The sequence below is a fragment of the Athene noctua genome, chromosome 4, assembly GCF_965140245.1.
Source record: "Athene noctua chromosome 4, bAthNoc1.hap1.1, whole genome shotgun sequence".
NCBI lineage: Eukaryota > Metazoa > Chordata > Aves > Strigiformes > Strigidae > Athene > Athene noctua.
Window position 1 is genome coordinate 56,938,411 of NC_134040.1, and position 243,793 is coordinate 57,182,203.

Consider the following 243,793-nt stretch of genomic DNA (forward strand, 5'->3'; position numbering starts at 1 on the left):
CATTTCATGAATGCAACTCTGTGCCATTACAGAGTTTAATTCACAACTACTGACATCTGTAGAATTTTAGGCTGGAAGGATGTTACATCACTTCAAGCATAGCTCATGTAACTGTTTCTTCAGGTAGAGCTTTTGCAAGCCCCACAGCTGGCAACCGGCATGATGCAAATGTGAGGCCTGGAGTCACACACAACAGCCCTAGAGAGCAGTCTGCAGGACATGTGCTGGACCAAGCCCCCACTGGTGGGCAGCCATCCCCCTGCAGAGGGGGACACAGGTGCTCCCAGGGAGCCTGGAGAAGACCTAGCCAGTCTTGGCCAGTGAGCTGAGCAGTGATCTAGCCGGTCTTGGCCAGTGAGGTGTGGTCTGGGGCTGCTCTTGGTGGGACTTATGCCCCTCATCTCACCCCTTGCAGCTTGTTCTTTTAGGTTGGTAGAAGAGGACCTTGACCCACCCGTGCAGAGTGACTGAAGCTCTAAGATGCAATTTGACTGTGTGTCTCCTAATACTGGTAGTATGTTGAGGATAGTATAGATGGTCATATTACTCACAGGACTTATTTAAAGCAGAAAAGGAGGGTACATACAGGCAACTTGGCTTCTCGGAAACATCTGATGGTTTTAGCTGATGGGGCATTCAAGAGAAAACTGGGAAAACTACAAAGACTCAAGCCTAAGGTCTTGGTTCTAGCTGAGCTGCTCCATGAACTCCCACCCTACCTTCCACCACTGCAGCCAGCCTTGTCAGTACAAAACCATCCAGGGTGATACATCTCATGGGGCAGGAGAAAAATTTGTGTGAGTTAAACATTTTTACATGCAGGGAACAAACTTTCAGAATATCTGCTCCTATGCAATATATGTCTCTTCAAGAGGACACTTCTGAGCTGGTATTTTCTCTGCTTGATCCAAGACTTGTTTGAATTAAATCAAGTAAACTCTGTTCGTTCCTTCAAGCAAAAGAATACAAGAAATGAGTTCTGGCAGTCAGCCAGGATCATTGCACATGGTGTATGTTAGTGGCTTGTATGGATTTGCGTACAGAGGCTGGGAACACCTGGCTTGCTCAGTGTGAACAGATCAGATAGAAATCCCTGGCAGACAACTACTGAGGACTCACACAGCCTTGGCACTGGGTTGCTTTCTTCCCTGCAGCTGCAAGCAGCTTCAACCTTCCTTTGCTAAATTGTTCATCCCTGCTGTTGCAGGAGGTGGTGGGCAACATGCGGTAGCACACTAGCACCCAGGGGCTGCTTGTTTCTTGCGTTGCCTTGACAAAATATTACTTGCTGTGTAACCTCAAGATGTGGCCTTTCTCTGTGCATCAGTGAGTGAGGTAAAGGGCTTTACTCTGAGCAGAAGAAATGATTCATCTGTAGCAGCGAAGGAGGTGGCTGCTGTGTTAAATCTGTGTACTGTCCCCGAGAGCTGCAGAAGTGCTGGTGGCAGGTCCTGTGCGCTGCCAGAGGGACTGTTAGGGGCTCCAGGCTGTGCACATAAAACGGCACGGCTCAGAGAAAGAAAGCTTGGCAAGGAAATACTCCACAGGATCCTGAGAAACAAAGACATCTCTGTCTCCCAGCATCATACAACACCATAGGGAGGACCTAGTGAAGGAGCCATCAAAAACTGGGCAAGAAAAAGGCTCCTTTGCCTTCCACCTCCCTCAGCAGAGCAATGCTAATAAGCTTGAGGAAATGGGAAATTATTCTGGGAAGGGAAAGCACTAAGTTGCTTGAAAAATTAAACTATTTCAGGCGTAAAAGAAAAAAAAGTTGCTGATATGTGGAAGAGGACAAACAAGCTGTCATCATTACCCAGGCAGTCTTTTCTAAGCCTTCCTTTTTATAACTGCAGGTACAGCAAATCTGATCAAAAGTGTCTGCCACAGCTTAGAAAACCAGCATGTGCTGCGGCATCTCCAGTCCTGTCTGTCGGTACAGCCAGAGCCGGCTGCTCCCCGCAGGCCCCTGTGCCTGGCTCCCCGGCTGCCCAGGGCTGCTGCTTGCCAGGACCTACTGCCCTGCATCGCTCTGCAATGGCGAGATGATATTTCTCACCTTTTAAAGGAGTGAACTTCAATTGCACACAGCTTCAGTAAGTCCAAGCTGTATGAGGGTCTCTAGGAGATGCTCTTAATTGCTCTCAACTCTGTGTGGGTTTTTTAATTTTCTTTTTTTTTCACTATCTCATCCTCCTCTGTGTAAGATAGTGACAGTACAAGGCCCCAGGAGCTAACTTTACTGCTCAAATTCTGTAGAATCTAGAAAACTCATCAAAAGTATGTGTGTGTTATATATAAAAATACCAATATTTTAACTACAAAGGACATAGGTGAATATTCGATGTATAGAAGTTTTTGCCGTTATTTTCTTAAAAGATAGCAGCTGAGTTTGTTCTTTTTTTTTAAAGGAACATGCAACTTTCATTTTGAATCACGGCTCACCACTTGAAAGTATCCTATGCAAACTTTGAATTTTCAGTGTTGCAAGCAGAGCTGTGAAATGGCAACCAAAGTATAAAGTAAATTTACAGAGTGCGGTTTTGTTCCAGATGCTGCCTTCAAAAAGAGTTTGTGTAACTCTGTATGCAGCATGCACTTGCTACTCCTTCATGAATTCACTCTCCCAGTGGGAAAGGTCTCAATGGTTAAAAACCCACAGTGCTGGTCAGCTGCCTGCCGAGTAAAATGCGTTCATCAGACATCAGCAACTTGGTTATTTTGCAGCTGTCACTTTTTCTTTTTTAAAGTTAAACAATAATGGCAGTTCAAAAGAAAAAGTCCAGGCTATTGCTCCAAGTAAACTGTTCTTCACTCCTACCGATAAGCTTAATGCTACAGTATGGCAAACACTCCAGGTTTAGGATCTGTACTGTATTTATGTAGACCTTCCTTTGTAAACTCTTATCCACTGTAATTCTACACACAGCCTGTTCCTCAGTTCGCTGCTGAAGAGGAGTGAAGCACACAGGGTACATCCGGTTTTGTGTGTATTACTTTGAGCAAATGCTTCTCCCAGCCTAGTTCCTCTATAACACACTGGCAAGTCTAGAAAGGGGGAAAAGGGGGAAAGGAAATGAGTTGTTTTTCCAACTGATGCTTGATAAAGCAGTAAAAAAGGGTCACCTGAACGTGTCTGAGATGCAGGCATGGAGGCTGCTCACAGTCACTTGGTCACCTCGGAAGGTTCTGAACCAGGGCATCCACACCTTCGAAGCAGGTGCCTGGATTGCCAAAGGCCAGGGCTGGCTAGGCACTTGTATCCTCTCTGCTGCAAGGAATTAGAAAAAGTGAGTCTGAGGCATGTCCCCAAACAAAACACAGGAATGAAAGCACTAAGAGTAACAACAACAAAGGCTTTGCACATGCTGTAGCCTACAGAGCTGTGATGGTGGCACTGCAGTGTACCAGTTCACTTACCAAACTCTGGATGTAGGATTATTTATATCCATGGTTTAATGACTCTGTTTGGTGAGATGCATGTAAGTGCTTGTAGCTGGTCAGTTGTGAACCTGCTGTTAGACACAACAACATGTTTGTTAATAGATTATTTTTTTCTTTTTTTTCTCCTGATAATACTGGGCTCAAGTGCAGTTACTGACAAGCTCTCAACACTGATGGCCCCATTTATATCAGTGTACCAAACCCTGTTATCTTTACCCTCACAACCAGTGTTAATTAGATTAAACTCTTCAGACTCTCTAGTTTTTACGGAAATTGCCTAGATAAGACAGACCCATCTGGGTAAGGCAGTGGTTGTAATTCTATGGGTCTCCAGAGCTTAAATTATGTATTTAACATTTTTTTCAACATTCTGCTCAGGTATCTACAAGATACCTCTTTATTTCATCATTTGCTACTCCTTTTGTTGTCGTGCTCCATTTAGATGCCTTTCATTAGTTCCAAAAAGTAAGACAATATTATCCACTGTCTTTCATAATTCTTTACAAGAGCGACAAGCGTGAAACTTCCAGTCCTGCTTGCTGTTTGGTTGAGCTATTCCGAGTCACACTTCCCTGTACCTACTAATGTCCGTGGCAGTAGGCATAAATTGCGCAAGACTAGTACAAATAGTCCTTCTTGAATTCATAGAGACTGTTTACATTGTTAAGTAACATATACCTTGCATGGATTATAAAGAGGGAGGAACAGTTAGAATAACAAAGTAAAGTTAAACTGTAAAAGTTTAACTTTAGAAAGTAGCATTCATTAAAGAATGACTCATCAGTTCTTTCTTTAAGCATCTTCCACAGTTGCAGCTTGAGCTGGGTACTGTTATTATTAACTGGGAAAACTTCCAAAGCCAACATATAGAAAGACCCAGAAGAAAATATGTTGATATTTTAACTAAAGCTAATCTCTCCATTGGTCATGTCAATGGTAGAATGGGAGCCAATGTTTTCCTTAAAAAAAGATACTTCACCAGCAGGACTTATATATGAATCCTAAACTTCGGAGTAACTGTCTATTGCTTCAGCACTTCTTAAACTTGTTTTCAAAGGCACAAACCTAAAATCTTGATGTCATAATTAGAGGGTAGTACATAATTACAGGATTTGTGTGACCTACTCTCTAAACATGAACCCTCTTCTAACAAAGTTCTTGCCACTCACTACTTAACTCATGTTTCACTTGCATACAGCTGTCCTCACTTAGCCTGGCAGCTCCCCATTTGGAGACCAGCTAGAAGATGTGCACAAAAAATGCCTTGAAGAACTTCTCCTGGTTTATGAGAGACTGTACTGGCATTTCCAGTGACTCTGGAAGTGCAAAATTACCACAAATGTGCAGTCCACATGCAGCTTTCTACTGACCTGCCTTTCTCTATTCCTTCCTTTCAAAAATGGGATTTGAGAGGCAAAGGCACTGGATACGTTGTGATTTGCATGTTCATGCGCTGAGCAAAAGGGAGAGCAGGCTCTGCAACCACCCTTAGTCCTACATCTAGATTGCACCTGGCTGAGCAGTGACTGTTGCTCTTCACAAGTTCCTTCTCTCCAGACATGGTGTTTTGGGAAACAAGGGGGTATTTAACTTCTTTCTGCCAGCTGGACCTGGAAACCATAAAAGCATTATTTTCCCCTTAAAACTTCCTGGGATGTGCCATTTCAGGAAAAATACTTCACAGCTTTCATTGCAAGCTTGAATCCTAAGGTACTAGGTTTTTGACTTTCTGGGCTTGAACTTTAAGGGATGCTTAGTTTTATTCTTGCACTAACTCCTCATTTCACTGCCACTGGGATTTAAAAGAAACATTGAAAAAATTATTTTTGTTTAAGATTGAAGGGAAAAAAATCTCTATTCCTCTTTGGGACAAACTATTCCCATGGAGGAAGCCATCAGGTAGCTGCTAGGATTTCCTTGCCAAAAGAGAGAATGACTGGGTGAGAAGCTAGCAAGTGGGGTGACAGACCTGTTAACAAAGGTGCTTACTTCAGACACAAAGCATGTGGAAGAAGTTGGCCTCCGAGACTTTTTCTGAGATGGTTTCCAACCGAGTAATACCATGTCCTTCCCAACATCAGCTTCCTTTTCACCACACAGTGTGAAGGTGAAGCCTTGGTGTCAGCCTCGCATCGCCCTGCCATCAGCACAGGGCCAAGTAGGTCAACATGAATATATGCCTCAGCATTTGAAAAGCCTTGTTTCTCACTGCCAAGGCAAAGTGTGCCGGGGGACTGTCAATTGCCTGCAAATGGAGCCCATGTCACTGGGTCCCTGAGCTCAGGGGAGCAGTAGCAGCAGCAGCCACACAGCTCGTAGCAGTGCAAAGCAGCCCTCAGTTTCAGCAGCCAGTACTTTTTCTTCCTAGAAAAACATTTCATTACTAAACTCTTGGCTAAAAGCGGAGGGCGCCAGTCCTAAAATCACAGCATGCCTAGTGTTTTGCTGTCACAGCTTGGGAGGAGAGGAAGCAAGTGCTCCAGACAAACTCCCGAGGTAGTTATTATTTCAGAGGGTCTGGGAGGCCCTGGAGTTGCTACTACAGGGGGAGATTAATGGCTTGAGCAGGCCAGCCTGCAAGAGGAGACCAAGCAAGCCAGTGCACAAGCCTCTGGAGAAGGTATCAAAAGGGCTTTAATTTGCCTGCCCTGATGTCATTCCATACTCTGTCTCATGACACTGAGTTACAGGACGGAGGAAGCAATACTTGCTTCCTCGGGCTCTGGAAAGAGATTGTCATATGTTTGCATTTGTGCAAGTTTTCAAGTATGTAAAGGGATATTAATGTGGAAAATTAGCCCTGGTGGAAGGAAACACGCATATACTCAACAGAGACACAGAAGGGAGGAAGGAGTGTTTTCTCTTATATATTCTTTTTCTTCCTTCACACGTGAGCCTATTTGAGGTTTTCTGGACAGAATCTGAAGGAAAGGAAAAGAAACAAGTTTCCATCAGGAGCACTGTGTTATAATGAACCTGTACTGTGGAGGGTGTGGGATGAGATGTAATTCTAGGTATGCTTCTTCCATGCAGCATGGCACTCTGCAATCCACGAGCAAAGTCTACAGTTAGATAAAGTGCAAAAGCTGGGAGAGAAAATGACTGGGAGAGTACCTGACTGCTAAAAGCTGCATAGCTTCCAGGCAAAAAATACCTGTTTGACAACCCTCTCAGGCAGTCTAATAAGGGGAAAACCCTCCAGTTCCCAAATATTCCTGCTTTCTAGGCAGGAGAGCTGAAATCAGGTGGGAGCTAGGAAATGACTGCAAATGAGTGAGTAACAAATATATGTGCCAACACATGTATCATCAGAAGTGAATGTCTCTGTGGCTTTCTTTAATCATCCAGGTATGTAAGCCCTTAAGAGGAGGACAGCAGACAGTTTGAGAGGGAGGGAATCTTTATTTTGTTTTGTTGTTGAAATTAAAAATTAAACCCAACGGATGCTGTGTGCTGCAGTTGTGCACTCCAACTGTACATTGTCTGCCAGGCAGCACAGAGAGGGCAGCCACGGGCTGCGAAGCACTGGGAGCGTGCAGTGCTTAAGTATGTACCCAGGTACCTGTGTGAGTAATAGTCCATAGGCTTCCTTGCTTTCCTGTTATCCCTTGAAATAAGGATTAGGCAAGCAGTGATGGCAGGATTTGCACTGGGTACTGGAAGGCTCCACCCTTCAGAAGGAAGGTGGGAGGCATTCATCTAAGCAGCAATTCTCCATACTGACAGAGATGCGCGCAGGCAGTGCAGCCACAGCCCTGCATCACAAACATGACCTGCCATGGAGCCAGCCTGTGTGGCATGCCTGGCGCCTGCCCAGCCAATTGCTGCACAAGGCTGGCCTGCAGCCCTGCTCTTTCGTAGCGACGTGGCCGGTCATGCTATATAATACTGTGAAATGCAAAAGAAATCTCAACAATAATTTGGAAGCTTCGTGGAACACCAACCTCAGTGCAGAGACCCTGCTAAAAGTGGGTCTGCAAAGTGACAGCTGCCCTGGTTTTCTTTTGCATGAGTGAAAGCAAGACTCTTGAATTTGCTAATCAGCCTACTTCACTAGCTAGTAAAACGTCAGTCCCTTGAATAAAAATTTACAGCCTTCAAATTAAAAAAAAAAAAAATCATGTTTCTCCTCCTCCCTGCAGACTTTTCTCAATGGAGTTCTCAGAAATTCTGCTGGAAAAAAGATTAACTAACCTGATTTTCCTCTCTAAATCCTCACGCAGCAGGATAAGGTGACAGGCACTAAACGTGACAAATCCAGAGTAAGGGAACTGAGTAAGTGCTGGCTCAGTGCCGCTTGCCCCACGGCTTCCCTAAGCACTTTTCAGTTCCATTGATTTACACACATTAAATAGCTGCTTCCTGCTGGATAGTTAAAATTTGTTACATGAAAGACCAGAGAGAGATTGCAATGGAGGTGCTCACTCAGTGGCCCAGTGGATTTGGTTTTCCTGTGTAAATGACGGTAGTTCACGTTCCTACTCCCATAAATATATTTTGTATATAAAAGGGAAGGGCTGTGCATGCAGAAGCTGTGAAGAGAACCTGCTCTACTCACTCCCTCTTCAATTAGTAGCCTGGGGAGTTTGTCTGATTGATGAGTAATGCCTTTTCTTACCAAGTCTGATATGAATCAACCAGAGTGGGGTCTGGCAACAGCATTTCCCACACGTCTGGGAAAGCCCTGCCTGACAGCTGTGCTGTCTCACTCCTGCTCGGTCACACCTAGCAGCCCCACATTGCCTTTGGCAGGTGGAGCAGACAGGCGGGAGTACCCGGAATTTCTCCTGGCTGGTGCCTGAGAGACTGGATCACCCAGCAGGGCTTCTGCGGTAGGAGGTGTCCATAGTGCCCCCTGCAGCATCCTTCCTCACTAAGGAAAAGGGCAGTAGGACATGGACACAAGTGTTGGCTGCTTGCACATAAGGGGATGAACAAAACCATTCTATAGTAATGATCATGGCTATACGATTTCTTCAACAGTGTTCAGAGGACCAGAGGGAAAACTGCAGGCTAGGGAAACTGGCATCATCTCAGAGCTGACAGCATGGTGGAAATGTTTTCAGCTGACACCAAGTTGGGTGGGAGTGTTGATCTGCTCGAGGGTAGGGAGGCTCTGCAGAGAGACCTGGACAGGCTGGAGCCATGGGCTGAGGCCAACTGGAGGAGTTTCAATAAGGCCAAATGCCGGGGGCTGCCCTTGGGCCACAACAACCCCCAGCAGCGCTACAGGCTTGGGGAAGAGTGGCTGGAGAGCTGCCAGTCAGAGAGGGACCTGGGGGTGCTGATTGACAGCCCGATGAACAGGAGCCAGCAGTGTGCCCAGGGGGCCAAGAAGGCCAATGGCATCCTGGCTTGTGTCAGCAATAGCGTGGCCAGCAGGGACAGGGAAGGGATCTTACCCCTGTACTCGGCACTGGTGAGGCCGCCCCTCGATTCCTGTGTTCAGTTTTGGGCCCCTCACTACAAAAAGGACATTGAATGACTCGAGCGTGTCCAGAGAAGGGCAACGAAGCTGGTGCAGGGTCTGGAGCACAGGTCGTACGGGGAGCGGCTGAGGGAACTGGGGGTGTTTAGTCTGGAGAAGAGGAGGCTGAGGGGAGACCTCATCGCCCTCTGCAGCTACCTGAAAGGAGGGTGCAGAGAGCTGGGGATGAGTCTCTTTAACCAAGTAATAAGCGATAGGACAAGAGGGAATGGCCTCAAGTTGTGCCAGGGAAGGTTTAGATTGGATATTAGGAAGCATTTCTTTAAAAGGGGGTTGTTAGGCATTGGAATGGGCTGCCGAGGGAGGTGGTGGAGTCCCCATCCCTGGAGGTGTTTAAGAGTAGAGTCAACATAGCGCTGAGGGATATGGTGTAGTTGGGAACTGTCAGTGTGAGGTATATGTTTGGACTGGATGATCTTCAAAGTCTTTTCCAACCTAGATGATTCTGTGATTCTGTGATATGCTGGTGTGTCAGGGTCAGGTCCCTCTATGACTCCTACTACAACTGTGCATTTCAGGTACACATCCTTGCTCCTAGCTGTCGTCCCTTTCATCCTAGCTCCCTTCTCACTCCTCCTGTCCATTGTCCCAGACGAGCAGAGCAGGAGGAGATAGCACAGACATGGTAGATGGGTCAATCCAGTGGCTCTCTGCTGTCATCTGATACATGAAACAACATTTGAGGTCCCAGACATCACTCGTGCTTTTAAGTTAGTCCTCAACACCTATGAAATACGAACAAGTATGAGTTAGCCCCGGGGGTTTCTCTACATTAAATGTGGTGTTTGTGCGATTTGGGGGAGTGTATAACGGAGTATGGGGCGCTCACATAACCTTGTAGTTTAGCAAGTCAGTGCGACCGTCTATTAGTATCAAAGCAATAGACTTGAGCCCTATAGCTAGGGCTATCTGCTAAGCCGTAAGAGAGAAGGCAAGACTTAAATTTTTTTTCCTCATGATGCATAAAAAATATGGCCTAGCCAACAAGTCAGTGGGGAACTACTCATCCAATCAAATTAGCAAGGAAGACAGCTTCCCCTTGAGAAGATTCAGAAAATTACATTGAGGCAAAAAGGTTCCTAGACCTGTTTCTTCCCATTCACTAGGGATTAAGTGCTCCAGTGTCACTTTTCCTCTTAAAAGATTTTTTGAGCAAAACTTCTTGATATTTCATAGATTAATATTACATACTGCTGTTAATAATGTCTTGTGAAACTTTATCCTTGAAGGAGCTACCCAGAAAGCCAGCAGCCCAAAGGGACAGACTAGGCCTTAGGAAATGGCAAAGACAGAAGTGGGGCTAATCCTCTAAGAGTGTAACCCTGCTCACCCAGATTCAAGAGAGATGCACTGAGTCTGGAGTAAATGTGGAGAAAGGCAGCGTGAAGAGCAAACAAAGGCTCTAACTAGAATTTGGCCTTCAAGTGAGCATGAGTTCATCTCACAGTATGGAACCATCTACCACAAATAGCTATCGAGTGCTTCACATCCCTTTCCATATCACATCTCTCCTGTCGTCTTCCCATTTTCCTTCTGAAGCAGTGGGAAATGGCTAGCAGGGCTTCCCAGGAGAGGAGGAAGGGATTTTTTTTTTTTTTTAAAGACATAGTGGTGGAAAAAATAACCACAGCAACAATTGTAAATGTATCTGAGAATTATGAGAATGAGAAGATCTTTGGAGAAATTACTCTGCAGGGGTGTTAATGGGAACTTGGCTAAAATTTTGTGAAATTGTGTTATTTGCCAATCCTTTTGTTCAGAACTTATTTATTCCATGCTAATAGATTTGCAAGATTTTTCATTCTGCCTAAGACAGAAAGGAAGCAGGTAGCTGTAATACGTGCACTGTCTGCGGATGTTATTTTTTAATTTTAGTTTGAGTTACAGTATAGGAGGACAAACTCTGATCACAGGACTAGCAGAGTTTCATTCAGGAGTTAAAGTCACTGAAAATAAATTAGTATGATAAAATAAAATGTGGTAAGGAAGAACAAGAATTAATATATTGTTGTAAAAGTAAGGTAGGAAAAAAAGAATTTTTTTTCCCTCAATTTAGGAAGGGCCCATACATTGTGCTATTGGCAGAGGCAAGCATTTATGCAATGATGTAAGGAATTTTAGCGGGATTAAGTAAATTTTTTTCTGAATCAAGGGAGTAATCTTTGATACTTCCCTCCCCAGACAGGACCAGTACAACGTGGTAAAGTGTCAGCAGAGTAGCATGGATAGCATGCATTTCTACTAGGTAATACATCAGTCAAGAGACCAGCCTCCTGAGAAGTTAAACACTTGGTTTCTGCAGGTCTATGCTTTGCCACTAGAAGAACTGTCATAATCAAATTTCTTTGCTTCGATTCGCAGTGCCAGGAGACCTTTCTTTCCTTCTCATTTTCCTTTTTCTCCTTTCTGAGGAGCCTTTGTTTGTATCACACAGCTTGCAAAGTTGTTAAGGACAGAACAAAGTAGAGTAAATCAATCATTTCTCCATCTTTAATGAAGTGATCAAAGAAAGAATGAACATACACAGTCAAAGTGAAGAGAATGCTCAGAGTTTTCAACAAGACAGACTCTTGTTTGGGAATAGAAACCACTATTTTTCTTTCTTGTGATGCAGTTATTTATTTTCTGGGAATCTGACATAAGTATACTGAAGCAAATATATCTTTCTTAATAGCTTGACTACCACATTTCAGCAGCTACATTTAAAAAAAAAAAAAAAAAAGCAGCTATATGATTGATCAAAAAAAAAGCAGCTATATGATTGATCAAAAAAATAGCTCAAAATGACAATGCTAAAAAATTATGAAAGAATCCATATTCTAAGACATCACTCATTTACTGTGAAGATCTAGCAAATGGAGGATGATCAAAGAGCATTACTAGAATTAATTTCATAGCATTAACTATGATATCTGTGTGTAAAACACAGCAAATTAGATGTGGTTTGTTTGCCCATGCCCCAAAACCCTTCCTCAGGAATAAACCAGCATTGCTTATCCTTCTATTTACAATCCAGAGAAAAAGAGTGAGGAAGAGGAGGAGATCTGACTCTTAGGCCTATCTACTAACCTGCTAATACCCCTAGCATATGGGGTACTGCAGCATGCTGGTGTAGGAGGTTAGTGGGTAATCTGGGACAGCGGTAACAGGGGCTTCTTCTCGCTTTTATTCCAGCCAGGTGATACATCTGCAGCAATGCTACACAACAGGACCACACCAGTTCAGCCAGGCTCTGAGCAAATATTTGGCAGCTGAAGTTCTTCCTCCTCCAGTTTCTTTGATCTTAGTGCCAGGCTAGTGGAGTGTCAGTCAGTAGGGTCTTTCTGGCCCTAGGCATGCTCTGCCCAGAAAACCTTGAGGTGCTGAAGATACTTCCCGCATGCCTTGGTAGTACATCCGTGTTGAATTAGCATTTGCAAACCTCACTTAAATTGCAAGGATGATTGGGCTTTGCCGTGAGACGGTCATGTCTTTAGTTGCCCACTGCCCAAAAGTAGGCTGTCTGTTTTTATGTTGAATTTTGATGGTGGGCTATTCTAATAGTCATGTAGCAGGTACGCTTTCAACATATTTCCCCTCTTGTCAGTGTAGCAAGCCGTAACACAGGCTGAGGTCTTCTGTTAATTCACTGTGGTATAATTTTTCCCTTAGAGTATCAAACCACTAAAACAGTTTATAGGAAATCTTGGCATAGTTACTCCCATTTATCCAAACACAGCAACCACTTAGTGTAGTAAAGAATAAACAAGGATGTGTTTTGCTGCTATTCCTAAATTACAGATAGCAACTTGATCATTAGCTATTTATGTACCAGCTGAGATTTTAACTCTTTTCCTAGTAATCTCCTTCCTTTACCTTAATGTTTTATAAACACATTCTGGGGACAGGTGTTAATTTTGCAGAGGCAGCAATAGTTTTTAATATATTAGAGTGGCTTTCAGTCAAAATGATGAAACGTGGTGGGACATTTTTATCTGTGCTGTTAAGTAATTTCAAAACTTTGTGAAATATCACTTGTGAAGCTGCTTCTGCATCATAGAAACCACAGAGCAGCTCCTTCTCTGGAGATGAATAGGAAACTAATCCTGTTTTCAAACATACACATGCACGTATATGCAAGTTGCTATGTTATTTTTCATTTCATGGGATGTACAAAGGCTTTTCTTTTGGGAACATTTTTCACTCACAGTCACATTGTCATTTGCTAAAATGAAATCATGTTTCTTGGTCATAGTCCTTATTCATAAAACAGAAAGCCCTGACAATTTCAGTGACACTGGTTTTGCAAAACTGCCATTTTTAGTAAGGTAATTCAGAAAGTTTTGTTCTGAAACAGGTGGTTTGACTTTTTCAGGCTCATCCGTTACATTTCAAAGCATCCATGGAATGAGTGAAGGATTTATAGCACACACTGTTTCAGGTTTAGGCATAGGGTAGTGGTAAGAGGAGAGAAGGTTGTGGTGTGGTATTTCCATCACTGGAAGTACTGAAGAAGGTATTAGGAAGATATAATATGATAACAGAATGAAATATTGTTATAAAGGTAATTGGCCTTATCCTGAAGCAGCGAGAATGAGGCAAATTATTGGATTGTCTTTCAGCCCTGTACTTCTTCTATGATTTTTATTGCAACCCTCAATGAGTTTTCCTGACGCTTTTTTCCAAGATTGAGCTATACAGAACATTTGCTAAGAAACATAAAACTCATGATTACCAAGTTGCATGCTTGGTAATAAACCTGCAAAAGTTCACTTTCTAAAAATGAACAGATGGGTTTTATTCCAGAGTATCAGATATGACCAAGAAAGCGTACTTAACTTGCAGAAAATGGCAAAAAGAAACCCTCAAGCAGCTACTAGGCAAAATGGTATTAAAAGCATAATCAATCTATATGTCATATATGAAACCAATAGCAAATTATAGTAGAAAACCAGTAACTCTCTAAAACGCAACTGGTATTTCTCCAATAGTCACTCTGGGCTAGTGATGGTGGCAGAATTTGTATGGATTTTCAATAGAAAGTGATAATGTATAACATATATGAGATTAGGTATAAGATTAGGTGTCTTTTTTTTTTTTTTTTTTTAACATAATGGGGTATCTGGTGTCTTCCTACTGAGGTTCAGCACAGAGATGAAGGATTAAACCACTGCCACCATTTAGATAGCACAAGACTACACTTGAAGAAGAGGTTCCAATATTAAATTACAATGCATGGTCTTTGTGCATCACTGAAAAATTGCTATATTAAAATAACATGATTAATAAGTAAATTTACTTACTTGCAGAGGAAGTTTTGGAGTTTTGCTCTATTGGACATGCCTGAGTAGGAAGAAAAAAGAAACAGAGAAGCACTGTCAGATTTGGATTACTTGAACAAACTATGCTGTGTTAATTGTTATTCTTTGTGACTGTGCCACAGTTCATACAAATATGGATTCCACTCTGTCACAGGGAGTCAAAAACTTGAAAGGGACAAAGGGGTGCCAGAAAATTCAAATTGATCAAGTGTTTTTCCCAGGCAAGTGCATTCCATCTCAATTTGGACATGGTATATTTTCTCCACTGTGGAAGCAGCTCACAACCTTCACCTATTTCACCTGCCTTCCCTTCTATATATCCCTCTGCCTTGCAGAATTCTGGGTCCAAAGTCTCAGATAGTTTCCTGGATTTTTCCATCTGTATATGGACTTCCCAAATAAAATTTTTGCCAAAATGATAATAAATACAATACATAGAAATGTTCAGGAAAAAATGATCACTCTGAAGGTGAGTTGCAGGAGGAGGTTCTCATTAATACAGATTTTACCTTCCTATCAAGTCTTCCATTGCAGGAGCCATGGCCTTCCCACAATGCTCTTGGTAAGGCTTTAAGGATATCCCACACCTTTCTCCTTCTTTTCCCCCCACTTCATTCCTGAAATACATTTTTCTTCACACTTTTTTGTTAAATCATACCTGCTCCTTTCTGGATGATATTGGACAGTACCCTATTTGAGGAGGCAGTGCCAAGAAATGTGCAGGTTGCAAAGCAGTTCAGATGAAAAGGTTGCAGTTACAGCAAGGAAAAAAAAATTACAAACCAGCAAGTACAAAAAAAATTAACACAATTAAGATGTTAAGATGAGTCTGCCTGGAATACTTACCATTGTATATGAGCAGTATATAGAAATCTTAGAAGATTAATGGCTTGCAAGCAGCAGCAGGTTAAAGCATACCTCGCACAGGGACATACAAAGCTAGTGGCAGTCTCATCTGGATTTCAATAGCCAGGGTCACTCTACAGTAGAGGCCACCTTAGCTGAACTGTCATTTCTCACTCGGCGTGTAAAATGATCTATATCAAAACTTCGATCATGCTTAGAATATCTGAAAATATATTAATTCTTTTTGGTTATAACTCAGATCTGCCTCTGAGTGAAATAAAATAGCCAACATTTTTTTAATTTATCAGTGGCTGAGTTTCTAAAGGCCAGTCATGCTCAAGGAAGAGCTTGCCCATGGCTTTGCTCAGAGGCTGGCTGGATAGAGGATGAGGCAGGAGCTGCTGTAAAGCATGCGTCTGGCTATTTGCAAGTCAGGTAGATGATTTTGGGATGTATAAATAAAATCTGAAGGCAATGTACCCACAGTGGGGCCGTTGCAAGGAGTGGGATTTAGTGGTTAAAACCAAGCTTCTCTTATCCTTGCTTACACAAATGACCAATTTTCATTTCATGGAGTTTGAATTTTCCATGTGCAGGTAACTTACTTTAAAATCAAACAAGACTTTTCAGAACAATAAATAAAGCTTATTTGTGTTATAGAGGGTCAATTCTAGATGCTGCATAAATTTAATAATTTATTAATTGTTTAATAAATTTAATAATTTACTTCCTCCAGGATCGCTGTTGCTACATTTCAGCATATATCGAAACATTCTATGATTGGGAAGGCAGAGTGACAACAGGGTAACCCTTTGTTATCAGACATAGAAATACTGTACCAGTCGTCTTGAGATTACTTTCCGGGCACAAATAAGAAATGCCAAATATCTCCTGCATCACAAATTTAATCTAATAAGCCCATGATGTGTTGACACACTAAGTGCTGTAAGCAAATTCTGGTCAGACTGCTGTTTCCTGCTGCAGGAGCACTTGCACCTGGATGTTAGGAACAGCACACACAGCTGTCTCTCCTCTGTGTGAAAGCCCCCTCTGCTGGACCAGCCTGATATGTAAGCAGTATATAAAACTACCAGATCATCCCCCTTCCCCCCCAAAATGGAAAAGTCAGTGAAGCAATTCTCCATCAGCTGCCCCTTATGTAAGAAGCCCTTTTCCTGACTGATGCAATACAAGTCACAGAAGTGGCCAGGTTTTCTAAAATGCAGCATGATTTGAGGAATACATACCTTATCTATCCCATGCATGAGGTCAGCAGAGGGCCTTTTCTCCAAATTTTAAAGGACTCCCAAATGTCAGGCTGTTTCCTAATGTCCTGTTGCATGCCAAGGAGGTTCTGATCTGGCCGAGGGACATGCCATTTCCCAAGAGACATCTTGCATTACCAATCCTTTCATCTTTGTGTAGATGATCCTCCAAATACTGAGGAATGGGCAAGATGTCGGGAAGTTGGAGAAGAAAACCAGCGTGACCTAGTGAATTGGGCATGCTGCTCTGTCACCTTGAAATCACTCAGCATCAGAGAAGACCTAGAGTAGAAGTAAAGATTATGATTTTCCTAAACATGAGGTTAAAGAATCATTTACTGTGTTCAGAGAGCAATATTGAGAAATAAATCTGTAGCACTCCAGCCTTCTCACTCTGGTTTAGCTCAGCGTTGTGTGTGTCCATTTCACCCAAGGGCCTCGCCTCTGAAGCCAAAAGACCTCCCCAGTTACATTTGATAAGTCCCCATGGCTATCTGATATTTTAGACAAGCTCCATCATTACAGGTTGCCTTTTTGCAGCTGGATCTTGACTCCAAGGAAAGCTTCCCAATTGCCTTTTCTCCTTGCTGGGGACTCCACCCAGGGATGGCTCCCATCCATGTGCTCAATAATGCATTAGGACATCAGTTAATACAGCTCTTTTCAATGAGCTGCTGTCTACAGCAGGGGTAGCTTTTAACATGCAAGAAGTGGAAGACCTGTGGGTGCTTGCCAGACAAAACTGGATGATGTTACCACCTGACTTTGTAGTACACCAAGTTATGCTGTAGTGTCAGTGTGCATTTTCCTGTCAGGCACTTCTGCTTAAGCAATTAATGATGGTACAAATCTGTAAGTTGAGCACCTAGCCTGGCCATAACAAAATCATTTATACAATGTATGTAAGGTTCTTCCTGATGGCTGGTGAGAGGAGTTTCATGTTTCAGTACTAACAAAATGAATTATCTTCACCATGCAATGTTTTATAACATATGCTGAAAACGACGTTTAACACAAGCCTGTAGGAGAGCGCCAGTGATGCAGTCTCACTCTGATGTGTTAGAGACTAACATGACAGCAACTCAAATAAACATGGGGACTGTTGTTAGTTTGCAATAAATCTCACTTACACATGGCTTGTTGGAGCTGTGTGACAACATCTCACAAAGACAAAAGAGGGCGTCCCCAGTGAGCAAAGGGAAGAATTGGAAAGATCCACAAACTATTGAAACGTGAAAGCAGCTGAAACATATGGTTGAGGAGAAAGGAGCCCCATAATGTTGTGAGGACTTAAGTGAAAAACATATGAGGCAAGGTACTGAAGGAAAGGCTTACAACTTTAGTTTTGCATATGGAGTCATTAGTAGAGGAAGAAATCTGACCCACATTTTCAGTGCAGGTAAAAATGGCAGAGGGGCATCAAAATATGGGAGAAGAGAGAGGCTGATAAGTGTAGAAGAAGTAGCACTGATTCATGGAAGAGCATCACAGGGTTGGAGAAGGAGCAGTCTGTGTAACTGTCCAAACTGTTTGCTGCAAACCATCACACTTGGAAAGCAAGGAAAGTAAATAATGTTATTTTCCTTTGGCAAACACACTGTAAATAAATATATTAAACTGAGCCCTCAAATGACTTCTTTTCTGCAACGTGTGTTTTGTGTGGGCAAACTGTGAGATAATGGGACTCAACATTCTTCCTCAAATATGCTATTGTCACAGGAGGCAAAAGTTACTTACTCTTTTTCTTCCTCTTCCTCACTCTACCACCTGAAAATGAGAATAATTGTACTATCCTGCTCTATCAGACCTTCACAAGGTTAAATACTCTGAGACTGCAAAGGCTCAGGTACAGTGGTATCCTGAAAGAGGTTACTACAGAGCACTCTTACCAGGCCTTCTGCTCCAAAACCCTCTAACAGAATCAGCTCCAATATCCCTCTAACAGAAAAGAAGTGGCACAGTTTTCCATTTTGCTGTTTCAGTCGCCATCTCTCCCTGCTGGCCATCTCAGACCCAGATGGAAATCAAACAGATCAGTAAAACCTTTTTTAAAGCTCATTGACTTTTTGACCAGAAATCTCTCACAAGTCTTGGACAGCAGTGTTAGGTAACACAACATTTCCCAAGTTACTTCTTTAAATTCCTTGAAACAGAAGACAAAAGAAAAGTCAGGCAGAAGAGGGCATGATTGACACTTTCACAACTCAGCTCCTTGACCTCCAAAGCATTTGCTGAAGTCTGAAACGGTGGAGCTAACTTTACCCTTTTGTCTTCTCCTTCTCCCTGTGCACTCTACAGATTTGGCTCTTTCATTCTTTCCAAGCATTTTTTTGCTTGGACCAAGGCAGTGTCAAAGGGATCTCATCCTAAGTTGTTATCTCAATTCAGCCATGTGGAAATAAGTCTTTTTCACTTCTGAGCTTTCACCTGCTTGAATTTTAAACCTCACAGTTACATCTCTGCTTAAATTCTATCTTTCATCCGCAACTGGAGCTGGAACAACTTACTCTCAACAAATGACATATCCTGTGACATAAGACTCTCTTTCCATCTGCAGAATATTTGAGATCAATTGTAATTTCCTCAAATGCATTTCTTGTTCTACCATTGCCAACAGATTTTGTTCTGTAAAGTTTCAGTTGTGAACACTATCCTGCAAACATCTATACAACTATTTAATTTATCAATTATTTCAATAAGTACATGTGTAATTAACTATCAAGTCAGCTTGTAAACAAATACTTAATGTTCCAGACTATGGCCTCCTCAGCTATTATTGGTCACACTTGGGACTGGTTCCAGCCCTTGGCTGAGAGAGCAAAAATAATTGTGTAGCTTATATACATTTCTGTTTCACTGAATACTCATACTAGAGTTTGAATTTAACTCTTCTCAGATATTTTCTTGATAAAGTTTTTTACCAGAGAACAGACAAAATCAGACATAAAACTAGCTGCCAAAATTCACTCAACTGTTAATTCATGGCAAACATATTTTCGCAATACCCACTTTCAAGCATTTCGCTATACACCCTCAGCCAGCAACAAGGCCTCTCATTGATAGTGTAAGGTCAAAATCTTTACACTAAATTACAGTGTTTTACCAGCCTCCTTTAGAAAGAATAGAAAGGCTTGTTAAGAGGTTCATAAATCTGGGTGAAGAGATTAACCCAGTCATCTGGGCATATATGTTATTACTGAATATATATATTTTTAGAACATAGTAAATAACCAGATACATGTTTACTGTTATGTGCTGAATGCAGATTGGACTCACTGTTTCCCTATATATTAGGGAATATATATATATATATATATATATATTAGATCCTGAATACCTATCAGCACTATACTTCAATACAGCTTTTATTCTACTGGGTCAGGTTAAACAGCTCCTGGATTCCTGTTTGTCTGAAGTAGTGAGCAAAACTAACACATGAAGAAACCAACTCTCTGTGTTAGCACGCTACAGAAGTTGCATTCTCACTTATCTAAAGTGACAGCCCCTCTGGGTATATGCTCGTTTCCTCTATTTAAATGCTACAGCTTCTTTTCTTTAAATGTATTTACTTTTGAATGGAAAACTAAACAACGGCTGTTATATCCTAATTTAATCTGTGTAAAAGCTCACATCTAAAGGGTTTAGTCAATAAAATGAAAGGAGACGTTAGAACTGAGTACAAATGCCCAAAACCAAACCCCAGCACACAATTCTCTAACAAATAAAAACTACATGACATACTTCCAACAGAGTTTAGAGCACAATTTCCTGGCCTCTCTGCAAGATACTTACACTGAAATCTTGAGAGGCACTGAACCCCTTGGCAAGCTAAACAGCTAGTTTTATCAGCGTTACAGTTAACTCCTGGTTGCCCATGGAGAGATTATCTAGGCTGCAGCTCAGTGGGGTCCTGCTTTCCCAAAAAAGCCTTTGGCCACCACTCAGACCCCAGCATTTGCATCAGTCACCATGCTGCCTCTTTGCGGTTTTTTGAGGCTCTTGATATCCACCAAAATCTCTTCACAAGCTTTTTAAAGGTGAGTATATGTAACTTGTGTCTAGCTCAATTTTATATGGTATGTATTATCTGTTTTCACTTTACACAATTTATTTTCTATTAGCCCATAGGATTAAGAACTGGCTATGGCCAAACACTTTTGGAATGTTTTGAACATGAATCTTCAAATTTTCCTGTAGGAAAAAGAATTTATTTCTAAACCAACCCCCCCCCAAATCCTCTTTTTCCTCAGTTATACATTTCGGTATAAAAATCAAATCAGTTCTTTATCTCTTCACCTTCATACCTGCCACATTAAAACAATAGCTTTAGCTTCTATCCCTCTTGTGCACATTTCATCAAATTCTTCCCAATTGAGAGAATACAATAAAAAAAAAAAAAATAATAATTAAAAAAAAAAGCTGTAGACACCTCCTTTCCCATAAAGGAAGAGATTCTACACAGATTCCCAAACATATTCAATGATCTTGCTATGCGTTTCCTCAAATATGTCAGATTGTCAAATTCTCCTGATGCATTCTCAAAAGGTTTAATATGAGTTTTGGGAGAAACACTGCATAGGTTTTTAAGTTACATGAATTAGTTAATATCTCTTTGTTTAATGTCACTGTCTGACAGCAGTACAGGCTTGGCTTTTAATAACACCTTATTTTACAGCTTCAAAGGAAAAGTTCGTTCCCTGGTTCTGCAACCTGAATTTGTGAATTTTGACATTCTAGCTGTCAACAGAAGGAATACTTATTCCTTGGGAAAAATGAAAGAGAAAACAATGCAGGAAACAGTGTGTAGTGTAAAGCCCATGGGAAACACCTAAGATACCACTGTCTTTATAGTGATCCATTTGCCACCTCAGAGCAATGCTTCTCATGCTCGAGCTGTGTTCCAGATGCAGAAATTAGAGTGGTAACCCAGGAACCAGAAACAGTATCTAGAAAAGAAATAGACACCTTCTCGATAACAGTGGTTTACAAATAATTTCCCTTCTGATTCAACAATCTCATGGAAAAACACCTGCTGGAAGACAGACTGTAGCATTCCTTTTCTGACCAATCACCAGCAGGCTGTGATCCTTCCACACCACCCTTATCATCTCCCTTGAGCTTCCTTAGGTATGCTTCAAGGAGATGAAAAAAGTTGGAGGTCTTTGGGATTGCACTCAGATTCAGCAAGTTGCTGATGAACAACTCTGACGATGCTCATACTCCCTGGTACATGAGCCACTTGCATGGCCTGGGGTTGTATTGCCCTAATGATGCATGCAGGGACCTGGTGGAGGCTGCCACAGCTGATCTCTCTCCTGTGAACTTAGGTTTCCACCACTGGGAAACCAGGATGCCAGGAGTATGCATGCGTGCAGGTCTCATTGAATAATGGCAACAGGTGTTTCCAAGGCAAGCAGGAGGGCTAGAAGCTGGGAAGTGATCCTGATTTAGACACAAATCCTGGTTTTGTGAGTGACTTTTTTTCTACTGTGTCTATTCATGGAAGCTCCAGGCCAACCAGAAACCACTGAAAGCAATGAAAATGCACCATGAAATCTACAGAAGCAGCAAGACATTTGAAAATGTTTGGCATTTTTACTTTAAGTGTGAGAGCACTGAGGACAAGAAGAGGAGGACAGATGAGGGTTAATGTTGATACAGTCCATGAAGGTGCTGTTGAGCCACAGGCACATTTTAGAAGCCATCCAGCTTTAGTCAATGCAGCGGTAAAGAAGAGCATGTTACATGGGTGGATGGATGGTAGTGCCCCTCTGCACTCACAAAAATAATTCACTCTCTCCATGCCCCAGGTGCCCTGTTCATGAATACAACTGGTTTTATCCAGCCAGGATTCATTAACTTCTGTAAAGCACTTCAGAGTTCAGATGGAAGTGTTTTCTATATAAATACAAATATAGGCCAATAATATTGCACATTGAGTTACCATTCCTTTAAGAAACGTAACCGAAATACATTTAGTGCAGCAGAAAGGTTTCCGGGGGATCTATATGCCTCCAGAAATTTCAAAAGGGCTCAGAGAGCAAAGGCTATGAGCTGGCTCTGCTCCATTAATGTAAGCCCTGCTCCATTAATTTTGGTCTCACTTTAATCAGGCAAGTTATCAGATAAAATTTTTCCAAGACAGCACTGGACATGTACCCCAAAATTTTCCTTTTTGAATGTTAACAATAACAGTCCCTTTTGCCAGAAGCCCTTTACAAACGCACACTAAAGAAAACAGCACCAGTAAATTAGAAAGGGCTGTTGAACATCTCATAATATTAACTGGCATTTTATATCTCTTCATATGTTCAAATATGCACAAATTACCCAATTAATCCCAGCTCTTTGGGATTCTCCTGCTTCCTTGCACTGGCCAGCTCCATGCCCACCTCTGTGACCCAGGACACCATGCCAGGGGCAAGATGGATTGTACAACCTTGTGTATGCCGGCCAGCTGCCTTGAGCTCGCCTGGCCACCCGTGGCTTGCCATCAAGCCAAAGAACACTTTTTCTAGCAAGCTTTTCCACACATAGTCACTTATCAGAAGCTGTCCCTCCCCAGGCTGCAAAGCAGTGCTTGACACTAGTCTTGCTAGACAAAGCATGGCTTTGCTGGGCATGCTAGACAGCAGTGTGCAGGACTTGTTGAATAACCTCATGGGGTCTGTCAGCAGCCCCTGGAGCAGGGAGGAGGTCACAGCATGGCATTGCAAGCCCACAAGACATGGCCTCAGAGAAGGGCCAAACCCTTGTCTGACTCAGCCTCAGTAAGTAGGGCAGGATGGGGTTGTGTGTCCCCCAGTACACTATCCCCAGTTTACAGGTGAGGATGTCCCTGAGAGTCAAAACTGCAAGGTGCCCCCATGTGCTTAAAGCAGTGGAGGAGCCTCTGATTCCCTCCAAGTAGGGCATCACTGCAGGATGAGAGAACCCTGAATCTGCAGCAAAGCAGGATTTGAAGTTCAGACCCTCCAAGACCACACACAGTCTCCCCAAAGCTTTACCACTTTTACCTACCACTGAACATAAAGTTTCTTTTTCTAATGCAAAATACAATTATAAACAGGCTAAGCCAAACAAAGCTCAAGTGTCCCCTCCTCTCCTCTAGGAAGAGGGTGAGAGGGTTTCTCCCTTCTCTCAACAAACAGACGCGTTTGGGCAGCTAAATGGGTTAATGCACGTGTCTGAACCATAGGGACTGTCCACATGGGAAAGGTGAAGCAAAAGCTTTTAGTCTAAACCATGGTAAAAGAGATTTAACCTGTCAATGAAAACTTTGACAAATGTCTCCAACTGTCTTTCCATACGACTCCATATGCAAAACTATAGTTGTAAGCCTTTCCTTTAGTACCTTGCCTCATATGTTTTTCACTTAAGTCTGCACAACATTATGGGGCTCCTTTCTCCTCAGTCATATGCTTCAGCTGTTTTTTACTCTCACATTTAAATGGTTTGTGGATCTTTCCAATTCTTCCCTTTGCTCACTGGGGATGCTTCCTCTTTTGTCTTTTGCAGACACAGTGACAGTTTTTAATGTCCCCCATGTCACTGCCAACTGGGCCTCATTTTGAAGCATTACATAAAATATTGGTACAAGTTACTGATCTCTGGTTTGGTCTCTTCACTGAATACACACATAGAGCTACAGATATTTTTTTTTCAATAGAAAATATTTAAATAACTGAAGTAATAGCCCGTCAAGATCAAGGGCCAAATTGCCTTTGATTTTAACAGGATCAGGCCTTCACAACATGATATATATTAACTCATGATAAATGCATGTGTTTTAATCATGGAGATCAGCTAAAGTAGGAATAGCTTATCTCAGATCTCTAAAGATGCCTTAAGTATGGGTCCCCAGATCCCTATTTTATAGATTCTCACATTAGAGCACTGTGATATTTCACCTACCTCTGTTTTAATCTTATGACAATAAGTGGTAGTGCAGAACTGCTGGGTTTCAAGATAAGGAGTTATCAGAGTTTTTTAATTAAATCTAAATAAATTTTAATTGTATTGCAACCTAGGAATGTCAAGTAAAGGCATTTAAATATCCTCACTCATAAACAACTCAAGCTGCACCAAATTTAGACCTTCAAATTAAACCTGAAAGATTCCAGAGGCAGTTTCACGTATGACTCTGGCTCCATGACCTGGGCCACAGAGCAGATCCCAAACCTAAAGGTACCTTTGCTGTGCACCAGCATACATCACTTGCTAACAGCGCCCCAAATGCCCTGTACACATGATTTCAGAAGCAAGCCCAAATCCTCATGCAGGTTTGGTGTTGTGGCCTCAATCACAGAAGGATCAAATTGTGTATCGTGGTCCATCTCCAGAAGTAATGACATTAGGTGAGTTGCACAAATCCCTCTTGAACGGGTAGGCTGAAGAAGATAAATGTGCACATGTTTTAAATGGTTTTTATGCTTTTACTTATTAAAAAAAAAAATTAAAACCAGTGCTTATGCAAGCAGTTTAACATCCCCTACTGTATCTTTTTTCCCAAACCAGCAGGACAGAATTTGGTATAAATTTCACAAAGTCTCATTTTCTCTTGCTTATGACAGAGCTACATTGTTGTACTCTTGTTCTAATTCACTCTTTGCATTTTTGTTTCCTGACTTTTTCTGAATGTACAAACATGTAGGCTGGCTGTTTAGAAAAGCAAAATTAAGCACTCAGGTTTTGTCTTTCTCTTTTTCCCATTCCGCCTTCTCAATAAACCAACCAAAATCCCTCAGCTCAAGAGTCTGATCCTGCCTGCAGCACCACACACCTCTCCAAGGCTGGGGACTGAGCCCTCTCTGGCTCCAAGTCTTCTATGGTTCAGCATGGCATTGACCACAGGAGACGGGGCAAGTGATGAATGGAGACTGACAGGAGCACCTCTCAGTCACTCTGCTGGAGACTGCATGCTGGTTCCCATGCGCAACGCCCTAGGAGAGCTGTTTGTCTCAGCGGGGAGTCTCCCCACTAAACCACGCTCGGTTCTTAACAGGGCCTCACATGTAATACTAGAAAGTGCTTGTCAGCCCTTGCCCTGCTCAAAGCATTTCATGCCTCATGCTTTCCTTAAGGACATTTCTTACTTCTCATTGCTGGTGGGAGGTACAGCCCCATCACTTCAAGTGGCTGTTTACCAGACACCACGGAGCAATCTAGAGAAAAATAATGAAAAATGGATTTTTGTAGCTCAAAAGTCAGTCTGTCCAACTAAAGCCTGACAGTAGATTTGCCTACTAGAGAGTGCAAGAGATCTTAGCTGCAAATGTATATGCAACGTGACACCATGCTCACCTGTGTTTTCTCTCCAATACACTCTTTTCAGTTGCTACAGATCGTTGCAAAGCAGAAAGGAGGCAGAGGTCAGACCTGCAGGTACCAACCTGGTGTAACATGTCCAAATCTGGTCAACAGGATTTACCCATTTACAGCAGGTCTAAACCAACACAAGGAAACTCAGCCTGCCTCTGGCTGCACTTCATATTATGTATAGATACATATTATATGTGGTTAATCAAGCTTGCAAGAGCTTCATATTCATTATTCAAGTGAAATATGAATTATTTTTTTATCTATTAAATTTTCATTATCTGCAATTATTCCCCAGGGCACAATAGATAATGAGTCAGCAGGCACAGATTTAATTATTGGTTTTTACTGTAAGATGATGATGTTTATTGATATCACTATCAGACAGACACTGAAATGAAGCAGATGTTAATCTGAGGTTAAGCTCCAGAAGGCGCCTAGCCGTCTGACCAAAGGGACTGATGTTCATCAGATAATAAAAGAGGAGACCTCCCTCCCTCCCAAGGCCTGTACAGAGCTCACAGGAGTACTGCCTTGTTTTGCAAATTCCTCCTCGCACCGTTTTCAGCCTGTCCAACAAGCAGCTTGCCCCTTAATGCAGAGCTTTCGGTCAGTTCTAGCAGACTGTTTAATCTAACATCCTATTTTGCTTAAATAGGAAATGGTTGGGTAATGGTTGGGTTTGGCTTATTTTTCCCTGGCACATCCTAAAGGGTGATGCCAGAGAACTCAAAACCAGAAGTGAAGTGGTCACAAAGTTGCTGTGGCATCACAGTTGTGAGCAGAAAGCTTGTCACTGATTCCCATTGCATCATCTGCCTTAAGTAAATCCACAGCAAGGCAAAACACTGCTTTCCAATTCAAATGATACAACATAAAGCAAAGGGACCTTCAGTGAGGAAGGAGAGGATGACGAAATAACAGCAGCTTTCTGTGCTTGTCAGTCTGCTGTCACTTTCTAGTGTTGAGAACAATGATGTGACAGATTATGTACTAATAAAAAATACGCTGGCAGATGACACTGTCATAACATATGATGACACTCACTGTCATAACATAAGATGACACTCAATGTCATAAACATATTAATGTTTAACATTAGAACTTGCAACAGGGCTAGTGAGGTGGTGCAAATGATCGTTCAGATTGGTGATTTTCATAGCTATTTCAGTGGTACAATTTTTCCTAACAAGAATGCACCTGACAGTTTCAGTGGAAGATGAGTGGGGAAAAAAAGCCCATGTTATTTTTTCTAGATAAACACTAGTGCTGCATCCTACAGCAATACCGTACATTTTTTTATTATTATTATTACCATTTGTGGATCAGCTAGGGCATTTTTAAGCTGTTGCAGCAGCATCCAGACTCTTCTGGTCCGCTCCAAAGCTAGCAATGTCGTGGCCCAGCCCCATGCCTAGCCTGCCACACCAACAGGGTGATCTTGCTCTTGCCCTGGCTCGGGTAGACCTGGGCAAGTCTCTGGGCACAGCACTGCAGGACATGGTGTAAATAGTCTTTGCACAGGAGAGGAGTCTCATGCACCCAAAAAGCTGGCTGTCTCAAGAGGTACGGACAAAGCAGAGAAAAGAGACACAGATAAATCACCTCATTGTCTGGTGTCAAAGTGGCAAACCTGAGACCAGAATAGAAAGTTGATGTATTACATTCATTCACGCAGTCCCTTAAGTCATGTTTTCTCTGTTGAGGTCAAAGTCAAGAAGAGTTTAACAGAACATGAAGATCCCCTCCTTAAGGTCCTGATCTTACCACCACACCCAGATTGATACCTGGACACAGGACCCTCAACAAGCTGACATGGGTATGTGTTTAAAATTATATAAAAGCATTGCTTTAAACTACTAGAAAGAGAGATTTAATACCACTGGAGACTTGCAGAGATAATGAGGTGGGGGAGCAGTGATCCTTTTTTCAAATTAAAAAGAGAAAAAGGAGAAACCAACTTGTGGAATTTCAACATGTGAGAACAGATCATTTGCAAAAGAGCCACACTCAGTCTCTGTGCCTAGCTGAAGGGAATTTGTGGTTTCATTTCAGGCCCTTTTGGACTGTTTTTCATGTCAAAATTACATATTCACTATAATTTGTCTCTCTTCCAAGATTTACTGAAACAAAGGAAATATTTGAATGAGATTTGGGACAACTTCTTTCTCACCTGTCAGGAAGGTAATCCCCAACCTTCAGATAAATGTGGGCATGTGGTTTCCAGTATTCTCACTCCATATGTCTTCACAAACACCAAATAGATCTAATGTAAGAGGACTTTTTTTTCCCTGTAGATCAAAAGGTTACAGTGATGGACCTTGCCCAGGATGATCCAGACTTTCATTCATATCTTCACTCCCTATAGAAATACAGACTTCCTGGCACTGAAATGAAGAGACGGGTTGAAGGTACCAACCCATTCCAGCACTTTGAATCTCAGCCATATCAGCTGTAAAGTGGAACAAAAGAATAATGCCCAGTTTAGGAATTGAGCTTTACAGGTGGACCTCTGCAACATTTTGACCACTTTAATTCTGAAATGAGGAAGATGTTTCATGGTGGTGTTTTGTTCTGAGTCTCATTCCTAAAGAAAAATTATGTTTGATGCTTTATGTCAGCTCTCTTCCTCCAATATTTTGGGGTAAACACTACAGAGTAAACACTATAGCTCTTAAACCTGCTGCTTACGTGGTACCCTGCTTGTGGGTTTGAAAGCTGCCTTCATATGCTCGTGTTCATACTGGGTTTGGGGAAAACATAAATGAAATCAGAGGGAGCAGTTCCTGCAAAAGAGCAGAAAGGAAAGGCAGACATAGAAAGCCAGGTTTGCACCACACCTCACTGCCAGCCCCAATTAAAAGAAAGTTTAATCTGTGTATGCACATTCACACGAGGAATTTTTGCTAGTACAGCTGTTTCAGTCAAAATCACACCTCATGGCTCTCTGACCTCTGTTTGTAGAGTAGTAGTTCCAGCCCTTGCCTTACCCCAGAGGCAGCAGTTCCCTCTGCTATAAAATGAATATAAGGTGAAAACTTGAGGCACAAAGCTCAAGCAGCCTTGACACAGCCAAAGCCTCCTTATTTTCTATATCAGCCACTGGGTCTGGCAATGGCATGAACAGGTCAGGCAGGAGGAACAGCAACTGGACTGACAGCTGCCAGGTTGACTCCACCACTTAGTGGCTGGGAGTGCAGCTCTCAGTGCCTTTACTTGTCTTGCTACATGGCTGGATACCTTCCCAGAGCAGGGAGACGGGGGAAAAAAGAAAGGAGGAAAAAAAGAAAAGTGCTTTACGTGGGATTGTCCCATTGGAGAAGAATGTGGATGTGCAATTAATTCTTTGCAAGAAAGGAAACATTGAGCTAGATAAGATTTTCTTCGAAATCCCATTGACACACCAGTGCAACATTTAGCATGTAATATAGAAAAGTCTGTATGACACACTGTGGTGTTTCTTTCTGCCATAAACGGACAGAAGTTATACATAATGCAAAGCTATAAACGCTGACAGACTTCTGCAAGAATGTTTACATTTATTTTTCATAGCCCCAAGAAATCAATCTGCATAGACCTCCCATAAGAGACTGCATTTGGCTCTGAAATAGTGTCCTGAGAGTCTGTGTTTCTTTCTTCCATCTCACATATTTTACATAGGGTATCAGCATATGGATTTGCACCTCAGCTGTGTCATGAGCAAAGAATTGCTATTGTTTTAATATGCTACGCTGGGACATTTAAACATTGATATTGTCAGGTACTACTTTACAATTCCCATTAGATTTGTTGTAAAGCACACATTTATGAAATAAAATATTGCTGTATTCACCCATAGATTTCTATGTTATAGCAGTACCAAGCATCTGGTTTTAATCAGATGTCAGGAAATTCACAGTGCGAGCTGGAACTCCGTCCTTTCCTAAATTCATTGTGTTTAACTTCTGCAACTCAGATGTGAACAGGTTCTACAAAAGTCTCATTGCCCCTACTGAAAGCTAAGCACAACAGGCATACAGGTTTGGAGTTAGGTGATGTACCAGGGGCAATTCCACATTTTGAGGCTTCCTGATTGAGCAACTTGAGGAGTGGCAGCAAAGCAAGACGAAGAGACAACACAGAACATCACTGCTAATAGGTTACACAATGGTGTTAATGTTGCAAAGCAGGCACGTTTGAACTGAACTTTCAAATCCAAGCTCTATCTGAAAATGGTTTAATACTTTCTAATACTCTCTTCAAATGCATTTAATGCGTCCTTTCTCTAAAATCACAATAGGGATTTTGCTGGTAAAATATAATCAGGAATGGGCACCAAAATAATTTTTTAGTGTAAATCTGTTCTAAAACATTTTGTTCATGAATGAAACAAAAATCCATAGCAGCAAAGAAAATCAATGAATGTAACACACATAAACGAAGAGGTTGAAGTAATGTTGGACAGAGAGTTTTGAATGCAACATTTAATAATTTTCAATTGATCAGCTTTGCTAATAAATAAATTGATTTTCATTTGTGGGAGCTTTGTGCTTGCTCTACTGTACACCTAGCATTCGCTCATTCATTTCAACCTTTTTTTTTGAGGTTTTTCTCCACTCCTACAGCTGAGACATGATTAAGAAGTTTGATTAAAACTTAGATCCCAAAACCCTCCTCAAGAAAATAAATTGTTTCAAAGTATAGGAAGAAAGTTTAATGAATGCAAACACTCTTAAAAATCTAAAAAAAAAAATAAAAAAATTAGAGAATTCTACAAAACCAGAGGCTCCAGTGGCATTCACCAGATACCTTAAGGGAACCTCGACAGGTTCCATTCAGCTATGATCCTATACATTCACATGAGTCCTCTCTGAAGCTTAGCCAAACCCTTATGATCTTCAAAGTTCTGCAACAAAAAAACCTTTCAGAAAGTCCTGAAGGAAAAAAAAAAAAAAAAAAAGCTGAAAGTCTCATACCATGCAGGACTAGAGCTGTGACTGGAAATCTTGCATACATTTACCTGGCCTCTCAGGCTTCACAATACTGATTATGTATGTTCAGTAAGAGGGAGATGCTACTAAAAACTTGCTCTCACTTCTCTATCCAGCAGCCAAAATGACAAATCATACATTCACAACGACATTTACCCTTTAGAGTTTTAAAGAAAAATCTATCCTACAGCTCAGAGTACCAGTAGATGGATGCCGTATCCATCTAACATCTGAAATACTGAAGCAATTCACTGTTGTGTCCCTTTCACCTGATAGCATGGAAAACAATAAATTAAGTTATGCATTTCTGCGAATATCTAAAGTTCCTATTTGAGAACGCGCCAGTTGATATTGCTTCTTAGCTGTAGAGGTGAAGAAGACAAGTGGTCTTCCTACACAAATCTGTGTGTTTCAATGGGGCTAGCTTGTCACTCAGCAAGATAGACAGTATATGGTAATTAGATACAGTTCAGGTAGGTTAACCAGCAAAAGGGTGTGGATGTTTGATCTACATTCTCTATTAGCTTGAGTGCAACAGTGGGCACGTGTATAAAGCACAATCCAGAGTGAATACAGGTTGCAGAGTGGCTCCGTCACCACCCTGGCCCAGAGCTACTGAACTGAACCCACAGAGGTAGCACAGACCATCTTCACCCACAGGCTGGGGCAAGGGTGAGACTGTATCCTTGGAGAGAGCTTAGTTCCTCTGAACCCTACATTCAACTTTGTGATATTTCTTGGATATATCCATTGTCCATTAGTATATCAGCATAATCTGTTCTATGAAATCCTCAAACTAATCTATTATGTGCTAATGTAAAGATAGAAACACACAAACACATGTACAAAAGAACCTCAAAACATTGCATCAGAAATGGCAGTTTCACACATGGAAATAATATAAGGAGACATCTATAAAGAAGAGTTTACATTAATTTTTGTCATGTGAGAGATTATCTAGATTTGTCTTCATGAAGGCCTGTTCTGATGAACCATTGCCTTTAACCACTGTCTCTTCATTCCCTCTCTCTCTTCTAGACCATTTGCAGAAAAAACGAACTCCCTATTTCATTCTTATTTTTATGATGATGAGATTTGAAATTTGCTGGCCATTATCATTTAAGATGTTTCCCATCCTTTTTGGCATTTGTTTGGCTTTTAGCTTTTGAAGAAGCAGATTGGATGCTTGTTATCTATAAAAAGCATGGAGGATAAATGCAAATGCTTAGTTGTGTACTAAATAGGACACTCTGATTTTGCAGATGGGAAGCAGAGGGATACTACCTGGGTTACAAAGCCATCTAAATGTAAGGCTGAATGACCTGTAATTGAACAATGTATGGTGGAAAAAAAAAGTAACAGAAACCAAACCAGAAGAAAAAATACACATTAAACTGGAAAAAGGTGAAATGTGAAATCTATCCCTTTTCTATAAACACATGTGGAAACAATAACACCTAGCCTTTTTATTCTTGGCTTCTTTTTCCCTCCTCCTTTACATTCCAAGAGAAGATCTGCCAACTTTCGGCCATATCCGTTTCTCTTCTTCTGTTTGCCAGTATTAGTGCACTCTAGCACACATTCTTTCCTAAGACTTCAAAACGAGCCATTTGTTAGGTCTAACTGTTTAAAGAACCCAGCCACGCTTCCCTTCTTTGCTTATAGCAAGCTGGGTGGTATACGGCACATTCACATACCCCAGCTTACACACTACAGATTTGACTGAAATCTTTAATTGAAAAGACTCTTGAACCAGAATTCACACTGCATGCCTTGTGTTGCTGTAGATCAAAAGACCTCGCACTGCTACATTCAAATGCTTCTAATGCTCCCTTCGTCCTAAAATATACATTGAGGCAAATATACCTGTGTTTTGCTTATTGAAGCTCCCTGATGCAGAACTTCAGTACTTCTGTTCTGTAAAGCATTTCCAAAATCTTAGATCTCGATCTGCTTATCATTACACATATAAACAGAAGGCAAATTCACCTCTATGTAAAAGGTTAGCACAGTTTAACTGGTTTAGGATTTAAATTGGACTCTATGGCAAACAGACTCTCGACAAAGGGCTGAGTTTTACCAAGATTAGTTAACATCACTCAAAAAAAAAAAAATTTAGTGAGATAGGGTGTACAGTACCCACTCTTCATGTATAATAATTTGAGAATGTAGTTAGATTCAGATCTGGTATAAACGATGAGTCAACACAACTATGTTAAAGCTGAGTCCACTTCAAACAGGTCTTAATCTGTCTCTGGAACAGCAAGAAATGCAAATCTAAATCAGCTTGATTCCAAGTCCACCGATTTTATTGTTAGCTTTCTTTATAAGAATAGCCCATCTGTGGGAATTTCTTTCAAAGATCTAGAAAGACACCACACTGACAGCTGTTAGAATATAGGTAAGAATATTGTGTCCTCTATCTCTTTCTTTCCATCTCTTTTTAATTTTTAGTGCGAATGAAGCTTGCAAGGACCTGCTGAGTTATTTGCCTGACACCATCCCATGAGTAGTGGAGTGAGGAACAGAACCAAGATCTCCTTATTGCTCACTACCACTCTCTAATGTAACAGCATGCTCAGCCACAAAGCTCTAAATTTGCATTTTGAGGGAATGTTATATGGGATGCAGAAGAAGAGTAGGGATCCACTGGCTGGCTGAAGACTTTAGGGTTTGGTTTATTATTACATCCAGCCACAAGGTAGATCAGATCCAGATCCAATTGCCTCAGCATTTCATACTGTTCAGCTCTGGAGTCATGGTTCACTTGCCTATTATAAAAACAGGCTCATAGTATGTTTTGATGTACTTCCTACAACTGATACAGATTATTAGGTATAAGAAAGGAAAAAAGAACTATTATGATGACAACATACAATAAGCAGTAGGGAGAGCCTTGTTATGTATCTTGGTCTCCCAGAGGTGGTGTTCAGCACATTTCTTTCTGCGTTTATGAAAACAAAACTCTCTTAGAGGTCAAAAATCACTGTATAGTGATTAAGGATACTGACAAAGCCAAAAAATGGATGGTTAATACCATGTTTAGACTCTCATTTGAGAGATTTTGCAGAGAAGAGTGTTACTTAAAACTAACTGCTGTTGACCATTGAAGAAATGAGAAAAGATACTATAATCTTACGCAATCCCAGTTTTAGTCTGTTCCCTTGACCTGGATTAACCTTTTTCCTTTTATCTGTATTTTAATTCCAAACACCTCGCTTGAATGCGACTGTATCCAGGTCTCTGCTAAAACCTTTAATGAGTAACACTAAGGTCAGCGGAAATAAGTTTGAACTCTTATTATTATTTCATACAAATACTGCAGGGATCCTCGAATCTCCCATAATTATCAGTGATTTCCGTCTCCAGTGAGATGTTCAGCATCTGGCTATATTTAGTTTATTGATTTCTTTTTAAATGGTTACTTTTCAGAAGCCATTTAAAATACATGTTTCTTCTTAACTTACTATTTACAGGCATGCACACTGCACAAAGGCTGCACAGAAGTGGGCCCAACTTTCTTTTGCAAGCAAGAAGTAAACAGCAAAAGGACGATTAAAATCTTAGTCTAAATATTTCTATTTCTTTCTTGATTGAAAGAAGCATAAATTTATATATAGCACACTTTCTTACTTTATGACTAACTACTGTTAATAGACTAATGAAATACCAACTCTGCATTCCCTCAAATTATTACATCACATGCAAATGTATTGTTTTGTGCAATCAATATTAGCAAAGATCATGTCCATTAAAATGTGCACACTGTTCTGTAAACTGAACACAGCACATAAAACTTGTTGGCTTTAATCAATAAAAAGCCCACAGCTACACAAAAATTGCTGGGTCATGAAACTATGATGCTATAAAACCTTTTTTAAAGTGGGTTTTTTTTTTAATAAATCTCTTTTTTATATGGGCACGAGTAGCTAATTCTTTTATAAATTATTAAGTATTCTTTTTCATTGCTGCATCATATTAATACCTAGGGGACTTATTAATGGACCAGGGCTCCAGCTGCTCTGTTTCCAGTAGCTGCTCACATCAAAGTGAGAAATTCCCTTACATGATGTCTTTGACTTACTTTTAAAACCATTCTAAATTGGCTTGGATAAAGGCCACATGGTTAAGGCCAATATTGCTACATGGACTCAAAACTGGCTAGCAGACAGGATCCCATAACCTATAATGAGCATACAGTGAGGGTCAAACTGACAGGGCCAGATTAGGGGTGACATGGACAAGACTATCTGTGAACTGAAGCTCCTGGAAGGCATGTGGTATAAAGCTGGGTGCTTGGAAAAGTCACAGTGTCATGCAGCAGTAGGTGAGAGCAAAAACAAGGATCTAGGACTCTGGTGTTAAAAACTTAGTCTTGGAGACATATCCTAACTTCTTACCCAGAAAAAAAAGGCAGCTGCCAGACTATAGGATCTTGATCTGTGAAGTGTAGAAATTCCTTCTAGGCTTTGGTTTAGCTTCTGCTTGCATCTAATATAACAAAAGAGTCAGAACCATCCCCTCCAAAAAGAAAGTAGGCAGGGAGAAGACACTTTGGTTGTAACACCTAGGCTCGAGGAGGAAGACGTGATAGTGGCCAGGGTCCTAATACAAAAGGGCTTCTGCATCCTTACAGATGATTATTGCAGCCGTTACCTCAGAAGTCAAGTTCCAAAGTCTTGAAATTGCAGGTTGCCGAGGGCCCCAAAGGCTGGTTAGAACGTACTAAGGCTTTTCATTGGTCTGAATCTAGTCCACCTCGGTACTGAGGAGTGCCCGAAAGTTAATCCCATGATGAATGGTCTTCACAAAGTTGGCTGTTCCTGGTCCACATCAAAACTGGCATTAAACAGCAGTCTCAATAAAAGATCAGAGGAACATGAGCCAATTTAGGCTATCACCCTTGCAGATTGTGTTGGGGGTGCATTCCTGGGGCTCCGGGGGAGGCTTCTAACACACTAACATCTTTCCTTTTCACATGCACAGAGATAAAGATGGCAAGTTATCAGGGAGCGAAGCAATAACACCAAGTGTGTCCTGAAGACTAACGGAACAGTGTAGGCATCACCCTGAAATAACATGAGATAAAATGACTTCAAATAAGACAAAAATACAATATATGGTAAGGAGGCAGAGGTTTTATCTGACCTCATTATGAATAATTTTCTTTTTCCCTAGAATGTTTTTTGGGAAATATTTACATCTTGAAAGAGGTTACTAGTATGGACAAATTTTGCCTGAACAGATAAACTCTGCAAAGCTGAAAGTAACTGCAAAAGGGACTTAAAATGAGAAGTGTCATGCATTCCTATTACTAGGAACCATTGCATTGCCTACATCCATTACAAATGAGCATGAATCATTCCTCACTTGTTTACAAAGAAAATACAGCTTTAGAGAACTGAAATGTCAATTTCAACAAAGTTACGATTTACTAAACTGAATAATCTAATTTTCTCCCTTGCTCTTCAGAACTGCCCAATAGTTTTCTCACTTTGGACTTGTCAAGCTTTTCCCTTTTATGTTTCTAAATTCCTCTTTTACAGATTAATATAACATGTTAATTTCATTTTTAAAAGTCAGAGTATACCAGTAGGATTTGAGGTCAATGCTAAGTTAGCTACATACCCAGAAAGTCTAATAATTTTTAAAGTTCTGGGGTTTTTTTTGCATAACTGAAAAAAGTTTAGCCAAAAAAAATATGAGGAACCTCCAGGATTCAACTAGTTGACTTCATTTGATCTGCATGTAAAGCCTGTGAATGACATCTTGGAGACCAATTTGAAAACATGGATAATATTTCTACAAAAACAAGTAGCAACATTCATAACAGTCATTTAAATGTGCACAAAGAGGAATATATGGCTTTTACTGGTTTATGGGAATGTATAACTAAAATAATCAATAAAAACTTACCATATTCAATCTGGGACCTACCTGTGAGCTGCATACCCTCATTAGTACAGATTCTCCAAGGAGTGAATGAAAAATCCATGTTATCTGCACATGCTGCACCAACACTTACATACTGTAGCTTTATGAAACCAATGGAGCTATCAACGAACATGACATGGGGTAATTGAAACCAAAATTTTTCATTCATTTATTTTAAAACACGAGGGACTCCAGAGATATTTTAAAATTTTATTTTATAAATCAATAGATTTATAAACATACAAATAAACCAAATATATTATATTTGTGTTGAAATATCATTTCAAGGTTTTATACTAAAGATTATTTTGAGTTTAGAGATGAGTTTAGGAAACCTTTAAAACTCAGAACACCCTCATTACAAAAACGTATCAGCTTGATTTTTCTATCATATTCCATAAAGAACACTATCAAATTTAAAATTAGATCCTTAGACTGAAGGAAACAAAGTAAGCAAAATACAGCCTAGAATATGAAACTATTTTGTAAAGAGTCTGAAACACCCTTGTTTAGACAAGATTCAAGGTTACAAATCTTTATTTCCTTTGACTGGGGAAACTTTCAACTAAATGTTGACTGTCATTCAACACAACACTGATTTTAAGCACACAAACATACTTCACCAGAGATAATCAAAGTGTGGGGATCAAAGTCATTTTACCGTCTAGCTCTCATGGAAATAAAATGCTTTACTGAATCGGGGCCTTCATAGTTGGACTCTCTTCCCATCAAAATACACAAGATCAGTGATGAACTGTGAAAGACCAGAGAATCCAAACTAGATGCTTTAAACAATATTAATGAAATTAAACTATACTGAACATAAAATCAAATGGTTCAACCCAGTGGTTGCTCTCTCCTGAAGAGTTTCAACCACTTCTCTGTACCCTTGTTGCCATTCACACAAGAGAATGTGTCTTTATTGCTACTAGTTCCAACTAACCTCTGGAAATGCTCATTTTACAAGTTTATTCTGAATTCAGAACTGATGTGATTAGAAAACAGACTCAACAATTCAAAGCCACCAGAAAAAATAACTTTAGAAGATAAACAAATAAGTGACAACTGTCTACACAACAGCATTATAGTTTTTGTAATTCAGACACCTTGGTCTCAAAGTTCTTTCTGTTTACACAAACATAAATCAGAACTGACTCTGAAAAGTTACTCAAGTGTGTATCTGTTTTGGACAAGAGGTAAGGGCCTCTCAATACTCTTTCCCATCATTGGTCTACAGAGCTGGTAAACAAATTTCAACATCCCCTACTTTCCTGGGACAAAACAAAAAGCAGTATGTTAAACACCCAAATTAATAACATTTGCCACTATTATCCAGCTAATGAATTACAAGGAACACTAGTGGTGGACACTGTAGCAGAGTTTAAAGAAGATGTTTCATAGTTACAGTAGTAGGCTTCAAAGACCAAAGACTGAGAGATTCCCTAAAATGAAAATATTATTAATCATCTAGCTGATTACCAGATATCTTCCAAAATGTCCTGAAAACAGCCTTGGGGAGTCAAGACCAGTGATGAAAATCACTTGATATGATAAACTGAGCTACAACTCTGTATACAACAGAGCTTTACAAGTGAGTTAGTTCTTAGTAAATAACTGGAAGGGAACTGTAGCTGTTAGAAAGCCAGGTACAAGAAAAATTGGTGTTGTTTTCCAGTTGTTCCCATGGATTTTATCAGGCAGCACAAATCAGTTATGTGAGGGTCAGTCCAAACTGAGGTGGGATTTTTTCGGTTTTTGTCCCACTCCTTCTGTTCTTTTGGAGCAGCAACTGTCTGGACTTCTTTCCCCACACAAAGTCCTATATAATGGACCAGGTTTTGCTACCCGACACACTTCTGTGAGGCAAGGACAGCTTCAGCACATAGCTCCTTGCAGGGCTGAAAGCAGACTTGGGCTCACTGCCTCAGTCTAGAAGCAATCCTGTTATGCTCTGAAGGAACAGTGTAGACTGGAAAACTTGATGGAAGAATCACCTTTCCCCTCAAATGTTGCCTCTCACTTCATTGATGCAATCATCATTAATACCATATGCTCACAAACAATCCTCCAGCCTACCAAATCTGAAATGCAAGATCCAGTCACAGAAGCAGATAGAAGAATATCTCCAGTGAAGTCCAAGAAGTTACACTGGCCTGACAGTGCTGGAGAGAGGCTTAAATTGTCCAAGAACAATATTTTAATGAATAGATTAATTTCTAATTTATTTTCCTGCATCATCTTCCATTCCAATTTCTCTGCAGTTGTCCTTGTGGCCCATTTTCTAGGCAGTTTCTGGACTCTGTGTATGTGTAAAGACCACTACCTGCAACAAACTCCCTTAGAAAATACTTATCTCTGACAAATCATCCACTCGTCTGTTTTCCCCTCAGTGTCCTTTTATCAGGAAGTTAATGAAGTTAGCGGCAGTGACCCTTAGTGATACTTACAGAGTACTCACTGCTAACACATTGCTCACAGTAATTCTTCCAAGCAGGGATGACAGGGAAGGAGTGGCAAGGACTTCATTCTTCTGTCTTGATTTGTGGTTTTTTTTCTAAAGCAGATTTTAACAAAAAAATGCAGGTTGCTTCAGTGTTTCATGAGTTCCCATTCTCTAGTGACTTCATCCTTCCTCCTTTTCCCACTCAAACCCAGGCTCTGTCTAGTCTGGCTGCATCAGCAGGCTGTCTGGGGCAAGCTCGCAGGGCTCCTTTTCCAGCGGGGTTTGGGGGTGGATGCTCCAGGGAGCCTGGGGAGGGTCCTTCGTTGCTTCCATGGGCTGACTCGATTTCTCACCAACAAGAACCTCTTGTTGACAGCCTTGTTCTTTCTCCTCTTCTGCCAAAGTCTCTGCTGCTTTGTTGTATGTTATGGGCTGTTCTTCCACTGGGAAAAAAAAGGATATGTATTACTGAAAGCCATTTGAGAAGCCCCACAACAACTAAGCTAATGGCAACTCAAAGGGGAAAGCTGTGAAAGGAAGCACAGAATCAGGTTCAGAAAATTACAAAACCAACTCATGTCAAAAGAACAAAAAAAGAGGCAAAGTCATGAACTTACTTCAGATTTTAAGAAATCACTTGTCCTAGGCAAATTTCATGGTTTTCTGTTTTAATGCATAGCAGGAAAAAGCATGCCCATGACAGGAAGAGTACCTGCCTGGCAAAAATTAAAGCCCCTGTTCCAAAGTCAAAACATCTTAGAATTTATTCACTGGCATGGTATAATAACCTTCTTTAAGATGTTATTAAAAAAAATCAATTTATTTACCAGTCTTGTCTCAAATGGTTGAACCACTTTTGTTAAAATTTTCAACTAGGAAAAAATGAGACACCTGTCATGGGAAATTACTGTTCCAATAGCTGCATCTGATAAAACTATAAATGAAAACAGAGCCTCCTAATGGGAAACATCAGGCTTCCTTTGCTGGATAACACAGTTCTACACATGTTCACAATATTAGTCCAGCCAAGTAAATGTGAGGCATATTTTCTACTGATGAACAAAATAACTTCCCAATATATTTCTGAGGCCAGGATGGGCAATTCTGGAAATCTTGCAAGATGCCTACCCATTCAAGTATCCTCAAACACTTGTCTTTGCATATTTCTAAATGACTGATGCAAACTTGGTCCTTTAATAACTTCTGTGGTTAGGAGGTATATATAGTAAATAAGACAAATGGTTAAAGATATCAGTCTTTCTCCATCAGTTCTCATCATCTGGGCAATTAGGAGATTGAGTTGCCATCTACAAGGCGGCATTTCCTAAAACTCAGAGTGGTCCAGCTGGCAACAGGTGGGCCATGGAAGCCTGTTGTGTGCTTCTGTGCTGCCTGCTGCCTTTGCACCAGGGATGGGAGGTACATCTCCTTCATTCATCTCATCTTTGTTTAAGCACCAAACACTCCCCAAGCAGTCAAACACCTTGTTTAACACAAAAAAGCAGAACGGCAGTTGCTGCCACAGGGAAAAAGGTTTCTGGGGAGACCTGGACTCCTCACACCATTTCAGTTAACCTGCCTGAATGAAAAAGGGCTGTCAAAGTGTCACAGATACACATTCCCCATCAGTATGTTGGGCATAACTTCACTCGCTATGAAGCAAGCCTGTGAATTTGTATATAAATGCAAAAATATTATACTATTACTATCACAAGAAGCATCTGGCTTCTTATGAGTGTGAAAGCACTGTTATAGTGTAATTTCTCATGAAGAATCTGCAGAGTGAAGGACTGAATGGTCGCTTCACAGCAATATAAACATGGCTTCTGATGTGCACAGCAGCTTTAAATGAGCCAGAAATATAATTTTGATTTCTCTGTCTCCTCTATCAGCTGCTGTTCCTGCTGGTACAAAGGTGAGGAGAGATCTTCTAAGGAAGGAAATCCTACTCACCATATTCCAAAGGACAGGCAGGATGAGGATCTGCTGTCTCACACTCAATTAGATCAACCGCTTTAGTCTCCAGAGAACTGTTACACTCCTTAACAACCGCAAACTGCAAATACATACAATATGCACAAAATATACAGAGCCCAAATTAATATAAAATGAACTGGTTTTCTGAAACCCAAGAGGCATACTAGAAGGGCCACATACTCCAACCACAGTAGGGGGGAAAAGGTCACCCTGGCTTCTGGGATGACCCTTCCCCTGCGCAGATAATTAAACATTTAAGTTGATGACAGCCCCGGTCTTTGGAAAGTGCACAGTCCCAGTCTAGTACAGAACTACCCATTCTCTTGCCTTGCAAATCAACCTTTCCAGATGCAAGAACAAAAGTTCATGAAAATCAACTCTCTCTGAAGTACTGAGGGCCACTTTTAAAATATTAAAGAGACCCAGAACCAGACAGCAGGAAACCCTGTCAGACACAGGGAAGGAAGTGAGCCTCCCTCCTCTCAGCACAAACTGGGGGGTGCAGTTCCATTGTCCCACAGCTACGGTGTGACACCTCAGAAGCAGAAGATGGGACCCTCTGGGGAAACGTGCTGAAAAGTCTAGGGGCAAAAGAGAAAACAGGGGTAGAGGAAAGCAATGTGAAGCACTGTGCTGAAATAGAGGGAAAGAGGAAAACCCAGTAAGTAAAGGAGGGATGTTTAAAGAGCAGAGACAGGGAAGAGAAAATGCCTGTGAATAAGGTGTTCCAACAGAAGGATCAACAGATTCAGTGGTCCAAGTAGGTAACTGGTGGATTTATGTGGATAGATCACAGATGTAGCAGGTGTGACTACTTAGGCATCAGTTCATTTACATAAAATCTGTAGGTTTACAGCTGCTAACCCATGTGACAGACCCTCAGAGGAGATTCAGCTATGCATGTTCTGCAAAATATCTTTGACTGTGCAAAGCAGAACACTTGCTGGATGAAAAGACTCAGAATAGCATCAAAATCCAGGCATATGCAGAAGTTTACCAAGGACATATCCCTAGGACAAACCTAGCCTGACTTATGGAATTCTAATACGAATGTGAAAAAAATATCCAGGCATACCCTCAGCTAAATGCAGCCTCACCTGGAAGAATAGAAGTAAAGGGAAAAGTGAATGACACTTGTACAATTTATAGGTATAGTTTCAGTATCACAATACTGAGCATTTGGTATGTGTGATGGTGTAAAACCTCATTATCCTCTACGTTAACCCAGATGGGCAAGAACAAGAAAGTCTTTGCATTCCCTCTCCCCAGACTCACAAATGAGCAGTAGAACTGTGGGCTACAAAAAGTGTGAATTTCATGAGCTCTTTACAGTTACTGCAATACACATCATCCAGTTCCCATACAAAGTCCTTCATTAGGATTATTAATCTTTATTTTATATATATAATTATAATTATTATATAATTATAATTAAATCAATAGCACCCAAAAACCTATGCCAGTACCTTAAGAGTTGAGGAGCTATACAGTCTTCTGTCCCCGATGTAGTATAATCTCTTTTTTTACATATTATAAAATTCCCCAATAATCCACTTTAACAGTAGAAATTGACAACTTCCTGCTGCTTTTTGGCAACTCTACAGTTTCTAACCTAAGTGCATGCCTACATGAAGCTCCAGTGAACTTATCACTCAGTGGATACATCAGCGCAGAGAAAATTGCATGCATGAAACCAAAGGAATCCATCACTATGTAAGCAGAAACAATTAGCAAAGGGTCAGTGATTTCCTCTTCCAGCCTGCAATGAGCTATTTGCAATAAATTAGTTTAGTAATGTATTTGATGTCTCCCAGGGCAAGAATGCATGGTGAAATTTAACATGAGTGTGTAATAAATGAGGAGGCTGGATTCGGTTTTGTTGATTCAGTCCATTGCTTAGCTGTCTAATTACTCTTATATTCAGCAAAAATGTCATTGACCACTAGCATTATCTGTGGGATCACCAGCAGGTGGGGACAAAGTCAATGAGCCACAGGTCTTCTAGAGCACTGCTCCCAGGCAATGAGCTGCTCTCAGTCCCAACAAATGTTTCTCGTTTTCCCAGCCTCAGATATTTTGAAATCTGTAGTTTTTGTCTCTGCTGTGAACAAATAATGATATTGCCACAATTCAGCACATTTGCTGTCCAGTACCTGGAGGAACAAAGCGCTAGTAAGAAAAGCCCACAAAGAGTATGCAGTTGACCAGCATATGACGTAACCAGGGTCAAGTCAACTCAGTTCCCAACATATGTTTGATAGTGTGTTTCAGTGGCTACCCACTCATAGATCCTGCCAGACACACGATCTAAACCATTTGCAAGCCTTCTTTGAGTTGATTAAAATACCTTGCATTTGCACTATAAATATTCCATGATATGAAACCCCTCAAACAGACTCCCAAGTAGAACAAACTCATCTCTTTCTGGGCTCAAAGATTTGGAGCAGAGTCAAACTTCAGGCCATTTAAAGTCAAATTCTTTTGCGACCATGACTATTACGCACATGATTCCTGTACCTTTCCAACTACAGTTGAGTGTAGAGAGCTTTAAAACCTTGCAATAATACCTACACTAGAAAAACTTGTGCACAGTTACCCGAGTCAAAACAGCAAGGGCCTCACTAGAGTTTATCACCAATTCCATACAAGTATAAACTCTTCCAGTAGTTTTTTCCACTGTGGCATAACTGTGCTTGCTTTGAAGAGTGTATGTTGCTTAGCTAATGTGATGCTACCTGGACAAGTATGGTGATACCTGCATTACAGAAGCTTATTCAGAGCTGAAAATGTGTGCAGACATGCTCTCAGGGTACGACATGCCGTTCTGAGAAAGGAGTCTCAGACTGGAAACAGAAGTAGCCACAGATGCCAATTATGTCACTTTTCCCAACTTCAAGTTTCAATCACTATCACCTAGCAGTGCAATGTCATTTTAATGCCAGTGAGAATCAGGTCCTTAGATCAGATCTTACGGGGCCAAATTCTCTGATGCAGCTTCAGAAACTACATTTGTACCTACACCAGTGCAAAACTGGTATTTTATATTTCCTCCCAAGTTGCCTGATAACATCCTGGTTGTTTTGCTTTACAAGGCAGCAGTCTCTCATACAAAGACATTTAATTTCATCAATCCCCAAAATAAAATTCAACATCTCATGCAGCACACACAATGCTTGGCTTCCAAGAAGCCTTTTTTACACAGGGCATACTTTCCTGTGAAAATAACTCTGTGATATGCCATGTCATCACATTGCCATTTCCTTAATTTAGAACACAGTTCCCCAACTGTTGTGTTCAAAGCTAACAATAACACTGGCTAATGGTTGCAATACATCCAGGCAGCTGTGAACTTTGAGGGATAACAATGAGGTAAGATGAACTAGGGTTCACAGCAAAGCACTTGATGACTCTAGCAGTTATTTAATATATTTAAGATGTGAATTATTTGATGGATAATCTCAAGTGGATCCCTAACACTCTTTGATCCTTCCTGCCTCCCTCTCCACTCCACATTAATATAGTTACCCGAGACTTGTTGCTAGTAGGTGTCATGTTCTCATTGTCAGCGTTGCTGCTGGCATCTCTTATCGCTTCTGCATAGAGATTCTTCTTATACAAGTTTTGACTTCTGCAACAGAACAAAAGCTGAAACACATTATTTTGCTTTGGCAGGAACAGATGCTGCTTCCTTTCACACATTATTCTATAGGTATTTAGAGCAGGGACATATTTTGTTTTCTTTCATTGGTTTGAAAGGGTGTATTACTGTCAATTACCGCACAGTGGTTAAAAAAAACCCCAGCCTGTCAGAAACAAAAGTCAGTAAGAAGTGAACCAGTGTTTGTAGTAATGTGCCATGGTAAAGGGTCAATTCATTACAAAAGAACAATAGGCCTCATAATTTTAACTACCCCCCTTCCATATTCTTATTCTATTTATAATACATTCCTCTTAAAAAGGTTTAGGTTTCAGCCAATAAAAGTATTTGTGAGTGAAGCTCAAAAATAAAAACCTGACTGTATTTTTGTACACCATTGATAGTTATGGAAGTTGCTTCTGCATTCATCAGCATCATTTATGAAAAACAATAATTTCAGAAATTACTATGAAATAAACAAACTGAAAGCCTCAAAAAAAATTGAAGTAGGACATTTCCAGGAAAAAGCATGACCAGCAGAATTAGCTCAAGGGGGGAAAAAACCCAAGAGTACAGCCTAAAGGTGGAAAAGGATACAAATAATCAGCTTGAAGTGGCTAGTTTCATAAATTTAAAAATTGTTATTTTTGCAGTTAAACAGCAATCACTTATTAAGTGGTATTAAGCGCCATATAGGCCCCAACATAGAAAATACAGTCATAAGAAAAAGAGCTCATTTACACTGCTTGAGATACAAATCAGAACATCTTTACTGATTTTACATACACGATTTTTCTCTTCCTAGACATCAGTTAACAAAATTAATGTTACGCTCATCAAATTCCAGAAATATGGAGTTATAACATCCTTTTACTTGATTTTAAATTGTATTTAATAGACATGTACCAAAGAAAATAGGCAGTTTCCTGTTATTTTTACATTACATTCATATACTAACCGGGAAAGTGCATCTGCTGTAATTATCATATGATAGTCCCTTCATGAAAATACAATGTAAATAAAATTTGCTTTTTGCTAGAAACCTGCCCCCACCATGGCTTTTGTCCTCAGGTTATCTGTAACATGTTCCTGTGTATTCAAATATTTTTTAAAAATTTTAAAAACAGTAATTGCTTCCAGTAGAGGATAAGAGGATAAGAGTGGGACTGCTAATATGAAATCAAATAGGTGTCATATTTGAGGGTATATCCACCGAGCAGAATGCTGAGAAATAAGGTAAATTAATCCATTTCGACTTTTTCTGATGCTGTGGCAAGGCTGCTGATCATGTTTTGTCACCTGGTTGTGCCTGTTCTGCATTGCAGCTCATAGTGCTGACAAAACAAGCCCATTACTCAAGTGTTAGAAAATCCACTGCGGAGAGCTCACACACAGGCATGGCCCTCAGCAGGATGCCCTGCTCAAGAGGATCACTAATTCTACATCTTACTTTACAGTACGCAGAGTAATAGATGCCAGATGGACTTGGCGGGCACTGGAGTCTTCATGTACAACTGAGCACAAGCAGACAAGGCAGTGAAATCTAGTTGATCGAGCACAGGCAAGAGGCCAAGAATATCTCAATCCTAATCCTAGTCCTACTGTTGCTTTTTGCTCAGCCTTGGCCAATTGAGGTGAAAGGATTGTGGGTGTTAAATCTGTGATTCAGATTTTTTTGTTGTTGGAAAAGAGTTGTTTCCTCGCTTCTCAAGGAAGATAGGAAACTTGGCATATTATACAGTCAGACTACATAAACCTGACGTTAAGAATATAACACAATGCTCTGCAGCAGACTACAGTCATTGAGCGAGCCAGCACAATACTTTGGTATTCTTGGCCTTCAGTTCACACATTTTTCAAACTGACAGGTGTAGGTCTGCAACTTAATTTCCTCCAATTAAAAGGAGATAGGCGTCTCTATTTTACAGGGGAAGGAACAGAACTATTACAGACTTAATCGGTACATTCCAAAACAAAGTAGATTATGTAGAAAAAGCAGTATAACAATTTCAATCAAAATACTGGTTTCCAGACTCCAGTTAAATAGGGATTTTAGGTCAGTGGTTTCATTTTGATCTAGTTATGCTAGTAATAGCTACAGCACAAATTCAGTCAAGCATGTAATTGAAAACTTGTTGTCAAGGTAAATAGTTCTATTGATCAAAAGCATTTGGCAAGAAAGAATGGTAAATCAGGGAGAAATTACAAAAGAGAGAGGAAGGGAAGAGAATTAATATCTTCACACCTTAAAACCAGCCATATTCTGGCTGTTTTTCATGACAGCTTGTATGACATATATGGGAAATAAAAGAATCTCACAATTTGTCTATTCTGGATGTATCATTCCACTGATTAGCTTCTGAATCCCAGGTCATGAGAACAAACCAGGCTGCGCTTAGCTTTAATTCTGGACCTCTACCGTTAGTCAACAGAAAATAAGAAACATGGCAGCTTCTCTATTTTTATGAACTAAATACACTAGGAACCATTAAATAAGAATGGAAAATATTAGCTTCCATAGTTAACTTCTTCCGTAGCTTAGATTTTTATGCCTGGGAGAGTCTAGTTTTAAAATTAACCTAAACCACAAACAAACCCCCTGCACATGAAGGGCAGGTCAGCATGAAGCAGGAGACTCTTGATTTGGCTGCTGTCTGGCTTTTTGTTTGTTTACTTTTAAATATAAATATGCATTTAAACAAGAGCCTCTGAGAACAGTTATCTACCAAGGTCATGGCCAGGGGACTCTAACATTAAATGCTGAATACTTTCCAGTTCAAGGGACATCGACAACATTTAATTTCACATCAGACTGGGTTCTTGAATAGTGACTGACAGGATTCTTTTTGCCATGAGAAGAACCCCAAACCGGCACAATTCATTACTGCCATGGAAAATGCTAGGGAATGCTTTTACAGCAGATGTGCCTTAGGCTCACATCCCTGATTTTTACTCTTTCCACTGACAGGAAAACTGCTTTCGTGTTCGTTGCTGGAGACACCACTGTGGAAGCTTGCTATTGGCAGGTTAGTATGCTGCTTTTCTCAGTGGCGAGGAAACTTTCAGGTGCCACTCTACACTGAAAGGGAAGCAAAGCCAAATTAATGGGACAGCTAGCAGAGAAGAGCCAAACCCTACCATGACAGCTGCAGACATCTAGAGCTCTTAAGGGAAACCAACGAAGAAGGTAAATAGCATGCTCCTGAACTCCCTTATCAATACAAATTATGGCTCCTTGTCAAACCTAAGAAGGTCTATTCTTCTTCCACCAAAGACATGTCACTCACTAAAAGCAATGTGTCTACTGCGGGCAAGGGACATGCCAGAACTGTCTGAATTATTCATAGATCCAATTACTGAAAAGCAAAAGAGTAGCAAGGATGACACGGTGATTTCCACCAGCTGAGGAACAGCTCATGTTCTTTGCCATGAACCTTCTGTGAAAGTCAGCAGCACCTTGATTGCCGTGCCACACGTTCACAGCACGCGACTGGAATCGCTACCTGTGGCAGTAGGCAGCCAGGGACCCCAGCAGCAGCAGTAGGACCAGCACGGCTACACACACTGTGATGGTGATATTCCGCATCTTCACCCGCTCAGCGTGCTGCTGCTCCCACCACTCCAGATCACTGAACTGGCACCGCTCCCCGACGTAGCCTGTCACACAGCTGCCAAAAGGAAGTGAGCACACTTTGTAACCCGTGCTGGAGGGAAAAACCCAGATCATCACTTCAGTTACCTGGTGTATTGATTTACTACTGGCAACCGCTACATAAATATCTGGTTGAATTTAGTAGTGGTGAAGACAAAATGTCTTTAAAGAAATGGCTGTCAAAACATGTAGAATTCAATATTAAAATACTTCTTTTTCCTGTAGAGCTATTGAATCACCTATGGAAATATACAGAGAGATTATAATTTCCAGATTCCAATGGGTAAAGAATAGAAAAAAATATTTTCTCGTAAATCCTGTTGTGTGATTAGTATTTCCCTAATACTTTCCATTGAACTGTTTCCAGCAGCAAGCTTCCCTTTCTTTGAAGTAGGCAATATAGGACTTAATGTATTTTCAGAGTGATTTGGTTAAGGGAATAAAATTTTAATATTAATTCTTATTTTAAAATAAAAGATAAATGAAAGTGTTTTAAAAAAACCTCATGTGGGTTAGAAATATCTTCATAATTTAGTTTTAATACAGGCTTCTTCTGTAGGCGGTTTTTCTTTGTTTGTTTTTACCACTTAAAACCCACCATAGAAATATCAGTGCATCAAACCCTCAAATCAAAATTACTACAAAGTGAGAAATACATCAAAAAGAATCTCAGCCGAGTTTTAGTGTCCAAGGTGAGACACACAAAAATGGAAGTAATAAACAATAAAAAAAATTAAAAATCTATTCAACTCATAACAATCTCTCAGCAATGTAGGCTCAAATCCTTCTCACAATTTTTATTGCTCTAGTTTTACTCAAGTAAAAAGAGATAGTCAAATGATCAAAAGAAGAAGCAGCTTTTACCTAATGCCCTGAAAATGTTATATCAGCATTCATTGTTAAATCAGGCACAGGCACTCTCATTCTGTCACAAATTAGAATGCATATATGTTGGAAGGCAGAAAATTGCTCATTTTTCAATGTAAGATCACAATAAATTCCAAACAAGCCATAAGATCAGCTTTGTAGTGTAAGAGCTTTTATTAATTAAAATACAATGCGATTTTTGCAATGTGATTTGGTAATTAATGTATTACAGCCTACATGAATGAATGCTGCCATCTAGTGAGAATTCAGCAATGTGAGAATTAATAACACACAAACCCTGGCCCCCAAGAACACGGTGAAACACTGTTGCTCCTCAATTTTTTAAAAGACTTCCACTTCCAGAACTGAAGAATAAGTACATTTGGATTCTTATTATGCACTAACACTAACAAACGAAAGAAAAAAAGATGTGATCCCATTTGAAAGTTCTGCAGTTGTAGACTCTCAGTTTCAATAGGAGAAACTCAATGAGGTGAAAAGAGGTAGTTTTCAATGCCACTGAAATTTACACTAAAAATTCATAACAAATACGAGAAATAAGCATCTCCAGTAATGTTTTTTCCCAAGGGTTTTGCTGAGCTCAGGAAAACCATGGCACAAAGCATCCACTTCATTCCCATGTATGGACATGAGATAAATTTTTTTCATATTCCGGCAGGTACAGAGGTCTGTAGGCAGGGGAGACCAATTATATTTAAAAATAAGTATGCCTAGGATTTGACAGTGTTTGCAGGAATGGCCTGGTATAGAGGTTCCTGCAGCGCAGTACAAGGAAGATCTGGGGCAATGGTGGGTCAAAAAAACCCTTCAGCGCAATGCTTGCTCTCCTCACTCCAGGGTTATACCAGGGCTACCCGAGTTACTGAGACATAGAGGGACATTTGCTTGCTATGGAACAGCATCCATGCCCTGCAAAGGTTCTCACTTACCAGGAGAGGAGGCAGACATTGGATTTCTCCCACTGTAAACACTTTATGCTTGATTTTGAAGAAAGACATAACACAGATTCAAATATAATCAAGTTACACAATTAAACTCCAGCACTAGTGGTTTTGAAGTAATGATTCATTACTAGTCCCCATGGGACTAGGTTGTCACATTGTCCAGGCCAAGGTTGACTCCTGGATATATGAGATTCTCTTTGCTTTTATCAGTAACTGCATTTGGGGAACCAGGAATGAGGCTTCACAGAAACATTGATAGGAAGAAGGAGGTCTCATTTTTGAGGTCTCATGGCTATTCTCCGTGTTTTTAAGAGGACCATCATGTTGTACCCTTTCTGCCAGGGACTGAGACTCTTCAAACTGTGAGGGAAGATGTTGACACCAGAATTTTCTTCCCTGGTCCCAATCAGAGAAGACAAGAGAGAGGTTTCCTCTTTCATCCCAGTGAGGGCTAATGAACAGCATGGCTAACAAGAGAGGTACAAGTCAGCATGATCCATACAGGACAGACAACAAGCACCTCTTTCATAAAGCCATGACCACTAAGTCATTTAACAACCTAGGTCACATTTCCAAAGCAAAGAATTGAGTGCTTAGGGAACAAATCCAGTCCTACTATTAATTGTAATGGGTGCGAATGGAGTGACCACTTACAGAAACTCACAGTGATCACTTACAGAAAAGAGCATAGTCAAATGATTCGAGTCTAATTGCTAGCATGAGTGATGAACAGATAATTTATGGACAAACACTTTACTGTCTGCACCCAGCTGAGCCCTAAGGATACCATTCATCAGCACAGACAACACAAATTTCTGTACTTACTTGCAGGCATAGTCTTGTAGATCAGAAACATAATTGCACACTCCGCCATGGAGGCAGTATGACTCGTACGAAGGAGGGCATCCTACAGTATCACCTTGCACAGGGTGTGTAGCGTATTCATTGCTGATAGAAGTGGGGGACACAGCAGGTTCTGAAACACAGGATTTCACAAGGACATCTCAAAGTTTTGGCTGCATTGGCAACATGATCTTATGACACAGTTCCAGAACTTCAAGATAGGAATATAGGTAAAAACCTCTAATTTTAACCAATTACTTGTGTTTTACCTATTTGATTATGTTCCTTATCAAATTTAGGCACACAGAACTTCAGATCAAAATATTAAACATGCTCGATTCTAGATTTGTAATGAAAGATGCACAGAGGCTGTCTGCGTTCTGTTTATTTAGCTCTGAAGAAAAACTGTATTGGCTGTCTAGTTACTTACACTCAAATGATTTTTGAAGCTTATGCAGCTTTAAGGTATGGTAAAACTCCACCACGCATAAAGTACAGAAATACAGGTAAAGGGTGACTGTATTTCAAATATTTGGATCTCAGACTGAGAAGTTTTCACATACAACTTGCCATTCTTACTCAGATTATTTCTACTCTGCTGCCATCCAGTTTATTGCATCTGTGTGTGACTGCAGATCACATTTGTTATTGTTTCAGCCTAGCTCAGTTAAAGATAACAGCATCATTGGGTAAGCAGGGAACTCTGTTGACCCAATTCTTCAAAGGGCTCTGTAGCCTGCTCTGAGTTGCACAGTCACCTACACAGATATCCAAACTAGCTAGTTTTAAAGGTAGTTCTACTATCTCTGTGCAGCATGACCTACGGTGCAGACATGTCCCTACAGAAAAGGAGTGCTTTCTTGACTACATTGATGCTGCAGCAAATCTATAGGTCAGAACCAAACATCTACATGGCAAAGAATTTCTAGAAGTATGGCTTAGCAGAAATGTGCCTAATCACTCTCAAACATTTATGGGATCAGTTTTATGACTCACACTAGTTTTATTGCAACATGACCTTCAATGACATTTGGTTTTTAAAATTTCATTTGCAGGAGAACTGCCACAACAAAGAGCCTGAATGGAAAGGGATGAGTGATTTTAGTGAACCTCAGGTGTCACTGATTTCTGCAAGGAAAATTTCAGCTTGCTAAAAGAGCTTATTAGGCTAAGAACTAAAACAGTGTGTTAACACCCATGAAGACATGGGATCAGATTTACAGTTAAGGGACCTAGAAAACATTACTTCCAAGTCATGCATCATTTAAAATCATCATTTCCTGAGTGACACCTGAAACTCATGAAAGCTTAAGTAACTGAAAAGGGGATGAGGATCCTGATAGGTGTTCTACTTTAAAAAGCCATCATTTCCTTCTGTTTTTCTGCAGAAACAGATCTGTGACAACCATAGAGTGTTCCTCCATCACTTGATCTGGAGTAAAATTCACCTCAATGCAGAGGGCTGACACAGTAAAATGGTGAGTCACCCAGCTCCATGTTCTCAGAGAATGCTGCGGTCACGTTAAGGCACATTTTGAAATGAGGGTCAGATAGTCACTAGTGCTGAACCTTCAGCAGCTCCCTTCATTAAATAGGTAACTAGATTTTCTCAAGAGTTTCAGAGTACTTTTGAAAAATTAGCCATGGGATCTGAAAGACTAGCTTAGTCTGAAGAATTAAATGGGACTTACATTATGTGCAGATCTAGCCTTCTGCAGAGGGAAAGAAGGCAGAGAGTTTGAAAAATTACACAGACTGAAATCACCTCCAAAAATGTTATCTCCAAGGAGCATTTACTTTTGCTGTTGATTGTAAAGGCCATTAGATAGATGTGTCATTTAGACAAAAAAAAACTGGCATTGAACCTTAGTGTAGGTACTTCCAAACTAAACTCAAATCTGGGCTCTTTAGCCCACCTCAAAACAGCCTCCTAAAGCAATGCTAAATGGATCCACAAGCTGCCCAGTATGTCACTATACAGGGTTTTCTCAATTTCCAGGTATCACTACATATGCAAGAGCACAGTTCTTAGTTAAGGGCCTCCTCATTTTAATTGCTCATTCAGTTTACTCACTGCAACCAATGCCAGTTCCAGAAGCATCTTCAGGGCATGAGCAAGTGAAGTTTCCTTCTGTATTTGTGCAGGTTCTGTTCTCTCCACAGGTGTGTGTTCCCATCTTGCACTCATCAATATCTGTCACCCAAACAGTCTGCAGTTAGAAGAATGAAATGCCTCAGAGCATCAGTTAAAAGGGCAGCAGTTGCAGCTTTGCAGTCTCCTGGCAGTGAGGAAAAACCCCAAAGACTTTCCCTCTGCAAATATGCCTTCATGGAAAATATATCGGAAAAGCACCCATCATACTTTCTATGCCAAGTAATCACAGCCTCCCCAGCCTCTCAAAGCATGGTACTCTGCTGCAGAAGCTCTCCACAGGGAGAAGGAAGGAAAAGCCTCCCCATGAAATGTAATGAGTACAGTAGAGTTGAAGAGAAGACTTTTTTGTACTAGACACATTCTCCTGGCATTGCTAGACATAACGCGGACCCTGGATGAGTACACTAGAGTGCTGTCAGTTGGCATTCTTGCATTAAGACAGCAGAAGGTTTCGGGAGTGGGGAGTTGCCAATCACTATACCACCCTGCCTTGGTCCAGCCGAAACAAAAAGTTTAGACAGAAGGAAAGGGTCTAGAAACCTATAGGTTTATCTAGTCTATGTAAACACTTCAATGAAGTGAGCCTCTGAATTACTATGAAGAGGCTCCTTTATTCCAAGAGTTTCCAGGCTGTGCTAGACTCACATATACCTCTCACTTACACCCTGCTGCACATCCTAACCCTGCCTCCACACCTTCTCTAGCACAGGCCACAGCGGCAGCTCCTGCCAGGCTGGCACACTGCCCCCAGGTGTCACCTGCCAAGTACCAAAGCATCCCCCTCAAAGGTGGGAACTTCAAAAGGGTTCACATACCAGAGTTTGGGAGCCTCTGATTCATTTTGTGAACTGTCAGCAGAATACTTTGGAGAAACAAAATCACAGATCAACCATCCCAATTTGTGTGAAATGATTGCTTAAACCACTGAGACTTTTTCTACAGTAATTTTTTTCCTACAGAATCTGGCCCAAAACAGTCTAGAAAATTCAGAGCACTTTTAAAAGCAAAAATACAGGAGCAAAACTATTCCAATAAATGTGATTTCAGCAATACAACATGCCCATAATAATGATATTGTTCTTAATTTTTCAGTCATCCTTATCTGTATTGAGGAACCAAAGTCCAGTAAAGACTACATAAGAATTGGGTCAAATTTAATGGACTTTGATTTAAGTTATAAGAAGAAAGGAAAAAGAAAAGGACAAAGGAGAAGCCAAGACTTTCATAAAGCTCTGAACAAACTGTGGGCTAGTCAAATACTGGGGGGAAAAAAATCTTCCTGGTCCTTCACATTTACTGCTAAAATGGATTAAAAAATTAAGAAATGTAGAGAATGAACTAAAGACCTGGCATTAGAGCTGGATGGGAAAATCAGTGGGTCTGATTATTAACAAGACTCTAAATGTACTCAAGCTGTCAGTGTCAACACCTTGAACCTCATGCCTATTAAACAGGCCTGGAATTATTTGATGAGTATTATGACACACTCAATTCCTGCTTTCGTTTATATTCATGGCAACGATTTCCAATACAGCTCTACTGCTTCACCTCCACTTCCCTCCTCCCCTTCACTCTTCCTCTCTCTCCTGCTGTAGCTACTAAAAAGAGTGCAAACACTGAGAGGAGGTATTCACTGACTACAGGCTTTGCATATTGATCACTAGCTGAGGTTGCCACACTTCAAACAGGAAGGAAAGAATCAAAAAGGAAGAAATTATAAATGTCAACTGTCTGTGGGAACCACTGTTAGGATCCGTGTCCCTACCAGATTTTTCAAAAAGAACCAGAACAGTTCATCTGACAACTTCACACCTTGATGCAAAGCTAGCCCAAATCATAAGACATGTCTCTTGCTCTTTCAGCCGGCCCCAGCCTTCCAGACACAGCACAGCCCTCACACATGTCTGTACCGTAGCAATGGACTCCATCTCCAGTGTAGCCCTCCAGACATTTACAGACATACCCCCCTTCCGTATTGATACAGTCCGACACATTTCGATTACAGTGGTCCATATTTACAGCACACTCATCAACATCTGTGAGACAAAACAAAGAGATGGGACACGAGTCATGAAACCATCAGGTAAATCGATAAAAAGAAATGTCTACATCATGAATCTCCCTCAGACTATGCTGTCACTTGTCATTTGTGTGCATCTGAAGCAAATGGGAAGAGAAGGGCTTTGTGGTCTTTTCTTGGTATGAAATTTGATGGGTATGTTCTAAAGAGTCTAAGACAGTCAGCCAGTTACTTTCAACTGGAGATCTGTAGATTGCACAAATACCAGTTGTTTCAAAAAAATATCCCCTTTGGAGGCAATGATCCTATTTAAAATTGGCATATTTTTAAACCCTACTCAGAGAAAAACTTTGTTTTGAAAAAGAACACATGATCTTTAAAAAAAAGGTACCACAATAAAAAAAAAAATTACATTCATTTCATCTTCCTTTTTTTTTTTTTCTTTCCATAGAAACATAGACTCCTGTGAGTTTTCATGCTTAGTGACCAAATGGTAAATTGTTCTGTTTCTAATGCCTTCATGTCCTGGCCTTTATGAGCGAACAAAGTGCTTCCATTTATGTTGTATGCAAGTCCAAAAACTTAAAGACCACTGTGAGCAATGTGTTGTCTCATTGTTAGTCTCTTTATGGTTCTAGAAAGAAACAAGAGCAACACTTTTATAGGAATATTACATCAGGAATACTAATTTTTAAGAGATTCCTTAATATGTACTTCTAAATTACACATCAACTATCAAGTCTATGGACTGAGGTTTTATTTTTACAATTTTTTACAAACAAATACATTATGATTTTATTCCTATTATCCCCATTATTGCTTGTTAATATTAATAGGATTAACACATGACTCAGGGGAAAATCAGGCATGCGATAATTAGCCATTTCATCTCACATGCTCTCTGCTCATAATAAGCAATACCATTGACCTTTCTGTGATGGCTCACACAGCAGAGCTGTCAGTGTGAGAAAAGATAGATTTTCTTCCTCTCCCCCAATCTACAGTTTTTCAGAAGGTTGTGTTAATATCTTTTATTACCATAGCATGATTTCCCCTTCCTGGTAAATCCTTTCAAACACTGGCACACAGCACCATCTTCCAGCAAAACACACTGTGCATTGACACCACATTCTAGTGCAGTACAGTCATCTTGATCTATAGCATAAACAAAACCAAAAACAACACTAGATGCATTTGGACAGATCAAAGGAGGTACTGTATGTAAAAAAACCCCACCAAAACAACCAACCAGAAAACTAACAAGAAAACCAGAACTATGGACAAAGTGTGAAACAAAGCTCTCCAGGGTTAATGATGACAAGCCAATACAATCATTAAAGCTGTCTTTCTCTAGGTGGAGTTGAAGTGTCATTTATTATCAGGATTTTTGAATATTGTATGCAAAACCTATTGTACAATTTAATGATCTAGTGTCATCAAACATATGTAAGATCCAAAGGTTTTATTGCAATTTTGTTCAGAGGAACGTAATACACTTATAAAATCTAAGGGAGAGACGTTCACAAGTGTTCCAAATGAGAAACATTTGTTCTTTAGACCTGGATAATCTTAACAAGTTTGTTGACATAGCAAAGGAATATGGAGACAAAGAAAAAAAAAAGCAGTCCTACATGGTATAATTGCATAGACCCAACTTCTTGCAAGAGGGTTAAGAGCATGAATGCCACCAGTCTTGACAACGAGCCTTTCTTCCTTTAAGGTTTATGGTTTCATTCTGCTCTATAAACCTGTTCAGAACCTCACAGTAAACAGAAGGAAGACAGTCATCAGACTCTACCTGATACCATGATTTCAGCCATCAACAAAACGTTGGTTTTCTGCTTTTCCCCACTGTCCATATTCTTGACTATCCCAGTGCTTTGTGTGCTCTGCAGCACGGTCTCTGGTGTTGGCATTGGCACTACTTCCTTGTGCACAGAGACGCTTCCTGAAAAAGACAAGAGAAAAGTGATACAGATTCCTTAAATCTACTGAACTAACTTTCTGATTTTTTTATCACTTGTCTACTTTCCAATAATCATGGGGGTTTTCTTTTAAAATAAACATCAGTACCCTCCCAGACTAGCCTGTTTCTGGTGTCAAATTATTCCTAAAAACACTCACTGGTGGGTTTTCTGAAATACAAAAGACAAGGAATAAAACTCATTGCTCATAATACTTGTCAGCACTGCACACATCTCTCTTACTGTTAATATGCCAAGGGAAAAACTACAATGGTCAGACAACATGTTATTGTCCCAGGACAGCACACCAGTGTCTTCATTCCTCAGAGAAACCATCATTCATTATGTAGAGCAAGGTGAGTATTTTCCAACGTTATCTGTCAGGATCCTTAAGGGTTTGAGGAGGGTCTTTTTCAGAACTGGAAGATTTTACCTGCTGTTGTGTTGGAAGCATCCAGAGCATGACAGGTTTTTCCATCTTGAGTTTTCACAAATCCTGGATGGCACATGCAATGGGCAACTCCAAAATTGTTTTCACAGATCTGATCACAGCCTCCATTCTCATAAAAGCAAGGATTTGTCCCTAATGCAGAAAAACAGGCAGCTTAACAAGCTGCTTTTTCAGTCAACATCTCCTTTTAGCTGTGCAGAGTTGAAGCAGTTGGAAAAAGAATAAGGACTGACAAAAACTAGAACATCATTTTTTAAATTAAAAACAGGTGCATATGGTAAAGCATAGATACTATCATCTAGCCTCTGGCGGGAAAGAAGTTTAGCATACTTTTTATCTAATAAATGTATCAATTGGGGGGGGGGGGGGAGGGTTGCGGTTTTTTTAAATTCCTTTATTATTTCTCCTTTAGAGTCTCAGCATTCTCTGAAAGAACATTACAAGAGCATAGGGAGACTGTGATTACCTTCTCTCAATCCTGGTATATTGAATTACTTTTTTCTGCTTAAAAAGAGATTGTTTCCAACAGAATATCAAAGTATTTGATCCAAAACTAATAAATCTTACAAAATCTTTCTTCATGTTGTTATTATTTGTGTGGAGGAGGGGTGCTAATAAACCAGGATAAATAGGAATTAGAAGACCATGGTAGCTTTGTGGCAATTGACCAGCATCTATTCTTGAGCATGATCATAAATATACAAAATCTGTTAGCATTCCTTGTACACATGCCCAGATGATGCTTTCAATAAATGCCAGTCTGTCTATGCAAGGCCTTTTTTAAAGAGTCTATTTCTGAGAAGATAATCCTCTCCCCAAGGGCATTTATTATACTAGTATCAGTGAACAAGAGGAAGCTAGAAGGGAATGACTGCTTAATTTTTGCAGTATACCTGGTTTCGCCAAAGGATGAACTACAACCATTGATGAGGGTCTCAGCATGCTGCCTCGAAGACGTACCCTGTTTTGGCCGGTCTTCTTGTCCACCCTCATTAGTGATGGCCTAGCCCAGTCAGAAAACCAAAGGTGATCCTCAAACACTGCTACATCAAAAGGATGGCCTACAAAGAAATTAGATTTCTCATTTCCACATCTGCAGAATACACACAAGAAACCACATAAACAAAAGCAGTCTCTGCATACAGATCTACTTCTAACACAGTGGCACAGCCATAGCCACTTCTCCACTATGATGTCTCGTGGGGAGACATGGGCACATGTTACTTATGCTCTTAGCAGGGGAAGCTATGGCGCCTGCCTGGCCCAGTACAGTCTCTATACTGCTGGTGACCTCCGACCAGATCAAGTTCACAAGATGCTTCTACCTCAGACATTACCATTTCTTGAAGTAACATTGGGACCAGCTTTTCAGAAGTGGAGTGCCTTCCTCCTCTGTCAGTAAGTGGCCCAGCACAGAGTTGCTGAGGTACACAGCTCCTGTTGCAGTCTTCACGTAAGAGGGAGGAGAGGAACTCATGGCATGTGTCATCTTGCATAAGTGCACCAGCATGGGGCAGCCCAGGAGTTACAGACACTATAGCCACTGAGTCATGATAGGACCCCAAAGCCAGTGTGTGATCTCTGCAAGTGCCAAAAGTAGACACAAGTGCAATGCAGTGTGGTCCACACATACATATAAACACGTACAGACATTCACTAGCCAATTCCTCACAGTGCAAAATTCAAGAGGGGAATTAATTTTCCTTACTTCAGCCAACTAGCAGCAGTAGACTGTGTAGACACTGTCTGTTAGCCAGCTAACTAATAGTAACAGCTAACACAACCCACAGGATGCAATAGATCATCCAGACAGCTTCCTCTCTTTTCACTGATTAGAAGAGGAACCCAGACTCCAGTTTAGAGCAGGCACCTAACACTTACATGACTAACAGTAGGTAAGAGAAATTCCACCCCAAGTGGAGAGCACAGCAGTTTTTCCTTGAAAGCTCATTATCTGCACCAGGAAAACTCAGATCCCTAGTTTGACTTCCAGAGAGAAGATCAGACATTCAGAATCCAAAGGACACTTTCTTATATAAAGGTAGACATACTTACAGATATAAAGATCTTTGCAAAATGACTCTTTCTAATATCTCTCTCATAATAGAAAATTGCCATTAGTCCATATGGGACTACGAATTCTTTCTATATGTTTAGAAAACTCCTGCTTTCAAGATAGCCTTTGGACAAGCTTTTTGCAATGCAAGGTGAGAACACATACTAATTTTCCACGGATGTCCCCTGGGTTTCAGAGTGTGTGCTTCCTGGCTGAAGGAGATTTGCTTTGTCCTGGTCCTTACTCACAGTCTGAATATGCACCTCACTTTGTACCACTGCAGTCTGAGCTCCTCTGAAAGGTATGTTTGGAATCACATGCTTTTATGATCTGTGATTTTGATGTAGACCTCAACTAGGTCATGTTTGATTTCAGTAATGAAATTGGGATAGCAAAAGGTATTAGTTTAAAAAAAAAAAAAAAAAAAAAGACTAAAAAAAAAAAATCAAAGCCAAGCAAACAAAACAACAGATAAATTACAACCTTGGAGAAGGAGTATGTGTTGGTATATCTTAAATAAACATCACAAATAAACTGAAAAAAACCACTCCTACATAAGAAAATTTCTAAGACACAGTTTAAGAGTTCTTAAGTGTAAAGTTGAAGAGCATATTGTTACTCTGCTAGCACTTCACTACCTCCACTGAACCAAGATTAATTGCTGGGTGTGGTTCTTAGTTATTCTTTCCATTAAATTTGAGCAACTCGCCCAAGATCAAGATACTGTCCCCATCCAAACATTTACTCACAGTTTTAGGATCTATAGCATGCACTACCAACAAACAACACCCTGCTTTGACCAGCAATCCCTTAACCTCTTAACTTATAAATACATTGAGGATTAAAAATAGAAGTGCAGTGCCATCAATGAAGATAGCGGGAACAGAAAAATAAATAATCACATGAACCCTTTCCATAACAGTGCAAACCCAACCCACTGCATAAACAAAAGGAATGGTTATGTTGTTCATTGCCTTGAGCAGGTGCTTACAGGCTGTTTTACTTACAGTTGAAAATGGGGTTAGCAGAAGAGCAGAAATAATTTTACCTATTTTGCATGCAGCTATACTGAATGAATTCTCAGTACAGGGGCACTAGAGGGAGCTGCTGTAATAATAAAAAAAAATCATGTTACAGCACAACGCCTGTGAAGCGGTGCCACTTGCCTGTTCTCCAGTGTACAGCTGTGCAAGGACAGAAGCTGAATTCTGGTCTCACTAACAGCATTAGCAAAACATCAGGATATCAAGGCTCTCTGCCTCTCTCAAATCATACCCCTACGGGTCTGCACTTCATCTCTTTCACTTCTTTCCATGCAGATGTTGATATCCTTTTTTTCCAGCTCCAATCAGCCGTATCACTGCTCCAAGCCCACCTTCTTTCCCATACCCAGCACTCCTAGCTCTCCTCTGTTTTCTCCCCATAAGACAGTGTCTCATTCCTTGTGGAGAAACAAAGTGAAACTTTCAACAGCCTTCAAGGTTGTCCTTCACAGATCAGTTGCAAGGTGGAGCGTACAGCAGAATACATGCAGCAGGAGGAAAGAGAGGGATGCTGGGAGGTCACTCTGCTCAGGGCTTTTGATGCCTTATGAACTGGAGAACACTGCTCCCTCCAAAACCTCACTCTAGGAACCTTCAAACAAGCTGGAGGGGATCTGGTTTAGGAGATGAACGCAAGCCTTCTCAGTGCACAGACTAGAACAGCAGCTTCTTAACAGAGTGACAGTAAAGTCTTTATCCATGGCAGTCATGGTATTTAGCCAAGACTCCTCATTCTGCCCATGACTTGTATGCACACCTACAAAATGGTCCCCATAGAGATACCATGCACAAAGGGAATTGCCCTCTCCAGAAATAATTTGCCATGAACAAGATTCTTAAACACATGGTTTACTTCAGATGTGGGACATCAGTTCCTCATTGCTGATATTTCTGTTCCCTTGCTCCAGAACAACACAGCAATGTGTCAAACAACACAGCTATGTATCAACAACAGAAATCTCAGCCATAACAAATACCAACATATTTCGTAAATAATTTTTCCATTCAGTGTCTACTGTGTATTTAGAACCATCCTGGTGTTCAACACTGTGCAGATGCAGGTTTGTTGCTCAAGGACTGTAATGGCCAAGATATCCAGATTAATATCCAGCTTACATCAGTATAAGTCACTGGTGTAATAAGCACATCAAAACCTGAATTACACCAAGCAGCCATGCATTGAACAAGCAAACTATATTTTTAACTTTTTTCTTCTTTTCATTTTTCTGTGAAGGCAGAGAAGTTCTCTGTACAATGCAGAGGGGCTGATTAGTAAAAGCAGAGAGTGTTTAAAAGGTGTTGTTTTGCTAAAATGAATAAATAAAAGTCAACTGGGTAACAGAATGAAGAACTAAGTGATGCCATTAACCTCACCACAGTTGCATAGGATATACAGCACAGCCACTGGCTAGTAATTCACATGCACATATGCAGATACACACTGACAAGCAGCAGTAGGTAATTATCAACCCCAAAGCCTCACCTACATCATTCTGTGCAAGAATTCGGCGACCAGAACCATCCAGGTTTGCGCTCTCAACCACTGACTGCTTAGCATCACACCAATACACCTTGTTGGCTACGTAGTCGAGAGCTATTCCACTGGGCCACACCAGACCAGTGCTGGCTATAACCTGGCGATCGATGCCTTCTAATGAAGAGCTGTCAATCCGGGGATTGACCCCCAGGTCAGTCCAGAATAATCTCCTTTAGAAAACAAAACACATACAGGAAGTCAGTAAGTAAATGTTTGTCCTCCTCTCCATGGAGTTCTTTCAAAGCAGAAAGATCAGATCAGAGCAATACAGGCCTGTGGCCCATGAGAAAAAGTGCATGCTTCAAGCAAATATATTAGCTGCTGATCTTTTCACACTTGCCATAAGACTCCAGGTGATTACACTGGGATTTATGCAGAATCCCCACTCCATTGGCACAAAACCTTTGAAAAACATCTCCCACCTATGCTAACTGCCAACTCTTCATATCTGCTTTTTGTGTTTTCTACATGTCTGCTGATAGCAGTTTAGCAAACCCAGACAACAGAAGACAATGCATTAGCCAGCCCCTTGTCTAAACAAGGGTGGAACAATGCACAAATGGAACCAAAATTACCTACCACCCACGGGAAACAAGCAAGAGTGCTCAGGTTATTTCAGTTTTAAAAAATAAACCAGTATCAGGCCCAGCCTCTTCTCTTCTTCTAATAAAATCATGATTCTCACGGTCTCCCCCTGGAGTCCTGTGTTACTCACTGAGTGCATACTTTTTTTCCATGAACAGACAGTGCTAGATGGCAGCTCAAAATGGGGATATCCAAAACCACAAATTACTTCTGAAGTTTGGACTCCAGTAATCCCAGGCATCAGCTGCCTCTGTCAGGGTTACTGAAATAACCCACAGACTCACTTAGCTTTATTTACATGAGAAGTTTTTCTGTAGCAAATGCAGGGATCATTATTTTCAATAGGCTTAATTGTGTCTCAGATCCCTCTTTAATATGGACTTTACAATTATGGACATTGCTATAATATCTGTTCCTCCTTTCACCATTAACCTTCTATTAAGGAAGGCTTTAGTGACGTTCCCCGCTCCCTTTCCCCTTGTCACCTTTGAGTCTACCAACAATTCTAATAAGTAATCTCCATGAATCTACCTGTTCTTAAAAGTTTTCCTGCAAAATGTATCTACCACACTCAACTTGTGCTGAAAAATGCTTTCAGTCTTTTATGTCCAGAGTGAAGCTAACAAAACACCTTCCTCAACTCTGCTTCATTCATCAGTACTTAGTCATAGCAGGATATGAGCATCCAAAAAAAATATAAAAATCAACAGCTTTAAAATCATCCTACTTACAGGCATATTGACTGAAATCAATAGGGCTTTGCCATTGATTAAAATGGCCAGAATTTCATCAAGAATTTAAACATCCAAAACTCCCATGATCATCTTAGCACTCGGTAAGAAGATATAAGGTGCATTTAAATCAACAAATCTCTACAACAATAGATTTGGTTTAGTTCCCACAGAAACTGAAACACAGCCCCAAAAAATCATCTGCAAGCACCATTGGTTAAAAGTGACTACCTTCATCATACTAATAGATATGGAACCATCAAAGTTTACAGTGTGGTGCTTACAGCTGTCAGGGTGACTTCAGTTGCTCTTACCTTTCTTTAGCTTAAACTGTATACAGTATCGTTAATGTTTCTGGTATTTTTTAACATCTGTATGAGAAATGAACACATCCCAACTCACAAAGGAAAGCCAGTAATAAAAAATTGTATTTCACACAACTCTGCAAAGCAATGACTATCCTAACATGAGCATAATGCACTTTTTGACTGCCAAAAGGACAAGGCTGGCATGCTCATTTTTAAAATCCTCCCCAGGAATTACACAGTTAACTGCATTTATCACTCCTTACTTAGCAAATGGGTGAATGGCAATCCCTCGGGGCTGGGAGATATCCTCCCAGATGATCATTTTTCTTTGCATTCCATTCAGATTGCTCCTTTCCAGGCATGCCTTCCTGCAACACACAGAGCACTGTTAGGTCCTCCCTGCTATCTCTTTAATTACCTTCTCAGGCAGAATCTACTAAGTTTTTGCATTGCTTTAGTTTAGCACAAAACTGTAATAAATAACTTTACAGTGACAGGAAATAATCCTGCTGATGTGGGATGTCTAGCTGTTTTATCAACAAGTAATTCACGTTACAGCCTCATTATCTGGTCCAGGGCACGATGATAAAATACCTGCTGCTCTGCAGGAGACATGAAGTTCTCTCTTTTTGGGTAAATAATGAGTTGGAAGTATGATCACTAAGAGAGAAACATTAGCTTTAAAGGGCTTCAGGAGGAAAACAAGCTCCTAACTGAATGGCATTATGCAATGGATTCAGATTTTTTTAAAACAGTACTTTTAGATAGCATTTTTCATCCAGAAATCACCAAGCATTTTACGTATTATATCTACTTTACAGGAAAGAATGAAGCTAAGGTCCTTATGATCACTCATAAAATCTATGGTAGTGTGAAGTATAGAATCTACATCACCAGTCTCCCAATCGGACTTTTTTCCAGAAAAATGTACTTATTGCTACAAACTTCACCTTACCAAACCAATACCAGCCTCTACCTGAAAGCAAGCCTACAGCCTTCCATGCCTATCCGAGCCTGCAAAGAAAGGCCATACAGAGATGGAAGGAGAAACATAGTCATGTAAATGTGGAATACCAATAGGTAAATGCAGTGAGTAAGAATAAAGTGGCACATACAAATTCACAGCTTCACCCTTGACTCTTGTGTTCCAGAGACAAGCACCACAGTTTCCCATTTCACAAGAAACATGGGCATATTTGTACAGAACAACCATGTATACAAGATTGTAGCTGATAGCAAGGAAGTGGACTAGCAGCATATTTAAAAGGGAGAGGGATGGTGACCTGGACATTGAAAACCACTTTTTACTGACTAATAAATTATGGGTCATACTGAAACATTATGACTGGTCTTTAAGAAGTCTTCATTATGTGTTCTGATCCAACACTGCCTTTTCACCGAAGGTCAATTTTGTTTCTCTCTGCATGTAAGTTTAGGTATCAGCTGAAATGCAAAGTTATATTGTCTACAGTGGTCATTCCTGTTTTGTCAGAGGTAATTGATAAAACCTCTCTGTTAGCTTAAAGGGGCATGATGGTAGCTGTCAACAGTGCTGACTTCTGCCCAAGATGTACTCAGTGCAGTAATACTCACTTTTATATATATATATATATGTGTGTGTGTGTGTGTGTATATAGATAGATACACCTATACATGCAGTGTATTTATATAAATACAAGTGTATACATATATATTCACATGCATGTGCGCACATACATATATGTGTCAGTACATGCTTTGGATTCCTTGAAACCGAGTCCAAACCTTGCTTCTTGGAAAGACAAAGATAAAAATACCATATCAGACTCAAAATGAACTTTCAGCATTTCAATTTTAAAAAAACCTTCCAACTGTATATACTTGAGATTACAGCTACCCAATCAGAATGTGAAGCATTACTGAATTTAGAGTGGTATCTCAGCTATTTCTGTATCACCAATCATTTATTCCAAATATTTTACGGCATGCTTCAACATAAATGCACTATGGAGCATGTACCCTCTGTCTGTCCAATACAATTTACGGTTAATCCAGTCCACAGCAAGGCCTTCAGGTATATCTATAGCTTCATGAATAACTTTTTCACGATTTGAGCCATCCAGATTAGCTCGTTCTATCCATTTCAAGGCAGTGTGGGCAAAGTAAATCTGTGAAGAAATAACAGATAAGGTGTTATTAGTTCTTATCTCACTTTCTGCTCTATTTCCCTTGTCTAATAGTTCCACTTCTAAAATAACTTTTTAATCTTGAAAGTTCCCTAAACTGCTTATTCACAAAAAGCTGCATAGGTAACCTGTGATCCCTGATCAAATAAAAAAGCACTTATCCTTCAACCAGGATGACTTCCACGGGCAGCTTGTGCTTAGCTGTAAATCCTGGTTGCCCTATATACAGCCCTCTGAATATCCTGTGGTTTTGTTTCAGCGAGCAGCTACCTCACATGAAGCACAGTTGAGGAAGCGAAAGTAGGAGTAGGCAAAAAGAAGCATGTTATCATTTCACTGACTGCTCAGTTTAAAAAGGGAGGAGCAGGGAGAAGAGAGTGGTATATGTGTCAAGGAGCTGGGAAAGTAAAAGGATTTATATAATTTGCTTCTATTTTTTAACTCTTTCAACCTGCACTTATTTCTTTACCAGTTGTCTATTGTTTAGGGCTCTAACATTTCCAGAAGAGGCATCTCTGGTTTGGGTCAAAATAAAAGTTCTTTGCTGGTGGGGAAACAAAGTTTATGTTTTCCAAGAATAGGAAGAAAAATTGTCTGGTATTTCACATCCAGAGGGAGCCAAACTCTGCATGGCAGAAGCATATGCAAAACAATGCAGAGGCTTTCTTTGCAGCTGGTAATAACAAAACAAATAACTTGGTTTGCATGCTAACCATAAGACTGAACAAAGCAGGAGAGAGGCCTCTACTATTAAACCAGCAAATTCAGTTGCCATGGGAGCACGGAGTGATTCTGGGCTAATTCACCTCGCACCCCAGTTCTGTGCTGCCAGGACCAGACCGCTGCAGGCAGGCAGCCTGGCTGGCCCACCGCGGGTGCCCTCGCCACCGTCCTGCACAGCTCCCTGCAGGAGTGGGACAGGTGCGCGCCCAGTGTCACCGGTGCAGCTGTTCTACGTTCGGCACAGCACAGAACAACTGCTAGTTCCACAGCAGGGCCCTATTTCAGGAGCAAGTGGCGATGTTCCAGCAGCGCCTGAAACGATTCTCCTGTAGCGCGGATCTGGTAACAGTCTCATTTGTTTAGCTGTGTTCATACAGGCCTTGAGACTTTTCCAGTAACTTAACCGAGCTCCTCATCAGCTTTCACTGTACCATCCGGTATCTTTTTGTAACTTCTACAGTGCAAATAAGTCTCACCATGGGAAAAAACAGCTATCTGTCAGAGAAAGTTTAGCAAAGCACAGCTGAAGTCCTATTCTTTCAAACTCTGCATGCAAGGAGTAGAGCACTGGGATGCGGCCACACAAATGGCTCTTTACGCAGAGAAGACTCCTGTTTTCAACAGCAATAACTTGTAATATGAGCAGTATCTTTCATAAGAGCGATAAACCAGCGAGTGTTCAACAGTTTTGTTTAACAATGACAGGACATGGGAAGTAATTCTCGTTAAGATTACTCTTACATTTAGTAGGGTTTATGGGAGGTACAGGAAAAAAAAGATACTGCTGCTTTTACAGCTACCCAGTGAAAAACCAAAACAAACCAAAAAAACCAAACCACAATATATTTCCAGAAAACTGTACAGAAATCTTAGGAGAAAGCTATCAATCACACAAAAGTTCTTTGAAATTGAAATCATGCCTGAAGTGAATTTAGAAATCCAAATTCTCTGTGAACTAGCCATGTCAATGTGCAAAGCACATTCACTCGGTAAGTAAAGGGTGAAATTCTTCAACTAGTATTTAGCATCCTTTACCAGTTGTGCTCCTGGACAGACCACAGAACGATGAGCAGCATCAACATGTAATCTGGATCACTGACAGCAGAAAGGTTAAGGCACATGGAAGCCCAATCCATTTGTCCTTGCAACACTTCAAAATCCTCTCATTTTTAATGCCTTACCTTATTTTCCACCGGGTCAGAGTCTAGTGCTAAGACTATTCCCATCTGCCAGTCAAGTAAACTTGCATAATCTGTTCCATCAAAACCGATCTGTCGGATATCTTGGCCATTTGCAAATAACAAAAATGGTTTAGGACCTGTTGATGAAAATTTGCACATACATTAATGCCACTCGATTCAAAGTGATCCCTAGTCTGCATTAGTACCTGACTAACACTGTAAGTAAATAACAGTAGAAGAAAAAATGAGGAACAGGAGCACAAAGAAATTAAGGCCTTTGTGCTACATTCCACTTGCCTCAGAAATGAAAGGTAAATGTAAATATAGGTTCTCAGCATCAGTGCCTTGCCCAGAATTTGTGATAAAGGCAGTCACTAGCCCTGCTGCATTTCACACTGAGTTAGCCTCAAGACAACTTTCCCTCTGCATTTCACAGCATCACCATAAATGCCAGGACAATTGTCTTTTGCATGAGAAGCCTTTCACGGTAAAAGCGAGAAAAACGCGGTCCTCCAAAAAATAAAGCTTTTGCTTAATTCTTGAAACAAATCACAAATTTCTCTTTCCTCCTCTCTCACATGCAACTGCTTACGCCTTACTGTTCACCAGGGTCTGCCCTTTTCTCAGAAGAAACAGCAGGGTCTGGAATCCAAACATGCACATCAAATACCTGGGCTTCCTGGGACCGGGGTGGGGGGGGGTGGGGGGAATATCCTTGTAGGGAAGGTCCTTCAACAGGCTATTTCCTGCCCTGTTCTCAAAATGTAGACACCTCAACCCCAGTTCTTTCACTGGGCAGAATCTACACCCACATTTATATGAAGGCACAAAAACCTGAATACTGCAGATAGACCTCTGCAGTATGGGAGCCCACAGTGAAATGCAGAAGTTGGACAACAGACTGAATCTTCTGTGAGGGAGACTGAACCATAAACTGGCGCTCGTTCTGGTATGTTCCCAAAATAGGTTATTTTTCCAAACAACTAATACTTCCCAATTTTCACAAAGTAACCTAAAACCAGTGCAAAGATAGATCCCAATTATGCAATTCACTCTAAAGGTCTCTAAAATGGTTTTGCTTCTATGGGCAGAAACATGCAAGCACACCAAGATACTGACCTATGGCAGTGCAGTGCTTTCTGTCTCGCTGAAGCTTATATCCAGGAAAACAAGCACACTCCCAGGAGAATGGGCTTAAAGAAGAACATATCTGACTACAGCCACCATTATCTGGAGATGTACAACCTTAAACAGAGCATTTGAAAAATGTAACTTAGTCACTCTAAGAAAAAAAAAAAACAAAAAAAAAAAACCAAACAACAAAATCAGAGTTATAAGTAAGAGAACAATTCACTCTGGTTAGGATTTTTACAGTGCAAAGCACCTCAGTGACTGATAGATTTACTGAAAGGCCATCTGCTGGAAGCAGAAGTCTAGTCAAGTGAAAGCGAAGTAATTGCAACTTCTTCCAGAGTTTTTCCTGAAAATTCACAACACAGGATCAGGGGGTGGAGGGGTGGTATAGAGGAAGAGGGCTTCCATGTGTTCGTTATTTCAAATAATTCTTTCTCCCATTCAAAGCTAATCCCTTCTACAATAGAGTAACAAATCTTATTAGACTTTGCACTCCATGCAAAGAAACAGCAAATTAATGCCATTGTCTCCCCAGAAGTTAACTAGGCTAGAATGGTGAACTGATACTTTTTAATACAGCAAAGCAAGATTTCATACAAAAAAAAAAAAAAAAAAAAAGCGCTATACTTTCTTCTTGGGGCTGTACAATGGTTATAGCCTCAAAGCCAACCTGAGCTTACTCAGTGGAGTGTCCCTACCAAAACAGCAACACTGACTGAATCTATCTATACAGTACAGTCCACAATATGTAAGGGATGTAAAAGAGGACAGGGACATTAATGGAGCTATCTCAATCCCTAAAACTCAAAAGCTACAGTTCAAGAGCTATAATCCCTTGAATTTGGAAAGCCTGATGGAATGGGAAATGACAGATTAGTGGGTATAGCAGCTTCAAATATTCTCACTGCAAAAATTCCAGTTTGGGGTAATTAGATGAAATTGCTGTAAGTTAGAGAGGCTCTAAAGTTGGGTTGCACGATGTCAATAAAGTAATCATCAGATTTCACGCAAGCCCTGATTTTATACCTATATTTCCCCTCAAATATAAATTTTAGATGTCTCCTGCAACAAATATCTGGCAGATGTCTTGATCTGTGCTGACAAACAGAAGAATTTGTCCTGCAAACTTTGGATGTTGCTGCTAAGAAAAATCTATTAATAACTGAAGATAAATATTGCTCTTCTCAGCACTCAAAACACCTGACATTCCATTGCTTCCTATCTTGTACAATCATTTATAGCTGTGTAAAATGAGAGTAAAATGCCTTCATTCACTTCTGTCTGTCAGTGCCAAGAATAAACAGTTTGGCAGTCACTACATCTAGAAAAAAAGTTACTTACCAGTGCATGCTTTGCCATCCATTTTGAGTAAAGATCCTTCAGGACAAAAACAAACAGGCCCTCTAGATGTTTGAAGGCAACCATGGCTACATTCGGTGTCATTACTTGTACAGGAAATTAGCTCTACAGTAATTTAAAGAGGAAAAAAAAATCTTAAATTATGATAAAATTTTTTACTAGGCTCCCCAAAAGAGATTTTAACACTTTCTTACATACCAAAAGAAAAAAAAGAAAGAAAAAAGACAAAAAATTAAAAGTATGATGTTGAGAGTACAACACTTCTGTGGTCCTTCTGTGGTTTCTTTTGTTTTTTCCAATTTTCTTTCCCACCTTCTCCTAATTATAGCAAAGGAGAAAATCAAAATTGCTTGGTCCTAAGCCATTATACTGATCAGCTTCAAATTTTCCAAAATTTTATGAAGATGTATTATCAAAATAGAGATAATTTAGAAAACTTTCTTTGTTACATTTCATCAAAAAGAGATCAGGTTTCGAAGACTAGAAGTTATCCTGAAAGAATAAGTATAAAACACAAAGAGAGTGAGTAAAAACTTCTTTCCTACTACTCCAAGGGTTACAATGAAAACAGGAGATGAACCTTCCAGAAATAAAGCTGTGTTCCTTAGTGGCATCTTTTGAACTGTTAGGGGAAAAACTATATGAGGACCTGGCAACAGCTTTCCTTTCCATTATAATTGTTGGAGTGCCAACATTTTTTTAAATATTTCTTTAATTCAGTTTCACAGGATATGCTTCTTTCACCTTCTGTATTGCAGTGCTGCATCTCTTTATGCCAATTCTAGTGCCATATGGCAACACCCGCCGGAAGACTGGAACTAATGCAAGTTTCCCACAGCTGCTTCTTTGAATCAGTTGCATCCACTGGCTTAAAGGGTGCATAGCTGTTGCAAATATTGCTTCTCCAGGGCAACTGCACTCTGGACTGGATTGTTCCAAACCCTTAAGCACAGTGAAGAGGGTCAAGAAACTGATCTTGTGTTTCTTTCTGACCGCAGCTTGTGGCTTTAGATGGAGTTTCATAAAGGACTTCAAGGACAAAGCATCAAAATGTCTCGTCAGCATGTGGACTTCTCACCTTGCATCCCTCTTTCTCTCAAGTTGCGTAGCTGGTGACACATCTGCCTTGTGCTGCAGTAGTTAAGCAGTTATACTGTCCATGCTGCATCCCTAGCCTGTGTTAGAAAAACATTATTTTCTACCTAATTTAAGCCGCTCAAAATGGAGGCATATAGTTCAAGCTAGTTATCCAGAGTAGGACTGAGTTGCACAGTGTCTAAGTGTTGTTTTGGACAGAAAAGGATATCCCACCTCCCAGTAGCCTCTGGCTGCAGGTCTCTGATAGGTCTGTCACATCTGGCTGCCTTCTGCAGCTGTCACAGGCATGCTGGACCCCCACATTTTCATCACTGAATCCTGCTTCTGGCTCCCTCTTAATAGAGAGGGAGAAGTGGCTCTTGGAGGTCTAAAATAGATAGACTGATGGCTAGAGTCTGTTAGACTCTATGGCTACAGTTACTCTCTAGTAGTGATATTTAATATACCCTAGGTCCTAATCCTGCCATGATTCAGACTGAACTCATTGGTGTGCACTGGCACTTCTTGGGGCATATACCAAAGTTTTATTTCCATGGAAAAAAGGTAGAAGGACTTTTGTCTATGTTTCACTTCATTATGAAATAGAAATATCCCAAGACCTCAAAATTTGGATGCATTTCACATTTTATGTTCTAGGCTTACTTTAGAAAAGCTTTTCATTTATAGACTGAATATACACAGTGCTGCATAAAGGGAGAAAAAAACCCCTTCACCTTTGACTCTTACTATGACTAAAATATGGTCCTTGAAGACTACTGACAGACAGATTTTTTTTTTTTTACCTTCATTTATCTGTTCTCTGTATTTAGTTTACTCACATTCATCCAACTTCAGAGAAATTCTTGCTTTACATAGGTATGTTATATGAATAAGTTCTCTCAGGCATACTTCTTATATATAATTTAATTGATAAAAGAAAAAAAACCACCACAGGTGCAGCAGATCCCCAGAATAAACAACTTTATGCGTACTTCTGTGTGTCTTACTGGTTGTGAACAGATGCACATGCATCTAATCTCAGTAATGTGATGCACATTAGCAATGCTATCAACCCTTATCTGAAGAAAAAAAAGATAATGCTGTAAGCTGCTTATTCAGAGGCTGTGTGAATTCTTATGCAGGATAACCAGAGTGAGCCCAATTCAGAGACAACATTTAAAATTATATATCTGCTTATCCACCTAGAATGCATCACAGAGCCTCATCTGAGCGAAGATGTCTCTCTGGAGATCTGACTCTTTTTTTTGCTCCTGAAGAGGCTCGCACTTGATCACTCACGTGTAACTTACACTTCCTTAAACATGGCATCTGAGTTTGGTTCACTCAGTTTAAGCTGATCCTACTTACATAATAAGGGATTGGAAGTGAGCAAGGCAACACACAAAACTTTCAGCCGTTCCAGTGTTAAATGAGGATCCTTTCCAATATGATATTCAAAGTGTTTATGTATTACTGCTACTTACCATGACATGTTTTCCTATCAGGCAGCAGAACAAAGCCTCTTGGGCAGGTGCAATAATAAGAACCGGGGATGTTCACACAGCCCAAAGTACATCCGTGATTCCAGAACCCACATTCATTGATATCTACCAAAAGAAGCACTTGCTGTCAGAATAACATCATCAACCAGTCTCAGGGAATTAGGTTAATGAAACAGACTAAGAGTCTTCAAGAAGTACCTTTTATTCCCATTCATTTTACAAAAACACGTTGGTCCTAATAAATGATAAAAAAGCAAGTTTGCAGACCTTATTTAAATAAGCTTTAAAAACCTTCTAGTAAAACCTCCTCAGGCTGCACTTATTCAGCATACATGTCCAGAGGACATTCAAAAGTATCCCTTCTCATACAGACTCCAGTGCCAGTTACATCCTGTGTGCACCCAAAAAAATGTATACTAGACACTTCCTTCAAACAAAAAATACTTTTAAAAGTTTTCCCCCAACATGACTCAAGTAAAACTCTCAAAACACAGAAGCGGTTTAGAGGCTGAAATCCAGAAAACAGTCCTGGTGAGTTTCCTGAAAACCGGATGGCTGTTGCTCTGGCAGGTGTGTAAATCCTGTAAGCTAGGAATTTTGATGCCTTTATGTCTTTTCAAATCTGGTCATGTAGTGAAGATGCTTCTAAAAGTGATATGTTAGCTATTATTTATACTGAGGTTAGATTTTTATTAAAACAATCCAGATTAAAACGTTTAGAAGCATGTTAAGAATTTGTATCTTTTTTGAAAGACAACCATCTTGTTGCAGGATTTTTCAGTGTTTCACCTTTGGTGATATATCTGTTTTAATTTTTATTTTAAAATTAAATAAGCACCCATAAGCATGTCTATTTATCTGAAGCTCCTCTAACCACTCAGGCTAAAACCAAAATTTTTTGCAAGAGTAACACTTGTGACATTTTCATAGGTCTCCTTTAGACTATTTCAGAAGGATAGAAATAGGAAGGATACAAAACTGAAATGCACAACTGGAATTTTTAAGACCTCAGGGTGATTTTTCATACTCAAGATACGAATAAAGTAAAAGAACAGAAGAATTTGTTCATCTGATGGAATAAAGCTGATAGGAGAATCGCATAATTACCTTCACAAAACTGCTTATTTCGACTTAAAATAAAGCCACTAGAACATTTACATCGATGAGTCCTTGAGTCTGGCCTGCAGATTCTTCTTCTGCACTTTTCTTTGTTCAAATCACAGGTTTCTTTTTCTGGAAGAACAAATGTAGTGTAAATGTAATGGAGTTCTTGTTCTTACCAAACTTCAAGGAGAAACTATTTTGAGCAAAGCTGCTCAGTGATATGTGTTCTTCTCAGCAGTTCTTGCTCAACCCAAGGAACTTTTTACTAATAAAAAATCTATTATTTTCTATTAGTAAAATCAGGCCAAAAAGTCACTATAAAAAGTAAAGTGCTTGGAAGACTAAGAGTAGGGCTATGTGAATGATCATTTCTAGCTCCATGTCAGCACAAGCAGATCCAGAGAGAGCCTGAAGTAGGGGATGGTTTGGTCTGGGTGCCTACCTATAGTGACTATGAAAGGAAAAACATTGCATAGCAGGCTTCACATGCCACCAGTACTGCACAGTATTACATGTTGCCAGGCTCTGTAAAACACTCAGCAAGAAGACAGTGGCAGAGAGCACACATGCAAAAACAGAGAGAAGAGATATTAAAAAGAGAGAAAGCATACAAAGACTGGGCATTATTAGCACAAAGCAGCGCTCAAGTCTCATGTTATTTAACAAAAAATAGCTTGACAAATCATAATGGTCATACGTTTCATCTGGACAAAAAGTATTGGCGTAGTTTAGAGCATCTTTGTATTGGAGTGGATCCTGCTTTCTGACTATGAGAAATACAAATCTTGAACTCAGATTTAAAACTCAGAATGTTTCTGATGTCCAACAAGATATGTTCAAAGTTTCTTCAAAGGAAGTGGAAAAAAGAACCCAACAGATCCCCAGAAACCTTCCTCCTTCTCCTGCTTCACACAAAAAGGCAGATACTCAGCTAAACTTTTCCATGGGAAGAATTTGCAGGGCCTCGTGCCTGTGCTCAGATATCTTCTATTGGTGGTGGTTTTGCAGATATGCAACACTCATGGTTTTATTTTTGCCTTCCAAACTATTACTATTTCTTCTAATCTTCCTAATCTTCTTCTGGGGTTGCCTGCCCCCTTCCCAAGCTAAGAATAGAGGAACTGCTGGTACTGAGTGTGGCTGTGCAGCCACCCACACACACTGTCTTTGCCCTGTGCTGTCTGTGTAATATATAAGAAATCACGGGCTCATACAGGCAAAGAAGTTTGTATGTGAACAATTTTCATGTGCTACTTCCAATTCACACCCTAAATTCCAAGATATGAAAAGCGGCATAATAGTTAAGTTTGACATTTAATCTTCTGTTAGCCACAACAGAGAAAATGCCAGCCATTTGATGGAATGACAGCTCACATCTGTAAAAGACTGAAATAATTTCCAGACGGACACTTCAGCTTGGCTGAAATCAACACTGCACTTACTTGTATCAAGCTGATTAATTCTTTTCTAACAAAATTTGTATCACTAAATGAAAAATTATGGATGGATGACTAGACAGATATTATTTGTGTTATTAAGCACGTTAGCTTTTGAGAGATTTGAATCTGACAGTTTTGGCTGAGCCTCTCTTTTTGTAGAAATAGTTTTGAACTGGACCCTTAATCTTTGTCCTTGCTGCAACTGAATTAGGACATACAGTAGTGGAGTGTCTACTCCTCAAAAATAGAACTCATTAGAATGACGAAAGTGCATGTACATGCAATCACAAAACAATACAAACAAGAAACAAGACCGCATTTTAGGCTGCATCTTATGCTTATCACTGTTGCTGGTTGGTTGTCCCTTTCTTGTACCATTATTGGTCTAATGAGATCTAAGACACTCGGGAGTTACAGGAGAAATAACAGAAAAAATAATTTTGCCATTTGGGCAATCTCAAGAAGAAATTCTTCTTTAAGAGAATAATTATTAGAACTTGATATTGTCAAATCAATATGCAAAAAGAAAAAACCAATCACATTTCAAAACTTAAAGTGAATGGTGGTTAAATTATGAATCACAAAGTTTTTAAGGTAATCTGTTCTGGAAGAATAACCGTTATGAAATAAACTTTCTAGCTGGTTTGGGTTTTGTGGGGTTTCCCCCCCCCAGCACTTCTCTTCTATGGAAATGGGTGTTCTCACAAAATAGCCTGGTGCTCATATCTTACACTGGAAAGAAACACAACAAAATTCCTCTAAAAAAAATAACCTAAGTGTACTGGATATCATTAATCTGTCAAAGAAGATACTTTAAAAAGTTCCAGAGGCAGTCTTTGAGATTTTAAGGTAAATAAGTGTGAAGAACATTCCATCAGTCATTTATGAATACATATACTGTCACCAAATCTATGGTTAGCTGTTAAAGAGAGTTGAAGTAAATTAGAGGTCATCTTCCAGATACTGCTGTACTAAAGTTGTTGTGTGGGGTTATGCCAAATCCATAGCTGAATTAATGTTCTTCTCTGTACTTACTGGCCCTGACCAATCCAGGAAAGTGTTTTGAAAGAGAAAGGGAAGAGGGGACATGAGAAATTAAAGTAGTAAAGTAAATAATCCATATTCCAGTAAAAAATCAAATCATGTCAGTTGAGCACTTCTCATCAGTTCCCTTTTCGTCTGAAGAAACTCACTTGCTATCTGCTTTAAAGAAGGTCTGGTAATTCACAGCTGGCACTACTTTGCACCATACACTTTCTTAGCTTGTACAAAGCATCCAATTAGTCTAGGTATGCTTTTATCTCCAGGTTTCTCTGTTGTAAGATCAGCTATAAATCTCATTTGTACTCCAGGCTCATTAGTACTCCTTTCATCCCAGTTCTTGCACTGGATAAGTCAAGCAGCGTACATGCAAAGTCAAAAAGGATCATCTGGATTCAGCCCATTAAGCTTATTTCTACTCTATCACTTCCCAGATGTTTTTACAAGAAGGTATTTGGAATTAAAAAAAAAAAAAAAAAAGCCTACTGCTGATAACACTTACTGTCATATAAAAATTTACTAAATAGATTGGAAATATACAAGTATATAGTGCAAAGCTTTTAAAAACACCTGTGGTTTATTTATTAATAAAGTTGGGGAAATCCTTTTTTTCCAGTGGAAAGAGAAATACCAGAAAGCAGCGTATTCTGGTGGAAGAAGTGGAGTTTATCTTCCAAGAGAAGAATAAAAGCTAAGTGCCCACAGTCAATGAAATTATGCTACACACTCTCATGGAGAGGGCATAAGTAACACAACTGATAGCCCCTGAGGTTCAAGAGACCACCACTATCATGAACTACTTTGCTTGGTAATTGTTTCTTCCTCTCCATCTTCATGCATATGCATACATGGTGACAGACACCCAAGGAGGCCTCATGAGACCTTCCAAATCTCATTGTAACAACCCTGAGATGTGTGGACATACCACCGCCTGCTCCACAGACATATCCTTCCCTAGTTATTCTGTGTGAGAGCACCAAAGTTATCAGCTGAAAAAAATGCTTCTGTTTGTCAGGATGACTGTTTTCCATGAGAGATGCACAGAACAGGTATTGTCTCTGAATGCAGGCTCCCTGTGTTTGCAAGTATAAACTTGATTTCCAGGAACAATTTCTCTTCTGCATCTCAACAGCTATTTGCACTGCAAACAAAGCATTTGCAGGGGAAGTTCCCTTGAAGATTTTGATTTTCCCACTCAGACCAGGCTTCAAGAAGCAGAGACAGTATGGTACCCTATAAAGATGTTGGCTGACATGAAGAAAGACAAAGTTTATTTTATAGTAGATATTTAGAAATGGTTCAAGAGAAATATTTACAGCTTCATTTTGCTCATACAAAACGCCACTATTTCATTCAAATGTCTTTATATCACCGATACATTTTTGGAACACATGGCCATCTTTCCCTTGGGAGTTCTGCAACACATAAATGCCTCTGTGCTGTTTGCTCAGTTGTTCATATCCAAAAAAACTGGTGACAAAAGCTATTCCTTTAAACCAAGAATACCCTATGTCTGCTTTCCAGAGATCAGTGAACAGGACATTATTTCCCCTGGACACCCCTCACTTCCTACTGCCTCAGCAGGAATCCTCGAGGAGGGTGAGCAATCCATAGTCAACTACCCTCATTTTCTGATCCACAGTGAAAGGCAGCAACATGAACACCTCATACTGTAGGCTGCAACTGATATCAACTAAAGAGACCCAAGGCTCCTATTTCATGGTTACTATGGCAACTTCAAGTTTGTCTAAAACAGGCTGACTCTTAATCCAGCCATTTCACAGCAAAACTGAGACATCTACAGTATTACTTGTAGGACATGCTATGCACTTAAAATCCTTCAGTGCCATAATAATTGGAGAGTTTTAGATGTACATTAGAATAAAACTTCCAGAAAGGAGCAGACATTTGATGAAGATAATCTCCATGGAAGATTGAAAAGCTGTATGCTTTGTGCATTTAGCAGGAAAGTATAAAAACATCTTTCAGTAACCAAAGAGAAGAGAAGGAGAAAATCACATTTATCTTCACGTGTACTCAGCTTATTGAAATGAGCAGTTCATGTTCAGCACACTTCCAGCCTGATACTCCAGCTGGAGTTACAAACACCAAGTGGGATTGTGGATCACTGAAGTTAAAGGAAAACTTTTTCCTTGACTCCACCGAGGCATGGAATTTTGCTGAAGAAAGCTGTTACTGTGAAAAATTGGAGTGTATAACATTATTATTCTCACACATACAAGTGTATCATTAGTTTACTTACCAAAATCCTGAGAATCTGTTCTTGCACCTGGCTGTTTAAATGGATGTACCACTTTTATTTCCACTGGTGGAAAAAATGATGGCTTCAGGCTAATTGAGACTACAACTTTTCCAGTATACTTGTTGGCTCTCCATATCATACCAGATTTCAACTCTGAATAGTACAGATGCTCAGCAAAGAGAGACATACCAAGCAATTGATGTCTACAACAAAGGGAAATAACACAAAGTGCTACATTACCTGATCCCTATGTATTTACTTTCACATTTTCTGAGCGCCTAGTTCAGTCAAGTTCACTCTAAATGACCTTTCTCTGTATTCTTATATATATATGTATCTTACATTATTTTATATACATGAGAATCAATGGGGTGCCAGAGTCATTCCCAAATAACCCAGCACATAAAATCTTGCAGAGTTGCAAGAAATAAATGCAAACTGGACAACCTGTTGGGCAGGACAGTTTTCACCACATCTGATGATGTTTGCTGGAGAGCCTGAGCACAGGCTTGAGCTTCCCTGCCTGGCAGCTAAGGAGGACAACAGGCTTAGAGGAGGATAGGAAAGACCTGCTCTAGCTCAGTCTCTTGAGTACAGCTCAGACACCTGAGCTCACCCACTGTGACCTTGGACAAATCATTTAATCTTTTTTTTTTTTATTCTTTATCTGCAGAAAAAGTCTACTAATACACACTCAGAGAGGATTTCTAAGGTAGTTATCATCTGCTAATAGTTAAGAAGTTATCATTTGCTAAAAGCTTGGAAAATGGAGAGTACTGAGTGCCACTATTACCCTTACAAAAGTGATTTTTTTCCATTTTGTTATCAGTAGTTTTAGATTTACAGTTACAGGCCACATGCACTACAGTTTATACTCCTTATTGGGTTATGAACTGACAAAATAAAGGGAGAATGAGGAAGAGAGCTTAAATGCATTCCCGGGAAATGAGTGGGGTTTTTCTGACAAACTCATGAATACTCACTGGACAGAGTTTTTGAGCAAATGAACAGCTCCTCCATCATAGTTGCATGACGCAATATGGGAAATCTCTTTCCTGTGGTCATATTGGATCCAGTAGAGCCTTGTGTCAACCAAATCTAGTGAGATAGCCTTTATTCTTTCTGTCGTTCTTAAAACAGTTCTCACATCACTTCCACTGAGGGACACTCGGTGTATGCTGGAAACTGTACCATCTGAAGACCAAAATAATAGCCTGCAGGCAAGAGAGACATGTTTTGAAAACAAACAAACAAACAAACCAACCCAACCAAACAAAAAAATTTGCAAGATCACATCACTGCTACACACTCCTTGTTTAGTTGCTCCTGTATACCGAATTTCTCAGTGCTTTCAGAACCAAAACTAATAAAACAAGAGGCTTCCTTAATATGTCCTCACCTATTTCAGGGAAGCTCCATATACCTCTTCCCTTAACATAGCTCTGTTAAGAATAGAAATAATTTTTGACAACAAAGCATTGTCTGCTGAACAGAAGCAATGTTACCACATGTTTTGTTACAGTTGTTTTCTTATTTTAACAAGTATGTTTCTATCAGAGACTGTATAACTCTGTTCAGGAAGCAATGAGATACTAGAAATTTCTCTCATGTAGGTCAAGCAGGAATCAGCCCAGCTTAACCGCAAAGCACTACTGTCTGTCTCTCTGCTTTGTTTGGCCATGCGGTCAGAGAAGGAAACTGAAATAACCTCTCAAATCTATGAGGAACTCTTGCAAACTTGGGGAAAGGCACGTCTTTGAGGCAGATCTGCATTCCCTCTCCCTCTGGCAAGGAGTCTATCCCCAGAAACTCTAGTTGAACACATCATTCAAGTGCTTAAATTAAAAATACTATTTCCATTCTTGTTCTCATTTCTTTCTACCTTCCTGCTGGTTATAGCAGCCAGACGATGCTGTTATTAAATTAAGACACAGTCGAAATACAGCTCCAATACTCAAAATAGTTATGCACTGAAGCTACTTATATATCAAGTTATTAATGGATCAGAACCCAGATTTACCAATGTGACTAAGGTTAACAACAGTTCTTCCAAAATAGCAAGTTATCCCTCATTCATGTATTTTTGAATGTTTGGATTTAGGTTCTTTGCTTGGGTTTCTTATGCACAAAAATTCCAAGAAGCATCATCATTTTGCCTTGTCTTCACAAAACTGCAGAATTTGTATGCTACAATGTAGCATAAAGTCAACTTTACTATGTTTATATTAATAATTTGCTAAAGGCCCCAGAATGGATTAGACCTCACTGGCAAGATATTATACTAAATCAGTGGGAATAATCCTCACAGGTTTTCCTCACTGTTACATAGCCTACAGTTATCATAGGTTATTAATGTATAGGTGAAAACATGTTTCCAGAACAGCCCAATTTTATACTGTTATTTTAAAATACTTCATTAATACCTGCTTGCATTTCTATAGCACCTGTTATTTAAGAAACATCACTACTCTGTAAGTTTGGGCAAATGGTAGGAGTCACTTTTTACAGACAAGGAAACCAAGAAACAAAGGTTGTTATAGTCTTTATGCACAACTTTGGCAAATCAGTGTAGGGACAGGATAATACAAGAACAAACAGGAAGACAGAAGAAGAATGAAGATTAGAAACTGGCTTTACTGTATTTGCCCTCTATTTTTCTTTAGTCTTAATTGTTATTTTTCAGCATTTCTAAAGACCATTTAAAAAAATAAATCAATCTTACAGCAATAGTTATATTATTGCTACTTAAATAATCCTATCTCTGCTAATATCCAGACATATCTTTTGAGGAAAACTGTTATTAGGGTATCTCATTGACCTTACTTACTTAAGAGTTGCACAGGTTTGAAGGAAGATATTGTTAATATCAAACTTAGTTCATGTTTATGCCTGCACACATAAACATACTGGAGGTTGAATTCACTTCTCACTAAAAATAGAGCCCTCAGAGTTTTCATGGAAGCAAATTGCCATAGAGCATAAAAATTATGTTAGACTTCTTGGAGTCTACTTTCTTTACAGTTTATTACTGACTCACCGGCCTCCCTGTAAGCACATGAGTAAGCTTTTATGCATGGTGAATCACACCTAGGTGAATACACGCACTTGAGTCTCCCCAGACTTTCACATAAATGCAACAAATATATCCCCATAATGCCATCTGTAACATGCATTTTGATGGCTCTTGACAGTGGTTTTGAGAACTTGTGAATATTTCGAAGACTGGTGAATATTACGTTCAAAAGCAAATTAAAAAAAATATATATAGGCTGATGTTCAGGCCTTTAAATCCTACTCAAATGACAAGACTCCAAAGAATACTAGTAATGCTACTAGCATCAGAAGATTGGTTTATGTATAAGTGTACTAGGAAAGGACGCATAGGCCTTAATATTGAAATAGTTTCACAGACTGCTGAGCAACGTTACTGAAAATCAAAAGTGGCAACAAAAACACACTTTTGCTGTACAAAACAAAAATATCTCAAAGTCTCCTCAAGCTTTTATTTTTGCAACTTTAATGGAAGAGGTTTATGTGTAAAGAGAAATTAGCACTGTGACAATTCATATTGATAACTCTTGAGGAGGCCAAATCTCTTATGTGAGCATGGTTCTCAGTGTAAATTGCTTGAAGCTGAAAGAATCTTTATGAAGGTCAAATGACTAGTGACACAAAGTAGCAACAACAGTAGATTCAGAACCAATATTCAGAGCAACTGACAGACAAAGGAAACAGGCAAAACTAATTGGAATTTTTTTCAGAAAACGTATCACTTTATATTCCAAGTGTACCAGCTTTGGGGCACAAGGGGCACCCAGCATTTGCAGGCATCGTTCTCCTTCCTACTTCAATCCTGCTTTCTGCTGCCCTGAAACTTTGATGTCTTTGAAAAAGGACCAGTATTGCCTCTTTTTCCTCAGCTCTCCTCACTAGCAAAACTTTTCCCTAATGACCAAGAGGTCAGATTCTGCATTAGACTTTAGTGGGTTTTTCTCACGCACTTCTCTATTTATCTCTTACATGCTTATTAATCCTTTATCCTCTTTTGTCAGAGTTCAAGCAGGTATTGTACTATAGACAATACACTATGCACAGACTAGCACTGCAGTCTATAAACCACAATCTTTGCATAAAACGCAAGTACTTTGCATATTTTGAGTTCATTTCAATGAAATTACTAACCTAGTTAAAATTACCTTTGCTCAGCATCAATGATAATCTTTGTGGGACGACCAACATCTCTTAGAAGAACTCGACGTTTCTTCCCGTTCATGTCTGTCGCTTCTATGGTTGATTTCTGTCTATTGGCCCAGAGAATGTCTTGATGTATCCAGTCAACAGCAAATCCTGAAATACCTTTGTCTATGTAACACAGTCTCTGTAAACAAACAAACAAAAAAGTTGACAAGAATCATCCTAATGGTTACCCTAAACTTGACTTTCAATATAGGGAATAAAGTGCCAGTCTGAAGCTTCTCATTTAATTTCTTCGCTTGCTTCATTTTCTCTCAGACCTGTAGATATTTCTCATTCTTTAATGACTTCCATTTGGTCTCCCTACTTACACATACCCCTCCTGAACTGAGTGACACCCTGTGTAACGTGAAACTGCTCTCCATGAGAAATACACTGGACTAATCTTTTAGTTACAGCTTCTTGCATTTAGCACACTGAGAAGTACCTAGACCTGTACTGTTACAGATGTAAGACTTCCTAACACACTGTTTCTGGGCTCTGATCCTTAAAATACATCAGGGTAAAATACATCAGTGAAGACTCCACATGGGTACAGGAGCATTGGCATCTCTCTCAAACAAAAGAAGGCTCTCACGGCATTACAGTTCAGCCACAAGAGCCTGTCTGTCCTTCCTAATCAGCCAGATGCAGTGAACTGCACAACTTTTTCTGAACAAAGGATGAAGTGCCAAAAGAAGCATTTATGCAACCATAGAAACCAATAAAAGGTTTGAGAAAAAATGAGTAGGAATTCAAGCACGTTCTTCTCATACCATTTGTGCCAGTTTGAGTTACAGTAATCTGGAAGACAAACTTCCATAATGCCAGGGATTAATTTAAAACTGATGGAAACATTATTGTCTTCAAAGCTTTAGTTTGTCTGAATTTCCTCTCCTTCATTTTTAACTCCTCTTCGCTTGATCCACAGAAAATACTAAATGAACTGTGAATACCAGTAAACAGCCTAGACTCAGGACCATAACTATTATGACAGCAAAAACTATTAAATAAATCTGAAGTGCTAATCTGTGAACAGGAATGGCAGAATTATACCTAAAGAACAAGCGGTTTCCATAGAAGGTTTTATGCCTATTAACTCAGAGAACTCCAGAGAACTGATTACTTTACCTCTCGTTTTGTGCCATTTAGATGAATTCTTTGAAGTAATCGCCTTTCAGAGTCTACCCAATACAATTTCTCTTCTGTATAATGAAAATCCATAAGTGTTGACTGACCAGTATCAGACACCAATCTTTCATGATTGGTCCCTTCAGTGTCAATTCTAAAGATGGCATTTCCATGGCTAAAAAGTAGGAATGGTGCGGGGTCTGGTGTGGAGAAAACAAAAAGAAACTATTAATAGATAAGCATTGCATTTTTGCTATACTAAGTTCTCATCAGTATTATACTAGCCAAAGAGGAAGTTCAGGATCTAACCTTCTCTCTCATACTTTAATGACAACTTTCTAGGCATATCAGAGAGAACCAACAAGATATAAATGCAATGGTCCTTTCACATTTAATGCTGGAAGTTATGTCAAAAATCTGAGTCATGAAACTGAGATTGCAGTGGTTGTTATCAGTAATTCCAAATCCTACAGTTTAGTTGGAGGACAGAAGAACCATTCCACGCATCCCAGCGGAGGTTAGAATAGTTATGCTATGGACACATCTCCAAGCTGAAACCTCTTCCAACTATTATGCTATGGCAAGAATGTACCACAGAGAGGTGTCTAGACTCTCACTTTAACTATCCAAACAGAGACATTGAAGATCCCAAGACAGGGCAAAGGAAGAAGCTAGAGACTGTGGATGCTTATTGCGATGCAGGGATGAAGGAAACCAAAAGACCTGTACTTAAAATTCTTACAGCTCAACAGCGACAAGTCCTTCCAGACAAAAACTGCATTCATACTGAGTGAAGGGTAAGAGCGTATCAGTAACTTAACATAAAATATGTTAAAATTAAAGGTGTTCCAGTTATGCCCCAAAATCCAGAAATCAAATTAAGGTTGAAAGTGATGAGCAACTAGGATTGTCCAAATAGCCTTAATTCAGCCTTAAAACCAGGTGATAAGTATGGAAGTACAATTAGTAGGACATAACAGTTGAGGCTGCAGATTACACTACCCTGTTTTCATCAAGTCCTCTTTGTTATTTTTAGGATATCACCACAGGGCGAGGTTAAGATTGCCCAAGAAACCTTAACTGTATATGCAAACCATGATGATTTTCATTTAAGTAATCTGAATATTATGGATGTCTATCAAGTGTGTAGCAGAGGAAAGGAGTTTTTATGTAACCAGTCATGCCTTCATTTTAAAAAGAAACGTAGGTTTGGGGGGGGTTAATTTTTTTTTTTTTTTTTTTTTTTTTTAAAGGGAGATATACAGCCTAGTCTTCAATTTACCACTAAAACAACATTCAAAGAATAAAGCCCATTGTGATGGTAATGATGGGGATTTATAACATAATTGCCTCAAACAACAGATCATGGCATACAAGTAATGCTCTAACGAAGTGACTTTGAAATGTAATTATTGATATAGATCCAACAGAATGACAGCTTTCAACCCTGTCCAATCACTTGTTGAACTGATCTTCCTGCAGTGCAGAAGCAACTCTCCATTTATCAGGGATGGATGTCATCAAAGATATATTATCCTCAGTTTTCTTGTACATATACTTCTGAAAATTAAACTGGTTTTATTGACCATTCTTGCAACCTTTTAAAAACATATCTTTATTATTAGCATGAAACCTGAGGCTTTAAACTCAACAGACGTCAATTCTACATATTTTAGCCAGATGTTCCACCTTCATCATGGTTTCAAGGTTAGTTGATTCAATTCCTTTCACAGCAGACAAATTAGACCAATTTTGAGTTCTCCAAGTGAAGAAAGTTCTGACAAGCACCCACCCAAGATGTAATTTTCTTCTGTTCACAAGGAAGATGATCAGCACTCTGTTTCTATACTAACAGACTGGTTTGTATCTCAAGTTTTCAAGCTATCATCTAGTTATAACAGCTACTTCTAGGATTTTAGTGACTCTCTTTTTCTGCTGCTATTTGCACTGAGCAACCCCATGTGAGAATATTTAAATTATGAACACGTTTTCTGTAAATGTTAAATGAATGGTGAAGTGTAACAAGGTGTAGCAAAATTTATCTCAGGAATTTAACAGCTGTACTGCCTGCATTTTGGCCAATTAGTTGACCAAGAGCATTTAGATACTTTAGTTTTGTCCTTTCCACTCTATGGATTTCCTACCAGGCACCCATGAATGAGAACTGTAAATGAAACAAGGACTGAACAAAACTAACTTTGATAGCAGAAGCACCAGTCAGATTTGGAACTTAATTTTATCAGGGGTTTAATGAAGATATAAACAACACCTGCATCGAAGAGCTTTCTGTCTTTAAAACATGAGGGTATTTCACTTGGTGTACCCTCTACAGAAGGCTTTATAGCTAACGTAAGGGTTCCTTATCCATCACAGCAGCTCTTGAACCATCAGTCACTTTCTACTGGTGCTATAAATGCTAGTGATAACATTAAAAAATGTTTAAGTCCTCCCATATTAAGGTAGGATTGTTCTTTGAGAGGTACCTGTGCACAAATATCACTGTGAGGTAACATGTTTGTTCTCACTTCTCTTCAGTTCAGAAGTGAAGAGTTTACAAAACATTTGATTAAAATAAATTAAAAATTCTATTTAAGGGGTTAGAGATATTTAGGCAGGACTATGAAATTCCAGCTTGGGTTTTTGTGAGTCACGTGTTGCTGTCAATAACAATGATTCTAGGCGATGACCAAAGTAATTGTGCTGGTGTCAAATTGGGAGCTACACAGAATACTTCCGGTTATGTTCATGGTCCCAAAGGCTACATGCACAGTGACTCAAGTACATCTCCTACTTCTTGGGTCAGAAACATTCCCTGTCACATCCCTTCTCTGCATTAGCAAGAGTCCCAGGTAAATATTAGTCAGAAAAAGAAAACCTGAGCTCCTGGATCAGAAGGGAGCTGTAGCATATCCCAGACAGGAACCAAAACCAGACATTCAGGAAACCAAGGAGGAGAGATGAGAGGGGAGAAGTGAACTTCAGAGGACTCCCACGATGCAATACAGGGTTAAACCAATCAATAAAATCAAACTAGATTTTTCTCCCTGGGTAACATCATTTGAGGACAAAATGAAGGTTATTCAAAGGCCACAACTGTCGATATTTTCCCCTTGGAAGGGCTAAAAACTTTTAAAATTTAAATGCATCTTACACATTAAAATTCAATTTATACATTCAGGGTGGAGCAAGGGAGAGGAAGAACTCACAGTAACACTCCTGTTTATTACAAAATTGTCAATGGAACAAACCAAAACTAAGGGCTTCCTGCTTATGATGTCACAGCATTGTCCCTAGAACCTAAACACACTGCAAAGACATCAACGCCAACTGAGTGAAAGAGGCAAAGGTAGCAAAATCTTGTGTACCACTGTGTTTTCCTGGAAGCAGTAAGGATGGGATAAGAGAGTTTACAGTTCTGAGCACACAGAGAGAATACATCTACTAAACAGGAAGTCATTGGTTAGTTGGTTTTTTTCGTATGTTCATTCATCTTACCACCACCATACTTTCCATTCTTCACCATCACTCTTCTGTGGCACCCACTCTTGGCCTTGCCACTTACCCACACAGCAGAAGAGTCAGTTTTTCCATCAGCAAATCAGAGCACCTGTTCAGTAGGGACCAGCCCGACATGGTTCACTTTGAAAAATAATGTTAACTAAATCTCTAAAGCTCTTTTTTAGTCATCAAAACAGAAAATGACCTTACCGTTCACATAGCAAGACCGTCTGTCAATATCCAAAGTGTAGCCAGGCAAACAGGAGCAGATGTAGGACCCTGGAACATTGATACATGTTTGGCCACAGGTTCCCAAGCCGCCTTCAAGGCATTCATCGATATCTGAAACATGTTTTTGAATGGGTCAGGAAAATTCAGCTAGCAAAACCAGCAAAGAGCAAAAATACCCTTGACATAGCTATCTAAGAAATTGGTCACAAAATTTAATATCCCATCATTAAAAAAGGAGAGGAGGATGGCTGTATTGCTTCATGCATTGGTTTCAGAATTATTGTTTTGTCTGTTGTCACATGCACAGTGATTTAAAAAAACTTTTTTAGGAGACCATCCAGAGAAATTACCATTCTCTCTAGTGTCTGGGTACTCTGGTCTCTGCCCAAACACAGGGAACAGACTTGTCTCATACTTCATTTCTATGATTTGCGTTATCATTTGTTATGCAAATGCTGCCTGCAGCTGCTTCCTTCTACCATCATCCCTCTTTCCACAGTAATAACTTTGCCAGCAAATTAACAAACTCTGCAAAACAGCAAACAGACTGCCACAGCACTGAGTTCCACATTGAGCTCATTTTGGTTTGAGTTGAATCTCAAAAACACATACAAAACACTAAAAACTCCACTAAATTCTGACAGCAACAAGCTCAAGCCAAGGCAACAAGCAAACTAATTAGAAACTGGTCTTTTAACTGGTAGATTACTCTATGGCATTTAGGGATGGAAAGATATTTAATGTATTTATGGTGTTTTATCAGGGCTTGAGGCAGTAACTATTAATTAAGTCCTAAATTAAGGACTTTATTTTTCAAAAAAAGGTCACCACTGAGGAGCATATTTTACACTAAGGGGGAAAGAAATTAACCCCTTTGGTGGTGCCATGGACAATTGTCCCAGGAAATTTAGATAAACTTCAGTTCCTACTGAAAACAAATGCATCTGATAGTAACTTCCCGAGGTGCTTGACATCTGTCAGTACCATAGCCTGGTATATTTCTTACATAACCACTGCGAGAGCAGGTCTAAGGCTTTTTCCCTGCCCAAGATATATTTTATGTCAGTGGCTTTTTTTCTGGGCTTTATTGTCTGACTTTTCACATGCAGGAAAAAGGAAATCAACACAAATTATTTTAAAGAGACACATTTTATTAGGTCACTAAAGAACACTGGTTCATAACCAAAACTACACATATGTATTGAGTTATTCCAAACATAGCTTACAATATTTTTTTTTTTTTTTTCTGTATTCCTGTTCAAGAATTTAGGGCAACAGAAGAAGAGCCTCTTCTTGGATAACTTATCTTAGAGGATCATTTGAATCAAGTGCAAATTACCACAGTGCTTCAGGCGGTCTGTGACTGTTGGTGAGGATTCCCCTGGTTCAAAGAAGGTCAGAAATGGCACCTCATGATAACTAAAGAAACTGCAATTTAACCAACTCACACCAGGACTTTGAAAGAAACTTTCTCAGTAACCTAGGGATATCTAAGCAATCCAATCCATGGGCCTGGGAACTTGTATCCTTTAACTGCTTTAAAAAAATACCTGCAGTGGAAGTGTTTAGGGGTTCTCCGTCAAGTATCAAAGTTGTTCAAAAAGAATGTCAATGCTTTACAGCCACCTAGCATGTCTGTACAGATTAGGGAATGTTTCAATATTTTTTTCCCACAATGTTATATTCCACATAGCAGATGAACTAATTTGACAACATATGAACTGTAATCAAAGCACATGCAATTGAATTCTGTTAAACAGATTATTAAGGTAAAGCAGAAGCATTTTCAGCAACATAATTCCATAAAGCAATCTAATTCTAACCCACAATCTTCTTCAAACAATCAGCTCTCAGGAGCATATTTTCACACACGTACTAGGGATGTACATGCCATTCTCTGCAGCATTAAAGGAGTAACTCCTCCAAATCCCTTCTAGAATGGTTTGACTGGCTTAGAAGTTTAATGGGCTAAAGAAACCATGAGCTCCATGTTGCAATTTTAAACTAGCTACTCCTGGTTAACGTTACCTGGATGTCATTAAAACTAAAGGGATCTTTGATAGCCCATACAGGAGGGCTTTGGTGACCTCAGCTCATTGTCAGAGCGGCTGTCAGTGCTAGCAGAGACATTAAGGAGTCTGCAGGCAAGAACACTGTATCTCTCCTTGATGCACTGGTTTTCAAATTAAGTAACTGATTAAGCTGGACCGTTAATCTGATCTAGTCACCAGTACAAAAGCAGATGCAAGACTGTTGATAAAGGCTATAGTGTAGTTAGTAGATACACTTTTATGAAAATAGGGGTTTGTTAAATAAACAAGATGTTATTTCACTGAGGAAAGCAGAAGTATGGGTGATAAAGGCAGCAGTGTAGATGTAAGATTGCTAAAGCAATGTGATACACTGATGAAAGAACTATTATTCAATCACAATGAAAAGCACATAAAATAAGAAAGATCAGCCTGACCTACAGATGGTATCTGGAAGACTGCTTACTCTGTAAAGGATTTGTGTTCATACTGGACAGAAAGTTGACCTCTTAACATGTTACAGGGCAAGAAAATTCAAATCACAACACATATGAATGACAGTGCAGAAATAATTTTATTTCTGTATATAGGAGTGGTCAAACTATATTGGCATGCTACTTGTATTTCTCAGATATAAGTTGTTAAAGGATCCTGAAAAATTAGAAAGTGCATATAAAAAAGAATAAAAGTCTGAAAGAAAAGTCCCTTTCTGTGAAACACTTAAAGACCTCAGTCTCTTTACATTGTCAGAAAGAAGCTTGGGAGAAGGATTGATCACAGTATATAAATATCTTCACAAAGAAAAAGTACCAGATTTTCTAAAGGACACTATAATCTTTTAAAGGAAAGATTTAGCAAGGACTGATGGCTGAAAACTGAAGCCAGGGAAATCAAATTTAGACATTAAATTCACATTTTAAGAGGAAGTGTGATTCTCTAAGGGAACTAGCTACCAAGAAAACTGTGAAGGTGTGAAAAAACATCAGTGCATATTCTCAATTCAAGATCAGACTGCAAAGACATGCTTTAACCAAGCACAGTTGACTGAGCTATGTACCAAGGTAACTGGACAATGACCTGTTATTTACAGGATGGATTTTCCAGTTTTATATGAGTGTACAAAACTGACTCTCTAAGAAAGAGCACACTGATTGATCAGGCTACAAGAATTTACACAGCCTCCCCAGTAATTGCACTTGAAGATTTCAGGGTTATCAATCCGCCTATTTGCATCACCATCAAAATTCACATGATAAAGCAAATCCCACACATACTGAAAAGCGAGCAATGGCCCTAGCTGAAGAAAGGCTACAGTGGAAGAAAAACTGCCCAATAAAAGATGAAGGGCACAGTGATACAGACGTCTCGGCCACCAGAGAATGCCCCTTCCAGCAGTAAACAGGAAGCACCAACAGACACAGCGCTATTGTAAAATGCCGCAGCGCTGTGAACATTCAGCTTTTACAGCGCTAACAATGGAATAGGGTCCTACGCTTAACATGCTCTCTTCTTTGCTCAGAGTACAAAACAAAGGCTGTTTCTTCAGGTTTAGAACTCGATCATAAAGCCATCCATCAGGTGTAACTTGCAGTGCCTTCACCTGCACTCTCCATGCTAAAGTGAAGCACAGATTTGCATCCTGGTGTAGCTTTTTTACGTGTCCTGGCAACCACATCCCCCAGTGGGAACTTTATCCTGTGAAAGAAATCAGCTTAGTGAACACAAAAGCTGTCTGCAGTGCCCTGACAGCCAGCCCTGAAAGGAAGAATGAGGTTCTGCTCAGTTCTCAAAGGCTTCTTTATGCAAAAAATGCTTTGAGAATCAGCAAAAACGATGAATCATGTCATCATGATGTTGGCAGCTCTCAATGACTTTGCATACAAATATGCTACTTTATTGAGAGTCTTGAGAAGTGCTCTGACTGCAGAAGGTGAAGCATTAGTATGCCTGGCAGGGATACAGAGAAACTACAGTGAGCCAGAACTTGTGTTTCATTACAGTCCCAAATACATACATTATACACATAAAATATACATGTGCAGATACACACACTCAAATAACCTCACTCAAATTTGTTTCCTGTGGAGCTGGACTGGGGATTAATTCAATCTACTATATCTAGCCACCACCTTGTTGAAAAAAATCTTTTCAATAAGGTTGAACATGAGATTTCCTCTGGGTTACAAAGAAAGATGCCCATCCCTTTTATCTATTTTGTTAAAAGCATACAGCTAAAAGAAAAGAAGATATCCAGAAATGGAAAAAGATGTTCCATCTATCAGCAGGTCATAATAAAATAGATGAGGCATGGCTCAGTATCTTCTCTCTCTAATTTTACATGAGTTTTAAAGTACAACCTGATCACCCACAAATTTTGAGAGGATAGAGGCTGTGAAATGCTCAAATACTATCATAAGAAATACAATGTGAATACAATAAGGTGATTATCAACTCCTGGACTCTTCCAGTCCAGAGCCACAGAGGTGACCATATCACAGATAAGACAGCAAGAGCAATCATATGATTTAATCAAGTATAAAGTAGAAACAAATTTAAAATTGAAATAAAATTCAGGAAACAATTGTAGACTTCTTGAAGAGAAATGGCAAAAAAGATCTCAAGGGACTACAATATTTTTAATTTTCCACCTTTCTGGACACAGGTCTCAAGGATTTGGGCACTAGAATGGAAAAAATATATTTTGGTTTTGTCTTTGAAATAAATTCTATGTGTAAATTAGTAACTACAAAATGGATCTCTACTTCCCGGATCATGCAACTTTCAACACACTGTTATTGACTTGCCTTTCAAAGGTGCAGTTCATGAGGCTATCATCTGGCCCTCTTTGAAAGGCACCAACAGATACCATCATCCAGCTCCTTTTAAGATCAGGTTTCAAATTAGGTACTAGAAAGTAGTCAGTTTTGCTAAAAACAGAACACAAAATTAATATCTACTATTTTCCACTGAGCAAAACAATTCTGAGTCTTGCTGTATTAGTAATTGGTCCTGGAATCTGCCCCTTAGCCCTCTTCAGGATTAAGCTTCATGTGATGTGTGACGACATTTCTGTAATTTCTTGCAACATGTTTGCCTCCTTCCTATTTTGATGTAAGTTTTTACAGCTGAAGATAGTATTTGTCCACATTCAGCTGGATCCAATTTCCAGAGAATTCAATGGGAATCCTTGTAAATTGGTCTGTGGATTCAGACCCATGTTTAAGAATTCCTGACTACTATTTAGTAACAATATTTTCAAGTATCTTTCCACAAGGAAGTATAATATAAAGGGAGCTAGCTGGATGACAGCTACTGAAAACAAGGAAACAAACATGTCTCAACTGCAGCTCTTCTGAAATACAGAGGGTTACAGTGGGATCTCAACAGGTTTATCCCTATGTCATGACACAGGTAGACAACACAGTTTCCCATTTCATTGGCTCTTACTGCTCCATATGTGATGCTTGCAAAGAAAGGATAGCTGTGAATTAGCAAGCTTTAGACATATTTCTCAGAATAAAGCATAAATACTAACAGTGTGTCTTCAGAAGGCTGCATGGAGCAAAGTGAAGCCAGGATTTAGCTAACTAAGGTGAATTTAAAGATGCACTACAAAGAGGAATAACTTGAAATTCCACATCAGCAGTGCTCCATGGCAGGAGAGTGGTGAACAGTAAGAAAGAAAATAGAAAAGCTTGAGATACAGGAAGAAGCATCTGACCAAAAGAGCTGACCTAGATAGCCACAGTTGTCACCTTCAATTGCAAGCTGTAGCTCTGTAGGAATGTGCAGCATGCTAACCCTGAAGAAGTGACAAGGTCTGATCAGTAAATGTCAGAAGTTAGTAGAGATGTGCAGAATTTAAGAACCTACGATTAAGTAAAACTTCAATAATATGTGTTGTGTTTTGCCTTCTTCAAAAACTTTTCTACAATAGTTCAGGTTTTTTAAAATAACTATCTTCCTTCACTTTTCAAACTTACAAAGTATTAAAAGTCAGCCCTGAAGCTAAAGTACACCTTAAGTCTTCAGTATTCAGAACATATTTACCTAGGGCAGCCCAGGACTAACAGGCACTAGTATCTAGTCTAAAATTGATAATGCAAGGGGCTGCTCTAGAGGCTTCTTCAGATAAACAGTGTTATGTGGGAAACTTTTTGGTCTCAAGTGGGGAAAGCATCTATACGCTATGAGAGAATAAAAAATATTGTGGTTAAAGTGGTACTTCAGGAGGACACAGACAACTGAGTTCAACAAGCATAAGATCCGTCCCCTGGTGTACCATGTATGCTTACATGGTCAAATATGTTAGAAATTAAAGCTCTCCCAGGGCAAACTATGCACGTTCCTGCCTTGTAGGAATAATAACTCCTGTGTAGGCCAGACCATTTTGCTTTAGAGGTAGACGGTTCTATGTTTTCACTGGAATCTAAGAAAGATGAGTTATTTAAAGGTAACTGAGTCCCCAGTCTTGACATCAGTTTAAAAGAAATTATTACATCCGGATAGCAAAGTCAAAAATTGCAGAGATGCTTGCAAACCTACCATGACTTGCCATAAATTGGTATGTTCCTTCACCAGACTAGTCTTGTTCTAACCTCATGATCTGTTCTCCCATACTTTCTCTCTAATAAACCTTGCTGTTGTGGGACATACAGCCCCTCTGAAAGGCCTCTCCTCTCTTGGCATACCAAGTCAGGATTCAAATAATCTCTCTTAAAATAACTATATAAAATTATGTGAGACATTTAGGGTTAGATTTCATTAACCTTCCACACAGGATGAGAAGGTCTTTGATCTTTGAATATCCCTAGAAATAAAAGGAACTAATTAAGAAGTGAGCTATTTAGCAATGTAAGAAGAGCACGGCCTAGACCTTCATCTGTAGTGGAAGTAAGAAAAGCCTACACACTTTCCAGTACGTGTCACTTGTAACAGTCTCCTAACAGAGTACAGACACTTTCTCAATTCAGGGTAGTCCTTATGGCTGGCAGGATGCCACCACAGTCACAGATGATAAAGAACATTTTATAATTAGTATATTTATTACAGCTCATCAAGAATGGTCACCAAGCCACAGTTCAGCTTGCTGTCATTGTTCACAGTTCAGTGGTATGAGTCATGTCTCCCACTCACCACTTTTATCCCCACTATTACCTTCAAAGCCTGCCTCCAGCTTCCTACCACTTGCTTCCACTGCACACTCTATTTTGCATAATTAATGAACTAGAATATCATAAATCCAGTCTTCTGGTCAGAACATGACTTGTGTATCCCGCACAGAGGAAAGAACAGCAGAAATCCGTACCACTAAAGCATCCTTGAGTCTTACATTTCATGTCAAAATTTCACCTTTCCTTAATCCCCCATAATCCAGTGGTCTCTAATTAAAAAGATATCTTAGCACATCTCATTTTTCCTTTATTCTATGTTACATGGAACTGCTCAGAGTATGTCATAGTAACATTAGCTCTTACACAAAAGACGTACTCTATTACTATTTCTTGCAGAGTTTGCTGAGCCACGAGTTATTCTGTTTTGGTGTTTCACTTAAGAGTCGTCCCCCCCCCCCATTCATACAGCACCTGAATGTATCTAATTTTCAACAGAAAAGACATAACACATGGCAGATCATATCTCCATTAGTAGAAGAGAGATGTACATTAATATCTGAAATATATCGACTGAAATAAAAAGTGTATCTTTGCAGCCTTTTGAATGTCAATATTTAGAGTGCTTTTTGACTCATTAAACAATAGCCAAGCAAGTCTCTTCATGCCAGTAGGATTCTCCTGTCATACGTGAGCTCTTCATTGAATAACCCAGTAATGCAGAAGTCATAACTCATGTACATCCTAAATAGCTTGTGGAAGCTACATACATATTAGCAAATAGCACACACCTATAGGACAGGCTGTGTAAAGTGCAATAGCTGCTGAGGATGGCACATGCTGCATATACATCAGGTTGAGGTTACAGAGAACCAGGTCTAGTCCGGTCCCATGGACTGAATGGCCATCAACAGTGGAAAGGATAGTTGCTTTCATATGGGAACAGCTTCTGGTTTAGGTTGGCCTAAAGACAATCCAGTCTGTGCACTTTGAGAGTGCTCCGCAATGTGAAGTATGGGGATTCATTTCAGGGGTATGCTTCACATTTGAATTCAAGCATCAGTGTGAAAGCCCCCTAGGTGTGTTTTCTTCTCAGATAAACCTTTGGGCAGGTTTATCATTTGTACACAAAACATGCCTAGCTCCTCCTCTCTCAATACGAGAACGTTTAACATGCATACTTCTATTTTCTGCTTACAAGATGGTATTTCTTGGCAGAATGCACAGAGGAGGCACCTGTTATTAAATCACTGGAATCATGTCAAGAACTGAGTCAGAGCTTCTAAAGCCCAAGCAATCTAAGGCAAAAGCATAAATTTCAAGTATTAGGTCTGTTTGCTTGAATCCTTACAGAGTATTTCCTCATCTCCTTACTGCAAAACCTACAAATTCACTGGCTCTGGCTTTCTAAAAAAAAAAAAATTGGACTTCAAGGTAGCAGGGTAGGGAGAAGGGTTCTGTCATTCTTTGTCTTACACTTTGTAAAGAATAGGAACCTGCATTTTACATGTCCCAAATCACTAGAGGTGATTATACTATTAGTGTCATACATTTCACCCAGACTTTAGTACTACAGTATCAAACACGCCTGCAATTCGTGTATTGTATGAGACGCATTATGAAATATAAGCATGCATATCCACATGCTCCAATTAACATAGAAAGAGTAGTTTTTAAAGTTATCTAGCCCACATCTAAGTATAATACTAATACATAATCATTAAAATACACTTTCCAGATGTTACAGAAATACAAAAATACACCTATATACAAATTTTACATATATAGAACCATGAATGCGTGCATGCACATGTATTGAAAATACAGAGACGTTAAAGCTATGGCAAGGAATTTTGCTAACTAGGAAACAATTCAGATCTCTTAATGACCATATAAAAGTTTATCCTGCTTTCTGATAGTTGAACTGACAGACAAGAGACTGATTTTTGAAAAACAAACTAAATAAAATTAGGTCTGTTCATTATGAGAAGCAACAGATATCGAGAAGCTGATTTATCAGTTCTACGAGTACAACACACATGCAATGTGTAAAAAAATTATTTGAAAATCATAAAGCTCAATTAAGAGAATAAAAATGAAGTTTTCTTAATCTGTGAATGGTCAGCAACTTACCTATACAAACAGAGTTTTCAGTCTTTAATCTGTATCCATTAGGACAGTTCCAGTGCTGCAGAGCTGAGAGGCTGACAAAACCAATTTTAAAAACCACAGTTGAAAAAGCAACAAAGAAGAAAAACATAATCTTGAGGGGTTTTTGAGCTGTCACTAGAGAAAAACTAGCTTGTATTCAGTCATATCCAGGACAGATGAGCATCTGTAATCCCAAAAGGTTTCTGCAATCTCCCACTTTACACTCAGACATCTTATCACAATACCAAGTTTTATCTTTGGCTTGCTTTTCTTGTCACTTTAGCCCTTACTGTGTCTAACTACAACCTTGAAGAAATTCCTGGGAGATTTCTTCCCCACACACGTCGTTTTTTCTCTCTCTCTTTCGTTTCTTTCTTTTCTTTTCTTTTTTTTTCTTTTTTGGAAGGCAAGTATGAAATGCCTGACACTCTTGCCACAAATTTAACACAGCTTAAAAGCAATGCTTGCAAGGATCACTGCAAATTTCCTCGCAACGAGCAAAGCTGCTGTTTCAATCTTAAAAGCAGCGAATTTGGAAAATTGTTCACCACAGCCCTCAGTGGAGTACAGGGAGTGAGATCTCCAGGTACCGTCCTTCTCCAAAATGCAGTTGCTTTTTACATACAAACTTGGACAGACTCCTCTTTTCTTTTTAAAGCTCTGCTTGCCCCACCTCTTCTCTTTTTAGTACCACTTGAGTGAACCCTGTGTTTGCAAATAGTAATGTGGTCAGTTCCTTACTACAGGGAACTGAGCCAGAATGCAGATACCCAGCCACCCATAATAAATACAGTCTATTTAGAAAAGCAGCCCCTCCTGCTTGAGAAGTACCTGTGGCATGCCAGCTAAATTTTATTTCTCAGAGATTGTAGGCAGGTTTATACCATGCTTGCTAAATCACAATTAGTGGCATTCATTTTAATGTTTTATATTCAATATTTAAACAAACTTTGTCATCAAAATGTTTAGTGCAAAAAGGGAAAAAAAAAAATCCCTCTGGTTTCTCCAATGTATTTCAACTGGAAAAACAAATTGACTTAAGGTGAAGTTCAGATCTAGGGTATCTGTTTATAATTCTGATTTCAAAGTTGCAACGGTCTCTCTCAGGTCTGAATTTGGCCCTTCTGCACTTCCAGGAGAATACCTACTGTCAGAAACCAAGGCAACATGTTCTGAGTCTGCATCTCTCACTCATGTTGCAGTCATTTGTATGCACACATCAGTGCTGTAAAAGGCTACTGTTGTGGTGCAGTGCTCTTTTACACCTGTTTTGCTGAGGTATATAAACTAGAGAATTTCCAAGTGCATTAAGCTCATAATTCTTCCAACACTGAAAAAAATCTCTTTTTTCCCCGTCCTTTGGCCCAGACCAGGAAAGCTCTAGAGCACAAGCATAAGTTATTTGCTGAATTTTGAATGTGCTGAGATTTAAGCAGGTGTTCAAATGGTTGACTGTGCCAGGCTTTGTTGAGCTAACTTCTGTGATGCATTCTGGTTCTGATGCTTTTTCATTTCCTTCTTTTTTTCTTTTTTAATTTTTTCAGTGTTGTGCTAGAATAAAGAGTAATACAACAGCTGGATACAGCAGCAGCATCAGACAGCAACCTACAGCTGTACAAGTTCTGTCTCTGGGAATTTCCCCCCCCCATATTCGTCTGAATCGATAAGACTCCAGACTTGCACTGTCAGAAAATAAGAAGCATGAAACCTGATTATAAATTGGGACACTCTCCATTAAAAGCAACTGTTTCATGATGATTCTGCCTGTGTGTAGGCACATTCTGCTCTCCCAATCTTCACTGCTACAGCTAATGCAACTAATTAAATCTGGGCTGACAAATGGCAGACACATTTCCATGTATCCTGTTCAGAATCGAGTCTCTATTCTGCATGCTATAAAATACAATAACAGTAATGTAAATTATGCAGGGCCAGACTCATGCCAAACAGCATTTGCTTCTCCAAATAGTCCCCTGGAATACAAAAGGGCAACCAATGTGAAAGCACAGTATGATGCCATCCCATCTAGGATTACAGGATCCTGCCCGGGAACTGTGGTATGTTCCACGTGAACCTCTTTTACTAATTCTTCAGCCGTCAGTTCCTCCTCACACAATTTTCTTCAGTGTTCAAGCCAGGAGCATGCAACCTAACCAGCTGAAAAGGAATGTGTCACTTCTTTGTGAGCAACCGCCAGCAGTGTTTGCTAGACCGTGAGGGTGGCCGTCCTGGCACAGCCCTGACCTCTTCCAGGGCAGACTCAGACAAACTCACTGAAGGAGACAAAATGAATAAGCTCTCCCTTTTCTATTAAAACCCAGAAGCAATTTCTGGCTTAGTCCCAATCTTCTAGTCTCTCATTTACACATGCATTGTTCAAGTGTGTTTCCACAAAGCAAACTATTGTGCTCACCTACAGGTATTAAGTACAGCAATTTACTTTGGTCTAACATTCATATGATAAATTAGACTAAAACAGAGCAGTAGTCTCATTTGCAGGACTCACCAAAGATTCAGTCCAAATTATCTTAAAATTATCTGTCCCAGTATGTCAAATGCAACTAAATGACTTTAAAATTTTGCTTGCTGACTCAAGAGACTGATGAACTAACAACAAATAAACATTTTATTCCTGTCTTTTGGACTTCCCACTATCTCAGCTAGCTTTGGAAGGTAGCTTTGGAAGGCTTTCTTTGCCAAAGCTGGTGAAGACCAGCTAGCAATTCAAATGGAGAGGATCTTCTCCCCTACCTTGGCAAAGAGCTGCTGTTATCTAGTTCAAGGACAGCATGTTCTGGCTGTTTCTAAACTGTGAAGGAAACAGAGCTCTCCCTTAGATTCCCAGGGCTTTCAGTATCTATATTGTATTAATTAGCACATTGTTTAAGTCATATATTGGTTTTTATTCTGTCTTACTATACATCACACTAGCTTGTCAGCACTTCGACTTCTTTTCCTGTCAGCCTCTGAAAGTTTGATTCTGGCTTTAGGCATACCCTAATCTGGTTAAAATTATATTGTATAATCATCACAATCCCAATTACCACCAACACAGCGTAATGACTAAATGCAAGAGTGTAATGAAATAGTGTAGGAAATGTGTAGTGGCTATCTCTAGTAGAAATAGCACAGAGCAGTGAGAAACACTCAGATCCCATTAAACAGTTTCCAGGTCCCATATGGTCCCAGGGAATCTGCCATCCCCTGGGTCAACATGCTCATGTACATGTTATTCTGTCAGAAAAGATATTGACACCAGAGCTGACACAAGCAACTTTTTACAATGATACCAGGGATTTCTGATAATCTTCAGGAGAAATACACATTTCTGTAAGCCATGTCTTACACACACTTACCGGAGCCTGATCAAAGGGTCATTGTGGGGATGGCTGACTCTGATCACCATACTTTTTCTGACGCGACAGTGCTTGATTCAGTACTGCTAACATCATTTCAGCAGGTTGATTCTGCATTGTGCATAATTCTGACAAAAGGGACATTATGCGGTATTAAATTGACTGTCAGGCAGAGCAGGGGGAAGCACAGTGTGAAAGAGTGGCATATTCCAGCGATCTTGAAAAGCCAGGAAGGCCTGAAATCTCCTCCCGAGTTATGATGACCCTTCTGATTTTGTCCTCAAGCATGTCACTCATTGTTCTCTTCAACAATTTGGAGATGATATTTTGTTGACAATATGTTGTAATTTAATTTATTATGAAAATTAATTAAAGAGTGGGGCTTTAAATCATGGAAGTTTTATGAAAACCAAGTGCTATTGTTGGTAATCCCTTTCCAGTTGTCTCAATTTGTTCCACAGCAGCAATTACGACAAATACCCCCTGGAATGTTTTTGGCAGTTTGAGTCCCATGTCTTTCCTGCTAAGGTTACAATTTTTCCTATTGCAATCTGATCATAAGAAAAAGACAAATAAAATCCATGTTAAAACCATACTGTTAATTATAACCGATATTATCTTTTTTAAGCAGTTTTATGTTTAACATTTGACAGGCACCTTTCACCAGTTGCTGTACAGTGAACACTTATTTCATCAGCTAGGCCACACTGGAATCCACAGAAGGATCCAGAAAGAAAATTAAACATGCTCTCTCTTGTATTCAGACAGAACAAGAGCAAAACACTCTGGGGTAGCCACATAGCACATTACTGACTTATGACATGTATCAATGTTAGATGACTACATTAGGCCTCTATGTTAGCAGACATAAAGAAGTAGTTAAAATAGCACATTGAAACAGTCATTTGGCTCTCTGAAGTGAAGATAACACTGAAGATAAAGCAAGTAATTTGTTACCATGAATAAGGTCTGTGCAGCTTGTTACGTGAGAACATTTAAGAAAGGATCTTAGTAACAGGTATGGCATTACTTCAGTATCAGGGTCAAAAAATGTATCCTCCACATGGTTTTCTGCTGTTTCCATCCCAGGGATAGCTCTGTTTCACCCACAGTAAAATAATTTCTAGTGCACATGTTAGAACAGCCACTCTAATAGATCTCTCAGAACAAAGGCACTGGCTGAAATCTGTCTTCACTGATTTTCAGAGTTGTCGAGAATTCAACATTTCCACTGATACCAGATCAGGATTTTAAATATAAGTCTGTAAGTTCTTATCTGGAGTCCATCTACCACAGGTATTGCTACTTTCACTTTTTATCCCATGAGTTCTGGGCTGGGGAGATTAATAATTAAAATTAATTTTTCAGCCAACTTTTGTCTCCGCATTACAGACCTTTCCAGATGGTTTGTTCTTTTTGTGATCATGACGCTCTTTAGAAAATAAACACCAGAGAATATTTCATGGTTTTGTTTTACAGCTGCCTCTCTGGCTGTGTGGAACAGAATCACTGCATTTACCAATATGATTCATTTCATCAGATTAACCCCATTTTACCTGGTGTATCTATTACACCAGTCTGGCATACCTGCTCAAATCATAGCTGCATAACATTACATCCGTGTGTCACATCTTAAAGGCAGAATCAAGAAAGATGGACAATAAATAGTAGTAGAAGTAGAAACAGGCATTGTTATAGTCAGCTTTCCACAGCAAAAGCACCTGCGATGAACTCAAAAGATTGGAATTACCAGAGATGTTGTCAGTGCCTGGTACTGAGCTCCTGTGAGCAGACTGCAGGATGCTTCCAGCTGCTGCCAGACTCAAACACTCTGAAGGAGACAATAACTTCCTGAGCACTCTGCAAGCCACGTTTTCTTTGCAGAAATTTAACATTTTCCTGTACATGGCCATGCAGCTGGTGCCATCAGTTAATTGGTGGGCAACCAAGAGCAGGTGAAATAAAATACATTGCTAACTGAGGGAATGTTCATTTCCCTACAGTTTGTAGAACAGATTCAAGAGATCTCCAAAAGCAAATGTGTCCTAACTGATAAATACTTGAGCACTGAGAAACTCCTGAAGAATTTGCCCAGAGACTGATGAAAATAGCTTGCACTGAAAGTGCAGGTTTTTGATGTGATGTCATTTGCTGTGTGAGACAATGTTACAGGTGCAGTACAGATCTAAAGCAAAATAATATATGGTCATTGGACCCTATCCACAGTGGTCATAAGAGTCCTGGCATATGGACTTCTTATACTATATCAGGAAATAGTTGGTACAGAAAGGGGCAAGTGATCAGCAAGGGGCTCTGCCATGGAGGAGGCAGCTTGACCCGACGCCACCTCAGAGAGCCTCACAGCTGCGAGCGCTGCAATGCCAGAGCCTATTGCGGACCCAAATGCCACCGTGAGCATGATACCCCAGAACTTGGCATCCAAATCCTGCAGCTACCAAACACACCCTGCTTGAGGCCACAGCTGTCAATTCTCCATCTAGACAGGGTCAAGGAGAGAAGAGCAGTGGGAAAAAAGGCAGGCATAATAAGTACAAACAGTAGCCCACATTACAGTTAACATTTAGGTAAAGGTTCTGCATATTCCAAAGTTTCGACAGATCCTGTATTGCTGGTGAGAGTGTGAATATGGAGGCTCTAGTTTAGACTCAAGAGACAATGGTGATTTCACAGTAGTCCCTTTACCTCTGGAGCCCTGTAAAACACTACCGCACTACAGGAATCCCCTGAGATTACCTGTAGGAGTCAGAAATAGTATTATTTCCACAGTGGTTTTGAAGAAAATGAAACCACCAAAAAAAAAGGTTTGGTCTCAGGGTCTGATCAAGCAAGTACTAAGCACTGGGTTAAGCATTAAGGACCAGGGAAAATCATTTTGTAACAGATCGGCACACAAGTGATTGTATAAGCAACAAAAAACCAGCATGAAAAGTGGTCATTAACAATCAAATACTTTCTGACAAAACACACCTGGCTGCACGGCAACGAGCAATGTCTGCCTAGCTGAAGAGTGAACAGATTACTGAAAGATACAGCTACCTCCTTCATAGCTGCCAGTATGCATTGGTTGGCATAGCCTTTGCCTTACACTAGGCTGTCAACTTACAAACCATGAAAATCAACAGTGAAGTCAGGCACAGTTAGGCTTTGTAAATTAAAATGTCTATGGATGCACAGACAAATTCTCTGGATGCTATAACCATATGCACAGCATATTAAAAGATTACTTCATTCTATCTACATCCCTGTCACAGACTTCCCAAGTGGTCTTGGCATACTGTGCAAGATCTGTGCACCTCACTATTCACCTTTTTATAATAAAAAGGACCAATACTTCCCTCTTGCCTGAATGAGGGTTACTTAATTTAATAGTTATTATAAAGTGCACCAAGACCTTTGTATGTGAGATAGTATTCAAAATTGCAAAGTAATTGTTAATTTATTACTGCTAAAAACACATAGAGAGAATAAATTAGTCCACAAAATAGAAGGAAAAAGAGAACATTAATTTGGGTTTGTACATTAGTTGCATCAGAAATAAACAATATTCTTGCCAAGTGGTGTTGCAAAAAACTGAAAACTTTGAAATATCACTTGTTACTCTTGGAATGCAATATGTTTACTTCTATACAGAAAAGCACAGCAAAAATAAACTTCCTTCGAAGAAAATACGTTAATCTTTATACTGCATTTCTGCCAAAAATCTTTACACTGTATTGTAGAAAATTTTATCTCTCAAAGTGAAAACTCAGTTTATTGTAACAAAATTTCTATTAGTGCTATGAGATAAAATACACAGAAGCCTTTCATGACTTTACTAGAACTAACACATGGTAACAGTAAGAACACATCAGCTAGCTTAAAGTACTAAGAGAGCACTTCTGAGACTCATTGCCTTATACACTATATAAAAAAAGCTTCACACTCTCAAGTCATGTCACAAATTACCAGACTAAAACCACAATAATAATGAACACTGTAGCTAATCTAAAATCACCACTTGTAAAATACACCCCAACCTATTATAGAATTTTTATTAAAGATTAGAGTAATTCAGGGCCATTCTGTACAATATTACAATACTATTGCAGTTAAGATCAACTGGGCATTAGGATAAAATTATAAAGAGAAGTACCCACCCAAATCCTTCTCAGCAATGCCCGTGGGAGAGGGTTTGGCGTACCTCTTGGGTAGTGCTTTGAAAATTAGCCATAGGTGCCCAGTTTTCTAAAATGAAACAAGACTCTAGTAAGGGGAGAGGGGCATGGGAAATCTATTCTGAGAGTTTGCATGTGTTTCCCAATGCTAAAGAAACCTCTCCATTTGCACGTTTGCATTTGCCTGCCGTATTTAGAACTGGGCTGAGAGGCAAGGCAGAATGTGTCATAAGAAGAAACCTAAATATACAAAATACCTGAACCAAACAGTGTAATTCTAATATCATCTCTATATCTCGAGAGAGGCTTATAGAAGGTCCTACCTTATGTATGTTGGCATGTAAGTCAAAGACTTATTCCTGTATACATTTTCAATGCTCATAGCTGCTCATTGATGAAAAACATGTGGACCAAGGGCAGGGGCTCTCCTTCAAGGGTTGCTGGATCTCAGGCTCATCTTCACGTTCCAGGATGAAATAACCAGAGTGACAGCTCTTTGCTTTCAGGCATGAAGGAGAAACTGATCCTGAGCTCACCGCAGTCAATATCAAATTCCCATTGACTGCATTAAAACCATTGGATTAGGCCTATTTTATGGCAGGGAGAGATTCTCGTCTTAACTGTCAACACAGTTCTAAATAAGTGTATTTCTTTTTTCTCCCACAGAAATCAAAAGAGATTAGGTCCCTGGGTAAGAGGATATCTCTATTATGTTCTCTCCAGGGGCTGCTTAAGTACTTTTTTTTAAACCTGTACAATTTAACTTAGGCCTGATACTCAGAAATAGGAGAAAGACTGAAAAATATTTCTAATATTTTAGAAAATATTAGTAAAAGTAAAGGCAAAATAAGAGGAGAATCCGATTAAGGCTTCAGGATATGGCTTTCATTCTATGCACTTTTACACCTGTCCCAAACACAAGTTGTCAATGTGTGAGCATATGAAACGGACATTACTTTTCTTAATCTCAAGTCTATGAGAGGTTCCGGCAGCAAACATTAACTACCAGTTGACATCAACATTCCTTTTCCTCTACTGCCAATAACAGGCACCTGTTCACTACTGCACAACAAAGCAATTATACTTTCAGAAATTATCAGTTATTAAAAATTCTACACATCCTAGTGTTCTGTGGATCAAGCATTCAGCTGCTGCTAAAGCTTTTGTCATAAGATAAAGAATAACAATCTATTCAGTGCAGAACAATTCAAAAGATGAAAACGTTATAAGTGTGTAAGGCTGAAAGGTTTGCCTGTACTGCTGCATGGCTGTTGAGAACTGCTGCATCCACGATGAATAAATGACAACATTCGTATTTCATATCACTCTGATTTTACCAGGACCATCAGATAAATAATATTAATTCAGACAGGAAAAGACTGCCATATTTTAGCTTCACCTATTTAATATAGATCAATCTATGATGAAAATATACCTCTAAAGTTGTCAGGATTTCTTCAGACTGACCAACTGGACTATTCCTAGAAGTAATGTGGTCATCAGTACTCAGTAGCTTAGAAGAAAAACCCCAAGTTTTTTTGATGCAGCAAAGCTCTTGGCAATCAGTGCTCAGGCAAAGTGGTTAGGGCTTGAAGTAATATTCCTGAGATTGGAGTGCTGAACCCAAAGCAATTGCTTTTTTGTGACCAGCTGAATTGCAGTTACTGAGAAGCAGCATTTCCACAAAACTAGCAAAAGTAGTCAGCCAAGACCAAAGAAGGAAATGGTATGGTGCATTGTGAATGGCAGTCACTTTACATTTCTGCAACCTCATTACTTAGGCAGTGGATATCTTAAGCTCTGTGAGTGGGAACTTTAAGGCAGCTGACAGGGCTCCTTCTCATAAACTGCTGACATTTGAGGCTAGTGTAACTGCTATGAGCCTGCTGCACACAAAAAACCCTCCCCCCTCTTGCACAAAAGTGCCAGGCAGAACACAGGTCCCTGATGGTGACTGAGGCAAACTCAAAAAAAACTGATTATTTTTTGTTTGTCTGTGGTCATCAGTAGTTACTTATACACACCAGGTTTGTACAGTGATGAAAGGCGGACATTTAGTTACATCTTTCACAGGCTCCTTTATCATGCTGAAAAATCTCAGTCATCTATGGTCTCCTTAACAGACACTCAGTCACCCTTAGAGATTTCCCTAGTATAACATTTTTTTTGAGATAGGTTTGAAACACATTAGTAAGGGAAACTTTGTCAGACTATTACTATTTTACCAATACCACAAGTGGCTTACGATCTACCTGTCACATCGCTGAAATTATCAAGATGTGGAAGCATCTTCTGAATCTCTCCCATGGCCCCATCTCTCACCAGACACTCGCTATTTGTGTATACTTATTCTTGTCTGAAAGCTGCCTGAAGCATGTGACAGGATTCATCTCACTGTAACTGGAATACCACTCCAACAAGTCTTGAGCTACTGGCATTTGCTGAAATGGCTGTGGGCTTAGAAACATCATCAAATGCCAGTTCCCAGGATGTGGTCAATAAATTATTTAGAGCATGTTTTCAGAACCCATTCCTATGTTTTATCCCCAGCCTACGCAAGGTTGGCATCATACAGTTCATAAAGAGCATGGCCTTTTGTGGAATTTACTCCAAATATTCAGAGGAAGAAACCTCATCTTTTCAGATATATTTTTAGGTGGTGACATTTGACTTCAACTTCCTCCAGGCCTGTCCCCCTGCCCTTTTGATGAATCACAAGTTATTTGTACTGTAATGGACTTCCTATAGTAAAAGTTTTGTCAATTCATTCTGCCCAGAACTTCCTATAACTGCAAAGGATCAGAAAGATATGCAAGGTTATGTTTTGACTTTAACAGATCCTGTAAAAGTACATCATCTTCATAGCTGATTTCTCTCCCTGTTTCAGTATTCTTCTCAGTAAGACTGAAAATCATTCAGGCAGTGCTGTCCGAGTTCATTCCAGCTATCTTTCTAGCTCGCAGTTGTCATCAAATCCTGCCCTAGCTTTTCCCATTTAACAAGGGGCCCATCTCATTTTTACAGTTTGGTTAGACTCCTTTGATGGCAAAAGTGACAGTCACATGGCTCCTTGTCTGTGTAGCCTCATCAGACTCAGAAAACCCATCTTTTACTTTCCTTCAGCCACAGGTGGGCTTGCCTTGCCATAAGTCTTGTTACAAAGCAGTTACCTCAGCTCCTGATTTCAGATTAATGAACAAATCATGTACAAGGATACAGTCTTTTGTCCCCAGACCAGATTTCTCTTAACTCTACTGAAGATCTTTCCTGGATCCATTTATTGGAACTGGTGAACTCTCACTATTCTTCCTCCCTGCAGTTCTCATCTGTGATTTAATAAGACAAAAGATTGGTGAATGAGGTATGTCCACTCAGGGAACTGAGTACTCTTCAGCAGGGCATTCTTTAGTTAATTTTACCTCTGTGTTTCCTACAGAAATTTCTTCTTTGCTACTCACGCATGCCCCTTCACCACAGCCTTTTTGCTTGTTTAGAATCTGTGTTTGAACAGGTTGCCAATTTAATTTGCTCTTCCAAGGCAGACTTGCACTTAAATAGTTATACTAAAAATTCTTGTTTCATGTCCCAGCCACCAAACTATCATATTTGTGTTCTGCATATATTGAGCACTTTTTCAAATGTCCAACTGCTGATTCTGGGCCTTTCCAGTCTTTTCTCAAAAAAAAAAAAAAAAAAAAAAAGGAAAAAAGGCGTGCAATTGTTTAACCATTATTCTTTTTTCGGCATCATCTTTGGCTGAACAACCCTTAAAAGAATTTTCATGTCCGTTCTTCTAGTTTCTTTATGAAGGTCAATGAGCTTTGAGAATCACCATTTTTTCTCTCATATCATTCGATACAGACTTCATTTCTATGTGAATCTTCGGTAGTAAGAAACTGAAAACTTAATCATGTTGTGACAAACTTTTGTCTGTACTGATTCACATTCAAGCAATTGCTAGAGCTAAGTCCCTGTTACAGACAAGAAAATGCCTCTTTTTTCTATCAATAAACAAAGAACTTTATTAGTTTAAAGTTCTAAAAGTAACACAAGTCCTTATGAAGTTCTGTTACAGTTTCATAGAAATAGTTCGTATAGATATTGGACATCATGTCTATTCAATCATTGTGCCTGATCAGAACAAAGACCATGTTCTAAAGTAACACAATTCCTTATGAAGTTCTGTTACAGTTTCATAGAAATAGTTCATATAGATATTGGACATTATGTCTATTCAATCATTGTGCCTGACCAGAACAAAGACCGTTATTTTTCTGGCTTGTGAAAAACGTGGCTTGCTTTGTTTCTGATTCTGATTACCCTATCCAGAGGGAATGTTTGCTCCACTGTCAAAGAGTAAAGAATGCACAAGCAAGCTAAGGAACAAATAAGCAGCACTTTTGTGCATGAAAATGTGCCTCTGCCATTCTACTTGTTGAGAAATAATTCGGGGCAATCTTCTACTAAAAAATATTATGATCAGATTTTAGGCTGAACTCAGAATGATTGGCACAGATCTCCAGGAATTGAGTGTTTTGTGGCTATCGATGCAATGCAGACACAACGACAAACACTACAATTGAAAGGTGTAAGTGATCCTCAGCTTTGAAGTTTGACTCCCAGAGCAATCAGGAGTGTTATGATTCCTGTTTTCACACTTCTGCTTCAGCAGGAAGGAAATCACTCCACCATGTCACTTTTATGCTAGAGAACAGCAAATACCAGGTATATTTCTTTTTTAAACCAATCAGGGAGAAACCAGAACAGGTTGCTACAGACCTGAGAGCATGCTCTGGAAAATACCCATGTGTAATGTCATTCATGTGTAATCTGAAGCTAGCAGTACACTGCAGGATTCGTCTAATATAGAAGAAGGCTCTATCCAAAGTCAATTACAGATAAAATTTAAAAGACAAAGGAAAAGTAACATTAAAAGAGAAAGTAGTATTATTCTGAACTTAATTTGTCATGCTCTATAGCTGGATGTTCACCATACTCATATTGTCTTCTTTCTCCCTCTGTGATTTAACTTCCACATGTTCTTAAACATGAGGGACTGGGCTATGAAACAAAAATTATAATCAGTACAAGTTATTTTTGGAGGCTCAAACGTTTGGCCAAATCTTAGCAGCATAAAATTCAAGACACGTGACACAGAAATTGATCCGATCAGCCCATGACATTAGATTTAAGCGTCATGATTTAAATCAGGTTCTTACAAAAAAAGGTACTTAAGGGTATTGGACCTAATTTCCTTCTTCTTCAACAAAGGTGTAATTATTTTAGAGACTGGAAAATATTACAAAGCAAACTATACATATAGTTTCGTTCCTGTTTGCTAAAATAATATGAAACTGGAAGGAATAAGTGAGAAAGGGTTAAGAAAGAACATGATCTGCAGATTTGTTTATGAATTTACTTTTTGAAGGATTAAAGAAACAGCTATTTGAGGACTTTAAAGGTTTCTTAAAACTGTAGGTCTAAACGAATGAACATACTAAAAATATATCAGCAAAGCACTTGTTTAGTTTACTGAACAAGCAAACCATTGAATTGAAATTATAGTGGCACTGAATCTACTAATAATTATCATACTTATTTCACTAAGTCCTCTCTCAGTCACCTTAGTTCCATAAAAACAAAACAAAACAAAACCCCCACACCACTACCAAATTCCTTTGACTCCTTAAAAAGATGTGCCAAATATTTGACAAGTCATCGTGTTTTAGAATAAAGTATTTTCTTGTCAGAGTACCTTCTCCAAAATGTAGTAATTCATGCATTGTTGGTAAACTAGTATTCCACTATTATGACAGGCTACAGTTATACTTATTTGTACAGTCAAGTACTTTCACAACACTCTTAAGCCCATCGGGTGTCTTTCAAAAATACCAGACCTTAAGTTAGACGAAATATATTTAAAATACATACCTGGCAAGTGCTGCTGAACTTGCTGCAATAATTTCAGCAGTTTCACATTCTTTTCTAAACACAAGGTTAGGATGTTATAAAAAACAGAAACTCAGAAAAAAGTGCCTTTTTTACTTAGGTCTTGGGAAAGATGATATCCTTTTGTTCATAGTTACTTTCTATCCTTTAGATTGAAAAGATTTCTATCCTGAACACTCATGAATAATGGACACAGCTTTGTAAAAAGAATTCTTCCTTGCTATGGTCTGTTTCAGACTGATATTTCAGCTTGATTTTGCCACTGTTTAGCAAGGGAGCCTTTCAGATTTATAAAAAATGCTTTATAAAAAAGACACATTAATTACGCCTCCAGTCTGATGTGAATTCAGAGAAAAAGTTTTTCAGGGATTTAAAAAGAAAAGAGAAGCACCTACTATATTAAAACCTTATAATTTTCAAAAAAGGAAAGTGACAGATCTAGCATGGGGCTTCTGTGGTTGACTACAACACCTAGAACAATGCAATGAATTCTGTGAGAAAAGGCATCCAGGTTGGTATGTTTCCATTCTGCAGTTAGATAATTTTAAAAAGGTTAATTTTGAAATCTCATCTGTGTTCATGAAGGAAATTCAAGTTGATCTATCTCTCAGCCACAAATCTAACAAGTTGGGGCTTTTTAAAAGAAAAACATGGATTAAAATAATGAGCCATTGTAGTATATTATGTCTAGGATTCACACTCTAGCCAGATTGCTTCTGATGCATATCCCTGTTTCTTGCAATACATGCATAAACTACTCACTCTCCCCTTTTCAGTTTATAGGCAATGTTCTTCAGAAAGCTCTCGTAACCTTCATAAGGACATGGGCAGGCTTTCAGACCAGCTTCAAGTATGTTATTCAAATTCCCCTACTGCCTTTGTTCCACACTTCAATTTTATAGCTGTCCCCACCTTGTCGAAACTGGGTATGTATAGAGCCCCACTCATTGCAATAAGCTGGCAGTGTCTTCATCCATCCTTTTACAGCTACCCGTCGGCAGACACCCCAGCACCCTTTCCATGTACATAGCAGAACTGCAAGCAAAAGACTTTGTGGCATGCAGTCCCAGCATTCTCTAAGATATTACCCTTCCGTTGTTTCTCAGCCTTCTTTTTGTATTTTCTCTCATTTCTTCTCAGATTTCCTCTGGTTCCCACAGCTACATTCATCACATATTGTCTAAAGCTATCAACAAAGATGAAAGCGTCAAGCAAACACTGTCATGTATAAACACAATCTTTTATTTTCAGATCAAAACAACTTGTATTTTAATTATTTCTTTGAAAAGGTAATGAGTTTAAAATGTCCTTTGTTTAGCCTCTTAGATATAACCCAAGTCTGAATGTTTTTGCTATTACAGACATTTTCATCATACACAGAAAAAGTTTTCTCTCTTAATCCCCAACCTGAGAAAAGTATGAGAATCTGATGATAGTGCAAGGAATACAGTGCCCACTGTGAGCAATGGCAAGGACTAAAATAGATGCATGGATGCCTAAAGTTTGGCTTAGTAAGTGCACACGGAAGCCAGGACTGTGGTTAATTTGACAAGTGCTGAGGCCCACTACAGCTTTAGGTAAAAATTAGGCCTATTTGGAATTCAGTTCACATTACTCAGTTATTTCATTAACCATCCAATTTTCACACACCCTTTGTAGGTAATGTATGAAAAGAGGTCTAAGCTTTTTGGTGAAATGCAAGATGAATTGAGGTAACAGTGTGCAAAATATGTAAAAGGCAATGCATAAACATTGGTTAAATCCTCTCCAAATTCTCCTACCAGACAAGCATAGATTATAGTCATCACTGTTCATAGTGATGATTGATTCAGTATTGCATTTCAGAAGACATTATACGAATTGATTGTAGGTGACAAAAATATCTCTCATAATGATTTTATTACAATTTACAGTGTAAAAATTCGCATCTGTTACCAGAAGTATCTCTTCAGCTCTTTAATTAAATCAGTCCTGAGTGATGCAGGGCATATGTCTTTATTGTGTGATTTGGCCTTTGTATCAAATTCCAACCAAAATTCCCCAGTAAGTTTGCTGTTTTGACATCAGTTACAGAAGCATGCCTGGGTTATATAACTCTGTTGTCTCAAGAACTATGGAAAAAATAATGTATCTCATACTTTCTTGAAAGAACAGACCCTTTATAATACATTCCATCTTTGATATACTGATAGCACACATGGTCACAGATATTAATTTCTAACTTTAGGACATGCTAATTCCACGAGCATTAGTCAAACCAAAAGGTTTCACATTTGCAAGTGAGCTCTCTCGAAAGAGCTTTGCACCACCTCAGTCTGATATATTGATTCATCATCTACAAGTCAGGTGATAGGATAGGACTTCTGGACTCCAGAATTAGATTCAAATTTCCTGCAAAGCTTTAAAACATGAGACCAAATGTTCTCCAGAAATTAAAAAAAAAATTGTGAGAGACGAGAAATGTAAAAATAATATGGCTAAAATAACTGATTTCGCTAATGTCAAACATGGTGTTTTTAATTGGAAACACCTTCAGCAACAACTACTGGCTACACTATGTACACAGAAAATAGAAGGCAAATATTGTAACACTTCAGGTCCTGTTAAAAATTTAGTTTATCATAAACTCCTTGGTTTTAACACAAAAAGAATCTGCTTTCCCTAAAAAATCCCAAATCTCAAAAGACTGTCAAAGTAAAAATATTCCACTCAGAAAACCAAAAACATTTTCACTGCAATCAGAATTATCCATGAAAAAAATTAGAAAAATCGCTTTTTAACCACACATACTAGTAACACAGAAAGGAACACTAAGCTTAGTTCTAAAAGCATATGCAGGTCAGCTAATTCTGCACTTCTGAACATCCCACCTGCTTTCTTACTACGGCTCCCATGGTCTGAAATACTCATTCTATTATTCCTGACCATCAAGCAACATCATGTAGATGCTATGGAGATTTTCCAATGTGTTCATTTTCTGCCATGATTTTATATTGGAGGCTTTTTGACAGAGTGCTTTTCTCTCGTCAGACTACGCCTTCCAAGATAAGTTCTCTAGTATTCCATCAGGCAAAATTTAATGCTACACTAGTGACACCAAGAAATGCCACTATTTTAAAGTTAACTAAGCAAGCTTTGGTTTGTAGCTTTAAGTAGTATTTCTCCCTCCAGGAAGAGAAGATTCCAAATTTCCTAGCAAAACAAACATCTTCTAGGCATAGAAAGGTCCAAGAAAACAATGCAGTTGTATTTTTTAGGAAAAAATGTGGTTCTCAATTGTACGTTCTCACATACTTCTAACCATAATATTTGAACCTAAAACAATAAAAGCTCTGTTATTTACTTCAGACAACAAAAAATCAGCCTCAGAACAGATGATTCATTATTATTAATAGGCAATTCTGTATTCATTGTTACTACTAATATTAATCCCCAATTTTTTAAACATTTGGAAGCATGCTCACATGCTCATTGAACTTCATTACACATCCAACATGATCTAAAGACAATACTTCCTCTTACTGTATCTCAAAATGTATTATATTACTACAGTGTAGTAGATAATATTGTGCAGCATCTATGTAATATATAGGTTTATAAGAATGTGTGTTTTATTACAGTACCACAAAAATTTCTGTAACAACATTTCTGAAATTGAGGTATGTAGATGTATGCATCCAAGTAAATTCTAAGGCTGAGATTTTGCAGTAAGATTATTCGATGTAAATTAACATTATTAATACCAAGTATCTCTCACAGATTTACTCATATTACCTGAGCTTCAGAATACTAAAGAAGCTCATTTGCCATAGCATCTGCAAATTGACAATATGATGTGTACTGTACCTCTCAAGAGTCCGTAACATGTGGCTTCCCAGCTTCAGTCTTGATTAGCCTGAGATCACTTGCAGTCCAAATCTACAGAGCTGTATGACATCTCAAATTACAAGCTGATATCAGCAGAAAACTTGTATTTTTGAATAAAGTTTTTACCTCAATAGAAATAGTTTAAACCGTTTTCCTAATATTTGTAAAGTACGTAGTTTTTATGAAGGTTGTGATTAATGTTTGATACATACAACTAGCACATCGTACAGTAGGAGAGAACAGAATGATGTTTTAATGAAAACAAAAAATAGAAGATCTTTAACCAGGCAACCATTTCATGCTGTATTTATCTTTTGAAGAACATCGTTCCTTCACATCCAAAGTCACAAACAGAAAATAAACAGGCAATATTTTTCTTCTATTATCCCTCCTACCCACCACCCTCCCATCTGGCAGACTGCATTACATCAAATAATATATTCTGACCACCACCTAGTACCAACCTTCTTCCAAATGCAGTATCATCATTTTGGATTAATTTAACCTATTGTATATTCCATCTCCTCCACCCTCACCCAAGTTCAACAGAGATACTCAGACCTAGAGCCCTCACTTTTGAAGGTCATTTGAGAATCCATGCTTGACCTAGAACAAAGGAGAAGTCTTTCAGACTCATCTGTGCACCTTCGTGCCCAGAGCTGCTCTCCTGCATTCACTGTTCGAGGCTTCAGAGAGAGTGTTTCAAATTTCACATAGGTCTCTTTTGCAAGGTCAGCTTCCTTTGCAGTTTTTGGTTTCACACGAAGTTTTAAAACTTTGTAGAGTAAGAAAAATATCACAGGTAAAATAACCACGCATGCTGCACTGCTGGCCAATATCAGAATAGAAAACTGAGAGCTGCTTTCACCATTTAACCTATCAGTGGAGAAAATAATGCACTGCTCTCTTGTAGGTGGCACTCCTTTGGGTGAGACACATGCCATATATTGAGTACTAGGTTGCAAACCATCAATTGTGACTTTGTTTTTGCTGGAATCAGTGCTCAGAGGCAACATATCTTTCTCACCATACTTTGAGTATAACACAGTCACTGCAGAATTGCTTGGGGCATTGATAGTGTTCCAAGTTAAGGTCACTCTTTCATCAGTTTCACTGATTACTCTTAGGTTCTTTACAGTAACATTTTGCTCAGCCATACCTGCTGTATACAATGAAGTCTCCTCACCTTTCCTGCTTATTGCCCCAGTTTGCTTTTTGTTTCCATATGTCACTGCCTTTGAATTTTTCTTTCCATCAAACAGAGGCCTGGATTGCTTCTTGTCAGGAAACTTGGTGCTCGTTGATCCTTCAGTGCTAACCAGTGTTGTGGTGGTTGGTGTAGTGGGCAGAGGTGTGGTTGTCCTCTCAGGTTCCTGCTTGGATTCCTCCACGGTGGTACTCTGTCTCTCTGCCTCTTGCTTCCTTCCATACTTCTGTGGTGACACCGTTGTAGTAACTACACCAACCACTGTGACAGTAACAGCAGCTTCTGACATTCCTGCTAAGTTCTTGGCTTTACATCTGTATTCGCCTGCATCCTTGTAGGAAATCCCTGTCAAGCTTATTATGGACCATCTGACACCCTCTCCAGGTGTTTCTTGAATTACTACCGGAAAATGGAAAGAGCAAAATATTATAAAAGGGAGCTAAAGAGAAAGTAAGCATTATTAGGCTACTTCTACCCTTAAATTACTTCTGCCAGAAAGAATCACATTTATTAAACTTAAAAACAACAACAACAACAAAACCAAAAAAACCCACTAAAACATAACAAAAAAAACCCCAACCAAACCCTCACACAAATTACGGAAGTCCCTGCCATATTACATTACTGCAGAAAAAAGTTCAGCTTGGGTCAAAATAGAATTGAGTGTCTGGAAGAATTACAACATAATTTGCAGTAGACTAAGAAAAACAAAACCACATAAAGAGAAATAAAATGTCTTAAAGCTGCTAAGTGATGAGGAAATACAAGCCTCTGACTTCAAGTGACACTGAATACACTGTCCATTGAAAACATTTTTGGAAATTACCCTTGTCTTAAGATATTTCAACACTTTGGACTATTACCTTCTTCAGACCTACAATTTAAGATAACTGATAACTACTTGGCATTAGCAAGACACTTTTATAAACTTTTATATTTAAGTTACTGCATAAATATCGATCATAGCAGCTAGAATATATGACACAATCACAGCTTCATTAGTGTTCAAGATGGGTGCTGCAAATAAACAATAAATATTTGCAAATAACACAGAAAACATGATTTTGGAAAATCCTATGGTTACAATGCTGAGTTTTAAGTGGCTCAGTTATGGCCTCACTAGCTTTTTAGCATGAACATTTTGGACCAAAATGGAGATTCCAATAATAAAATCTCCTTTCTGCTTTTCAGCTTCTGAGTTAGGGCCCAACTATCCCAACCTCCATTTTCCCCGCTTTAGGCACATTGTTCTTATTGCAGACCACATTCAGAATCAGAACAGTCTGTTGGACCTGTTCAAAGACTTTCATAACAGCTGTTGCACAGATATACCATTGCCAGCTTGGTGCAATACTTGGTCCATTGTTACTCATTATAATTATCTCAAAGCACAAGCAACCCAACAATTTGAGTCTCTCCCATTTACTATAAAAGAGCAATTATACCTGTGTAGTTCACTGGTATATTGTCTGACCTAGTCCAAGTAAGCTGTGGTGTTGGATACCCAGTCGCATCGCAGCGTAGCAGAACGTTGCTTCCCAGTGGAGAAGTGATTTTTGTTGCCGATGTCATCACAGATGGTTTAAGACACTGCTCTAACTCAGCTCTCTGGAACAAGATTCCTGCCAGGCTCTCAGGTCCACTACATGAAACCAATGGATCAAGAAGTACAACTGAGTTGTCCACAATTTTGGAAAATTCAATTAGCTTTGAAATGCGACAGTCACAAAACCATGGGTTGTCCTGCAGACCTGAAACAGGAAAGGAAGAGTGGAAATTAAAAAAAAAAAAAAACTTACACCAACATCTCCGCCCGTTGAAAAAAGGATAAAGGCTAAGGAGAAAAAACTTTAGGCCAATACAATTCTTATCTGGCTCTGAACAATACCAATATTCTTAGAAATCTGGCTTCAAATTAGGACAGCCTCTGAAATACATTCAAAAAATAGAAGAAGAGTAGAAAATGGGAAGGATCCTGAAAAAAGCTGGTGACTACAATATTTTTATGATAGCACACAAGAATGCTCTCTCTCCTCTTCTGTTAGAGCCTATACATTAGCTTCTCAATTCCAAAGCCTTTGAATGAGAGGCTTCTCCCTCTTGGTGAACTTGTTATGGTGAAAGAGAGTAGACATTTCTGAGGAATAAAAGTCTAAATCCTCAGCTGATATCTATTAATCCACTATGTTGACCTTCATAGAGCAACAGCGGCTTCACCAGGTGAAACACCACACAGCATATCCCTCATGAGCTCAAATATTTTCTCATTTGACTTATACTTTTGGGCATACTTTTTTCATTTTTGTCAAGTATTAACAATAAGCAGAACTTACAGTCTGAAAGGAGGGATGGAATGCAAGAACCTCTTGCTATTGAATTTACTGATTAGTGCAACATACAAGTCATATTAATTAAACCAAAATTAAAAGAAAAAAACCCTGAAACACCTGCTATTATTGTTCAATGTGTATCTTTAGGAATTATCAAAACAGCTAATGGAAAAATTCTGCTTTTTGCTCTGAAAGAAACCTGTAGATGAAAGAATATATGAATAATTAACTACTGCTTCCTTTTATCACCTGACCAAGATTAGGTTATTTTAAGCACAACAGCAGTGATTGGTTAAAGCTGTGATAAACCCCAATTAATCCCCGCTCTTTAAAACAAGACTTGACCTGAAGAGATTCCATGACTTTGACATCACAATCCAATTTCACCCCTTCCAGACATAAGAGATTTTATATCTATTCACTACTTATTGCCCACTGGAGTGGAGAAGGAGAAATGAAGGAAACTGTATCAGCAACTGCTTTTCTTTAAAAAAACAGAAAAAGATAATCTAAAAAAAAAATAAATCCTGTGAACTTCATTCACAAGCAAGAGAGACACCATCCAAATATTTTCTATATGTCTAGCCACATCGACTGTTTGTGCTCATAAAAATTCTGCCCAATCAAGCACATGTATGTAACTATTTGTGTTCATCTTTTAAATTAGGCAAGCTTTAGTTTGTAGTTAGAGACAATAATCCTGTAATGTTTTTTTCATTCTTACTTGCTTATAAGGGGTCAATTTTCCTGATTATGTTAACAAAGAGACTACATCTACATTGCAAAATTAAATTCCCTTAAGTTATAAGAGAAGACAGGATCCCCTTGAAAAAAAGCCTCAACTGCCAGAGTTCCTCTGTAACAAATGCTGCTAAAATGCATGTGAACACCCAGCATGGCTTCTGTGTGATCTAGAGGACAGAAGCATGGGGCAGCTGTGCTACAAGCAGGCAGGAGAGCAGGAACATGAACAGGGTCCACAGCATTAATCAGGACAGATCTGCAGCATCAGTAGGGTTCCTATCCCACACAGCAGACAGCAGATTGTCCCTTATGTTGAACACTACTGAAAATATTTCTTCTGCAACCTTTCTGCATCCTACAAGCTTTACTGCAGGAAAGGATGGGTTCTATTATTGTTTCTAACATAGCAGCTCTCAAAGGCCTTTCAGCTAGAATCATAGAATCATTTAGGTTGGAAAAGACCATTAAGATCATTGAGTCCAACTGTAAACCTAACATCACCATGTCCACCACTAAGCCAACGTCCCTAAGCACCACATCTAGATGTTTTTTAAATGCCTCTAGGGATGGTGACTTAACCACTTCCCCAGGCAGCCTGTTCCAGTGCCTGACAACCCTTTTGGTGGAGAAATTTCCCCTAATATATATAAATACATGGCTTTCATATTGTGTTCCAAAGAAGAACCAGAGTTGTTACAATAAAGGTCAGAAACTGACGGAATAGAAGGAAGAATGAAGCAAAGATGGACAGTCCTTAAATTGGATGGTTGCTTAGTCCTGTCTGGTACACAGGTTTGACCCCTCAGATCATTCTGAAGGCCTGGTTTCAGCTTCAGAAGAAAGCTGTAGTTCCTGAAGATTCTGTACTTCTGTGTTTTAATGCAAAGAGAGAGTTATTTCAGTTAGTCACTTCATCTCCCTCATCCATCATGTTTCCTAGTGGAACTGTCTAAAGAAGCAGGACTTATATAAATGTATGTAATATATACAGCTACAGGAGTTCCTTCCTTGCCTCCATGGCTCATCTATTTATCTGTGTCTTGCCAACACCTGACAGCATTCACATTATTTTTAGTAAACTTGCACAGCCATCGTAAGTCATCAAGTCATGTGAATTCCCAAATTAAAAGATTAAAGCACTATTGAGTTGGAAGCAAGGATAAAACACTGAATTTGATTATACTTAGGTTAGCTATTGAAGAGAACAGAAATGGGAATGTAAATCTAGTTTCCAAACTACAAAGGGCATTCTGAAATTCAACAGCTTGTGTTTACAAGATGGTAAAACTGAGAACAAACACATAAAAGAACAAAGAAAAGGTTAAAAATAAAGGAAAAAAAAAATCATAAAAAATGGGGGGCTTTAATAAAGGAATGAGATGGAATCCTCTCAGGAAAATAATTTCCTAAGAAGAGAAAATAAAAATGCTAAGTCTCCAATGGCATGTGTATCTGATTGAACACCAAGTCTTTATAAACCCTGGATTCTTTTGTAGAAATATTAAGAAAGCTTGTTGACCTGAGAAAGAAATACTAACCGAAGAAAAACAAACATTAATAAATATTTATGCGTTGCAATATACCAATGTGGTGTATTTTATTAAATATGGATTACAAATTGCTCTAAAGACCTTTCTTTATCCTAGAATTAGCATATTTTAAATTTACTCTCATACGTTTATATATATGCTTGTGTGTACAATGGCAAATATATGTATATGTGTGTCTGTGCATGCACATTTTTGCAGTCTTCTCAGTAAGCAGGGTTTCCTCATGCTGTGTCAATATGGACTTTAGCATTAGAAATGCCTACGAGTGACATTTCCTTTGCAAATCAGTAACCACTCTCAGACCATAACTGGTATATTATACTGCTTTTCAGTTGCTGTAAAATGGCGGTATGTGAAATATTAAAGTTCTGGGCCAATGGAAATGTTCATCACAGCTTGGGCCAACCTACCCAAGGCTCTCTTGCAACTGAAGCTACAAAATTTTTGATCCATCACTCTAAACAATAACGCTCACTTCCTGCACTGTTTCCTACATGCAGTAATTGCCAGGGAGTAGTTTCAGGAAAAGCAGCATCTACCCAATGGCCCAGCATAACAGCTGGGAACCTGATGGACCTGCAGCATTTCAAATTTTTGGCACCTCTACATGCAATAGAGACAAGATCTCATCTAACTGCCACACTCAAATCCTGGACTACTCTGTTCCTCTCAGACTCACTAGATGCAATTTTCTATACGGAAAATGCTACTGCCATCATTCATGCCAGAAATTTCAATCTCTGTACAGCAGCCAATGCTGAAACTTATCTGTGATTTGGATCAAAGTATTAGGCTGTAGCTCCAGAGGTAACCAAGAGAGGGCCAGATGAACTCACGCACTGGTCCCTCAATCATTTCTACTGCTTAATTGTCAGCTCACTCCACAGCTTTGTTGTGAACTGTTCCAAGACAAAGCCAGATGTGGCTCCAGGCATCATTCTCATTCCAGGGGTTGCTCCCTAAAAGGCTTATGGATGAGGCCACACCAAGGACGGCTCACTCTGTCCTGTTCTTGTCCCCAAAATAAGTGCAGTAGGCTTTGCACCTCCAAACTATCCTGCATGCCTGTCAATCCATCAGACACATAACATACGCTTGCTATTTTATATTACAAAAACACAATTCTATGGGTTGTAATGCAATTCTTGATTACTTCAGGCAGTTTGAACTGAAGAAAAAACAACCCCACCCACACAGTTACATTTTAGAGTCACTGCAGCATCCCATAGAGCCCAGAGAAAACCAAGGGCTAAATCTTACAAAACATGGAACAGCCAGTCAGCTTTAAAGAGACCTGGCCCTAAACTGTGTGGATGAGAGCCAGAGTGAGCCACTTAGTCAGGAATCATTCCTATCCCTCTTTCATTTCGCATCACATCCACACAGAGCAACATCATACAGTGGGAGGTAATAAAAAACTCTGAACTCCTAAGTACAAAGATTATGAATTGGAATAAGAAGATGCTGGCCTGCCACTCCTCTGGCAAGAGTAGTCTGTGGCTCCTCCAAGAGTCCTTGAAGTAAACATAGAGAACCTAAACTTTCTCTTGCATGCAACCTTCTTGATGCTCGGTCGAGACAAAATTGTCTCCTGGTGTTAAAAGATACATATGCACAAACATCTGAGTTTGGCACTTTGCTATTGTTGATCTTGTTAATGAAATACAAATGACAGGTTTTTTTGCCAAAACTAGGATACAAGCCGACTCAAACCATAATTGCTTACACCAAGTAGAATCTGACTGCTGTTTTCCTGACTAGACAAAAACAGCATTTATTTGCTCCGGGTTCCTGCTTCTAGCAGAGCTCTGGCTGCAGTTAACCATTCCATGTAGGCACATCGGTCAGGCTGAATGCTCCCACATAGAACAGTTGGAGCACATAGGACACTCTTGAACATCACAGCATGCAATTGTGGACATCACATTTTAAGAGAAACCTTATTTTTAAAACCCAAAGAAGTCCAAACAGAACCAGTAACTGTGGTAGAAAATGGGAAAAAACCCAAACCTCACAGTCTATAAGAAACTCGTGAAAGAAATGGTGATTAGTTAAGGTACCAAACAGGGAAGAAAAATGTATGAAAGGTTACTGTAAGAGATGGTAATTAGTTTTTCTGTATGTCCATTTCATGTAGGACAAGGGGTAATCAGCTTAGTTTGCAGTAAGGGAGATTGAGGTTAGATATTAAGAGAAACTTTTTCACTATCCTGATAGATAAGCACTGGAAGAGGTTACAGAGGAGGTTCTGGAATGGTTTGGCCACAGGCTTTAAGAACAGGACTTAACCAGAATGTATCAGTTCATCTGGATCTGCATCCCAGCAGGATAGAGGCCTTTTCAAAATCCCTCCTGATCACACACCTCTGTGATCCTTATCTCCACCTCAGAGGAGGAGGAGAGTATCTATGGGATACATTTCTCCTCTCTCAGGCTCCAGCAATCCTGGGAGAGACAGGAGGGGTGTCAGACAGGAAGCAATGCCACTTCTTGCTCCTGTTGTTCTAAGCCAACATCTCCTATGGTTGGAGCATTACAGAGGCATCTCAACTCCTAGGTCATATTTCTAGCTTGATAGTTTCTATCAATCATTCATTCCTGAAGAATAACTGCTTTGTAACAGTCCATCAACAGCAACCGAAGGATGAGCCTCTAGCAGTGAGCGTGAGTGGCATAACTACAACTTCACATGCTCCAGTAATATAGGTAATAAAAGTAACACTTAGTGGAGGCTAAGTAAATTTGTCAAAATAACCCATGACATAAAGAGCACTGCACTTTCTAAACTCCAGAGGAAGGGGATGTTTTCTTACTCACTATAGAGTTTCTTATATAGCAAGCACTGTCTGTCTGCATTGGGATATACTCATCAGAAGGCAATGAAAAAAAATTTAGCTAATTATTCACAGCTTACCTAAGGTAGGTTTACTCAACACAACACAGTGAAAGGACTACCTGGCATTTTGCATTCTCAGATCCAAACCTATAATGACTGCACAGAGCCTCCCTCAGCACATAACATTAAAATAAGAGAAGCAAGGCGCTGTTTGAACCCAGTGTGTGTTCCCCTCCAGAGATCTGTGTTCAAACTCTGTTGCAGTTCATAAATGAAAATGATCCAAAGGTCACATCCCAAGTCTCTAGAGAAAATACTGGCACCAGAGGGTTTGCCAGGACTAGAGGAGGCTGGCAAAGTGCCTGCACCAACAAAGCCTGCAGATGGTTGCCAGGGGGAAGGGGAGGAGGAAGAGTGTGTGTATGGTTTGGGGTTCTTTTGGTGGGGTTTTTTGAGTTGGTTTTTTGTTTGTTTCTTTTGTTTTGTTTTTAAAGTGGTGAGGACTGTGTAAGACAAGGAAACCAAATAACCTCTGGGACTCGCACATGAGATCATCAGGAGGATTAGATCTAGCACAGTCAGCTCCTACTTTACAGCCTCCTATAGCCTTCACAGTGGGGACAGGGAAAGGGGTACTAAGCTGGACTTACTTTTACAACTTTTCCTTTTTTTTAATCCTGAACGAACGAAGATCCTATTAATTCTGCAAACCTACAGTTACCATGCATGTGAAGAACTCATTCAGCCTACTTGCATCTATTAAGTTAATTACACACAATCTCATTTGAATGAGAGTTTCAAATGCAGCTTCTGGTGTAAAACAAAGCAGATGAACAAATGAACACTGAATAGTGGGCATTTAGATCAAAAAATTGGAAATACTAGGCAGTACAATGCAGGGCAGATCTTTAGGAACTGCTGCAGTAGAGACAGCCAGCTGGTTTTCCTCCCTTCCACCTGCTATACTATACTACAAAAACATCAGAGCATGCACTTGTACAAAACAGTGACAGAAGAGAACACTATTGATAGAGTTGTTCCTACCATGTTCTGAGACTGCAGAAGTAAGAAAGGGGTTACCTGTAAGACTAGGAAGTGGAATAAAAGTGTGAGATAAAGCACAAAGTCACAAACAGAATTGATGTGATGGTGTACTAGAGAGATGAAATGAAGTTCTGAAAACAATCAGTCTGGCCAAACTATTCTTATATACTTACCTTAAATACTATAAAAAGTACCATGAAGTTGTAGGGATCAGATTCCTATTGTCTCTCATATTCAACATGCTAATTGGGAAAAAATGTCAGGATAATCAGTCAGCTTTAGAGCAATGCAAGGGCAACAGGAGTCATGAGGAGAGCAGAGCTGCCCTCTTTTGAGACAACACTATCTGCAGCACCGTGTCTCAGGACAGGCTTCATATGAGCATCAACTCTAGCACTTGTTTGGCTTGTGAGCCACTGGAAAAAACAGTTGCAAATGGACATGCTTGCAGTTGCAACCACGTACAGTGATGAGGGAAATGTCATCAGAAACACGATTTTTGGAAGCCTTGCATTCATATGGTTAGTGAATACTCCATATGGCCTGCATTCCTGTAGACTGGAATCTTGTAGATTTTACTTCAGTCTTATAATCTTGAGATAGCAACATACATGGAGCTCACTGTCTTCATTTTATAGTTTTCTGTCACCAACAGAAAATAAATAAATAAATAAGCAATCACAGAGCAAACCATAAGACTGACTCAGATAAAACCCACTTTCCTGAATCCCAGGCTGGTTCCCTACGTGCTCTCACTTGCAACTTAACATTTCAGTACATTTTAATAAGGAACGAGACAGACTGTTTAACATACCCAAAACAACTCTCTGGGTCGCCAGAATGTCTGTGTTCTTGGATGAGACAGCTTCTGAGAAGGGGGGCCAAATGTCCATCAGGTCTGATGGCAAGGTGGTTAGCTTATTGCTGGATATGTCCAGGTAGGTGAGGTTTCTCAGGTACCGGGCAGCATCAGCAGGAATGCTGGTCATTTTATTGTTGTGTAGATCAAGAGTCCGTAGGTTGGGCATCTCTGCCAGCGATTCCCAAGGAAACGTCGAGAGCAGATTACCATCCAGCCGTAGGTCATGCAGTTGTTTCAAGTTATAGAAACTGCTGATATCAATATTGGTTATACAGTTGTAAGTTACCCACAGATATTTGAGATCTACTAGGTAGTAAAAGGCTTCAGTTGGAATCCTTCGTATGACAGTTTTCTCTATACGAAGTTTTACAGTATCCACAGGAACATTCACAGGGATCTCATACATGTCAGGATCATTACAGAGCACAGACCTAGCATAAAAAAAAAAAAAAAAAAAAAAAAAAATTGGCATTTCTTCATCAGAAATCTGTATTTCGGATATAAATGCAAATGCTATTATTTTCTGCAACACTACTAGCAGAACAAAGAACATCAAGTCAAAAACAGTCCTCTTCATTTAAATACTGTAAAGACAAACATGGAGTTTCTAAAGAGAAAAAGAATACAAAATAGCAATGATATTTTCATATGAAACCTAGATTTGCTTTATTCTAAAGCATGTAAGTACCATCTTCTGTACATCATTCTATTGATAACTGAAGAACAGAAGGCATTTTATAAGGAATAATACACGTATGTATCTCAAGTAGGAACTGCATGCCACCTGTTTGACTAAAATTCAGAATACTGGATTTCTAATTTTTGTGCATGATGAAGATTCAAAGTATTTGGCTATATCTACCTTTCAGAATAGACTGAAAATATTTGCATATTTCTCTGAAGGAGAGCTTTCTAGCACTTTTTGAAATTACTTGCTCTTCAGAGGTGCTAAGAACATTCTGCTCCTGTTGATTTAATTGAAATGGGATTTCTCAGCATTTTCAAGAATCAGTATGTTCCCATTTGTTCAGGGTGCATTGTTTGCACATATTAGCTTGAAGATTCCCTCCCCTAAATAAGTCTATCTTTAACTTTCTTCCCCTTTTCTCTATATTCTTCTTCTATTTTACTTTCTCCTCATACAGTTTTACACTAGATATGTTGTGACAATAAGTAGCAATGACAAACAGTATATCCCAAAACTGACATGACAACACCCAGATCATCAAATTTCAAATTAACTTCCTTATTACCAAAAATTATATTATTTTCCTGCAGATTAAAAAAGAAGAAACTACTGTATTTATTTAAATCAGAATCACCTTACAGTAGACAACTAGTTTGTAGAAATAGAAAGGACATTACAATAGTAGAAAAATCATGGAGCAGAAAGAAATTGCCTTCTGCAAAAACTGGAGATTTGGAGTAGCTATCTGATAAATACAAAGCCATAATCACCATCTGCTCCTACTCAGGAACACTGCTAACCATATAACATCAGTGTTATACATACCTTTATTTCAACTATACTAGAACTAATTTGCAATGTATGACAACGATATTTTCAATTTCTTCAACCCTTTCCCTTAAAAACTGCCTTGTATAACAAATAATAAAATATATACCTTGTTCCAGTGCCATCACTTCTGCCATGGTAAACACAAGTGCATTGCGAAGGGCAAAAACCATGCACTTCTTCAAAGAAGCTCATTAGGAGGTAGAAGTAAATAAACAGATACATGGCTTCCTCACAGCAGAACTGACATGAAAAAAACTTGAAAACTTAATTCCTAGGCACTCGTGTGCAGTGTGCTACAAATGTGCATGTAGACATCCCTTTAGCAACAGCAGATTACATCAGATTAGCTGAGATCTGTACTTGCTTAACCTTCAAATGTATCCTGAAAGGGATCAGTTAAACCAGCTCACTCTTTATTCTGTCAGAAGAACATGCTCTGTTTCAAATCATAGCCAGCATGTTTAAAGGTTATTTTAATATGGAGCTTGTAAGTTTAGTATGTAATAAAATTGGGGAAGCAGGCTGAGGTCAGCACAGTTGAAGAGGAGGTGGTCAGAGACCTGCTACACCACTTGGATGCACACAAGTCTGTGGGACTGGATGGGTTACACCCAAGGGTGCTGAAAGAGTCGGCAGATGTGCTCACCAAGCCGCTGTCCATGATTTGCCTGAAGTCATGGCTAACTGGGGAGGTCCCATTGGGCTGGAGGGTGGCAAATGTGACACCCATCTACAAGAGATGCAGCAAGGAAGATCCAGGAAACTATAGACCTGTCAGTCTGACCTTGGTGCCAGGGAAGGTCATGGAGCAGGTCATCTAGAGTGCCATTAAAAGTCATATAATGGACAACCAGATGCTCAGGCCCAGTCAGCATGGGTTTATGAAAGGCAGGTCCTGCCTGACAAACCTGATCTCCTTCTGCAACAGGGCGACCTGCTTACTGGGTGAGTGAAAGGCTGTGGATGTTGTCTACCTTGACTTTAGCAAGGCCTTTGACACCGTTTCCCACAGCATTCTCCTGGCAAAACTGGCTGCTCGTGACTTGGATGGGCACACGCTTTGCTGGGTAAAAAAACTGGCTGGAAGGCTGGGCCCAGAGAGTTGTGGTAAACAGAGTTAAATCCAGTTGGCGGCCGGTCATGAGTGGTGTCCCCCAGGGCTCGGTGTTGGGGCCACTCCTGTTTAACATCTTTATTGATGATCTAGATGAGGGGATCGAGTGCACCCTCAGTCAGTTTGCAGATGACCCCAGGTTGGGTGGGAGTGTTGATCTGCTCGAGGGTAGGGAGGCTCTGCAGAGAGACCTGGACAGGCTGGAGCCATGGGCTGAGGCCAACTGGAGGAGTTTCAATAAGGCCAAATGCCGGGGGCTGCCCTTGGGCCACAACAACCCCCAGCAGCGCTACAGGCTTGGGGAGGAGTGGCTGGAGAGCTGCCAGTCAGAGAGGGACCTGGGGGGGGTTGACTGACAGCCGGCTGAACAGGAGCCAGCAGTGTGCCCAGGGAGCCAAGAAGGCCAATGGCATCCTGGCTTGTGTCAGCAATAGCGTGGCCAGCAGGGACAGGGAAGGGATCTTACCCTTGTACTCGGCACTGGTGAGGCCGCCCCTCGATTCCTGTGTTCAGTTTTGGGCCCCTCACTACAAAAAGGACATTGAATGACTCGAGCGTGTCCAGAGAAGGGCAACGAAGCTGGTGCAGGGTCTGGAGCACAGGTCATACGGGGAGCGGCTGAGGGAACTGGGGGGGTTTAGTCTGGAGAAGAGGAGGCTGAGGGGAGACCTCATCACCCTCTACAGCTCCCTGAAAGGAGGGTGCAGAGAGCTGGGGATGAGTCTCTTTAACCAAGTAATAAGCGATAGGACAAGAGGTAATGGCCTCCAGTTGCACCAGGGAAGGTTTAGACTGGATATTAGGAAGCATTTCTTTACAGAAGGGGTTGTTGGGCGTTGGAATGGGCTGCCCAGGGAGGTGGTGGAGTCCCCATCCCTGGAGGTGTTTAAGAGTCGCATTGACATAGCGCTAAGGGATATGGTGTAGTTGGGAACGATCAGAGTTAGATTTATGGTTGGATTAGATGATCTTCAAGGTCTTTTCCAGCCTTGATGATTCTGTGAAAATATCTCTTTGCTCCTTCTAAGAGGCAATGCATTAGTTACTGTCCATAAAGTGTTCCAAGGTTTCTGAAGAAAATCTAGTACAGCATGATGATATTGCATAGCATTTTCTTTAATACTAAAAATTACAAATTAATAGGAAGCCTAGATTCCAGAGCTTTTAAAAAATCCTCTAAAACTTTTTTAACCAAAAAACCATATGTATATTTCAAATAAATTACAGTCTGCAAAGCCGAACTTCAGAAGCATGCAATACCTAATAAAAGATATTTATTCTCAAAATCTGAGAATCATCAAGAGTTCATATACTACCATTCATAAATAGATCTGTACACAGTCATCTTTTCCATCCTGGATAAATCCATTGCTCACATCACCAAAGGTATTTTTTGAAAATTACACAACAGACCTATAGAACCATGAGACTGACTGAGAAATGTTGAGGAATGACCATAAATATTTACTTGGTTTTACGTGGCTCCCAAGCATCAAGCTTTAGGGTGCATTTTGTCTCATTTTCAGGATTTGCTGTGCAGTCACAAGCACTAGAAATGTACTACTACTAAAACAAAAGCTGTCTTTCTTACAAATTAATTTTGTTTTATGAGCCAAAACTTTAAAAAGACATTAAATATCCTAAAACTCCTTTAAAATCCTAACAGCTGATAACAAGTTCTACAGGGTTTGGCTAGATATTTTGATATCTTAACATATTCACAGAAACAGAACTTTGCAAAGCATATCAACACAGACACTTGGTATAGAAATATATTGACACAGGGAGAATCCAGAATATTTCAAGTCTGGAAAACTTTCAAGGGAAGTTGAGGGAAAGTAATTCATGAAAGGAATTACAGGTGCAAAATCTATGTTAATGAACCTAAGCACTTCTTGCTTCAGTCTCTCCCTGCCCTGTGTCACCTTGTCCAACCCTGTAAGAGTCACAGTGACCATTTCACTGGCCTTTTTTGTTTGGGACAGACTTATTGAGCCAATAAACCTCACTCTCAAAAACTAAAGTCTTAGCAGCTTTGTCTTCTTAACCTACTTAAAAAGATTACTGTGATTAACAGCCCCAGGCTGGCTGGGGCAGATTATTATTCCAAAAGATTAATCTTCCAAAAGATTAATCTTCCAAAAGATTAATTAACTTTAACCCAGATTTCACTCCTTTCCATGTAACACATCCAGGCAAATGACATGAGTTCTATGATGTCAGTGCACTTTGAGATACACTCATGGGCAAGGCATTGTTTATAGCTATCTCTTCTCTTGTCTGACATCGCACCATTGCCAGGATTGCCCTCCGAAACCTGCAGAGGACAAGAAAGGGAAAGCAGAAATATTGTTGGCTGAAGAACCAAATACAAAGAAAAACTGGGTGAGCTGGCCTTAAGTATTACAACGGGTTTCAATTTTAGTAAAATTTATCATAAAAAAGGGTGTATTTGGAATCAAAAGGATCCAAGTCTCTTTCACTTCCATGTACAGGAATAACTCAGTTCAGTGTTTCTTCTACAACAGGGATCACAGCAGCTTTTGCATATCTCAGAACAGGGTATAGCCACAACAAAGATGAACTTACAGAATGGGGAAAAAAGATGGTTTTTCACTGACTCATCAGGATCAGATAAGTTCACCTAGACAGAGATCACAGGCTCTGCTTCTAGGTTGGTAGTAGAGAAAGGAAGGCTACCTCTTTGAAAATCCAGTTTTCAGTCAGTGGCACTGGCTTGGTTAGAGCATTTGATAAGCTTGCTCAAAACAGAAGAATAGGCTTAGGTTTTTTACTTTGATGAAAAGTGTCAATTCATCCTAATCAGTCAGAATATGACACATCCCAAACGAAGCAAGGAAACTACAGAAGTTACATGTCACTAAGCCACTACACATTTTGATCACAATCATTAAAACCAGTCTACTGCTGATGCAACCCAAATTCTGTAATGAGTGCCTTTGAGAAACCACAAAAGGACTTTCAAAACTCTTTTACAAAAGCTTTGTTAATGTGCTCTCAAAAATCTTTATCAACTCAGTATGTTCTGATGATGATCAAAACAACTTCTTTTAGACTTTCCTGTCCAAAATGTCATCTTTAGTAAATCAACATTGGCTTACCCTTTGAACTCTTTGCTAATCAGTTTATCATATTTTACAGATGATCCTTCTATAGTTAGACGATATGCAAAAATCATGAAGTAGACTGATACTAAATTAGGAACACTTACTTTTTGTTTGCAACAACATAAATGCAGGGATTATAGAATGTGGAGGATTTTGCGAATAGAGGAGCTATGATAGCCATTGCAGGAGAAATTTTCTTTGGGTCTCCAAAGGAAGACCATAAACACACAATAGAATATGGAGACCATGCCATCAAGAACATTACAATCATCACAACAGACATCTGTAAAACAAGAGGAACAGACACATAGCCAGTATTACCTGAAAATGAAGACCTCACAACCTAACCTCAAAAGCACATGCAGCTGTGTGAAAACAGAGCTATACAGAATAAAATAACACCATGTAAACCAGCAACTTGACAAATTTTGACAGATTATAATGAAATCTCACTTCAGGGATTTAATAGCACATCACACTGCTGTGTATTTTGGCACGCTGTTATTTCACTACGTATAATCTTCCTTTACAGTCAGCACTACTGATTATGTTAAATCTGTCCATCAAGTTTCAATGTCCAGAGAGGACCATAACAGGTCACTGAGGGATGCTATCAAAAACTACAAATATGAACAAAGAGAAAGATCTAAGCCAAACGTTTAATAAATCTGTTAATACAAATGTTTCCTAAAGCTTAACTATGGTACAATTAAATAAAGTAAATATTCTAGGATACAAAAGCTCAGCCCATATACTTAAGGAACCCAGAAGTGTCTGCTTGGTTTAATGAAGCATGATAGCCATGTTCAAGCATTATACCAAGGAGATATCTGAGCAGTTGTGTCTTCTCTGCCTGCCTGTCAGAGAGAAGAGTCAGGGCATATTGGGGTTCACACATCAGAACACACCACTCCACAGCTAGAACTGAACAGCAACAAACTGGGGGTAGTGGGAGGCTAGGAGAAGAATCAACAGGGACAGACTTATCTGGCTTTTGTCAGGGACATAAATCAGGAATGGAAACAGGAATGGAAATATGAAATTTATCAAGAGAAGAAAACAAATCACTAGAAAACCAAACAAAACTGCAGGGCTCTTTACATGCCAGGATTCCCTAGTGTTGTTTACCTATACCCTTATTCTGTCTCCCAGTGATGAACAAAATGAGAAATAAGAAGTAAATTGCTACTTCATATAAGCTGGTCTAGAGCATGACCAATAAACAAGCAGTAACTCTCTCCATGGAAGACTCCTATTTAAATACAAACACAATACCTATGGATATTGTAAAGAAAAAACTCTTTTGTTTAGAAGTCTGCTTGGTGCATAGAAAACTTAGAAGATGTGGAAAAGCAAGTAGTCCAGTTCTAAAGAAAGATACTGCTTAACTCCAAAGCTTCAGTCTTTTCTCTTTTTCCTTATTCTCTAAAAATATAACTCAGTGTCTTCTACTGCAAAACAGAAAAAATGCATTTTCTTCACAAATGTGAGTCTAGATTTATAATTGAATTCTTAGTATCAAGCATTCTGAAAGTTCTTCAGAAGAGCAAAATGCTCAAATTATTATTTTTAGGTAGAAATACCATTTTTCAGAATTTAACAATAAGAAAGTTTTCCAAGGAATGTGAAGTTTGTATTGATAAGTAATTCAAAAGCATAGGTACATAGTCTTCTGTCCAATTCTCTCTCACATTTTCATCATGCCCAACCACAAAACATATCTTTACACAAAATCAAAGAAGCTAGTGAACTTCAAGCGTTCTCAAGTACTTTTATGTGTTAAAAGAATGTCAGTCTTCCAGGAAGGATATAGCATTTTATGCCATAACTCATATTTGCTACCATTTACATAAGAAAGAGATATGCTCATCAGATAGAAAAGAACAAGGGATTTGAATCACACAGCTCAGGAGCTTGGAAATGGATTTTCATTTCTAGGTCATGAGTTCAAATCAGAGTTGACCAATCCATTTAAGACCAGATACACCTGGGAACCCAGCAGAAAGCCTAAAGGACTCTGCAGACACAAAGAGTAAAAGTCCTCCTAGGACACCTTTGAGGTACATTTCTGTGTAATGACAGAGGGCAGAGGCAAGGAAAATTCACATTGCTTGCAGCCTTCAAAGTAGCTATTCATCTGGAAAGAGTATTAGGTCAAAAGCAAAGAATCTAGTGTTCTAAGTCAAGCCAAGAGTTTTCATCAAGGCTAAATTTCAGCCAATATTTAGTACAAAGGAAAAGGGGGAATGTGGGAAACAGATATGCTTAAAAGGCTGTACTGTTTCTTTGTCCCCAAGACTTTAACACAAAAGAACATGCTTAAAACAAAACATGCCTTCATTTGCCATACCTTTGTCACATCTACTTGGTCAGACCAATCTACGTTGATGCTCTCCAGGCAGCTACTGCTCGCATATTGTTTCATTGTCCGGGAAACATTGTAATAACAGTAAAACATGACTGTTAAGGGTACAACAAAATTAACAGCAATTACACTCATTGTGTAGGAAACAAAGGACCTGATAAAACAGAAAAACAAAATACAGTAACTTACAAATAGCCATCCAGGAAAAGTTACTACAGAATTTGATATTTTGATTTGGTTACGAAATTTTAAAACAAGCTTTTAAAGAATTAGGAATAATTTCTTTATTTTTTTTATTAGCAACTATAAGTCTTGCAGTTTTCAAACACAGCTCAATTCCTACGATTTTTCTAGACTTGCTTTATATTATTTCCATTGCTTTAAAATTATTTTTATAAATTAGGCTTCATACTTCAGAAAGAAAAAGTTATGCTCATATAGTGGTGAATTAAATGATCTTAGCCTTCATTGAGACAGCAAATTTCAAAGAAAAGGTGAAGAGGAATCTTACACATCATTTTTCCTCCAGTTTACTGTGCATGTTGCTCCTGTCGGATCTGGAGCGTAGCTAGCCCAGCCTACAGTAGGCATGGAAGCCCAAAATACTGCATTTATCCAAGCAGCAAGGATTAGAGTGGCATAGCTACGGGTAGTCATTCTTCTTCCTGTGGCCAAGCACATAAAATCACAAACCGCTGTCAACTTTTGCTTCTTTCCAGTGTTGAATTTGAATGACAAGTGGCTTCCAGCAAGCACATATCAAGTTAATAATGATCCTTTCAAAGGCCTACACTCCTAAACACTGTAGCATACCTGTTTCGTACTGCTGAATGACATCTCGAGTTTACAAGCCTGTAACGCTACTTAAATACCATCATCCATTCCAACTCACAGCATATAGGCAATACCTGATCCCAACCCCATGCCAAAAAGCTTATTATGCAACACTACATTCAAGTGTATCTTCACATGATTGCAGGGGGAGGAATTAACTATTGCAATACAGCTGTAACAGAGACGATAGAAAAACATCCAGTACAGTGTTAACACAACGCTAGAGGCACACACCCACTTGACTCTCCTGCAGCTAGAGGCTTTTCATATGCTTCTGTATATGTATGTGGCCCTCTAAAGTCTGGAAGCAGCCATGAAAATACAGCTTATAAACAGAGTAATGGCCTAACTGTGACATTTTCACTTCCACAAGCAGTACCATCCATGCCAACCAGATAACTAACGTAACCAAGTGCAGTAGGATCATGCCTTAAATTCAAATTACGCGCAGCACTGTAATTATGGAGTCATTCATGAGAAAACAATACAATTAGACTCTTATTTCTTAGAAGCCCAACACTGAATGATTTTTGACCATAAGTACAGTACCTATATCAGGCCTGCAGATTGTCAGATAACGGTCAACTGCAACAACAGTGAGCAAACCAATACTCGCCATCCCAAAAAAGATATTTAAGGCAGCATAGATCTGAAATTTAAACAAAAAAAAAATAAAACACCTTTTCTGAGAAATCTGTCAAAGGTACAAGCACAGATTTGTGGCCTGAACTGAAGGCACCACAATACATTACATTGAACCAGTATTTTCCTCCATAAGCAAGATACTGAAGGAACTAATTCAATGCAGGCAATATGGATAAATGATGCAAAAATATGGCAATAAATTGACTCATTTAAAATTAAACATTTCAAAAGCAACCTGCCTGTGTGCACATCAAAAATCCTAAAGACAGTAGTCTAAAAAGCAAACAAACGCCATACTTCAGTAAGTAAATTTTGAGATTCAGAGATAGAGTTTGGAGGTTGAGGGACGTTCAACTCATGCTTTTGATATATGTTAAAGAAACCTGAAGAACATTTGATTCATCAAAAAAGTCATGGCTTTAGCAAATGTGAAGTCCTGAATTGTCACTCTTTCCTGTTGTATAACTACACTTATTTCACAGATACGGTACACTGATGTTCCCCACTGGCCCCCATTTTACATGTGTCAGATCTACTGCACAGAGTAACATATGCTGCAATTCCACCAAGCTCCAAATGCATCTTCCCAGTCATCCCATGGGCACCTGACCAGGAAGGATGCCTGGGAGGGCTGTGTTACCACTGATACCCCAGAAATACAGAGCCCTGTGCCAGACCATATGCCACCAGGGGTTATAACAGAACCACATGATATTCAGCCATCTCAATTCACAGGATTCATTTGGTTTAGGCTGACATGAGTTGTGTTTCAAGTGATCTTAACTCCCAAAGCATTGGTACTGAGATTTCACATCAACTTCAATCCACTGTAAGTCAGTCTAGATTCGAAGATGTTAAAAGTGAGGCTTCCTGTCAAACAGTCACTGAATTTTGAGCTTGAAATAACTGTGTACTCAGACAAGTGATGTCAGACTGTTCTAAATATCCATTGTAAAAAGGTCCAAAACATATAGTGTTGCTAATATTTTCCTTGAGTCACATTTTCAGCATATGCCTTCACATTACTGCTCATTTTCCTAGGCACTTAAGCTCAACAGTTTTTTTAAAAAGTAGATTTAACTCACAGTACACAGCAAGAAAAGAGCATGGGTAAAGTTATGGAAGCATAATTTTTCAGTTGCTCTGTTTTTAAAAATAGGCAGCAATTAAAACTCAGCTAAATCTTTAATGGAGACTGATAGTCTTGTAGGTCTTCATTTTGGATATCCTAATAGTCCCACCAAAAAGAACATGTATTTGCCAGGCAGAACTCATTAAGACCTGTCAAGCTCATTATCAAAACAGTAGCCACATGCAAAGTCTTTTAAATATCAAATAAGTCATCAAATGTGCATGTACTACTAAAACACTCTTCATCTGGGGTTTTAATTTTCTAAGCCTTCGTAAAGCTAATTTAAAATCTCTAGTTGCTAAATATAAGGTTACACTTTAATGTTTTCAGATTATGGATACAAGTTTGTAATGAAATTCATATGAAATCTTACATCCAGAAGTTGCTGACATTACAGAACATCAGCTTCAGGTCTAGAGTCAGATTTTGCATCTCCATCTTATCTCTTAAAGTAACTAGTATCAGGAAGAGCTACTACTTATTTCTCAGTTTGCTTTTAAGTGCTCAAAACTTTCTGTCTGACTGAATGGCAATACCTGGCATCCAGTATATCCAAATCTCCAGCTTCCATATAGGTCTGAGGCAGCAGACATGGGGTAACCAATGCCACTAACACCAATGTCAGTAAAAGCCAAGTTGATAATAATTGCGTTGGTTGCTGTCCGAAGCTCTTTGTACTTAACAAAGATGCCTAACACAACAATGTTACTGAAAATGCTTATCGTTCCTGTAAAAACAGAAAAAGGGAAACTTAAAAAAGATAAACACCAGCCAGTAATATACATGCAGAAGAAAATGCAGCCTATTGTAATATCTAAGTCTTAAACAAGTTTTATTTTCAGTGAATCACAATTTTTCAAAGAGGATAGACACCTGAAAAGGAGAGAAATGCTTTTCCAATCAGGTAACTTTCACTTGGATTCAGTAAGTGGAGCGTTTTGCCAAACCTGGAACCTCTGATGCAATGACAAGCATAGCAGAAATTCAAAAGTCTCTAGGATTACAATTCAAACACTCCAACCACCAAGTACAGTGCTATCTTCCATGGCAAAAAAGAATGCAGGTTGGTGACTGGCCAAAAAAAATGTGGGGTTTATGACGAATCTGATCTAGCAAAAGGCCCCTGCCACCATCTGAGATCTGCCTTTCTCAGCAGAAAGTTTCCCCTGTGCATTCAGACAATAATCCTGTGCAAAAGGTATACAGGAGCTTTGACTTTGCTACCGCTATTCTAGACAAACTACTCCCCTCTCTGTACATGATGTCTCAATTCTTTGCAAGCATTAGAGTTGGCTCAGGTTGCTGCAAGTGGTATTTTCTAAGACTTTTCAAGCAGTTTGGATGATCGGCACAGCCTGCCACAGTAGCACAGCTGGGCCTGCACCAGAGCTATTTTCTCCATCTGACAAGCTCTAGGGCTGTGTCATTGTCATGGTAAAAGTCCAGCTCTGCACTGAACTTGCTTCTGCTTCACTAACCTGTGCATTTTTAAACCTTTTTGGTCTGGCTTGACTCAGACTGTGAAGTCTCTTATTAGGCAACATAAGAAATGGCCAGTAGACAGAGTTGTAATAAAGAAATATGGTACTAAAGCTAAAATGTACATCCTCCTCTCATCATGTTCAATCCCTCTGAAATTTGCTTTGGACTTAATGCCTTTGAGGTGCCCGGGACACCTTCAGGACACTGTGCATCAGCAAGATTTTTGATCCTGGTATCCTGTATTAAAACCTCCAGATCCTCCTTTTCTCCTGCTATTTCTCCTTCCTAGCCAAATTCTACTGCATGGCTTGTGGAGTGAGTTTACATGGCACTCCCACAAAACAAGGGGTTTTTTGGTTGTGGTTTTATTCTCTTCAGACACTAGCTTGTGGCAGAGATATCCAGAGTAAACTCCTATCCTCTAAAATTTTACTAACCCACTAATAATATAAACTATTAATAAAGAGCCAATAAGGTTAAAAATTCCCCCTTAACCTCAGCAGAGAAAAACTCACAGCCCTTATCAATAAAACGGAGAATTACAACATGTTCAAACAAACACAGTCATTTAAAAAATAACTTGTAAATAATAACAGGAATTTGTAAGTTGTTCATAGATTCCCTAGTCTGGCACAGCTGTTACTGTATCACTGCACCAAATCTTAAACTTACAAACACTTACAGCCTGGGCACCTTAAATTACAAGCGCATGGTGGAATGTTATTTTGGTAAAAGTCTAACAACACATCATCCACGGAAATGCGCCTCAGAATTTTTTTTTTTTTAAATTCAAAAAGTTTCACCTATGAGTCAAAACACTATAATTTTCATCATTGCAGATCTGAGGCATAATTCTGTAAGGAGCTTAAGGGAATGGCTGTCATACTGAATGTGGACTTCCAAAAGCAGACCCATCTTCTTTCACAGTCACCGCCTATCCTGCTCCAGTTCCCTGGCATTCCACCACCTTCACTGATGGGATTTCTGCTCCCCTATTGGCTCCGCCAAAAATCTGACACACACAGCTTAACTTTTATTGACACGCCTCTGTGGAAAGGGCAGCACAGTTTTTAAGCATAATACAATGTTCTTCCGTCTCTGTCACTGTCAGTGATGCAGCACAGAGTTAAAAATCTCTAACATTAGTTTATAGTCAGACTACAAACACACTGCAGTTCAAACAATAACCTCAAATCAGCAGGGTTAAAAAACCTGAGGGCAAGAATAATTTCCAAGCACTTCAGCTCTAGTTTAATTTTGAAGACTTCAACTGGTATCAGTACGGAAATTCCTTCAAATCGTGGAAAGTCTTGTGGACTTCATCACTGGCAGTCCACAGGAACACAATCCATAGATTTGTAAATACCAGGACACACCCCAGTGCATCAAACTGAGACAGACATTTCTAGAGTCAAATATACATCAGAAGTACCATCGGAACCACTATGCTCAGCAAGAGCTATGTTAATACCATGACAGATATGAAAAAGAGCAGATGAAAAGCCAGTGCAGTCATAATAACATACATAAAAATATAATGATACTTTGGATAATGGACACTAGATACACCACCAATTGTTCAACTTTTAAAATGGAGTTTCTCCATTTCAATTACTTAAATTTGTACCTGAAACTCACGTAAGAAGTTTCATAGAATCCCAGAATGGGATTGGAAGGGACCTTAAAGATGATCTAGTTCCACCCCCCCTGCCATGGGCAGGGACACCTTCCACTAGCCCAGGTTGCTCAAAGCCCCGTCCGACCTGGCCTTGAACACTGCCAGGGAGGGGGCAGACACAGCTTCTCTGGGCCACCTGTGCCAGTGCCTCACCACCCTCACAGTGAAGGATTTCTTCCTTATGTCTAATCTAAATCTATTCGCTCTCAGTTTAAAACCGTTACCCCTCATCCTATTACTCACTCCCTGATGAAGAGTCCCTCTCCACCTTTCCTGCAACCCCTCTGAAGTACTGGAAGGCTGTTGTAAGGTCTCCCTGGAGCCTTCTCTTCTCCAGGCTGAACAACCCCAACTGTCTCAGCCTGTCCTCACAGGGGAGGTGCTCCAGCCCCCTGATGATCTTCGTGGCCTCCTCTGGACCTGCTTGAGCAGGTCCATGGCCTTCTTATGTTGGGGACCCCAGAGCTGGACACAGCACTGCAGGTGGGGTCTCATGAGAGCGAAGTAGAGGCAGAGAATCCCCTCCCTCAACCTGCTGGCCACACTTCTTTTGATGCAGCCCAGGACACGGTTGGCTTTCTGGGCTGAGAACGCACATTGCCGGCTCACAGACAGTTTTTCATCCACCAGTACTGCCAAATCCTTCTCCACAGGGCTGCTCTGAATTCACTGCAACATTTTATTAATCAGTACCAATTTCCTACACTACAGAAACTCTTCACAGGTTCAGTAATTTTAAAATCAACTGAGGCAAAATTATAATTAATTCTTGGCTATCTCTCCATTCTCTTTTCAAAAACACCAAGTATGTCTGTTCTCAGGTGCAAGTCTCCTGCTTAGTACACAGAAAATACATTACAGATGATGTTGGAGATGCATAGCCACACAGATACCATCAGCTATCATATCATATATTCACACATTTCAGGAATGACATGGTGATGCTATGAGCCCCTAAAATGGACAAAAGCAGGGAGCTTGGGATGTGATCTGAAACCAGTACCATAGTCAAAGCACTCACAGTGCCAGTTCTATCAGCTCTCCTGTTGACAGTTACTATGTCATCTTTTGGGAGAGAGGAAGCAAAATAGGATTACAAGTTTATAAAGCAGTGTGGGCTTCTTATGAGGCATGCTTTAACAAATATTACAGCTACCAAGTATGAAATCAGAAATCCAAGAGGACTGTAAACTCTTATCCTCAGGGTGAAGGAAGGATCCTGCTAGACACACTTCAGTGCTTCAAAGCCCAATCTTAAAATAAAAGGGGGGAAGGGGAGGGAACCAAACCAAACCAGGGAAGAGAAAGTGGAAATTACTAAGACTATGTTCATTAAAAATTTTAGCATCATAATAATAGAGAAAAAAAAAATGTTCTGGGGAGCAAAATGTAATAAAGAAGATGGATTCCATCTTGAACAAAGTGAGAAAAAGCATGCAGATTCAAGAAATAATCTCTTCTCTTGTTTCCAAGAATCAGGTCAAATAGAAGAACAAAGTTTCTCCAGGTAGCAGCTAAGCAGAGCCCATTACAAGAGCAATGAAACTAGTGAAGGGTCTGGAGAACAAGTCCTGTGAGACACAGCTGAAGGAACTGGGGTTGTTTAGCCCAGAGAAAAGGAGGCTCAGGGGAGACCTTATCGCTCTCTACAACTACCTGAAAGGAGGTTCTAGGGAGGTGGGTGTCAGTCTCTTCTCCCAAGTAACAATGATATGACGACAGGAAACATCCTCAAGTTGAACCAAGGGAGGTTTAGACTGTATATTAGGAAAAATTTATTCACCAAAAGGGTTGTCAAGCATTGGAACAGGCTTCCCAGGAAAGTGGTTGAGTCACCATCCCTGGAGGTATTTTAAAGACATGTAGATGTGGCATTTAGGGATATAGTTAGGTGGTGGACTTGGCAGTGCTAGGTTAATGGTTGGACATGATGATCTTAAAGGTCTTTTCCAATCTAAACGATTCTATGAGTCTATGATTTCTTAGAGGGCGGGGAGTGCAGACCAAGCCCAAGCCTTTCAGTAACCTGAAATCATCAGCTGGGATGAACTCATGTGATTCAGAAGAAGCACATGGATGCTGCCACTTGGCCTGTGAAACATCTTTGGGTTAGACAACTATTTCCATATTTCTTTAATTAAACCATGTAGTTTTGTGAAGATGAAGATAAAAACCCCATGACCAAGAGCAGAAGCATTTCTTATTTTCCTTCTTCCCAGGGAAGCAACAAAAAATAAAGGCAGACCAAATGCAAATACAAGCCCTAACAGAGTTAAACAAGACACATGGGTAGTAGCATCAAAACAATGAAGGTTAGGTCCATATATAACACAGAATTTACTTTTCCAGTTAGCATTTTAAAATGATACCAGAGCATCTCACCATTATAAGGTGAAGGAGATCCGTGAGGCAGTACTGCTTCCTGCAGTGCGAGTACCCTTGTTGTCATCTCTAAAATTAACACACTGACCACTGTACAGTACAATACTTAATTACTTCTCAGAAAACAATTATTTGCAAAAGAGAGAAGCATTCACTCAAAACTTTTAAAAAGCAGCATAGTGATGAACGCTATATCTATACTTCATTGTTATTCTTAGACATCTGCTTATTAACACAGCTTAAATTTTCCAGATGTGAGATTTGCTGTGGTAAGACATTTTGCAAAGCGATCAGTCATACTTTCAAAGATGTTACAGACCTTACTGTCAAAAACATTCCTCATTAACAAAGCAATTACCAAGCTACAGGTGATTTACTATACTCCCCCAATTATAAAGAGGAAAAAAAACCCCAACAAACCAAACCACAAAGTAATCCAACTTTCTTTTTTTTTTTTTTTTTGGAAGACATTTCATTTCCATGCAAGATTAAGATAGAAGAGCTGGGTTGATTCTGACTGATCCCATTGATCTCTGTGATAGCTATGATCCCTAACACCAGGTGGTCAAGCTATCTGAAAAGACCACCTTGTTACATACAATGTGATCAATTTTAATTAAAATATAACAAGTGTTATATGTATTTGCAGCACCTAATAGACCCCGTTACTTCTGTGGTAGTACTACAGCTTGTATCTAGCCTTCCAATACTTGAACATCATCCACTTCTACAGCTTCTTAACAAGTCTAGTGATCTGTGTAGCTGTTCTCCCAGTTTCTCTAAAAACCTGAAATAATTTATTGCTTTTGCATTCAAAAATACCCTCTTTACCATAACAGCAATTTGACACCACTTCAAACAGACATGCTAAATAAAATGTGACCATAAGCAATACTATTTCATATAAACCTTAAAGTACATTAATATTTTTAAGTATTTTAAAACCCAGTTATAACATAGTCAATGTATGGTACAGCCTACGAATAAAGTATTTATAAACTGATTTAATTTTCCATAATAAAGGTATAGAAAGTCTATTTTTAAACACAGCAGGTTTCAGGTTTTGGTCAGGTCAATATTTTGTTGCTATAGCACTCAATGCTTCAGAAAAACATTACTGAAGCATTTGTGGTTATAACAATGAGAAAGTTTTCAAGGGGAAAAAACCCAATAATTCCATAATGGTTCAAGTTTAGCCAAAGGCCATTGCAGTCACAGGGAACGAACACAATGTCAAGCCTTCCAACATGCTTTTTCTAACATGTGTCATCAGTGAAAAATACAGCTGCAACTGGAGTCTGCTCTTCTCTGATTAATGACCAGCTCCCTCCCTCAAAGTCACATTCCAACCCTTCCCCTTACATCCCCCTAACAGACACCCGCTCACATGCTCAGACTACACATATATTACTACAAACATGTGGCCCAGGAGAAATCTCAAGATAGCTTCGAGCACATCAAAGAAAAATGCAAGATGTGACAGCTATGCCCTATTTTTATCTCTTTTGCAAGCTGGCAGAAATTAATTCTCACTCTCTTCTATAATTACATATCAACAAAATATATTTTTCGAGACACAACACTGCCTTCAAATATAGAAGAGAAAACTTAGATGTTTCTCCACACTTCAGTCAGCTTGCTGACTGCTAACTTGTCAGTAAACTATAGAGAAAAGCCATCAGACATTTGTGTAATACAAAATGAAATACCATCTCTGTTACTATACAAAATGAGCATTCAGATCTACAGTTCTATTTTTTAAAGTTACACAACAATTTGCCAATGGCCATACCTGCTGTTATTAAGTAAGCTGCAACTATGTTGTGCTCAGTCTGTGTAAAGGCTGAATGAGCTTCATTGTCACTTTCTGAGGAATTGGATGAATCGTTCCAATGCATTTTGGACAAAAGAGACTGTCGTCTAACTTCTGCGATAATTCATCAAGACCACAAAACACTACAAAACCCTGTCAAGCAAATTCTTTCATTATTCAACAGACTCACTGAACAATTAAAAAAACGGGGGTAGGGCGCAGTTCCCCCTACCATTCACAGCCTCCAACCACGATTTAATTAGACTAAAGTGCAAAGAAGTTTACACTCTAAGTCTATGCAAGAGATTGTTAATTCAAACAAAGAGCAGCATAGAACTGAGTGCTTTTCCAACAGTGTGCTTAAACTTCATTCTTACTGCTAAAGAGATTATCTGTCACATGCCCCCAAACTTTTTCCTTCAAACCTCTTGTGCAATGCTTCGGAAACCTCAAAAAAAGTTGGCTCAGGTCAGCTGGTCATCAGCCTGGTTTGCAATTAATTCCTGTCATCACAGAGAACACACGAAACCACAGCACAACATACAGACACACATGACAATTTCTTTAAAAAGCAGGATATGCTTACTCTAAAGTCCATCCCTTCAAATCTTTAAAGACCTACTTCATCGAGATTCTTAGATTGATTTAAATTCTCAAGCTGATGCAGACACAAGAATGCAGTCCAGTATTTTCTAAAGTGAGGCATGACTTTCAGAAAACTCAATCGCTACATTTCTAAAATAGAAAATATTTCTAAAATAGTCTGGTCTGCAGAAAATGCTTGTTGAATATGCCTTACAAGTCTGAGCACCCTCCCTCTCCCAAACACATACACTTAAGGTTACTTCAGGCAAATTTTTCACAGCAAGTTACTGTGCAGAAAATTATTAGGCATTTTCCAGGGGCTTGATCAGCAGCTCATGTCTTCCTCTTTTCAGTTATGAGGTAGCAGAACACCAAAGTAAGGACTTTTACAAAATCCTGCATAAATATTAGCCGAAATAAACTTTTGCCCAAAGAGCTTATATACAGTATCAGTATATAAAATCAAAGAAGGTATCTCCCACCAGTTTCCCTTCATACAGTTTTTGCCTCCAGCTATGCATTCATAGTGGGTATAAAGGTAACAAGGATGAGCAACCAGTAGTTCTTCAGCTGTAGGCGGGTCACAGGCAGCTCAAGCGGGCTCCCAGGCTAGGGCTGTGTTTTCTGAGCAGCAGTAAGGGTGTAGTACACAGGCAGTATTGAGAAATATAGCCATCCGATAAAAAAGTATACCTGAAGAGCTCTCCCGTCTCTAACTCATGAGACACTCAGAGACCATTCCCTCACAATCCTCAGCTTTCCAAAACAGACATCCTGCATATTTCACCCATTTGAATCTAAAGGTAAGAAAATTTTTATATAAAACTTGTGCAGTCATGACATTCAGTCATCATTACTACAGACGATCATGTGTCACAGTTCTACCAGCAAACATTTCTTTAATGCCACAAACCTACACTCACAGTTCTCAGGGTACTTGTATTATTATGGTATTTTTCCTGTCATAAGAGTATTAGGCAGGAACAAGGTGGGAGGGTTCTGAAAGGAAAGACGATCTGTCTGGCAATGAAGCAACTTCCCTAGTGCCCCATAGTCCTGCTTCAAAAGATAAAAGCACAGTGATAAATTGATACCTTTGCTTTCCTCCCCTGAAACTTTGGCAAGATTTTCAAAAGCATCTCAGATCTTGAAGCTTCCACAGAAGTCAGAGCTTGCAATGTTGAATGTCTCAGAAAAACAAAGCATTACTATTTTTATTCAGATAAGATTCCAAACTTAGAGTAGCACTTAATGAGACCATACAGATTTTATACATACTTCTTGGTTGAAACTCAAGTTTCTATTACGTGCAGCCCATCCTACATACCATCACATTGTCTCTGTCTCCTCTTTAATTTAGCTAATTTTACAGAAACAGGAATTGAGAGAAAAAAGTGAAAATTAAAGGCAGATATTACTTATCATGAACCTAAAAGTAATTTTTCTGGAACACTGCAGTTCATAAAACAAAGCCAAAAAGATAAAGCAAGGAATTAAATATTAAATCATACAAATAATCCAGAAAGTTGGAACCACAGCTCCTAAGCCAGATAAAATATGGCTTAGCACATTGCTTTTTAATAATGGCCTAAAAAAACCCCATCCAAAACCTCAGGTTGTTTCTATCCTCCAGTAACAGATACTATTACTAGAGGGGCACTTTATAACCTCAAGTGATGCTTTTCCTTACCACTTTAGCAACAAAATGTAATTTTTATTTAAGTCCATTCTTCAGTTTTCAGGTATCTGTAGAGATATGGGACAATGCAAAACCCATTACAGGGTTTAGCAAGTTCCTTTCAATTATGTGTAAAGAATATGTCAATCCACTAGTGATTAGAAGAAACGTAACGTTTGCATTAAAAGAATTAAAAACCAAAACCAAAGCCTCTTTCCTATTTTCAGTGGTAACCGTAGTAAAAAACCAAAACCAAACCAAACGCTCCCACGGTTATTAAGAACATCACCACTAGAGGGCTCTATAAGGCAGAACTTCCCTTTTCACAAACATGCAAATAGTTCAAACCCAATGGAAAACTGATTAATAAATTACTTTTTTTCCTCCCTCACAGATTTTTACTAGATTTAAACTGCTGATTAGAAAAGTTTCACTCTAAAGAGATACTCAGCTGACTGAAAAAAATGCCTCGAAAAATATGCAACTCCAAAAAGCTTTGTCATTTGTCAATACTTCATGCAATAGCTATGCTTTTTTTTTTTTTTGAAGATGACAACGCTGTTTCTTGCCAAGACAATACTTTGCACAACTGGAAGAAACTTTGCACCAGTATGTACGTGACTATTCAGCACTGCTTCAGGCAAACATCCATTACTTCACGTCAGCGCTAGAGAGAATTCTTTCTGTTCAACAACAGCCAGTGCTGCAAACATACATTAAAATACCACGATTATTTTCTGCACATCATCAAATTCCCCTGAAAAAGTAACAAAGCAAATCTATAAACTATTTTGAACAACCCTATCCCAGCAACTACAGAAAACACAAGGAGAAAAAACATCTCTCCAAGAAGGAATGCAGGGGCACTAAAGCCATTCTCAATGGGTAACAATTTAAGCTTTACAATACACATCTAGGTACTACCTTCTGTTTAGCAAGGATTTAGATCCCACATAGAAAAAATAAACCCAGAATTTTAGTATGGCAAAGCTCAGATATTCTAAATACCCTTAAGCAATCTGGTTCTTGTGATTTACCAGCAGTCGTTTTCAAAATCAGCTAAAAGTCAGGCCCCATCCACTTGCGACCACTTGGCTGTTGAATGCTCTGCCTGTCACCAGTGAGCACATGCAGACACTGACAAGTGGACAAGGAGACAGGCAGGTGACACCACTTCTGCCATGCCCCGGGTGGGAAGCCAAGCAGTGGGGTACACTGAAGCCTACCTTCCACCTGAGCTTGAGAGGAACACTGCAGGACAGAAACCCCCTTTGCACTGCTCGAGCGAGTGGCAGGTGAGAAGTTCTTCAGGTGGCCCAGCCATTTGCTCCAAAGGCTGCCAGTGAGGGGAAACCCAGGAAACACCAAACTGTCACTGAGAGCCTACACTAACACCTTGCCCCCACCCCCCTTGCTTCAGACTGCATCGTGACTTTTTTTCTCCACACACTACATACAACTACATGAAAACTTCCCATTTCTGCCAACATACCGATTTCTGTCAAGGTCTGGTGAGCCCACCTTTCCTGTTCTCTGCAGAAAAAGCCTAGGATATCTATAAGCACATATATAAAACTCAAACACTTCACTTACTAGGCTCAGGAACACAATAACAGAATTACAGATAGGATTTGAATAAAAAGTTCAAGACAGGGAGGAAGGTGTCATATAAAATTAGACAACCTGTATTTTAGTTCATTCCAGCACTACACTGACGACAAGACATGTCATCTTAATTTTGTTAAGACACTGAATTTTCATCCATTAATTAGCAACTACTTGCAGGAGGAGGGCAGAGTCATGCCATGGCACAAAGATGAAGCAGAACAGGCACTGAATGGGTCTTGCCACAACCAAACAAGATCCTTCCCAATTCAGGCAAAGGAAAACAAAAACAAACAAAAAAAAAGGCACATGGCACAGCAGTCTAGCACTGCTTGCTCATATGGCAGCTCATTTCACACCTAAGGACGTTCTTCCTTCAGCATCTGAACATCCTACAAGCTCCACAAAGAGCTACGATTGTAAATTTTCTCTGGATATTTGTGGTAATCCCATCCAACATTGTATGTGTAGGCCATGCCATAATGCTCCTCACCCACTTCTCAGCTGAGACTGCAATCCAGTTCCCTATAATCAAGAGGCTGATCTTCCCTCTAGAGTGGCAACTATCGGATATTGTTCTTTAACCGCTCTGCACACAGATGTAAGTCTTTGCTTTGGCCTTGCAACAGCTTCAGACTCACTGCTCCATCTGCTGTGAGATTCAAAGCATACGCTTCTTGTCCTAGGCTGCAAGATGGCACTTCATGCAACTGAAACATCAGCTGTCACATCGTGCAGTTTAAAGGTGATAGCTGTACAGTCTTCTGATATCCTGGGAAAAAGAACGACCCTAAAGCATGCAGTGTGAATAGCAGAGAAGAGCATGAATTTGAGTGTAAGAGTGAGGACTGTGTTGTCTTCCAAGGCCAGAAGAATAAGGGAAGATCTGTCAGCTACCCACAACTAGTTACTGAAGCATCAGTGAATACAGAACCGCAGAGGATGCAATTACAAATTTGACAAAAGTAATGACAATTCCAGCTTCACTGCAGGTTGGTACTGTTTAACTGCAATGTGACATGCCAGAGATGCAATGACTTGAATAGGATTTTGTCTAAAGGGCAATTCTACAATGCCTCAAATCAGAGCCCTAAATCGCTTAGGCCTAGCAATACACAGCAACAAAAGTCTGAACATTTCCAGAGGTCTGGACTTAACCAACCTGGTTAAAGTGTGTAGCAATACAAGGAAAATAATCAGTGTCCCTCAATTCCTGACTGTGTTGCGGTTGAACAGCAGACTCAAGTGTCTTCTCACAAAAGCAGATCTCGCAGAAATTCCAGTTTTGTGGTTTGCTTTTTCAAGCTGAATAACATTTTTATCTATTATCCAATGCAGCACCTGTTCAGACTTAATTGAATTCTTGAACATTTGTTTTGCTACCTTGTTTCCAGTTTTGTTCAAGAAATTATTCAAACTGACAGTCACATTTGTTAAAACGGCCAGTAACTGTCCAGTCCTGGTGCTGACAAATTACCAGTTTCTCTTTGTTAAGCAGAAGGTCAATATCTCATTTGCTTGTTACTGCATTCATTAATTAAAAAGTATTCTGAAATGTACTTCTTTCCACATCGAACAAGATGCTCAGAACACTGCCATGTAGATAAGATTATTCTACAGATCCCTTTTCAAAAGTGTTCGGTATGAGAGTCTGTGAAAGGACTTCTGACTCCAGATGAAATCTGGGGAGATTCTACTTTTCTGTTCTTACTGTATTTCCAAATATAAAGAGAAGCACCCTGTTCTCCTCCATCCTTAAGAAGAGACAGTGCTTTTCAAAAACCCTCATATTGCATCCAATTAAAGAGACCAAAGACTTGTGCATAGTTTTTCATGCTTTTTTTAAGGAATACTTAACTGAAAGCACCATGTGCAGACGAGGCCTGTGATGGGCTCTCTCATCTTAGCCCTAAGCAAGCTCAGAGCACCACAGAGGTGTGGTGCCAGGACATCAAAACCTGAAGAGGCTAATGAGGAGGTGGGGGCAGTTAAAAACTCTTAGCAATTTTAGTATCAGTGTAATTAGATACAATTAGGTGACTTATGAACAGTATTAACCTTGGTCTTAATGCCTTTGGTTTTCATTGAGAAAAATCCACAGAAAAATCATACATAAAAATCCACAAAAGAGCCTTTGCTATCTTCCTTTTATACATTGTTATGTATAAAAACATTCTATCAACACAAAGGTTTGAAGTTTACTTTGTAAACAAAAGGTTCACAAAGGTTGTTTAAATGGCACTGTCCTCTGTACAGCAACTCAGAAGACTCAATATAAAAAGAGGATAAGAATTAGAGATTGATCACACATAGGTAACAGGTTCATACCAACAAATGTGCATGTAGTGAACCAGCAGGGTTTTTTGAAAAAACACTTCAATTGATTGTTTACTCCGAACTCCAACATGAAGTCAAGGATTGACTATGTCACTTGTCAGAAACAAACAGTTTAAGAGTAACATTGAATCCTGGCTTAGTTTAAAAAGTTCAAGTATATTCTCAGCAGTCTTCAGTTCTTCGCCTGGGCTACACTCTCCTCATGTGTTGATCAACAGTCTTTAAGTGTAAAAATAACTGTCATTTTACAACTTCAAGTTTTTTATAAAAAGAACTTTTTCAGGGTCCTTTACAAAAATTTCTCCTCATTCTTCATCTCTGCAGATGATACGGTAAGACAGCGGCGAGATACTCATGGCTCCATTTTTAATATCCTCTTCCTATTTTAAGAGGGAAGAAAAATACGCTGAACAATTCACATCTTAGATGCATTTAAAGCAAATAAACTATATACATAACACTAAATCGTTGATAGAACAAAATTTATCAGCATTATCTGTTCTCACAGTCCCTTTTGAATGCAAAAAACTAGCACAGTCTTACACAAGCATCAAAAAATGCAGAATACTGTGCTTTGGTTTAAGCTAGCTACTGTGATGCACAGAAACTTTTTGAATAAAACTATAAACACCTATAAGAGACTAAAAAATACAACATTCTGTTTAAAAGCTTAATAAAACAAGAGCCATTCTTATTACTGAAATGTAAAAACCTCACACTCACCCCGAAAGCCTCCTCCACCTCCTCTTCCTCCTCTGAATCCTCCTCCTCCACCTCTTCCTCCTCCTCTGAATCCTCCTCCTCTTCCTCCACCTCTTCCTCCTCCAAATCCTCCTAAACATAGGAAAGAAATTACACTTTGAAAGGCATATAAATTCTTTGTTACGTATAACAACTAATTTCATTGACAGCTTCTGAAAGGAGAACAGAAAACCAGAAAACTGTCAATTGATGGGTATTACTAGGCAAACTACTAGTACCTTGTCTCCTCTAGGGATCATGTGCAACATTTTAGGTATTGTATATCAGGTGTTAAACAACATCCAAAACACTAAAAAGACATTAACAAAACTCCATGATAAACTTCTTTCATGAGAGCAAAAACATAATTACAACTATTAGTAAGTAATTTATTACAACTCAACAGAACATTAAGCCAAAAAAAATTTTAAACACTTGTGCCTCACTGCAAAGGGGTAGGGTAGGAAGAGGCAAGAAACTGTGATGTAAGAAAAAAAATTAACTTCAGCTTTAATTGAGAAGTACATTGCAGATGATGTTCAAAAAGCAAAGGATGAGACCTACCAGGTCATTCACCTCTCTGTCAAACACCGCATTTCAAGTATTTTGTCCAAGCTAGATGTTTAAAACATACTAAAAACACAGCTTTCACTGACGAGTTTTGAGTGTGTATTATCTGTAACCTTTTACCAAAAGTTTGCGTAGTAGTCGCGCTTTCCATCTTTGTTATAAATCAGCATACTCTCCTCCCTATGTTTTGGAGCTGTTATTTAGCTAGCTACAGAAGCCTAGGTCTTGCCATTGGAAAACACGTGACTGTCTCTTCCACTGAGTCACCAAACAGAAATATGCATAACATTTTACTTTGCAATACAACTGTTGATGTGCAAGTACTCAATGGCAGCTTTATCAAAAAAACCCGAACCTCTCAACCAAAAAAACAGACAAACACCCCCCACCCCCCCCCACCCCCAACAACCCACACCACACCAAAAAAACCCCAACATTCTGCAGCTTCCATTCTTGGGATCTTACCTCTACCACCGCCTCTTCCTCCTCCACGTCCACCACCACGTCCTCCTCTACCACCTCCTCTGGGAGCACCTTTTTCTCCAGGTGGCCTTGGCAAAAATCTTTGAAGGGGTAGCAGCTTTGCTGGATCAATGTAAAACTGCAGGAGGAGAGTTCCATTAGGCTTTGAAAACACGAAGGCTAAAGAGCACATTAATAACTACAAATATCCACAATTTGGTCTTAGCCCTTTATGTCAAATTGTCCTCTGCAAATAGCCAAATAAAGCAAGCATGCAAGAAATAAATCACAGTGTTATAAAGTTATTAAAATACAGATGATATTTGCGTGAGTTTCATTTGTTACATTTTTTTTTGCAGGGCAGGAAGAAGGAAGAACGTGGCAGATACAAAAGCAAAAAGGAAGAGGAAATGAAAACTTACGTTTACAAAGGACAACTAGATTTTAAAGCTAATAAAAACTTAATAAAGCTTTTATTATCTGATGACATACAGAAGAATTCTGATATTGAGATTGGCTAACCTTTTGCATTTTTTTAAATGAAGAGGCTTTCATGTTCTCAGACAGTTTCACTGAAAAATACTGTTAGTTTCTTTAAGGAACACAGCAGTAATAAAACACTAGAAATTTTGATTTTGATTATTGTATGAAAAGCACATTCAGAAGTTTTCTAAATTAGTATTTTATAAATGAAGCTAAACATCATCACCACAAATGAAAAATTACAATTATAAAGTCAGGAAAAACTATTTCCAACTTGTCTCAGGGTTTTTTCATAGTTACAAATACGGTATTTTGTGGCAAAATCATTTTTTTTTCCTATGCATTAAGGCATAAGGAAGAACATACCAGTGGAAAAAGTACATAAAAACATAATTGTAAAGAAACAAATTTGTTTAGCAAGTGACAACTCCTTTAGCCCCAGGGTGACCTCAAGGCTTATCTAGAACAATTTACATGCTGCAGGGGCTCTGCTAGTGTTGCTGCTGCTGGGTGGTACAACTGCCCGGCTGTGCAAAGGGAAGAGCCAGCAGGGACTGCTGAACCAACCACATTGCCCAGTCTCATCCTGCTGTGAAGCAGCAGACACTGTAACCCCACACACAGTCCAACTCTGCTTAATTAAAACTCAAGGTTAAATGGGAAGGCAAGGTGCTGCAAAATCCAGTAATAAATTTTCTTAATATTGTTATTGTAGGAAAACAAGTTTCTGAAATTCAAATAATTCCGATAAAAAAGTAAATCTGAAAATTAATATATTCAGAGGGTGAGTGATTTAAACCTGCACATTTTACTTCACATTTAACACAGGAGAGGAAAATGCATGCAGCTAGTTATTGATGCTCAACCAACCAACACAAGCTAAGTCAAACTGCCATGTTACAGGGTTACTCCCCCAGTTGTCCTGCTTTTGTCAGTTTCTGTCAATCTGGCAGTGACCACAGAACAGCCCCAGTGCCTCTGTCTCAACAGGCTTGCTTTGCGAGAAGATGTCCTAGCACAAGCCCACTTTTATTGGCAGTTTAAGTAATAAGGTGGACAACAAGCAATAGGACATCCTAGCACAAACTCATCTTTATAATTAAGTAATAAGCTGGAGCATGAGCAAGGTCCCTTAATGCACAAAAGCTTTAAGATACAGGCACTTAATATGAATGAGCCACCTACTGACATTAACAGTTGCAGCTAGACTTGTGACTGTTCACATCTAACTGGTAGCCAAACCTTGAACTGTTTTTAAATCCTAGAGAAATTCTATTTAATAATCAATCAGCCTTTAAAAAAAAAAATCGTATATCACACATTTTTTTTGAAGGATACAAAATCTCTCAGCTGTCCAAAGATTTCATCCACTTTGCCAATCTGTTCTTTATTATCCAAGTACACTGGGGCGTTGAAATAAGGCACTTTGTTTTCTTCTGTTTTACATTTACAAACAATGTCATCTTCGCACGGATGCATGAACTCTCCCAATACTGAAATAAAGAACGAACAAGCTAAAGATCTGAAGTAGTCATTCTAAAGGAAATAAATATAATCTCTTCATGTAACTTACAAACTACCCTTTCTGGAGGCCCCTGGTCATATCCGCCTCTGTTGAAGCCTCCTCGTCCACCTCCCCGTCCAAAGCCACCTCGTCCACCACGATTAAAGCCACCTCTGTCACCACCACCTCCTCCACGATTGAAGCCACCTCTTCCTCCTCCACCTCCTCTTCCACGAAAAGACATTCTCTAGTACTTCCTACATCGTGGACAAAAATCAGCTGTTTAAGATGTAAAAGATACTTCACATTTGGTTTGCTGTACAAATTAAAGCCCCCTGCTAGCCTTGCTTGTTTATTTAACGGTTAGCCGTTTCAGCCCTCGCTAAAACCACGCAGGCACATGAAAAATCACTTTTACACCTAAGATGTCATCCACTACACTCCGACGTGTAAAAAGGGATTAGCAGTGACGGCGGGTTTTTCAGTCCTACTGGATGAGGGCTGAAGGTGACACTCTCCGGCCCTCGGAGAAGACTCTGCGAGCCTCCCGCCCCAGCCCCGCGGAGGAGCGGCACGAAGCCGGAACACACTCGGCGCGCGTCCGCAGCGCCTTTGGCACCACGGGGGACCGCCTGCAGCCTGCGTACGGGGATCCCCGAGACGGACACCGTCCCCCGCGCCCGCGGAGCCCCGCCCGCGCCCGGGCGCTGGGAAAGGCCAAGGGCCGCTGACGGCTCCGTCCCCTTCCCGCGTGCCCCCACACGCGTCCCGAGCCCGACCTCCCCGCACGTGGCGTACCTCCGCGCGCGCCGCGCCGCACCGCGCCGCGCCGCGCCCTCCCGTCCCGTCCCGCTGGCGTCAGCAGCGCGCACCACCACCGGGAAACCGCCCACGCCGCCGAAAACGAGGCCGCCTGCCGTAAATGAAACGGCACCTCCGGCAGGCACCGTCGCAAAAAGACCCCAAAGCAAGTCATCTTCCCGGGACGCCGCGGCCTCCTGGCGCCGCAAGCGAGCAGAAGCCGCTGCCGCCGGCGCAGACGGCTGGCTCAGCCGGCCGGCTGGCCGTAGGCGGCCCACGGCACGGCACGGCACGGCACGGCGACCCGCGGCCGCTGAGGGCCGCCCTGGTTTTGGCCCGCGTGCGGGGGTGTGGCAGCCCGAGCGCCACCACCCGGCGGGGGCGCGCGCTCACGCGCCGTACTGGCGGGAACGAGCGAGCGCCTCTGGCGGCGACTCCCCGGCTGTGCTGCGGCCTGCGGGGAGGGGAGGGGGCCAGGTTGGTTCTGCTGGATTCGGCCAAAGTGCTCCTGGAAACCGGCTTTCCGAGGAGGACTTCAGGGGCTGGTCAAACCCTTGGAAATTCCCGATACAAATCGTGTAATGTGAGCTTGTAATCCAGCTGGGCGTGTAAAGGACATTACACAGATATGAGTGTTTCTCCGTATCTGTGCAGACATATGTCTCTCGTATATAAAAACACATTCATCTCTTACAGCAGTCTGGCACAGATGAATGCCTACAACCAGGAGAATCAGCGTGATGATATGATCAATCTCCCTTAGCAAAAGAAATGTGTACCCTTAATAGGTGCTTCCTTTTAATGATTTACTTTAAGGGCTTTACTTTTGTTATCTCGTCCTGCGCTTACAGTAAAGCCAATTAAATAGAGGCGGGATCCTTTTGGACAGATCAGATTTATCAGTTAATAGTTGAGGCTCCTGTACTTTTACTTCTAAACTCACTTTAAAATATTTTACTAATGGTTAAAAATTAAACACAAATATAACAACTGACATTCTAAAGAATCTCAGCCAGAGGAATTTGTCTACAAAGGGAGATAAAATTTCATCATGCAAGCGGTCCCGGTTTTCTTGGTTTTCTTGTCTCTCTTTTGGTTTTGTGGATCAGAGGTAAGAATTTATTTTATTGTGGCAGCAGTAATTTATTGCTAAAAAAAAAAAAAAAAAGGTTAAAAAGCAGTTTATTGTTATAAAATCAAAACCAGTTGTTTTTTTAAAGTTTCCTTTCATAGTATTTGTGTTTCATACATTTGTTTCAGCCCACTTTGAATGTTTGAAGCTCGCCATTTCTCTTTCATGTACTGATACTATCTGGGGTTTATGGTAACAGGCCTCTGGAAAAGATTTTGATCATGATCCTATCCTAAACCCAATTTGCAAACATAGTTGACAGCTGAAAGGTGCTGCAATTTTTCCTGTCCCTCTTTTTTAAAAAAATTAAATTACGGTCTTCTAATGTGGCAGTTTGGTATCTTGTACTGCCTGAAGGTTTGCTGCTGAATCTCTTCTGGCAGAAGTGTCCCAGAAAGCCCCTCTGGGCTGAGTGCTCAATATGCCCTGAGTCTTTTAGAGAAACCCTTAGATAAAAATCAGCACCTTTTGTTCCTATTCAGGAGAAATATCTAGTACAATATGGGAGTTACGCCAAGCAGGATCTGGCTCACAGTTTGGATTCTACCCACCTGAGAACAGCAGGAAGAATTCAGTAAGATTCTACTACAACCATTAAAAGGGGGTTTGTTGGATTAAATTCTGCTCCAACAACATTCCTGCTGACTTTACTATGGCCAGGATTTCTTCATGAGAACTTTAAACTTAAGCTCCACTGATTCAGTTGACACAATCAAAGCTGATAAATCACATTTGAGGACTGACTTTTCTCTCCCATTTTTATGCAGAGTCCATCCATATGTATTTTTCATGTTTCAACATTCTTCCTACCCATAGATGTTAGTAAGCAAAAGCACTCAAGCAGCAGCGACGTCACCAGAGAGCTGTACAAACTCAGGTGCAGTCACTCACCTAGAGGCAGTTGGACAAAGGGTCAGAATCTGTACTTGCAGTCCAGTGATGACCAGCAACCACACTGCAAATCCACTGCTGTGCAAGAGACAGGAAAAGAGCTAATAAAGAAGGGCACTTTAATTTTCAAATTTCGGTAAGGTACTTGGCACTTCAGCAGTTACACGGTGAAACAAATCATTAATTTCAGATTTCTTTATTTGTTTCTAAGTAGCTCATAAATATTTACAGGTGATATTTAAACCCAAAGCCAACCAAGCCAATAAAATGCAAACCAGAAAAAAACAAGTCGATTTTTTTTTTCTGGTGTTTAGGTCCCCTTATGTTTTGATTTGCTTACAGTCCCATTGCTGTGGTGTGTTATAAACCATTGACTGAAAAAATGTTTGTAATCTGCTGTGCACTTTAGCTGAATTTTGAAGAGTGAAGAGTATAAAGCTTGTGGGAGACCAGTAAGAGTGAAGATCACACCAGGTGAATGATCCAAACCCCAAAAGTTCAAAAAAACTGAGAAAGATGAGGTGGCCAAAGACAAGGGACTAAACACTATAAATGTTATTTAGTACCTTTATGCTCATAAGATAGAAAAAGGATTATGAATGAACTCTTTGTTGAGGTCAGTGAAGAGATCTGCAGAAGTCTTGGTGCAGTTCCTAGTCTTACTCCCTTTATTTTTTTATTTTGTGCCTTGCAGAATGCAGCATTTAATACTGAAGAAAACCAGTTTCAGCAGGTTGAGCCTGCCCAGCCAGCTGAGCAAGACACGTACCTCATAGGAGAATGCTTAAGCAACAAATACACACACAAGTCCTGTGAGAAAGTGTTTTGTCATCCCTGGGAACGATGTGTGGAGGGAAAGTGCCTTTGTAAGCTTCCCTACCAGTGCCCCAAGAATGGCACTTCAGTTTGTTCTACCAATGGAAGGTACTTCCATACTTATTGTCACCTGAAGAGCTATGAGTGTCAACGTCCTGAAGCAAAGTTTCTGCACAAGGGAAAATGCATGTCTGAAGGTATTGATTTTACAAAATGTATCAGTCAGTCATTTGTGGCCAAGGAGATGCTTACTATTTACAGCTCAGAAAGTCTGTTCATTTCCTTGCACTAGTAAGAACATGAAGCAGAAAATGAGAAGTCATTGAAAATGGGCAGCATCTACTGATTTTCATAAAAATAAAATTAGTGACAGGCCCAGGCCACCCTGCTGCTGGTAGGTTGCTCAAATCATCAGGTAGAAAGGGAAGAAACCGACACAGGAAAGAGCTCAAAGGTTTCCAAGCAAGGTGTTGACTATGGTGGGTGGCACAGTGGGAGAGGGCCTGCTGAGAACATTAGGAGAGAGGGTATCTTTTGGATAGGGACAGACCTCACAGGAGCAGGAGTCCAAGGGATGGAGCCAAGCTACTGATTGTGTGTGAGGGAGTGCGTGGGGAGAAGGTAAGCCATGTTCACCACCATCATCTTCACGTTGTGGATTTCATCAAAACAGAAATCACGTTGTGGATTTCATCAAACCAGTGAGGGTTTGTGCAGTGACAAGCAGCTGTTTGTGCTCATCTGCATCAAGCTGCACCAAGCTGCTTTGTCAGCCCAGCCTCCATCTGAGTGCAAGGAGAAATGGCTCCTACTAACTAGGTGGGTGGCCTCTTTTAGCAGTAGGGGTTCCTGTTCCTACCCATCCTCCAGCCCCACCTCCACCGGAGGCAGCAGGAGCAGCAAGCCAGGCCCAGGACTCTCCTGCCCAGTCTCTGTCTCAGTACCAGCCCTCCCTTTCCCCACAGAAGAAGCAGCTCAGTCCATCGCCCTCAGGGTGGCAAAATTCAGTTTGCCTATTCTACTAAAAAGGATGAGAGAGACTCCATTCATTAAGTTAAGCAGAGGACCTTAGCTCCACTGTAAATAGCAGAAGTTTTGCTACACAAGTAATAGACACAGGCTCTGGAAATCTCACTTGAAGCGTTACTGGTTGGTTATCAAAAATGCTCTAATGAAAGTTATTATACTAAGATGCAACCTTTGCTTGGTAGACCTTCAGGTACTCTTACATGGTAGGAACCATTGCCCTCATTTGTCCCAAAACTGGTATATTTTGAAAAAGTAGCAGGCTCAAAGCCACAAAGTCAGTCCTCAGAAAAATCAGGAATAATACCTAAAGTTTCTGATTCCCAATCTACTGTTCTTTCCGTATGAACTTTGGCTTAATACAAAATTAGACCTGATTTGTTTCTGTGCTCTTCTTTCCACTAGATATATCTACATAATATGATTTTATTTGGGGATTTTTTTTAATTTTTTTTTTTTTAGAAACATTTTCAGTCTCTGTGGGCAATGGAGATTCAAGTTTGCTTCGAGTAAAACCTCTGAATCAAAAGAACCACATTCTTGTATGTGATAGTGAGTGGACTATGAATGAAGCAAATGTGGCTTGCAAGCACCTTGGCTTTGAATCGTAAGTTTGGGGAATTTATCTCTGGATAACTGCAAGGGATCTGAAAAACTAACAATGCTTAGCAAAGTGTCAGTTGCAGCCAGCCAACAGTTAAGGCAGAAAACTCATCAACAATGTACTGGCTGCAATATTCTGATAAAGCTTAAGTTGACACCTGGAAGAGAAAGCCAAAACATAGATTTCTGTGTTCTATTACAAATTACAACTATACAAACCATAATTGTTTTACTTTTAAAATAAAGCTGAAGACCAATGCAGAGGTTTTCTCTCAGGCCTGTGTAAGAGAAAGTGCATAGATTGACCGTTCCCAAGTAGTTATGAGCAGGAACCTGCATGCAGAGAAAAGTAAGAAACGAGAGCTGACAATAGGGCACAGTTCTGTTTTGCTGCTTGCACCAGCCAGACTAGTAAGAACCAGAACATGTTCTTTTCCTTCATCCCTTGCCCCTGCTGTCATTGCTTGCTTTGACCCCAGGGATGGCCACACAGAACTTGTTCTTTTTCCTGCAACCACACTGATGACCTGAGTTGCACGTTCAGCTCAACTCTATATCCTGTACATACACATATACAACTGATTTAACTTAGTCACATAGGGCTGCCCCCTCCCCTACCTGAAGACTAAAAATGCTATTGCAGTGCCCTAAATTTTCCCCTCTAGGTGAGAAGCAAACCTTTCCTAGTCCTGATCAGTATCTCTTTAGATAGCAGAGAAGGGTTTGTCCTAGGACAGAGCATTCAGCCCTAGAGTCACACTGTAAGCCTCTCTAGTTACTTATTTACTCGATCCATATTTCTTTAAGGTAGGGGACACATACACTGTCAGGAGTATACTGCTCAGGTACAACCAAGGGAGATGAAATTTATTAATCCCAGCCTTGCAGTGGCCTGAGCTTCCTCAATACACATTGGTTTTGATGACACCAAGGATACTTGACCCCATGCAGGATGGTTTCCAAATGATGGCTCACCTGTGTCCACATAGAGATAGAGATCTGAGCTTACAAGTTTTGCTACCTAAGGAGACTTTTCTATCCATCATGATACACAGTGACTGTCATAGAGCTACATACAGATTTAGGGACAGTTTTATGCAGCAAGCAGCAAAAACTAGCACTTTGTTTACTTTTTCTTCCAAAGTAAACATCTCCTACTTACCCCTAGACAATTCCATGGGAAGTCTGCTCTTTTTCTTACCCATGACCATAATTCATTTACACTGAGGAAAATCATAGAAATTCTAAACAATAAAAACAGTGGACAATCCATTGTGAAATTATATAATTTGTTGTTATTATTATTTGTATCTTCACAGAGGTGCTGAATATTACCAAGCTGATTCCAACATCACAGAATCTGCCTTAAATTCATTGCACTGTCTGAAAATAAGTTGCAGGGGCCTAGAGACAAGTCTTGCTGAATGTCACATAGAGATGAAAACAAGAGATAGTAATGAGGGATTTGTTAGTCTTCAGTGCCATGAAAATCTCAGAGGTTAGTAGGGGTTTTTTGGTTTATATCTATTTGGGGTTCTTTCATTTTAAGTTTATTTTAAATAATTAGGACCTAGTTTGCTGAACTCTCAGCCACAGCAAATATGCACTGAAACATTTTGATTTTTTTAAATAATCCTTCTGCAGACATTAAGACAATTGAGGCAGTCTTGAGTCAAGACAATCTTGAGTTTATGGGTTTGGAAAATCACTGTTGCTCTGTTTACAGATATTTCTCAAAAGTAAATACATTTCACCCATGGTTCTGTTTGCTTGCCCATCCCTTCCAAGGGTACCATGGTATATTGTATCCCACAGGTCTTGTCTCTCCCAGTTTAACTGGTGAAGAGACAGGTGACAACCTCCTACTCACTGTTTTGTCTATGAGGAAGATCAGTTAGGACACCAGTAGCACTGTAGCCAGACTAGCATGACTGTAGTGGAACTGTTCATGTCTCCTGGGGAGTTTTGGGACTCCTCAGTTTCTCACTGATACAAGGAGAATCTTTCCTTGTTTTGACTTCTAACTCCTTGTTTTGACTTCTATTCTCTGTAGTGGACTTTCTTTGGCACTGATAAACATCAGCCTTTGATGCTGCTGCCTAGAAGAGCTATGTATCGTCTCAGGTTTTTCTTATGCCACAAAAGTAGGAGTGCACAGACTCTTGATTACTTAGTTCTGGAGAGGGAACATCCATCATCTTAATCGCTTGAATCACTTACAGTGGGTTTGAACTGATCATTTCTGATTTAGTCCTTGTCTAGAAGAAATAAAGTTCCCTTTAGCAAGTCTACTGCGAGTTGGAGGAGGAAACTAAGTGGTCACATTGAAAACTTGATGAGAAGGTGATTAAAACTATAAAAGATGTGCATATTTACAACAGGACCCCAGAATGCCTACTGTTGATCAGCCAAAATGCTGATAGAATAAAAAGCACAAGCAGAATATTTTCATGGGCAGTTGTGAACCTATAGACCTTTCCACACTAACTTCATTTTCATCATGCTGCACAGCTTGTTCAGATGGTGAGTTTCAGTGTGTCAACAAGAAGTGCATTTCTCTGAATAAAATTTGTGATGGAATCAATGACTGTGGAGACCTAAGTGATGAACTGTGCTGTAGAGGTAATAAATTCCTTTCTCAGCTGTTTGAAAATCATTTCAGCAGAAAATCAACCGCAAATAATTTTTACAGTGATGTAACAGCTGGAAGTCTTTTTTCCAGTAAGCCACTACATTAAGGCAATCAAACCATAGTTTATGTATACGCAAGTGCAAAAAATGTAGGCATAATCTCATTTTTTGAAGCAGGCAAGTGATCTCTGAGAATCTGGATTTCCTCAGAGAATGAGAAAATACAATGAGATTATTTAGGACACTGCTAAACATGGATACAAGAAAATGAGCTGTGTTAGAATAAAAATGTATTTTTAGTTGGGAAAAATCAATAGTAATTAAACAAGACAATGTTTTTCCAATGAACTATCATTAAACCAAAGTAAGATCTCTCTTAAATTTATTACTAATACAAGATAATCCATAGAATATCTGGGAACAGTTCCAGTCACACTGCTTGTTCATGAGCAGTCATTCTTTCAGCATCTGCAATTCCAGCTGGAATAATTTTGATAAGAAACAAGGCATGGATCTATCATGACCTGAATGCAGGAGAATACTTTCAGAAGTTGTGTTTCAGGTGCCAAATGGTAACATGGGTTACAAATCCCATCACTATCCCTGAATAACCTTAATTTTGTAGGTTTACAATTGACAGTAAATTTAGTCTGATAATCATGGAAAAAACAGTTGCAGGCATTTTAGAAAAAAATAATAAATACCTGTGGCTTCATATATTTAGAGAACATTTATTCAGATTCCACTTGACATAGATAGCGCTGTTTCAGCTGTATAGGCTGAAAACAATGCTTCCTGGAATCAAAGAGGTATTTCAACTGAGTTCAGTGGTCTTTGGATCATACTGGGATATCTGGATACTTTTAGAAAACTATCTTATTTTCTATTAAGATCATATATCCTTAAATAGTAAATTGACACAAGACTATAAAGTAGCTCAAAAAACCCCGACATAAATTCCAGCACTGCTTTGCTTTTGGTAACATACAAAGCGATCACAAGAATTAAAAGGAAGGGGCTCCTCAGGTTTATAATAACATTTCATATAATCAAGAATTTTAGAAGAAGTAAGTTATTATATACAGTATCTTCAAAATAAGAGTTCTGACTCCTAACCCTGCATTTAGCTCATTCAACCAAAAGCCATCTTGGACTTGGATTTTGGGAAGGAAATTTGATCCAAGCATCATAAATTCCTCATTTGAGATGATCAGTAATGCTGGCAGAACTAGAAGTCCTTTGGCTGAGGTTGAGTGTGGGGATGTGCTGTGGATGAAACTGGTAAGGAGTGATACCAAGTCTAGCAGTACAATACTGAACTGGTAACAGAGATCCACATTTTTTAAGTCTTAAATCTTCAAGACTGTAAAATGAGGAGAGCCAAGTATTCATTTTTTTTTACACTTACAGAGCCTGCTTTTATGATCTGTTTATGAACAGCCAAGTCCCCCATAACATGGATATTATATTCTGTTTATATTTTAAGAAGTTCTCTAACTATGTGAGATTGCTGAATCATATGCTGCTGTGATTTACATTTGTAATTCTCCTCTGTTACAGCGTGCAGAGACAACAGTTTTCACTGTCGGTCAGATATCTGTATTCCAAACAAGAATGTCTGTAACAAAGAAATTGACTGCCTCACAGGAGAGGATGAAGCTCGAGTTCTCTGTGCAGGTTTCCTTCTGAAACATGTTTTTGTTTCTTACTTTTCATTCTGCTCAGTTGTAACTAGAGACTACACAATGCATAATATTAAATTATTTAACAGATTGGCAAAAACAAAATGCACGCAAGAATTAGTCTTCCCAATGTTATGTTATGCACAGTAGGAGGAAAAGGTCACGTAATTTTCCTCCCTTTCCTTCTAGTAAAGAATAGCAAGAAAACGAAAGGAAGAAAGAAACAGATGATGTTTTAGGAGGCTTAAAGCAGATTATGTCTTCTGCTTACGTGGCCATCTATCAAGCTGGTATCCCCCTATTTGTGAAGAAAGCATAAACTGGACAGGCAGGATATTTTCCTCACAGATGAGGAATTCAACTAGTTTGTCAACATAGTAATTATTGTGTGCTGTTCTCTCACTGTTGAATAGATTTTGTTTTGGAATTAGAATGTTTTTCCTTGCTCTGATAAGAGACAAAGTCTAAAGCCAAAAAGTAAACACTATTGGTAAACAGTAATTGGTAAAGCTAAACTGAACTCTAAATGTAAGTATTACTGTCAGTAACATGAGAACAGACCCAATCCTCAACTCCCATTTAGGAACTGAATTCAATGGGCATCTTGTTTGAATAAAACCTGACAAACCAGATTCAGGAAGCATTTAATTTACCTCTCATGTTAAATAACCTCCCTTACCCTGTTAAAGGAGGCACACAGTACACAACAGTATCATCTAAATTGAAAACAAAAAAAAAAACCAAAAACAAACAAACAAACAAACAAAAATCCTGTTATCTGATGCAACTTCTGCCTTTAGAAAGCTCCTAAAGGTTGATGGGGAAGGAGGGAGAATTTCTGTTGTTTCCCGGTGGAGGAGAATTGGCTATCACTTTAGAGATCAAAAATCAAAAAAAGGCCATTTCTCAGGGTTTCTTTGCAGAAGGGCTCCCTAGGCATGGAAGGTAGGGTAGATGTCATGTAGTTACGAATGAGTATCATCTGCTGGATGTAGGTCATTTTTAGTCTGAGGCAGCCAGAGGGTCTAGTAGTAAAGGAAACAGCAGGCAGCAGGCTGAGAGAGTGTTACTGTCGATGTGAAATAGTGTGCCCTCATGCATTTTGGCACACAAACATACATTCAGGTAATAGAACAAATTTAAATGTTTGCCAGTATTTTTAGTATTTTGTTACTCTACTACAGGCAAAGACAAAGGTGCTGAAAATCACAGTATGGATGAAGGTAAGTGTTAACTAAACTTTCAAAAACATCATCGCCTCTTATTAGTGGCTTTCTAGCTACCAGGCAGCTGGCCAGATCCAGAACATTCAGATATTCAGACTTTGTGATTTAGTAATATACACTCTGGGGCTTACTATTTGTCTTGCTTTCCACTAATTTCAAGAATGCCATAATAATTCATCCTGGCTCCAGTCCAGGACTCACATCTGCATGTTTTGGCAACTGGTGGAGGTAAACTCTCAGCAAATCAAGAACTGCTTTAAAATTATTTGCCTGAATGCAAGCAGCAGTGGAAAATGAAGAGAAGTAATGTGATGCTAAGACACAAGCAATTTTCAAAGTATAAACAGATGCCAAAAGTTTTGGTCTTTGCTTTCCTGCTTCTCCAGCTACCAGCATATTCACAGCACTCAGATCTTCAGGATAAAGATAAACCTGTCTCCAAATAGGGAGAATGGATACCTGAATTCTGAGATACATTTCTCCTTTTTGTTAAAGAAAGAAAAATGACAAAGACACTTCTTCCCCAAATACACTGCGGTCTTACAAATTACACATTAATTCGACGGAAAAGGATCATAGGTGGAAAGACTGCAAGAAAGGTAAAAAAAACTCCTTACCAGATATGAGTTCATTCAGCATCAATTTAAATGGGCATTATTGTCCTTCTGTTAAAAAGTGTGGAAATAAAAAAATTGGCTACAACACTAATTTCATGTTTTGCAGCAGTAGTGGCATTGCACCAAAAGAAAGTAAAGTGAAGCACAATTTATAAAGTAAAATATGCAGTTGCAAACCTGAGCATTACAAGTACACATTGAAAATGATTCAGCAAAATACTTAATACTATAGCTAGAAATAACAGTTCTGACAAAATGGAATTTAAATTTGTGCCTTTGAAACAGAATGCAGTCAAAAATGCTATTCTTGATCATACCAGGTCAGATTCTACATCTGTTTCTCTGGCTACAAGGGGTTTCATGACAGAAAGCTGGAAGGAAGGAGGCTTTGCACAAAGTCAGAAGATTGAACAAAATTACTTTTAGAGTATATATCCTTTATATCAGATGGAGCCCAATTCACAACTTCTGGATAGCATATTTTTTTATTTACAACCAGATGCAGTCAAGGAGATGTGTTGATACCAAGAAGTGTGTTTGCCCTTTATGTGCTAAAATTAGTACAATTATTATGATTTCACATTATGGGTATTTGTTGTTTAAATAGGGTGAATTCCCTTGGCAAGTGGCAATTAAAGAAATTCACTATGAAGGTGCAACAGTGTACTGTGGAGGGGTTTATATTGGTGGCTGTTGGGTTCTGACTGCTGCACACTGTGTCAGGTAAAAACAACAAACTGGGGCATTATTTTCTTCTTGCAAGGCAGAAAGATTGATTTGGATATTATTGCCCTTCTTAGCTACCTGTTTGCTAATTCCTATTTGCCTATTGAATAAAACTATTTAAAACACTGACTCACCCACATTAACAATGGGCAAGATTCAGAGAAAGTAGAACATTTTGGCAGTGAATAGAAAGATTAAAAAGTAATGATGAGTTGGAAGAGACATGGTGTTCTTCAGCCAGATAGCAGGGAGGCAGGAAGGGTTCACCATAAACACTTTGCCTGAAAGGGAGATACAAGAGACGTCCTCTCTTCCCCAGCTCTATCTTGGGGAAGTCCAGGATCTGTTCCCTGAGAATGTCCCTGGGGTCGTGTATTCCCCAGAACAAGCAAGAGCAGGCAGGGAAGATGTGCCAGTCCCAGCATCCCATCCATACCTGTTCACTCTTCCTTCATTTGAAATCAGAGAGGCATTAACACCTGCTTTCTCTCTGTCACAGCACTAAACACAGAGGCTGGCCATTAATATTTTTTTTCTGTATTATTTGCAGTATTCAGCAGTAAGTCTCATCTGCCTTACATTTGCTACACTTCAGAAAAACCTAAACATCAAGTCCAGAAAGAAACTATATGTATATAGTATTTTTATTCTGGAGAAACTTTGATAAAATGCAAAAGTTTACAGCTAGTTGAAATGTACAGTGCCTGTGTTAAGTTCCAAAACATATTTTATTCCACTGTTTTTTTCCAGGGCAAATCGAGTTCATTTGTACCGTGTCTGGATTGGACTGTTGCATACAGCACAGCACGACAAAGAGACAGACACTTTCAGTCTGAAACAACTGATAATCCATGAAAAGTATAATGCAACAACTTATGAAAATGACATTGCTCTGCTGGAGCTGAAAGCTTTTGCAAGTGGAGAATGTCCCCTGAAATACAGCACACCTGCCTGTATCCCCTGGTCAGAGTATATGTTCAAGGCTGGTGACAAGTGCAAGGTTTCTGGATGGGGACTAGAGGAAGGTATTTGCTTTAGTGCTTACTACAAGAATGTATTACTTGTATCACTCATTTTCTAATCGGGGTGAGCTTTCATCGTACTTTCAACGTACTCGAGCGTGTCCAGAGAAGGGCAACGAAGCTGGTGCAGGGTCTGGAGCACAGGTCGTACGGGGAGCGGCTGAGGGAACTGGGGGTGTTTAGTCTGGAGAAGAGGAGGCTGAGGGGAGACCTCATCGCCCTCTACAGCTCCCTGAAAGGAGGGTGCAGAGAGCTGGGGATGAGCCTCTTTAACCAAGTAATAAGCGACAGGACAAGAGGGAATGGCCTCAAGTTGCACCAGGGAAGGTTTAGACTGGATATTAGGAAGCATTTCTTTACAGAAGGGGTTGTTGGGCATTGGAATGGGCTGCCCAGGGAGGTGGTGGAGTCCCCATCCCTGGAGGTGTTTAAGAGTCGGGTTGACACAGTGCTGAGGGATCTGGTGTAGTTGGGAACTGTCAGTGCTGGGTTAACAGTTGGACTAGGTGATCTTCAAGGTCTTTTCCAACCTAGACAATTCTGTGATTCTGCAATTTAACCACTCTGCTTTTATTTTGACATATATGGACAATGTACTGCAATTCATATGGAGTATTAGTGGCAGTTTAAGGTATCTGGATTGTAATGCTGAAGATTATATTCTGTAGATAAGCAAATATACAACTGTGAATCTATCTAAGATGTACTTACCATTTTTAATTTAGAAAAGTTATTATTTTCTTTTGCAGGTTACAACATACCATATGTCCTCAAGTGGGGCAATGTTCATTTATTTCAGAATTGTTCTGAATTGTATCCAGGACGATTTTTTAAACAAATGACATGTGCAGGCAAGCATCAGTTTTCTTAATATAATTTCTCTACCATCAAACCCACTGTTTATAAGGTCAGACATACTGGCTGGGAATCTTTTAAACTTGGGAATTCCCACAGTATCACCATTAACAAAATGCTGGCCATTGGAGCCTAGATGCATCCACCATTACATAATATCTATAAACAGAGTTAAGATGACAGTATGCCAAGTTTCTCTGATTATGTGGGCACATTTCAGCATGGAATTTGAGTTATGTTTTCTAAAGACACAAGCACTATACAGCCCACTGAACTTCCTACCTTTATTATATTTCATTCTGATTCAGCAACATATTTAAGCAAATACCTGTCTTAGAGCACACTAGTAGTCCCATTGACTAGAATGTGACTATTCCTCTGCTTAGACAGTTGCTACTACCACACTGCACCCCAGGAAAAATACAATTAACTTTTCAAACTAAGATTAGCCTAGCCAGGAAGCTGCTTGCCACTTCTAGCACTAAAATAAGGATTTTAAATACATATTTTTTGCTTCTTGAGTAATGAAAGATATTGCCAAATACCTAAAAGAGCAATGAGTATTCAACTTACAGGACTGACAGTCTCAAGTGTTCTTTAAATCAAACAATAAAGGCAGTATCTAAACAAACGATGAGGAAAAACAAAAACCAGATTTAACAGCCAAATAATTTGTGATAAATTCAGCATGACATCTATAAAATACTGGCTTTGTCTACTGTGCAAGTTCTGTAACTTACCTCCTTGATCTTCAATGTGTTCCAAGTGATCATACATTAGCAAGAGGGAATAAAGACAGTATCACATGGGACAACATCAGAAAAGGGGTATCTGGGGTTAATTTCCCCTCCCTGATGCAAATAGTGTCTTTGGAATTAAGAGCTAGTATCTGCAGGAGTTAGTTATACAAGCAAATATTAATTAAACTGAGTAAAGGCAATAAAATCTTGTTTTATAGGATAGTAATTCCAACTCTGAAAAGTTCACAAAACTTTCTCAGTAATGTAGAGATTCAAGAAAGAAGTCACATTTATAAAAACTTGGAGACTTATGCTTAGAATGGGTTCCTTCATACTAGGTCAATCAATCAAGCAGAAAAGTGTGGTAGGGGTATTAGAAATGAATACATTTTAATAACTACATAGGACATAGCATAGATAATATTCTAGCTCTGTAGCAGTGTTTCTATCACATCCTTCACTCTTAATCCATTTTTTCACTAGCACTATATTTGCTAAATTGCAAACAAGTAGTTCAGTGAGCACTGAAACTCATAATGAGCGCTGGATCCTACACCCTTGTGCCTCAGGGCTGCTATCTGGTGTTGCAAAAGGTCCCCACTGTGACAGAGACCTTGCAGTGAGGGAACTTAAGACAGTTGCTCGCTCTCCCATCCCAGCATTCACATGCTCTCCTTCTTTTTCATAAAGCTGGTAGAGAGCCTGCCTTTCTTGTACAGCTCTGTACAGACAGAACTGGCCAATGAATTATTGGGTAGAGAGGACACCAAAGGCAGACACGTAGGCACACACACATGGTGATAGCTTCATTTCCATAGTAGTCAGCCTACAATTTTTATCTTTTTCCTCCTGCTTTTGTCCACTTTTAATGAGCTACTTCTAATGATACAATAGACAATATAGCTAAATTCTTCTCTATTGCACAGGGCAAAACATGACTCACATCACTGACATCAAAGCAAATGAGAATTTGGGCCGGGCCAGCCAAGAATGTAAAGAGAGGCCCTGCACTTAAAAAGAAATAAGTAACAGACCAAAGAGGTTAGGAACCTCCTTTACTGGTGACCATTAGGGAAACAGGTGTCAGGAAGTGACATGGACCTGAAAAACCTCCTGAGCTCTGTTTTGTGTGCTCACTTGTATATGAACTCATTTTTGCTTTTTTTCTCCTCTTTTGCTTCAGGTACTCATGATGGCTCCATAGACAGTTGTAAAGGTGATTCGGGAGGACCCTTGGTCTGTTTTGATGCAGAAAATGTGGCGTATCTCTGGGGTATTGTGAGTTGGGGTGAGAACTGCGGGGAGCCTGGTCACCCTGGCGTGTATACAAAAATCGCCAGCTATTATGATTGGATTAGCCATCATGTGACAAGGAGTCTCATTTCACGGTATAATATCTGAAGCTCAGAAAATTATATACTTCCTTCTTATCACTCATGCAAAAATGGTCACTAGTCCTTTTTTACAATCAGTAGACATGTAACTTAGCAACGATTAGTATAAATCTTTAAAGAATATATTCTGAAAATTCTTAACACTCTATATGAATACCACAATTTTGCAAAAGCCTGTAGGAAGAGAGTCTGCAGCAAAAGTCTCTAGTAAAAGCAGGGAATTAAAATATCTTTTTCTTGTTGTTACTTGGGGGTTTTTTTCCACATTTCACATTGCATTTCAGTTGTGGTTGTTTATTTATTTAAAATGGACAACCACTGGAAAGCAGTGGTTGGAAAATGACTGCACTGGCAGTATGTGAACTTCACAGAAGGGACAGCAACCAGAGTACTTCAGAGAACTTCCATCGTCCCAAGGTCTAGGTCACTAGAAACCCTCACGATGCTGCCTTACTTGGCAGTTGATTCTCTAGGCTTATTGCAAAAGTAGACTTCAGCCCACCTATTAATTGACCAACTGACTATGATTGTGAGATTTGTTGTAATGCAACAATTACCCAAATAATAACTCTGGTGGTAGTTTTTTCAGCTACAAACTCAGACCATTTTTATCTAGCTAATATACCTCATCTGATCATCTTGCTTCGGGAAGTTTTTGTAGCTCTACGTTTTATTAATTTAACCACAGCTGTCACAAGCAACAAAGGAATTTTAAAAGTTGAATCTTCAACTTAAATAAAAGGCATCTTTACTATCTTAAGTTCTCTGTGTATGTATATATATATTTCTGGTATCCAACAAATTCTTAACATCAAGTAGGGTTTTGTCGCATGTATATATATATGTATCTTTTATATATATATACACAATGTATATAACAATATAAATATATTAAAAGTCTATATATTAAACATATAGACTTAATTCTACAATAGCAAGTTACAGATCTAAAGTTAAAAATGAATTCTTTCAGTCAGAATCTTCCATCACCAGATCGCAAAAACTTCCTGCACCAGCATGCAGAAGTGTTAAACAGTGATGTCAAGAAAGAACATCCAGGGCCTGATCCTGCAACGTGCAGTCAGGGGGAGTTTTGCTACTTTACTGACCCAGAACTGGGTGAAGACAAGAGGCTCTCAACAAAACTGGAACGATTAAGTGGAAAATCCTGCTTTCACCAATCCTTGTGAGGAAGTCATCATAACCAGGAAGCACAGCCCCAAGGACCACTGTGTCAGCTACACATTTTTAGACTGCAGGAATGGTGTCTGCTTCTTACAAGAAAATGTCAGTCTATATGTAATAGTCTCATATTTGGCAAGAGCTATGTACAGAAAGTGTGCACAATAGTTTTTAAAAAAACTAGAATTTGGTTTGTGGATTGGTATCCTCGACACAAAATTGTCAAATTGCTTCAGGACCATCTTGGTGAACTCAGACAATCTCAGTCTGCTACAGACAACGTTTTTGCATTTTCACTGAATTTTCTTTGTCTTCCAGTCTTGTAAAAAACCCACATTAGCATGAATTTGTCATGTAAAGTCACTGTCAATCACCAATAACTAAAATAAGGGTATGAATTGCTTCTCTTAACCCCTTCCCAACAAGGCTTGCTATTTAGGAAAGCATTTAAGTATATTACTACACAGGAATTATTTTGCTGAATCAGGGTCTTTGTAAAGTAATCATAGAGAAAAGCTGGACAGGTGTACGAAGAGCTCCCTCTTTTGTTTGACTTAATTAAGTTCTGTAAAGAACTTTATCCACCTATTTCTTCAGTTAACTACAAATATTAAATGCTGAGACTGAAGAAAAAAAAACCGCAGTAGAACATTTACCATGCTCTGAAAGTTGATCTGGAAGTCTGTCCTTTTCTTTCCAGTTCCTGTTCTTTACAGTTAACTGTCCTGAACATATTACTATGTTCTGAGGGATTCCACACGCCTTAAATCAGAGCTTTTCTTACAAAAATCAAAAGAATTTTCACATGGTTCCACTTTAGTTCATCTGTGAAGCATCTACAACTTAAATATAAATTTCATTTTTAAATTATAATTTAAAAAAAAAACCAAACAAACAGAAAACCAAACAGGATGTTTAGCAAGCAAGTTCATTTTGGTCTGGGTTTTCTTTTTAGCAAATCAAGACCGGGCTTTTAATGTTTAATAGATGTATTTTCATTTTGCCCTCTTTTACAACCCTGTCTTGCACATTTGATGATGTTACCTGAAACTGCATCACTCAAGTGCCTAAAGGTCATCGGATCAATTTCCTTCACATTGAACATCATAAAATTAGGTTAAAACTTTAACACTTCAAGTACATAATCCCTCCTGCATTTTTGTGGCTTCTAAACGAGCGTGCTTTCCAAAAGGTCATGTTTTTCCCGCTGTGTTAATACAAGTTCTGCCCCAGACTGCACGGAAGGAGAGCAGCGTGTGGTTTCGGACACACTGCTCCCAGAGGCCGCGTTTGCTCTGAGCCACCACACTAGCCAAGCCCCGATGTGGCTGGCACCGAACCTGCCCTCCCCTCCGTCCGTTCAGCCCCACGGCCGCAGTATCTCCATGGCTGACTAAAAAATCAGCCTGTCTTTCCTCCAATGTGCTATTGCTGTCTCCTTCACATTTAGCACCGCCACGTTCACCGCTTCTAAGAGAGTCATCAAATAAAGGTTTTCCAAATACAAAAAAGTCCTGGGGTTTCGTATTATCTGATGGCCCCAGTGCCTCCCCGGGGTGCCAGACAAACCGGCAGCCGGCTGCTCTCCCGGTCTGTACCTGGAGAGATTTGGAACTGGTCCCCCGGTGGAGCAAGGGGGCACCGTGACCTGCTGGAGATGGCGGCGTTCCTCCCGTTCAAAGAGCCCGTGCTGTGCGGGGGCAGTGCCAGCTAGGCCGCGTTTTGCAACCTTGCCATCCGCAGGGGGGGGTGTGGAAGGCTCTGCCCGACTCTCCCCCCTCTGCGCCACCACCGATTTTCTCTCTAGCCCACCCCAGGTCCAGACCCCCCCCGACAGGTGACTCGGCAGCGCTGTCGCCGCCCGTGCCTCGCAGCGCCGCTCCCGCCGCAGCCCCGCTCCCGGCTGTCCCCCGCCAGCGGCCCGGACCCCCTTTCCCCCAGGGCCGGGGGGAGGCGCGGCGGCAGGAGGCCCCTCCCCGCCGGGCGGGCGGGGCGGTGCCCGCGGGGACGATGGCGGCGGTGGCGGCGGGCCGGGCCGGGCCGGCGGGGCGCCGCGGGAGCGGGCGGGCGGCGGCGGCGGCTTAGCGGGCGGGCGGCGGGGCGCCGCTCGGCATGGCCCGCGCCCTGCTGCTGCTGGCGGCCTGCGCCTGGCTGGGCCCGCGGCCGGCGCGGTGCCAGGAGGCGCCGCGGACCCCCGACTGGCGGATGACGCTGAAGACCATCCGCAACGGGGTGCACAAGATCGACGTGTACCTCAACGCGGCCCTCGACCTGCTGGGCGGCGAGGACGGCCTCTGCCAGTACAAGTGCAGCGACGGTGAGGCCGGGCGGTGGGGCGGGGCGGCCCGCGGCGACCCTTGCCCTCCCGCCGGCCGGCTCGCCTCAGGCGGCCCGGCCCGGCCCGGTCAGACCGGCCGGCTGGCGGCAGCTGCCGCGGTCCCGGGCGCCGCTCCCAGGGAACCGGGGCGCCGCCACAGAGGAAACCTCCGTGACAAGTCCTTATACGTGTGTGTCTGTATATACGTATTTATGTGTATGTATAGAACACCTGCCTGGCGGCGGCCCCCCTGTCCTCGCCGTCCCCGGGTGCCGCAGAGGGGTCCCGGCGGGCCATGCTCCAGAAAAGGGGTTTCTTGCCAGGCCCGTCACCGGTGCTGCAGGAGCGCCCCAAAGCGGGAGGTTCACGTAGACCCTCTTGGTCCCTCTCGGCTGAATCGCTTTCCCCCCAGCCTGTGGCTTGGATTATTCCTTAAATCAGGAAGTGTGTTTGGTGGTGGCATCCTAACTGGCTCCACAAGAGTGGCCAGGACACCGTGACATTTCCTCGCCGTACTACAACACGCACTTTTCAAATACTTTTTTTTTTTCTCCATTACTTTTAATTGCGGCCTCTGTTTGTTTCCAAAATCAAAACAAGGTAGAGAGTCATCTTTTCGAACTAACTCCACAACCTTCCTTAGCTTGGGATGCAGAATTCCCTGTCTTGCTGCACTCGGGAAGACATGACTACTAATTTAAATTTTATTAACATTGCAGTCATAGAAAACACTTATTCTGTTCTTTAATGGAATCCTACATATTGTACACTTAACTGACACATCAATTTTAGTAACTCAAGCTTCTTTTTTTAACTTGGAAAGCTAACATTAACACTTGCTTGGGTGTCTTGCCCCCTTTTTAAAAAAATGATTAGTACCTTTAAGTGGTAATTTGGTAAGGATTGTTGATATTCAGGTGCCTGAATATATGTTTAAGTTAAAAGTATAACTTATACTACTGTCTTAAGCCCCAAAAAATGCCTTTGATGTGTTCTAATAGTACTAAAATTCTGTGCAAAAACTATTTGAGGCGTGATAAATTACCTTTTTCAGGATCAAAGCCGTTTCCTCGCTATGGATATAAACCATCACCACCAAATGGTTGTGGATCCCCTTTATTTGGAGTTCAGGTAAGTATTTCCATTTTGGGACTTCTTTGTGTGTCTTTCATACGTCAACTTACCTCGATGTGGGTGGTTTTTTCCCTCCCCCTTTCTAAGGATGAGACAGCATCCATGTACAGTGTCCCTGCTTTTATCAGCTCCAACACATGCTTTGGTGACAACATAGGGAAAATGTTAGTATTATAAATGAACATAACATAAGCATTTTCATCATTGACATAAAATATATAGGGATAAAATGGAATGTTGATGATTAATTTCTAATTTTTTAATGTTTGGTTTAGTATTTTGTTCTCACGATCTTGAAAGTGTTGAATAACCCTAACTGTAGCCCTGTAAGAGCGGTGGCTTTGGCTCTGACTGTTGCTGTCCTTACTGATGCTAAATCCGTTTTCCTTAATGCTAGAAAGAAAATATGGCTTAGTTTATAAACTGGGTCTGGCTGGGATGGAATTAACTTTCTTCATAGCAGGCTGCATGGTGCTGTGTTTGAGATTTTGGGCTAACACAGCTTTGGGACTTTCTCTTTTTTCCCCACTCTGCCCATCCACCACCCCAGAGCGTCAGCTTGAGCTGGGCAGAGGTTGGGAGGGGACACAGCTGGGGCAGCTGACCTGAACTGGCCAGAGGGATATTCCATACTTACAAGAATCATGCTCAGCAATAAAAGCGGGAGTAGTGGAAGAAGGGAGGGTGGTATTTTGTGTGTTTGGCTTCTAAGGTGGCTGTTGCTCAGACTTGCTGGGCATCCGGCTGCTTGTGGGGCATGGTGAATGATTGCTTTTGCACTGCTTATTTTGGTGCATCTTTTTCCTCTTTCATTCATCTGTTTAACTGTCTTTACCTTGACCCACAAGTTCTCTTGCTTTTGCTCTTCCTTTCTCTCCTCCATTCTGTGGAGGGGGGTGGGGGGTGAGGAAGCAACTCTGTGGGTAATTGGCTGCTGGCCGGGGCCAAACCACCACAGCTTTCTAGGGGTGAATAGCAAAATACAAAGATAAGTGAATGACAGGTAGATTGACTGCATTAGTTTTCAATTTCTAACCGTTACAGTCTATTCGTAGGCTATATCTTTCTTAACTGGAATACCAACGGAGTGTGCGTGGGGGGATTTTCTTCACAGTTTGACATTGGTATCCCTTCAATGACAAAGTGCTGCAATCACCACGACAGATGCTATGATACTTGTGGCAATAAAAAAAACGATTGCGATGAGCAGTTTCAGTCCTGCCTCTCCAAAATTTGCAGAGATGTGCAGAAAACGCTTGGAATCTCAGAGAGCGTCCAGGGTGAGTGTGAAAAAGCCTTTCTTTTTTTTTCAAGTTTAAAGGAGCTTATTTGGCAAAGAATCTTTGTGCAGCACAGTAATGCCACGTTTTCATAAGCTGATGCCTTGTTCTGTCCCTCTGTCGTAGAGCCCAGACACTTGTACAGCGGAGCAATGACACAGCATAGGAAAGTGATTAGGGTTAAAACTAACCTTGAGTGGAAAAAATAATGCTTCCCATTTAGGAGTATGAATATGTGAATACAGCTTGATCAAAATGCATGTATAATTCTTGCCTTTACTGCAGCATAGCTGAATATTCACTGTTCTGCTGGGTGATTTCTAAATGTCTACTATGTGTGATTGCTAGTGAACTGTAGAAAAAGACTGAATTGTTTCCTTTTATGAAATAAAGATACTGGAATAATACATTGTCGTAGCGGAAGTAGTTAATGCTATCCCTTTGTAAATAAATTTTAGGTTATTTAGTAACAGGCCATATGATACTCCTGGTTGTTGGCCTGCATCTGATGAATACATGACATAACCACACTTTTTAACTTGGACAGCTTTTACAGTAAGCAGTCCCACTGAGAGCCACAAGTTTTTCAAACAAGCCTGTGTTTGTACTTCGCAAATTCATTTCACTGCAAATAAGTTATCATGTTAGTGTTTAGTGTCAGAACTAGGGAATATTTGTTCAGTTCTGTTGAGCTGCTGTTAAAGATAGCAACCTCTGCATAAACTGGGATGCAAAAAGTGAGAGGGTAAACCAGCTCTTTTCATCTTTCTAAGACTAAGTGAGGTTTCTAACACTGATAACGTTCCATATGCAATGAATTTTCTTGTTTGTTTTGTTCAGCATATGAAAAACTTTAACTCAACTATTCTGTATTGGTTCAGTCTTTCATTTGACAGTCTATTTGCTATGCTCAGATTGCTTCTTTCTTAGAATTATTCAGAGTTTGCCAGAATAATTTCTGTTACGTTTCATATTCCATTCAAAGAGTACTTTTAACTGAACTCCTCTTCACTTGCAGCTTGTGAATCAACTGTTCAGCTGTTGTTTGATGCGGTTATACATTTAGGATGTAAACCATACCTGGATAGCCAGAGAGCTGCATGTATGTGTCATTATGAGGATAAGACAGATCTCTGAAAGAAGATACTGAGATATCATGGTGTAGAATAAAGTCAAAGACCCAGCTGGAATGAAGCAAGTGTTTGGTTACAAAGCTTTATGCTTTTCAGACAAAAATATAACCACTGACATGAATACACTGGTTTGAAAATCACTATGATATTCTTCCTAATGTATAAAAGAAACAGATCTTCCTTCTCTCCCTTTATGCCAGAAGCCTGGAAACTGAAATTAGTTTCCTTTGGTCCACTCAGGGTATGCTATCGAAAAACACTAGTGCCATTTTAAAGTTTTTAAGAAAACCCCATAATGAGGAAATCAGAGGCACAGAAGAGTTGTATTGAATTCTCAGATGATTTTTAATGTAGGTCAAATTTTAGATTTACTAGTTTACCATCTGATAGACTCAACAGGAAAGAGCATTTTGTATATGTTAATATGGCATCTTAAATAGCCTGTACTTTCATGCTTGTGGTACAGTTGCTTTCAGTTCTCTCTAATGGTTGCGGTCCCATGGGTTTGTTTTCAAAAAAACAACAAACAAAAAACCCCAAGCCCTTAGCAAGGGTATACATCTGCACTACATATTTCTACCTGATTCTCTATCAGCCTTTTGCAGCGCTTTTCAGATCACATATGTTGATCCTGTTAAGGCTTGACCACTAAATTGAACAGTTTGCAACTTAAGGATATACTTCTGATTGACAAAATGGTGAAATGTAGTTGCTATGTTATTTTAAAAATGAATGTTTATTTTTCAAATAAAACATTTTATGTTGTGTATTATATGCATAGAAAGGATATATTGTTCAAAGAAGTTGATTTATATGTCTTGTGGCACAACTTGGTTACTCTATTCATCTTTGCTTTCATTTAGCCTGTTCTGATGAAAACTAAAAGACAGTTACACAGTTAGGGTCAGTATGCCCAATAAACCTTTTTATTTAAAATGCCCTCTGTGAGGCTGACAGATATTTAAGCCTGTATTTCTGTCATCTGTTCCCATGACGTCTGTGAGGTTGAGAAACATCTGAGCCTGTACTTCTGTCATCTGTTCCCTCTCTGACTCCTCTAGCTGAAATCATCTGATATCTGAATTATGTGAGGTTTGTTCTCTGTACTGATCTTTCATTGCTTATCTCCAGTTTTCTTCCTTAGTTAACTTTTGCATTAGGTCCTCTGTCAGATTTGCTCACTTGCTGCCCTGATTCTGCCTTAGAAAACCACAGGAAGACTGACAATTAAAATATTGCATCTGTGAACAGGGAATGGAAACTGTGCTAAAAGCCTGATATTTACCAGACTTGTGGACTATAATGTGATTTCTCCTCTGGAAGTACTTTTATATGTTTTTTCTTTACTAGTTGTTTGTGTTATTTTTGTTATATTTTTCACTAAAGTTTACCATTCATGACAGTGAATCTAAGTGCCTCATAGAATAAAGTTCCTGCTAAAGTTCTTTGGCCATGCTTCATGTTTTTATATTTGTAGATATGAAGTAGCGCTGCAAGAGAAGTATTACTATAGAGTTTTACAAAACCATGCCTGGAGAACTTGTTGTTCCTCTAAATTTGATGAAATTTATTTTCTGCCACAGAATTGAAACAACTTTGAATTACCCTGGAATTCCATGGTTGGAACCCTAAAAGTCTTTTAGCACCAATGCAGGGAATGGTAACAGCATTGCTCGCTTAAAATAAAGTACCACAGTGAGTCCAAAACACTATAACTCGATGAGATGGCTGTTGAGTTGGGTAGAAACAAGCTTAAACTAAATGCTGAAATGAACACAGAAAATTTTCACTGTTGGAAAATTTCACTGTTGTTCTGTTCCTTTCTGTACTGACCTGTAATTATACCATGAAAGCCTTCCAGACTTTCCTTCAGACCGTTTATAACACTAAAAAGAGCTTTAACACTGCTGGAGAACTTTGATGGTTCTGCTTGCAAACCAGAGGAAGCATTTGACTTCTTCTAGGGTATCTTTACTTAGCGTAAGCTTTTTCTGTAGCAGAAATCTTTGATTATAGTTATCTGCAAACTATACAAAATGCATTACAGGCCACAGCCCCAAAATGAAGGCTAGCTATCAGCCCCAGGATTAATCATACCATTTAGCAACTTATATATATATATATGTAAAAAATATAGTACTTGTCTTGGAATAGAGTTAATTTTCTTCCTAGAAGCTGGTATAGTGCTGTGTTTTGATTTAGGATGAGAATAACGTTGATAACACACTGATGTTTTAGTTGATGCTGAGCAATGCTTACAGCTTACACTAAGTCAAGGACTTTTCAGCTTCTCAGACTGCCCTGCCAGTGAGGAGGCTGGGGGTGCACAAGAAGCTGGGAGGGGACACAGCCAGGACAGCTGACCCCAACTGACCAAAGGGATATTCCCTGCTGTGTGATGTCATGCTGAACAATAAAACGGGGAGGAGTTGGCCAGGGGGTGCCAGCCTGCTGCTCAAGGACTGGCTGGGCATCAGTCAGTGGGTGGTGAGCAATTGCATTGTGCATCACTTGTTTTGTATATTTTTTTATTATTTTCCCTTCCTCTTCTGTCCTATTAAATTGTCTTTATCTCAACCCATGAGTTTTCCCTTTTTTCTGATCCTCTCTCCCATCCCACTGTGGGGGAGTAAGCGAACGGCTGTGTGGTGTTTTGCTGCCTGCTGGGTTAAACCACAACAATACCATGTATAGCAGCTCTTGGCATTTGACTCAGTACTGCCCACTTTTATGCAGGCAGTAATATTCTTTAAATATTGCAGTGAATTTTTTTTTTTTTTACAGGTTAAAGTCTTAATACGGTTGCCTTCCTCAGGTTGTTTTGCTTTTCTGAATGATCTGAATAACAGCAGTGTGTCCACAACCAAACTTCCTTCTTCAAACTGCAGTTCTGATACATCCATAATGCTTTTTCCAAAAATACTCACTTACGTGGAGCTACAGCAACAATCTGAAAGTGTTTCAAAACATGTATAACATGTCTCAAAGCAAGTATAACAAAAACTTTCATATATTAAAATCAGCTGGAAATACGCACCAGTCAAACGCTACCTTAGGGTTCATACATCCTGATCAGGTTACTCATCTGAACACAGTGGCTGACCAAGTATGCTCTTAGCCTCCCACAAAACAAAGCGGGAAGGATGTCTGATTGTCTTATTAGTATCTAAGCAAACTTGGACTGAGTAACCGTTCTGACTGCTGAACAGAAAGCTCTTACAGAGTCCTTGATTTAGGTTTTACAGCTGCTACTTCACACCAGGATTCTCACTGTCAGTGGGTTTAGGGGCAGCTCCAGCATCAGCTGAGAGATCTGGGATTTGCCGTTTGAAAAAAAAGGAATCTTCTTGATAAGAGTCTAAATGTTTCACAGTGGAAGACACTAAACTCTTACAATAGTGCCGTGTTCTAACTAAAGTATACACAGAGACAATGTAAACAACAGTTTTATCTTGATCTAGCTGCCTACTGGGAGTCTGAAGATAACAAATCCAAAGAAGGGGAAAACAAGCAAAGGTTTTAGAAATACCCATAGCTCCTTTAACCAAAAGGGAGACATCTTGTCTAAAAGATTTAGTCACACGAGAAGCCTGTGTGAAAACAGGCCAAACAGACTGGATAAAAATGCCTAAAATCCCACTCTAAATCCACCTCCTTTTGTGCTTACAGCAGCAATCTCTAAGAGCTTATTCACACCAGCATTTATTCTAGAGCCTGCCTAGAATAGATCCATCCACGGTACAAATCTGCAAAGCTCTTACATTGAAGGATGCTTTCAGTCATTGGCCTTGGTTTTAGAAACTGTTTCTTATGCAGTCAATCAGTGAATGTTAAGTAAAGCGCCATATAATGAAAAGGCTGGGAATATCAGCATTTGTTCAGATACCCTGGCACTCTCTTCAATGCCTTGGTGCTCTCCTCAGAGTTCTAAGATCATCAAAGAGAACTGATGCAGGAGCAAAGCTGCAAAATTATCTACACCCAGACCTCTCAAGGGTTTATATGTAGGTGTCCACAGGAAAATGCATTTTGAATAACAGCAGTCTTAGCAAAGCAAACGGTATGTGCCTTTAAAAGGACTTCTAGTAGAGTTTTGAAAAAAATCTCAATTTAGGAAGCTCATGTTTTAGGGTGATGCCTTTGTATACGACGGTGGAGTTGATGAAGCATGGTCACTAAAGTACACATCACAGGAATACATAAGACATCACAAACTTAAAAAGTAACAGGAGGCCCTTTAGGAGACGCTTTAACACATCACCCTTTAAATTTTCCTGTCAGAGTTTCGACGTAGGGCAGTCGGCCCTGCCGAGCAGGGCGCTGCCACACCAGGGTGTGCAGGGTGCCACGGCCTCCAGGACCCCCGCGGCCCTCACGGCCCCGCAGCACTTGCCGCCGTCTCCCGCCCCGTTTCTCACAGAGGCGGCAACGGCCGCCGGAGGAACGGGCGATGAAAGCCCTGCCCCGCAGGGGGGGCCTGGGCCGGGCCGAGGAGACGGGCCGGCCCCGGGAAGGCGCGGCCGCTTTCCTCCGCCGGGATGTCGGGCTCGGAGCGGCGGCGGCCGGCAGGTAGCGGGGCGGCGGGGGGGAACCCAAGGAGGGCGGGGGGTGTGCGGCGGGCAGTGGCGGTTGCTCGGCGCCGACGGCGCGGCCCTCGCCTCGCCTGCTCCCCGTTAACGGTCTCGGCGGTCCTGGCGACCGCGGCTTCGCGGGCCTGGCGGCGACCGGGCCGGACACGGAGCCCATGGCTCCCAGCGGAGGAGGAGCGGGGCCACCCCCGGGGGAGCGCTGCCCACAGGTCGCTGCCGGCGTTCGGGGAGAGCGCGGCCTTTGGTTCCTGTCAGACGAGGAGGAGGAAAAGGGGGAGCGGGAAAGGTGGCCGGCGGGGGAAAGGAGGGCGCGGCGGCGGCGGCGGCAGCCATCGCGGAAGTCGTTTTGCGCCAAGGGGCCACCGCACCCTCTAAAGTCACTGCTGCGGGGGGGGGGGGGGTTTAACGGCGGAGAGCCCGGCCCCGCCGCCCCGAGCCAGCCCGGCAGCTCTGTCAGAGGAAAAATAAAGAGGGGAAAGCACCGTGCACAGGCGGAGTTCCGGAAGAAGGGTGGTGTGTAACTGGAGGACGAGAGAGGAGCAGCCAAACTATGGGGGTTTCTTCCCGAGATGCTGTCAGGCTTACATACGCATTTTTTGGTGCCATTTGGCTACTGGTATTTTCTAAGTGCCCACGTCCTGTGGCCCAAATACAGACCCATTGAGATTAAAATGTCTCCAAGGAAAGATGCCGTCATATCCTAATGTAACCCAGTGCATACCTGATTTTTGATTCCTTTAAAACAATCCCATCTTCACGAGATTTAGGACAAGTAAGTAGTTCCATTGAGAGCAATCTGTTTTTAGAACAAGGCAGTGTAAGACAAGCAGAAAGTTTTTCATAAATTATAGTAATTTAAGTAATGTTTATTTGAATGAAACTGCAATATGACAGTGACAATGAAAAGCTAAAGCCTGAGAACTGACTAAACAGGATTAAAAGAACAGGAAAACCATCCTCCCCCAGCTTCCTTTGAGCCAGGAGTTCTGTTCTTCCTGTGTCTACATGCCAGCATTTTCTGTGTAAAAGTCTGATGACTGTAACAATTTTATGTTCTGTTATTTTCGGGGGGAATGGATTGCCTGCCTGCCTGCCTCCCCTCCCCCCTTAAGTTGAAGCAAAAGCATCAGGCACATCTCAGGTACAAAAGCAAAAATACAGTGTAAATTTAAACATACAGATGCACTTTTAAATATCTCTGGCTTCCTATTATCAAGAGTCACAGGCACAGGTGGTGTTGCTATGTTCTATCTACACTCATTTTTCAGCACTTCTATCATTAGTCTGACCTACATATTAACGTTTCAAGCAAACTGAAATAACTTTTTGTGTGTGTTCAGGTTACTAGTGATAATTGTAAGACTCAACACCTGAAAGCATGATGGATATTTGCTAGTGGGAAGTTTACATCTAAATAGTAACACTTAGAAGCATGTGACTTCCTCCGAGCCACCCCCTTCTCTCCTGTGATAAGGTGTTCAACATAGGCTTTAGAAGCTTTTAAGTCTGGATTTCTGCAAGTTTATTATAATGTCTTTATGAACTTTTCTCCTTTATTAATACATGGCTATGTTTATTTGTTTGCAAAAGGCTTTAATCACATGTGAAAAACTGGTGAAAAGTAGTATTGTGTATCCAAAGTAGTTTGTAAAATACATGTATATGTGACCCGTCTTCTCCTATAGTTGCAGGCCACATCCAGTTGGACAGCAGACCTACATTAACCACTACAGGTATAGTATATAGTTTTCATAATGTGGTAGTTGGTTTCGACCAGTAGTAGCAGGAGCTATGATTTTACAGCCCATTGAGATGCTTAAGCAAAACGAATAAATATTTTGGCCATTTGCAAGTCTTTAGTTCTGCACACTCCTAAGAGACACATGTTCCCTGTTCCCACAATATCACCTTTATGTGCATTCTGTTACTGGAGATACTTATGTCTATATAGTTTAGCAAAGAAAAGTTATAAATCTTGCATCTTCTCAGTTGTTGTTAGCTATGCATACTGTTACTAACCTCAAAGAGAATGCTCCGCTTTGCATTAGCAACATTCCTGAAATAAACATCAGTGTATTTTTAGGTTATGTAAAATTGTAACTACTGACTTAGAGACTCTGTTCAAAGAAATACAGCCAGCTAGTCGTAGACAATCATGATGTCTGAATATGTCTATATAGATACAGATACACAGGCAGATACAAAATACATATCTCGACCACCTAAAATTCAGGCCATTGGGAGTCAGAACTTTAAGAACAGCCTCCAAAAGGTGTGGGTGCAGACATGCTGATGAATCTGTTTAACTGCATGCCTCCTTACTTGATGTGTGAATGAGCTTTTGGTTCATATTAACAGCTAAACTTTTAGGGCTGGTTGCACAAGTTCAAACTGTTTCTTTTTAATGAATGATTTAGTGGCTAAATCACTTTTTCATCTCTCTAACAGATGGAAATCAGAACATCACAGAAGTAGATGCACTTGATACAAGGTAAAGTTCTGATGGCAATGACAGAGAGATGGCCCATTGTATTCCGGCAGTGCAGGGTTTTCTGGTTTTTGTTAAGAATATGACTCGATTATTCAACTCGATTCCACCCACTTACAGAACACTTTTCTAGTTTCAGCTATATCAGATGTAGATCCACCCTTATCATGAAGGCATGCAGAAGGGACTCTTTAGGAGTGAACTCCTTTTATGTTAGGCAATGTACAGAGACTGTGGCAAAAATACCATCACAATCTAAGGAACAATTGGGCAAGTTAAGTGATAAGAGTGTAGCACAGGAATATATTCTTCTAGAAGGAAGGTAAAGGGACCACAGGATAGTGATTCCATTAGTTTTTCCTACTCCACTTTAAACATCAACATCATCTAGACCTGGAAGAGGTAAATTACTTGCCTGATAAATTCCTTTGCCTTACGCACTCAGTGAATACAGCTGTGCAGAGGAAGAACTATATAGGGAACCATCTATTAATGGTCATTCACAGGATCCAGGGACCTAACTGTCCAAAATCCCTACGAGTACTATGTCTAGCTGAATCCTAAGGAAGATAAATTGCCAACATCCAAAAAAACCCTGGTAGTGGTGAAATAGAATTCGTAATTACAGAGCCGAAGTTTATCATCTTTGCATTTTATCATGTTAAGTGTTCAAACTGGGGGAAGTGTGATGAAGCACCCCACTTAACTTTTCTTATTGGTTATCCACCCAACATTGTAGAAACCCCCAGACTTTGAACAGTCATCTAGATTTCCTGTTCCCTGTTTGAATTCCTACGCAGATGTTAGAAAAAGCTGTTTTATTAAGGGGCTGCTCATAATCAAGTGGAGAAGCAGAAACAGTTTATGGATAACTTTGGCAATTTTGTAGTAAAACAAACGCATTTTGCTGATGAAACTGCCATCTTAAAGTAACGTCTGCAGGCAAATATTCTAAGCAACTTCTTCCACCAATTGCACCAAAACTGAACGTTTCATAGCAGGAAAAAAAGAGTAACATGCCAAAAATGACAGCTCCGACTAGAGCTAGTCCTAGGGCAGCATGACCTGGACTGTCATTCTGTGCACATACGACACTGGCCTTGTCTATTGCCAGAAGCATTTTAGTTTCTGTTTTCTACAGATAACTCTGTCTATAAAAGCAGTAAGATTATCTACTTTGTCTCTCGAAATACAGCCATGCTAACACTTGGAAACAACCTTCTGGGTCCATAGCATGCTGTCAGAGACTTCTATGTTGTGTTTTGCTCATAAAACAAAATTGCTGAATGCTCCTCCAAACATACAGGTGCTCCATACATTTGATGCCATGATAGTTTAAAGTCCTCTACTTAGAAGCTGGGTAGGTCATTTGTTCTGTCCTTCCGAACAACACTGTCCTTTAGCTTTAGGATTTTGTGCTGGTTACAAAAGTCTTAGATGAACCATTGTATTGTCACAGTTTTCATTATTTAGTGTAAATAATACAAATTTGTTCACCTTTTGAAAGATACACTATGCATAACACCTCATCACCATCTTATAGTCTATTGCTTATGATGCAGCACCCAGTTTAGTTAGAAGAACCTGAAGCAAATCTCAGACAGCTACAATTCCAAGTATATATGCACTATCTAGTTATGTTAAAACAGTATTTAGCTAAATACATAACATGGAGAATTGGAGCCAAGTCTAAAGTGCACTGTTACATGCCCTACTGTGTTACTAATGAGACAGCCTCCTGACAAGAGAAAATGAAAACACATTGTAGTGAAACTATTCAACCTACCTGATAGAGCCTAGTACACACCCAACACTTGTTTTTAGTGAATTGCTTAACATTCCCAAGCTTTTCAAAAAGAGCCTAGTAATTTAGGCTCTTCCTAAAATACTGCACATTTTGAGATCTTGTCTTCTGAAATTAGATCCTCCAAGTCTCTAGTCAATTAAAAAAAAATCTCAGCTAGCAGGAATACAGGAAAGGAATTCAATTAGCCATTAACTCATTTATGAAGAATTTTTTCCATCTCTGGCAACAGACGAACATTTGATCCTGCAATGCAGTACAAAATGAACCATCAAAGAAGAGGAATTGCGTTAATCTTCAATCATGAGCACTTCTTTTGGCATTTAAGGCTGACAGACAGACGTGGGACTCTTGCAGACAGAAACAATCTGAAACGCAGGTAAGAAACTTGGTTTCTCTACTGAAGCTTAAAAAGCTAAACGTCTGAAATCATGGTCAAATAAGCAGTTTCCCGTACATTTTAGGTACAGAGCAAAAGATTTTGCAGACATAAGCACCTATGCAACCTTGGCAAAAAAAGCCATAATAAAAAAGCTTCAAGGCACATTCCTTTAAGTCACAGAAACTGCTGGCACAAGTTCTATGATTTCAGTGAGTCCAGAGTTCTCTTAGGACAAACTCCTTCAAGTAACTTTAGGTATTAACACCTGCACTTGACACCGGTTTGAGTTCAAAATAAACTTTAGTAGTTTTTTTCATAAGTAATGCATAAACACAAATATTCATTCTCTCACAAGGAAAGAAACTGAGTTGGTAGAAACTGACGTATAATTTGAGCAAGATTTTTACTAATACTGATGCGTTTTAACAATAGTTTGACAGACCTTGGATTTGAAGTCAGACATTTTGATGATCTGAAAGCAGAAGATGTGCTGCAGAAAATTTATGAAGGTAGGAGTCTATATATTGGTAATGCCTAACTATTTGTAGCAGAATTTCCAGATTTATTTTCTTCTGTTCTCTCTGTTCATCTAACTTTAAATAATTTTTATGCACAAGGAAGTTGCTTGACCTTAAAAGGATTTAGGGGTTAGACTTCAGATTATTTTATTGCAGTGCAAGTGAAGCTTCTGTGGAGAGAACTAATGAAGTTACTAAGAGCTGAAAGAAAGTACCTGCAGCTGGGAGAAGTTAATAACATTCTTTTTACTTTTAATGGTGCTTACCTTCAGCCATGTTGAATCATTGCACCTTCAAATCTCTGCAGTATTACACTATCTGAAAACAGGCTTCATTTGAAAAAGGACTGATTGGAGATGAAATTATACAAATTACAGTGTTTTTTAAACCTGAAGATCACTGTTCAGTCATCTAAACACCACTTGACTATTTCAGCCTCTAAGGATGACCACAGTAACGCTGACTGCTTTGTTTGTGTGTTCCTGAGTCACGGTGAGAATGATCATGTTTATGCATATGATGCCCAGATCAAAATTGAGGCAATCACAGACATGTTCAGAGGAGACAAATGCCAGAGTCTGGTAGGAAAACCGAAGATATTTATCATTCAGGTAAGGTGGCTGTTTCTGACTTTAGTGCAGTTAACACTGACCTATGTCTTTTTGTAATACAGAAGTCAGTTTTTCCAATACAGTCTTTTCACAAGGGAAAGTTTTCACATCTTTAAAAAAATAAGGTATGGAAAACTGTTCTTTAAAGACATTTAAGACAAGGATTGTTCTCTTTTTAAAAAAAAGCATTTATGTACACAAGTGTTAATATTATTACTTCTTATTAAAGAAGTAATTTTATGAAGAGCAACCCAAATTAAGCCCATGTTAGATTGACTGTCAGGGTATATTTAATGTCAGAGAAGACAGTGCATACAGCCGCAACTCAGTTCCTACTGTTCACACCTCACAGCCCTGTGCTCGGCTGTAGAAGGAAATCAAACCTTACCTTCCCTGTTTCCTTCCGGAAGGTCCCTTTACTTGATAGAAGTTGTTTTTTGTCATGGGTTTTGGTGGTGATGATGATTTTTTGTTTTGTTTCTTTTCTGTCCATGATGAATACTTGGTATCTCTATAGAATTTAAAGAATCAGTTTAAGGCTTCATTGTCTCAGAAATACTGTTTGTGCTAACCAGTCAAATAAAGCCCATATGTAACCTCTTGTTTCACTCCTTGGTTCACAGGGTAAGTTGAAAGGGACCTCAGGAAGTCTCTGGTCCAGCCTCCTCTTCAAAGCAGAGTCAGTTATGGGGTCAAACCAGGTTACCCAGGGCTTTATCCCATCTTTAGTCAGATTACAATTAGCAAACTCACAGGAGAACCTGGCCTTCAGCCGACTGTAACTGTAGTAGTTTATAGAGTAGTTCTGAAAATTACCTTTTTTTTTTCCAAATGAAATCTTCCTTAGATACAAGTCCTCTGCGTGTTGTTAATTCATCTTTCATTAGGATTCATTCAGCTTTGAATTCTTTTTTTTTAATCAGTTGCCAAAGATGGGGAAAATATTTACTATTTCAATTTTAAGTTATAAGTAATACCTGGAAACATAATATATACTTATCAAAAAGCTAATTAACTTAGTTCAGTTCAACTGAGTTCTTTTACTGCACTACTGGCATAGCATATACCTTTGGAAATCAGAGCAAACGGCAAAAATGAAACTTCATCACTGTAAATGAAAGAAAATTTTCATGTTTCTTTAGTGATAGTTCTTAAGTAATGCTCCTTACCTACTTTGTATCTTTTAAACGTGTTGTTACCTTCTTAACCTTCATGTATAGCCTTTTTGAAACACTGACACAATACTGGGCTCACTTACTGGGTTCTCACAAAAACACTCCCTCAGCTAACACATTTGAGACTGAACTAAGCGTGGAAGTCTAACAGCATATGATTATAGCTGTGCTTCAGAGCATTTATTCAACGCTGCCTTGCCAACAGGCCTGAGGGAGGTGATTCTTCCTCTCTACTCAGCACTGGTAAGGCTACATCTGTAGTACTGTGTCCAGTTCTGGGTTCACCAAGAAAAATACAGACTTAGTAGAGTGGGTCCTGCGAAGGGCCACAAAGATGAGTAAAGGACTGGAGCATCTCTCGTACGAGGAGAGGCTGAGAGAACTGGGACCGTTCAGCTTGGAGATGGCTCAGGGGAATCTTACCAATGCTGTAAACACCTGGTGGAAAGGAATAAAGAAGAGGGAGCCAGGCTCTTTTCAGTGCTGTCCAGTGATAGGACAAGAGGCAACTGGCACAAATTAAAACATATGAAATTCCACCTCGACACAGGGAAACACTTTTTTACTGTGAGAGTGGTCAAACACTGGAAGAGGTCACTGGAGAGATTGTGAAGTCTCCATCTATGACAATACTTGAAAGCTGACTGGACAAAGTCCTGGACAGTCTGCTCTAGCTAGGGGTGTTGGGCTAGGTGATCTCAAGAGGTCCCTTCCAATCTCAGCAATTCTGTGATCATCTCAAAGCTTTTACTAGACTTTGTCAACAGTATTTTATCTGATAGAGAAGTAAGTGGGTCTGGAATCCAGACTCATGGTAATGTGGAACACCTAGCTGAACAGAAGTCACCTCTGATAGTGTCAGAAGTATCATATTAACATAGGTGAGCTTGGCAGTGGTGAAAGCATAACAATATTTCTCACCAACAGGCATGTCGAGGTGATAAACATGATGATCCGGTTATTGCTCAGGATTCAATAGACAGTAGCAATGAATCCATTGTCAATGAGACTGAAGTGGATGCAGCTGGTGTCTATACTCTGCCTGCTGGTGCAGACTTTATCATGTGCTACTCTGTGGCGCAAGGTAAGTTCTAATATTTTACAAGCGATGTCTGATACTTCACTCTGTCAGCTTGAACACTTTTCTCATTTTGCAGTCAAAAGAAAGAGTACTGTTCCAGGTCATCTGTTTTACATATCTGATAAGTGACATCTTGTCTGGGAAAGCGCCTCACACGTTAAGGAAAAAGTGAGAGTAAACTGTCGAGGTTGCAGTTAATTTGCCAAGGAGAAACATTCTCATTAATCTTGCTCTGAGCTGTCCGCTGACAGCAAGCGTTCCTCTCTTCCAGGACTGTAGGATTCTGGTGGCTTATAAATTTCCCTGCACTATATGGCTGTCCTCTCCAGTCCTCCATGTATCTTGTCCTCAGTCCCATCCGCTCTCTTGTAATGTGCAGAAACAATCCTGTAAGCTACCAGTTCCTGAACTGTGCTCCTCATGGCTGAGCACTGTAAGTGATCTCAAAGCCATTTCCCATCTACAGTTTCCAGTGAAATAACGTAATTGGCAAAGTAAGATTTACACCCATTAGTAATGCCTTACGGATGCAGCTAGCAAGCAGTAACTCTCAGGAATATTTTTCAGGTGGCATCACTGCTTACATTGGGATGTAACTTTATGTTCCTGTCCTACCAATAGGTTACTTTTCTCATCGTGAAACTGTAAATGGCTCCTGGTACATTCAAGATTTGTGTGAGACACTTGGAAAGCATGGCTCTTCCTTGGAGTTCACGGAGCTTCTTACTGTTGTTAACAGGAAAGTATCTCATCGCAAAGTAGATATGTGCAGAGACATTAATGCTATAGGAAAAAAACAGATTCCTTGTTTTGCCTCAATGTTAACTAAAAAATTGTATTTTCACCCAAAATCTAAGTAGATTATTACTTAACAATGACAACCAGTAACTAGTACTCACTGCAGAAGTGAAAAATACACCATCTTAATTTAGGAGATTAATATTCTACAAGATTATTTGCAAAAACACTGACATCAAACGTTATCGTTTGTATACATAATCTTAAAGCAATTTTAAAAGTTAGTATTATAGCTCTGTTCATCTCAGGGAATTTGGGGAAAATTGACTGGTGCAAAACTACTAAGAGGTGCTCAGATTTTATTGAAACTGGTACAATGGGTTACTTTTTTTCTTAGAAGATTTTTGCTTGATTACTATCTAACCATGGCACATTTTACTATTTCCAAAATATTTCAAATGTTGCATTAGATTGGCTTGTTTTACTTCAAGAGCACAGTTTACAGGGAGTATGTTTGTAGGGCTTCTTTTATCTGTGGACAGCAGTATCCACCTTCCAGTTTTTGAGGATTAATTGAGTTTTTTAGACATTTAAAAAATGTTCTCTCAACACTAAAAAGGAACTTAATTCTTCGAGTACAACTGTAGCATTAATATAGATAAAGGGCTTCTTTCTGCTTACATATCATTTACATTTGGGGCACAATTACAGCTTGCTGGTGTTTTGCATTCTTAGGAGAAAAGCAAGCAGTAATGAAATGAGACCATGTACAGCTTGCTGACTTTGGGTAGGCTCGCCTTGTACACATCTCTAAAGCTAAAGCAAATCATTTCAAGGTTCTAGACTCACAACTGCTGGACATCTCTAGGCAGCTCTGCAAAATACAAAATATGCAAACCTTCATACTTCAGGCCTCGGTGCTGGATCAGCCTCTTCCTCTCCTTGGCCCTAGGGGAGATCAGCCATCATACTCTGTCATTGTGTACATAAAAGTGATAGTGCATTTGGCACCACAGGACATTTCACCATGGGACTGTTATTACTCCAGCAGAAGCAAACATTTATTTTTTACATTATTGATACATGTGCTGAAAGACAATGGAGAACTCAGACTGACAGAAGTGTCTTAATCCATTTTCCTGGGTATAAAATAATTGTTTTACTCCTGCTTTAGTTAAATCTTTCCATATACTATGTTCTGAATCACAGATACTAAGTCTTACTGTGGCTTACTTTTAAGCTTTGTATAATCATGTATGTTTGAATGTTTTGATAAATTCTTTCAATAAAATGCAACACAAACATAAATGATTTTATAGTAAATGAGTTTGATATATCTTACTTTTCCAGCAACATTTACTAAAAAGCTTACTTGTGATGTAAGTCTAACCTCCACCAGTGGTGTTACACCAGCAGAGTCAATGCATAGAGCTAGGGAAAAGGAAACTAATTTCAGGAAAAAAATTCTTAATTTGCAATGCAGAAGTTAATCTATGAGCTACTGTTGTGCTATAGTAAATGGTACTAAAAAGACAGCCCTTGTTCTATAAAACATGCCTGTCATTTTACTAGCAGGCAGAATGCCTCCATTTTACTAATGGGATTTCACAAATACCTTGAATTGTGCTTCAGCAGCTCCTTCATAGGGTTAAAAAAAAAAACAAAACCAAACAGTCAGGTGACCAAATAGATATTTACTGCAACTTTCAAAACAATAGTGGTCAAAAATATCCAGTTTCTATAGAGTAACTAAATGTTTGTGTCAGCTTTGAAAGGGCAATTCTAATATATAGAAAACCAAAGTCAGTCCTTGTCATTGATTTCCTGGATTGGAAGCCTCAGGTGCAGAGGTTGGCGCAGACGCCTCAGGGATTCTTCTGCCTGCCAGTGCAAGAAAGAGTGAGAGTTCATCCTCCTGCAGCCCTCCCTTTTCTCCTCCTCTTTCACACACCCAGTAGTTTTCCTTTCTCAGGTCTTACATTGGTCTTACACAAGAAACAAAACTAATCAAATGGAGGACACCAAACATTTACAGGCCTGCTTAGGTCATTCAGCCAGTCTCCAAAGAGAAGCATGTGCCCTGCTCACCCACACCCCAAGGTATTATTTTCCTGACATTACAATTACAACATTCATACTCACAGGCTACTGAAAAAGCATCAAATTGTAGCCTGATGTCAAATGTGGCTCATGAAATGATAACTGAACCATGGGTCCTGAACTAAAATTAGGGCTAATTTCAGTTCTCTTCTATCAGGCACTGAACACAGGGCTGGGTGAGATGGGATGGGGGAATGAGAATCGAGTAGTGAGAGATCTGCTACACTTTTTCATGAAGACCACAAAGTTTCTCCTAGGTGTACAATATGACCTTTTCCATCCAGTCACCCATGTTCTGGAAATCTAAGACTTTTACCTAAGAAACAGGACTAAGATGTCAAATGCTAAACTCTGCAAGACAGTTGCCTTCCAATGAAGGGAGGAGATTGTGTTACCACAGCAGTGGAGCAAACACACTGTCTCCAAAAGCACTGCAGCTGTTCTATGAAAATGGCCAAGAATGCAACATTAAATTAGAGTATGCAAAAAAGGGATGTGTAGAGCTGATAAACTGACTTACTTGTTTTAAATTAAATTCATGAAGGTCTCTCATTCTGATGACTTACTGAAGTGGTTTATACATCAATGGAAAACATTGTATGGTTATTTGAACAGCTGAAACTGGCAGATAAGCAATACACTGTTTTGAATGTAAGTAGCAAACCATGAGATCAACTTTCTGTTAGCTGAGAGTTTACTGAAAAAGTCTTAAGCCAGATGCTACCACATTATTTAGGAACTGTATTTAAATACCTCTGCTAGGTCTTCTTTGAGCTTGTTATATCGTTCCACATTAAAATGCTGGCTCTTGGATTTCCGATAGAAGTAGTGGAGAAACTGCCTGTCTTTAACATCAGGATAAATGTAGTCCTGGTGAAGAAAGCAGGGCACATATTTGGGGTTAGCAAGAAAACTGGGTAGAGATCAGAAGACAATCTGTACAAATAAGTTTTCAATAGAAATTCAGCCTGTTTCAGAAAGATTTATCGAGTTCAACACACACATATGTTCTATTGAGGCTACATAAGAAGTTATGCCCTTGTAAGGGCCTTTTAGACACATGGTAGGAAACTTCTATTGCATCTAAAGGAATTTTCAATTATAATAAAGACATAGTGTGATCTTCATGACTGGACCTGCCTGAGTCAATGGACACTACCTCCAAGGAGTCAGAGAAAGTTCAGCTACTATTTCTCAAAGACTTATTTAAAAGCCTCAAGCAATGGTGCCAGCAGCTGTTCCAAAAAGCCAAGTAGTAATCTCTTTATCTACTCATATACAAAAAGTAAGGATGCCTTAGTCCTTCTTAAAAATCAGTGAGAAGGAATAAAACTTGCATTCAGAGACAGCTCTTCATAAAAACAGACACATCTCCCATTTTCACTATAGGAAGCTGACTTTCTGTGAGGTTTATAGACCCACTGGTATTGTGGAAGGAAGTGTTGGTTACTCTTCTACATACCTCCATAACAAAAGAGTTTTACATCACAGGAAGTTCAACATCAAGCTGTAAATTACAGAGCTAAAACAGGAAAAAGAAACATTTCTCGAAGTCTTACATGATTTCAGGACAACTGTATTGTGCAGCTCAGTTAAGATCTGGTTTTTTGTTGCTCAGCAAACTTTTATTTCTTCTAAACAATGCCTGTTTCCTGCTCTATTTCAGCTGTCCTAGATTTACTTCCATTCATTCAACATCAAGGAAAAGCAGTCAAGATTACGAGGAACAAAGAAATGTAATTTTTTCAGGCACTAAATAAGGTATATTTCCATAATGCAACTGCCAGAGTTCCAAACGTGTTGGTATCCTGCACTGTATACATAAACTCTAGCAAATGCAAGCTACTGTTCAATGATTTGCTTCAGTAAGGCAGTGTTCACAAACTGGCACAGCACTACTACCCTTTACAGCAATGAGCAAGGTGTTGTTTACTATTTGAAGTGATCTACAAAACTTTAAAATAAATGGGCAGACTTCTTTTATCACTTTTCATTGCCTAGGTTATGAAATCTTACAGACAGTAGTTATGCTCAGTAGCTGGTCTGCAGTTCATGTGTAACAGTACCTGACTTGATTCTGCATAATGTAACATTCTATCCAGCCCCATTAGGGGTCAAACAAGTCCCTGTCTGATGGTAAAACTACTTATTGAATTATATTTTCCTCAGAGCCCAAACATTGTGATTTTCAGAGTCAGTTTTCCTCCTTTACAATACTCCAGACATTTACAAAACAAGAACTTACCTGTTTAGTAAGAACAAAGTAGGCATAGAAAGCCATGGCACTCCCGTAAGTGATGAAGTATGTGACCGGCTCCATGATGTCCCACGAATAGACCCACCACGTGAGCCACGCCAATGCTCCCCCTTGCGTTGACATCAAAGCTAAGCCAACCCACAGAAGCCTGGAGGTCTTTACATCTGCACTGTCCATGATTCTGGCTTTCATCTAAGGGAAAGAAACATAGAAACCTGTTCAAGCAAACATGAGTGCTTCTCTGATGAGCAGACCCTCAACTATGCTTTCTCTTGCTGGGCTAGATCCTTTTACTAGCTCCTCTTACCAATTTACCCTGCTGTGAAAGAAAAGGACTGAAATCCAAGGACAACAATATCTCCTGGTTATTGTGCATCAAGAAATGCTGCTTTTAATCTCCCTTCCCACTACTAGGAATTTATGTCTACTGGATTTCCGTTTACCATTCAAGGCAGCTCTGGTTAATGCTGAGGCTGGTCCTCACAAAGCAGGTCTCAAGCCAAGGAAAAGTTTGTCCACTTTGTCAGGCTTTCTGGTGTCCTCCTCTCATGCTGGGTTTGCTTAGCCTGCCCTAGATCAACATTCATACCTTCCCTTCTTGGATTCTGGCAACCATTAATCCAAACAATTTGCCTTGCTGCCTTGGTGAAACAGAAAACCCTAACCTAAGCCACAGATGATTTCTACCTCACTATTGTTTTTTCTGTAATGGGTATTCAGAACTCATACAGCAACAGGTGACTAAGTGGACTTTCAATTCCAATACTAGCCATGCTGAGGCTTGTTCATGACAGCTTTCTCCAGGTGTTGTGGTTTTTATCCAGGGAATGTGCATAGTGGGAGGGAAAACAACTAAATTGAAAATAATTTGAATTGTATTTGAAGTTACCCTCTTTTACATAACAAACAAAACAGACACACCCTAGACATTCATGATGGTTTTATTCTATCACAGGACTTACTCTTGATGAAAGGAAATGCTTCTGAGTTTTAAAAAAAAAGTAACCCCACTTTCCAACCTGTTCAAGAGGCAGCAACTCTTCTTTCAGATGGTCCAGTTTCTGTAGCAATTCTCTCTCTTTCCTGATCTGGTGATCTTCTAAATGTAGAGCCACGAACAGCCTGTGAACCAAGGATTTGATATCTTCCATTTCAGTAGCATGCTCACTACTCAGTTTATCTGAAAAGAAAACGTTTGTCTTAAAACATTTCAAGCATCCACCCTTCTTCATTCTCTCCCCACCTCCAACCCCAAAAAGCAGGACCATCCAATGGTAAAAAAAAACCAAAGAGAAATTCCTTTCACCAGACAGCTTCCAGTTTTCTGAGACTTCCCAAGCCTTCCACTAGATGAAGTGAGACAGCAAGTTATTAAGCATTGCTCTTACCTTTTACAGGAGGTGACACACTGTATGCTGTGTTGTTGATAACAAGTTTAAAGTTATTCATCAGTAAAACCTCCATCAAGGTTGCATCAGAGACCTTGTTACCATCTGTAGAAGAAAGATTTAAGTTCTAAATAGTTTATCATAGGGAACCTTAAACATTAACTGATATCCCTTTGGAAAAGTGCTAGAGTTCTTTATTAATAATGGTTGGAAGGGAACTATACTTTTAATAAATCTGGTAACTGATACTAAACAGTAAGGAGGAACACATCAACACAGAGTGCGTGACTGAATGCTTTCTCTAGAAAGTCTCGTTCAGACTTGTCACTACTGTGAGCAGACCTGCATTTTCTTGCATTATGATTACGACTAGAATAAACCCATTGGGAAGGGCAGGACAGAAGAAAAAGCAACAAATCGTAACATAAAGATCTGCATTTTTGTTTCTCCATTCACAAACATTTGCATCTTCACTAGCACAAAGGGGTTTGGGAAATTAAAAGACCTTCAAAGACCTCATCTTGAGTTAAAGATTTATGTCTTTCCTTAAACAGTCTCTTCTAGTCAAAAAGAGCAATTCTTGTCAGTAGTGGTGTTCAGATTTTTATTAATGGTTCTTGAAATCACTCTGTTTTGCTATCAGTTGTGACTGGGAGTTAAGAAGTAGATAGACTGTCTAGTACACGACAGACCAGGAGCCACAGAGGCATTAGTCTAAAAAAGGTCTGGAGAACTCTTTCCTACTTTTCTGTGTGAAAATTTATATGCATGCTACCCCATCAGCAACACAGAGAACAGGCTGAGAAAAAAACAACAAAAACAAACCAACTCAAATCTATGTGAGTTTTCAATGACTTAAAATCAGAAACAAGGGGGCAACTGTGACACGCAATCAGGAAAGCTGGTTGTTGAAGATTTTATCCTGCTTTTACATTTGTTCCTTCCTTTCACTCCTTCTCTACCATTTTTCTTTGCTTTTCACCCAAAAATCAGTATTTGTGTCTGTCCAGGGCTTAGAAGAGATGTGCCACTGGTAGATGGACCACAACTTCAGTATATGAAAAGTCTCTCATCCAGGAGCATGGACACACTGCAGCCCTTCCCAGGGCATTCTCAACATAGCAGATTTGAAAGAGTAGTACTCTGGCAACATTTCTGATTTCTTGATAACAGGAAAAATAGCTGCATCCAAAGGAGAAACGGATTCCTTCCTATTTTACATTCAATACACAAGGGCAGATGTAATCTAAAACCTCTGTTGAAACGTAAAAGATCTGTTTTTTCCCATTTCTGCTTTTTGTTTCCCCTGTTTAAAGGGGCCTGAAGTTTATAAAGAACCTATTTTCTTTAGTATATTACTACACTTCCTGCCTGCTGGCTTTTACATCTCATTTCACTGTCCACCTCACCTCACCACAGCTAGGAGGCAAAGGAACTCATTAACCTCCTACAGGGAGCTGACAAGCCAAACAGGAGCCCCCAAAGACATCAGCAACAACGTGTAACAGTGGATCCCCAGAGCTCCCACTGGCCCAAGTCCAGCAGATTCCAGAGCCACCCAGTAAAACCAGACACCCACGGGGTTCAGATGGCCCAAGAATCCCCAGAGCCACACACAGCACTGCTGCGGCACTGGGGGTTCAAAAGCCACAGAGCAGCTGTTCCACAATACCTGTGCGACTTGGTCTTCACTTCCCATACATAAAAAGGGCATCTTCCCCTGCCCCTGCCAAGGGGTGGGCAGTGGCAGAAGACAGTAGCTTTACTCCTTAGATGAATAATGATTAGGCTACAAACCACAAAGATCTTTGTATCTAAATATTTGTCACAGTGCTACTGCCCCAGCTCCTCCATCTGTCCCCATGTGCTCATGATAGAAAGGCACCGTAGACAACTCCACACCTACAATTATTTATCTACTGGAGCTCTGTCCTCAGGCCCCATCTGCTGAGGCTGAGACTACTGCACTTTGTGAGCTAACACACCAGCTGGCTCCCCGACCCACTCTGTGTGGGTAGCAAAGCAAGCCTGGAGGGCTATCACTTTCAATCCAAAATCTGAAATTTTTATGTGCCCATCCACTCTTCTTTTTTTTTTTTTCTCCAGCTTAATAGAACATCAAAACTCATTTGCATGTAATTATGAAGGTGACATTTATGCAATGACATTTAAGCAAAAAATGCTTTTCAAAAGAAGTGTCAGACAGGCTCTTTGTTCTGTATGTGATACAACACCAATTTATTAACCTGTCCAACCTTTTATTAACTGAAGAGCAGAAGAGTCTGGGTTGGAAGGGAGGTGTTTTATTTTAGAAAATACCCCACAGGCTTTCAGCACAAGGCTACTTTCCTTCCTATACCTAAGCACAAGTGCTCAAATGTGGACAAAAGGTCATTTTTTTCTACAAAGTTTTGCAGGACCAAAATCAAACCCACAGAAAATAAAAGTGAGCCATCATACACAGAAATAATACTTTCAGTTAAGGTTGGGTTTCATTTAATGGCTAAACGACACAGACGAAGTGTCTGCACTAAATTAAGGCTTCATAATTTTTCTTTAATATTAAATGTTTAAATTCAACTCTCAGTACTTGACCAATAGTTTCTCTTTACAGTATCAGTTTCCTAATAAATTAAACATCTAAACTGTTCTCTAACATTACAATTGCCTGCCACTTGAAAAATACAGAGCAGAGAACTGTTTAACAGTCATTGTTTTAATCAAAGCAGATAATGTTTCTATCCCAAAGTTGGGTGGAGTGGATTTAAACAGATGTGACAAGGTAAAAATGACCCAAATTCCTTTCCACTTTGGAACCTATTATCCATCCATGCCAAAAATGCCAGACTTGTAGGTTTCTTACAGAAATTATCTTATGCTTCACAATTGACCGATGTTTTGCACTGAAGCAGAATGAGTAGTTAGCTTTTGCTGACAGACCACAAAAGAATGCGATTCAGAATCATAAACACTTCTGTCACCGATGTCTCTGCAGCATAGCAGTACTCAAAGGTTAACTGTTTGCCTGTGCATGTTCTTGGCTAGCCCTGCCTCACCCCAGTAAGAAATCCCTTTTTAGTGAAAACTTTCATGTTAAGGGGAAGGCCAGCTGCTGACAATTGCCATTTCTTACATTGGTTTCTGAAGATACAAGAGAATTTTCTGCCTTTGCTGCCTAGCAGACAACATTGAAAAAAAAAACAAAAAACAAACCCAAAACACCGAAGTTCCTGTGTACACAAACCTCATGCATACACTGGGATCCACATAGATGGTATCTCCACTGCACTAGAGGGCATAAATATATTGCTGTGTGGAGTATTTTCCTGTTTTACTAACTGTGCTCTCAAAGGCAACTAAAGCAGCTTCTCCTAGATCTGTGGCTTCCTGATCTTCTAGGAGCATCCATCTATTTTCAGTTCATTTACAAGTCCCTGCAGCCCTCTGCAATTATCAACCAGGAAGAAAGGGAACATTATGAATGCACCCATCTGTGAAACTTTGGACCAACTTTCCTTGACCCCATCCTTTCTTCTGTTTACCTGATGGAAAATAAATCTTTCTATAGAGATGTAGCCAGCCTGCCTGCTCTCCTGCCTTTGTTTCCTGCTTCCTTTCTTCTTTTTTAGGGGATGAGAGGGAAAGGGAAGAAATAGATCTTTTTAGGTAGCCAAATTCAAGTACCTGTTCTACCAAATTCAAAAAAGCAAGCTACATCCCAGTTCTACTTTTGAGATTGAGCCCTTCTCTAGGACCAGGACAGGGGTTGCAAGACTTTTCTGAATTGCTGTGGAAAAACAGCAAAGCACCGTCAAAATACAAACCAAGTTGTCTTGGAAATAAAATGGAAAACCAGTTTAAGTAACTCGACGTTAGCTTTTATCAACAGGCAGACCAAAGAGACGAAACTCATGAAAACACTGAGCAGAGCCTGAGAAAATTACCTGAAGACTTGAGACAGTGGGATAAGCAGTATGCTACAGGGACAAAAGACCCCATCAGTGCTAACATATGAGTACAACTGTTTCCTTTCAACCCAAGGACCTCAAAGTACTGTACTCCAGCTGATGAATGAAATCTCCCCAAAGTCTCAATAAGCTGCCCTTTATCATTGCACACATTATGTGGTTGCTTAGCTCTTAGTAAATATTCTATATGAGTTGAAGTTCGTAGTAAGGCAAACAGATTCTTCCAGCTCCAGGTAACACTGAATAACTGGCAGACATAACATTCAAGAGCATCACTGATTGTCTTTAAGAGTGACCATGAAGGACAAGGAAAGAAAAAGATATCACAGAAACCAGAAGACAGACACTTTAGAATTAAAGACAGCATTACAAAGAGAAGCTACCTGAAAAAGACAGGACACTACTATGTCTATCCAAAAGGAAGGTTACAGTAATATGTCCAATTTTTAATCAAACTTTCCAAGAGCACTCAGATATTAAATATGAAACACTGATAAACCCCAGAAGCATTCAAGAGCTACCCCAACAGCAACAACGCTAAACCTGATGGAGGACTGAACTTGTGCTTCACGAGAGAAGTACAGTCCATTTGAAAAGAAATGTATTAGTTTTGAGAAATGACAGAAATGTAAGATACCTGTTGCAAAGACTTCCACCCTCTCAATTCCTTTATCTTCTCTCTGCACATCCTGCAGGAATGCCCCTACAGTGGTCACCACTGGCTTAACAGTGAACTGACAGCGTTCACTTCTTGTGGGCAGTGTAAGAGTTATCACAGGAAGACCATGTCTGTAATTAATAGTTACTTCTGGAGGAGGGGAAAAGAAAATGAAGTGAAAAAGTCATATCATAAGTTGTAATTTAATTTAAAAGCTGTTTTTAAAAAACAGGATGAATAAAGAAAACCACATAAATCATTCTGGATTTCTTTAATTATTGTAGTACTTCTATTTCTGGGGTATGTATATATAAACCACATGCAACTAACATCATCTCAGCCTACTCCCACAAAATATGAAAGGCTTGTTGACATTGATGGGAAGTGGGAAAACCTGCTGAGAAAACTTACCGTCAGATGGCACCAGCGTGCTGTAAGGTGCCCCTTCCCGGCCCCTCCAAGCTCCAGCGTGCCTCCAGAGCCACACCTGCAGCACAAACACAGGGAGCTTGCTTTAGAATTAGGATGCAAGATTTATCTGGTCAAAGGCAGTACCCAGCCTGTCACAGCGATCTGCTTCTGCATCATCTGACAGCAGAGGTGTCCATCTGAAGAAAAATCCCTTGCTTAGCAATTTCTGTGTAGAAGACAGAACCATGCTAATAGAAAAGACAAATGTTGTCAAAGGTATGAAGGTATTTCCCATAGTTAAACTTATTGCCTAGTGTGGTTTAAATAATTTGAAGAAAAAGGGAAAGGGGAAAGAAAGAAAGGAAAAAAAACCTGCAGTGTTTCTGAAGTGCTTCATGTGACTCTTAGAGTAAGTCCTCAAGCCTTCTCCTCTCCCACAAAAAAATAGTCACTTGAAAAATCTCTGTATTGTGGTGCCTGAAGGCTGAGTTCTGCAGCAGTCTAGAGAGTGGGCATGGTTTCAGTTGAGTCCTTTACTGCTGAATCATAAGCAGAATGGCACTCTTAATAATCTCAAATAAAATGTGACTGAGGTCACTCACATTTGCTTCACAACTATATACCATACACCAAAAGTTAACTGTTGACCTTCAAGGATTTAAAAGACAATAACAACAATACAGCTTGCCAAAGTATGGAAGATTTTTTATTTTTTAAATAGGAATGGCTGTTTCAACTCCAGCTGAGATGGTGTTGCAACTAACAGCACGACCAGCCTCTGGTATCACATTGAAGGAGGCACACCCAGATGCCGTAAGTATCCCCTATGTCCTGGGACAGGGATGAGAGCAGATTTTTGAACCTACATGGTTGCGCCCCCAAGCCCAGCCCTTTCAGAGACATTGGTGAGAATCATCAGCACACTTCAACACAGCCATGTCAAAACCAAGAAGACAAACTGCTCTGATTAGACCCACATACTTCAAGCAGTCCAGCCACACTGTGGAAGATGCAACTGTTCTGACACAAAAGTCCTTTGCTTCTACAGCTAGTTCCCCTGCACGAGGAGAGGAACAGTTTTATTACAGCGACTCCCACAAAGCAGGCACTACTACTATAAAATAAGCCTAACCGGCATAAGTACAAAGAGAAATCACAACCCTGACCAGGTTGGTTACAAAAATTGTGCGTGGGCTGGACCAAGGCCTGGGGTTTGAAATATGGTAGTTGGGGGAAGTGGAAAATGATGTGGGGAGACATGACAAGGACCGATTCTCCCTCTGGTGAGCTTTATAGCTCATCTTTCTGAAGGCCAAAACATTTCAGAGTCTGCAAGCTAATCTTCTTTGACAAGGCAGGAAAGGAAAGCTACAAACACAAGAGGCATCTGCCCACTAAGTATGCCAAGCACTGCTCACCACATGTATGTGATTTATTTGTTTTTAAAAAATCACAAATTTGACTGTTTGGATAGGAATATGCTATTAGGTTAAGTAAAGAATTCATATGTAAAATGAATTTCTGTGTTTCAAGGATGCTGACCTTGTCTTAGCTTTCTACCTGGAGCACTTTTCAGGAGTTATAGAAAATAAATAATTCTGGGACTTTCCAACACTGATAAATCTGTATATGGTAATCTTCAGACATCAAAGGCAATCAGAAACCTAGACTAAAGAGCAAAATACCTTAAACATAAAAGTATTGTTTAGGTAGCCACTAGGAACTCGGGAATGGCCAACGGCCACCCAGAGATAGGACATGTGCGCTAACTTGACTGTTTCTCCAGCAGAGCAAGAGACTTTCCCTGGAGCAGAGCAGGACACAGCCCAGCTCATCAGTTCTCACCTATCTACAGGGGACACTTACACCCACAAAACCTTTAGTAACACACAGCCTAGCAGTACTGACTCATTTATCACATGATCTGTTTTTCCACAAAAGACCCTGAAACACACCATTTAGAACAGTTCATGGTAACACTCAATAGCTTCAAATTTAACAACTGTGTTGTTTCTTCAGAGGGATACATTTAAGAAACTGATTTTTTACAGACATTTAGTGTGTAACTTTGCAATCAATATCTAGGTATCTAGCATCTAACATGCCCCAAGCACTGAACTGCATCCAGCCTGTATTTGAAGGTTACTTACTTAATTTCTTTTGTTGTGAATTTAAGTATCTACTTTAGTTATGGAAGAAACAATGCATTCAACAATTAAGGCATATTAAAATATCTCAATATATTAATTATAAGTTTAAAATATTTATTATATTAAATTACATTTACTGAAATAAGATCTTTAAGATATTTCATTCTATTATTCTTTAGACTTTGACATTACCATTCATGATCCATCGAAAGAACCCCCTATATACTGAAGCTTTTTTTTTTCTTTTTTAGATTGTCTGTAAATGAAGTCTACACATTAAAATCACCTTCAAGAGTATGTGAAGTATAAGAAAAACAAAAGCCACTGAGCCATGGAGTTGAACTGAGTTCCAAATAACTCTTTCTATGATATACAAGTTCTAAATCGATTAATTGGGAAGCATAAAGGGCTGAGTTAACTTTCTCCTTATGCTTCCAGATTTAAATCTCCAGTTTCAGTGAAGTTATTAAACCATTACCTTGCACCCTACAGACAAATCACTGTGCCCCTTTCAAGGTGCTTGGAATGATCCCTACCCCACCACTAGAAAATAAAGGAAGTCAACAGCCACCACAGCTAAAAGGAAGACTTGAACTATAGGACCAAACCAACAAGGCTGCCCTCACAGTAACATCAGTGAGAGCTGGCATAGAAGGAATCTAATCTGAATTAACTGCATCATGACTTTGAGGACAGCATACCACTAACTCTTTTATATTCCAGTACATGTACCTCTTGGCTAATTCATCTAACCACACAAAAGCTAAAGCAAGCTATTCTACATCTTTCTGCAATTTGAACACACATGGCAGCACATCCTTCTAAAACACCTCTAATGAAATCACAACTATGTTTGGGAATCAAGCCAAAGGCTTGCAAACAGCATTTAGTGGTGAAACACCCTTTCTCCCTCAGCTATATTTGCTTCCTAATGCAAAACACCTGGGAGCAACATCAGCCGCAGTCCACTGTATCTCTTGACTCATTTCATAAGACACGAATTCTGGAAGTGAAAAATGAGAATTTAAGGCACAGTGTTAATTATGATTAAAATAATCCAATATATTCTGTTAAAAACTATCAGTTGGTGTAAAACAGAAAATACATATATATATATATACACCCAGTTTAAAGAAGTACTTCCTCTGTGAAGGGTACTTAACAACCTCTAATAGCAGAGAAGTTGCCACTGTTACAAGTCAGTGTGGAAATTTCAATCTGGTTCACAGCACAGCTTTAGGGACTAATGTAGCAGCATAACTGAGCTGGAAAACTAAGCAGCCAGACATGAGTGGGAGAGACAGGAATAGCAAGACTGCAGTTTTCACTTCTGAGAATGGCAAACAACTGAACCTATCTACATTGCACTTTCTGGACAGCCGTTAGCTGTTCCAAATAAGCAATCTCTTACGATGTTGAGTGACCGCCCCTGCAAAATTAAGTTAAAATTTATGTGCAATCAGTTATGTGTAAGAAATTTGCATCATCATCAGTATATGAGGTGACATGAAAGCCTTTGATCTTCCTCAGCACTGCATATGCAAATAGAAACCTCGTCAGCAACCGTAACTTCTGTTTTGTGGAAAATTGTAATGTGGGTGGAAAAGAAGACAGCAAGAAATAAAAATATTTTTCTTATGAAAATGTGACCTTGAAAAAGGAATTCTACAAAAAGATGTCATTAGGAGGCTGAGAGCACGGAATTATTGTCTTTGACACTTAGCTGATTTATTTAATTTTGACTTGCCATATCAAAATGTAAAAAATCTGAATCAAAATGCAGCTAGCTACAATCACATATTTGAAACTGTTTTTTCTTTGCTTATATACATCTGAAAAAGATTTGGTAGTTTTGGTTTGTTATTTCAACAGCAAAAATAATGTAATGATCCTTCAACATCTGATTTCCCCTTAATTTGCATTTATTTGTAGAAAGCTATTTATCACAACCAAAAACTCTGTCTCCTCCCTCTTGAATTGCCATGCAATATTACAACTGAAGTATTGTATTCCTCTAGCATGACATGCTGTTAAGAATGCCTCAAGCCAAACTCATAAGCAGCCTTCACAACCAATTATTACTGCAGACTGTTACTATGAATGCTATGGTCTCCCATATTCTCATTTACTTCTCTCTAAGGCAATGGTAAGAATCTGAAATAGAAAAGCACAATAATAAAATGCCCTACTCCATGAAGCGTAAGCTTTTTACCCTTAATTACACTGCATTAAAACACACTCTAATTAAAATGTATCTTGCAATGTGCTTTTCAATAGTAATATAGCATTACAGTCTTTCCCTCAGCAGAAGAGAAGAGCTCAGTTATCTCCTGGAGTCCAACACCTGGTACAGCTCACTCCACAGAGCTGCTGGAGAAGGTGGGTGAAGGGAACAGAATGGGGAAAAATCATGGGGGAAACTAGTAGTTGCAATGCCTCCAAATTAATTTTGGGGCCTCTCTGTCACTAGACGAGCCAACATCCCCAGTATACATCATTCACGCTGATCTTGCCCAGTCTGTGAAGGAGACGGCAAGACAAGCCACTTCTCTAGATGCTGCTTGCTTGCCTAGAGCAGGAGGAAAATGAGGGCACATACTATAAATAGTTATTTATATTTTCTGTATTGACTTATATTTCCATCTCTAATAAACACACCTAGAAGTTCTCTACATATGAATGATGTTGGCTCTTGTCTGATTCTCCAAGGGAAACAAACTGAGCAATTAATTAATTACGGAGCAACAACCTGCAATTTCAGAAAGGTTTAAAACCAAGGGAAAGGAGGAAAAAAAAGCAGCTTCTGTCATAGTCTACTGACTTTGCAGATCTTTCACAAGCAAGATCACCAAAAATGAATCAGTATTCAGACCAAGTTTACAGTAACTACACATAAGGTATTTCCCTTTTTAAAATGAGTTACCAAGGCCATTTTGGAGATACGAGCTGTTAAAATTTCTGTGCTGTTTTTATAAGCAATCCCACATGAGCAGGAAAATAAGACATAAGGAGCCCTAACAACCGCCTACAATCATCTTACAAGTGCCCAATTAAGCTACATAAACACCTTCTCTCTCATTAACTTTTCAATACTTTGTCTTTGCTTACACTGATTTTCACTGTTTCTCCACTGGTCCTAGAAGTGATTTATATACCATACAACAACAGCCTCAATACAAACAGCAGCTTTAAGGAACATCACTCAGATTTACCAACATCTTCTGGAAGCCCAACTTAAATTAAACACAGAAAACCCCTGCAGCAGACACATCACTCATTCTGCCATAATACCCCTACACCTAGTTTCAGAGAGGGAAGGTACTTCTGACACTTGGGAACATTCAGGATATATTTCTCTTTTCTAGAGAAAGAAAAACAAAACAAAACAAAACCAACAGATTTTCTTATCTTCCTGAGACACAGGTTTCCTGACTCAATATGGACGATGTAGTGAATACCTTCTCCCATAGAGCACTACAAGAACCGCACTGCAACATTTATATTTCAACGCTGTAGATTATTCAAAATTCCCAGTATTTTTAACCCCCTCCTCAATACAAATCAAAGTTTAAAAAGTAACCAAGATGTTTCTTCCAGCAAAGCAGCAGTTTCAACATGAGTATTCATGTTCTAGGGATCTCGAAGTAGAAAGGGCAATACAGCATTCATGTGCCTTTCCTTCAAAACTCAGTGGCCTTACAGCACTGTAAAAAAAAAAAAAAAAAAATAGAGCCCAGGGAATCAAAAGTTTGGTTTCATGTGTCTGTTGTTCTTTGTGCCTTTATCATCCCTGATGATCTTTCATTTCCTGCCTCTGCTCAGGTTCCAAGAACAGCTAGCACCAGATTTAAGCAGCGAAACACTACCAATGACCAAAGTGACAGCTGTGATGAGAAGCACACTGAGGCAACTGGCCTCCAAGAATCTCTTTTATGAAGGCCCAGCTGGTCAATCCACCGCTGCAGCAGGGATTTGCCAGGGAGAACTTCCACCCAGCCTCCACTGAGCAAGTGCACATCCTCACATCCTCCACTTGATTTTTGCTCACTATCCTTTATGCTCTCTCACACGCTCCCTGTCCGAACTCTTCCTCTCTACACACCTCCCCATTCCCCTCAGCACTGCAGGTAGGGGAGAGATGCCATTACACAGCCCCTACAAGTCATGGATGATCACAGGGAGCAAAGTCCCTCTTCTCACAATGTATGTCACCAAGGTCATCTGACTCTCCACCGGGCAGCTGAGGATGCAGAGCTCTTGGCATCTAGAGAAACACCTGGATTTGTGTCCGTATTGGCTTTACAAGCCGTATAAACAGATGCTGAAAACACTGACATTTAAAGCAGGCTAAAATTAAGCCTCACCCTCCTCTATCCAAAAACATGATTTTGGTAACAGTGACCCCTCACTGCAAAAAAGCAACACTGGAAAGTGATGAGGAGACAAGGATGACACCAGCTGACATCTGCCTGCATTGTCTTTTGAGGTCTACTCTGAAGGTACAGATAATCCCTACTTTTCAAAGCAAGCAGTCTTCCAAGTAAGCGTAAGGACAGGCCTAAAAACAAGGCAATTGTGCAGGCCAAGTGCATTGTTAAGAGGAACACCAAGAATTGTGTCTTATTATTTTATCAAACCTTCTTTTCCTTCCCTTCCTACAAAGAGAAGAAAATATAAAATCTTCTCCGAGTCTAAAGTTTTACAGTGTTGGAAATCTTACATTTTCATCTAGTTTCAATAAAGTCTAGCCCAAAAGTTGCTGTTCTTCCCAACCTACTTTATTTTCAAAAAGGAAGACAGCAGGCAACGCCTAGAAGAAAGTTTGCAAATCAAAGAGGGGCAAGACTTTGAGGGAGGGGGTTATAGCATGAAAATTTATTTGTGCTTTATCAAAAGCAAAAACAAGCCTACATTCGAAGCTGCACCATCTGTTCCCCAACCGTAGTCTTGGTCAAAAGATTAATTTGTCATCACAGATAAAATTTTTAATTTGTCCCACAGTATGGATCTTTGCTCTTGTACCGTGCTTCTGGGACAAGCATTCTGATCTGAGAAATACTGCAAAATTTTACTTTAAGGGTAACAAGAATGACTTTGCTTTCAAAAATATGCTTATAGCATATCTCACCAGATAAGAAAATGGGCTTGCTGCATCTTTTCCTACAAAGGTCTTAGGAAGAGTGTATCTTAATGCAAGCAGATGCTTTTGTGTGTGTCTCAAAAAAAATGCTCAAACTCATCTCTAGGAATAACACTAATTCTTCAAATTGCCAGCCAAGAAAAAGCTTGTTTAAATTTCTGCTGAAATGAGATAACAGAAGAGAGATAAGGATGCAAAGTCAGATGAATGCACTTACAGGTTTACCAAAGTGACAGACAACTCTTGGTATTCTCTTACAGAGCTTTTCAAAGTGAAAGCACTGGGCAGGTTATAGCATGCAGGAAAAAAGATGATGTGACTCAGAAAACACAACTGCTTGTCAACATTTTAATTTAGAATGGACACTTCTATTTACAATACCCCCAACACAATAAAACCAGTTTTTTATACACCTACAAAGATGCACTTCTGTTAATTTTTATGAGTATTGTTTTCCCAGGCTTTTATTTTCCTTACCTAACTGTGCAGATTTCAAATGCCCTAAGGGGTTTACAGCTTGGCTAATAAAGAAGAGAGTGCTTGAGAAATTCGATTGACTCAGGGCTTAGAATTAGTATCTGACACATGCATGCAAACAGGTCAGTCAGAATGAACAGCAGCGGAGAAATTCCCAGCAATGATTCTCATCTGGCTTTTCAGCAAGTTTTTTAGCAGGTAACATGCTGCAGATCTACTCCATCAAACAGACCTTGGAAAGGGAACCAGCTGTGCAGTTGCTGAAGCATGCTGGGCAGGGAAAGCTGACTCTTCTCCACAGCATCACCTCCATTCCTAACTTGGCCACCTCTCCAGCATTGTTTCCATCTCTATCCCATTGGGTGTGTTTTCCACCTTGTCCCCTCTCAGACCTCCTGCGGGTCTGACCACAAGCCATGAGGAACCCCAATACCCTGCAAAATCAATGTCACAATCTCCCCTGTTCCATTGCCCCACCTTTTTTTCCCCCCTCCCTAAAAACTTAAATGCACTAGGTCTTACAGAGTAGTAATGAAATTCTGCTCTCTCTTGAAGAGCATTTCCCCACAGCCAATTTCTGCTACGCAAATGTCATCATCCCAAGAGCAGAATGTTTCTTGGCAATGCAGACTGTTTGCTGCACATCCAGAGCTACCTGCACTAGCCTCCGGCCAGTTTTGTAGGCCAGGTTGTGAGACCAGCAGAGCTGTGGGGAGAGCCCTTCCCCTTTCATTTTCTCTTAAACACTCCCTCAGTCATCTTGGCACAGAGGATGCCGTCCCAGCCAGAAAACGCAGACCAATAAAAACTGCACTTGACTTCAGCCAGACATGAAGGATTCATTCCATTTCCCACCTCTATTGAGCAGTCATTTTAATTAAATAATTAATTATTATTTGGAGGGGCAGGAAATGTTAGGGATCAAAATGAAGACAAAGAGAGTAATGGAGAATAGGTACTTAGTCTTATGTCCATGCCTGGCTTCATCCCAACATAATTTAGAGTAAATCCAGGTGCAAGTATCTGAATGTTGCATTATTAGAGAGGTTTCTCCTTTTTCTCCTGCCATAACAGTTCCAGGAATTATTTCCTATATAATTATTTCAACACTGCAGACCATAAAGAGATGTTTTTATAAACATCTCCATTCCTTCTTCTTTTTTTTTAAAAAAAAAGTCTGCAGTTAGACTAGCCTAAACACTTAGGAGCCAGTGTTTTGCGCAGGCAGATGTAAACAAGTACTTTACCAAAGGAAAACCACAAATTTATTTTGATGCTTAAAAAAAAAAAAAATAGGAACAGAAAAACTGACAGATTACATCAAATTAAAAGCCTTTGGTACTGGTTGGTATTAGTATGTAGATACAGTGATTTACATCCCTTATAACAGAGAGTTATAAAGTAATTCCTAAAAGGACCTTAGTAGTTACCTCATATTCCAGCTTTATATGCTGTTACACTCCTGTGGATGCTCGAATTACTTGCAGGGAGTGCAAAATATATTTTTAGCCTTGTGAGAAAGTAACCAAAGAAAACAAAGGCTTAAACAGCCAAGTAAACAGAGAAGGCGAATCCTTTCCCCTTCCATAGCTTCTGATGAACAACATTAAAAAAAATTTCTAGGACAGATAGCATAAGAACATCTATAACCAGTAACTGACAGATAACTTAGGATCACAAATTAATAGAAACTTCAACAGATTTTGTCAGAAATTGTAAAGCTGCCATTTAATAGATCCTGGCAGTGAAAAAAGATAAAATAAATTTTTAAATGATCATACAAAAACAAAGAAAGTAATCATTTTTGAGCAACAAGATCAAAGGGCTCGCTAAAAACATTTCAGTACCAATGTGTTTAAGAATTCCAGCCTTTATGCACACTTCACAGAACAGCTGCAATAAGCTGGTGTTTAGCAACACTGTCATAGCTACAGTACACCTTACTTGAGAAGACAACTTTGTTCCAAGTCCTTTACTAGAGGTCTAACATAAATATTTTTAAAACCACAAAACTCATCTAAGTAGGCAAGCTTACAACTATCTATCTGTTTTCTTAGAAAAGAGCTTTGCTGGGAGAAGCAGCTTCAACAGCATTCCTCCAGAAAGGGTAGACACAGCAGATATGCCTGGAAAATCCAACCACTGTTCTGGCATGAAACACAGCCATGCTGTTGAGTGGGCAGAGTCCTTGTTAACCCCAGAGTTCAGCAAAGGTCCTGATGAGCATGTATGTCCTGGCACTTTACAGCTTTTGTCTAAGGACCTATCACTTTCAAATATTTGTGGACAGAGGTCCCCAAACATTGCTGTCGCCCAAAGAGACACACCAAAGGGTTGTCAGATGTCAAGAGAAAAAAAACAGTTTTGCTTTATTTTCTGTTTTTCTTTTGGAAGTCTATCTCCTCCCATTGTTGTTCAAGAAGCTACTTTAATCTAAAAACATCAAACAGCTGTGGCTTTGCTGATGTTGCACACTTCCATGTTTCAGCTGTTGACATAAGTGTTTTAAAAACATACCTTAGCTGACATAGTGACTCGGTGAACTCATTTGCAACATTCCTTACCGAACCCAGCAGAGTCTGATTTTCACCGTCTTTCTGTAGGACTGGATGTACAAAACATACAGACAGCAATCATATTTGAAAATCAACAACCAATACTGGCTGTGATGCACTGAGCTATCCCTTTGCCCTTCAGTCTCTACTCTGTACAACAAGCCTGTACATTTATACCTTTCGATAGAGCAGGCAAAGTAATAAGAAAACCCACAGATTTCCTGTAAAGGTTTCCAGTGGCTTTTCTAAAACTTATTATCATGAGAAAAACAATTAAAACCAGAAGATGATGAAAGACTCTGTATGCCCTGGATGGTTCAGCACCTGTGTTCCGATGCGCCCGCCACGCCTCCTGCGGGGGTTAGCAAATCTGCATGTTAGCTGCTCACTTTTCACCCCAAACCTCTGAACTCCAGCCAATTAAGAGTTGTTCTATTTTCTCTTCCTCTATTAATTCACTTAGGATGTAAATTTGAAAGACTGCTACAACAGATAGGGCAAGAACCTACCTTCTCTAAATGCAGGGTTTACTGAGTGTTTTCAGGAACACCTTCTAACACTAAAGCAAACAATTTAATGCCACACAGAACAAGCAACCAACAGAGAAAAGCTGCTGCTCTTTTTCTCCTCAGGCCCATAGTAACATCAATATATACTGAATGTAGTCATCTGATCTTCCAACACAAGCAGGTTGCTGTAACAATGATTATAAAGGCAGAACCTCTTACTGAGCTCCATACTTTAGGATACATTTAAATGAAGCTGCCATTGATGAATCAGACTCCCACGGACCACAGAATCTCTAGCCTGCAACACCGACAAAGTCTGTTTTAGGCTGACAAGTTTTCACCAAGCTATCTCCAGTAAATCCTCTCACCTTAATCAAGTGAAATTTGCAGTTAAAGCCCAGTTTTCTCCCCAACCTGCTCCTAATTGAATGGAAGTGTATCATTTGGAGAAAGCATTACTAACAGAAAACTCTAAAAATTGGGTAAATAAATCCTGCAGAGTGCTGTATGTCAGGTTGCCATGTTTATAGCCTGTTTAGAACAGGCCACAACACTAAGCTAGAAAATGAATGGTCTGTGGTCACTATTCCCTCCACCTCCAACATGCACTCAAATTTCCACAGGAATTCTATGTAAAGTTAAATTTCAAATAACTTATTATAATTATGCATTTGACATACTCATCATTAATACTTTACTACTCAGAGCAAGCAGTGGGACATATAAACGTCTCATATTCAAAGGACCTGAAAACTACTTAGTTCTTAATCTTGGAATTTTAACAGAGGATCACTGGAAAATTAAAGTTACTCCTTCCTCCTGTTACATAAATGTGCAGACATGAAGAGACTTCCTACCAGGAAAATATTCTGTCACTATGTTTTGATATTAAGAATCAAAGAATATCAAGTTTGTTTTATTTTATAAAGCATTATGTATAGGCAGTTTGTGCCGAAAAAAAAAGAGGTTGGGGGTGAATCCAACAGGTATTCTAACATGTTGCATCCAAATTCTCTTGAAAACAGCGAAGAAATTATTCCTTAAAACAGTAACACAGAGGGACAATCTATATTTTTGATACACCAACTAAACCGTTTACTGGAAAGCTACTAACTGCAAAGTGAAAAAGGTACATAAAAGTGAATTCAAAATTACACTTAGCCCTTAAAAGTTACGGATCTTGTTTCTCCCTTTTATCAACTTTGATCTGAAGGCAGATGTAGAATACAGGTAGCAGCAGCTGCAAAAACTTGCTCTGAAGGAATCTAGTGTCTTTACTGCACTTCTATTTTTGTAAACTGATTAGCAAGGCAGGTCTATGTTATATATCTCATTAATTAGCACTTTTGAATTTCCAACATTTTCCAGGTGAAGTTTCTCAGTTCATCAGCAGCAATTCAAAGCATGACTAACTCTGCCAACAGAAGTCTTCCCATCATTAACATCACACTTCAGGTTAGGACTATCATGCAGAGTTACGGATGATCTGGATTTTTCTTTTGCTTTGGTGGTGTGGTTTCTTATAGGAACAAGACACATAATCATGATGCATGTCCGTCTACCAAAGTCAGTTTCCACTAAGATTTAAGATTGTTTAATTACACAGCTACCAGCCACTCACAGTCAGAAACAGTTAAGTGCTCAAAGATCCACCAGCCTACACTTCCTCTACTAGGATGCACAAAACATTAGCACTTTAGAGATGTTAATTTTAAATTAAATATGATTACGGAGAGGTTACTCAAAACTGACATCTAACATCTGCTCATTCCTGGCAGCAAGCTTGCCACTCTGTACCACCAAAACAACAGAGAGGATCAATGCTGTTAAGGAGCAAGGGTGAGCTCTTCTACCTCAGTATGTTTACCCAGTACCCTTCTAACAACAATTAATTTGTACATAGTTTTAACATGTTATTCTGTGCATACAGACAAAAGCATCCCCAAACAACCAAAAAACTACTTTCTGCCTGTTTAACAGTGTGGAAAGGCTGTCATCTTCCATGAAAGCCATCAGTAGCTTTACCTCCAGAGCAAGCACTGGATCATTACAAATATCCCCATTCACAGCCTGTGGTCACTCACAAAATATGAATGCTGGCAAGATAAGAGCACTGTGGGCACCATATTCAAAGACGTGTTATTTAGTGCCTTTCTTGAAATAATCAAGTTATAATAAAGGTGTTGTTAGAAGCATGGAAAAGATGTGCATTCTACAGTGAGAAACCAGTGTTCTGTAGTAAAATGGCTTTATAAACTGCTTGATGTATACGCAGGTATTTCCTCTTCATCTTTAACGCACTTTTCAGTGATTTTTCCTACAGTTCTATTGCAAGCTTTCCCCAATACAGTCTGCCCTCAGCCAGGGACAGCACAGATTGTTCCAGGAGTCTATTACAGGAGTGTATCTTTCTTATCTCAGTAAAGGTACCAATTTTAACATCCATAAAAGTGAAAGAACCATGCTGACGTATTCTCTGTCATTTTACAGTACAGCAATTTTCTTCCTGGTAGCAATGTAAGCAGGTGAGCTGGAAGTCAGGCCAGGTGGTAATTCTGGTTCTGACTTGGTGAAGCCATTCATGTCCAAGTTTTCAGATAGGGCACTATCCTCACAGTGTTTCACAACTGAGATGTTTAAGCCTGGCATCAAGCACCCAAAATTTACCACTGACTTCAACCCCAGTCACACCTGCCTTCCAACCAAGCACCCTGAACCTGTATGCACACCATAAAACGCTGGGTTTCTGAGTGTCTAAAGTTCAGCTTTACAGTTGAAATATAGCTGTAAGACTTCCAGCAGACCATGCAGCCAACCACAACTTGCCATAACCTGTAACTCACATCCACTTCCACATGAGGATGAAATTAAGGAGACCGGTCTCATGGGTTTTGATCTAGCACACAGCAAGTTGTAGCAATCAGAGCTGGAGCTTTCCATATGGACACTTACAGGCATTTGGACTGTATTAATCACCTGCGACATCTATGTTTCATTAGAGCATGTAGTGCTCATGCAATGAAGAGATTCAGCTGAAAGCATACATTTGTGCATCATGTTTTTAAATTGGTGAGACATAGCCGTGTAATATCCTCCTTAAATCTGTAGTGATGTCCTCTTCTAAAATCTTTTCTTTAATCTCAAAATGTGTGTACATGGAAAAAAATACTAACCCAGTGTTACTCTATGATATTTTAAGAACTTTTTCCAGAAAACAAAACCAATCTGATTTTGTACTACAGGTCATTACAGTTGTCCAGATTTACCTCTCCATTAATGGATACCCTTGCTGATAATATTCTGTATATTCAGCTTTGCAGGACAGTATAACTGTTTTGTATATACGTGAGAATGTGTATGGAAAACAGGCAAGACAACATTCTTGGTTTTTATGAGAAATCATCAGCCATTTTCAGGGTTTTGGTAATAATATTACTCAAACTACAAATATTGATGTTCAAGATTTACTTTTTCGAAAGGATAAATCAGATAATGTATTCAATGCATAGCTAAAGGCTAGTTGCAGGGAACTGCAGGATGCAAAACAATGACAGGTCTAGGGATAAATGCCTATCAGAAACAAAATTTTGATGAATTTAGAGAAACCAAGAGAAAAGGAGAAATGGCATACAGATCCACTGGTACCCCTCAGTATGGCTGAGAGTGACAACACCACTAACAACATCTGAATTCATTATTTTCTTTTTTTCTTCCCATATTTAAAATGGCATGAATAAAACTCACTTTTTTTAGTTAAAGCTGAAAGCTCAACATCCAACAGGTACACACACGAATTTGTTTAGGTAGTGCTCAAATATGATATCCTATGTATATATAAATTAAAGTTCATACAAACCACAAAAAAAAAAAAAATCAATCCATGTCTTTGCAGTAATAAAACTCAAATATAATCACATATCTAATCTGATCAGCTAAACAACACATGGAGATAGAGAACTCTGCTTCTTGTTAGTTTTTTTCACCCTGCATTTTTATTAGAAAAAGAACTGCGTAACAAGTGTCACAATGCATTAGTACTGTTTACATATTTCCAATACATATGCAGCCAAGGCTGTAACCTTATTTAAACTGCATCAACCCTATTTCAGCTCAGGGACCTCACAAGCAACCAGACAAAGCACAGAAAGGCAGGGATGCTTATTTCCACAAAAACACACTAGTTTGCAGTGAGGCAGAACAGAGAAATGTGTGAGTAACACTGCACATCATAAAGAAGCAGAGCAGCCAACCAGCAGAGCTAGTGCTCGATTCCCAGGTCTGTAGCAGACGCTGGGATATTATGTTGCAGAGTCCAGGTCTTCTGCACAAGTAAATAAACTACTGTTCTCACCAGAAAATGTACTTCTGCTATCTCAACACAAGCCTAGATTCCAGGGAGAAGTTTTGTTGGTGATAGCTGTCAAACAAGACAAACACCCTAAATTCTTGCTTTGTTTAGCCCTCTATATATTTTGGTACAGAGCAAAATATATACACCCCTGTACACCCCTATTTATTGTACCTTTGTATCAGTAATTGCATCATATGCAAAGGAGAAGTGGAAGAACCTTATGGATTTTGGTTGGTTGGTTTGGGTTTGGGTTTTTTTGCTATCCTGGTCAGTGATTAAAAATAGCTAGGCAATCAAAATAGCAACAGCACAGACCAGAAAACATGCCCCAAGATATTAAGGACAGAATGGAACAGTGAGGTTGATCCTATCTGATGTGCTGCACAATACAGCACGGCAATTTCTTCACAACGCTTTGCCTAAAACTGAAATACCTTCCCCCTGTAAAAGCATCTTTGCACCAATTTAAAATATTTGAACAGAGGGCTGTTGTAAATTCATCTCAAATTCAAACTTTCCAGTTCTCCAGTATTCAGAATTCCAGACTCATTAACATTACATGGGAGAAAAACTCATGGTTCCCTCCTCATACTCACCTGCCCAAAAATTTTTTGACTACAACCTCATGATGGGATTCAAATCCAGCCACCACAACATCCATGACCTTTTCAGAATAGCAGCTTTACAGGACATACTCTGTCATTTATATTATTTGTTTCCAGATGAAGGACTTTTTTATGTCCTAGAATTCCTTGGGGGCTTTTTTAGACTTTTAAAATGTATTCAAATGGCACCACTGGGTGAAAACAAGATACAGAAGAAAGTTTCCAATGCCTTCCAGCTTATTGGAAAAACTTGGACTTGTTACTGCACCTCAATTCCCTGTATCTTGAAATAGGGATATCTTAAGATAGAAATAATGACACCTACCCTAATTTCTTCCAGCCTTTACATGTTATAACGGACAAAAAGGAATCAACTTCAGCAAGCACCCAGAGTTACCCACCACTGACCTCTCCATTAATCAGCAAAGCAACTGGTAAATCATACTGTTTAGGTAATATGTACACTTTACCAGTAATTGTATTTTTCTCTAGATGCTTAGGATACTTAAACATCAGCAGATAAGAGCTCTTACACAGCCACCCCAAAATGTGGCAACACTGTATCCACAGTTAATTTCGTACTTTTGCTTTAATCATATCTTATTTATGAATTAAAGGCAATTTTAGTAGGTATTATTAATCATTACGTTGGTAGCTCAGTTAGGTCTTACCTGTTCCTACCTCTGGTTTGTCAAACTTTATGGTTTAAAATGGATTACTGTATCTTTCACAGTGTCAGAGAAACTCCTTGTACAAAAAAGTGAAAGAGTTTTCAAGTTAATTTTACAAGGAAAATTGGCTTCAAGAATATAAATTAAAGATGAAATGCAATAGATGCAATAGAGCAAAAAGTTTCATACAGTGCAAGTATAATGCATGCTTAAGGACTCCCTGCAATCAGAAGAAACTGCCTATTTTTTTCTTCTCCTTATGATCAACTAGCCTACCATCTCATACCTCTGTCACATTACAGGTGATCTATTTTCTTACAAAACAGCATACCAGTCAGAGCCCAGTCTTTATCAAACAGTGAGTGGCTGAATTCCTTTCCTTTCTGTTTTGAAATCCCAAGCTGCCAGCCACAGGAAATTTCCAATGAAATCAGTAGTCTCTAGCACCATAATTTAAAAAAAAAAAAAAAACAAACAACTCTCACTTTTGTTACATAATGAATGTACTACAAGCAAGAGCAGAGCATTCACATGTAGGTGAAATGGAGTCAGAAGTTTCTAAGAAAATTATTTACACTTTTTAAGGGACATAGGGTCTCCATTTTTTTTCCAAGGAAAGTGAAGCAACGTCAGAAGCTAAGTGTTATCTCTAAAAGATTAAAGCAACAAACCAAGGAATACTTACTATCCAGGGTTTCATGTTAACTGGCAAAAGGTAAATGACAGGTCACTCTGTAGAGACTCATACCCCTACTTTGCCTATATCCAAGATAAGCACCCCAAGCCCTGAGCTATGGGAAAATAACATCAGAGGCACCATCAAGACTTTAAACTAGTTATTTCATATATAAATATATACACTTTCTGTCCTTGGCCTAAATTAGAAACGCTTGAAATCCAGGTGGACTGTGGTCAATAAACTCCCCAGTTTACTTCAAAATTCTCTTCTGGTAAGGAACAGCACTATTACTTTGGGCTGACCCATCCTGATCTATTTCTATCTTGCTGCCAAACAGTGCTCATTATTTGAAGAACCTTAACATTTGCATTCCATCCTCACTCTCTGGAATCACATCCTGAAGCCCGCAGCAAGGAGAAAATCCTGTATGTTATTTCAGGTCCACAAAGAGTGAAGCAATCAGGGCAGAGCCACCTATGTGGCCACACTGGGCTGCAGACCCTCACCAGCCAGAAAGAGCAGCTGACTTCCAAGCAAGATTTCCTGAATTTCCAGTAGCTTTCCATGGGAGTTTGTTAGATGAGAATAAAATTTAACAGTATCAAGAGAGGACTCATAAGCAAGCTAAGAGCTTAGGAGTCTGGGGATTTGTTTTTAACCAGCTGAACATCTATTTGATAGCAATGGTAAGCAGCTCTCCACCCACTCAGCCTTCCAGGTTTCCAAGGTGGTCTTCCAGCGCCTGCCACACCTGCAGAAGATGCTCACCTTCCTATCATTTGTGTTATCTCCACAAGGTATCAAATCATATAGCTTTTTCTCTGATGTTGTTAAATTGTACATTAAACCGTATTTTTGTTAAACTTTCTGTAACTCCTTCTCAAAAACGAGCACAGTATTTATTCATAGCAACCAGGAATACAAACATTTTCATGGCGTTCCCAAAGGGCTTTAGTAGTCTAAAGGTAAGGGGTTTTTTATTTAAAGGAAGTCTCTTACTCTCCTATCAGCATGCTGAACAGCTGCATATGGGGACAGATACATTGCATATCCCAGCACTCACCCAAATCCACCTGGCCAAAGCCATCAAAATAGTAACAAATAAGTTGACAAAAGGAAGAAAATAATCTAAACATAGAATTACAAAGATTTCCATTTGCCATCTGTTCTGTTTCTCCAGCATGCTGCTGCACTGAGCAAAACAGATTGTCCTCCTTGTTGCCTATGATATTAAAAACAAACAAACAAAACCTCTGGCTAATGAAATTTTCTTCATTTCACAAAATCGACAACAGAATTGTACATCCACGTAGTGGAAGATAAGCTCAGCCCCATGGTTTTAAGGGCACCAAATTGCCTGTGCTTAGCCAGTAATGAGCCTTCACAGCATGTGCATGTGCCGAGACACCGCTCTTCCTCCTGTCCCAGCCACCCACCACCTGAGACCACAGGATGTTGAACCCCATCCAGTAGTATTTTTTAAGATAAATTATTCATGTTTTCCACTCACTGCACTGTACTTGTCATAGCACAGGTTCATAAGGAAGCAACACTTCGTAAGAGAGTTGTCTGTCCTCCTCACCCTTACAGCTCCTGCACCTGCTACCTAATTTTAACTCAATCTTAAGAGATGGTGGAGGTCTCAAGATTAGTATGTTCTTGCATGTTGCATGGAAAAACTGGATGCTGGGTGGAAGAGAGAGATGCCAGCTAACACCCCCAGGGAGGAAAAGGCAACGGCTCACTCATCCCAGAGGCAGGCATGCAAACAGCCCTTGCATTACCAGATGGGGACCCACCGGCACTTCCCACTCCCAGCGGAACATGGCAAGTCCTGTGGGCAAGGACAAGAATGACCAGGGGAATATCTGTCACAAGTCTACAGAAAAACAGGCTTATTATGACTCTGTGAGCCATCTAACTATGACAGCTTGTCCTGTGCAACCTATAATCATACTACTACAGGCTACCTGAAAATAAACATCAAGAAGGGCTGTTCAGGATCTTTAACTCTGCACCAGTTTTGCACATACCTCAAATATACACAGAACAGAGTTTCCACAATGCAGCACTCACATTTCCTGGTGTTCCAGATCAATTCAGCCCAAAACAAAGCAGGTATTTTCAGAGAAAGTGAGATAACCAACAACCTCTTCCATATTTATTTAAATAAAGAAAATCCCACTTCCTCATATTCCAAGAGTGAATCCAAAGCACTTGTAGGTTTAGGAAAACATTCTGCAAAACCCATTAGACAGAGGACAGAAGGGAGTTGCTGTAGCTCTGAAATGGCTCAGGCTTTCACAGCATGTTGCAGGGGCAAAATCAAAGTACATTAGCTGTAAAGCTGTTTTCAGCAATGATCTTCGCATTGTCTGTACTGTTCAATTCTATCAGAAGGGAGCTCAGGGGGACAGACATGATCAGCACCACAACACCAAGCTATAGCACCTTGCTGCTGCTTTTCTCTCCACAACTTCTTAAGTACCTTAATCTTGCATCCTGTGCCAGCACCGCCATTCCTACGGTGTCACCTCCCTCTGATTCCCTATTTGCATTTTAGTAATTCCTAAAATCTCACTTATATTTTACTATTACCACCTCAATTTTGCAGGTATTAGGTACAGCTTGTGTTTTCTCTAAGAGTGCCTAAAATGTCAACAAAAATAATCTGCAAATCAAGGGTTTAGTTTATTTGTTTCTAGACTTAACATTTGACTGGTAAGAGAAATCCAGAGTGAGCAGGCCGTCCGTAACAAGGATAAACAACGTTTCTGGTGGAGCTCTGCAGGGCAGGAAGGACAGACCCCTGGGGGAGGAAAAGAAAGACTTCAAGGAATCTGTTGGGAGTGCTGCTCTCAGTCTCCAATACTCCTGCAACTCCCTCACCTAGCCTGGAGGTGCTCAAAAACATATTTCCTTGGCTGAGAACTGAGGAACATCAGGACAATTGCACGATCATCTGAAGGAGACACAGAATGCAGGTCACAGCAAAATGGCTTGTCCCAGCTTCATCACTACAACCAGCTGATAACCAGAACACGAAACTCAGCCAACAGAAAACCAGCTGAGAGAGAGAGAGAGAAGAAAAACAATGAAGGGATAGGGTAGGGAGAGGGGAGGCAGGAGAGATTTCAAGTGATTTCACTCTGTAATCTGAGCACAACAGGCAGGAAAAAAAAACAACAGGGAAGGAGTGTCTTAGCCTAATGAATCTTGAACTTGCCTATGGGAACCTGGATATCTTAAACTGAAAAAGAAAATAAACAAAACAAACAAACAGAAAAAAAACCCCAACAAATAGAAAGTCAGTTGTCCTCTCAACAGAAAAAAATAACCTAAGGCTAAGGAAATTAAAACTACTGCAGTGGAACAAGAAAAGCAGTCAGCAGCTGTTTTTGAGGTGGACACTGCATAGTGGCAAAGACACAATATCTTCATCCCTCCTGCACAGAAAGGTGATGTTCTGTTTGCAGCTTTGGCATATTTCTCTAAGCTGCTCTCTTTTTCAGTCTACGATTACTTTCATAATATACCCTCACTTGGATCCCAGATGAGACCATTTCCACATCCCATTCCTATTATCCTTAGGGTGTGAAAGGAAGACCTTCCACATGGAGCCAAGCAGATCAGTACAATAGCACCATTTCCTTTCATTTACTTCATCTGAAAAGTAGACCTGTGTTTAAGAAACCAGATGGGAAATAGCTGACCTCAACTGCTGTATTTCTACTTGTGGGTACTTACTGACACTACTATTAATATGACAGTCGCTTCCGAAAACTTTAAAACATTAAGATTCAACCACTTGTCTGCAGACAATGTGGTCAGGCAGTTAAGCTGTATAAATTCATGCCCCACTGTGTATTTTTTTTGCAACACACGTAGTAAGTCATTCATGTATTCTTCTTTTTACTTTTGCAAGGAAAAGTAGTCAAAACCCACCAAAACCAATAGCCAGATAACAAGTCTGGACATTTCAAAATACTTAAAAAAACACCAGCGGGAAAGTATTTCTATTTATGCATTACAAAATGCAAAAAGTGCTGAAATATCTGAAGTGAAACACTTCAGCTCAGAAGCTGCCTGCCACTTCTCTGATAGCTATTTCGTTATTATTATCAGGCGAGTTGTTTTGACAGCTTCACTTCTAAGCTGACTGTAAATCTATGAATATTTCACAGATGATTGAACTGGAGAACTGCCAACAACATCCATTGAAGATTTAGCCAGGCTCCAACAGCCAATAACATACCTGTATATGAGTTAAAGTGCTGAAAACCTGTATTTACTTTGCACTGTGTAATTCATTGGGATTTTATAAAGTAATTGTTAACTATCTGACTAAATTAAATGTGCTTCATGAGTCCAACCCTTCATGGTACAGCTGCATTTAAACAATAACAAAACAGCTCAAACCTAGGAAAGAAGAGCTTTCTGAAAATTAAACTGGCAACAACAGCAAAAACTTTTATAGGGCTGCAGGTCTCCATGGGGTGCTGTTTCTTTAGACCAAACTGTTAGCTTTAGTGCTGTTGAGCCCCTATCACAGAAAGAAAGTCATGCTCCTGTCTCACCACAGCCGGTGCCAAGAAGAAGCTGCTCTAATAGGTCCTGCCCTTTCAGCCTGTGACAGGAGCTGACTGACACTCACCAGTAAAGGAGAACAGGGTGCCCCGAGGCAGCCCTTTGCAGCTTCTATCTTCACATTCTCTGAAGCATGCCTCTGCTTCAGCAGCCTCACCCTACATGGTAATCACAGTTGGCATCCTAAATATGAAACAGAATGAACACTTGGCATCTTAATCCTTTCTAGTGTTTTGTTTTCAACCGCTGGATGTTCAGGCACAGATAGTAAAGAGCACCTCAACCCAGAACGTAACAGCTGTCAGTATTCGCTGCTCCACAACAAAGCAGTGAGCCTACCAAACAATGTTTTGGGAAAAACTGCTTTGAAAAGAGGAAAAGGTTGGAGGCAGGAAACATGTTCTTATCTTTCAGGGCACTTACAGCTAATTTGATTATAAGTCTCTTCCTCACACTATAATTGAGCATCTCTGTCTCTGATCCTCAGACAACTGCTGCAGGCAGGGAAGTACAACTACCTTATCCAGATTGAAAAAACACACAGTTTAAGTGACTTGCCAAAGGTAACACACAAAACTTATGGTTGAGTGAAGAACAAGACCTGTGTATCAAAATATCATCTCTGCATCACATACAAAAGAGTAATGTGTACTTCCCTGCTCTAGGACTCAGCAGAAAAAAAACCCTACCAAGATAAACATTACATTTTAATCTATCCATCTATGAGTTCTTAATTGTAAATCCACCATGTCTAAATCCTTTTTTTTTTTTTTTTTTTTGTAAGTGCACACTTTTGTTGATTTAACTATTTTTTTGATCAAAGGACCTTGGGTTTTTTGGGGGTGCTGTCCAATCTGCTGCCTGGATTTTGAGGGTATAGCAGATCAGATGTCAAGAAGAAAGACCCAAACTGAAACCAAGAACGGATCTCAGACCCTACGAAAGGCCATCATGGTCCAGGTAAGTGTCCAGCTAGCTCATCATCCCACCCACCTCCAACTGTGGGTGGGCAGATCCCTTAGGGATGTCCAGGGAGCAAAGAGAACGGGGCAAGAATGTTTTCATTCTCTTCCACAGCACATTTTACATCTCCTCTTCAAAAGAGCAAAATACACGTGCACTTAATATGGGTTTCACAAAGTAGGGCAGCTTGATGTCCTTGTCACACTACGATTCTGCTTTGTCTCACAACTATCACTGCAAAGATCATATGTATTAAAGACAGCAGCTTGGTTTTAGAAAACCCAATTTCACAGCCTTCAGTATTTTGCTAAATGTAGAAAATAGCTGCAACAAGCAGAAGCAACAAGTACAGCCCACAGTGGCTGTACAGCTACAAACTCTACTTCAGACTCTGGCCCATTTCAGGTAGACTTCTGTCATGCGTGCATACTTCAGTGACCAAAAGTAGCAGAAAATGCAACTGGCACATTCTCAAAGGAGAATCCCACGGAAGACCAGCAAAGGTCTAAGAATGAGTCCTAGGCAAAGGAGGAGGAGTTGTTACCACTTAGCTTCAGCCTGACCATCAGATGCAGGTCTGAGAAAGTCTCTCTGTGCCTGTTCACTCAGCTCCTGCTCAGATTCAAATACGCAGCCCATCCCAAGTATGTATGCTGGGAGCAGTGACATTAGGTCAAAGAGCGAGCAGTGCACTGGCAGGATACAACAGGCGGGAAAGGCTGTTATCACCTGCAGTTTGCTGTCTCCTGCAGTCATCATCTCTGGATTTCGATTGTCTAGCACTTTTTTCAGAATCCGCTAACCTATGGAAAAGGTATAGACCAAACTTTCTCAGCTTACCCAAAAAGCTTTTGAAGTAGATCCAGCAGCAGCTGGACAACTAAGGCTCTCATGCTTCCCAGTGTGACACAAGGATGCTCGCACCATGCGGGAGGAAGAAAGAGGAGCGCTCTCACCCTTGGCAAGGTAACAGCTTTGCTCGCAAGAACACAAGTTATGAATCAGAGAACTTGGAAGTCAGAATCCTCATGAATTAAGTGATGAATCGGTGAATTTACATGTTAGACTAGCCTGTAAAAAGGGGATTGAGCTTGTTTGACATGCTAGTTTTTTTTCTTTCCTAATAAGCTCATTAAATAAAATTTAATTTACAGAGAACGTTGTCTTGTAAATTTGAGAAATCCAAAAGGACTGTGAAACTCATCCCCTCAACCTGGTGTTCAAGAATGAAAGAGTGAGGAGTTTGTCAGGTTTATAAATCTGCATTTGTCTGTAGGGCCCATGACAGCATTGTTGCGTTGCGTGTCCTTCACGCTAGATTTAAATAACGCTGACAGTTAACATGACTAATGTCACAGGATGAAGTCAGACTCAATACAAACATTTAATCACCCTAAAAAGACAGGATTTTTCTTACTACATATTTACTAGGTTTCTGTCTAGCATAGCTCTGTGTAAGTCAAGTAATGAATTCCTGTCCTCTCCCAAAGGAGGGTATTTAATAGCTCAGACTACTTCACTCTCAGGAAGTCATGCATAAGATACTCAAAGTTTCCATTTCAGCTTTATCTCTGACTATATACATATTACTTTTCTTTTTTCTGTGCTTGCACCTCTCATGCTTGTTAGATTCATGAACCCCTGTAGTCACTGCTTTGGCAAGTTATGCATATTTAATTCTTAAATTTTTCCTCATAAATTAATCTCTACAGCTTCTGCCCATTTACACTGCTTTTGAGTTCCCTTCAATGATCAGTATCTTTATGGTAATAGGAACATAGCCTGATAAAATATTTCAGGTACTGTCATACCAGCACTCTTATTCTTGTCTCCTGAAACAATTCCTCCCACACATGCAACACAAAATTACACTGGTCTTTCCTACTACCCTAACATATTCACATGGTTTCCTCATCATTAAAAACTTTTTTTCAGAAGTGCCAAAATTCAGTGGGCTTCCTCTCAGGGAGATGGGTAAGAGATTAACAAAGGCATTACATTTGCTCTTTTTTTTTTAGCCATTTTTTGTCTAGCAAAGAATGGAATGGACAAGCAACTTCAAGTTTACTTTATTACAACAAAAATTACAAAGTACTATGTCAATCCCCCTAAAGCCCGTCACTTCTACATTGCTCTTCAGATGCCATTCAAATTCTCTCTCAAAATGCCATTGGATTTCACACAAGAGGAATTTAGTTATTCATCTCTTATCAAACAGCTCTATTTTTTCAGCACCAGTGAGACAGCAAGGCTTGGGAAAAAATACACCAACCACTTCAGAACCTCATCTGAAATTCTGCATGTGTAAAACATACGGTACCCGGTAAGCACAGTCTCTGTATTCAGTAGCAGCAGCTGCAGGATGATGTTAACAGCTGTGTTAAGACACAGCAGGGATTGTCATACTGCCGCTGCTCTTCCCCTTCCATATGACACAGATTCTGGACCTCTGCAGAGCATTAAGGATTTCAGTCCAGAGGGAGAAAGCAGGGTGAGCATGAAGGGGTCTGTGAAGGAGGACAACACCAAATCAAGCTGTCAAACTCATGACCATGCCTGCAAAAGTGATTTATGATAAGGACAGAGGCCTTGCATAACCTCTGCACCCTCTGATACAACACTAACACAATTATCATCAGGTCCACAGGCTTGAAAACTCCTTCCTTTACAAACAGCAGGCTAAAGAGAGATAAGATCGGCTACTGAGCGTGCAGCTGATAAACAGCAATATCCAACCCCATCAAACCACTAAATTCATGTTCACTTTAACTGCCATCCTACTGCAGGCATCACCTGTCCTGATACTCTTGCAGAAGTGAACTCAGAGGCAGAATACTGCCTTATGCTGTGCTACACCAAACTCTACAGCTCAAGCAGAAACTCTGTTTTGCAGTGATACTCAACAAATACTGAATATAGTCTAGTTTCTTTTTTTTAAAGGAACCAGACATTAATTGTTCTTGCTCAAGCAGGACCCTTTGCAGTGGAGAACTATGATCTATGCATGGTTTATTACCTTATTACACTAATGGCTGAAGAAAAGTAAGACTAAAAGCAATCTGCTTCTTGTAAGTATTTCACTACTAATAGAATCATGCCAACATACTTCTCAGTTTGATTCTCCTTAACTTTACCTCAGCATCATGCTTTCAACTTTCCCTATGGCCTGAAGTTGATGGCGCATCATATTTAGCAATGTAAGTGTACTCCTCCTCCAGGAAGTGAAAGGATCCTAATAGATTACGGCAGCATTTAATCCGAGATGAACTTCAGACACTCATCTGTTCAGATAAGGAATGTCTGTTCTGCACTTGTTGATTTATGAGCTTCAGCTTCACAAATTATAAAAACTTGCTCTTTTGTCAACTGTTAGCAGAGAGGGAGAATGATTCTTAGTCTCTAAAACAATGTGGAGGAGACAGAGGGGTGGCATTTAACAGCTATGGATCAACTGCTCTCCACCTGGGTATAAGTCCAGGGTGAGGAAGGGCAGACATGGAAAAAGTCATCAGCCAATTCCAGGCCTCAGCAGCTATGGAGAAAGGTCAGAAGCAAGCACAGAGCAGACGCAATTTACTGCATTCTTATGAGAATTCATAATTATTCTCATAATAATAATTATTATTATGAGAATTCATTCTTATTCTCTGTCTGTTCCAGACAGAGCGTGCCCACAGGTCTAAACAGCAAGGACTACAGCACCTAGGCATCTCCTTCTCTGGAGAGTGTGGAGAGTAGCTGGAGTTATAACTACCACTTCCCCCTTTCGTTTCCTCTTTCCTTATGTCTTGAGCCTGTTCAAATTACACTTACAGTATCCAGCATGTTCAGATATCCCTAGGAAGAAGAGTCAACTGACTCCTCTAAAGTTCTACTCCTCCTGTCAGCATTCAAAACTGAAACGGGATCACTGGAGCAGCTCACAGAAAAGAACAGGCACCACCTAAAATTCCCAAGACCTGGAGTTACAGGTTGCAATTTGTGAATCTATTTGCTGAGAAAATCAAGTATATTCATATTGATTAAAATGCTACAAAGGCGTCAAATCGAAAGGGCCAATCTGAAGTGCAGTTCTGGACACATCTGTCGGTCTAAGCAACATTGTAATTTCTTTTTATGACTTTTAGGTGCCGCTGCAAAGATAGGACAAAGTAGCTGTCATTTGTATCTCTGATTTGCAGCAAAACACCCTAGTTAGGGCTGTTTTCAACAGAAGAAATGTTTTTTAGTGAGAATTTAGAACATCACTTATTTCTTTCACTCCAGCTCAACCGTCATCAGCACTATTAGAAGAGTAATGCCAGGACTACACTCCCAAATATACCTTTAGATCCATAGCAAGCAGCAGATCTTATTATTACACCAGCTGTTTCACTCCTGTATTCCAATAAGAATGCAGGACTCAGTCTGCAGGCATTTTATTAGCGTGAGTTAAATTTACTTCAGTATTAGTAACAACAAAACAGGCGATTATGTTGCATTTGGCAGTGAGCAAGAAAAAACAGTTTCAAATTTGGCCTCTGTCCTTTCTACAAAGGAGAGATCAGCATCCCATGGTGCTGGTGCAAAAAAAATGTGGTATGGCTAATGCTGAAGAGCATACTGGCAGACTGGCACAGGGCTGGCATCCCACTGTGTTGAGAGTCATAAGCTCCCAGCTCCTGACTCCCACAGAGCTCTACACTGAACAGAGAGTTGCTGCCTCATTTAAGAGGCAAGATATCACCAATTAACTGGCTGGCAGCATCTTGCTTCTTTGAGAGACAGCACCTCTGGCTTCCACTTGGTTCCTATCAATATGCTTAACTTCTGCTTTAGCGAAGAAAAAGACAATTTGACATGCTATTCTCTGCAAGCTGCTTACCTTGATTCACAGTGTCACTGGATAGATGTGATTAGTGTCCAGCTGGGTCAACACTGGATTTTGCTCTTGCCTCACTATAATTACGATTTTAAAGATGGAGTTACATATTTTTAAAATGTTTTCACATTAGCTCTGCTAAGGCACTGTCAACATGAGAAAGACCTTGTTGATAAAGCTATGATCAGGAAACATGTTGACAAAGACATAGGATATGTATGTATGGGAGTCCTTTAGCTACTACTACTGGCTCTGAATTGTCTAACAAAAAAAAATAAATCCACTCACCTTTTTTCCCTATTAATTATCCAAGCTATCAGTCACAACATAGCAAATGATCAATCAATACCAAAATCTAGTTGCAATTATACAGCTAGATATTTAGACTTCTCTGTATGTTTATCAAAGCATCACTCCTCATATTCTTTCATATTTCTTATTAAATAATACCCTACCCTAAATTAAATGTTAGTATATTAATATTATGATAGCATGCTATTCTAAGAATTTTAAGCTTAGAACTTCCAAAGTAAACAGAAAACAGCTGACTAGTAAATGCTGTAAATTAAAAACTGTGGTTATAAATATGGTGTCTCCTGTTTGTCAAAGTGTCCACAAAGAAGTTCTGTAATATAGCTATACCAACAAAGCCTCTCAGTATAGAAACATCTCATATATGAAAACCAGGTAAATAACTACACTGTTTCTTTTTCCTTCAATGATCTTAAATTAGCATTAACACCATTTCTTCATTTTTTGCCAACTCCAGGGCTTTGGCTGGAAAAATCCCTGTTCGTTACAGATTTCAAAAGGCAGTATTCCTACTATGGATGGATGTGTACCAGCAGAAGTAGTGCTTTGACTGGTACATCTTTCTGAATTCAAGCAGTTTGTAAATTCTACTAGCAAAACAATGTCTGATCAAGCTACTTTGTGTTAAATCACACTAGTAGAGATTAACTGACTCTTTCTTTATGTAGAAGAGGCTGAACACTAAAACTGAAAATATTTTTAGTTTTTGAGTGAGACCAAAAAATACTTTGATGGAAAATACCCAAAACATTATTAAGGCAATAATCAGACTTCCTTTGTTTGGAAAATCAGTTTGTTGCTAAGAACCATTCCCTTCTGAAACAACACCCTTCACATTCAGTCAAGTCAATCTTTAACTTAGATCAATACTGTTGACCAAGTTAAAAAAAAAAAAAAAATTAAAAAGTCCAATCCCATACAGCAAAGCATATCCATCAGCTACTTCACAGACATGCACACACCCCAAATCCTTGTGCTGTTTTTTTTCAGATCTTGCTTGTCTACAAGATAAAATCTCAGTTTTTATGAAAGAATGTATTACCCTCTTGACTATGAAAGGGCTTGAAACAAACCACTATTCAAATCCACCTCAAAGGCTCAAATCCCAATGGAAGGTAAGTATACAGAACCACAATATTTTGTTTAGAAAATATGTGCTTAATATTTCTGAGAAGTTATTACATTAAAAAAAAATACACACACAAAATATTCAAGGATTGTTTGCTGTCAAGTGACTGAAGTGGACACGAGAACATTCATTGCTAGAAATGCAGAAGGAAAGTATTCTGTACCCTATAATCTATTTTGGTTAAGGAATTTTTTTGTTTCGTATTACCTTGTGGATTTGACACTCGGACAAAAAGCCACATCCTGAAGCAAGAGCCTGAGACAAGCTTTGGCACCACTGCTCTCTTCCCAATCTGGTGAGAAGGTGCATGCTAGATGCACACTGCACAATACAGAAGGGCTTTCTGGTCCAGGTGCACCAACACACTGAGCAGCTACACGCTGCTTCCAGGATCCCAGATAGTCTCTCCATATGGACAGTGTTTTCTGGATATAGCATCGTACTCTGAATGAGTCACAGTGAAAAGCATAATCATGCCCACAGAGCTCAGTCTGCATCCAAGACCATCTGCAATATGAAATGCAGATACCCAGGACTATCAGCTCACTGTCCTCCTTACCAAAATGGAGAAAATAGGACCAGCTATGCTCTCAGACTGTCTGTTGCCTTGTTGTGAGGAAGAAAGACAGTGGGAGTTGAGCTGAGTTCCCCACAAACACACAGCAAAAGGATTCTTGTAAATCTTTCTCACATTATAAAACTTGCATCTTCTTGAAAAAAAATGCAGTAGCCTATAACAAACACCTTTAGGACTCAGCAAGTTTTCCTGGAGTGTAATATTGTCTGAATTTTTTCAGTGATGGCTTATTAAAGTTTAGAAAATTAGAAAAAATACCTGATTAACAACAAGTAAGCAATAAAGACTCATGACCATGTTTGCGATGTGTCATTCTGGAAGAAAGTACAAGGGAAAATACAGTCACAATCTCTTTGACACCACCATCTTTTGCTGCAATACACTTTTTCAGTGTGCCAGTTCCAAGAGCAAGGACTTGATGTGGATTAACAAACGTACTGAAAAACCTCTTTCCTCACTTGTTTTGTGGCTACAGAGTATAAAGAGACTGATCAGTCTCTGTAGGTCGTTTCCTGCATATCTTTATTTTCACTCACTCTCAGAATAAGGTGACTTAAGTTCAGCTGAAAAACCTACCGTCTGCCATATTCACCTGTTGCAGCTGAAGTCTCTGAAACAACATGTAAACTACTCAAATTTAAACAGAGGCACTGATTAACACTATCAAACAATAACTTAAATGTAAGGGGATAGCCTCAATAGTTCTGCACTGATGAGGGGATATAAATACCACAGAGTGTACCAGGCAGAGCATGCTACAACAAACCAGTAGACAAACTGCCTGCTAAATATCAGTAGTTTGGGCTAAAATCAAGAGTCCACCAATTCTGTCCTTCCACCATTGCCTTTAAATAAATATTGTTGTTCAACATTTCCCTCCTTCTGAATGTGAGCTGTGGGGGTTCAACTGTATTTTCCTGAACTCTGACATAGGATTCTTCTGTTTTCATCAATGCGAGGGGGGCAGGGACAGAGCATGAAAGCAGGGAACAAAACTAAATTAATTCCTCCAACTACAGCTTCCCCCTGAAGTGGATCCCCTGTGAATGCTGAAAGCCACATCATGACCTGATACTGGCTGAGAAAGCAGCACTGCGACCCTCACCACTCTGCAGGGCTTCAGGCTGCACTTGTACAGTGACCTCTTGAGTGAAAGAGCAGTGAGGTGCCTGGAGCTAGATCAGACTGAGGGCCAGCTGCATTCGGCTGGGCTATGTGTGGTGTCAGCAACACTAAGAGATAAACTGCTCTTTTTTTTTTTTTAATTTTAAAAGACACACACGAGTGACTTTCTAACAGCAGCAAGGGAGCCCCTCTGACACTCAGCAACCACCTCATTTAAATATAATGTGTGACCTGCCATCCCAGTTTTGAGTTTGGCTACAAATGAAATAAAAAAGCAACAGGGAAGATGGTCGCCCTCCCAGCTCCAGGCCTAAGAACAGCTGCTGTATGTCTATTTTTTATGATGGCCACTCACAGAACTTTGTATTGCTTGTGTGTATGGAGTATTTCAAATCTGTGTCATGGCAATAGATTATTTTTCTCTTGCATGCTTGCAGATAAGATTAGCCTGTGCCATAGGAGCATGCACTGACCTGTGAACCAGCACACTGCTGCTGGCTGCTTCTAGTGGATCTCGCTGGTCTGACTGATGCTATGACATGCTGTGTATTTTTCTTAAGTTTCGAGTTCTTGTGTCATGGGATTGCACAACAGGCTGACCCACAACAGAGCCTCACCCAAAATGCATAAACTATTAGGAACACCACAAGGGCCAACAGTAGTATCTAAGGGTTTGAATTCTAAATGTTATATGACATTCAAAACTTTTAGTAGCATATGAATAATCAACATCTGCATTTTTGTTTAAGCCTGTCAGTAACTTTTGATAGCATCTACCTTATTATGTAACTTTATGCAGTTACTTCTTGCATTAGTTATGAATATTCATAATTTGCACAAAAGCTTTTGTAATATGTCAAGAAAACTATTAACTACTGATAGTTATGCCAAGTAAGTCAAGATGTGCTATAACTGTTAGTAGCAGAGTGCATGGTTACAAGATCTTACTTCCCAACAACCCAAAACTATATTTATATTTGAATGCCACTGAGATTACAGCTTTCATCTGCTGGCTCAGGGGAATCCCCAAAGACAGTTACATCCCTGTTCAGGAGAAAAGTAACACAGCCATTGCAGAAGGAAAAGTAACCAACTCACAAGGAAACAAGTGAGAGTATATGCAGCATTATGAAATGCTGAAGGGTGGCACCGCTATGATGGTTTGCCCAGAGTAAAGTCATATCAGGGTCTGATCTATAGCATATACTCATTTTACACTTCCACTGCCATGAAGAACAGCTTGGGGTCAGTACTCCAAGAAGTACACATGGTTTAACAGCCATAATTCAATTTTAGGGTCTGACCTATTTGATTTCCACACATTTCTAATGTGATTAGAGTTACAAGACACTGCAAGACCAAGCCTGAAACTTCAACCTTCGAACTGCAGTCTTCTAAATACACCTGATTTTATTACACCAGAAAGGCTACAGACACTTAATACATACTTTTTGCTTCTGACTAAAGCACTAAATATGAACTACAGTTTTATATCCTAGAGCATGTCAAACTTTACGGCTTCAAATAAATAATGTTATTTACAATTACTACAATAAAGAATACTGTAGAATGTTTTCTCAACCAACAGATTAAAATGAGAAAAAAGTGGTAGAAAACTTAGTGCAGAAATTTCAGTGCCTGCACATTAAATTGGGACTAGCTCCAGCTCTGCAAAAAATAGTGCTACCTGCCTTACAAGAAACTGCTTTTGACTGACAGACACTGCAGCTAGCTGAGAAACTGCACCAGTCAGAATTGACTACAAGATAAAAAATACTGCTGCGGTGCCACTGCCTGGGAATACATTCTGGCAGGAATCGTGTCTCAAAAATTTTACTGGACTTTTCTTGGCTTAAATGAGTTGCAACTCATCCTGCATCAGGTTATCTCCCAAGTCAACTGAGGGCAAAATCCCCAGGAACCTCCCCATTCTGAACCTTCACAGACTCCTTGTGTCACATCTTTTGCAAGCCTTACACTTTGGGATATTACAAGGAATGCATTATGGCTTCAAAAACTTTTCCAAACCAACAAGCAAACTGCCAAAAAGTGTGCCCAAACACAAGTAACATGATTCCTGAATAGTCCAGGACACATTTAAAAGCAGCCTTTGGGAAGGTGCCAGTAAGAGTCCAGGATATCATCACCAGCATGCATGATTAAAAGGGAACGTGTAAACTAAAAGCAAAGTCCCATCTAACATTGTGGCATTTGGTTACTGAGCACAAAATTGCTCCAAGGACTTCATTCAGTCTTCCTGTTTAAACACAGTTTGGGGCCATCCGACAGTCAAATCAAAACAGAGGAAGGCAGAAGACATGCTCCCCCTCTTGCCTCTGGCAACAGCAGAAACCAGATTGCTCAAGATCACTAAATGCTCTGTCTCCATTCCCTCCCTCCCAAATTTAAGAGACTTCCTGCCTTTAGTTTAAAAATATTAGCATGAGCAGTGCTCTGAGGAAGCAGTATTATTTACAGAGCTGGGGAATTCATCTCCCTCGGTTCTGTCAATTAAGGAGCTAACTTTAAAAACTGTTGCTGTCTTTTAATACGACAGTGCATTGTTAACAACCTCCTGGTAGTTTTATCTGGAATTTTAAAAATCTGAAAAGCTGCAGGGGTGGGGGGGAGGAGGAGGAGAAAGGCTGGTAAATTGCAACTGATCCACTGAGAAGCTAAGATAAACTCCTAACCTTGCCATTTCACAGGTATCCATTCTACACATGTAAGATATACAAATCAGATACACAGCTCTTATGATGTGGTTGTGAAAGATGACTGCCTTTAAGTTGCAACTATTTTGTCTATGTTAACAGCATCAAGTATTTACCTGAGCCACTGATCGGGATCCTTGACTTCCAACAGTTGGCTGATTCACAATTGATAACTTTGGGTACAGCATTCAGGACAGCAAGACCATTAACTTAAAACTCTCACATAGTATTTATTTTATTACAGATTTGTTTCTTCCACTGGGCTTATATTTTTGTAAGTATTTTCGTTTTACTGTTTGCAAATACTTCTTTCAGCTTCTTTCCTTGTCTAGGGCAAGGCAGAGACAGACTACCTGCAGAAAAGGAAGCTGAACTACTTTGTGATTATGCAGTGGATTTGCCATATTCTCAAACACTTTTAGACAGTTTAATCCATCTGAATTTATTGCAATTAACTTAAAACATGATTATTTGCTAACACACTTATTCAACTGCATACCCCAGGCTAGCCAAAATCTCTGCCCCACTCCCAGATGGATCACCCCTTCAGCACCCAGCCACTCTCTAGCTCTGCCTGGCCAACTGGCCCACTGCTACACCAACCCTCAGAGGTGCCCCAACTGCAAACCCATGTTTGTGCTAGGTGTGCTCCTCAGATCAGGAACCCTGGTGTGACCATGTCTCACATGAGGGACTCCAGCCTCAGGGGCCCAGAGGAGCAGCTGGGGCCACAGAGGTCCCTAGGAATGTAGGTGCTGCTGCATCTCAGGGGCCTGGCACCTTTATTTAGAACAAACACATAAAGGTAAGGGATATGTTTTATAAAAAAGGTCTTTCTTCCATAGATAGCACGATGGAATATGTTCACAGCTGTGCTGCTGTCACAGGCAGAGAGAGGCTGGTTCAAAAAGCAAGCACAGAATATAAATAACGAATACCTTGCACAGGAAGGTGGAGAAGGTCAGGTCGGGCCCTAGAAAAAAGAAATCTCACACAAAACAATAGGAACGTTGTTCTGTGAATAGTATGGCATAAGCGTTTCAGGTAAAACAGGCGACTGCACTGTCCATGGAGAGCACTCATCTTTTCCCCACCATGGCACTCTGACAAAAGTGATGTCTGCATGACACATTAAGTTTGATTTGCCAGGAAGAGGAGCAATATAATTTTTCCTCCACTCTGGCAAACGTAAAAGACATTTAAAGATGCTTTTGTGATCTCTAAATCAACTTGGTGGTCTCTTACTATACTTTTAAGTACCAGCGGGGAAATACTGGAAAGATGAAATTGCTGCCTACTTTGCAGGTAAAGAAAACATTTCTTAAAAGAGGACATTTTATTTCTCTCCGTCTGACTAGAATGTGAAGACTGAAGTAACTTCGATCGAGTAAGACCAGACAGTAAATGTGAAGATAATTGCTTCAAAACTGTTTATCTGAAGTCAAAAAAGTAAACTATATCTTGCCTGTGTATAAAGTACTTGGTTTTTCTGTCCTTTTGAAGATGCACTGCCTGTGCTCATCATGATAAATGCAGTTTTTAAAAGGTATATATTTTCCATTTTTACAGTAAACATCTTTTTTCTATTTCAGTTTGAGGGAGTACTGAGTATTTCCTCAGCAGTAAGGGGAGGCTGTGCTTGCCAGTCATCACCACACAAGCACAAGGCTATTTGTTTACCCATGCACTGATACCTGATACTTCTGCACAGAGTAGTAGGCTGCTTACCCAAGGCAGCCCCCTTGGATGAAGGGGAATTAGTTTATAGACTACAAAAGTTACCATCTTCAGTAGGCAGACAGCCAATCAACATTTTTAACTTCTATTCCCTTCTTCAGCTGTTGTGTTACAGTAAATAGAGTCATTCTAACACAAAGGATTTATTTTACTAGTGATGGACCTGACCTTCAAAGTCCAGATCTGCACTTTCCCAACACTTGGGGATCACAGACTTTGGATCACGCATTCCCCGTAAGCCACCTATCCTCACCACAGTCACGCCACATATTCCTCATATGCTGTATCAATTACCAATGGGTGTACAGCAGTACTTTTATAGACCAAGCCACTCTCCACATATCACAGGAATTAAAGAGCAGCTTGTCTGGCTAACACAAAGTGTATTGGGGACAGCATGTAAGAATACCTGCACTGGATGCCATTTCAAGATGATCCAGGACTCGTGTAACAGATGAGGATGGAAAGAGTCACAGCAAACAACTTGCAGGCATGAAAACTGTCCTTCTCCTATCCTTCCTATGAAACTACACAGAACAAATAGCTTCATTTAATTGTTCACTGGGCTCCTCAGATTAGCTTGGGATACCAGAAACGACACAGTGAGCAGTCATAAGAGTGGCAGAAGTGACCTTATAAAAAGTCACCTCTTCCCCGTGCAAATGTAATCACCAAGTTATTACTCAATATCTTGACAGTAAGACAGAGGACAAGGCAGTAACACAGAGAACCTGTCTTTCCCTTTCATCTTTCTGGATAAGAGCAAAAGAGAAGAGAAACCAACCCAGAGCCAGAGCTGGTGTGACATGCCCTTAACAAACATTTAATAACATATTCTCACAATGCCCAGAAGTGATGTGAAACACCTCTGAGCTCAGAAGAGCTTACTGCCTTCTCACCTTCCTGCAGGAAGCCTCCCATCCAATGAAAAATTCACCTTTGCTGCAGACTTGCAAGTATTCCATCAGGGTGGAGATGATCCAAGAGAAATCAAGCCTAGCTCAAGCCCAGCAATGCAATTTGTTTTCCTTCCACTCATTTCCCCTCAAGGGGAACAGGGAAATCAAGATTTTAATGTTTAACCAGATGCAGGTGTACTGTTTGCTTCCGCTCCGAAGCCAAAATTCTTACTGTGTAAGAAGGATTTCAGAAGATGAAGTCCTCACCACAAGAAAACAAAGACCAAAACCCAGCCAAACAAATCTGTACTTCCCTTTCCTTCCTCTCCCATCCTTTCAGAAATGAAGATATTATAAACTCTAGAATAGGGTCTACATTTTTACCCTGTAAGCTTTAAAATATGATTTGAAAAGATAAAAATGTAAAAAAAAAAAAAAAATCATCATCAGAAGAAACATATTCTTAAAACATGCTCTAAGTTTGTAAACAGCATTAAGTACTCAGCACTTCAGTGACTTGTGGCAAATCTTCAGAGCACCCAAGATACCTGCAAAGCTATTCTCTGAAGGTTTAGTGTTATCTTTTTACAGGTACACAAAAACTGAGAGTAAAGGCCTTGCCCAGAGTGTTAGAAGGAACAGTGTCAGACTTAGACATTCCTCATCTTATGAGCAACAAAAGAGTATTAGTCACATTTGCAGCACTGTTTGTATGATGACAGCACCCACTTCAAATGAAATCACAGCATCATTTTCTGTCATCTACTTTATTAACCATACAGCACCCAATACAGGTATCACTTCATGGTATGGCTATTCCTATCCCCATTCTAAATTTAAAAAATATATTAAATAAATAAATAAATCTTGCTATGCTTATCAACAGGAAGCTACATATGTTTTTAGTTTCCTTTATGATGTCTGTTGTATATACTTGGAATAATGTACTTCCCAACCTTCGGGGGCCTATCACTCCTATATCACATAAGAGAAAGTTCTTAAGGAAGTTTGCTAAAATATTATACAGATTCTTCTATAGATAGTAATGTCAGACCAGCATTTCAGTTTTAGGGTTTCTTCACATTTTCTGCCGTACCACACAGCCTCTACTTAGCACACAAAAGCTCCAACTTCTTCAAGCCTGTGATCCTGAGCACGACTGTGCACTTCCCAGCCTTGCAGGAGCTGGTTTTCATTTCCTTTCTTAGAAAATTGCTGTAATCACACAAACACCAAAGACCCACATCTACTGCCACTTACTCAGAGTAGGTAGAAAAACATCCTAATATTCTATGCAAGGAGAGCTGATTTGATCTACATATCCCTATTTGCTGCTTTTCTGTTATCTGCCCTGTTGGAAAAAAACACTCGAACAATTTTGGGAAGTCACACTGTTGACGCCATTTCAAACTGCAAGTGAGGTTGGTTATTAATTTCCTAAACCTTTACAGAAATGAGTGTTTTTCAGGTAATTATACACACATATACAGTAATATATCATAAGCCACTGACTTACTATAGAATCTGTTCTGGAGGAAGAAGATGCAGAAGAGCAGTATATGAAAAGTATGTGTAGAATTACAAAGGAAGGTGAATTTCTGTGCTATATCACATCTCTCCCCAAAAGTGTATTTATCAGAGAAAACTTAGCCATCTCCCAGCTGCCACATGAGAAGAAACAAGAGCAAATGGTTAGCAGCCATTCCTGATGCCATCCTGTTATTCTGGCATGGACATATTATCAAAGGCAAATAAATGAACTTGCTGACACAGACACATGTCCTACAGCAAGCCAGAGATCGTCTAAATGGCTTTTTAAAGGCGTTTAAAAAATCAGTGTTTTTAAGAGCGAACAGTACTTCCACAAACAAACAGTTTAGTGGGTTGTATGTTTTTGTTGACATATGTCAGTATAAGCACAAGGTTTCTGTTTAGAAAACAAGACTGGGATCAACAAGCTAACTTTTGTTGTGCAAGACTTTCAAAGGGAAAGAAAGACAGGGGAAAACAGGCTCGGCGGCCATAAATTACTCCCAGTTTTTGGCTCCAATTAGATCTCAATTTCCAAAGGATCTGCATAGGCTGAAAATACAGAGCAGGGACTTAAACCACATTTATGTAAAATATTCAGCTGCACAAGACACTCAGTGAAAACTCACTTCTCTGTACCTTCCTGGGATGTCCAGGGGTTGCTGCTTTTACAGAATATCTTAGAAATTCTGACAGCAGCGTATGTGCAAAAGAGAAAGAGGCAAAATAAAAAACCTGTATTTCCAATTATCCTGCATAAAACTGGAGGACAAACTGGATAAGTATAATACTGGGAGCATTATGTTAATTTGGGAGTAAGAAGAATAATTGTAAAAACTAAGAGGAAGGACAGGAAAAAAGTACAAGCTAGTCTGAGGAACTGGATAGTCAGCAACTTATCAGCTGAAAACATTAAAAGAAACATTTTTGACAGATATGGATGACACTGGGAACTGACAAAAAAAAAAAACCAAAACCAAAATAAAACCCTCTCTACTCTGCTTTCTGCAGATAAACAAAACCAGTGACTTCTCCTACTGGCTGCAATTTGCAACGAGGAAGAAAATTCCCCTCAGCAACAAGCATATCCTAACCCAGGAAGAAAACAAATCCATAATGTTTTTCACAGAAGCCTCTTTAATTTGACCTTGCCAGCTTACACACAATCCCTCCCCTCACCAATCTATTTCTGAGGCACAATTTTAAGAGAATTTGCACACAAAACCAGGATGCGTTCTGAATTAATCGTGTTAAATAAACTCACATTTTGAAAAAAAATAAAAGTTTTCCCATTTTAGTTCTCTCACACCTGTTTAAAGCAAGCCCTGCCTTTCTACTGGGAAAATGTCACCACTCTGGCATCTTCATACAGGATAGAAACAGTTGGCTAGAGCAGGGCTGTGCAACTGCAAAGAAACCTGGTTTTAAGCTAAGAGAAACTGTGTAACCCAGGCTTCATTCTCCACAGTTGCCACCCATCCCAAGGGATGCAGGCATGCTGGTATAAATCTCCATAGTATGGACTAAACTGAGAATCTCACACATATGAATGACCGTAAATTGGATTCAGCACTATAGAGAAACTAACTAGGATAATATAGAAAAAATTAAATTAAATCCTGTCCCTTCAATGTTTCCTGGCTTAGTAGTTTTATGAATATACAAAAATTCCCAGAAATTACAAGCTTTGATTCTGTATTAACGCATCTGTTCTCCACTGTGATATGGTGAGGGGAGCTCTTCCTACCAGAGCAGTGCAAGCAGTTAATTTCTCTCAGTAAGAGCTGCAGGAGTTAAAAGACACAAATGAAGAGGAAGCAAAGGAGCTGGCAACCTTTAGGTTTCACCATATGCAAAATAACTGCACCATTACAAATCTGAGTCTCTAGCAAAATTATGTGTAATAAGAAAGCCTGTCCGAAGAACACAATATAACATGAAAAACTAAGTGTCTGTCTAAGCAGCAGCCACTTTAAAAAAATCAATAAATACAAAACCCCAAACACAACAAAAAAACTCAGCTTTATAAAAAAAAAGAGGAATTTGTATAAGTATCACTCGGAAGGCAAAGCAGCTAATCACAGCCACCAGAACAGTTGTGGACTTCTAAAAGCGGAGCTGAGAAGCTAACAATTAAGGATACAGCTCCGAGGACAGCAATCCCTGCTTTTACAGAAAAATTACAGCAAGTTAGCCATTGCAATAATAGTTTGTTTGTCCCCACAGCAGTGTATTTATTAGTCAAAAACATGGCACACAAATACGTTGAGTACTTACATGCCTGCCCATCAATACAGTAGTACTTGAATATCTTGCAGTATGTGATGATGACTCCTACTACAACCCTGCATGGCCACTGAGATACCACCTCCAGCTTTACAAACAGAAACCTAAAGTCAGTGCCCCAAAAGGTATTTGGGCAAACTGATTCCCATCACCAAATACAGCATGAAACAAGCTGGAGAACACAGCCCGCAATGGCACCAGACCACACCAAATGCAAACAAGCGACCAAGCCCTGCCCTCCTCAGCCCCACACAAACACTCCAACCCTTCCTTCCAGAGCTAGAGTCAAAATATTTGTTCACCCAAATAGCAATGGCAAGTAGCAGAGCCAGCAACACACAACACCAATGATAAAGAAAAAAAGGAAAGCAGAAAATACTGGTGCACAAAACTCAAATAATTACAACAGCATTTGCACTGGACAAGATGCATGTAATCTGACATCCTACATTACATTGAAATCTAAAGAGTTAACAACTGCAGTAACAACTGGGGCATTTTTTTATTTTCAGAGGCTTGAAATTACAGCTACAAGCCCTTCACTTAATGTTTACGAGAACAAGTATTTTAACTGTCTGAACTGTTCTGCAGACACATAGTCAAAAAACTGAAAGGTACCCAAAGATGAAAACAGGAAGGGGAAAATCACTAAACATGCTTCATTATCTATTATGCTAGCAACTCTGTAGAAAAACTAGAACTATGGATTGCATACATAAAAAGCATTTTATATTAATTTATTCCAAAAATTTCCACTTAAGAAATAAACAAAATCTTGCATTAAGCACTTTTTCCAACTAGAATTTTCTTCAACATTACAACATCCCTCTCGTTAACCTATTCAGTGCAAGAATTTGAGTCACGTCACTGTCATGTTCCATCCACGAAGTAACAGGGTTAATCATTTTTCTACTCTTTCTTACAATGGCAGTACTGCCAAAGCAAGAGCTTTTCCTCCTCCTTCTCTCCTTTTTGGTGTCTCTTCTTGAAGCTTTATCAGCTTTGATTCATTTTAGAGCCTTAGAAAAGCATAAAGCTTGTCTGCAAAGCAGTAATCTGGAGAAGTCAGAGGCAACAAACTGAATATGTAATATCAGGGTGTGTTGAGTGACAGTGAAAATGTTCTCTCAGTGAGGTGCAATGTTTTTAGCACACCGCGTTTGAACCTTAGAAGATTAAGGAGGCTAAATCAATATTTATCTTGAATTCCCTTCTTAAATGCCCTCATATACACACATAACAAAGCAAAGAAGGGCCACTCACATTCACAGAGGTGGGGCTAAGTAATACCACAGAATTTTGTCAAAGGGTTTTTGAGCAGTTTGTGCAAAAATTCTTAACAAAAAGTACGGAATTCATTCTGCACAACTCCTCAACTCCAACTTCCACCGCAGGTTTTGAGACCTTGGCTGTGGAAGCAGCCGACAAGCTTCTGAGCACCCTGGGCTTCCTTCCGCGGGCATCACCACCCGCCTCAGCAACCTCCTCGCTACGGATGGGCCCCACCATGGGGTTTTGTCATGTTTCATCACAGCGACGTTTGGAAGCACGTACAGAATTTCTGTTATTAAAACAATCAAGAATTAAACCGTCTCCTCTCCCAGCAGGCAGCCGCTAGCGACTCCGTAACCGCATCGTCCTACGTCCCAGCAGACCTTTATGTTTGAAGCCATTGTGCCTTCACGTTTTCCTTTATCCTTCCTGCTCACAGGATCTCTGAAACTTCTTACAGCCAAGAGCAGCTCAGAGGCAGATGGACTTCGTTATTTTTATATGTACAAGGAAGTGCCACGACAGCCGGTAAGGGAAACTTCGTTCTGCGCTCCCGTTTTATTTCTCGCACTTTCCAACAGCAGCCTGCGATTTACCCCATTCCTCTCCAGCCAGCTCGGAGTCGGAAAAGCAACACAACGCCTGAAAATTGACTCACGAAGTTGTGAGGACCGAGCGTCCGGAGGCCCCCGGCAGCGCGGCCCCGGCCCGGCCCGGCCCGGCGGGCGGCGCTGCGCGCTGCGGCCGCCCCAAACCGCCACCCGCGGCCGTTACGGCGGCTCCTCCCGCCACCCGCCGCCCCTCGCCAGGCAGCGACGCCCCGGGGGCCCGTCCCGCAGCCGTCTGCCCCTGCCCAGGCCCCGGGGAAGCGAGGCAGCGGCGGGGCGGCCCCGCGGCGGATCCCCGGAGCCCCTCTGGCTCCAGCCCGGCCGGGGTAACACCGCGCCGGTGCTGAACTTCCCCCAAGTTTTGTGTGCTCCCCCGCTCCCGCCGCCGCGCCGAGCCCCGCCACGCCTCAGGGCGGCCCCGGGGGGGGACGGCGGGCGAGGCGCCAGCACCCGCGGGCGGCAGTTCCGCCTCTTCCCGACGGCGTCCCGCGGTGAACCGCGCCCGCTCCCCGTCGTCTTACCTGAGGCGCTGAGGGCGGCCGGCAGCCGTCCCGCCTGCCCCGCGCTGCCGTCCCAGCCTGCCAGCCTCCCCGCACCGCCCGCCCCAGCCCCGCCAGCATCGTCCTGGACCTCCTCCTCCTCCTCCTCCGGCGGGGACCGGGCCGCCTCCGGGCGCGCTGGGCTCGGGGCGGGCGGCGCTGGCTGCCACGCCGGGCGTGGGCGAGCCCAGGCGGAGGGCGTCTCCTCCGGCGGCCGGGGAGGTTTTGTGCGTTTTTCCTCTTCTCCTTCCCGCCAGCCGCCGAGGAGGGGCCGGGCCGGGCCGCTCCCTCCGTCCCGGCGGACGGGCCGATCCCCGGGGCAGGGCGGCTGCAGCCCGGCTGGGAGCCGTGAGCGCGGCGGCGAGGAGGGGGCGACTCCGCCGGGCCCGGGCCCTGCCCCAGCTGGGCACAACCGCCCTCTGCGCACAGGTGCTGTCCCCCTCTTCTGCATCTTTCTGGCAATTGAAAAGGGATCTCAGTAACTATATGTATAAATGGGATTAAGGTAATTAAACATTTCTGGTTTACCGGAACACCCGCCTTTTCTGGAGCTGAGTAGTGCCTTTTCTGAGGAACAGGACTAGGGCTACCCCCCGTGCGTCAGTGGAATAAAAACGTTCTGCTACCACTGAAACGAACAGCAAAGCACAAAAGAAACCCCCTCTGGGAGTTTGTTACAAGAAAGTTCTGTTTACGGCAATAGAGCAATTAACAAAGCTTAACCCTTTTCTAGTTAGCTGTTTGATAGCACCTTATCGCACAAAATCTCCCTGCCCACAAACACAGGTTTTCACGTTCAGTACAAACCACTGAAGCGCATCAGACCCGTGACATCAGGGAAACATACAGGAAAGCGTTGTACTCCTGTGCTTTCTCTGCCCTTCATGGTGTTCCTCCAAAGCAATGCTGCACAAAACAAAAACTTAATGATGACAAAAGGATCTTAGAAACCGGGCTGTTGCAGATCTGAAAGAGTGTTATGATCATGGAAA

The 243,793-nt window shown here is 40.0% G+C and overlaps 8 protein-coding genes across 16 annotated transcripts; 3 read left to right on the plus strand and 5 right to left on the minus strand.

The window, feature by feature from the left end:
- Window positions 1-36,843: 36,843 nt before the first annotated feature.
- EGF (epidermal growth factor) lies at window positions 36,844-97,763 on the minus strand. 5 transcript variants are annotated; one of them, XM_074905446.1, is made up of 25 exons: window positions 97,155-97,763; window positions 87,860-87,991; window positions 84,152-84,351; window positions 82,984-83,165; window positions 79,771-80,001; window positions 78,788-78,990; window positions 74,048-74,173; window positions 72,923-73,045; window positions 70,344-70,466; window positions 68,988-69,113; window positions 67,869-68,005; window positions 65,798-65,946; window positions 64,063-64,167; window positions 62,122-62,345; window positions 58,433-58,600; window positions 57,522-57,671; window positions 56,923-57,072; window positions 56,163-56,279; window positions 55,015-55,140; window positions 53,024-53,143; window positions 50,932-51,082; window positions 48,126-48,290; window positions 44,511-44,613; window positions 40,962-41,064; window positions 36,844-39,451 (listed from the first exon to the last, which is right to left on the minus strand). In XM_074905446.1, the coding sequence occupies exons 1-25, from the start codon at window positions 97,279-97,281 to the stop codon at window positions 39,228-39,230; spliced, it is 3,765 nt and encodes a 1,254-aa protein (XP_074761547.1). In that variant the 5' UTR covers window positions 97,282-97,763; the 3' UTR covers window positions 36,844-39,227. The 5 variants fall into 5 exon arrangements, with proteins under 5 accessions (XP_074761547.1, XP_074761549.1, XP_074761548.1 ...); XM_074905447.1 differs by lacking the exon at window positions 40,962-41,064 and having other exon boundaries at window positions 39,320-39,451; XM_074905449.1 differs by lacking the exon at window positions 44,511-44,613 and having other exon boundaries at window positions 39,343-39,451.
- Window positions 97,764-114,752: 16,989 nt separating this feature from the next.
- Window positions 114,753-126,924, minus strand: LRIT3 (leucine rich repeat, Ig-like and transmembrane domains 3). The gene is made up of 4 exons (XM_074905451.1): window positions 126,718-126,924; window positions 125,045-125,523; window positions 117,172-117,477; window positions 114,753-116,125 (listed from the first exon to the last, which is right to left on the minus strand). Exons 1-4 carry the CDS (start codon window positions 126,831-126,833, stop codon window positions 115,062-115,064), a joined length of 1,965 nt encoding a protein of 654 aa, XP_074761552.1. The 5' UTR covers window positions 126,834-126,924; the 3' UTR covers window positions 114,753-115,061.
- Window positions 126,925-128,931: 2,007 nt separating this feature from the next.
- On the minus strand, window positions 128,932-143,663 carry RRH (retinal pigment epithelium-derived rhodopsin homolog). The gene is made up of 7 exons (XM_074903971.1): window positions 143,164-143,663; window positions 136,366-136,556; window positions 134,602-134,701; window positions 133,730-133,883; window positions 133,204-133,372; window positions 130,958-131,136; window positions 128,932-130,042 (listed from the first exon to the last, which is right to left on the minus strand). Exons 1-7 carry the CDS (start codon window positions 143,267-143,269, stop codon window positions 129,937-129,939), a joined length of 1,005 nt encoding a protein of 334 aa, XP_074760072.1. The 5' UTR covers window positions 143,270-143,663; the 3' UTR covers window positions 128,932-129,936.
- A 1,291-nt stretch (window positions 143,664-144,954) lies between these two features.
- Window positions 144,955-154,253, minus strand: GAR1 (GAR1 ribonucleoprotein). Its single transcript, XM_074905452.1, has 7 exons — window positions 153,948-154,253; window positions 153,219-153,406; window positions 152,984-153,138; window positions 151,685-151,744; window positions 151,166-151,301; window positions 150,113-150,223; window positions 144,955-149,769 (listed from the first exon to the last, which is right to left on the minus strand). The coding sequence occupies exons 2-7, from the start codon at window positions 153,391-153,393 to the stop codon at window positions 149,756-149,758; spliced, it is 651 nt and encodes a 216-aa protein (XP_074761553.1). The 5' UTR covers window positions 153,394-153,406; window positions 153,948-154,253; the 3' UTR covers window positions 144,955-149,755.
- A 748-nt stretch (window positions 154,254-155,001) lies between these two features.
- Window positions 155,002-170,049, plus strand: CFI (complement factor I). 2 transcript variants are annotated; one of them, XM_074903972.1, is made up of 12 exons: window positions 155,002-155,061; window positions 156,668-156,986; window positions 158,278-158,422; window positions 159,738-159,916; window positions 160,930-161,040; window positions 162,610-162,726; window positions 163,916-163,954; window positions 164,453-164,556; window positions 165,182-165,297; window positions 166,051-166,325; window positions 167,072-167,173; window positions 169,101-170,049. In XM_074903972.1, the coding sequence occupies exons 1-12, from the start codon at window positions 155,002-155,004 to the stop codon at window positions 169,316-169,318; spliced, it is 1,785 nt and encodes a 594-aa protein (XP_074760073.1). In that variant the 3' UTR covers window positions 169,319-170,049. The 2 variants fall into 2 exon arrangements, with proteins under 2 accessions (XP_074760073.1, XP_074760074.1); XM_074903973.1 differs by having other exon boundaries at window positions 156,707-156,986.
- A 2,521-nt stretch (window positions 170,050-172,570) lies between these two features.
- PLA2G12A (phospholipase A2 group XIIA) lies at window positions 172,571-177,801 on the plus strand. Its single transcript, XM_074905453.1, has 4 exons — window positions 172,571-172,810; window positions 173,865-173,941; window positions 175,059-175,224; window positions 176,243-177,801. Exons 1-4 carry the CDS (start codon window positions 172,606-172,608, stop codon window positions 176,359-176,361), a joined length of 567 nt encoding a protein of 188 aa, XP_074761554.1. The 5' UTR covers window positions 172,571-172,605; the 3' UTR covers window positions 176,362-177,801.
- Window positions 177,802-180,748: 2,947 nt separating this feature from the next.
- CASP6 (caspase 6) lies at window positions 180,749-191,280 on the plus strand. 3 transcript variants are annotated; one of them, XM_074905457.1, is made up of 8 exons: window positions 180,749-180,926; window positions 182,632-182,679; window positions 183,395-183,437; window positions 185,471-185,617; window positions 186,053-186,129; window positions 186,574-186,749; window positions 188,852-189,008; window positions 189,627-191,280. In XM_074905457.1, exons 1-8 carry the CDS (start codon window positions 180,896-180,898, stop codon window positions 189,863-189,865), a joined length of 918 nt encoding a protein of 305 aa, XP_074761558.1. In that variant the 5' UTR covers window positions 180,749-180,895; the 3' UTR covers window positions 189,866-191,280. The 3 variants fall into 3 exon arrangements, with proteins under 3 accessions (XP_074761558.1, XP_074761559.1, XP_074761560.1); XM_074905458.1 differs by having other exon boundaries at window positions 180,881-180,926; window positions 182,638-182,679; XM_074905459.1 differs by lacking the exon at window positions 185,471-185,617 and having other exon boundaries at window positions 180,881-180,926; window positions 182,638-182,679.
- Window positions 191,281-191,417: 137 nt separating this feature from the next.
- On the minus strand, window positions 191,418-243,177 carry MCUB (mitochondrial calcium uniporter dominant negative subunit beta). Of its 2 annotated transcripts, none has more exons than XM_074905455.1 (8): window positions 242,784-243,177; window positions 200,526-200,601; window positions 200,094-200,264; window positions 195,489-195,593; window positions 195,120-195,280; window positions 194,089-194,292; window positions 192,597-192,713; window positions 191,418-191,624 (listed from the first exon to the last, which is right to left on the minus strand). In XM_074905455.1, exons 1-8 carry the CDS (start codon window positions 242,880-242,882, stop codon window positions 191,547-191,549), a joined length of 1,011 nt encoding a protein of 336 aa, XP_074761556.1. In that variant the 5' UTR covers window positions 242,883-243,177; the 3' UTR covers window positions 191,418-191,546. The 2 variants fall into 2 exon arrangements, with proteins under 2 accessions (XP_074761556.1, XP_074761557.1); XM_074905456.1 differs by lacking the exon at window positions 242,784-243,177 and adding an exon at window positions 240,374-240,561.
- Window positions 243,178-243,793: the final 616 nt, after the last annotated feature.

Excerpts from the sequence above, each read along its gene's own strand:
- EGF (XM_074905446.1), bottom strand. The coding sequence starts at position 97,281 with ATGTTTTTCTTCTTTGTTGCTTTTTCAACTGTGGTTTTTAAAATTGGT. Across the intron at positions 64,168-65,797 it reads TTGTATTGGACAGACAGAGG|GAAGGCATGCCTGGAAAGGA; the intron begins GTACATGCTCCA and ends TGTGTGTTGCAG. Across the intron at positions 51,083-53,023 it reads TGGAACTGGCATTGGTTGCA|AACCTGCTGTGTCCCCCACT; the intron begins GTGAGTAAACTG and ends CCTGTGTTTCAG.
- LRIT3 (XM_074905451.1), bottom strand. The coding sequence starts at position 126,833 with ATGTATCTGTTTATTTACTTCTACCTCCTAATGAGCTTCTTTGAAGAA. Across the intron at positions 125,524-126,717 it reads AGTGATGGCACTGGAACAAG|GTCTGTGCTCTGTAATGATC; the intron begins GTATATATTTTA and ends TTTTTATGCTAG. Across the intron at positions 117,478-125,044 it reads GACCCAGAGAGTTGTTTTGG|GTCTGCAGGACAACCCATGG; the intron begins GTATGTTAAACA and ends TTCCTGTTTCAG.
- RRH (XM_074903971.1), bottom strand. The coding sequence starts at position 143,269 with ATGCATTGGAACGATTCATCCAATTCCTCAGAAAGTGACAATGAAGCT. Across the intron at positions 131,137-133,203 it reads ACCAAGTAGATGTGACAAAG|ATGTCTGTTGTGATGATTGT; the intron begins GTATGGCAAATG and ends CTTGTTTTACAG. Across the intron at positions 130,043-130,957 it reads TATGTTGTTGCAAACAAAAA|GTTTCGGAGGGCAATCCTGG; the intron begins GTAAGTGTTCCT and ends TGTCCTCTGCAG.
- GAR1 (XM_074905452.1), bottom strand. The coding sequence starts at position 153,393 with ATGTCTTTTCGTGGAAGAGGAGGTGGAGGAGGAAGAGGTGGCTTCAAT. Across the intron at positions 153,139-153,218 it reads GCCTCCAGAAAGGGTAGTTT|TATTGGGAGAGTTCATGCAT; the intron begins GTAAGTTACATG and ends TCTTTATTTCAG. Across the intron at positions 150,224-151,165 it reads AGGAAGAGGCGGTGGTAGAG|GAGGATTTGGAGGAGGAAGA; the intron begins GTAAGATCCCAA and ends TCCTATGTTTAG.
- CFI (XM_074903972.1), top strand. The coding sequence starts at position 155,002 with ATGCAAGCGGTCCCGGTTTTCTTGGTTTTCTTGTCTCTCTTTTGGTTT. Across the intron at positions 159,917-160,929 it reads GTGCCATGAAAATCTCAGAG|CTTGTTCAGATGGTGAGTTT; the intron begins GTTAGTAGGGGT and ends CATGCTGCACAG. Across the intron at positions 162,727-163,915 it reads AGCTCGAGTTCTCTGTGCAG|GCAAAGACAAAGGTGCTGAA; the intron begins GTTTCCTTCTGA and ends ACTCTACTACAG.
- PLA2G12A (XM_074905453.1), top strand. The coding sequence starts at position 172,606 with ATGGCCCGCGCCCTGCTGCTGCTGGCGGCCTGCGCCTGGCTGGGCCCG. Across the intron at positions 172,811-173,864 it reads CCAGTACAAGTGCAGCGACG|GATCAAAGCCGTTTCCTCGC; the intron begins GTGAGGCCGGGC and ends TACCTTTTTCAG. Across the intron at positions 173,942-175,058 it reads CCCCTTTATTTGGAGTTCAG|TTTGACATTGGTATCCCTTC; the intron begins GTAAGTATTTCC and ends TTTTCTTCACAG.
- CASP6 (XM_074905457.1), top strand. The coding sequence starts at position 180,896 with ATGTCGGGCTCGGAGCGGCGGCGGCCGGCAG. Across the intron at positions 183,438-185,470 it reads GTAGATGCACTTGATACAAG|ACGAACATTTGATCCTGCAA; the intron begins GTAAAGTTCTGA and ends CTCTGGCAACAG. Across the intron at positions 186,750-188,851 it reads CGAAGATATTTATCATTCAG|GCATGTCGAGGTGATAAACA; the intron begins GTAAGGTGGCTG and ends TCTCACCAACAG.
- MCUB (XM_074905455.1), bottom strand. The coding sequence starts at position 242,882 with ATGCTGGCGGGGCTGGGGCGGGCGGTGCGGGGAGGCTGGCAGGCTGGG. Across the intron at positions 195,281-195,488 it reads TGTGTCACCTCCTGTAAAAG|ATAAACTGAGTAGTGAGCAT; the intron begins GTAAGAGCAATG and ends TTTTCTTTTCAG. Across the intron at positions 191,625-192,596 it reads TCAAAGAAGACCTAGCAGAG|GCAGAAGAATCCCTGAGGCG; the intron begins GTATTTAAATAC and ends TTGCACTGGCAG.